General features: G+C 37.6%; 1 protein-coding gene and 1 pseudogene across 6 annotated transcripts; one reads left to right on the forward strand and one right to left on the reverse strand.

Annotated features, from left to right (window-relative positions):
* The first annotated feature begins 20,671 nt into the window (after nucleotides 1–20,671).
* Nucleotides 20,672–190,058, forward strand: CWF19L2 (CWF19 like cell cycle control factor 2). Of its 6 annotated transcripts, none has more exons than XR_002517190.2 (21): nucleotides 20,672–20,814; nucleotides 22,430–22,540; nucleotides 23,623–23,742; nucleotides 34,880–34,990; nucleotides 36,306–36,425; nucleotides 38,753–38,846; nucleotides 44,568–44,683; nucleotides 49,182–49,834; nucleotides 61,710–61,803; nucleotides 64,154–64,243; nucleotides 84,869–84,985; nucleotides 87,545–87,682; nucleotides 113,284–113,496; nucleotides 117,943–118,059; nucleotides 130,045–130,200; nucleotides 132,876–132,956; nucleotides 137,781–137,882; nucleotides 156,578–156,649; nucleotides 183,140–183,351; nucleotides 183,649–185,369; nucleotides 187,684–190,057. XR_002517190.2 is itself a non-coding variant. In XM_021926498.2 (19 exons), the coding sequence occupies exons 1-18, from the start codon at nucleotides 20,710–20,712 to the stop codon at nucleotides 156,599–156,601; spliced, it is 2,562 nt and encodes an 853-aa protein (XP_021782190.2). In that variant the 5' UTR covers nucleotides 20,672–20,709; the 3' UTR covers nucleotides 156,602–156,649; nucleotides 183,140–185,739. The 6 variants fall into 6 exon arrangements, 3 of the variants coding, with proteins under 3 accessions (XP_021782190.2, XP_021782189.2, XP_021782191.1); XR_002517189.2 differs by having other exon boundaries at nucleotides 183,140–183,751; nucleotides 184,828–185,369; nucleotides 187,684–190,054; XR_002517188.2 differs by having other exon boundaries at nucleotides 183,140–185,369; nucleotides 187,684–190,058.
* A 91,774-nt stretch (nucleotides 190,059–281,832) lies between these two features.
* On the reverse strand, nucleotides 281,833–283,545 carry LOC110742334 (annotated as a pseudogene).
* Nucleotides 283,546–288,358: the final 4,813 nt, after the last annotated feature.

Raw genomic sequence — 288,358 nt, forward strand, 5'->3', positions numbered from 1 at the left:
AAAGGTCAGCAGCTTAATAATAGAGTGGACATTTGACTTATCCAAACTGGAACTCTTTCAAAAGTTAAAAGGATTAGAATAGAGATTTCTAAGAATAAATTTTAAACATTTTTTTTTAAAAGAAACAAAGAAAACAAATAAAAAAACAAACCCCAAAAGCTCATTGTTCCTTAAGCTTGGCTGTCTTCAGTGAGGAATAGGACTGAACAATGTCAGAATCTGGAATCAGGCCTCACAGGTCTGCATATGTCTTTACATGGTGGTGGTGGTGGTAATAGTGAGGGGATAGGGCTGAGAAGACCCTGTAAGATGAATGCAGACACAGGCAACTTGTCATTGTAAGCCAGGGCTCAGCTGGCAGCTCTGACCTTAGCTGCACCAATGTCGGCATGATCTCTCCTCTACATTGCCTGATAGGTGGGGGACAGGGAAGGGAAGGGAAAAGGTATCAAAATCTAGCCTTTAGATTTTTGATGTGCTCATTTCCTGTGATTCTTTTCAGTAAAAGGGCTCAAGGGTGTTTCTTCTGAACAATAAAATTGCCTTTTAAAGATAAAGACACAAGGTCGCTGTGTAAACCATACCAGAGTGGTTAGACAATATTTCATGGCATGCTGTCTTGAATGCCTGTGGTACTGGGTGAGCAGGTGCCGCAGCCCCTCTAATCAATCCTGCCTTGGCTGGTTATCCTCGCCTGAGATGCACCAGCTGTGCGATGTGCAGCCTCTCTAATAAAATAAATCAAATCAGACAGTCTCCAAGAGGCCACCGCTTCTTTTGGTTATAACCTGATCTGGAATTTAAAAGATGAAGTTCCAAGTCCAGAGAAGTGCAAAGTTTATGGCTTCTTACAAATTGTTACCCTAGACACATGAATCCAGTTACTTATCAGACCACTCCCTTTGGATATTGAGATGGTTAATATTAAGGGTCAACTTCATTGGATTGAAGCATGCAAAGTATTGTTCCTAAATGTATCTTTGAGGGTCTTGCCAAAATAGATTAACATTTGAGTCAGTGGACTGGAAGAGGCAGACCCACGTTCAATGTGGGCGGGCACCATGTAATCAACTGCCAGTGAGGCTAGAATAAAGTAGGTGGAAGAAGGTGGAAAGAGCGGACTTGCTGCGTCTTCCGGCCTTCATCTTTCTCCCAGGCTGGGTGCTTCCTGCCCTTGAACATCAGACTCCAAGGTCTTCAGCTTTTGGACTCAGCCTTACACCAGTTGTTTGCCAGGGGCTCTCAGGCCTTTGGCCATTGACTGAAGGCTGCACTGTTGGCTTCCCTACTTTTGAAGTTTTGGGACTCACACTGGCTTCCTTGCTCCTCAGCTTGCAGATGGCCTATTGTGGGACTTCACCTTGTGATCATGTGAGTCAGTACCCCTTAATAAACTCCCCTTCATATATACATCTATCCTATTAGTTCTGTCTCTCTAGAGAACCCTGATTAATACAGATATACATGTTCCAGATATCTCTGAGTTAGCCTGAGGCAAAAAGGAAAGGGAAATGGCATATTCCAATCTTCCTTTACTTACTATTTCAGTTAACAGAATGAATCACTTATAATGCCCAGCCTCTTGATACAGAGACCTATTTATTGGGAACATAAAGAAGACAAAGAAGGACCTCCTTTGGTTCCTTGGCGGGAGATAATCTCACAACTGGGGCATTTTTCCTTAGGGTGATCCAAATGCCTCTTGTACCTGGGTTAAGCAGCACTAGTTCTCAACCGCTGTAGATTTTTCAAGGAAGAAACCCAGGAGAGGAGTCAGGTGTTGAGTGACATTCAAAGAAGCAAGATTCTTCCCAAGTTGTTACATCAGAGGAAGAGATCATTCTATTCACTCCTAGCTGATTTGTTAGATATAGTGGTAGTCAATTTACCTGATTCCATGCCCTGAATGTACCATGTTTTCTCGTGCCTCTGTCCATTTGGTCATTCTGTGCTGTCTGCCCAGAAGGCACTTGCCCCTCTTCCCCCATACCTTTATCTCGCTACCTGTTACAGGTTTTTCAGGATGCAGTTTAGTATTACTGCCTGTGGGAAACCTTTTCAGAAGTTTCAACCCTGAAACTTAGTCCTGACCTAAAAGGATCCTTCACCCTCCATCCTGCAATCATCCCAAGGATTTTTGTATCAGAGCCACTACATGCCTTGAAATTCATTCAATCAATATATATTTACGGTAGGCACTGTCTTAGGCACTGAAGCAAAAATAGCCTAAAATCTCTACCTTAATAGAACTTATTTTTTGGTGGGGGAAAATAGGCCATAAATGAATTTAAATAAATTCTTGTAACAGGACACTATGCAGCTATAAAAAGGAATTAGGATGAGATATATATCTTGCTATGGAGTGATCTCAGGATGTATTATTTGTCTAGTAGAATTCTGGGTTTGGTCAATTGCTTCCTCGTAGTGTCCCTTAACCTTTTTCTCTAGCTCCAATGTTTCCAATAAAATAGGTTTAAAGGCTGGGTTGAATTCACTGTTTTTTGTTTTTGATAAAAATACCTTTTCAGTGATTCTATATATTTCCTATTGTATCATAAGGTACATAATGTCTGGTGTGCTTCCTTTTGTGCTTATAGTTTTAAAAAGAAACCAAAGAAGAATTACCAAAGGTTAGTAACAATCATTACCTATAGACAAGTGAAGAAAGAGTGGGAGAAACAAGCATGGAAACAAAACTTCTCTGATTCCATTTTGTTGAAACTGTCTAGATATCATTCACATAACTTAAAAAGAGCATTCCAGGCTGCGGAAATAGCATGTGTAAATGACCTGAGGCAGAAACATGGTAGGTTTTTGCAAAGAACAAGGTTGGTGATATGGTTTGACTGTGTCCCCTTACTCTTCCTTTTTGTCCCCCTTGTCCAGGGCACTGAATGATTGAATTCAAATAACTTTTTCCTCATTTATTCAACCAATATGTATCAGACATAGAATATGTGCTGGGCACTACATAAAAGCTGAGTCTCCAAAGAGACTAGAGATTTGAGTCCCCATCCAAATCTCATCTTAAACTGCAGCTCCCATAATTCCCACATGTTGTAGGAGGGACCTGGTGGGAGATAATTGAACCTTGGGGGCAGTCTCTTCCATACTGTTCTCATGGTGGTGAATAAGTCTCACAAGATCTGATAGCTTTTATAAGGGGAACCCATTTTTCTTGGTTCTCATTTTCCCTCTTGCCTGCCACCATGTAAGATGTGACTTTGCTCTTCCTTGCCTTCCACCATGATTGTGAGGCCTCCCCAGCCAGGTGGAACTGTGAGTCAAATAAACCTCTTTCTTTTATAAATTACCCAGTCTCAGATATGTCTTATTAGCGTGAGAACAGACTAATACAGTTGGTGAGTAACTTCTGGTTTACTTGTTTGCCTTCCTTGCAAGATTCTAATCTTTTGACGATGGAGCCAAAGGCTTTCATCTTTGGAGACTCAGTTTTTATGCAGTGTCTGGCACATATTCTATGTCTGATACAAGTTTGTTGAATAAATTAGTAAAAAGTTATTTATCCAATCATTTAGTACCCTGGACAAGGGGGACAAAAAGGAAGAATCAGGCACTCTTACAATATCATTATCATAAAATCATCAGTCTACAATTTTCCCTGTCAGTCCTCTCTGATGAATCAGAAGATTGGAAAGTCTCTAAAACAAGATAACAGAGGCAAAACAAAAATATCAGTTTGCTATTAAATATCTTCTATGTATATCAAAACCCAAAAGCCATACTGTTCCTTGGAAAAGAACATTTCAGAGCCATCTTTTTTTCCATTAGGCGTATCTATATTTTACATTTACAAACAACAACTTAGAGTCAATAATTTAATACAAACATAAAAACTTACCATATAAAATAAACATTTTAAAAATAAATAAAATTAAAATTATAAATAAATTAGAAACTAATGATTTTAAATAGCAAATCATTACAAATGCTTTGTAAAAAGTTACAAATAAATAATAATTTAAATATATAAATAAATGTATCTATTTCCTAGGTGAGGAAAAATGAAGATCTTAGTCCTCTGCTCTTTCTCCCCTCTCCATCCACATGTGCAAACATTGTGCATCATCCCTGCTTGTCTGTCTATAGTAAACTATTTCATTCACAAGCAAGAAGTGACTCATTAAGAAAAACAGAGAAGAGGTGAAGGAGGTGGGGTTCAAGATTACTGTTGTTCTTTCAGTTTATCTTTGTCTGAGTTGAGGCACCCAACTTAATGGATTTGGTCAATTGCTTCCTAGTAGTGTCCCTTAACCCTTTTCTCTAGCTCCAATGTTTCCGATAAAATAGGTCTAAAGGCTGGGTTGAATTCATTGGTTTTGTTTTTGATAAAAATACCTTGTCTGTGATTCTATATACTTCCTGTTGTATCATAAGGTATGTAATGTCCGGTATGCTTCCTTTTGTGCTTATAGTTTTAAAAAGGAACCAAAGAAGAATTACCAAAGGTTAATAACAATTATTACCTATAGATGAGTGAGGAAAGAGTGGGAGAAACAAGCACAGAAACAAAACTTTTCTGATTGTATTTTGTTGAAACTGTCTAGACATTCACATAATTTAAAAAGAGCATCCCAGGTTGAGGGAATAGCATGAGTAAATGACAGAACATGTGCAGAATAAAGGGGAATGTATTGTTGGCCTCTGATGTGTTGAAGATGCATATTTGGAGTTTCTAGATATAAGTGACTGGTTAAACAAAGGTGGAGGAAGATGCCTTCTTTCCACTAGAATCTAAGCTTAGTGAGGGCAGGGTCTTGGGGCCTATCAGATAATTTGATATAAAGGACCTCAGTAAATGTTGAATTTATGAATGAATTTAGTGTATCCATTGGTAGCACTCTTTTATATTATCTTGCCCCCGTATATTTTATTCAAATGTGAAAAGCAGAAGAGGAAAAATCAGCAGCCCTCGGGGGTGAGCTGGGATAAGGGAACTCGTTTGTTTGGACCTCAGTTTCCTCCTCTTTGAAATTACTGGGTTGGAGCCAGATTATCTCTAAAGTTCTTTCTTTCCATATCTAATGGTCAAATTATCAAGGCACCCACTTAGTACCAATGTAATCATCCTCTCTGTGTTCCCCCTTAAGTTGATGACGGAGAAAGCAACACACTATAGCAATGTGTGAAAATTAACAGCCATATGCCATGCAAATGTGTATAAAAGGGCTAACAAAAATTCCTAGACCAGCATTGTCCAATAGAACTTTCTGTGATGCTGGAAACATCCTATATCTGTGTTCTCCAATATATATTCTCTAGCAACATGACTGAAAAACTTAATTTAAAATCAAAATAGGCACATGTGGTTAGTGGCTACCAGAGTGTCAATTTCCGACTGGCAGAAACATTAGTCTGGGAAGGCTTTTTGGTGAAGGTAATTCTTGAAAATGAGAAAAAGGAGTACTCTTGCAGTGAAAGATTAAGTAAATCTGAATTCAATCAAGAAAAGATTTATTGAGCACGTACCATGGCACCATGTTAGGCGCTGGGGATAAAGGTAGATTTGACATGATCCCTATCGAGGGTTTATGTGTCCAGGAGGAACATACATAAAAAATAAATAATTACAATGATGTGTCAAGTGTTCATGGTATGGATGGTTAATTATCCCCCAATATCTATTCCACTTTCTACTTTTTATGTATAGAACCTCCGGAGTTTTAGCTGAGCAAATGTTTGCTTAGCCAGAAACCACATTTTCCAGACTCTCCTGCAACTCAGTGGTGGTCATGGGACTAAAGTTCTAGCCAATGGGATGTGCACAAAATGATGTGTACAACTTTGGGATCACATTCTCTAATGAAACTGCTTGTCTGCCATCTGCTTATTCATGCTCCCTGTGGGCTGATATACAGATGTGGTGGCATTGGGCCAACTTTGAACTTGAATATGAGGAAATACTCTAGAGGCTGGTGGAGCCACAAGGAATCTGGACCCCTGGATGGTGGAGGAGCGCCATCACCTGTCTCTGACTATCCTCCTATGGGTGGACCATTAGCCAACAGTGTTCACACCTGTCTCATTTACCTGCTGTATTTTGGGGTTCCTCTGTTACAGCAGCTTAGCCTATAACCCACTAAATACAGTGATTTAGCAGAGGAAAGGAAAAGTGGTGTGGGAACAAATATTGCATCCCTGTGGAATCAGTCAGATTCATCTGAAGAAGTGGTTTTTAGCCGAGTCTTGAAAGTATATAGATTGATTGAGTGATCGTATGTATGAGTAATAGCAATGAAATAACTTGTTTCTAAAGTTTGGGATACTGGAAATGAAATTTTAACATCTCTGTGTAAACTTTATATTTTATATACACAGCAGCTGTCAAATCTTACTCAGAAAAAATATGAGCTTTCTGGTGCCAAGAGAGCAACACTTCATAGACTATGGTCTTCAAGAGGGAAAACGTACCACTGTGGTCATTTTGTTGCTATAATTCTTTATTGTGATAAATGCCATCACCAAAGAACCTACATTAAGGAAATCAAGGAATACCATGAAAAGATGATTCGCTTTTGGCCCCAGTATCTGAGCCCTCATTCTCCTCCCAGTGCCTGGTTCTAAAACATGCATTAGTTATGATCTTAAAGAAACGTGGATTAGACATAATCATCTGTTCCGTGTGGTCATATAAAAATAGAACAAATATAAAATAACATTTATGCACTTTAATTTTGAGTCAAAGACATCAAGTTTTATAGGCTTTATCTGTGGCTCATAATTTCGTTTTTCATCATGCAAGTCTTCCAAGTGAATTTTACAATGTGAAACTCATCTGGCACAATTAAGATTGATTAACTCATTTCTGTATCTATTAAAAAGCAGTAAAGAAAAACCTGGGTAATAACTTGTACATGGTGAGTCCCTCAGATGTTTTTAGAATAAGTAAATTAATCCTTTATTTTGTTTAAATTATTATCAAACCACTTCTACTCATTGATAAGAAAGAAATGACTTCATTTAAGACTGAAGTTTCTCATCTGTCATTGAAAAGTGATGCAGAATAGTGGTTAAGTATGTATATAGGGGGGCTAGACTACCTTAATTCAAATCCTGGGTCTATAATTTACTAATTGTGTGAACTCTGGCAAATTATTTAACATCTCCACACCTCAGTTCCTCGTCTAAAAAGTAGGTATTATAATAATAACACTTATAGCATCTAAAAAGTGGGCATTATAATAATAACACTTACAGAATTCAAATGAAATTATGAGCCACAGATAATCATTTATGGATTAAATGAATTAAGTTTTATAAAGCCCTTAAAACACTGCCTGACACATATTAAGCCCTATATGTTTTGGTTAATAAACTACCTTCAGGAACTATTATTTTGAAAATACTGATAGAAACAAATTATGTTTCTCTGTGGTATGGACGGTCTAAGTCAGGAATACTTGATCAGATGCTTGCAATTCAGGGGAGAGCATGTCAGAATCTCTAGTCTTAAATAGATTGAATAATTATATTTAATATTGTAAGCATACTTAGTACCACAACATATTTCCATATTTGGAAAACTTAATCTAGTTTTCTAAAAATAAAAACTATTTACATAAAATGTGATAGTATGCCCAGCAAGCAATTTTGAAGATATTGACAAGCTGATTCTTAATTTTATATGGAAGGAAAAAAGCCTCAAATAGGCAGTACAGTAACTGAAGAAGAACTAAGTTGGAGGACTCACATTACCCAATTTTAAGACTTACTATAGGAGAGGCTGGCAAGATGACCAAACAGAAACAGCTCCGGTCTGCAGCTCCCAGTGAGATCAACGCAGATGGTGGGCAATTTCTGCACTTCCAACCGAGGTACCCAGATCATCTCATTGGGACTGGTTCGACAGTGGGTGCAGCCCATGGAGGCAGAGCTGAAGCAAGGTGGGGCATTGCCTCACCTGGGAAGCGCAAGGGGTCAGGAAACTCCCTCCCCTAGACAAGGGAAGCTGTGAGAGTCTGTGCCATGAGGGATGGTGCTATCCAGCCCAGATAGTACACTTTTCCCATGATCTTCACAACCTGTAGACCAGCAGATTCCCTCTGGTGCCTATGTTATGAGGGCCCTGGGTTTCAAACACAAAACTGGGTGGCTGTTTGGGCAGACACTGAGCTAGCTGCAGGAGTTTTTTTTTCATACCCTAGTGGTGCCTGGAATGCTAGCAAGACTGAACTTTTCACTCCCCTGGAAAGGGGTCTAAAGTCTGGGAGCCAAGTGGTCTAGCTCAGCGGACACCACCCCCGTGGAGCCCAGCAAGCTAAGATTCACTGGCTTGAAATTCTCACTGCCAGCCCAGCAGTCTGAAGTCAACCTGGGATGCTTGAGCTTGGTGCGGGGGTGGGGCATCCACCATTACTGCGGCTTGAGTAGGCGGTTTTCTCGCAGTTTAAACAAAGCAGGGGGAGGTTCCAACTGGGTGGAGACCTCCACAGCTCAGCAAAGCCACTGTAGCCAGACTGCCTCTCTAGATTCCTCCTCTCTGGGTAGGGCATCTCTGAATAAAAGGCAGCAGCTGCAGGTGGGGGCTTATAGATAAAACTCCCATCTCCCTGGGACAGAGCACCTGGGGGAAGGGGCAGCTGTGGGTGCAGCTTCGGCAGACTTAAACATCCCTACCTGCCAGCTCTGAAGAGAGCAGTAGATCACCCAGCACGGTGTTTCAGCTCTGCTAAGGGACAGGCTGCCTCCTCAAGTGGGTCACTGACCCCCGTGCCTCATGACTGGGAGACACCTCCCAGCAGGAGTCGACAGACACATCATACAAGAGAGCTCCAGCTGGCATCTGGTGGCTGCCCCTCTGGGACAAAGCTTCCAGAGGAAGGAACAGGCAGCAATCTTTGCTGTTCTGCAGCCTCCGCTGGTGATACCCAGGCAAACAGGGTCTGGAGTGGACCTCCAGCAAACTCTAGCAGACCTGCAGCAGAGGGGCCTGACCGTTAGAAGGAAAACTAACAAACAGAATGGAATAACATCAACATTAACAAAAAGGACGTCCACTCAGAAACCCCATCCGAGGGTCACCAACATCAAAGACCAAAGGTAGATAAATCCTTGAAGATGGGGAGAAATGAGCGCAAAAAGGCTGAAATTTCCAAAAACCAGAATGCCTCTTCTCCTCCAAAGGATCACAACTCTTTGCCAGCAAGGGAACAAAACTGGACAGATAACGAGTTTGAGGAACTGACAGAAGTAGGTTTCAGAAGGTGGGTAATAACAAACGCCTCCGAGCTAAAGGAGCATGTTCTAACCCAAAGCAAGGAAGCTAAGAACCTTGATAAAATGTTACAGGAACTGCTAACTAGAATAACCAGTTTAGAGAAGAACATAAATGACCTGATGGAGCTGAAAAACACAGCACAAGAACTTCATGAAGCATATACAAGTATCGATAGCCAAATCGATCAAGCAAAAGAAAGCATATCAGAGATTGAAGATCAACCTAATGAAATAAAGCATGAAGACAAGATTAAAGAAAAAAGAATGAAAAGGAACAAACAAAGCTTCCAAGAAATATGGGACTATGTGAAAAGACCAAACCTATGTTTGATTGGTGTACCTGAAAGTGACGGGGAGAATGGAACAAAGTTGGAAAACACTCTTCACGATATTATCCAGGAGAACTTCCCCAACCTAGCAAAACAGGCCAACATTCAAATTCAGGAAATATGGAGAACACCACAAAGATACTCCCTGAAAAGAGCAACCGCAAAACATATAATTATCAGATTCACCAAGGTTGAAATGAAGCAAAAAATGTTAAGGGCAGCCAGAGAGAAAGGTAGGGTTACTCACAAAGGGAAGCCCATCAGACTAATAGCAGCTCTCTCTGCAGAAACCCTACAAGCCAGAAGAGGGTGGGGGCCAATATTCAACATTCTTAAAGGAAAGAATTTCAACCCAGAATTTCATATCCAGCCAAATTAAGCTTCATAAGCGAAGGAGAAATAAAATCCTTTACAGACAAGCAAATGCTGAGAGATTTTATCATCACCAGGCCTGTCTTACAAGAGTTCCTGAAGGAAGCACTAAACTTGTAAAAAAACAACTGGAACTAGCCACTGCAAAAACATACCAAATGGTAAAGACCATTGACACTATGAAGAAACTGCATCAACTAATGGGCAAAATAACCAGCTGGCATCATAATGACAGGATCAAATTCACACATAACAATATTAACCTTAAATGTAAATGGGCAGGCCAGGCGCAGTGGCTCACGCCTGTAATCCCAGCACTTTGGTAGGCTGAGGCGGGTGGATCATGAGGTCAGCAGATCGAGACCATCCTGCCTAACATGGTGAAACCCCATCTCTACTAAAAATACAAAAAAAAAAAAAATTAGCCTGGCATGGTGGCAGGCACCTGTAGTCCCAGCTACATGGGAGGCTGAGGCAGAAGAATGGTGTGAACCCAGGAGGCAAAGGTTGCAGTAAGCCAAGATCGTGCCACTGCACTCCAGCCTGGGCAACAGAGTGAGACTCAGTCTCAAAAAAAAAAATAAAAAATAAAAAATAAAAAGTAAACGGGCTAAATGCCCCAGTTAAAAGATACAGACCAGCAAAAAAAGAGTCAAGACCTATCGGTGTGCTGTATTCAGGAGCCCAACCTCATGTGCAAAGACACACATGGGCTCAAAATAAAGGGATGAAGGAATATTTACCAAGAAAATGTAAAGTAAAAAAAAAAAAGCAGGAGTTGCAATCCTAGTCTCTGATAAAACAGACTTTAAACCAACAAAAATCAAAAGAGACAAAGAAGGGCATTACATAATGGTAAAGGGATCAATGCAACAAAAAGAGCTAACTATCCTAAATATATCTGCACCCAATACAGGAGCACCCAGATCCATATAGCAAATTCTTGGAGACCTACAAAGATACTTAGACTCCCACACAGTAATAGTGGGAGAATTTAACACCCCACTGTCAATTTTAGACAGATCAAGGAGACAGAAAATTAACAAGGATATCCAGGACTTCAACTCCGCTCTGCACCAAGCAGATCTAATAGACATCTACAAAACTCTCCATCCCAAATCAACAGAATATACATTCCTCTTAGCACCATATCACACTTATTCTAAAATTGACCACATAATTGGAAGTAAAACACCCCTCAGCAAATGCAAAACAATGGAAATCATAACAGTCTCTCAGACCACAGTGCAATCAAATTATAACTCAGGATTAAGAAACTCCCTCAAAAAAAAAAAAAAAGAAAAGAAACTCCCTCAAAACTGCACAACTACATGGAAACTGAACAACCTGCTCTTAAATGACTACTGGGTAAATAATGAAATTAGGCAGAAATAAGTAAGTTCTTTGAAGCCAATGAGAACAAACACACAATGTATCAGAATCTCCGGGACACAGCTAAAGCAGTACTTTGAGGGAAACACATAGCACTAAATGCCTATAAGAGAAAGCAGGAAAGATCTAAAATTGACACCCTAACATCACAATTAAAAGATCTAGAGAAGCAAGAGCAAACAAATCCAAAAGCTAGCAGAAGACAAGAAATAACTAAGATCAGAGCAGAACTGAAGGAGATAGAGACATGAAAAACCCTTCAAAAAAATCAATGAATCCAGAAGCTGGTTTTTTTTGAAAAGATCAACAAAATAGCTAGACCACTAGCATGACTAATAAAGAAGGAAACAGAGAAGAATCAAATATGCACAATAAAAAATGATAAAGGGGATATCACCACTGATCCCACAGAAATACAAACTACCATCAGAGAATACTATAAACACCTCTATGCAAATAAACTAGAAAATCTAGAAGAAATGCATAAATTCCTGGACACCTATACCCTCCCAAGTCTAAACCAGGAAGAAGTCGAATCCCTGAATAGACCAATAACAAGTTCTGAAATTGAGGTAGTAATTAATAGCCTACCAACAACAACAACAACAAAAAACTCCAGGACCAGATGGATTCATAGCTTTCTACCAGAGGTACAATGATGAGCTGGTACTATTCCTTCTGAAAGCATTCCAATCAATAGAAAAAGAGGGACTCCTCCCTAACTCATTTTATGAGGCCAGCATAATCCAAATACCAAAACCTGGCAGAGACACCACAAAAAAAGAAAATTTCAGGCCAGTATCCTTGATGAACATCAATGTGAAAATCCTCAATAAAATACTGGCAAACTGAATCAGCAGCACGTCAAAAAGCTTATCCATCACAATCAATCAGCTTCATCCCTGGGATGCAAGGCTGGTTCAACATATGCAAATCAATAAACGTAATCCATCACTTAAACAGAATCAATGACAAAAACCACATGATTATCTCAATAGATGCAGAAAAGGCCTTCAATAAAATTCAACACCCCTTGATGCTGAAAACTCTTAAAAAACTAGGTATTGATCGATTGTATCTCAAAATAATAGCTATTTATGACAAATACACAGCCAATATCATACTGAATGGGCAAAAACTGGAGGCATTCCCTTTGAAAACTGGCATAAGACAAGGATGCCCTCTCTCACCACTCCTATTCAACATGGTATTGGAAGTTCTGCCCAGGGTAATCAGGCAAGAGACAGAAATAAAGCATATTCAAATAGGAAGAAAGGAAGTCAAATTGTCTCTGTTTGCAGATAACATAATTGTATATTTAGGGAACTCCATCATCTCAGCCCAAAATCTCCTTAAGTAGATAAACAACTTCAGCAAATTCTCAGGATACAAAATCAAAGTGCAAAAATCACAGGCATTCCTATACACCAATAACAGACAAACAGAGAGTCAAATCATGAGTGAACTCCCATTCACAATTGCTACAAAGAGAATAAAATACCTAGGAATCCAACTTACAAGGGATGTGAAGGACCTCTTCAAGGAGAACTACAAACCACTGTTCAAGGAAATAAGAGAGGATGCAAACAAATGGAAAAACATTCCATGCTCATGGATAGGAAGAATCAATACCACAAAAATGGCCATACTGCCAAGATAATTTATAGATGCAATGCCATCCCCATCAAGTTACCATGGACTTTCTTCATAGAATTGGAAAAAACTACTTTAAAGTTCATGTGGAACAAAAAAAGAGCCTGCATAGTGAAGACAATCCTAAGCAAAAAGAACAAAACTGGAGGCATCACACTACCTGACTTCAAACTATACTACAAGGCTACAGTAACCAAAACAACATGGTACTGGTACCAAAACAGATATATAGACCAATGGAACATAACAGAGGCCTCAGAAATAACACCACACATCTACAACCATCTGATCTTTGACAAACCTGACAAAAACAAGCAATGGGGAAAGGGTTCCCTATTTAATAAATGGTGTTGGGGCAAAAAACCCTTCAAAAAATCAATGAATCCAGGAGTTGGTTTTTTGAAAAGATCAAAAAAATTGATAGACCACTAGCAAGACTAAAAAAGAAGAAAAGAGAGAAGAATCAAATAGACACAATAAAAAACGATAAAGGGGATATCACCACTGATCCCACAGAAATACAAACTACCATCAGAGAATCCTATAAACACCTCTATGCAAATCAACTAGAAAATCTAGAAGAAATGGATAAATTCCTGGACACATACACCCTCCCAAGACTAAACCAGGAAGAAGTTGAATCCCTGAATAGACCAATAACAGGCTCTGATAGGCAATAATTAATAGCCTACCAACCAAAAAAAGTCCAGGACCAGACAGATTCACAGCTGAATTCTACCATAGGTACAAGGAGGAGCTGGTACCATTCCTTCTGAAACTATTCCAATCAATAGACAAAGAGGGACTCCTCCCTACCTCATTTTATGAGGCCAACATCATCCTGATACAAAAGCCTGGCAGCCACACAACAACAAAAGAGAATTTTAGACCAATATCCCTGATGAAAATCGATGCAAAAATCCTCAATAAAATACTGGCAAACTGAATCAGCAGCACATCAAAAAGCTTATCCACCATGATCAAGTGGGCTTCATCCCTGGGATGCAAGGCAGGTTCAACATATGCAAATAAATAAATGTAATCCATCATATAAACAGAACCAAAGACAAAAACCACATGATTATCTCAATAGATGCAGAAAAGGCCTTCAATAAAATTCAACACCCCTTCATGCTAAAAACTCTCAATAAATTCGGTACTGATGGGATGTATCTCAAAATAATAAGACCTATTTATGACAAACCCACAGCCAATATCATACTGAATGGGCAAAACCTGGAAGCATTCCCTTTGAAAACTGACACAAGACAGGGATGCCCTATCTCACCACTCCTATTCAACATAGTGTTGGAAGTTCTGGCCAGGGCAACCAGGCAGGAGAAAGAAATAAGGGGTATTCAGTTAGGAAAAGAGGAAGTCAAATTATCCCTGCTTGCAGATGACATGATTGTATATTTAGAAAATCCCACTGTCTCAGTCCAAAATCTCCTTAAGCTGATAAGCAACATCAGCAAAGTCTCAGGATACAAAATCACAAGCAGTCTTAAATGCCAATAACAGACAAACAGAGAGCCAAATCATGAGTGAACTCCCATTCACAATTGCTTCAAAGAGAATAAAATACCTAGCAATACAACTTACAAGGGATGTAAAGGACCTCTTCAAGGAGAACTACAAACCACTGCTCAACGAAATAAAAGAGGACACAAACAAATGGAAAAACATTCCATGCTCATGGATAGGAAGAATCAATATTGTGAAAATGGCCATACTGCCCAAGGCAATTTATAGATTCAATGCCATCTCCATCAAGCTACCAATGACTTTCTTCACAGAATTGGAAAAAACTACTTTAAAGTTCATATGGAACCAGAAAAGAGCCCCCATTGCTAAGACAATCCTAAGCCAAAAGAACAAAGCAGCTGGAGGCATCACGCTACCTGACTTCAAACTATACTACAAGGCTACAGTAACCAAAACAGCATGGTACTGGTACCAAAACAGAGATATAGACCATGGAACAGAATAGAGCCCTGAGAAATAATACCACACATCTACAGCCATCTGATCTTTGACAAACCTGACAAATACAAGAAATTGGGAAAGGATTCCCTATTTAATAAATGGTGCTGGGAAAACTCGCTAGCCATATGTAGAAAGCTGAAACTGGATCCCTTCCTTACACCTTATACAAAAATTAATTCAAGATGTATTAAAGACTTAAATGTTATACCTAAAAACATAAAAACCCTAGAAGAAAACCTAGGCAATACCATTCAGGACATTGGCATGGGCCAGGACTTCATGTCTAAAACACTGAAAGCAATGGCAACAAAAGCCAAAATTGACAAATGGGATCTAATTAAACTGAAGAGCTTCTGCAGAGCAAAAGAAACTACCATTAGAGTGAACGGGCAACCTACAGAATGGGAGAAAATTTTTGCAATCTACCCATCTGACAAAGGGCTAATATCCAGAATCTACAAAGAACTCAAACAAATTTACAAGAAAAAAACAAACAACCCCATTAAAAAGTGGGCAAAGGATATGAACATACACTTCTCAAAAGAAGACATTTATGCAGCCAATAGACACATGAAAAAATGCTCATCACCACTGGCCATCAGAGAAATGCAAATCAAAACCACAATGAATACTCTCACCAGTTAGAATGGGGCATTAAAAGTCAAGGAAACAACAGGTGCTGGAGAGAGGATGTGGGAGAAATAGGAATATTTTTACACTGTTGGTGGGACTGTAGCTAGTTCAACCATTGTGGAAAACAGTGTGGCGATTCTCAAGGATCATAGGGCAGAAGTATCACATTTGTTAGCCATCCCATTACTGAATTTCTTAAGGATTATAAATCATGCTGCTATAAAGACACATGCACACGTATGTTTACTGCAGCACCGTTCACGATAGCAAAGACTTGGAACCAACCCAAATGTCCATGGATGAGAGACTGGATTAAGAAAATGTGGCACATATACACCATGGAATACTACGCAGCCATAAAAAAGGATGAGTTCATGTCCTTTGGAGGGACATGGCTGAAGCTGGAAACCATCTTTCTCAGCAAACTATCGTAAGGGCAGAAAAATTGAACACCACATGTTCTCACTTATAGGTGGAAATTGAACAATGAGATCACTTGGACACAGGAAGGGGAACATCACACACCGGGGCCTATCGTGGGGTTGGGGGAGTGGGCAGGGATAGCATTAGGAGATATACCTAATGTAAATGATGAGTTAATGGGTGCAGCACACCAACATGGCACACATATGCATATGTAACAAACTTGCATGTTGTGCACATGTACCCTAGAATTTAAATTATAATAAATAAATAAATAAATAAATAAATAAATTGTATTGGGAAAACTGGCTAGCCATGTGCAGAAAACTGAAACTGGATCCCTTTGTTACACCGTATAAAAAAATTAATTCAAGATGGGTTGAAGACTTAAACATAATACCTAAAACCATAAAAAACCTAGAAGAAAACCTAGGCAATACCATTCAGGACATTGGCATGGGCAAGGACTTCATGTCTAAAACACCGAAAGCAATGGCAACAAAAGCCAAAATAGACAAATCAGATCTAATTAAAGAGCTTCTGTACAACAAAAGAAACTATCACCAGAGTGAACAGGCAGCCTAGAGAATGGGAGAAAATTTTTGCAATCTATCCATTTGGCAAACGGCTAATATCCAGAATCTGCAAAGAACTTAAGCAAATTTACAAGAAAAAAACAACCCCACCACAAAGTGGGCGAAGGATATGAACAGACACTTCTGAAAAGAAGACATTTATGCAGCCAACAAACATATGAAAAAAAGCTCATCTTCACTGCTCATTAGAGAAATGCCAATAAAACCACAATGAGATACCATCTCACTCCAATTAGAATAGGGATCATTAAAAAGCCAGGAAACAACAGATGCTGGAGAGGATGTAAAGAAATAGGAACAAGTTTACACTGTTGGTGGGAGTGTAAATTAGCTCAGCCATTGTGGAAGACAGTGTGGCGATTCCTCAAGGATCTAGAACCAGAAATATTATTTGTCCCAGCAATACCATTACTGGGTATATAACCAAAGGATTATAAATAATTCTACTATAAAGACACATGCACACGTATGTTTATTGCTACACTGTTCACAATAGCAAAGACTTGGAACCAACCCAAATGCCCATCAATGATAGACTGGATTAAGAAAATGTGGCACACATACAACATGAAATACTACACAGCCATAAAAAAGGATGAGTTCATGTCCTTTGGAGGGACATGAATGAAGCTGGAAACCATCATTCTCAGCAAACTAACACAAGAACAGAAAACCAAACACTGCATGTTCTCACTCATAACTGGGAGTTGAACAATGAGAACACATGGACACAGGGAAGGGAACATCACACACTGGGGTCTGTCAGGGGGTGGGGGGCTAGGGGAGGGATAGCATTAGGAGAAATACCTAATGTAGATGACGGGTTGATAGGTGCAGCACACCACCATAGCAGGTGTATTCCTATGTAACAAACCAGCATGTTCTGCACAGGTACGCCAGAACTTAAAGTATATATGTGTGTATATAAAGTATATATATAGTATATATATAAAGTATACATATAGTATATATATAAAGTATATATATAGTATATATAAAGTATATATATTGTGTGTATATAAAGTATATATATATAGTGTGTGTATATATATAAAGTATATATAGTGTGTATATATAAAGTATATATATATAGTGTGCGTATATATATATAAAGAATGTGGGTACATGTCTAAAGGACACAGAAACCAACTTGAAAGGGCTCTCACTGGCCTAACCTGGACCAATTTGAGGATCAAAATACTGATAACTAATTTTTATGCCACTGAACAAAAACAGGAATCCACTGAGAAATTATGAATCCATATTATATAAAAATAAATAACTTGAAAATTTGGTACATAATTTACATAGTTTCAAAGAACCAACTTCACAAAATACTTATTAATTATAGAAGGAAAAGAGGTACTTTACAGCAGAGAAGTTTGGCAAATGCCACTTCATTTAAATGATCAGAATTAACACCACCAGTAATGGAACAAATAGAAATTATGAGCTACCCAACAGGATGCAGTAAGACCACCTCACTTCTGTGATAGTCCTGCTTAAGAGACCTAACTTGAATTTAATCACAAAAGAACCTCCGACAAACCGAGTTGAGTGACATTCTATAACACAACTATCCTGCAATCTTCTTGAAACTTTTGTAGTTAATTGTGATCATCTGACCTATTTCTGGATCATAAGATTTAAATGAAAGAAACTGAACTAGGTTTTAGGAAAAGCCATCATTTTTCTAATAAAAAATGAGGCCAGCTTAGCTAGGATTCACTGTTTACCCTTTGTCCTTTCTCTTTATTCTTGTTTATCAGATGCCATGAACGGATGTGAAAGAACGTGATACTCTGCTTGTGACAACATAGACTTAAGTCACAGACTGCAACAAAGCAAAAAAGGAGAAACAATTTGGCTCCTTCAGCAATTGCACCAAACCTGGACCAGCTACTTTAGGCTCCTTGTTACGTTATCCTTTATTTGATTAAGCCATGTGACTGGATTTGCATTAGGTGGGGCCAAATGCAAAACTAGCCAAAATAACCTGCTTTTTCTTTCTTTTCTTTTCTTTTTTTTTCTATTTTAACATATCTAGTTCCCTTCTCTAACCCCAACATTTTTTGGGGGCAATTTTATTTGTACTGCATGATATTTACAAATTAATTTATAGAGAAATGATTTTTTATGATGTTGTCTTCTTTAAGCACATAGCATACCTCTCCATTTATTCTAGTGTTTTTGGGGAGCTTATGCAAAATTTTAAAGTTTTCTTCATATAACTCTGCACGTTGCTCTAGACTGAATGCTTGTTTCCCCAAAATTCTTATGTTGAAACCTAATTCCCAATGTGTTGGTATATGGAAGTAGGGACTCTGGGAGGTGATTAGGTCATGAGGGCAGCACCCTTATGAATTCCTATAAAAAGAAGTTCTAGAGAGATCCCTCTCCCTTTCCACCATATGAGACACAGCAAAAGTACTGCCCTCTAGGAACCAGGACACACCTTCACCAGGCAGCAAATCGCCCAACACCTTGATATTTTCCAGCCTCTGAAACTGTGAGAATTACTTGTTTGTTATTTATAAGCCATCCATTCTATAATATTTTTGTTATAGCAGCCTGAACTGATTAAAACACACGTTTCTAATATAATCAGTTTATTTTTATTGAATTGATGCAAAACAGTGAAATGGTTTTTCTGCATTCCAAGAGAATCTGAAAAGACGTTGATGCTAGTTATGACAAAAATCAGTTAATGTAGTCCGTTGATTAAATATTACAAGGTCAATTAGTAAATTACATTTTAAAATAAAATGAATACTTTCTATTGCATATCAAACAAGTAAGCATTGGGTGCTCAAGATTCAGACTGTCATAGAATGGTAGTGAATGTGAAACTCTTGGAAAGCTTCTTGCAAACACACATTAAATTTTATGAAACCTGAAGAGAAAGAGTATTCACCTTAACCTGGTTTATGTTACCTATTTTTAGCGTCTTTAAGGTACCGTTTATAATTAATTCCCCAGCCCTCTTCTTTATAATTATAAATGTAAGCTTAGTGTCTTTTTTTTTTTGGAGACGGAGTTTTGCTCTTCTTGCCCAGGCTGGAGTGCAATGGCACCATCTCAGCTCACCGCAACCTCCGCCTCCCGGGTTCTAGCGATTCTCCTGCCTCAGCCCCCCTAAGTAGCTGGGATTACAGGTGCCCGCCACCACGCCCAGTTAATTTTTGTATTTTTAGTAGAGAAGGGGTTTCACCATGTTGGTCAGACTGGTCTCGAACTCCCGACCTTAGGTGATCCGCCCGCCGTGGCCTCCCAAAGTGCTGGGATTACAGGTGTGAGCCACCACGCCCGGCCAAGCTTAGTGTCTTTTATTCTCAAAGCATTTCATCACTTTAGGATGTCTTATTCTTCTGAACTTAGAAGTTTCATGTTTGGGCAATACATCCGTAAAACAAAACAAAGAAGTCCCCACACAAATAAGTAATTGCCCATCGTAATGAAAAATGCTTGGACGGATAAGTATGAGTAAATAATATCAGGTCAGAGGAAAAAATATAATGTAAACTTCTAACAACTTAAGTGAGCACGGATAAATTGTGAAGTGCAATGCAAAATTCACGAGTGTTTCATACATTAAATAAAACCCACGAAAACAAAACACTGAATCTTCAAAGCAATTCTGCCCTTCCTGCCCGCTTCCACTACGTTTTTGGTAGCCTCCCTTCATTCCATTCCTCCAGCACAGGGAAACGATGCTATGGCGACAAAGGGTACTTCGACAGAAAACTTTGGAGAGGTACCAACTTAACTTCCAGGAGCTTGCAACTTAGGGGATTTAAAGACGAAATCGGTGAGAAAGCTGTTAATATAGTGCAAAGTACATAATAAATGTATTCGGGTATTAATCCTGCTCACAGTCGAACCCAGCACCCGAAAGAATTAAACCCTCCACGATTCTTGGGGTCTTTAAAACCCGGGGGGCAGTAATCCTAACCCTAAAAGCCCTCAGATGTGCGCATGCCCCGTTGGTGGAGTAGTGCTCCTCCTTCCTCGGGTCCGGAAGTCCCGGTTTGTTTATTAAATTACGACCGTCGTAAACTAGAATTTCCCTACGGCTTCTTAGCTTTACGATGGCAACAAGTATGGCGGCTGCTAGTGGTAGATTTGAAAGTGCGAAGAGTATCGAAGAGCGGAAGAAACAGACCCGAAATGCCAGGGCCGAGGTGTTGCGCCAGGTACCTCTGTTTTGAGGCCTTTGTAGTTATTTAGCGTTGTGGGAGTTGAGGGTTCCCTTAAGCTAGCCCACCCATCCCTTCCCTCACCTCGTCAGTACGGAATCTCACCTTAATTTGGGTGAGGTCTCCCTTTGCAATTCCGGTAAACCCTTTTGTAGCTACCGGTTTTTTAGATGTTCTGGCAGGTGCTAGATGCTCATTCTCTTTTCAGGGAGATCTTTTTTTCCCCAAGTTTCTTTACCTTTTAAGTTATCCATTCTTTATATTTCTGTCACTCGGACTGCACACTTTATAGGTCCCTTGCAGCTTTTAAGGACTCTGCCAGCATGTCTCGCAGCCTCAGCCATTGCTACTACCGTATCTGAAATGAAATTTTCCTTTTTCAGGAACACATACAAGGCACACTTAAATAGACTCAGTTTGACATTTCCTTCTCCTGTCTCTATTAGTATCAATTCCAGACTTACTGTAAGCTCTTACCAATCCAAACAAAAGTTAATACGAATCTCAGTATATTTAGCCTCTCACAAAAGATAGCGAAACATTGTATTTCCTTCTAAACTTCAGATACATAGAGGTAACATACAAAGAATGGAGAAAGTAAACTACTGAATTATCTGACAATCTATTCAATATGTAAGAAATGTGGCAATGAAAGAGAAAAGTTGTAGTTGGAGAGCAAGAGAGAGTTCAGTGAGGATTTTTTTTTTTTTTTTAATTTAAGTTGGAAGAGTTTTAAACCAGCTTAAATGCAAATGAGTAGGAGCCAGCAGAGAAGAGGGAGAGGAGACTCTAAAGAGAAAATGACTACAGCCAGATTTTAAAGCGGAAGAATGGGCGATTAATCTTGGATAGGTAAAATGTTGGTATTGTTTCCTAATTTCAACATATGTAATGTGTGTATTTATATACACACACACATATATATACACACACACATATATATAAGTCATCCTTTTTGGTATTTCAAGCAGTTTTTGGAGGGAGTAAGATTCGTAAGCTGAGATAAATCTTATAGTAGAGGTATGCGTATAATTTGAAAAGGATCAAATTCAGCTTTGGAATTACAGGGAAAGAAAGAGAGGGTAGGAATGATTTCCTAGGAAAAACTTGCTTTGTTTGACTGTCATTGAAGAATGAATAAAAATTACCAGTATGATCTTTTTTTTCTACAAAGATGATTCTTCCTGAAGCATTTTGGGGGCTGAGTATTGGGGTACAGGCATTGCATATTGAAGGCATGGAGGTCTAACTGTTGCAAAAGTGCAAGTGTAAGGCATGGGAATGGTGAAGGGAAAAGGGATTCCAAGTCATATTGAGGTAGGGAGCTTAGAGAGAGGGGAGGACGTGAACTCAGTCCCTCGATTCTCTCTGCTTGGTAACTCAAATCACTGGAGATTGGAAATGCAGAAGGAGAGATTTTTGCTTTGTTTTGTTTTTTAATGTTTTTTTTTCACACTGGAGAAGCAAATTCCTGGCAAGGAATAGACATTCATTCATGAGTTAATGTTTTTATATAGAAATGCCAGAGGTTTTTGTTTTCCTTTTTTTGTGAAAAGCAGTTGGATCAATTGCTAGTTTGTCTTTTTTTTTTTTTTTTTTTTTTTGGTTGTAGGCCAAAGCCAATTTTGAAAAAGAAGAAAGGCGTAAAGAACTTAAGCGACTTCGAGGTGAGGATACATGGATGCTACCTGATGTGAATGAGCGACTCGAACAATTCTCACAGGTGAATACTAACAGGTTTACTTGATGTAAGGGTATCTGTCCTTTTTTGCACTTATTCAAGTTAATATTGGAGGAATAATTTTATAGAATGTTTTCATGAGTTACAGAATATCAATCACATAGTTGGCATTGCTGAATAGTTTCATTTCTTTGGCAGAAGGAAGATATTGTAATATTTTGGACATTATGACTCAAAATTTGTTGTTTGAGTTGGCTAGTAGAAGACTTAGCTTCAAATTTCTGGCCCACTATAGCAAGCTTATAGGCCTAAAAATTTATGCATTTTAAGCTTTATGTATTTATTGTGTCTTATTTTTTTAGGTCTCAAGTCTGTTTTCCTATAATTTTTTAAAAAATTATTTTTAATTGACAAATAATTGTGTAAATTTATGGGGTACATGTGATGGTTTGATCTATGTATACATTATAGAAAGATTCAGTCAAGCTAATGAACACATCCATCACCTCATCAACTTATTTTTTTGCGGTGAGAACATTAAAAGTCTATTCTTCAATGGTTTTGAAATAGAGAATACATTATTATTAACTGGTCATCAGTAATAGATCACTAAAACTTATTTCTAGTGTCATGAAAACTTTGTATCCTTTGATCAACATCTTCCCTTTCCCTATCCCTGCTCCTTCCCGTCGCCTCTTCCTATAATTTTAGTTTGTGCTATCTTGTTATATTTTTTATGGCCTAATAGTCTTGTGTAAAATTTTGGGGGGACCATAGAGGGATATTATATGTATATGTGTTTGTGTGTATATAGATGCATATGTATACATGTTTGTGTATATATGTGTTTATTTGATTATATTTGTCACATAAATCTACAAATAAAGCCAAAATTTTCCCAGTATTTTTCTGGTAAGAAGGCTCAGTTATATGATTTATTGATAGTGCATATATTATAGAAGGTGTGTTAAGATTTCCTGAAATATTTTATTTATTTAGACATATTCTTGGTCTTCATCAAAGATTTAAAGTTTTTTAGAATGTGGATTTTTTTCTCTCAAAATACATCCTTTTAAATTAAGATGAAATTAAATTCTTTTCTTGCCTGTTCAAAATGATTGTAGGAACACTCTGTGAAGAAAAAGAAGAAAAACAAGCACTTAAAAAAAGCAAAGAAAGAGAAGAAAAAAAAGAGCAAGAAACAGAAGTATGAAAAAAACAATGAGTCATCTGATAGCTCATCAGTAAGTATGTACTAAAATTAATCAAAACAGCTATTTGAGAACATTGTATTTGAATGTATAACTTATGGGAACTTAAAATACAAGAAAACTTAGATAATTACTAGTTATAATATGAAAATATCTGGGAGACATCCACTTGGAGATGTCCAGGAAATATTGGAAATATTGATCTTGAAGTTCAGAGAAAGCTTAAGAGGATAGGGATGTGATTTGGGAATTATTGCTAAGCACAGCACTGGATCTTGCCCAAGGCCTGCTATAACAATTACCTGGCTACAGCCTGTGTTCACTCAAGGCCCTGGGGCTCTGTGATGAGCAGGTGGTGAAGCCAGCCAGGCCTGTGTCTTTCCCTTCAGGGTGGCAAGTTCCCCCAGGCCTGAGGTGGGTACAGAGGTGCCATCAGGGACCCAGGTACTGGCGTCAAAAACCTTAGAAGTGTGCCTCGTGTTCCGTTGAACTATGGCTGAGCTGGCATTCAACCCATGAATGGCAGTTCTTCCCACTCTTCCCTCCCCTTTTCACAGGCAGAGGGGGTAGCCATTGCCATAGACCCACAGGTAGTACTGGCAGTCTACCACTGATGTTCCCTTAAGGCCCGAGAACTCTTCAGTCAGCTGCCTGGCCTGGGACTCAGCCTTTAGGGCAGTGGGTCGCCCCTGGGCAGATCCAGAAATGCCATCCAAGAACCAAGGACTCGGGCTGGGGACCCCAAGATCCCTCTTGGTGTTCTACCACCCTATGGCTGAGCTGGTACCTAAGGTGCAAGACAAAGCCCGCTTTACTTTTCTCAAGCAGAAGGAGGCTCTCCCCATAGCCATCACAGCTGGGAATGTGCTGAGTCTCACCTGAATCCAGCAAGTCTCATGTTCACAGTGAAGGCCACAATGTAGTACTTGGTTATTGGTGCTGGTTATTCAGGGCCTAAGGTCTCTTTAGTGGATGCCAGCTATGGCTGAGCTGGTATCTAAGATGCAAGACGGAGTCCTCTATTTACTCTTCTGTCTCCTCTCCTCAAGCAGAAGGACAGGGTGTCTTTTGGAGCTGCACGTTGTGCAGCCTGGGGTTGGGGGAGAGGTGGTGCAAACACTCCCTTAGCTATCCCAGTTGCCCCTCCCCACCGCCTGTCCATTTGCTCTGAGGCCGTTGTAGCACTAGGAGTCACCGAGGAATTCCACATCCTTGCTAGTACTTGGTATTGTCAGTCTTAGTAATTTTTAGCTGTTCTACTGTGTGTTATATCGTGTGGTATTTCCCTGAAGAAAAAGGATGTAGAGCATCATTTTAAGTCCCCATGGGGCATTCTGTGTCTTCCTTTATGAAATCTGATTTATTAAATATTTTCTTTTTTGTTTTTCATCATTTTTTCTTAGTGCTTCTGGTATCCTAATTTTTGCACACCTGAAGATTGTGATTTCTCCTGTGTTTATGCTATTACTAAATTTAAAAAAAAAATTTTTTTTTATTTTAGAGATAGAGCCTCACTGTGTTGCACAGATTGGAGTGCAGTGGCACCATCATGGCTCACTGCAGCCTCAAACTCGTGGGCTCAAGCAGTCCTGCTGCCTTAGCAGCCCAATTAGCTAAGACTACAGATGTAGTACAAAAAGTTGTTTTTGTAGACATAGAGTCTTATGATGTTGCCAAGGCTGGTCTCGAACCCCTGGGCTCTAGTGATCTCCTGCCTCAGTCTTCCAAAGTGCTGGGATTACAGGTGTGAACCACCCTGCTTGGCCTCCTATTTTTTTTCCCTGAAAGTTTTATAGCTTTGGCTTTTTTGCTTATTTATAATCCATTAATATTTTTAATTTATGTTATGTAGTGTCAGTTTATTTTTTTCCCACATGGATTTCCAGTTTTACTAGCATCATTTGTTGAAAAGGCTGAATTTTCCCTATTGGAAGGAATTTTGGGAGATAGATATGTTAAAATATTCTTTCAATGCATTATGCACATTGGTACATCTCTCTATCCGTTTATGTCTTCTTTGATTTTTCTCAAAATATTCTGAAGTTTTTAGTGTAGAGGTCTTACATTTCGTTTGTTGTATTTCTTTCTATTTTGTTTTCTGGAAGTGCTATTGTAAATGGAATTTTAAAATAAATGTGTTTACAGCTAGTATATAATTATAGAAGTGATTTTGAAACATTAGGGTCAGAAAAAAAGAAAAATGAAAAAAAACTGCTTTTGATGTATTTACCTTGCGTCTTGTCACCTTGTTAATATTACTAATACTAGTGTTAGCAGCTTTTTTAGATTTCTTAGGATTTCTAGGTAAATGGTATGTCATGTGTGAAGAAGACTTTTACTTTTTTCTTTTCAATCTCTGTGCCTGTTTTGTTAATTTTTGTTGCCTTATTTCAGTAGCTAGGACTTAAAAATAGTGTTGAATGGAAGTGGTGAGAGTGGACATAATTGCCTTGTTCCTTATCTTAGGTGGAAAGCATTCAGGTTTTTACATTTAAGCATGATGTCTGCTGTGGGACTTTCATGCATGCCCTTTCAGATTAAGGAAATGCCATTCTATTTCTAGTTTTCTGAGAGTTTGTATCTTGAATGAGTATTGAATTCAGTAAGTGCTTTTTTTGCATCTGTAAGTGTTAAAATTTGCCAGTGAAACTGTTTGGTCCTGGAGTTTCTTTGTGGAATGGGTTTAACCACAGAGTTAATTCCTTTAATAGGTGTGTTAAATGTTTTCTATTTATTCTTGAGTTAGTTTTAGTAATTTCAGTTTTTCTGGGAATTTATTCCATAGAAATTGTCGAATTTATTGTCATAAAGTTGTTTGTAATATTTCCTTTGTTCTTTTAATGTTTACGGAATCCACAGTGACATCCCCTGTTTCATTACTGATTTTGGTAATTTCTATTTTCCCTTTGTTTCCTCCATCAGTCTATCTTGAGGCTTATCAGTTCTATTAATCTTTATTTATTGCCTTTTAGTTTCCTTGAATTTTCTCTGGTTGTGTTTTCTATTTCATTGATTTAAACTATATTTATTCTTTGTGAATACTCATTTTGTGTTTAATTTGCTCTTTTTTTTCTAACTTTCTAAGATGAATGCATCGCCATTAGTTCGAAATCTTCTTTTCTAATGTGTGTTTATTTTATGAATTTTTCTCTTAGCATTGTTGTATCTCTATGAAACTTTGATGTTATATTTTCATTGCTGTCCCATCCAAAATATTTTTTACTTCACTTTTTCTTACTCATGGATATACATGAGTTTTTAAACTTCCAACTATTTGATTTTACTAGTCTTCTTTTGGATTATTGACTTTGAATTTAATTATTTTATTATACTCTGTATAATTTCAGTTTTTAAAAAGTTTTTTGAGACATTTTATTTTCTAGCCTATTATCTTTCTTGGTGAAAATTCCGTATGTATTTGAAATGAGTACGTATTCTGCCGTTGTTAGGTATAGTGTTTTATAAATGTCAATTAGGGAAAGTTGATTTATACCAGTAAGTTTAGTGTTAATGATTTTCTGTTCACCTGTTCAGTCAGTTACTGAGAAAATAGTATTGAAATCTCTTAATTGTTTTGTGGGTTTTACCTACTTCTGCTTTCAGTTTTGTCAGTTTTTGCCTTACGTATTTTGAAGCTTTGTTAGGTACATAGACGGCTCCTTGACGAATTGACTATTGTTATGAAGTTTTCCTCTATCTTTGGTAATACTCTTGTCTGAAGTCTGTTGTGTCTCATATTAATAAAGCCTCTTCAGTTTTCTTTCTTTGTGTGTTTTCATCGTCTTTTCAAAATTTTTTTAGTTTTAATGTATCTTTTTTATATATTGAAAGTGTATTTCTTGTAAGCAGTGTGTAATTGGGTCTTGCTTTTTTTAGCTAGCCTATCAATTTCTTCTTTTTTATTTTATTGATTGATTAACAGAGTCTTGCTTTGTTGCCCAGGCTGGAGTGCAGTAGATCACTGCAGCTCCAACCCCTCAGGCTGAAGTGACCCTCCCACCTCAGCCTGGTGAAAGCTGGGACTACAGGGGTGCACTACAACGTCCGGAATATGAGTTTTAAGTATATATGAGTTTTAACATTTCCAGATATTTGTGGATTTTATTAGGTTTCTTTGGTTATTGACTTTGGATTTCATTATTATTTTGTTATACTCTGTATAATTTCAGTTTTTAAAACTTTTTTGAGACATTTTATATTTTAGCCTATGATCTATATATATTTTGTAGAGAGATAGTTTTGCCATGTTGCCCAGGCTGGTCTCAAATTCTTGGCCTTAAGCAATCCTCCTACCTTGGGCTCCCAAAGTGCTGGGATTACAAATGCGAGCCACTGCACCTGGCCTCTTTTTTTTTTTTTTTTGAGATGGTGTCTCACATTGTCACCCAGGCTGAAGTGCAGTGGTGCAGTCTCGGCTCACAGCTCTTACTTTTCAATTAGGTGTTTTTTGTGCTCTGTAATCTGGTAGCTGTATATGGCTTTTAAATTTTTAATTAAAATTCATTAAAATTATATCAGCCAAATTTATGTGGCTACTATATTGGACAGTATAAGTATAGAAAAATTCTGTTGAATAGTACTGGTTTGGATTATTTATGTTTAATGTAATAATTGATATGGATGACTTTAAGTCTACCATCTTGTTATTCCATATCTATTTTTTGTTTGTTCTTTTTTCCTTTGTTCCTTTCTTTTCCTGCCTTCTTTTGGAGTGTTTTTTAGCATTCCATTTCATCTCTGCTATAGGCTTATTAGGTATACCTTATTTATTTTTAATGACTGCTTTAAGTCTTATGCATATTTTAACTTACCATACTCAACTTTCAAATAATATATAATTTTACTTTTATAATTAGACCTTCTCCAAAATATATTCCATTTTCTCCTACTATATTTTTTGCTATTGTTGTCATATATTTTACTTCTACATTTGTTATAAACTCACATTGTTTATAATTTTTAATGTCATTCTTTTTATTTTTACTTTAGTCAGTTATCTTTTAAATAAGTTACACACGTGAAAAAAGTCTTTTATATTTACCCACAGATTTATCATCTCTGATATTCTTTATTATTTTATGTAGGTCTGAATTTCTGTCTAATACCATTTTCCTTTTGTCTGTAGAACTTCCATTAATGTGTATTATAATATAGATATGCAGACATTGAATTCTCTCAGCTTTTGTTTGAAGATTTCTTTTATTTCATCTTCAGTCTTTATTTTTTTCTTTTACCACAAACTCAGAAGTTCTTACTAGCAATCTTCATTTTTCAGATACTTTGCTAGACACAGAATTTTAAGTTTATAGTGTTGTCTTTTTTTTTTTTTTTTCACTGTAAAATGTCATCCCATTGTCTTCTGGTTTGCATTGTACATATTGAGAATTCTGTAGTCATTTTAATCTTTTTTTCTCTGTATATAATGTGCCTTTTTATTCTGGATGCTTTTAGGGCTTTTTTTCCATCATTATTTTTCAGTGACTCAATTGTGATATGTCTTGGTGTTGATTTCTTTGTGTTTATTCTGCTGTCTTAGTTCATTTGCGCTGCTATTCCAAAACAAACTGGGTGGATTATAAGTGACAGAAACTTATGTCTCACAGTTTGGGAGGCTGCTAGAAAGTCTAAAATCAAGGTGCTGGCAGATTTTGTGTCTGTTGAGGGTTCAGTTCCCCATAGATGGCTGTCTTCTCAGTCTAACCTCATGTGGCAGAGTGCTCTTGGGCTATGTTTTATAAGGGCACTAATCCCATTCCCAGTCATCTCCCAAAGGCCTTACCTCCTACTGTCATCGTCTTGAGGGTCAGGATCTCAACATAAGAATTTGGTGGGGGACACAAACATTCAGAGTGTAGCATCTGCCTTAGGTTCATTGTGCTGCTTTGATTTGTGAGTTTACAGTTTCCATCAAATATGAAACTTTCAGGGTATTTTTTTCGAAGTATTTTTTTCTGTTCCTTCTGATTTTGGTAGTCTCCTTAAAATAATGTCTCACAGGTTGATGAGCCTGTGTTCACTTTCTTTTTAGCCTTTTTCCTTTCTATGCTTTGGGTTGGGTATATTTTATTGCTATGTCATGAGCTTCAGGTTCACTGGGCTTTTTTTTCTTTTCTTTTCTTTTCTTTTCTTTTTTTTTTTTGAGATGGAGTCTCACTCTGTTGCCAGGCTGGAGTATAGTGGCACGATCTCAGCTCACTGCAACCTCCACATCGTGGGTTGAAGTGATTCTCATCCCTCAGCTTCCCAAGTAGCTGGGATTACAGGTGCCCGCCACCATGCCCAGCTAATTTTTTGTATTTTTGGTAGAGACGGGGTTTCACCATGTTGACCAGGATGGTCTCCATCTTCTGATCTCGTGATCTGCCTGCCTCAGCCTCCCAGACTGCTGGGATTACAGGCGTGAGCCACTGTGCCTGGCCCACTGGCCTTTTCTTTTGCTGTGTCTAGCTTACTGTTATCGCTATCCAGTGACATTTTCATTTCAGGCACTGTTATTTTATTTTATCTTTTTTTGTCATTAGAAGTTTCGTTTGGATCTTTTTAACGTTTTTCAGTTTATCTCCTCATTATGTTTACATTTTCCCTTTCCTGAACATATTTATGATAGCTGTGTTATAGTCTTGGTTTGCTATTTTATTCTCTCTTGTTTTTTCCTATTCTGTTTCAATTATCTCTTCAATCATTTCAAGAGAATGATTTTTCTCTTGAATATGGGTCACATTTTCTTGCTTCTTTGAATGTCTAGTAACTTTTAATTGGATGCTGAACCTTATGAAAGTTATATTGTGACTGCTGGATTTTGTTGACCTCTTTAGAGGGTATTGAGTTTTCTTTTGGCAGACAGTTAATGACTTGTGAATTAGCTTAATCCTTTTCAAGGCTTGTTTTTAAGTTTTGTTCATGTGCATCTAGAATAGCTTTACTCTAGGGCTGGTTTAACCTTTCTACTAAGGCATGACTTTTGTGTGTTCTCTGCTGATTGTCATGGATGTTCAGCGAGGTTTCTTTATTCTGGATGGTAGGAACTAGAATGTCTTCAAGCCCTTTGTGAGCTCTGGGGATTGTTCTGCTTACAGCTCTTTGGTAATTGTTTTCTCCATGGTAATTTTTCTTTGCCTGACCTTGTGGACTCTCATCCTCAGCATGTTCAGCTTGGTCTTTCTTTAAAGACTCCACGTGTCCTTCAAGTAGATTTCTTGCACTCTTTCTCTGTGTAGCTTCCCAACTGTACTTTGTCTCAGCCTTCACAGAGTTCGAATTCTGTTTCCTTGGCTCAGTGATGTTTTCATGTTCTGCTTGGGTTACCCCACTATGCCACAGTCTGAAATGTGCCTTTAGACAAAAAGCTGTAGAGATTGTAGTGTTCATTTTTATTCCAATTTGTATCTATTTCTAGTCTGATGCCATTCACTTTGTCATGGACAGAAGCAGAAGTCCTCAAGGTCCCTTGATTTTTGCTGGTAGCACTTTCCTGTCTTAGTTCCACCTTCTAGGTTTTGACCACTAGATAGAATTAGGGGTGTGGTTAATTCTGAAGGCTGCACAAGAGAAGGAGAGCCCTGAAGGCTGTGTTAGGTCAGGAGGCGTATTAAGCTTGATCGTTAATGAGTTCAAGGTAAAATGGAGATAGAAGCTAAAATTAGCAAGAGAACTGAAGTCGTAGCATGGGGAGCATTAATTTTGCTGAAGTGGTAAGGTGAGTGCATAATTATGAAGATGAGTATAGGTTACTGCTTAAAGTTTCTGACTGGTGCTATTGAAAGAGTAGAAAAAGGCATTTCATTTAATTTCAGCTTGCATTTATCAAATGCTTATTATTTGCCAGACACTGTTCTAGACATGGGGAATATAAAGACATTTTTTTAAAACCTTTGGGAAACTCATTTCCTAATTGGATAAATAGATACATAATGTTAATAATGTGATTTTGTAGTAGATTTTGTAGAAGATGATGATGGCTTTATTTTCTGTTGTTACTGAGTTTAGCATGCCATCCAACATGATGCCATGGTAGTACAGGGTATTAAGAGGGATTTCATTTGCTAACTTGTTGACAAAATGATGCTTGAATTGAGACTAGATAGATTAGTAAGCATTAGGCAAATAAAGGTGTGCTTGGCATTTCATGCATAAGGAATTGTGAGAGCAGAGACATGGAAGTATGAAATAATATGAATGTGAGTATGTGTGTATGTATGTAAATATAACTATAAGCAATTTGATAGTACTAAATTATAAAACAAGAGGAGGGGGTGAATGGAGATGAAACTGTAAGAATTGATAGGGCCTTGCAAAACAAGAGCTTTGACTTTATTCAGTAGGGAATGTATCATCTAATTAGGTTCAGCTGCATTTATTAGAAAATCTCAGAATAGCCATTGATTATACAATATAGAAGTTCATTTTTCTCTTGTATGAAATAAGTCAGGTAGAAAGTCTAGGGCTAGTATGGTCTTCTGGAACCCAGGCTTCTGTTGTCTTGCTTTTCCATCATCCTTACAATATTGCCTCTTAGTTCAGATAACAGGAAAGAGGATGCTCTTTTTTTCTTAACTTGACTTCCAGAAAGTCCCATAAAATACTTTTGTTTACATCTAAATGGACACTTGATCATAAGGCTTCACTTTCTAGCATGGGAAGTATATTACTTCTCCAAATAAAATGAGATTCTGTTGGTAGGAAAGAAGAGGAATAACTAGCAATCTTTGTGCTGGAAAACCCTAGAAGAGAAGTATAGTGGTCAGATGTTCCCTTTATATTACTCCAAATGTATTTGGGGTGAGGGGTTGGAGAAAGAAGGGGAGCAGGAAAGACTATAGAGTCCAGAAGACTAATTTGGTCTCCTGGAATCAATTGTCTAAATGAGAGATAAGATCTGATCTAGGGCTGCTACTTTAAGGATCAAAGAAGAGAATATTGGTTTGGTATTTTGGTTGCAGGTAACAGAAACTAAATTTAAACTGGCTTTTGCAAAAAGGAGGGTTCATTATTAGAGTACAAAATTCTCATAGGGCATATAGATGCAGGAATGCAGCTAGGCTTCAGAGAATAGCTGGAATTAGAATTGTGAATGGTTTTTGCAATTTTCTTGCCATTTTTCATTTCCCCTGCCCTGAGTTCTAGTTTAAAAATTTTTTTTTGCTGATTTCTATTTCTCATGACAGAAATGGCCTCTTCCAGTGCCTTTCCAGTTCTTAGTTTTAGATAAGCCCATTCAGACCTGATTTCAGATTCCTGAGGAATGGCTCAGGTTGATATGAATCGGGTCGGGTGCCTACCTTTGAACTAATCAGTAGTGGCCAGGAATAGAGGTAGGCTTCTGTGGTAATCATGTATTCACTGTATAGTATATTTGATAAATATTTTAGAAATGCAAATGGTAGGCTTGAATGTGTGAGGTAACATGATCCTGAGTTTCTGACTTGGTTAAGTGGGTAGTTGTTCCAGATAACTCAGTTCAATAATATACAAGGAGGAGTAGATTTTGTAGAAGAAGATGATGGCTTTATTTTCTATTCTTAGCATGCCTTCCAACTACAGTAGATAATTAGTCAGTGAAACTTTGGTTAGACAAATTTGAAAGATACCAGCACAATTGATTGTAGTTCAGGCCATCAGAATGGATTTAACGACCCAAAGGGAATATTTAGAGATTAAAAAATCTCATGGGCAAAGAATGGAACCCCAAATAACATGGATATTTAGGGGCTGAGCAAAGGAGGAAGAGTTCATGAAGGAAATGGAGAAGAAACAAAGAGTGGGAGAGCTGAGAGGTGTCATGGAAGCCAGGAAAGTGAGTCATCAACAGAGTTGTATTGAGCAGAGAGGTCTAGAGAGCTGAAGACTGAAATGTTTTGTTGAATTTGGCACAGTGGAAGCCATTGGTGAGTTTGGAGATGTTTCGGTAGATTAATGGGGACAGTAGATATATTGTATGGTTTTGAGAAAATGTATGACAGTGAGAGTGTGAAGGCAGTGCATGTAGACTACTCTTTCAAGAAATTCATCTTAGAATGGAAGCTGGAAGATTAATTCCTGCTAGAGGAGGAATATATAGGGTCAAGGAAGGTCCCTCTTCCCTCCTTAAAAAAGAAAAAAAAGGATGGGAAATGCTTGAGCATATTTCTAGGCCATTAGGGATCTTTGGTTGATGCTGTGAGAGGAGAAGATAATGGATGGAGCAAGGTCCTGGAGGAACAGAAAGAGTTGATATCAAAATCTTTAGAGCAGGATCTGCCTTAAATGGGAGGAGTTAACCGGAAATAAGGATAGGCACAGCCATAAATGTGTTGGGGGTGAGTAGGAAGATAAGGTGGCCCCAGTTTTCTTGATGAGGTAAGAGAAGACATCATTTGCTGAGAATATGGGAATTGGTATAAAGCTCCAGGAGGGTGTTGAAGAAGATAATGTTATCTGCAGTTTTAGATCAAGGGAAATCTCAGAATGTGAAACTTAGGGGCAAACAGCAAACTCATTTACCTGGGTGTTGTTTCCCCTGTTCTAGTGAAGCAGAGATGTGAGTAACTATTTTATGTTGGTAGTCTCTGAAGCTCTGTGCTGAATGAAGTGTGTTCTCTACTTGGCAGTTCCCATTTTTGGTTTTTTTTTTTTTTTTTTTTTGCCTTCTCTTGGCTTGATAATAAATGGATAAGAAAATAAAAATAATTTGGTTGTGTTTTGTGGGTTTAACTCAAACTAGTGGGTTTATATGCTTTTTTCCTTTAAAATTTCTTTTTTTTTTTGAGACGGAGTCTCTGTGGCCCAGGCTGGAGTGCAGTGGCACGATCTCAGCTCACTGCAACCTCCGCCTCCTGGGTTCAGGTGATTCTCCTGCCTCAGCCTCCTGAGTATCTGGGATTACAGGCGTGCGCCACCATGCTTGGCTAACTTTTTTGTATTTTTAGTAGAGATGGGTTTCACCATGTTGGCCAGGCTGGTCTTGTACTCCTGACCTCAAGTAATACGCCTGCCTCAGCCTTTCAAAGTGCTGAGATAACAGGTGTGAGCCACTGCACCTGGCTCTTTAAAATTTCAATGTCATTTTGTAAAGGGGAAATACAGTGTAAGAATTTTTTTCTAGGATGTTGAATTTCTACCACTTAACAGCACAGAATTTTTATATCAAAGTATGCAAATTTGAGATTTTCACTTACATGCTAAATGTTCTTAGAGCTCTGAAGATGAGTGGGTTGAGGCTGTTCCATCCCAGACTCCTGACAAGGAAAGGGCCTGGAAAGTGAAAGATGAAAAGTCAGAAAAAGATGACACCCAAATTATCAAGGTAAGCAAGCCACTTGATTCCCTTTCCCTTTTCCTTTTCCCTTTGTTGCTCTTCCCTTTTCCTTTTCCCTTTCCCTTTTCCGCTTTCCTTTCCTTTCCTTTCCTTTCCTTTCCTTTCCTTTCCTTTCCTTTCCTTTTTCCTTTCCTCTTTCCTTAACTTTCCCCTTTCCTTAACTTTCCTCTTTCCTTAACTTTCCTTCCCTCTCCCTCTCTCCCTCTCTCCCTCTCTCCCTCTTTCCCTGTCTCCCTGTTTCCCTGTCTCCCTCTCTCCCTTCCTATTTTAGAGACAGGGTCTCACTCTGTTGCCCAGGCTGGGCTGCAGTGGCACAATCAGAGCTCTCTGCAACCTCAACCTCCCAGGCTCAAGTAATCCTCCCACGTTGACCTCCCTGGTAGCTGGGTCCACAAGTGTGTGCCACCACCCCTGGCTAATTTTTTATTTTGTGTAGAGATGGGGTCTCCCTTTTTTCCTAGACTGGTCTCGAACTCCTGAGCTCAAGCAGTCCTCCCGCCTCAGCCTCCCAAAGTGCTAGCATTAGAGATGTGAGCCACCACACCTAGCATACCACTTGATTTTAAAGAAAGAAGTATCAACTTTTGAGAATAAATGAATATGAAAATGAAAGATGATTAAATTTCTTCAGGAGAACAATTAGATTTTGAAAACAATATACTTTATGAATAATTTTGGCAGTAATGCTGTTTGCTGAATGTTTAGAACCCCCTTTCCCTTCTGCTGTAAGAAAGTCAGTGCTTCTCTCTATTCTTGTACTTTAGAGTCTTTCATGCTTTTGATTGTCGATAAGAAGTGGCACTTTCCCCTTATATCTCTGAAGCCTTATACTGTTATCTCTGTCTGACCCTTCCATAGTGAGTAGAGTTCCATCACAGTTTTTCTTTCCCTTCACCTCATGCCTTAATTTTCTTAACAATACTTAACAGTTGAATAGTTCACAAATTTTGGGTTGTAGTTCATCTGCCTAAGGAAGAATGTAATTTGTCCACTGTTAGCTACAGGTGAAGGAAGAAAGGTGAACAGGAACTAAGTTTGATTGCTGTGTGCCAGGCCTTGGTTGGATGCTTTAGATCTTTTATCTGGTTTACTCTTTAAAACAATCCTGAAAGGTAGGGATTTTATACCTTTTTATAGAGGCGAGACTAAAGTATAGAGAGATTAAGAAACTTGCTTCAAGTTATATAGGCATGTAGGACTTGATTCAGATTTGATTGCCTCCAAAATCCCTGCCCTTATTACCAAGTGTTTATTAAATTCTAATCAGTTTGGATTGAAATGGCTGCCTTTTTTTTTTAAACAGAGGGATGAGTGGATGACTGTTGATTTTATGTGTGTTAAAACTGTGTCGTCATCATCACTCAAAGCTGAAAAGGAAACTATGAGGAAAATAGAGCAAGAGAAAACCCAAGCACTTAAACAGGTAAGAGAATATTTGAAATGCTTTAACTTTCTAATTTCCCTTTAATAAACTTATAAGACATTTATATAAATGCAGTTTAACTTGTAAAATAATATTTTATTTTTTATAGTATTTAATACAATTAGTGAGAAGAACTATGAAATATATCAGTTTAAGAAAAATAAATTTCCTATAGGAAGTGAGTTTCAAGGTTTACTAGATTTATACATCTAGGGCATATATAAAGTTGAGTGAACATTGAATTTAGGTTAATATCATTAAATTGAAAGTGAACTTACTCAACTTTTGTTTCAGTGTACATACTGAATTAGATACCATAAAAATACTTCCATTTCAAGACATCTAGAAGTTCTGGTGGATAAAGTGTAAAATAAGCATGCTTATTTTATACTTTTTGGTTGTCACCTTGCTTGTAAGGAAGCAATAGGAAATCTGTAGAGACCAAAAAATGAGGCAAAAGCATGAATCCAGAGAAGTAAGGAAGTGCCGTAGCTGATGACTTTCCCAGGTGCATCACACAATCCTGGTAATCTGGAATCCAGTTTATACTGTAGCAGGAGCATATGTTTCTTTTCCGATACTCAATATCTGTAATTGTCAAACTTTATTTTTTATCAGCCTAATAAATGGGCAAGAAATGGTATTTCATTGTTTTTGAATGCATTTATCTGATTGCTGTCAGAGAGGTCTTTTCATGTTTTTTGGTCATTCAGATTTCTTATACTATGAGCTGCTCATTTATGTTTTTTGCTTACTTTTCAACTAGGGTTGTTTGTCTTTTTCTAACTGATTTATAGAAGTTCTTTATGTTTTAAATCCTTTATCTTTTGTACATTTTCAGATAGTATCTCATAATTTGTTTAGCCTCTTGTCAATTGTCCTCCTCAGTATGCAATTCTAGCCTTTTTTGTCCTGTTGAGTATCTTATGTGTATGTTTTTGAGAGTCTAAGACCATTGGAAGAATCTTTGACTATAGATATTGAAAGATTTTGTGGTAAACTAACAAGGGAGGTGACAGAACCCTTTTTGATACAGACTAAGAAATCAAATCCTTATGGTTTTGCATATCCCTTTAGGTTAACCTTTAACTTAAATTTTGTCCTTTGAAGCTTCTTTACTTTTTCGTCAGCTCATGGATACATTTAAAAAAGCCCTTTTAAAAACAAATTTTACACAGCATTTTAATTTTCAGTAGTATATTGTATTCCTGGAAGCTAAAGTTCCTGACATTTAGGTCGCTCCATTTCTTGCCATCCTCTTGCCATTATTACTTCTTGTAGGAAGGATTTTCTAACCCCCTACTCCCCAGGGTCAACTTAGGTATCATTAGTATGTAGTTCTTTAGCACCCTTTACTTTGATCTCACTTACCTATATTTATGTTGCTTGATTGTCTTTCCCCCTTCTCTAGACCATAATTTATTTAATGGCAAGGACCATGGCCACCTTACACATTACAGTCCCAGTGCCTGGCATTGTGCTTAGAACACAGGAGGCACTTGCATTGTGATTAGGCTCCTATCATCTCTTGCCTGGATTACTGCCACAACCTTCTGACTGGACATGTGCCTCTAGTCTTGTTCTCCAGACTTTCCTCCATGCTGAGAGCCCAGTTTGCTTTTTTGATATAAAGCTGATCACGTTCATGAGTCTCTTTTGGCCCCAGCATGAAACGCTCACAGCTGTTCAGAATGGCTCACATGGCCCAGTCCCTGATTGTTCTGCAACGTAATCTCTTGTCATTAGTCACAGTTCTAAGTTTTAGCCAGTTAGAATTACTTTAAGTTTGCTGAAAGTGCTGCACTGTCTCTGTTGTTTTAAGAACATGCTGCTATTCTTTCTACCTGGAACATCTTTATGTTCCCTCCCTCCACAAAAAAAGAAAATGCAGTTAATTTCTGCTCATCCTTAGGCCTAAGACTGCACATATTACTTCCTATAGGAAGTTTTTGATCCTTCAGTGTGATAGGGATTTGAATTCTTTGTGCATCCTCAGTACTGTATATTTCTGTCTTCAAAGCACATGTCTGTTTTTATTGCCTGTATTCCATACTATAGTAGAAGCTAGCAAGGGCCGACCAGGATTTTTGACAGTTAAATCTTCTGCAACTAGCACAATTTTGAGATATAGTAGGCAGTAAATAAAAACATTGAATGAATGTGAATTTAGACATTTCCTGTAAGTTACAGAACAGCATGTCTTAAGAATGTTTTAAATGATTTGTCCAGGGTTATGACTGTTAACTGGGTCTCAGATTCATTATTTGTTAATTTTTAATAATTTGTTAATTTTTTGAAATTTCACCTCTGAAAATAATTTGTTCTAGTCCAAACTGATGGAAAGAGAATTGAATCCATACTGGAAGGATGGTGGGACAGGTCTTCCACCCGAAGACTGTAGTGTGTCGTCAATTACTAAAGGTATTTCTACATTTTGATTATAGACACACAGGGTTGTTTTTTTTTTGAGACAGAATCTCGCTCTGTCACCCAGGGAATACAGTGGCACAGTCACGGCTCACTGCAGCCTCCACCTCCCACTCAAGTGATCCTCCCACCTCAGCCTCCCAAGTAGCTGGGACTACAGGTGCACGTCACCACTCCCAGATAATTTTTTGTATTTTTTGTAGAGATGAGGTTTCACCATGTTGCCCAGACTAGTCTTGAACTCCTGGACTTAAGCGTTGACCTAACTGCCTTGGCCTCCCAAAGTGCAAGGATTACAGGCGTGAGCTACCGCACCCGGCCTCAGGCATTTCTTTGATATTATAATGAGTTTACATATGAGAAAGCATTGATAAAAATTTGCAGTCTTTGGAAGCCTAATTTAAATTATTCGTCCTTTGGAAGATTGTCTTAATTATGTATTTGGGAGCAAGTTAATTAAATACATAGTTTTGTGCTTGAAAATATTCTCATATATGAGTTTCTACTTAAAATGGATTAATATAAAGTATGATTCTGTGAGTACATAATAATGCATTTGGTTTGTTATATTCTATAACAAAATGTAAAAGTATTGTCTGAAATTTCATGAAAATAATGTATAAAAACTAAAGATGTGGTTTATATATTCAGAATATCCTACTTTTCTAGAATTCTAAAATTTGTATTGACCTTAGGAGAGTGCTATTATTTTCCAGCAGATGGAGACAAAATATTTAAATGTCACATAAGCATACTTTATAACACAATTTTAAAAATACTTATATTCCCATTAAGTGTTGTGTTGACACTTCAAAAGTTTATTACAATTAATCCAGCATACAGATGGTAGTATTATAAATTATGATGTTCTCTTTTTGTCTTAATGATTTATCAGTAGGATGTTTTCCTGCTTTTTATACATAGTGGATTTTTATTTTGGTTATTTGTTAAAATTCTTCTGTATTTTATGTAGAGATGACAAGTAGAGTCACCTCACACGTCCCTTCTTAATTTAGCAATTTTACTAACGTTATTGGTAATAGTTAACAGTTTTTTTGTCTTTCATCTTCAGGCAGAAGTGTCCCTGCTGAGTTATGTGATAGTAACTGTAGTCATACAAGGTTCTCTTTGAAATACTGTTTCATAGAAACTTAAAAGTTTGGGGAGTGATAAGTTAGCTCACTCAACCATGACTATGTAGGGCTGTTTTTATGATCTAGGCTTTTACCATCCCTAATGTCAGAGGACAGTCAATAAATTTCTTTGAGGACAACCTAGAATTGACAAACCCAATCTTTGGATCTTGCCAGTTGACAGGTTCTTCACTGAGTGGAGAAGATCCGGAATTTTACTTTAGGTGGTATCTTTTAGCAGACTGAAACAGCAGAATCAAAGATTCTAGGAGAAAATGACCTTACATAAAGCTTTTAGAGAGCCCTTCTCCCTTCCTCTTCATATCATGCTTTTACCACTTCTCTTTCCCATCTTATGTTTATTCAGAAGGACAAAAATTACAGAAAGCTTCTCTCTGTCAGAGGCTAAGATCCCAGAGTTGAAATTAAGTTTTAAAAAATGATTGACAGGTTTTACTGCATATGTAGATAGTGTTGTCATTCTATGTAGACCAATGGTAGGAGTGGAACTGTTAGGCATCTAAAAGTATTACAATATCTGTATTAAGAAGGTGGAGGTGACATAGTGTTATTGTTAAAGGACTAGACTTTGGAGTCAGTGTACTTGGGATTAGAATGTTGGCATTTCCACTAATTAGCTTCATAATTTTGGTGACATTTTCTGGCCTCTCAGAGCCCGATTTATTAATATGTAATAGGGAATAATGATATTACCTATCTTATATAGTTAATGTGAAGATTAAATTAGAAAATGTTTTAGCACAGTGTCTGGAATATGGTGACTACTCAATAATGATGATAATGTCAAATACTTTTATGATTAAATCTTTTGGGAAGGCTTTATCAACAGGTTTTTGTAATGATTGAAGTGACATATTTTCAATAATTAATGCGTTAATCTTGATTTTTTTTCTTAGAATTCAGTGGAAAAGTAAGTTAATCATTTTCAGAGCCCATACAAAATTATTTTAAGTCATATTTTAGTAATGGGAATATTTGTACAATTTTAGAGTTTATATGGCACAGTTATATATCAGCTTTTTTCTTGGCAGCCATGTAAAGGAGAGCAGTGTAGATGTTATTTTAATATTATAGCTCAATAAACCAAAGCTTAGAGTGACTAGGTAATTTTTCCTGTAGTCATGTTAGTACTAGAACCTAGGTCTTCTGATTGCTAGTCTAGCATTGGTTACTCTAGATTCTTTAGTGGACGACTATTTTTATTACCATGTAGTTAGTAGGAATTCTTGCTTACAGACTCCTTCGATGTGATTTTGTTCTTCCTATTGATTTCTTCCCCCTCTTTATTTTTTGGCTTTTTCTGCTAGAATCTGAGTTGAAAAGACTTTGAAAGGTGGTTTAAATCGGCTGCCTTATCTTAGAGATGAGGGAGCAAAGGTCCAGAGAAGTTAATGACATACATAAGATTTTACAAATATTTAATAGTAGCAGCAAGACTAAAATCTAGGTTTCCTGTTAGTTAGTTTATCACTATTTTTATGTTAATCTGGTTTCTGAGAGAATTGGGGAATATAGCCCAGATTCATTTGGTTGTATTAATATTTTGTCTGTAACAGTATAACTTTGAGTTATGATGGAAGCATATGATGGAAGTTTCTTAATTTTTTTTTACTTATAAATAACAGATTTGAAATCTAGGTGTAAAGTGCCACATATCAGTGAATTTATATAATTATTTGATATATCTTTTTCTCAGCATAGAGGACCTGAACCATGTTACATTCATGTTTGTACTTCCTATTGTACATTCATGTGTGTGTTTTTTTTCTTGTTTTGGGAGGGGGGGCATGTGGAGTCTCGCTCTCTCACCAGGCTGGAGTGCAGTGGCGCGATCTCGGCTCACTGCAACCTCCGCCTCCTGGGTACAAGCGATTCTCCTGCCTCAGCCTCCCGAGTAGCGGGGATTACAGGCGCACGCCACCACGCCCAGCTCATTTTTGTATTTTTAGTAGAGACGCGGTTTCACCATGTTGACCAGGCTGGCCTCGATCTCTTGACCTGATCCACCCACCTTGGCCTCCCAAAGTGCTGGGATTACAGGTGTGAGCCACTGCACCTGGCCTTGTACATTCTTGTTTGTACTTCCTATTGTAGGAGGGTTTTTATATTCATAATAAATATTCACTAAATTTTTTTAATTGAATTTCGGGATGGTACTGCAAGTTGGTATTTTTTGTTCCCTTTTTAAATATTAAATTTGGTGATTTTTTTCTTACCAAAAGACTTCATTATTGCCATCTCTGATTATAAGATTGATAGGACTATTGAAATAGAACATATTGTCAACTGAAGGTGAAGTTATTATATAAATATTTCTAAAATTGTGTGGCTTTAACTAGTGAAGGAATTGGCTGAAAATTTGTACTGCCATTGGATTTCCTTCATAAATGTCAACATAGAGGAATAAAAACAGTCTTACTTTTTTCTCTGATTTTTTTTTCTCTGTACTATTATATTTTGGTGATTGTTCAGGAAATTTTTACTATGTCCATCAGCATTTTATCAGTTTCACATATAATTCTATGGAATAAACAATTTAGTTATGTAGCTGAGACATTCATATAGGTATTTATTACTGTGGATTTCTTTTACTTATCACTGTGTAGATTGCAGATTTAGACTAACTTCTTCAAGTGGTTACATAGTTATTTTTGAACTCATCAACTATATAAATAGCAACAAAAAAGCAAGAGTAAAATAAGCTTTTGAATAAAAAGTGAAAATCGTTGCATTAGTTAGAGATCTAGGTTTTGAAGTACAAAATATTTTAGGCCTATAAAGAAAAGTCATATTAGGAGAGATTGCTTAGTAAAGATAAACTTTTGAGATCTGAATGGGGGAATGGAATTAATTTGAATGCAATTAATTTGAGTCTTGAAAAATCTGTTTTTTCTTTAAGTAAACATTTATTGAAATGTGACATATATATAAAAACATTCAAAAATATTTAGTGAATATTTACTATGAATAGAAAAACCTTCCTACAATATATGTAAAAACCATCCTACAATTATATGTAATATATTACATATATATTATATGTGTACATAAATATACAAACCATAAGTGTATAGCAGCAGACTGATTGTTTTCATAAAATGAAAACATTTGTGTACTCAGCACACAGTTTGAAAAATCTTGTTAGCATCCCAGAAACCCCCTTTGTGACTCTTCTGGTCACTACCTTGCCACCAGAAGGGTAACCATTATTCTGTTTTCTAGCGCCAGAAATCAGTTTGTCCTCCTTTGTTTCCAGCACCTTTTGCCCACATTTTGAGATTCATCCATATTGTTGTATATAGTTGTAGTTTTTCCATTATTTTTGCTGTATAATATTAAATAGTGTATTTTAGAAATATGTCACAATGTGGGTGTCCTGTGTACTGATGGTAGACATTTCCTGGGTTGTTTCCAGGCTGGGATTATTGCAGTGTTCTGCTATGAATATTCTTGTATATGTCTTGGGGTTAATGTGTGTGCATTTTTGTTGGTTATAGAGCTGGGGTGATCTTAAAAGCAGTCGTGTTCTGGGGCAAGGAAAATCAGCAACAGAATTTTTATTTAAGTAATTGATTTGATTTCCTCTTTACACTATCCAAAGTGTGATGGGTAAAGAAGAAAATAAAGCCAGCTTAATAAATTTGTTGAAGGCCTTCAAATGTTCATGGTTGGTAATTATGACTAAAGTAAAATAATTTGTTTTAACATCCACTTTGGCATTATCTTCCATAGCTTCCTTATTTGTTCTTTGTTCTGCAGCTGAGGTAGCTTTTTTTCTTCTCCCTTTCTCTGTGTGTCCTTTGTTTTTTGAGATGGAGTCTAGCTCTATCACCCAGGCTGGAGTGCAGTTGCACGATCTTGGCTCACTGCAAACTCTGCCTCCCGTGTTCATGCCATTCTCCCGTCTCAGCCTCTCGAGTAGCTGGGACTACAGGCGCCCGCCACCATGCCTGGCTAATTTTTTTGTATTTTTAGTAGAGACGGGGTTTCAGCGTGTTAGGCAGGATGGTCTCAATCTCCTGACCTCGTGATCCGCCTGCCTCGGCCTCCCAAAGTGCTGGGATTACAGACGTGAGCCACCACGCCCTGTCCCTCTGTGTGTCCTTTTATTCCTTAATTATTTCTTGGAATGTTCTCTCTACTCTTACCTTTTTGAAATAGAAACCCAACTCATTTTTTTGAGCCCGGTTTGTGAAATTTTCCCTGACCTCCACTTAGAAATAAACCTTTACTTTTTTCATTTTCTAAAACCCGTTATATCTTTTTATAATAGCGGTCACATTATTTTTATTGTAATTAATTATGTCCTTTTATTCTTATTCTCTTAGATTGCAGTTTTCTTATAGATAGTTTTATTTATCTTTTCCTTCTTCCTAGTGGCAAAACTCTGTGACTTACATATATAGGCACTCAAATATATATATGTTGAGTTCCAAATGCACTTATATATTTAAAGAAAAATATTTATTTTTGTATTTTAGAAGTCGTTATAGAAGCAATACATATTAATTGTATGATAACCACATTAAAAGTATAACTAATATTTAGTATTGGAATTTAGTTTCAGTGGTAGAAGATGGTGGATTAAGCTGGCTAAGGAAGTCTTATCTAAGAATGAAGGAACAAGCTGAGAAACAAAATAGAAAGTTTGAGGACATTGTAGCCGAAAGATATGGGGTGAGTATCTGTATTAAGGAGATGCCTCTTATTTTCAGAATTAGGTGAAAAATTAAGTGCCTTTAACTTTGTTTTGTGCCATGAAGAATTGAATTAATATTACATTTCATGTCTTTATACTAAAGTAATTTTCTGTTTTTCGTTATTATTAAACATGTGTCGTATTTTTATTGACATAATGAATGTAAAACTTAAGTATATAAAACTTAAATGTGGGTGTATTTAATGTAAAAATAACATTTTCTCATTGTGAGAAAATTTAAACAATGCTGGAAATCTGCATGGTACACTTCTGGAGGTAACCACCATTGAAAGTTTTGTATATTCCAGAGTTAGGTGTATTCTACAGTTTGGGTACTTTATGGAATTTTTTTAAAGAGTGTATATATACTCTTAGTGAAACTGTGCAACAGTATATATTTTAGAAACAGTTTCCCCATTTTTCTGGACAATCTTTCTGTTGCAATAATTATTGATGTTCTTTCTTTTTTTCTCTTCAATTGCCGGAGGAAAGCAGGTTTAGAAAGTAGTAAGATTTCTGGAATATATTTTTCCAGATATTTTCCCCAGAGTTTTATTTATTTTTTTTATTTTATTTATTTATTTTTTTTGAGAGGGAGTCTCGCTCTGTCGCCCAGGCTGGAGTGTAGTGGCCGGATCTCAGTTCACTGCAAGCTCCGCCTCCCGGGTTCACGCCATTCTCCTGCCTCAGCCTCCTGAGTAGCTGGGACTACAGGCGCCCGCCACCTCGCCCAGCTAGTTTTTTTGTATTTTTTAGTAGAGACAGTGTTTCACTGTGTTAGCCAGGATGGTCTCGATCTCCTGACCTCGTGATCTGCCCGTCTGGGCCTCCCGAAGTGCTGGGATTACGAGCTTGAGCCACCACGCCCGGCCTCCCCGAGTTTTAAAGTAGACTCATGGAATATGCCCTGGCTTTTTAAACTTAATAATGTACACATAGTTGGTTGCCAGTAAATACAGACATTTTAATGACCTCTTAATATTTTCTTATATATTTACAGGCTTTTCCTTTATTTATCAGTTTGTCAGTAGATGGACATTTATATGCTTTCCCTTTCCCCTGTTAAATAGCGCTGTGCTATGTCCAATGCATTTTGCATATTTTTCTTGGTGAATTACCAAAAATGACATTGCCTGTTTAAAGAATATAGACATTTAAACCAAGGTACATATTCCCAGATTTCTCTACAGAAAGAATGAACAAATTATACTTATAAATATCTGTTTATCACATAATTTTCAACAGTAAGATTCTTCCTTTTAGTTTATGCTGTTGTGATTGGCAAAGTTTTTAAGTTTTGCTTTTGTTTTTATACATTTGTTTACTGGTGAATTGGAATTTTTTTTCCTTTTCTTTCTTTTTTTGAGATGGAGTCTCACTCTATTGCCCAGGCTGGAGTGCGGTGGCACGATCTCAGCTCACTGCAACCTCCACCTCCTGGGTTCAAGCGATTCTCCTGCCTCAGCCTCCCAAGTAAGTGGGACTACAGGAGCATGCCACCATGACTGGCTAATTTTTGTATTTTTAGCTTTTAGTAGAGGTTGTGTTTCACCATATTGGTCAGGTTGGTCTTGAACTCCTGACCTCGAGATCTGCCCGCCTCGGCCTCCCACAGTTCTGGGATTACAGGCATGAGCCATTGCTCCCGGTCGAATTGGAATTTTTTTTTTACATTTATTTTGGCCATTTGTACTTTTTAGTGAATTGACTATTCATATTATTTGCCCATTTTTCTTTTGGGATAATGATTTAAGACTTTTTAATAAATCTGTTCAGATTTCTCCCCCTCAATTTCATGTTTGTTTTTTACTTCATTGGTAATTTGCTGTGGATAAATTTTGAATATTTTTACCTATCAAAATCCCTCATATTATTTTTTCATGAATTAATACTCTTGGTATAATTCATTGACAGGCCTTCCCCACTCTACAATCGTAAAAATGTGCAGCTGTACTTACTTGAGTACTTGTTCAGTTTTATTTTTTATGTTTTATCTTTAATTTTTCTGAAATATGTATTTGTGTATGATATGAAATAGGTATCAAACTTTTTATAAGTCTTATATAGTTGTTTACTATATATTGAATTAATTTTTTTTCTCACTAATTTGAAATGACACATTTGTTATACATTAAATTTTCTTATATACATGGGTCTGTTCCTTTACTCTCAAGTCTGTTTCATTGATTTTTCTATGTTTTCCTGGAATTTGTATCATACTGTTCTAATTATTGTGGTTTTCAGTAAATTATTCAGATAGCAAATAATATACACCTACTATGTGGTAGTCACTATGTGACTAATAAGTCTCTTATTAGTCACTAAAATATTAGCTTTGCTTTCCTATGTGTTTATTTTTCTTAGTAAATTTAGTTTAAGCTCTACAGAAATTAACATTTTTCCAAAATTTGTTACAAATTTACAACTTTTTGGAATTTTGATTTAAATTTAACTAAATGTATAGATAAATTAAGGACAACTAGTATCTTTATAATATAGAGTCATCTCATCCCAAAACACTGAGTATTTATTTATGCTCTTCAGTATTTTTCTCTGTGCATTTATTATGCATATGCCATTGAGGTTAATTGAATTTTAAAAACGTTTTCTGACTTGGTGTTGGTGCTGTTCAGCCCTTCTTTTAAACTTTTATTATTCTAATTTTTAAAATTTTGGGTTATGTGGGAAGGTAGTTATATGCAAATAATTATTTTGCTTTTTTCCTCTCTGTTAATATTTAAACTTTCTTTTCTTGAAATAGTTATAATTTTAGAACTTTGGTAACAGGATTGGAAGCCGGTATTCTTGTCTTTTTGTCTTTAAATAATGACTTTTGCATTTAAGATTAAGAGTATCATGTTTAAGTATCCTTGTATTCAAAGTTGAGTAAAAGGTGCTTTTTAAAAAATTTTTATTGTTTTAATTTATGTTGTATATGTTTAAGGTATGTATTCCATCATGTTTTGATATACATAGGGAAATAATTACTAGAATTAAGCAAATTGGTGTATCATTTATCTCACATAGTTATTCTCCTTTTTTGTGTGTGGTAAAAGTACCTAAAATCTACTCTTTTAGCAAATTTTTGGTATATAATGTGATATTATTAACTGTAGTCCTCATGGTGTACATCATATCTCTGGACTTAGTTATCCTAAATAATGGAAACTTCTCACTCTTTGACCTCCATCTTCCCATCCCCTCTCCTTCCAGTAACTACCTTCCTACTTTCTGTTTCTATGTATGATGCATCTTTTCCTTGAAAATTGTTTTAAAGTTTGCAACTACAAGAACAATTATTTAAACTTGACCAGTGCATTTGCCATTTGGTTTTTAGTATCTGTTCTTTTTTTCAGAGATCTTTGCCCTAATTCATTTATGGTGTGACTTAATCATCTTGAGTAATTTTTTCCCTCAGAATTGCTAGTGATATGCCCCCTGATTCCCTGCATTTTTGAAGATGATTTTCTTTTGCCCATACCAAAGAAGGATAATTTGACCGTGAATTGAATTCTCTATATAGAATTATAGCTTAATTTTGTTTTCAAAATTTAATCTTCATTCTAATATTTATTATTATAGATGAACAGCTGTAAGTCTGTCTTTCCTTTGTAGATAATTTGTTGTTTATCTACCCCTGTCCATATACAGGCTCACACTTATTCACTCCTCCGATCTAGTGCTTGTAGTCCTTGTAAAGGTTTGTTTTTTTTTTTTCCCCCTTGAGTTTTGAGATTCTGGTGTTAGGGTTTTTTTCTGTGTTTTTCTTCTTTCTCTCCCCCACCCAAGGCTATTGGATGAGTCCTTCTGAGAAATTGGCTGGGGAAATTTTCTTATATATTTTTAAAATTAATGCTTTTCTCCCATCATCTTTGCTCTATCTTTCTGGAAGTACTAATAAATGCATATTAGATTTTCTAGAATCAATTGTTCATGTGTCTTTTTTTTCTTATAACTTACATTTATTTATTACCTTTTCCTAAAATGTAGAGAATTTCCAGGTTAATTTAGTTTTCAGCACTTTCTTTTCTTCCTTTTTGTGTATCTGTACAGCTTTTTGGGACACATGATTTTTTATTTCCAAGTCTTTCTTGTTCTTGAACTATTCTTTTTTTTTTTTCTGTGAGAGAGTGTTTTAGCAGTTTAACCTCTTGAATCTCACAACCAGTAGGAATTAATTATTTTTTGAAAAGTTCGTTTCTACTGTTTTCTGTGTTATACTTTGTGTTAGTGCAGAGCATTTGGTCTAACTGGCCATCCTTTTGGAATCTTTTTTGTTATTTAATAATTTTTAATTGTTTACACAAGGTTTTTAAAAGTATTCGTTTCAGTGTAGGTTGATTGTATGGGTCTTCTTTCACCCCCTTAGTGGGCTTTTCAGTGTGCCACTTGGCAGTGAGTCGTGCGGTACGTGGGGTGCAAGTCACTGAGCCGTTCCTAATTTTACATATCTTGTTTAATTTTTCTCCTTTGTAGTCAATGGAAATATTTCAGTCGAAATTAGAAGACGCTGAAAAAGCTGCATCCACGAGAGAAGATTATAGACGGGAGCGGTGGAGGAAACCCACATATTCAGATAAAGCACAAAATTGTCAGGAAAGTAGAAAATCAGACTTAGTAAAATATGATAACAGTTCAAGGGATAGATACGCTACAACAGATACTGCAAAAAATAGCAATAATGATAAATTTATTGGTGATGAAAAGGATAAGAGACCTGGGTCTTTAGAAACATGTGGAAGAGAATCTAACCCAAGGCAAAATCAAGAGTTTTCTTTTGGCAATTTGAGAGCTAAATTCTTAAGACCCTCTGATGATGAAGAGCTGTCATTTCACAGCAAGGGCAGAACATTTGAACCACCTAGTTCATCTTCAGCATTGGTAGCTCAGGGCTCTTTGCGTAGTGGTTTTAGAAAACCCACCGAGAACAGTGAAGAAAGATTAACATCATGGAGTCGCTCTGATGGGAGAGGAGGCAAGAAACATTCAAATCAAAAGCCACTGGAAACCAGTACTGATGAATACCAGCATGTTCCAGAAGATACAAGAGAAAAATCACAAGATGAAGACTTGAGAGGTGACCCTCCAAAAAAAGAACATCTACAGGACACAAAGTCTACATTTGCTGGGTATTTTATCATTTTTTAACCTAATAAGTGAATATTAAGATCCAGAGTTCAAAGAACAGAGCTATATTTTTGGAACATCAGTTATTAGCTATGACTATGGTCTCACATTTCTTAAAATTGATAGAAGGGGTAAGATATGCAGATTTAACAATGCAGTATTGTGTTATGGATTGCATTTTATTTCATAGGGTTTTTTTTTTTTTTTTTTTTTTTTTTTAAAAAGAGCTGAAACAATTCAGTAGCTATATTTGTTCAAAATATGTTGCTTCTTTGCAATTTAAAAAACTGAATGAGTTAATGTTTTAAATGTATGTGCTGCTGGAGATATTTTGGTAGATTTTGTTGCCAGTGCTATTACTTTCTAAGGAAATTATCTTATTGTTGAGTATAATCATGATCATAAATACTGCATATCTACAGGAAGTCTAGGAGACAAAAGGAAAACATGCTGCCACAGCCCACATATAAAGTGACACATACATGCCAGAGATCTTGCAGAGGGGAGCATGAATTATGGTTGTTATTTTGCACAGAGAAAGAAATAATCCACTTTGGGCAATTGACAGATTTTAAAGATAATGTTAGAGTTTTAAATGTAAAATATATGTTGCACTTATGTAGGGCTGGGTCAGAAGGTGGGGAAACCCAGGTTGAACGGGACTAAACCTAAGAGAATTTGCTTTAGAAATTTGCTGGTCCTGTCGGAGATAGCCAGAAAAAACAAAACAAAACAAAACAAAACAAAAATAAAAACAAGTGTCCAAAGGGTAATAACTTACACTTGAATGATCATTAAAATATGTTTTGAAATAGCACCAAATGAGTGGGACACTAAAGGAAGAGGTTTTAGGAAATAATAGAAACCCGTGGTTGTAGTAGATAAAAGCACTGTGGTTTGGGGTTGTGAGTCTGATAAATCACTTTTGTTAATGACTCCATCTGAAGCAGTGGATTAGAAAACTCAGTGTGTAATTTTCAGTGGGAGGAAGCTGGCAAAATCTGAACTGAGTGATTAAGCCCCAGTCAAATGGACTCTGGTTCACGTCAGGGCTTTCCTCCCAGGAAATGGAAGGAGAAATCCAATTGTATTGACTAAACAAACATGGCAGGGATTAGTGTCTAAGGCTGTGTGCATATATAATTGTCCAGTCTTCACTCCAGGTACCCTGGGTGGTAGACTGTTTCCAGTTCCCAGTCGCTACGGGAATGAGGCTGTTATTTCCTGATACCATTAGGATTGGATTAGAGTTTGGATGATCTGAAGGCTACCTTCTGTGATTCTAGCTAAGCAACATGTCTGCAAAGTAATACCACACAATTAGTATTCCAACTGGTTGTCTGATTGCTGCATATTTGTATGTCTTATTTAAGTTGTAAGCTTCTGATAGATACACTATAATATAGGCACTCACTGAAAGCTGTGTATGTACGTGTGTGTGTATATATATATAATTTTTTGGTTTGAAGACAGCACTCACGAAAAGCTATATATGTATGTGTATATATGTATGTATATATGTAATTTTTCCTTTGAAGACAGTATTTTCTGTTCGCTGTGTTGATTTGATAGTACAGAGGGTTTGAAGCTTTCTATGAATTCTGCGATGGGCTAGAGAGGGAAAAAAAATCTAGGAATCATCCAAAAAAAAAAAAAAAAAAAAAGATTCCTGAGAATGTAGAGTGGTTGTAAAGTAGGAGACCAAGACGACAGGACCTTGAAGAATGCCTAGAAAGATCCAGTGAAAGATTGTTAGAAGTTATTCATTTGTCTGAACATTATCCTGGGAATATGTTGCATTTTTTATAAAATGCTAGAATTCTAGAGAGTTTTAGGACTAATGAATTTTAGAACTAGAAAAAAAATCATAGAAATGATTTAGAACTAGAAGAAATAGACTGAGCCCCTGTATTTTGCAGATGCAGAAACTGAGGGGAACTCAGGTTATGACTTACACAGTGTTTATGTAACTAGGGTTTCCAGATTTTTTTAAAATAAAAAATAAATTCCTTGTAATATTTGGATATATGTATGCCAAAAAAAAATTATTTACCTGAAATTCAAATTTAGCCAAGTGTCATGTATTTTATCTAGCAATCCTGTGTGTAACACTTAAGCATTTCCTGGTCTATCACCTTTCGTAAGAGTTGACACTTGACCTTGCTGTGCTTCAGTTTCCTTATCTTAAACCAGGATACCAACGGGATCTATTTCATGGGGTTGTCGTGTGAGTTAATGTGTATGAAAAACTTAGCATAATATCTGGCACTTAGTAAGGGCTCCATAAATCTTAGCTGTTATTGTTACTATTGATATTATTATGTAATTAGTTATTTGCAGAACTTAGGCTCTGTATTCTGATGTCTATTTAGCTTGCTTGCAGATAAGGTTAAAAATGGAGAACCTTGAATTTGCTTGGAAAGAAAAATCTTTTTCTTTTACACATTGATTATGGAAAAGTTATTGATACGCTCCATGAGAGTAATTTTGTTAGAATACAAGAAAAGTTGATCAGTTTAGAGGCATAGGAGAGAGGAAAAAAGATAAGCTGCAAGAAGGGAAGAATTTTCAGTGAGGGACTAGGAAATAACTTTGTGTCTTGTAAAATGGATATTACCATATATCGTGGGTCAGTCTACCAGACTGTAAGTTGTTACAAATCATCTTTATCTTATATGAATGGTCATGATTGGAAAAATTAGTTGAATTGGTTTTTACTTACTTATATGTATTGTTTATATATCTTTAACTTTCTTGCTATATACACCAGTATTATTTTTTAGAACATGCCGTTTGTAATCTTAATAAATATATATGTATAAAATTTAAACAATGTAGACAGAAGAGTATAAAACAAGAATATAAAACATAGATGAGTATAAAATGAAAATGTAAATCTACCTTTCATTCTAACCCTAATCCCATTTGCCAGGTTAACAGTGTCAGTAGTGTCTTTCTAAATTTTTTAGTGTATTTGAAAATGTGTAATATATATATTTAACTTAATGTATAAAATTTTATAAAAAACATATAAAAACTTACATATGATGTATTTAGTATATGTGTTAAATAGCTATACAATGCATATACCATTAAAAAATCTTGGTTTTTTTCCCCAATATCTTAAAGATCTTTTTACTTTAGCCCATATGTACCTACATTTTTTATTTTAAAGGCTCTTTAATACTCCATTGTAAAACTTAGGCATAACCTAATATTTTTCACCAGTTTCCTATTGATGGAATTTTAGGTTGTTTCCAGTTTGTTGCTCTAAGAAACAATTCCGCATTTAATTTTTTGTGTGTATCTTTGCATGCTATTTAAATATAGCTGTAACATACATTCCAAGGAGTGGAACTGTCAGGTCAAAGAGTACATGCATTTTACTTTTTACATATTTTGCAGTATTAACCAATTTAAACTCTTATAGTCATATATGGGAATGACTTTTCTCCTACTTCCTGCTGATAGCATTATTGAACTTTTAAAATGTTTGCCATATGTGTAATTGAGAAGCAGACTATTTCTTTGATTTTTATTTCTTTAAATGTGAGTAAAGTTTGCCATACTTTCATGTGTTGTTTATTTGTAGTTTTTTTGTTAACTAGTCATATGTTTCGCCCTCTTTTTGAATTATTGTTTGTGAGAGCTCTTTATATTTGTCATGTAATGCAAATAGATTTTTTATCATTTGTAATTTCCTATTTTTCTTTTTTCATTCATTCTTTCTTAAATATGTTCAAATTTGTCACTCTTTCCTTTATTCATTTTAGGCCCTGCGATTATGTTAACTAGCAGAAAAACATCCACTGTAGTGGCCTATGCAATTAAGAACCTTAAACTTTTTATTAGAAATGAAATGTGCTTTTGCATATATTTTTCTTTTGTTAGAAAATATATTGGCTAAGTATTTCCAGGAATTTCAAACTTAGAGTAGTATGTAATGTGAACAAAAATTAATGAGAAGTCTTTAATTTTGATTTTACAAGTTTAATATCAGAAACTAACCCTTTTTATATAATATTTTAACCTTTGGATGTCATTCTTGGCAATTTGTTACTGTAGCCCAGAAGGGCAAGCAAAGGACGCTAGATTCTGAAGACTTTGAGTATAGTTGTGAGATCTTTAAGCAAGGAAGCAAATATGAGGGCAATTGGTAAGAAAATAATAAGGGGGATCTGTGAACACTGCCGACACAAGAATAATAAAATCATATGTGGCTTAACAATGGGGATATATTCTGAGAAATTGTTGTTAGGCAGATTCATTATTACGTGATTTTGTCATTGTATGGACAGCATAGTGTGTACTTACACAAACCTAGATGGTATAGCTTAGTACATACCTTCACTATATAGTACAGCCTATTACCTCTAGGCTACAAAGTAGAGCATGTTACTGTACTGAGCACTGTTGGCAGTTGTAACACAATGATAAGTATTTGTGTGTCTAAACATAACATAGAATAGGTACAGTAATAATACAGCATTATAATCTTATGGGATCACTGTCGTATGTGGTCTGTCATTGACTGAAATGTCGTTATACTATGCATGACTAATTGCAGGTTTTAAAAATGTTACTGGGCTAGAGCTCTTTTAATTACTTATTTCTCAAAGGTTTTCAACCTCTGTCTCTGTGTGTGTTTCAAAGAGTACATTTTAATGTGAAAATAGGGTTTGCTTTTTGGAAATTAATTATAAAAAGGACTTCAGAAATATAGCAGTAATTCTTGAAATTGAGACATGTTTGGGCTTTTTTTTTTTTCTTTCTTTTTGCAGGATAATTGCAGGTGTCATGGTGATGTTTCTTTCAAAGCATTTGCTCATCATTATAAATGCTTAGGGAAAGAAAGGAAGAGCCCATTCCCTGATTCTTGCTATAGAACAGTGTCTTTGCTGTGGTGTTCACAAAATAAAATAGAATATTTTCTTCAGTTACTTTGTGCTCAACAACATTCATTTAAATGTCTTTACTTGACAACTATTACTGTTATATTGTGTAGAAGTAACTGTTAATGTTGAAATTACTAGTATAAAAGATGTTCAGAATTCTTGTATATTTTTTGTCATTTATCCTCATCTACTAATAAACAATTTAATTCTTGTTAGAAAATACTAAAAAAACTTGTGTGGAGTATTCCATTTCATAACAATGGAAATCACCACTTTTAAAGATCCATTGAGATTCTAGTTATCGTCTGGAAATGTGTGGGCTTTAAATGGACTTCAGCTACCTTCATTGGCCTTCCTTGATTGAATCTCTAAACTTGCATCCTGGGAAGTGAGGGGAAGAGGAAAGTAAAATGACAAAGATGTGCCCCTTGGATGGATAATAACAAACTTCTTTGGCTACTTAATCTGGGATTTTTTTTTTTTTTTTTTTTTTTTTTTACATAAAAGAGGGTATAGAAGCCAGATTTTAGTAGACTAAATTATTAAGAGTTATGGAATGGCAGAGATGGAAAGTATATTTATACTAGAACATGTTTAATGGAAAAGAGTCAGTATCCATTTTAGAAGAAGCAAGACAGATAGGCAGATGATAGATGGGGCAACTGAGCAAGATCCCTGAGGTTAATGTGGGTGAATGTGGGGTCCAGTTTACTTATAAAAGTAGAAGGATTAGCTTTGGGTGGAAATAGTTAAAACAAAAGGAAAAGTGTGGCTACAGATTGTAGGTGGCAAGGGAGAAAATTTAGAAATTCTTTCTTAATGACTTAATGCCAGTGTTGTTTTTTTTTTGACACATGATTCCCAGAATATCTGTGATCCTCTTGATCTATAGATGGAGAGTCAGTTATGATTGGTGTTGGTATTATAAAGAAACAACTTTTAGTTCTTCATGAGAAGCTTGCATTAGAAACTGAGAATTTGATTAGTACCCTGTTTTTAGGTATTTATACTTTTATTTTTGGTCATATCTATTAGTAGGCGTGAATCTATTGCCATATTGACATTTGATATAGTAGTTTGTGTTGATAGTCCTGAAACATTTCTCCTTGAGAGAAGGAGATGGATTGATGGATGGCTTGGTCTTTGATTCTTCTGATCCTATCAGACTTAAGGTTGCTTGCAAGATGACTTATTTCTGGATATGGAGCTCAATAGAAGATTATGTGTGAACTTGTTCTACATCTGGATTATAGTAAGCATCTACTAGAATAACAGAAAAGATTGTAGAAATACTGGGTAAATCGCTTCCTTATCCTAAAGAACCTTTCTTCGATTCTTTGGTTTCTCAGTTGGCTGATATTGAGATGAGAAATGGAGGAACTAGACATAACTTTAGTTGGAAAGAAAAACCTGGTCAGGTACAAATAGCAGAAGGAAAAGAAGCCAAGAAGTTTCTCACTTAGGAAACAAGAATTTGAGAGACAGACCCTGGAGAAAGCGACTTCATAGGGGAATAATTGCACTGGTGCTCTTTAGAAAGGGCACGAACTGTGGTTATTTAATTTGCATTATACATACATGTAAAAATATAATATCTATAATTCCACATAATAAACATAAGTTTTTAAAGCAGGGAATGTTGGAAAGTTGAATGGGAAAGAATGCAAATTGAGAAAAGTTGTTTTGATTAGTAAGTAAAAGAGAGATATGATTAGATTGCCAGAAATTCTGGTAAATTATATTTGCAATGCAATGAAAATGACATGTACCTTAGCATTTAATTTGAAAAAGTACTGAAAAATATTTTCCATACAAAAAAGTACAACTAATAAAACAAACAATAACTCAGCCCACGGATGCATATAAAAAGCAATAATGTTCTCCTGCTTACATGAATGCAGTGTCCCTACTGTTCATTTTAATTGTTTTTTAAAATGTAGACTGAAAGAATATGAGGGGAATGAAAATATGTTACTTTCTAGTGTTGCTTTACCTCACATATTTTAGATTTTTTAAACACCAGAGTATTGTCTTTCCTTTCAACAATATGGGAAGAAATGGCTACTATAGATTTTCTGTAGAGATTGTTTTTTTTTATTCCACTGCTGTCTATCTGTTAAAAGATTCCCCTCCCAGAGGAATTAATTATTTAAAAATAATTTCCATATATTGTTGGTAGATCATGTTTTGATTTGGAAAACCAAATTTGTAGAAAATATGATTAAGGTTAATTTTCATAGAGTATTATGGAATCTGGGAATTCAGGAAAACTAATAATGTCAGATATATCCTTTATATTTAAGATTATGACAAATTAGTTATACTCTAGTTTTAAAATGTATTACTCCCTTTGAGGGTTAAAAAACTTTGAAGTATGATTGACATATAGTAAACTGCAAATATACAAAAGTGTACATTTTGGTATATTTTGAAATGCATGTATTCTCATTAAACCATCACCCCCCCAAAAGCCTTTGTGCCCTTTCATCATCTCTCTCTCCTGCTTTCCCACACCCCTGCTCTCCACTCCTAGGCAACCACATCTGCTTTCTTTTATTATAGACTACATTTGTCCCTTGGAATTCGTGGGAGTTGGTTCTAGGACCACTCAAGTATACCAAAGTCGTACATACTCAAGTTGGAACCTACATGTATGAAAATGTCACTCTGTAGTTTTTGCATCACATGTATGCTGTATTTTTGATTGACGTTTGGCTGAAAAAAATCTGTGTATAAGTGGACCAGGGCAGTTCACCCCTGTGTTGTTCAAGGGTCAGCTGTAGTTTGCATTTTCTAGAGTTTGATGTAAATGGGATCATAGGTTATGTACTCTTATTTTGGTCTGTCTTCTTTCACTCAGCATAATTATTGTGAGCTTCATTTATGTTGTTGCATATGTCAGTAGTCCATTCCTTTTTATTGATGGGTAATATACTATTGGTGGGTACATCACAATTTGTTTTTCCATTCTCCCGTTGGTGAATATTGAGATTGTTTCCAGGTTTTGGCTGTTATAAATTATGTACAATTCTGAACTTTCATGTACAAGTCTTTGTATTGACATATGCTTTCCTTTCTCTTGGACAAATATACCTAGGAGAGCAGCAGCTAGATCATATGGTAACTGTATGTTTAAATACTAAGAAACTGCTAAACTGTTTTCCAAAGTGATTGTACCATTTTACATGATCAGCAACAGTGTATAAGAGTTGCAGTTTCTCCAGATCCTTGTAAGAACTTGAAATGGTCAGTCTTTTAAATTTTGGCTCTTCTAGTGGACGTGTGGTGGTAGCTCATTGTGGTTTTAATTTTTATTCCCGTAATGGCTAATGACTACTGATGCCGAACATCTCTTATGTGCTTATTTGCCATCTGGATATCTTTTTGTAAAGTGCTTACAACGTGTAGTGCTGTTACCTCTCTATTAGTAATTTAGGTGTCTTTGTTTTATGATCAGGCTATAGGTTTATCAGTTTTATTGCCTTAAATATCAGCTTTTGGTTTCATTGAATTTATTGTTTTTCTATTTTCTATTTATTTTACTCTGATTTTTATTGTTTTTTGAATTTATTTGTACTTTGTTTTAATTTGCTCTTTTTCTGTTTTCTTAAGGTGTAAGATGAGGTCATTGATTTGAGATCTTTTCTAATATAAATATTTAGTGCTATGAATTTCCCCCTAAATTAGCAGCATTCCACCAGTTCGGACATGTGTTATATAGTTTTCCTTTGGTCTTATTTTTGACCGATGGGTTATTTACAGGTGTGTTATTTAGTTTCCAAATATTGTAGTTGAGAATTTTCCAGAGACTTTTGTTAATGATTTCTAATTAATTTCATTGTGATAAAAGAATATAGTTTATATAACTTGAATTCCTTTAAATTTATTGAGACTGTCTTTATAGCTTAGAACATGGTGTATATTGGAAATATTTTGTATGTACTTGGAAAGAATGTATTTTCTACTCTTGTTGGGTGGTGTGTTCTATGAATGTCCATTTGGGCGTGTTAGTTGATGGTATTATTCAAGTCTTCCATGTGCTTGCCGATTCTGTTTATAGTAGTCCCCCTTTATCCATGATTTTGCTTTCTGAGGTTTCAGTTACCCATGGTCAACCATGCTCTGAAAATATTACAGTATTTTGCAAGAGGCACCACCTTCACATAACTTTTATTACAGTATAATGTTGTAATTGTACTATTTTGCTATTAGTTGTTGTTAGTGTCTTACTGTGTCTTATTTATAAGTCAAACTTTAACATAGGTATGTATATATAGGAAAAAAAATGCTATAGATAGGGTTTGGTACTATCCAAGATTTCAGGCTTCCACTGAGGGTCTTGGAACATAACTCCTGCAGATAAGGGAGGACTGTTATATTTATCCTATCAAATATTGATAGGTATTGAAATTTATAGCTGTAATTGTGGATTTGTTTATTTCTCTTCTTTCAGTTTTTGCTCATGTATTCAAACGCTCTTGCTGGATTGCCTCCTTTTTCATATGAAATGACCTTTGTCCCTGGTAATATTTTTTCTCCATAATCTTGTTTGTTTGATATTAATGTAGCCATTTCAAGTTTCTTTTGACTAGCATTAACATGGTATATCTTTTTCCATCCTTTTATGTTTAACATACTTATGTCTGTGTGTTTATAGAACATTTCTTGTAGTTGAGTTTTGCTTTTATATCAATCTGATAATTTCTGCCTTTTAATTTAGGTATTTGGACCATTTATATGTAATGTTATTGATATAATTAGGCTCAAATATGTAACTTTGCTGTTCGTTCTCTACTTTTCCCATCTGTTCTTTGTTCACTTCGTCCTCTTTTTCTCACTTGTTTTGGATTATTTTTATGATTCCATTTCATTTCTTTGGTTGCTGTAATTTTTTTAAAAAAGCATAGTGGTTGCTTTGTCTTTGATGGTGTACTACACCTTTAACTTGCCATAGTCTGTCTTCAAGTGATATGCTGTTCCTGAATGGTGTAAGAACTTTATCATTGTTTATTTACATTTCTCTCTTTCTTTCCTGTCTGTTAGTGCTGTCATACATTTTACTTATACTTTTTATAAACCTCAAATATATTTTTAAAATAGTTATCTTCAGTTACATGTATGGTGGGATACTTAAGGTTGCCCCACAGCCCTCTGATGCTGTTTTCATTTTTACAGATTCTTTTCTGTGTTCCATTTTTCATGCAGAAAATTGCTTCAAGTTCACCAAACTCTACTTCTGCAGTTTAATTTTCCATTAATCTTGTGCAGTATATTTTTTATCTCACACATTGTAGTTTTCATCTGTAAAAGTTTATTTTGGATCTTTTTTATATCTTTGTTGTGTCTGACTTTTTGAACATATGGAACACAGTTATAATAATCACTTTTAGTATCCTTGTCTGCTGTTTTTTACATCTATGTCAGTTCTGGGTTGATTTTGACTGATAGCATTGTGTTCTAATTATGGGTGTTTTTCTACTTATTTGCCTGTCTGATCATCGTTGATTAGATACTAAGTTTTACAGACTACCTTGTTGAGTGCTAGACATTTCTGAATTTCTATAAATACTCCTGAACTTTGTTCTGGAATATGGTTAATTGGAAACCATTTGATCCTTTTAACTTTCGTTTTAACATTTTTTTAGGTGGGCCCAGAGCAGCATTTAGTCTAGGGCGTGCTGTTTCCCACTAATGAAGCAAGACTGTTAATACTGTGTCTAGTGCTTTTTAAGTTACATGATTTCCTAGTCTGGCTAGTGCGACTGAACATGCAGTTCCCAGGAGTGCCAAGTACTCTACCTCCAATCCTTTCGGCTGGTTCTTTCCCTGACTGCAGGTAGTTTCTTGCTGAGTACTCAAGGGGAACCCTGTGCAGTTCTCTGGGATTTTCTTATGGTGCAGCTTTCTCTTCTTTGGTACTCTGTTCTGTGAATTCTAGCTGCCTTGGAATTCTTGGACTCCTGGCTATGTCTCCTTTACTCAGAAGTCCTTCAGGCTCTTGACTGAGGTCACTGTCCTGCACTGTAGCCTTGAATTATTTCTTAAGGCAGTTAGCTAGGGAAATCTTTTTATTTATTTATTTATTTATTTATTTATTTATTTATTAATTTTTTTTTTGAGACGGAGTCTGGCTCTGTCGCCCAGGCTGGAGTACAGTGGCCGGATCTCAGCTCACTGCAAGCTCCGCCTTCCGGGTTCACGCCATTCTCCTGCCTCAGCCTCCCGCCTAGCTGGGACTACAGGCGCCCGCCACCTCGCCCGGCTAATTTTTTGTATTTTTTAGTAGAGACAGGGTTTCACTGGGTTAGCCAGGATGGTCTCGATCTCCTGACCTCATGATCCGCCCGTCTCGGCCTCCCAAAGTGCTGGGATTACAGGCTTGAGCCACCGCGCCCGGCCAGCTAGGGAAATCTGACCTTGGCTGGCGGTTTCTTTTTTTGTGTGAGACTTCCATAGTATAGGTTTGGCACATGGTATCAGTTTTAAACTAGTTTATATTATTTGACTATATGTTATGTTCTGGACTGACTTTACAAAAAAGCACATGATCATTGCTTTTATTCTTTGAATGCAGTTAAATATAGTTTCTTAGATTATTAACAACTTATCATGTCAAATGAGAAAAGTTTCCAAAGATGTATAGAATTATGGCCTGGTTTTAGTTTTTTGTTTGTTTCCTTTTTGAAATAACGAGCATGGGGATATTAAATAAGAAGAGTTGATAAATGCTATTTATCTCATTGTTATTGAGATTTTGATCAGTTGTTATAACTGCCATAGTTGATTGTGGCATTGTAACAGAGAATTTTAAACTATCGATTTTTGGAAGAACATTTAGTTTAATTTACATGTATTACAATCATGATCTCCTATTGGTGCTGAATGCTTTGTTGAGGTCAGTTAAAATAACATTTGAGTTTTGATGTTATTGCTTGCATTACACCTATATTTCATATGCTGTTAATCTGTCCCGTTCCAATAGAAGTCCAGAGCATGAGTCCATTCATATCCTGAGTGTTGATGAGAAGAACAAGTTGGGAGCCAAGATTATCAAAGCAGAGATGATGGGGAATATGGTAAGAGTTTTAGATGTTGTTTTGGAGAATAGTGATCAAATATTTAACTTCTTATGAGTAATTTTAGAAGTTCCTTAGTAGTGTGGATATAGCACACTGTGAAAGTAACTGTTGATTATTGATTCCTTAAAGAAATTCTCTTTTTTTTTTTTTTTTTTTTTAATTTATTTATTATTATTATACTTTAAGTTGTAGGGTACATGTGCATAACATGCAGGTTTGTTACATATGTATACTTGTGCCATGTTAGTCTGCTGCACCCATCAACTCGTCATTTACATCAGGTATAACTCCCAATGCAATCCCTCCCCCCTCCCCCCTCCCCATGATAGGCCCCGGTGTGTGATGTTCCCCTTCCTGAGTCCAAGTGATCTCGTTGTTCAGTTCCCACCTATGAGTGAGAACATGCGGTGTTTGGTTTTCTGTTCTTGTGATAGTTTGCTAAGAATGATGGTTTCCAGCTGCATCCATGTCCCTACAAAGGACGCAAACTCATCCTTTTTTATGGCTGCATAGTATTCCATGGTGTATATGTGCCACATTTTCTTAATCCAATCTGTCACTGATGGACATAAAAAAAAAAAAAAAAAGAAATTCTCAGGCCTGTAATCCCAGCACTTTGGGAGGCCGAGGCAGGAGGATCACTTGAGGTCAAGAGTTTGAGACTAGCCTGGCCAAAATGGTGAAACCCCGTCTCTACTAAAAATACAAAAATTAGCCTGATGTGGTGGCGTGTGCCTGTAATCCCAGCCACTGGGGTGGCTGAGGCAGGAGAATCGCTTGAACCTGGGAGATGGAGATTGCAGTGAGCCAAGATCATACCATTGCACTCCAGCCTAGGCGACGAAGTGAGACTGTGTCTCAAAAAAAAGAAAAAAAAAATTCTTGAACCTTTCTGTGAACAGTACTATCTGCCTACTTGTAAATAAATGATCTACTTTCTCTGTCAGATCTCTGAAATTTAAGATCCTAAGGAACTTCATGCTTTTAAATTTCTTTTTTTACTTTGTTATTTGCTTTCTTCCTGCATTTCTAACTCATTGAGCATATTTAAGGGAGATAAAGATGTCACTTTTTCCACCTCATTTTTGTCATGTATTTTTAAGAATGTTTTTTACTTTTCCAAATTACTTAGGAACCTAAAAAAGGAGGATTAAGTCATTCAAGTTTTCAGTAAATGTGCTGTGCCTGATAGCCTGATACTGTGTTAGATGCTTTGTGTAGGCTAACTCATTTAATTCCTGTAGTAATGTTTGATTTACGACTAATTTACCTCAGAATTGTAAGAAATAGGGATGATTTGGTAAGAGCTGCATTTATCCATTCGTCCATTCATTTATTGTCACATGCATATTAAAATAATATACAGTGAGATGTATATATTAAAGTGCACATAGCAGAATAGCACAGCCAGATATTCCACATCTTGATAGAATAGATTCGGTCATGGTCATATGTATGCACTCATCTCAAACCCAAATATAAGGGATCTTTAGGTAATCTTATGTTTTGGCAAACTATTAGTACAGTACTGTAGTAGAACAAATGGTAACCAAACAAGATATTTCTGTGTTATGTCTAATAAAGGGCATATCTTGCATATGCTGCTCTCTTTGAATCTGATCCTTGGAAACACTGAATTTCCACTCATCCTAGAAATTGATAAGGAAAATAAACAACAATAACGATAGCAAGAAAATAAAGTTTGAGCTTTGAAAGTACGGAGGAATTAGTTAAAATAGTGAAAGAGAGGTCATCTAGGTAAAAGGGTAAAATATGTGTTCTTGTATTCAAGAAGAGCACTGTGGTGGCGCTTGCTGTTCTTTGCATGTCACATAAATCTGCTTATTTAATTTATTACTTCATGGTTTATTGCTTTATATGACAGTTGTTTTATATAAATTTCTGTAAGTTTCCTAGAGTAAAAATGAAATATATTCAGAATTTTCGTCCAAATTATCAGCAATAAAGAAGGTAACATTTTAAATCTTGTGATAGCTTTTTTGTTACCAATAACTGAAGTTGAAAGTATTGAACTTTTATAATATTTAGTAATTATTAAAATGTCATTAAGGTTATGTATTTCCTTCATCTATGTCCTCCAAAATATATGTCCTTGTAATTATTTATCTTTGAAGCATAAACACATCACAGGTATTCAAGGAGTTTGTAACTGAGATAAGTTCATTAAAAAGTAATACACTAGGCTGTGGGTTGGTAGTTGAAATTAGATGGTGGCTACATGAGTGTTGGTTATACTATCTTTCCTTCTGTTGTGTAAATTTGAACATTTTGTGGTAAAGAATTAAACTACATATTGCACATATTTTACTTGTTTTTCTTTTTGAAGGAATTAGCTGAACAACTTAAAGCTCAACTTGAAAAGGCAAATAAATTCAAAGAAACTGTAACACAGACACCAAAAAAATCTGGGGTAGAGGTAAGTAATAAAAGTTTGGAGAAAATTACCTTGTATAACACTACTACTGGGCAGTGGTAATATTTTATTTTATTTATTTTTTTGAGACAATGTCTTGCTCTGTTGCCCAGGCTGGAGTACAGTGGCGTGATCTTGGCTCACTGCAACCTCTGCCTCCCGGGTTCAAGCAATTTTTGTGCCTCAGCCTCCTGAGTAGCTGGTACTACAGGTGTATGCCACCATGCCTGGCAAATTTTTGTATTTTTAGTAGAGACGGATTTCACCATGTTGGTCAGGCTGGTCTTGAACTCCTGACTTCAAATGATCTACCCCCCTCGGGCTCCAAAAGTGCTGGGATTATAGATGTGAGTCACTGTGCCCAGCTGGCAGTGGTAATATTTTAATGTGAGATGTGTCTGTATATGTGTCTGTGTGTTTCTGTGTATGCATGCTTGTTTAAAAAAATTTAGTTTTCTATGTATTCTCTTACATTCTATCAGTGTGCCCTAGTGGAAAAAAGCCTCAGGCTGAGACCAAGGGGACCTGCTTTTATTCTGGACTGTGCTGCTTACTGATTGCTTCTGTATGAGTCAGACTGCTCCTTAACTTGTCTCCTTCAGAATGAAGGACTTGAATTAGATATTCATTTCATATAAAACAAATTACTGGCTGGGTGTGGTGGCTCAAGCCTGTAATCTCAGCTCTTTGGGAGGCTGAGGTAGGTGGATCATGAGGTCAGGAGATCGAGACCATCCTGGCTAACATGGTGAAACCTCGTCTCTACTAAAAATAAAAAATAATTAGCTGGGTGTGGTGGCGGGCGCCAGTAGTCCCAGCTACTCAGGAGGCTGAGGCAGGAGAATGGCATGAGCCTGGGAGGCGGAGCTTGCAGTGAGCTGAGATCGAGCCACTGCAGTCCAGCCTGGGCAACAGAGCGAGACTCTGTCCCAAAAAAAAAAAAAAAAAAAAAAATTACTTTGGTCTATGATTAATTCATCTATCTGTTAGTGAACAAAACAAATAAAAACACCTACCTGCATGGAACTTTCATTTGAGTAGGGAGGGAAACAAATTATAAAAATGATAAGCAAGTTAAAAAATAATACAGTATATCAGAAAGTTACTCTATGGCAAAGTAGTGGCAATTTTGAGTGACAGGTGGGTTGGTGGCTTGGGATGCACAGGCCAATTCTCTTGAAAAAGTGTAAGGACTTTATGTAAGGACTTGTAGTTAGTGGAAGAGCGAATTTCTGTGTAGTTGAGTGAAGAGTGCTGTAGTCATAGGGAACAGATTTAAAGGCCCAAAGATGGAAATATGTCTGATGTGTAGGAAGAATAGCAAGGAGACCAGTGTTGCTGGAGTGGAGTAAATGAGAGAGGTTAAGTAGGAGATACAGGTTAGAGAGACTATACGTGGCCAGATCATGTTAAGCTTTGAAAGTCATAGTAAGGAGGTGGGCTTTTCTTTTTTTTTTTTTCTGACTGAGATGGTGAGAAACTATTAAATAGTTTTAAGCAGAAAACATATTTTGACAGGACCGTTCTGGATTCTCTATTAAGAATGGTTTGCAGAAGCTGAAGTAGAGGTGGGCTTTTGTAATAATGCAGATAAGAAATGATAGTGGCTTTGACCAAGATAGATAGTAGCTATGGAGATGGTTAGAAGTGATTGCATTTTGTATTTTATAAATACTTGCCGTATATATTTTGAAAGAAAAGCTGACAGGATTTTTATGGTGGTTTAGGTGGGGGGTGGGTAATGGGATAAAGAGAGGAGGCAAAGAGGACTCCCAAGGTTTTTCGCTTGAGCAGCTGAAAGAATAGCCGTTATTTGAGTCGTGGAAGAAAGAGGAAGAATAGGTTTTGGGACAAATCAGAGGTTCTGTTTTGGATATGAGTTTGGATGCCTGTTAGATATGGAACAAGTAGAGATGTCAAGTAGGCAGTTGGATGGTTGGGAGTAGGGAGAAGATAGAATTGGGTAGTTGGGGAAAAGTCCTTTGTACTGGAGATAGAAATTTGGGAGTTATTAACATATGGTGATATTTAAATCTATGACACCGCATGAAATAATCACAGGCATAACTGTAGATAGAAGTTGAACAGTTGAGTTCAACTTCTGCATGACAGATTTGGATGTATATGAATAACTCTAGCTGGGTGTGGTGATGTGCTCCTGTAGTCCCAGTTACTTGGGAGGCTGAGGTGGAGGATTGTTTGAGACCAGGAGGTCCAGGCTGCAGTGAGCCATGATTGCACCACTGCACTCCAGTCTAGATGACAGAGTGAGACCCTGTCTCTAAAAAATGAATGAATGAATAAATAAATAAAAATAAAAACACTAAAAACAAAATCCTCCCCCTTCCCCCAAAATAACTCATGCAATTTTCACAGTATCCTTTGAGATAGTCCATGTCATTATTACAGATTTATAGATCAAGAAACTGAGGCACAGAAGGTTAAGTAACTTGTCCAGGTATACAACTAATAAGTGCAGGGCAAGGATTTAAACCCATGAAAGTACTTGTGTTTACATGATACCTCTTTTTGATGGTTAAGGACAAAGTCAGCAGCTCTTTTGAGAATCAGGTTTGGGATATAATGAAGTTTGTAAAAGATTTTAAAGGTCTGTTCTCAAAGATTAATTTACATAATTTACTGTCAGTGTGGGAGGAGATGAGAATGTATCAAGTCAACTTTCCTAGAATTTTCTTCAGGCTGAAGTCATTCATGACTTAGATAACATTATACAGAGTATGTTTATGAAAATGGCTGTTTACACTGAGTTGTGGTACCTAAAAAGTTTCTCACACAGATTAAATGGAGAGTGAGAAATTACTGGTAGGATTAAAAAGTAGGGACTGGGAGAATAGCTAGAACTAGGTGTACTGTGAAGCTGATCTTACACACTTTTGCCAAATTACTGTTTTCAGGTGTCCTTGTGGTTAACTACTTTTGTACTCTGAAACTTTAAGTGGTTTATTGGTGCTAACCGTAAGTACCAGGTCTTCCTGCAGCATAGCCTTCCACAGTATGGCCCCGTTTTCCAGTCCTACCTCCAAGACTGTCTTACACATAACCAGTGTCTCTTTCACATTTACCTATGCTATTTATTATTTGTGCCAGACATCACCCTTCTTCATTATGGCTGCTTTCTGATCCTCTCATGTAGTTGCAACGTTTTCCATTTTTGAAACTTCAAAGACATTTTTCTTTTTAAGATTTTATTTTTTAGAGCAGTGCTAGGTTCACAGCAAAATTGAGAGGAAGGTACACAGATTTCCCATATACTTCCTGCTCCTACATAAGCACAGCCTCCCCCTTTATCAATAGCCCCTAACGGAGGAGTACATTTGTTACAATTGATGAACCTGCATTGACACATTATATCACCCAAAGTCTATAGTTTACATTAAGGTCCTCTCTTGGTATTGTACATTCTCTGGGTTTGAATAAATGTGTAATGACATGTATCCACCATTGTAGTATCATACAGAGTAGTTTCACTGTACTAAATCCTCTGTGTTCCACCTGTTCATGCCTTCCTATCCCTTAACCCCTGGCAACCTCGGATCTTTTTATTCTCCATAGTTTTGCCTTTTCCAGAATGTCACGTAATTGAAATCATACAGTATGTAGCATTTTCAGATTGGTTTCTAATATATAGTTAAGATTCCTCTCTGTCATTCCACGGTTTGATAGCTCTTTTCTTTTTAGTGCTGAATAATATTTCATGGTCTGTAGGTGGCACATTTTACTTTTTCATTCACCTGTTGGAGGACATCTTGGTGCATCCAAGTTTTTGCAGTTATGAATAAAACTGCTATAAACATCTGTGTGCAGTTTTTTTGTGTGGATAGACGTTTTCAACTCCTTTGGGTAGGCTGGGCGCGCTGGCTCATGCCTGTAATCCCAGCACTTTGGGAGGCTGAGATGGGCAGATTGCTTGAGGTCAGGAGTTCGAGACCAGCCTGGCCAACATGGCGAAACCTTGTCTCTACTAAAAATACAAAAATTAGCTGGGCATGGTGGTAGGCACCTGTAATCCCAACTACTGGGGAGGCTGAGGCAGGAGAATTCCTTGAACCTGTGAGGCGGAGGTTGCAGTGAGCTGCAATTATGCCACTGCACTCTAGACTGGGCAGCAGTGAGGGACTCTGTCTCAAAAAACAAAAAAACAAGAAGACAAAAAACTCCTTTGCGTAAATATCAAGGAATGCAGTTGCTGTATCATTTGGTAAGAGTATGTTTGTCAGAAACCTCGAAGAATCTTAAAGTATCCTCTATGGCATGTATCTTTTCAAATTATATATATGTGTGTACACTTGTTACCACCTTCTCATTTATTTCTGTTTCTTTCCTGGCACTTGTCAGTTTTATTAAAGGTTCTAAAGCTGTGGCTGGACTTCAGGGGATTCCTGAACAGGCATTTTTTTTTCCCTTTGATTTGGTTGGTTGAAAAATTATCTTTGTAGGAAAAATTTCTTTATATCAAATGCTGTTCGTTTCAGACAACTGTAGTGACGTGACTGTTCCACAGCCTGGTAGCACAAGCCTCGTGGGAGCAGTGCTGAGGCCGCTAGAATGACTTCCAGTCGATGGGACTAAGAGACCATTGTGCCATTTTGATCTTTTGACAGTCCATCTCTGCCTTTGTCCCTCTCTTTAAATATTAGGCCTATTGAAGAAAATATGAATCATAAATACTCTTCTATTTTACTTTGATTGTCATATATTCTAGAATAGAAAAAACAGTATTTTTGATAATCAGATTTTTAAAATATCTGAAGGGCATTAAATATGTGTGAGTATAGGAAGGAATACTTAATTTTAATTAGCATATTTATTAAATTTATTAGCTTAAATAACCTGCCCTTCCTTAAGCATTAAATACTCTTGGTAAATTTAGCAAATTACTCAATTATTTTAATAAATATATCAGACTAAAATTCTTTACCATTTTCATGGTTAGCTTAATTAAATTATAAAATTTTAAGCTGTTACTAGCTTTGTATAGCTTGTTCACTTAAGGTTTCAAATACCTTCAAAAAGACAAACACACATTCTTAAAAAGTTATAATGAACAAGTCATAAATGAATGTGAGTGCCATTAAAAATGTGTTTCCTGTGTTAAAGTGAAATAAATTTTATATCAAAAAAGGTTGCAGAGCTATTACTATACTTTTACCTAAACGCATTATAAGGTTAAGTTTGATTTATTTCTTTTTTTTTTTTTTTTTTTTTTTTGAGACAGAGTCTCGCTCTGTCGCCCAGGCTGGAGTGCAATGGCTGGATCTCAGCTCACTGCAAGCTCCGCCTCCCGGGTTCACGCCATTCTCCTGCCTCAGCCTCCCGAGTAGCTGGGACTACAGGCGCCCGCCACCTCGCCCGACTAGTTTTTTTATTTTTTTAGTAGAGACGGGGTTTCACCGTGTTAGCCAGGATGGTCTCGATCTCCCGACCTCGTGATCCGCCCGTCTCGGCCTCCCAAAGTGCTGGGATTACAGGCTTGAGCCACCGCGCCCGGCAAGTTTGATTTATTTCTTAATCTCAGAGTTGCAAAGTTACTTAACCATCCAAGGGAAATTAACTGTTTTAGGCAGGTTAAGGTCCCTCCATAGCAGGAGAGATCTTTGTACAATTAACAGAATAATGGATCAGAAAGTATGGGACCCTAACCAGTAAGAATATACCTTGCTGTTTTATGATAGTATATATGTGTGTGTGTGTGTGTGCGCGCGCGCGCACATGCATGCACACACACACACACCACACTCTTGTAAAAGAATAGACCTAAGCCTGAGATTTTTGTGTTACTTCTTGTAGTCAAGCTTTGCTGACCCTATGAAATGAAATGACCATTTTCTTCTTATCTTTTGACTAAGGTTGGCCATGTCCCACCAGATTTTATTCCATACACCTCCTAACGTGAAGTGCTTTTTCCATTATCCTGTGCAGTTGTTTAATGTAAAATCAGTTTTCAAAGTATCTCAGGCAAGCAAAAGGAGCCACATAGGGAAACCTTCCTTGAAATGTTTGAGCTGGTTTGCGGCTTGGAACAGAAGGAAAAAATTTGAAGCAGATATTCTGTTAAATAACATTTCTCCTACGGTTTTGAGGATATGACACAATAATTGACAGGCTATATCTCATCTCTTGTGCACATGACTCTGATATTACTCATGTTTTTAAAATTTCTAGCTCCTCCTATCTTTGAGCAGTGGACTTCAGTACTCAGTAGATTAGTATTTGAAGTATCATACAAAATATAATTTCTGTTTGTTAGTCTCTTTGGGGAACTGTTTAGCCCTTTGAGACTTCAAATGGAAAGTTTTTTTTTCCTAAGGATTCTTTGACCAGAAAGGCATGTTTTCATCTTCTCTGCAGAGAAGGTTCAAGCACATTTGCACATCTGGTTCAAGCTTTACTAAGTGTATATATATATAAAACAAATCTTTGCCAACAATTCTGAAAGAATTCTCTACTGCAACTAAAGTAATTTATTCCATCAGATTCAGGGCCTTGATTACCTTTCGAAGTGGTTTTTTTAGAAATTAGAATGGAATACAAAGTTGTTTACTACTATGGAGATTTGATGATGTTCTAGAGGAAAATCATGTAATACTTCTGATGGAAATTTTGCTCTTTGAGAGAAAAGAGAACCCCATGCATAGAACGCTTGAACAGGGAAGAATTCTTTCATTGCTTAGCTCGTTTGTTGGAAGTATTAGGTTACAGGAATAAGGTAAATCTCTTCATTCATATATCTATGAATATCATTTTGGCTTTAGTGAAAAACCATCAGCACTTTTAATTATTAGTTTGCTTATCCCTCTTCTCCTTTAGAGGGTTAACTATTTAGTATTTAGGATGAGAGTTATTCTTTCAGTTCATATCTAGTACGTAGAGTAATATTTGACATCTTGTAGACAACCAAGACATACTGAAATACCTGTTTTATCAATGTCTTTATTTTATTCTCTATAGTATTTTATTGTAAATCTTAAAAATGATCCATGATCTTCGACATCATCTAGTCTGGCCATCACACAAGTGCAGCTTCTTTATTTTAACATTAAGCCAACCACATAGCTTCTCCATCTAACTTGTGCTTGAACACTGAGGTATGAGGTCTCACTGAGTTTTGGATATTGCTAGTTTTATATCAGGAAAAAATCTAATCCTAATTCTTTAATATGTTAGTCCTAATCTTCCCTTCCATAACTTGGGCCTGTTAATAATTCTTCAACAGAGTCACATTATGTATACATTTAATCTAAAGGAATTTAGCTCTGTACTTTATAAGAAAAGATAATGCAGGAAATTAAGCTCAACATTTGTAACAAAGAATGAAATAATCTTTGCCTAATGGTGTAGTAGCTTTAAAATTTTGTCTACACTGCTGGTAAAGAAGAGAAATGCATTTTGATCCCTGTTCATGTACGTAGAGAGGGTTTACGGACATTCTCTTTAAAGAAATTGAAGAATTAACTAAGGGCCATACAGAAACATTAATAAATAGATACATTCATTTTGTATATAAATCAGGTACTTGACTAGTTATTTGAAGTATTTCTAGTAGTAGTTTGACCATATTCAATTACTGCTTTAACACTGTCTTTTAGATCTGATTCTTGGGTGCATCATTCGCTGTGTTCACAAGTTCACTTGTCATTGCTGTGATTCCTAGAATATGTGAACTCTTAGACTGTGTCTTTTAAAAAATGTTTTAGCTTCCCAATCTCTGCAGTCGATCCCGTAAGCATAGTACAACAGAAAAAAAGTTACAAGACTATAAAAAACTTGCTTGTTGTTTACTTTTAATATTTAAACAGTGAGATTTGACCTTTACTCAACGAATACTTTGCAGTTCCTTCTTTGTAGAAGGCCTTTGCACTCTCAATTTTCTAGGTCAAATATTTTAAATCTGAAGTAAATATTATTGTAGCTTTGCATTTATTCTATTTACCTTGCCGTGTTACTGTAGGCACACTTTACTTGAGGTATAGTCTTGCTTGACACAGAGTAGGTATACAAAAGTATTATTTCCTTTTAGTCATTTAGCTAGTTTTTCCCCAGCCACGTAAAAAATGTGGTCAATAGATGTACCTATTTTCTATACAGTTCAGCTTGTATATACTCCTTAAAGTATCGCTCATTTCTGTGCTGTGCAGTTAGAAATATCATCTTAGGCGTTACTAGAGGGCTTATTTCTTGAAATAGAGTATTACTATAGGAGCAAATATTTTAAGCAAAAACGAATGAAAGCAAATGATGTATAAATAAAAACTAGTATTAGCATACAGAATCTATCTGTTCTCTAGTCTCATACCTCACATAAAATTCATCGTGAAATGGTGTCAATTTTACCTGCTAAATATTTCTTAACTCTGCTCTTTGTTTTTTGTATCTACCACACTAAGATGACCATCATCTCTTGTCTTGACGTCCTAAGTAGCTGTTTTCCCTCCTGCCTCAGTGCCTTTACACAGTCTTTCTTTGCCTAGAATATTTTTCTTGTAGTTACCTTCTGTATATCCTTGAGATCTTAATTCAGACATCATATACTCCTTATAAAAGCTTTCTGTCAGGAAAGAGAACATACAAATAAGATTAATTATACAAATATATAATTATAGTCCTTTGACGGTGCTTCAAAGGAAAAGTATAGAAATATGGAGGTATTGAATAGGGCCTAGTGCAATCTAGGCATCCAGAGAATGTTCTGAGGCTGTAGCCATTATTTTGGGATCCTATTACCATTTGTAACTTTGCCAAAGAAAAAGCTATTCTATTTATGACTACTATCTGTAAGCCTTATTTGTTTACCACAAAAATAATCTTTAGCATGGTATTATCCTAGCTGGGAGTGTTGACCTGTAGGCTTCAGTCATGGAATAGGAAACACCCACTCATATGACTATAGGATGTGTTTAATTCTCAATGCTTTCTGGGGTAGTTAAAAAATTTTTTTATTGTTTTATGAACAGTATTTTCTCAAGTATAATAATTTAGAGAAATTGTAGAGTAGTTGTTTTGGATAGTTATGATTGTATATTTATTAATGATCTAATTTTGGGATGAAGAATTATGTCATAGACTATCTCAAACTTTGAACAGGGCTCTGTAACAGATACTGAAGCCACAACTAATTGATTTCCTTAGAGAGGGAAGAATGACCCAGCAGCAGCCTCTCTCCTTCCCCAGTTTGCTTCTATTCCCTCAAATGCTCATTATTTTTTTTTTCTCACTAACTCTACTATTAGCATTTAATTCCCTTTTCTGTTGTTAAATTTAAGGGGAAAATGAAATATTACTGCATATGAAAAATATTGAGTCCTTATGCTGTTCAGTAGCATTTGAGACTTAGGTTTTGTCTTGGAGGGATGGATTCATACATGTTCTGTTTCCAGATTTTTTTTTTTTTGTAGGGGGAAGGGTTAGATGGAGGGACAACATCACACAATTATATATTTTCAGTTTAAAGGGAAAACATTTTAAGTGGAAAAAATACAAACCCAAAGTAAATTTTCTCCTTGTACATATTTTAAAATTAACCATATTGTAGAATGCATAACGAATTGTTGAAGATAGAAATCAAATTTAATGTGATTTTAGAAAAACTGAAAATACAGTTTTCAGTTTCATAGTGTGTAAATATGCAGGTACCAAAGAGGTTCTGAGTAGAATAATTATAGTAGACAGTTGTTAATGAAGATTGATGAGGAAGAGAAATAAAATTAGTTGAGTGAAACTCCACAGTACTGAAAAAAAGGAAAGAAAAGAAAAACACTTGCTATATCACAGTGAATCATAGAAAAATCTTATAGTATTTATTATGTTCCTATCTACTCAAAAATAGTAAATAATCTGTGTGTCATTCTTTGATTTAACAGAAAATTAAGTTATAATTAGTATAGCTATTAATAATTAGTAATAATGTCTGTGGCATTAGCCAATAGTAACACAAAAGAGATAAGAGAGAACATAGAGTAGATACGGTATACAAAGGATAGATTAAAAAAACTGAAATTACTAAAATAGAAAATAAAAAATAAATAGAAATGATTTAAGAAAAAACCCAAGAATTTATTCTTTGAAAAAAGTTAATAGGTAGCCTCTAGGAAGGCCAATCTAAAAAAAAGGGAAAGCGCAATAGTATATTAAGAATTTAAAAAGTGGGACAGTATGGACAAAATTGAGAATTTAAAAACATTTTTAAAAGGGCTGCATTGAGCCTGTATGATGCCTTCATGGAGTTAGAAAAAGATATCTCCTTTGGGCAGATGCAGTCCTGTGAATGCTTTTGTACAAATTAAATAGTAGCCTTGGGTTAGGACATTCGTCTCAGTGATCAGAGTGTAGCTTGGTGTTCAGTCCACCCACTGCCTTGGCCAGGTACTTGTGTGTAGGGAACAACTTGTGAACATAATTAGAGATAAAATAGAAATTATTCAAAAGCCATGAAAATACTAAGAATAGTAATAAGTGATTATGGAAGTTTTAAAAGATAAAAGTTGAAACATGCTTTATGGCATTCAGTGATAACAAACTTGCAGGCTGCCATCATGAACTCTGGAAGTTTGTAGACTACTGATAGGAAAATCTGATTTAGTAGGAGAGTTTTGCTTTATTTCCCAATGCTAGAAAGGCTTTCAAACATTTACACTTTTTAATAATAGCTTTGAATCAAAGCAGTGTATGCTTTTTCCTTTTCTTTTTAATCAACGTATTACATACAAGTAGCGCTAGGCCTGCCTATACCAAATAATAACAATGTCGTGAGCTCTTTCCAGACCTTCTTCCAATCCTGGTGGAAGCCACTTTGGTTCTTAGTTGTTTCTTTGCTTTACTTCTGTATTTTTAAATTAAGTTATCTCTTGATCCAGTAAATAGATACTGTTAGGCCAAATAGTATTTTATAATTGCCTTTCTTTTATGTAAATAAATAAAATTTCTTAATTTGCATTGTTTTCTTCTTCTTCTTCTTTCTTCTTCTTTCTTCTTCTTCTTCTTCTTGTTTTTCTTCATTTGTTTCATATTCTTTGCTAGTTTTTCTCTTACTTCCAGCAGCTTGTTAAAATATATCCCAATTCAGTCAGCAAGGAAGCTGAGGTCTGATTAGATTCCTTTGTACTGCAGTCTATAAACTGCCTCTTAGTAGAAAGCTGTGGCCATCCTAGGGCTCATCTCATTTGTTTCCCTTCTTTTAGGGATTACACTCCTCTAGAGGTCAATGTCTAAAAATGGTTGTTTCATGTATTTGTCCTGTTGTCTAGTTTTTTTAAACAGCAACAGGTTATACTGTTTTTTTGTTAGTCCATCATGGCCTGAAATGAAAGTCAAGCATAGATATTTTAACAAAATAAGAGTACCAGGTCCTATTTTCTTCCCCTCATTGTTACCAACATGGATCTTGTGTAATACTATTAAGTAATTGCAAGTTTTAATCTTGTTTGTTATTAGGTAGTAGGGAAAATCAATAAAGTGATTTTGAATTAGTTTTATTAGCTAGATAATAATATAGAACCAAGACTGGCAGACTTTTGTAGAGATCAAACAGTAAATGTTTTAGATTTTGTGTGCTGTACAATCTGTGCCACAACGATTCAACTGTTACTGTATCATGAAGGCAGCCACAGATAACACATAAATGAATGAGCATGGTTGTGTTCCAATAAAACCTTATTTATGGACACTAAAATTAGAATTGCATAGAATTTTAATTTGTCATGAAATACTCTTGTTTTGATTTCCCCCCAGTCATTTAATAATGTAAAGACCATCCTCAGCTTATGGGCTGACAAAAAACCAGCACAAGACTGGAGTTGACCTGTGGCCCATAGTTTTTTGATATTGATACAGATTCTGTATTCATATTCTGTATTTTTTCTAATTCTGTGAAGACTGATGGTGATATTCTGATGGGGATTGTGTTGAATTTGTAGATTGCTTTTGGCTGTATGGTCATTTTCACAGTATTGATTCTACTCACCCATGAGCGAGGGATGTGATTCCATTTCTTTGTGCCATCTGTGATTTCTTTCAGCGGTGTTTTGTAGTTTTCCTTGTAGAGGCCATTCGACTCTTTTGTTAGGTGTATTCCTAAGTATTGTATTTTTATTTTAATTTTTGCAGCTATTGTAAAAGGAGTTGAGTTCTTGATTTGATTCTCTGCTTGTTCACTGTTGGTGTGTAGAAGAGCTACTAATTTGTGTACGTTAATCTTGTATCCAGAAACTTTGCTGAATTCATTTATCAGTTCTAGGAGCTTTCTGGAGGAGTCCTTAGGGTTTTCAAGGTAAACAATCATATTGTCAGCAAACAGTGACAGTTTGACTTCCTCTTTACCGATTTGGATGCCCTTTGTTTCTTTCTCTTGTCTGATTGCTCTGGCTAGGGCTTCCAGTACTGTGTTGAAGAGGAGTGGTGACAGTGGGCGTCCTTGTCTTGCTCCAGTTCTCAGAGGGAATGCTTTCAACTTTTCGCCTTTCAGTATTATGTTGGCTGTGGGTTTGTCATAGATGGCTTTTATTACATTGAGGTATGTCCCTTGTATGCCGATTTTGCTGAGAGTTTTAATAATATAGGGATGCTGGATTTTGTCAAATGCTTTTTCTGCATCTATTGAGATGATCATGTGATTTTTGTTGGTGAATCACATTTATTGACTTGCATATGTTAAACCATCCCTGCATCCCTGATATGAAACCCACTTGATCATGGTGGATTATCTTTTTGATATGTCATTGGATTCGGTTAGCTAGTATTTTGAATGTTAAGGATTTTAACATTTGTGTTCATCAAGGATATCAGTCTGTAGTTTTCTTTTTTGGTTATGTCCTTTCCTGGTTTTGGTATTAGGGTGATGCTGGCTTCACAGAATGAATTAGGGAGGGTTCCTTCTTTCTCTGTCTTGTGGAATAGTGTCAAAAGGATTGGTACCAATTCTTCTTTGAATGTCTGGTAGAATTAATCTGTGAATCCATCTGTTCCTGGACTTTTCTTTTGTTGTTAATTTTTAAATTACCATTTCAATCTCTGCTTGTTATTGGTCTGTTCAGGGTGTCTAATTCTTCCTGATTAAAGCTAGGAGGGTTGTATTTTTCCAGGAATTTATCCATCTCTTCTATGTACGTAAAAGTGTTCATAGTAGCTTTGAATGATCTTTTGTATTTCAGTGGTGTCAGTTGTAATGTCTCCTTTTTTGTTTCTTAGCAAGGTTATTTGGATTTTCTCTCTTCTTGGTTAATCTTGTAATAGTGTATCAATTTCATTTATCTTTTCAAAGAACCAACTTTTTGTTTCATTTATCTTTTGTGGTTTGTTTGTTTCAATTTCATTTAGTTCTGCTCTGATCTTGGTTATTTCCTTTTTTCTGCTGGGTTTGGGTTTGGTTTGTTCTTTTTTCTCTAGTTCCTTGAGGTGTGACCTTAGAAAGTCACTTTGTGCTCTTTCAGACTTTTGATATAGGCGTTCAGGGCTATGAACTTTTCTCTTAAGCGCTACCTTTGCTGTATCCCAGAGATTTTGATAGGTTGTGTCATTATTGTCTTTCAGTTCAGAGAATTTTTAAATTTCCATCTTGATTTTGTTTTTGACCCAATGCTCTTTCAGGAGCAGGTTATTTAATTTCCATATATTTGCATGGTTTTGGAGGTTCCTTTTGGAGTTGATTTCCAGTTTTATTCCCCTGTGGTCTGAAAGAGTGCTTGATATAGTTTCAATTTTCTTAAATTTATTTAGGCTCATTTTATGGCCTATCAAATGCTCTATCTTGGAGAAAGTTCCATGTGCTGTTGAATAGAATGTGTATTCTGCATATATCTGTTAAATCCATAGTTTAAATTCATTGTTTCTTTGTTGACTTTCTGTCTTGATGACCTATCAATAGCTATCAGTGGAGTATTGAAGTCCCCCACTATTACTTTGTTGCTGTCTGTCTAATTTCTTAGGTCTGTTAGTAATTGTTTTATAAATTTGGGAGCGCCACTGTTGGGCACATATATGTCTGGGATTGTGATATTTTCCTGTTGAACAAGGCCTTTTACCATTATGTACTGTCCCTGTTTGTCTCTTTTAACTGCTGTTGCTTTAAAGTTTGTTTTGTCTGATATAAGAATAGCTACCCCTCCTCACTTTTGGTGTCCATTTGCATTTCCCACCCCTTTTTTTTTAAGAGTATGTGAGTCCTTATGTGTTAGGTGAGTTTCCTGAAGGCAGTGGATAGTTGGTTGGTGAGTTCTTATCCATTCTGTGTTTCTGTATCTTTTAAGTGGAGCATTTAGGCCATTTACATTCATTCGATGTTAACATTGAAAGGTGAGGTACCATTGCTTTTCTCATGCTCTTTGTTGCCTGTGTACTTTTGTTTTTGTTTTTTCCTTTTAACTTGTATTTTTTTTATAGATCCTGTGTGATTTATGCTTTAAAGAGGTTATGTTTTGATGTAAAAGATTTGTTTCAGGATTTAGAGCTCTTTTTAGCAAAAGGAACCTTCAAAACCATGCAAAAGGTGGTTTGGTAATTGTGTATTCTGTCAGCATTTGTTTGTCTGAAAACGGCTGTATCTTTCCTTCATATATCATGCTTAGTTTTGCTGGATACGAAATTCTTGGCTGATAAATTTTTTGTTTCAGGAGACTGAAGATAGGTCTCCAATCCCTTCTAGCTTTTAAGGTTTCTGCTGAGAAATCTGCTGTTGTTCTGGTGGGTTTTCCTTTATAGGTTACCTGGTGCTTCTGTCTCACAGCTCTTAAGATTCTTTCCTTCGTCTTAACTTGGGATAACCCGATGACAGTGTGTCTAGGCAAAGATGTTTTTGTGATTAATTTCCCAGGTATTCCTTGTGCTTCTTGTATTTGACTGTCTTCGTCTCTCACAAGGTCGGGAAGGTTTTCCTTGATTATTCCACCAAACATATTTTCCGGGTTTTTAGAATGCTCTTCCTCAGGTATACCAGTTATTCTTAGGTTTGGTTGGTTAACATAATCCCAGACTTTGGAGGCTTTGTTCATATTTTCTAATTTTTTTGTCTTTGTCTTAGTTGAATTGGGTTAATTTGAAGACATTGTCTTCGAGCTCTGGATTTCTTTCTTTACTTGTTCAGTTTTATTGTTGAGACTTTCCAGAGCATTTCGCATTTCTAAAAGTGTGTCCAAAGTTTCCTGAATTTTTTATTGTGTTTTGTTTGTTTAAGCTGTCTATTTCCTTAAATATTTTTTCCTTCACTTCTTGTATCATTTTTCGAATTTTCTTGCATTGGGCTTCGCCTTTCTCAGGTCCCTCCCTGATTAGCTTAATAACTAACCTCCTGAATTCTTTTCCAGGAGGTTAGAAATCAGGGATTTCTTCAATGATTTGGATCCATTGCTGGTGAACTAGTGTGATTTTTGGGAGGCGTTGAAGAGCCTTGTTTTGTCATATTGCCAGGGTTGGTTTTCTGGTTCCTTCTCATTTGGGTAGGCTCTGTCAAAGGGAAGGTCTAGGGCTGAAGGCTATTTGAAGGCTATTGTTCAGATTCTTTTGTCCCATGGGGTATTCCCTTGATGTGGTACTCTCCGCCTTTTCCTATGGGTGTGGCTTCCTGTGACCCGGACTGCAGTGTTTGTTGTCTCTCTTCTGAGTCTAGCCACCCAGCAAGTCTACCAGGCTCGGGGCTGGTACAGGGGGTTTTCTGCACAGAGTCCTGTGATGTGAACTGTCTATGGGTCTCTCAGCCGTGGGTACCAGTGGTTGTTCTGGTGAATGTGACGGAGTGTGCAGTGAATTCCATGAGTGTTGTTAGCTTTGGTAGTTTAATGCTCCATTTTTGTGCTGGTTGGCCTCCTACCAGGAGGTGGCACTTTCCCGAGAGCATCAGCTGTAGTAGGGTGGAGAGGGACTAGTGGTGGTTGAGGCCCTAGAACTCCCAAAATATGCCCTTTGTCTTCCACTACCAGAGTGGATAGGGAAGGACCATCAGGTCAGGGTGGGGCTAGGCCTGAGCTCAGACTCTCCGTGGGCACGTCTTGCTGGGCTGCTGTCGGGGATGGGATGAGATTCCCAGGTCACTGGAGCTGTGTTACCTAGGAGGATTATGGCTGCCTCTGCTGAGTCATGCAGGTTGTCAGCGAAGTGGGGGAAAGCTGGCAGTCACAGGCCTCACCCAGCTCCCACGCACACTGAAGGGCCGGTCTCACCCGCACTATGCTCCCACCCGCACTGTGCTCCCACCAACAGCGCAGAGTCTGTTTCCAGGCTGAGGGCAAGATGGTCTTGAAAACTTACCTGAGGATATCTGCCTCCCAGCTGCGAGAGAAAAGGGCTTTAGTTCTTCCCCTGCCTGTGAAGTCTGTACACAAGATTTGTGCCCTCCCGAGTTCTGGCCAGGAGGCTTCTCACCCTGTTCAAATGGTTACAAAGTTCAGCTAGATACTTCCTTTTCCCTGTGGAGTTTTACCCCCTGCTCCTCTGGCCACCCTCCTGTTGGATCCCTGTGGTGCTAGGCAGGAACGGGCTGTTTGGGGACCCAGCGAGCTCCCAGGGCCTTTCTGCTCCTTCCTCTACTCCTGTATTTTGCTTGGCCTCTAACTTGACTTAGCTCCAAGTAAAGTCGAAAACTTATCCTGAAAACAACTTCAGCTTCTCCAGTGGGGTGTGTGTTCAGGAGGAAGTGTGTTCCCACTTCCACAGTTGGAGCACTCACAGTATTTGGGGTGTCTCTCAGGTCCTGCAGGAGCAGTCTGCTTCCTTCAGAGGGTCTGTGGGTCCTCTTGGGATTGCTGGTTTGTTCTGCAGTCAATCTGGAGCTAAAATTCACAGTGCAAGCCCCTGCATGCTGCTCTGTCCAGAGCTACAATCTAGTCTTGCCTGTGACTGCCACGATCTCCTGAATCCTCAATTTTTTATTACTGTAAAAATGATATGCACTTGTGGGAGAAATTTATGATCTCACAAATATGATAGATACCAACAGGGAAGGTTTATTCTGGTTATGTTAGCAAATTGATTTTGTAGCTTTATATGAAGTGTTTTGTTTTCTCCTTTCTTCCTTTAAAATAAGAATCCATGATTTTTGTCAGCCAGAAGGCTCTTTTATGGATTAATGAGTAAATGATCCCAGAGCATTTTGGGATTTGTTAATTAAAGTGTTCGTATAAAATGCTTTAATAAATTATCAGTTTTGATGTTTTTAAAATATAAAGTCCTCCAGAGCAAACTGTAATTGTTGGGGATAATTTAAAAACCTGGAGCATTTGGCATTCTTATGAAAATGGAAAGAGTTTATAAATGCTTTTTAGTTATATCAAGAAGTGCTTCTGGTTTCTTTTGAGATAAATTGCAAAATTACATGGATGATGAAAATGTTTTTGCATATTTTCTGTGTAGAGTGAACTTCTCATTTCTGTCTTGTATTTTAATGCCATGTAGATGGTTAGATGCACTCTGTCTTGGGTACCCAAAATAGAACAACTTGGGGTCTTACGTATTGGCAGTCCTAAGGAACAGAAAGTTTGCAAAGGGAGGAAAGAAGGAGCTCACTGAAGGGGAGAGTGGGTTAGTTTTGGGGTGCAGTTAATCCGTCTGAGGCGCCAGCTTGTTAGTGACATTTATCAAGCATTTATTGAATTCCCTTTATTGTTTGACACTGTGACAGGTCCTATAGGTACCAAGTAGTGTATAGCTTAGTCTTTGTCCTGCAAAGAGAGATAAATATAAGTAGACAAATAGTTACTGAAAATATTACAGTCTAGGAACATACATGTGCCGAAAATTATTGGGAACAGAGCATTGGCTGTGACTAAATTCTTAATTTCCTAGTTGAGCAAGAAGGGGTAATTGTTCTGTGCAGAGGAAATACAATTTACAGTATGTTTACAAAAATTACAAGGAACTAGAAAAGTCTAGGGCCAGAATTTGAAGGCTTTGTATACTGTGTGAAAATGCTTTACCTTTATTTCACTATTTAGACTGTGATGTAGGATCAGGGTTGTTTATATATATTTTAAAATTTTACAGACCATGATAGATTAATAGTTTTATAAAATACAATAAAAAGTAATCATAGAAAAATGAAATATTTTCTATGAAATAAAGTCCCAAGTTTTTATTTAGATTGAACCAACATAAAATGATTCTTACGATTCTTGTATTTGTCTGTTTTCATGCTGCTGATAAAGACATACTTGAGACTGGGCAATTTGCAAAAGAAAGAGGTTTAATTGAACTTACAGTTCCACATGGCTGGGGAGGCCTCACAATCATGGCTGAAGGCAAGGAGGAGCAAGTCACATCTTATGTGGATGGCAGCAGGGAAAGAGAGAGCTTGTGCAGAGAAACTCCCGTTTTTAAAACCATCAGATCTCGTGAGATCCATTCACTATCACAAGAACAGCACAGGAAAGACTTGCCCCCATGATTCAGTCATCTCCCACCGGGCCCCTCGTACAACATGTGGAAATAATGGGAGCTACAAGAAGAGATTTGGGTGGGGACATGGAGACAAACCGTATCACTTCTATACAGTTTTTATAAAACACTCAGTTTCTGTAGTTACCTCATCATGGATTAGTAACAAATATTTAATGTCTAGTAACTCTTGGACTTGTGATGGCCTGTGGGCCATACTTGCAGTGGTGTTGATCTTCCGGTGATAAATGGTCCCTGCAGATTTTTAAGCAAAGAATAGCATGATTGTATTTGTTTTTCACACAGTGAATTATTTTGCAATATGGGTGATGATTAGGTTTCAGGCTGAAGGGCTGGAAACCAAGGAACCCTGGAATCATCAGTATTTGAGGGATAGCTGGAAATGGAGGAGACAGTGAAGGTGACTTTGTTTATATTAATAATTCACCTGGGGAGTAGTTTCACCACTAGGCCATAAGCTTATAGAAGGCAGGGGTTATATTTCTTTTAGCTCCTAAGATTAAATAGACATTTCAGAAATATTTGATGAATGAATGGATAAATGGATGAATTAATAAATGAATGAATGTGTCCGAGAGGTAAAGGCAGAACCAGGAGGGAGTAGAGTGTTTAAAACTGGAATAAGAGGAATTTCAGGAGAGAGAATGTAATAAACAGAACCAAATGCTTTCAAATCAGGGAAGATGACAATTTAATAATTATGTATTAGACTTAGTAATTTGAAAGTCCTTAGGGAAGAGACCAGCTTTATCAGTGGGGCAAAGTTAGAAGCCACATTATAATGTGTTGCCTATCTCTACTATCTGGTAAGGGAGTGAGTAGAAAGATCTTTTAAAAGATGGCACTTCATTAATTAATGTTCATTTATTTGTTGAGGAAGAAAAGTAATGATAATCTTTTGTATCAGTTTAGTATTGGGTGTGAATGTAAGATCAGTAATAGGTATATATTATTTTTCTTCCATTTCAGCAGGGAAACTAACATCTATTAAATGGAATTGGGTTTGATTTTTTCTATATTTGATTCCGATTGAGAAGAAAACTAAAATGTGAATAGTTTGCTTGGTCTTGTTTCCAGTGGATTTTTAATGAATTCATTCCTTAATATTATTTTTGTTTTTAATTTTTTAAAAATAGATTCAGGGGTTGCCTCTGCAGGTTTGTTGCAGGGATATATTGCATAATGGTGAGGTTTGGGCTTCTGTTTTACCCATCACCTGAATAGTAAACATTGTTCCCAATAAGTAATTTTTTCTATCATTACTCCCTTTCCATCCTCCCTGCTTTTGGAGACTGCAGTGTCTCTTATTTCCCTCTTTATGTCCATGTGTACCCATTGTTTAGTTCCCACTTTTAAGTGAGAACATACAGTATTTGATCACTTAGGATAATTGCCTGTAGCTCCATCCATGCTGCTGTGCAAGACGTTTCTTTTTTTGGTGATTGTGTAGTATTCCATGGCATATATACACCACATTTTCTCTATTCAATCATCCGTTAATGGACACTTAGTTGATTCCATGACTTGGCTATTGTGAATAGTGCTGTGTATAACAATTTCTTTACCTTTGTCATTCTCTAATATTCTTTATTGATTATTAGAATCCCTCCAATCACATTCCATTTCCATCAGAGAATAAAATTTACTCTTATTCTGTACTGTGCAAGGCTTATATTTGTCCAAAAGTTTGTAGGGAAAATATTATGGCTTGAAAGTATGTGGGATATAATTCCTTCTGAAGAGTCAGAAAACTGAATAGCATTTGAAGGCTGTTAATAGAAAGAATAGAAGTTACGGGTAGTGTCATTATATTTGCTAATTTAGCAAGTTTGTCTTTAGTTGCTTTATTCTTATAATCAAATTTTAATAGGATCTTTAAATTTAAAAAACGTTACATCTGCTGTATAAGTGATGGGCATTCTCATACAATGCCGCATGGACTATTGATACTTCGTCATCTTTTAACATTGTCTAGATGAAAACTTTATTTGAAATTTTCTTCTCTTGGTTACTTTTTAAAAAATGCTAAAATAAACATTGGGTATTTTTCACTCTTTCCCCAAACGATTATGTTCATTTTATAGTATAGAGAGGAATGAAAATCTAGGAGATTTAAGGCAATCCACAGTATTATGTGAAAATGTTGATCATTTTAATGCTTTTTTTTGTTATTAAATAAAAACGTTCAGCATTCTTCACAATAATTTCAATAGTTATCTCTAAATCTTTTTATAGAATGAAGACCAGCAAGAAGTAATCCTTGTCAGAACAGATCAGTCTGGAAGAGTATGGCCTGTGAACACACCCGGAAAATCTCTGGAATCACAAGGAGGAAGAAGAAAGAGACAGATGGTATGTTTAACATATGTCTTTGTTTATTAATTCAGAATTCCTTCTTTCCCTTGGGGCTTTCTTCATATCAGATTACAAAATATTTTCTGAAAAGTAACTTTTGAATGCCAATATTGGAAGGTAGTAAATGTTCTTACTTTTATTCTTAGTTATATCTTTTTGCCTTTTACAGAATGGAAAGTGATCCAACTGTGTTTTTTCAAATAGTTGTTAACATTGAATGTTTAAGGCAATTTTAATTTTGGTTTACATTTCTTTGATGTTGTTTTCAGCTGCTTTTGGCATACTTGCTATAGCTCTTAGGGAAAACTTTGGTCTCCCAGAGCTGTTACTAGTATTAGACAGCTAACTTGAGACCTGGTGATGGGGTATCCATACACAATAATGGCTTAATTATGTAGGTGCCATAATCCTTTATAAAGCTAATTTTCTTTTCCATTTTCCAACTCTAGTAATTAGTTTTTAGCACTACCTTGAGGCTCTTGAGATGGCAAAAACAACATATTCAGCTTTCCCAAATTAGGTTTTTTATTTTAAATTTGGAAGATCAGGCAAGTGATAATTGCATTTACAAAAGAACTGTTCATTCAGAATATTTCTGTCAAATGTTTATTTTTTGCCTGTTCAGTGCCTGTGTTGCTAGAGATTCTAAGTAATTCATTCAACAGATAGAAGTGGGATAGATATGTCTTCTAATGTAATGGGAGGAATTTGGTGGTTGGAGAGGAGGTACAGGAGGAGAATAGTAAAGGTTTGAATTATATGAAATGGTGGAACTGACTAGGGATCCATAAATGCATTGTCAGAAGGCATCGAGGGCCCTTTTTGAGTTGCATATTACTTAACAATTTAGGTATAGGAGTAAAGAAGGTAGACACTTTCGCAAGTAAAGTTTGTTCTTTGAGTATGATGAAAAGACAAGAGGGCCAAAAATTAAGTGTCTGGAGCCAGGGGGTGATTGAAGTCAAGGGATATGAGGTTTAAGCTAGTAAAGACAAGAATAGTAATGTTGGGAAATGTAGTTGCACCCCTGTTCCAAAGATCTCAAAGAAGTTAAAGATGAGGTTTTATTTGGATAAGGGAATGTGAGAGCAGCATTAGAAAGATTTGATTTGGGAGGAAATAAATGGTATTTTTCTGTTCTACACCAGGGTATGGAACCAACTGATAGGAACATCTGGGACTGAATTAGATGGAGACCAGAATATCAGCTTTGCTTTTGATAAAGCTGTTTACAGAACAAGGGTTTAATAATTAGAAGTTGGTGTCTTAGTTCGGGCTACTATAACATAGACTGGATGGCTTAAACAACAGAAATTTGTTTCTCACAGTTCTGGAGACTGAGAAGTCCAAGATTAGGGTGCTGGCAGCTTCATTGTCTGATTAGGGCATGCTTCTGGGTTTGTAGATGATAGTCTTCTTGTATAATCAAATGACAGAAAAGAGAGAGAGAGAGAACAAACACTCATGTCTTTTAATAGAGGTACTGTATTAGTCAGGGTTCCCTAGAGGGACAGAACTAAGAGGATAGATGCATATATGAAGGGGAGTTTATTAAGGAGTGTTGACTCACATAATCACAAGGTAAAGTCCTGCATAGGCCATCTGCAAGCTGAGGAGCAAAGAAGATAGTCCAAGTCCCAAAACCTCAAAAGTAGGGAAGCCAACAGTGCAGCCTTCAGTCTGTGGCCAAAGGCCCAAGATCCCTGGCAAACCATTGGTGTAAGTCCAAGAGTCCAAAAACTGAAGAACTTTGAGTCTGATGTTTGAGGGCAGGAAGCATCCAGCATGAGAGAAAGATGAAGGCCAGAAGACTCAGCGAGTCAAGTTCTTTCAGCGTCTTCTGGCCACCCTGGCAGCTGATTAGATAGTCACCCACGCTGAGGGTGGGTCTGCCTCTCCACTAACTACCAGTCCACTAACTCAAATGTTAATCTCCTTTGGCAACACCCTCACAGACACACCCAGGAACAATACTTTGCATCCTTCAGTCCAATCAAGTTGACACTCAGTATTAACCATCACAGGTTCTGATCCCATTTCTGAGTACTTCATGCTCATAGCCCAGTTACTTCCCAAAGACCTTGCGTCTTAATACCTTCTTATTGAGATTTCAACATGTGAATTTTGGGGCAACATAATCATTAAATTCATAGCAGTGGATTTGCTAATACTTCACCTCTGTTTTTGATATACTTACTCCATCTCTGGATAACTTCAGTCTTCCCACCACAGTGGTAAGGAATTTTAACTATAAGGAGAAGAGCAGAAAAGAGAGAAGAAGGGGTAAAGCAGTGTTGCTCTTTCATCAAAACTCATAAAACAGTTAATATCATGCTTCCATCCCCAGGGAAGAGGAGAGTAAAGAGGCAGAAGTAGGGAGTGTAATTCTAATGGAAGTTTTTTCACATGGAAGCTGGCAGACTAGGGATAAACTGGAAGGAAAGGTTGTGATTACATAGTGGAATTTTTACATTTAACATCAGATTTTTATGTAATCCATTAAATGCTTCAGAGACTCATGTTTTCATTAAATTAATAATGTTCATTTTGTCATAGGTTTCAACCCATGAGGAAAAAGAAAGGGTCAGATACTTTCATGATGATGATAATCTAAGCCTAACTGATTTGGTCAAAAATGAAAAGATGGGAACAGCAGAAAATCAAAACAAGCTCTTTATGAGAATGGCATCTAAGGTAAGATATATTCCTAGGATACCTCTGAATTTTGAGAAGCTGGTTATTCAATGTAACAGGGATCTGCTTTTTGGAGAGATCCGATTCTCTCTAATCTTGGTTCATTTTATTAAATTAAATCTTTTGTAAGACTTATTAGAAACATGCATTTTGGAATTGATCTGGTTGAGAAATAGACATTTGAAATTTTGTTTGTTTTTAAATATAGACTATGGTTTATTTCTTTAATGCATTCTGTGGAGATTTTAATTATACATTTGATCTACCATTTAAGAGAAAATTTTAAGCCAGAGTTAATGATTGACAGTGCGCTGATAGTTAGGTTACCACTCTGTCTTGTCTTAACGTTCCTCCAATTCTTCATAATTGTGCCATGAAGAGGTAGAAGAAAATATTTGCACTGGGCCGGGTGCGGTGGCTCACGCCTGTAATCCCAGCACTTTAGGAGGCTGAGGCGGGCAGATCACGAGGTCAGGAGATTGAGACCATCCTGGCCAACATGGTGAAACCCCATCTCTACTAAAAATACAAAAATTAGCTGGATGTGGTGGCAGGCGCCTGTAATCCCAGCTACTTGGGAGGCTGAGACAGGAGAATGGCTTGAACCCAGGAGGTGGAGGTTGCAGTGAGCCAAGATCACGCCACTGCCCTCCAGCCTGGTGATGGAGCAAGACTCTTGCCTCAAAAAAGAAAAGAAAAAAAAAAAAAGAAAGAAATTATTTGCACTAATATATTATGAATTATGGAGAGGCATCTGCGAATAATCTTAAATCCATTTATATGAAAATATATATTATTTTGGTACATCATTATGGGTAGGATGAATTTTTGTTTCAAATAGCATTCTTTGTTGCAGTCTCTTCCACTGAAGTCTCTTCCAAACACTACCATTAGCATTTTTTATAAAAGAGACATTGGTATTTAAACTGTTCTGTAACAGGTTTTGGCAAACTGTGACCCCCATGGGAAAAATTCAGCCTACTGCCTATATTTGCAAATTAAGTTTTATTGAAGTACTACTCTACACATGTGTTTACATATTATCTAAGGCTGCCTTCACTCTATAATGGCTGAATTAAGTAGTTCTGACAGAGAGTGGTAGTCCATAAAGCTGCAGATATTTCCTGTGTGACTTTTTAAACAAAAAAATGGCCAACTTCCACCCTATAATAACAATGGTTACTTTTTGGTAGTGGGAGTTTGAACTGACTCACTGAGATACAGCCATGGGATGGGGAGACTTTTCACTATTTCTTTTCAGACTTACAATCTTTTATTTTTTTAACCTTTTAGATTCACACAATTATGTAAGTATGTTACCTGGTAAAAAATTAAACTTAAAACTAAAATAAAGTAACCAAGATATCTGTATGTGTATGTGTGTGTTGGGGAAGAGGGCAGTAAAGTAAAATTGAGTTTAAAAGGAAATGGCTTTTGTACCTATCACCAAGAGTTACATGAGATCTTACATTTAGCCCATTAAGATAATTTTACTTCTGTTTATTTTGGAAAAAAATGCCAGAAATTTCCTAGGGTCTGGAATTTTAATGCAGAAAAAAGGAAGACATATTTTTATTAGACTTTCCTTTTCAAAAGTGGTACCTCTGTGTATGAAGTCTGAATTAAATAGTTTTAGTAATCTTATAAACCATTCAAGTTTATGAATCATAAACCATTCAAGTTAAAGAAAAATCCTTCTTAAAAATTGTAATAGCGCTGGGCGCAGTGGCTCACCCCTGTAATCCCAGCAATTTGGGAGGCCTAGGTGGGCGAATCATGAGGTCAGGAGTTCAAGACCAGCCTGGCCAACATAGTGAAACCCTGTCTCTGCTAAAAATACAAAATTAGCCGGGCATGGTGGCACACACCTGTAGTCCCAGCTATTCGGGAGGCTGAGGCAGGAGAATCAGGAGGTGGAGCTTGTGTTTACCTGAGATTGCACCATTGCACTCCAGCCTGGACGACAGAGCAAGACTCTGTCTCACAAAAAAAAAAAAAAAAAAAAAATTGTATAGCCATTTATCAATTCAGCAGTTATTATTGAACACTTAATTAGTGTCAGATGCCATTTTAGTTGAGGGATACATAGAAGCAATTAAGTCAATATTTGTGCCCTCAGGTGCTTATATTTCTAGTGGATGAGAAAGTGAACAAATATGTAAACTATATAGCAATATATTATAAAATTGAAAATAATTTTGTAGAAAATGAAGCAAAGTAGAAGGAACTGGGATGATATTTTCAACAGAGTGTTGAGGGAAAGTCTTTCTGTATAGGTGATGTTTCATCAGACTGAAAAAAGTGAGCGAGAGGTCCTTGTGAATATCTGAGGGAAGATTATTTCATGTAGAAGAAACAGCAAAGGATCCAAAGCAGAGACAAGCTTGAAGAACATCAAGAGACTGCAAAAAGACAAGTGTGACTGGTAGTAGAGGGAGGAAGAGAAAGAGAAGTAGAAATGAGATAGGAGACAGAAGTCAGATTACGTAAGGCAGGGAGTCCATATCCCTGGACCACAGATGGGTACTGGTCTGTGGCCTGTTAGGAACTGGGCCGCACAGCAAGAGGTGTGCGAAGCGGGCCAGCCAGCATTATTGTCTAATTTCCACCTCCTGTCAGATCAGTGGCAAGATTCTCATAGGAGCATGATTCCTGTTGTGAATTACGCATATGAGGGATCTAGGTTACACACCCCCTTATGAGAATCTAATGCCTGTTGATCTGAGGTGTAACAGTTTCGTCCTGAAAGCAGCCCCACCCCCACCCCCACCCCTGCTGCCCTGTCTGGGGAAAAATTGTCTTCCACGAAACTGGTCCTTGGTGCCAAAAAGGTTGGGGACTACTGAGGTAGGGTCTTACAGGCCATGGATAACTTTCACATTTGTTTTAATGATGGGGAGCCATTTGAAGGTTTTTTTTTTTTTTTTTTTTTTTTTTGCAAGGTTGTGTCATGATTTGGTTTATATTTTTCACAGAATTTTTCTGGCTGCTCTTTTGAGAAGGCAGCATAGAGAGGCATTAGTGGAAGCAGGAGATCACTTAGGAGGAGAGCGTTATATTAGTTCAGATAGAGCCATGGATGGATTACAGTGGTAAAACTGGTGAAAAGTGTGGATTTGGGGCATTCCTGGTGCCATATATTGAAATGGGAAAAATTGCAGGAGGGACACATTTTGAGGGGGTGGGAAATCAAGAATACTGTTATGGATGTGTGAAGTATGAAATGCCCAGTCACATGGTAGTGTGGGGTGACTGCCCCTGGAGTTCTGGGTAGATGCTGGCTCTCCCATATAGATTTGGATGTGTTGGCTTTTTTTTTTTTTTTTTTTTTGGAGACAGAGTCTCCCTCTGTCACCAGGCTGGAGTGCAGTGGCTGAATCCCGGCTCAGTGCAACCTCCGCCTTCCAGATTCAAGCGATTCTCCTGCCTCAGCCTCCCAAGTAGCTGGGACTACAGGCGCGCATCACCACGCCCAGCTAATTTTAGTATTTTTAGTAGAGATGGGGTTTCACCACATTGGACAGGCTGGCCTCCATCTCTTGACCTCATGATCTGTCAGCCTCAGCCTCCCAAAGTGCTGGGATTACAGGCATGAGCCACTGCGCCTGGCCCTGTGTTAGCATTTAAATAGTATTTAAAGCAGTGGGATTGAAGAAATTATTAATGAGGAGAGTCTGAAGACTGTGTCCTGGAGAGGACAGAAAGGATTCAGCAAATAAAACTGAGAAGTGCAGCCAATGAGGCAGAAGGAAAACCAAGGGTGTGGTATTTCAGAAGACACAGAGGAGGTTATGAATGACTCTGTCAGCTGCTTCTAAGAGGTGAGGAAAATCTTTGAAGATGGGAAATGGCCACTGGATTTGGCAGTGTAGCGGTTTCTGGTGACTTTAATTAAAGTATGGGTTTTTTTCTTGACCAATAAGGAAAAAAGCCTGATTATGTTGGGTTCAAGAGTGAATTTGAGAAGAATTGACCTTAGAAGGGAGCTGATTACCATCCATCAATTATATAAGGAGGAAAGGCAGAGTATTAGTATATAGATGTAGGTGGCTTCTTAAATTTGGTAGTAGAAAAATGAACAAGGGCCAGGTGTGGTGGCTCACACCTGTAATCCCAGCACTTTGGGAGGCCAAGGTGGGAGGATCACTTGAGGCCAGGAGTTCGAGACCTGTCTGGGCAACAAAGTGAGACCCCCCCATCTCTACAAAAAATAAAAAATCAGCTGGGTGTGGTGGTACGTATCTGTAGTTTCAGCTATGTAGGAAGCTGAGTTGGGACGATCACTTGAGTTTAGGTGGATGTCCGAAACTGTGGATGGTACCAAACCATGTGTATGCTATGCTTTTTTCCTATTCATACATACCTATGATAAATTTTAACTTATAAAGTATAATTGATAGACATAGTAAGAGATTAACCACAATAATCATAAAATACAAGTATAACAATATGCCAGCATCGCTACTCTTGGAATTTAAGGCTGTTATTAAGTAAAATAAGGGTTACTTGAACACAAACTCTTTTATGCTACAACAGTCAGTCATAACTGAGATAGCTACTGAATAACTAAATGGACAGACAGGTAGCATACACAGTATGGGTGTGCAGGACAAAGGGCTGATTCATGTCCTCTGAGGGATGGAGTAGAATAGCGTATTTCATCACACTACTCAGAATACCACATAATCTAAAACTTAGGGAGTGTTTATTTCTGAAATTTTCCATTTAATATTTTCGAACCACAGTTGACTGCAGGTAACTGCAGCCTCAGAAAGTGAAACCACAGATAAAGGAGGGTTACTGTATTGTATAGGATTGCTTATTTAATATTAGCTGATTTGGCAATAATTGCATCTTCATTACCTTCCCTAAACATTTTGCATCTTTGATTTTTTTTTTTTAATTGAAGTTTACTAAGCTAGAACATTGTAGAAGCTAGAATATAAGAATTTACCAGTGACATCTGGCCCTTAAATTTCTATTTCTGGTCTGTATTAGCTGAAATAGAAAGTTTTGACTTACAAAATAATGTCCCAATTTTATAAGATGACTTGTTTTGGATTAAATAGTTATATGAAACCATTCCTATTAAAATCTATTTATGAGAGGTCTTACTAGGATAGACAGTAGGCACTCAAATGTTTCTTCCTCACCTTTTGTTCATTTTTTACATTATTTATAAATATATGCTTGTTTTGTTTTTTATATGATTTAGGTATTACCCGTTAATTTCAGCAGGAATCAACCAGAACTGGTAGCATTAGTAAACCTACAAATTAGATAAACTATTGAATGTGCAGCTAATAGTACACATTCAATCCACACTTTTAAAAAATTTTTTGATTGACCAATTTGTATATTATCGAATTTGTAGCAGTGTTGTTAATATGTTGACAAATGTGTTATTTTTGTCCAAGCAATTTTTCTTTGTATTATTTAATGGAGGTGTTTTTTCTAAATATACAAAACAATGCCAGTTCCTACCTATGTGCAGTGGGGCCAATGGAAGTACAGGTTGCTATGGAAATGCTGATTTTGCATTGGGATTTTTAGTTCATCCTGCCTAATAATTACAGCAGAGTAGCAATTTGTTTTGTATGTTTAATAATTAAAATCAGCTCTGCTAAAAATTTGAAATGTTACTAAAAGCATATAAAAAAAGAAAGTATTTGAAGTGTTGGCCATTTCTAAGAATACTGTGCTTAATCCTTTCACTCTTATAAGTTTATGAACTAAAGTAGCTAAGTTATTGAATTTTTGATAGTAATATTGCTGGTATATAGTTTAGTTATGTCAGATGTTTTCATGAATGACCACAAAAGCTCATTATCCTTTGTTTCTTTTTATTATTAGTTTAAAGTTATTTGTCTAGTTTAAAGTCATTAGACAGAGGTTGGCACACTTTTTACATTTCTTTTGTTATTAGTTTAAAGTCATTAGTCTAGTTTAAGGTCATTAAACAGAGGTTGGCAAACATTTCTTGTAAAGGGCCAGATAGTAAATATTTTTAGCTTTCTGTTGGAATTACCAGCACTGCTGTTGTAGCACAAGAGCAGCCATACACAGTATGTAAATGAATGGGTTTGAGTATATTCCAACAAAACTTTATTTACAAAAACACGTGGATGGGCCGGGCGTGGTGGTGATCCCAGCACTTTGGGAGGCCAAGGTGGGCGGATCACGAGGTCAGGAGATCAAGACCATCCTTGCTCACATGGCGAAACCCCTGTCTCTACTAAAAATACAAAATAATTAGCCAGGTGTGGTGGCAGGCACCTGTAGTCCTAGCTGCTTGGGAGGCTGAGGCAGGAGAATGGTGTGAGCTGAGATTGTGCCACTGCGCTTCAGCCTGGGCAACAGAGCGAAACTCCATCTCAAAAAAAAAACAAAAAAACAAAAAAACAAAAAATATGTGGATGGCCTGATGTGGACTGGAAGTTGTTGTTTTTTAGTCCCTGGACTAGGATATAAAATCTTCAATGCAAATGTATTTGAATTTGGGTACAGGTTGAACATACCTCATCCAAAAATTAGAAATCTGAAATGCATTAAAATTCAAAATTTTGGGGGCACCAAAATAGTGACCCATTTGCTTTTTGATGGTTCAGAATATACAAACTTGGTTGCATGTACTATTTAAAACATTGTATAAAATTACCTTCAGGCTATATGTATTAGGTATATATGAATCATAAATGAATTTCAAATTTAGACTTAGGTCCCATCCCCAAGATGGAATGTGTATGTAAACATTTTAAAATCCAAAGCAATTCAACATCTGAAACACTTCTGGTTCCAAGCATTTTGGATAAGTGATATTCAACCTGTATTTCTCTTACTTAGTAATTCCCCTGAAAATGGATCTTAGGCCTTGGGAAAAGTAGCTAGTCAGGAATAGTTGATATAAATTTATGAAACAAGACTCTGCTTATTTATTTAGTCAACAAATGTTAATTGAACTCATTCAGTGTATGAGGTGTTTGTTCTACTGGGGACATACTGGCACATGAAGAAGAAATGATCCTTGACTTTATGGAGCTTATTAGGCTAGTGGGGAAAAGGAAGCACTAAATAAATAGCTATGAAAAATAGTTCAGTAATTTTGGACATACAAAGAACTGTGACAGACAAGTGAAAGTCTTTTGGAAGTAACACCTGGGTGACCTGATTTAAACTAGGGGCACAGGAAAGGTTTCCTGTTGAACAGAGGTCTGATACTACCTGTGCTCAGTATTCAGATCTGCCCTATTGCTTTTTGCTGTTGATGTGTATTTTACTTTTTTTTTTTGAGGTGGAGTCTCGCTCTGTCGCCCAGGCTGGAGTGCAGTGGCGTGATCTCGGCTCACTGCAAGTTCCGCCTCCCGGGTTCATGGCATTCTCCTACCTCAGCCTCCCGAGTAGCTGGGACTACAGGCACCCGCCACCACGCCCGGCCAATTTTTTGTATTTTTAGTAGAGACGGGGTTTCACCATGTTAGCCAGGATGGTCTCGATCTCCTGACCTCGTGATCTGCCCGCCTCGACCTCCCAAAGTGCTGGGATTACAGACGTGAGCCACCGTGCCCGGCCCTTATTTTTTATTAGTACCTTATATTTGTTTATTTAATTTTTACTGCCCCATTCTTTTCTTGCAGTTCCAAAATTCAGGTTATATTTATGTTCTTTCCAGGTGTGTTTTACCATTAAAACTTTAATAGCATATCTTTCTTATAACAAAACCAAGAAAGGTATCTCATGACAAATATGAACTTAATTGTGTTTTTTTATAGGGGAATTATGATGCTTGGTTTTTTATCCTTTCTATATTTTCCAGGTTTTTTGAGTATGTACTACATAATTAATGAAAAGAGGGGAATAAAAAATATCCTGAAAAAGATGTGTAGAGAAAAATTCTCTTTTAAACTGTGTTTTTCCTTTATTCTTACATCACAATCATCAGCACAGAAGACTTCTGTGACCAAATGTGTGGGGTGTTTTTCTCCACACACCGAGCAGTGGACACCAGCAAGATGTCCTGTCATTCAATTCCAACACTGTCTACCTGGAGATAGTGTCTGATTCCACAGGTTGGGGGCTCAGGCCCCAAGTCTGTCCCCCAGATGCCCAGACTGGTACCAGTCACAAGCCTGGGCTTCCAGAACTTCTGACCACCCGGCTTCAAGTTGGGGTTTGCATGACCCCCCCTCCCCACCCTTCGGGTTCGATTAATTTGCTGGAGCAGCTCACAGAATTCAGGGAAACACTTAAATTACATTTACTGGTTTATTATAAAGGTTATCACAAAGGATATAGGTGAAGAGACGTGTAGGGCGAGGTATGAGGGTGCAGAGCTTCCTTGTCATCCCTGGGAGTGCTACCCTCCAGGAACCTCCACATGTTCAGGTATCCACAAACTCTCTAAACCCAGTCCTCTTGGGTTTTTGTGAAGGCTTCATGGCTTCAGTATTCCTTCCCCCATTGCGTAGGGTGTGACCCTCTCTGGGGATGGTCTTAAGACCCACAATAAAAAAGGTAGGAGAAGATGAGAGTCCTGCCCCAAGGAGGGCAGGAGAGAGACTCTATTTCCTGAGGCCTGCCTCCGAGGCTTGAGATACCCAACATTATAATACAAGACTGTAACAATAGCTATGGGAGTTATGAATCAGGAACTGTGAATGAAAACCAACGCATTTCATAACACCACAGAAGTGTATGTTGGTCTAATTTTCTTACCATAGATATGCTAGTATGTTTACTATGTTATGTTACTTTATTATGTTCTAGAACTTAATAGGTATATAGTAACTTATTTTTGATAAAGAAATTTCTTCCTTTGAAATCATAGAACCAAAGAATTTTAGATTTGGACAGGGACCTTACTAATCTTGTTTCACTTTTCACTTTCACAACTGAGGGAACTGAGACTTTGAGAGAATGAAAGGACTTATGCAAGGCTGAGTAACTTTCCTAGTCCCTACAGCTAATGAGTTGCAAAAGCCAGCACCAGAAGCTTCAACTTTACTTTTCAGTCCACATTAAACAATACTGTCATTCAAATGACTCACATTAATGGATATTTGTTGACTGTTATCTACATTTAATTGTCTTTGTCCAATTTCCGTGTATCATTTATTGGTATTTGAGAATAATGAGCTGTGTATGCTTTGCTCTTTCTTAAAATACATTCTATTGACTCTAACATTCTTTAAATATAAACTCTTCCATTTAAAATTTAAGACGTCAGTGTTACCTTGGCAATGTAAACTCAGGCACATCTTCAAGAGATCTATATACATCTTTCCTCATTAATTTTGTTAGCACTGTGGGCAGTAATTTTATCCTTTTTGTACTAATAGAGCATTAATCATGGGCTGGAGGGGAGGAAAAATGAAAGGTACAAGAGAGGAATGATAAGGGAGAGAAAAAAGACTCTAATAATTAGGATTTTACCTTAAATTATAAAAAAAGATGATTTTATTGTCTAATAAAGTGTTTGTATTTTTACTGATTTATTTTCTCTGTGTTTGTAACACTTAAGGCTTAATATATTTTCCCCTGGAAGTAATCTTTAAGATACATATTACATGTTTCTCTAATAATATACAGTTGAAATCCCCTACTTTTTTATTCCCAGTAAACTGTAATAATATCAAATTTTGAGAGATTAAGTGATATACCATTCTTAAATGTATGATTAGAATAAGGTAAGGAATATTGAAATTGCCATCTTATTGCAGCAACCCCTTGGTCATTTTAATTCTCATAGTAGTCATTTTCATTGTCACAGACTTTAATAGATACACAGTGAAATTATCTTTGGAGGAGACCAATTCAAGAGTGTGAAATCATGTATATGTTCCTGTGATATCCCCTAAAGGAAATTTGAAATTTGGATGTCATAAAATAATAAATGTGATATTTTGCCTTTTATAGAACTGAATAAGATAAATATTGACTTAGTTGATTCATTTTCCAAAAGATGTAAGCTTGAATCCAGTTCAAGCTGCTGAACAAAATAATATTTGTTTTTCTGAACCTCACCTGTGGGTGAGGGGAGTGGGAAGAAGGAGGGATCACAAGAAGAATTTATTTAATGTTTTTTAGTTCAGGTCCTAGTTGGGTTTTTTTATGATAAAATATACATAACATAAAATTTAACATTTTAATCATTTACAATATACAATTCAGTGGCGTTAAGTATTAAGTATTAATAAATTGACAATATTTTGCAACCATCACCACTATCCATTCCAGAACATTTTTTCATTATCTCAAACAGAAGCTCTATACCCATTAAACAGTAGTTCTCCTTCCCACTGTCTTGCTCACTTCCATCTACCCCAACCTCCTGGTCACCTCTGTCTCTGAATTTGCCTGTTCTAGGTAATTAATGATAAGTAGAATCATATAATACGTGTCCTTTTGTATCTGATTTATTTCACTTAACATAATGTTTTCAAGTTTTCCAAGTATTTAGCATGTTTCAGAATTTCGTTGCTTTTTAAGGCTGAATAACTCTATTATATGTATATAACACATTTAAAGACTCCATTCATGGACACTTGGGTTGCTTCCATCTTTTGGCTATGTGAATAATGCTCTTATGAACATTGGTGTATAAGTGTCTGCTTTCAATTTGTTTGGGTATATATTAATATCTAGACATGGAATTGCTAGACCGTATGGTAACCGTATGTTTAACTTTTTGAGGAACCACCAAACTATTTCCCACAGTTTGAACAATTTTACACTCCCACTAGCAATGCACGTAGGTTCCAACAGTGTCTCCACATTTTTGCCCACACTTATTTTTATTTTGTTTTGTTTTTTGTAAAAGCTATCCTTGGTGAGAAGTGGTATCAGTTGTGATCAGGTCCCAGTTCTTGACCCTGGTGAGATTTTATGAGTTCTGTTGGACAGTTCTCACAGATTTTAATTAAAGTTTAAATTGTTGATAGTTGAGCATGCTGGTTTAATAGCTTCACTATCCATAGAGTCCAAAATGATATGAAGTTTATATTTAATCAACGAATTCATCTATTTCCAATGGATTTACGGTCTTGGAGCTTGAAGGATAGTTTCACAGTTATGATTAAAATTTTGACTTAATAAACATTGTCATAAAATTTGAAATGGTTTTGTAAGAATTAGACTGCAGTCTGTTTTTCATTGTTGGTAATCCTTGTGTAATAATGCAGCACTAATTAAATAGATTCATTGCAAACCATTTTTTTTCTACAAAATGACACTAAAAAAGCTTCTAGTTTTCATAGAGTTTTTTTCAAGGATCTGAATATCTGGTTCTTAATAAAATGACAATTAATTTGTAGTATTTCAGGTTTTTCTTTATGCAGACATCAAAATGGGAAAACAAATTAGCTTTCATGGTTAGAAGACATTAATATTTTTGTATGTTTAGAATTTAGGTTATGAATTCACTTCTGGTAACTTCTTCTATAACCAGGCTTGAATTTGGAAACTGAACAGATTATCAGTAATAAATCAGTTTAACTCCCTAACTCATGTGGATGGTTGGTATCATTAGTGGATACAAAAGAACTTTTCATGTGCAATTATCAGAATCAGAATCCCTCTGGAACATGGCTTCACAGCCTTAGCAGTATTGATATTTTGGGCTGGCTAAGTCTTTGTTGTGGAATGACTGTCTGTGAACCACAGAAGGTTTAGTAGCATCCCTGGCCTCTGGCCGGTAAATACCAGTGGCAACCCCTCTCACCCTAAGTTGTGACAGCCAAAAATGTCTCCAGATATTTTGCCAGATGTGCCATATAAGGGCCAGGAAGCAAAATTGCTTCATTTGAAAACACAATCTTGGGAGAATCTGGAGAAAATAGTAATAACTACAAATTTTTGAGGACTTGCTAGGTGCCAGACCCTTTACATACCATAATACTTATAATTGTCTCTCAGCAGTGGTATAATTATCCGCATTTAATAAAAACTGATGCTCAGAGATATACAGTAACTTGCCCATGATCACGTATCTCTTTAACGAATCTAGCTTGTTTTCAGTATTTCCTACATCATTGTGTAGTACTACTATCTAACCTAGATTAGAAAGCTAGTAGTTATCAGATGAGGGAGAAAGATCTCTCCTTTGTTCTCCACATCCAATCTGTCACCAATCTTGTCTTCCTACACCCAATTTACTTCTCTTTGTATCCATGCTACCTTTGTTTCTTATCTGGTCTATGAAATAGCCTTCTAACTAGTTTTCTAGCATTCCTTCTTATCCTCTTCCACTTCTTTCTTAACACTTATCTCCCTGAAACCAGAATAATTTTTTGTTCAAAATGTATGTCTCATCCTTTAGTCCCTAGGTTAAAACAGTTTGAACAGTATTTTGTTGCTGTTAGGCTAAAGACCACATTTTAAAATGTGGCCTAACAAGACCTCGAATGGCCTGGTCATTATCTCTGTAGCCTCATCTTGAATCACACCCTTTTGTTTTGCTTCTGCTGGTCCATCCATGTTGACTTTCATTCAGTTTCTCAAATTAATTTGCTTTCTCCTGCCACAAACTGCATATGCTGTTTCCACTTTTTTTTTTGCCACCTTTTATCTAGTTCATTAAACAGAAGATTCATACAAATCTCATCTTCATCATAACTTTTTCAGGGAAGCCTTTTCCTCTGACTCGTTTACTTCCTTTATTAGCATCTCAAATTGCCATCACAGCTATAACTTGACAGTTTTGAGTAATGCTTTAGTTAGTGTCTTTCCCACTATTCTGTAAGTTTCATATGATTGACTCACCAATATATCCTATCTAGTATAGTCATTAACACATAATAGCATTCAATAAATATTTGTTTTCTGGAATCTCATATTTGAGACTTGAAGTCAAGTGCATGGAATTCCAGAAACCCCCTTTTCACTATTATACAAAATTGCTTAGAAAATTTAGATATATTCTGTTGTTCCCATTGATGTCCGTGGTTTTGATTTTGCAACAATAATATTCACAAATAAGCACAAAAAAAGGATGATGAATAAAATGTTGTCTTGGACATGGAGGTGGGGGGACTGTCTTTCATCTCTTACTTTTGTTGTCCTTTTTTGTTGACTTTCTCCACTTTTTTCGGGTAGAGATCACTTTTTAAGAATTTCAAAATGGTGGCAACAATGAGCTGTGAAGAAATTGTCATCTTCAGGTTTTATCATCTAGAACTGCAGTCACAGGGACAGTCAGATCCTGAGGCAGGTTTCCTGGAACATGTGATTAATTTGTAGTGCACAGAATCAAGAATTGAATATAAACGTTTTTAAATTTCAAAAATAATGTTATTCTTTCAGTATATTTTAGTGTATAACTAGAACCTCAAATGCTTAACAAATGGCACGAGCATATTATTAGCTTGCCTGAATAAAATTAGCAAGGTTTTAATAGCACCTTTTAAAAAAATCAGTCTGTAATTCATGCCTTACTTTAAACATTGAATACATAAAATTAAACATAAGTCAATGTCATATGGGAGAATAGTCTTGAGTCCTGCTTCTAATTCCTATCATTGTCTCTTTTCTATCAAGGAATTCAGGTAGGAATTAGGATTTTTATACATCTTGGCATAATATGCATGACCCATTAACTCTAAAGTTAGAAACTAGAGGCCGGGCATGGGGGCTCACGCCTGTAATCCCAGCACTTTGGGAGGCCAAAGCGGGTGGATCATGAGCTCAGGAGATCAAGACCATCCTGGCTAACTTGGTGAAACCCTGTCTCTACTAAAAATACAAAAAAGTAGCTGGGCATGGTGGCGGGCGCCTGTAGTCCCAGCTACTCGGGAGGCTGAGGCAGGAGAATGGTGTGAACCCGGGAGGCGGAGCTTGCAGTGAGCCAGGATTGCGACACTGCACCCCACCGTGGGCGACAGAGCGAGACTCCCATCTCAAAAAAAAAAAAGAAAAAAAAAATGAGAAACTAGAAATCTTAAAATCATGAAATAGCAATTTTCTCAAAAAAGAATAATTTTTGTTAAATAGTTTTATTAAAGGTATTGTACAGACTAAAATGAAAAAAATAAGTACTTGTGTCTCGCAGTAGTTTAATGTTAAATTATCTATATTACAAAACAAAGATGACGGGACTTACTTATAATGCTCCCGATTCTTTTGGACATAGAAATATTCTAATGAAAAACATTGCTACCTGTTCGTCAAAGTCAACATTAAAGTTTATTTTTATTTACTTAGATGGTAAGAGAGTGTAGAATTAAAAACTGTCCTAGATTTTGGTCGCTAACAGGTCAGATCTCATGCTATTTATGGCATCTGAAATATCCACTTCCATTTTCAGTGTTTAAGATCAGGTTTTCTCAATTCCGTGACTCAACTTCAGTGATTTCTTCTCTTTTCCCAGGCCGTGCTGATGGTTTTTTTTTTTTTTTTCCCTTGAAGACAATCACTTATGAAAGAATGACTCATTCTTGTGCCATAAACTTCTCTCTCTAATATGTTGGTTTTAATTCTCAAATGTTTTGTGAGGAATAAGGAAGACAAGAAGTCAATTTAAGGGACTCAGATAATCTGGAAGTGAAAGAATTTGGTTCTGATGTCATGATAACTCACAAGATTTTAATACGATTTAATGGAATTCCATTGGTGTATCTTGTCTTACTCCCCTCCCCTCTTTTTTAAACAGGCTTGGTTAGTTAGCATGATTTATTGAGCATATCTGTTTAGCTGCTGACTTTGTAGCATTGCAGTGGTACATGACTTAATAGAAGAACAACTTTTAGAAATACAGTCACCTGAGAGTTTAGAAATACAGTCACCTGAGAGTTCCTGTAGTAGGATGTATTTTACTTGCGATTTTTTCCCAGAACTTAAACTTAATGGTTATTTAATTATTAGTAGGCTGAGTATCAAAGGACTGTTGACTTTGTTGGCTGCTTATTTGATAGTTATGTCAATAATTGAAACATGTGGATGTATTTCTAACCATATCCAAAAGCTAGTTTTACAGTTGCATCACTGCACTCCAGCCTGGGCTACAGAGTGAGATCCTGTCTCTAAAAAAAAAGCTAACACTTGAAAGTTAGTTTTAATTATTTGTAAAAGAGCTAGGTAATATTATATTTCATGTAGTGTAAATACATAAGGTGAAGACTAACACCACAGTTTTAATTATGCTGTCTTAATACATCATTATTTGCTCTTCTGTGTCTTTATCAAGTCAGCAGTTGGCTCTAGTTCCACTCTGAAAAATAATTTCTTGTTGGAATCATTTCCTTTGGTTGGGTTTTAAATCTTAATTTTGAAAATGTATGTAATCAGTGTCCTTACTTTCTTCTAGTAATAAGTTATTGTGAATATTTTGACATAATAATGCAATATGCAAATGATAATTAGTAGTAAAAGGGACAGTATTCAAAAAGTTGCTTCTAGCTAGGATGTCACTGTGGGCCAGAGAATAAGACAAGCATATGTGTCTCTTTTTGTGGTTTGTCATTATGGTTTTAAAAGTGTGACATTTTGTGTTTCTTCTCTTGATACTAGTCAAATGTTTATGGATTGTAGACTAGCTTTTCTATTTTTGTTCCAAATGTAACAATTATTTATTGATTACCTAGAGAGGGTGCCTCTGAAGCTCTACTTTTATATTATACATAATTCTAATGTACTTGGTTATCCAGTTTTAGAAAAGAAACATGATAAAAGCATCAAATTATAAGTGAAGAAACAGACTACCACAAGGAGCTTATGGCAGTAAGAACTGACAACAGACTTTATAGAGAGCACCAATAATGAAGAAAAAAAATGGGTAACTAAAAACCATGTAACTCTTGCTGATATAGTTAGCGTAGAAGTAACTGGCGTTACATTCTGGCCAAGCTAAATTCTGATTTGGAGGAGTTGCTGGAAAGGGAAGAAAGGCCAATGGTTCAATCTTGGGAGGTTATGTTTCCAGGAATGTATCCATTTTCCCTGGGTTTTCCAGTTTGTGAGCATATAGTTCATCATCATAGTCACTGATGCTCTTTTGTATTTCTGTGATATCAGTTGTAATGTCTCCTTTTATATTTCTGATTTTGAATGCACCTGACATTCTGAAGCACCATTCCTAAATTAAAACACATTATTATCACAGTAATTATTGTGTATTATCAGGAAAAGATTAAAGTTTCATTAATTGTATTTTAAAAGGCAGGAAAGCTTGTAACACTGTTTGGGAATATTTCCTTTCAAAATGACTACAAAAGAAATGTTTTTATACTTAAATGGTAAACTTTTAGCTATTTGGAAAATTTTGCTAATTAGAAAAATACATTCTGCCAGTTTACATTAACCAAGGTTGTATCCTGAGTATCAGTCATAATTTGACACCTCACACATTATCAGTTGTCAGTTACTGTTTAATAAAATCATTATATCTTTATATCTTTCTTCTCTTCTGTATGTGATTTATTCATGAAGTTTAGTAGTTACTGTGATGGGAAGTAGATGTGTATGCCAGACAAATTTTCAAAATAGAAGAATCTTTAGCATGCTTAAATACTTAAATTCTGATTTAGAAGAGTTAAAAAGGGAAGAAAGGTCAGTGGTTCAATCTTGGAAGGTTTTATGTTTCTAGGAATTTATCCATTTCCTCTAGGTTTTCTAGTTTGTGAGCATATAGTTGATCATCATAGTCTCTGACGCTCTTTTGTATTTCTGTGATATCAGTTGTAATGTCTGCTTTTACATTTCTGATTTTGTTTGTTTGGATCTTATCTCTTGGGTAATTTAGCTAGCAGTTTATCAATCTTGTTTATCTTTTCAGAGTCAACTTTTTATTTTATTGATCTTTAGTATTTTTGGGGGAGGTATCTCAATTTATTCTGCCCTGATCTCTCTTTTCTTCTGCTAATTTCAGGTTGGTTTCTTCTTGCTTTTCTAGTTTATTGAGGTATAGGTTATTATTCATTTGTTATTTTTCTACTTTGTTGACGTAGGCATTTAATGCTATAAAATTCTCTCAGCATTGCTTTTGCTGTATCTCACAGGTTTAGGTATGCTGTATTTGCATTTTCATTTGTTTAAAAAAATTCACTAAATTTTCAGGATACAAAATCAATGGACAAAAATCAGTAGTATTTCTATACATTGATAACAGTGTAGCTGAGAATGAAGTCAAGAAGGCAATCTCATTTACAATAGCTATAAAAAATAATACCTAGGAATATATTTAACCAAGGAGGTGAAAGATCTCTACAAGGAAAACTATAAAGCACCTGTGAAAGAAATTGTTGATGACACAAATAAATGGAAAAACATCCCATGCTCATGGATCAGAAGACTTAATATCACTAAAATTACCGTACTGGGCAGAGTAATCTACAGGTTGATTGTAATCTCTATCAACATACCAACAGAGTTTTTTACAGAATTAGAACAAACAGTCTTAAAATTCATATGGAACCGAAAAGGAGCCTTAATAGCCAAAGAAATCCTAAGCAAAAACAAACAAAAAAACCCAAAGCTGCAAAGCTGCAGGCATCTGATTACGTGACTTCAAATTATACTAAAAAGGCTATGGTAACCAAAACAGCGTGGTACTGGCATAAAAAAATAGACATACAGATCAATGGAACAGAACAGGAAATACAGAAATAAAGCCACATAGTTACAGTCAACTGATCTTTGACAAAGTTGACAAGAACATACACTGGGGAAAGGGTACCCTTTTCAGTAAATGGTGCTGGGAAAATTGTTCTGCCCTATGCAGAATAAGTATGAAACTAGACCCATATCTCTCAACATACACAAAAATCAACTTAAGATGGATTAAAGACTTAAATGTAAGACCTGAAACTATAAAATCCCTAGAAGAAAACCTAGGGAAAACTCTTCTGGACATTGATCTAGACAAAGAGTTCATTACTAAGACCTCAAAAGCCTGAGCAATAAAAACAAAGACAGATGGCAGTAAATTAAACTAAAAAGCTTCTGTGCAGCAAAAGATATAATAAACATAGTAAACAGACAATCTGTACAGTGTGAGAATTTGCTAAATATGCATTTGTCAAGGGTCTAATATGCAAGAATATACAAAGGACTCAATTCAGCAGCAACAACAAATAATCCCATTAAAAAGTGGGCAAAGGATATGAATAGATATCTTTCAAAAGAGGATGTGCAAATGGTCAACAGGTAAATGAAAAAATGTTAAACATCACTAATCATCTGAAAAATGGACATTAAAACCACAATGATATATTTTCTTACCCCAGCCAGAATGGCTACTATTAAAAATAAAATAAAAAAAAATAACAGATGCTTGTGAGGATGTGGAGATAAGGGAACTCTTCTGCCCTGTTGAGGGGAATGTAAATTGGAACAACCTCTATGGAAGATGGTATGGAGATTTCTCAAAGAATTAAAAGTAGACCTATCATTTGTCTCAGCAATCCCATTACTAGGCACCTACTCAAAGGGAAATAAATCATTATAAAAAAATACCCACACTAGGCCGGGCGCGGTGGCTCAAGCCTGTAATCCCAGCACTTTAGGAGGCCGAGAAGGGCGGATCCCGAGGTCAGGAGATTGAGACCATTCTGGCTAACATGGTGAAACCCCATCTCTACTAAAAAATCCAAAAAAAAAAAAAAACAAAAACCTAGCCGGGCGTGGTGGCGGGCGCCTGTAGTCCCAGCTACTCTGGAGGCTGAGACAGGAGAATGGCGTAAACCCAGGAGGCGGAGCTTGCAGTGAGCTGAGATCCGGCCACTGCACTCCAGCCTGGGCAATAGAGCGAGACTCTGTCTCAAAACAAAAAAAAAAAAAAAAAAAAAACCCACACTTGTATGTCTATTGCAGCAGCGTTCACAAGAGCAAAGAGAATGGAATCAACCTGTGTCTATCAGTGGACGATTGGATAAAGAAAGTGTGGTATATATACACAATGGAATACTCTTCAGCCATAAGAGAGAATGAAATCATGTTTTTTGTGTTTTTTTTTGTTTGTTTGTTTTTTTGTTTTTGCTACAACATAAATGAATCTGGAAGCCATTATCTTAAGTGAAACAAGTCAGGCACAGAAAGACAAATATCACATGTTCTCACTTGTAAGTGGGAGCTAAATAATGTATACACATGGACGTAGAGTATGGAATAATAGGAAATAGAGACTCAAAAGAATAAGGGGGTGGGAGGAGGACATGATGAGAAATTACTTAATGGGTGCAATGTACATTATTTGAGTGATGGATACTTTAAATGCCCTGACTTCATCACTATACACAATCTCTGTATGCAACAGGAGAATACTAAGAGGCACCCTTGAGGATCTCCTACGTTCCAGACATATTTCCTCTTACCTCCGTTGTGTAGTCCAATCCAATTTGCCCTTGAAAGGATCAGTCGCTTCAGCCAATACGATGCCTTTTCATTCAATGGAGTGAGGAGTCAAAGTAGCCAAGTAGCAGTCTCAACTTCAAGTTCAGTGAGTCATTGTTGTGTCCCTTGGTGGAAGCATTTCTCCTTTTTTTTTTTTCTTTTTAAAATGTAGATGAGGTTCTGCCATGTTGCCCAGGCTGGTCTTGAACTCCTGTGTTCAAGGAACCTTCCCACCTCCTACCTTGGCCTCCCTAAGTGCTGGGATTACAGGCGTGAACCACTGTGCCTGGCCCTGTATTTCTCTGTTTGAAACTAAAACCTCTAGACCAGTAGAGTCTAAAGTCACAGGAATGGGAAGCAAACATTTTGCTAGCTTATCCCAAAGTGTAATAGTCACTCCTATTTTTTCCCTAAGATTTCCCGACATGTGGATCCTAGTTGTGGATCATCATTGTTTGGATGCTACTTAGAGCATGTACTGTATCCTGGAAGACATAACCCAGCCCTACAAGGGGTGGTCACCTGGCTGGTTCTTGTAATTACACCTTCAAAAGGACAGTTCACTGTACTGTCCAGCCAAGTACTTAAGAATGATGGGGGTTTTGGCAGAAGCATGGCACGCTAGGAAGGCAAATCCATATCCAAAGTACCTATTCCAGTGAGAAGAAAGCACTGCCCCTTCCAGGATGGAAGCGGTCTGTTGTATTCACCTTGCTGCCAGAGGGACAGTTATCATATCAGGGGCTCAATGTTGGTCTTTGTTGTTGGCAGACTGGGTATTCAGCAGTGGATGTAACCCAGTTGGCTTTGGTGAGTTGAAGCTCATGATGGTAAGCTCATGTGTAACTTTTATCTGTGCATGGCTGTTTTGTTCACAAGCTTTGAGACAATGGTAGAAGTAGCTAATGGCATAAGTATTGTCATGTGGGATATAAGTATCCTTGCACTCTGTATCTGTTTGCATACCTCTTCCCCAGACCTCCTTGTCATCAGTTCTCTATTTGTGTTCTAAGTCCCTGACCATCCAGCCAAACATGATGTTGGGGAGTCCTCAAGACCACCTTTACTCCTGACACCAACTGCAAGTTCAGAGGCCCCTAAGGCCACTCTTGGGTTCAATATTTTACTGAAAGGACTCACAGAATTGACTAAAAGCTGTTACTCTCATGGTTAAAGTTGATTACAGTGAAAGAATGCAGATTAAAGTTAGCGAATCCTCTCAACTCTTCCTCCTTAAGCCCTAAGCAGCTACTAATCTATTTTGTCTATAGATTTTCCTGTTCTCAACGTTTCATATGAATGGAATCATAGAATAGTGTTTTTTTAAATGACTGACTTTTTTCACTTAGCATGATATTTTTATAGATCATCCGTGTTGTAACAAGTATCAGTACTTCATTCTTTTTATGGCCGAATAATACTGCATTGTGCGTACCACATTTTGTTTATCCATTCATCACTTGATGGACATTTAGAGTGTTTCCACCTTTTGGGTATTATGAATAATGCTGCTGTGAAGATTCATGTAGAGTTTTTTGTGTGGGCATGTTTTTTCGTTTTCCTTGGGTGTATATATCTAGCAGTGGAGTTTCTTTGTCATGTGGTAACTCAACCTTGTCCAATCCATGGCTTGTGGGCCACATGTGGCCCAGGACGACTTTGAATGCAGTCCAACATAAATTTGTAAACTTTCTTAAAATATTATGAGTTTTTTGCGATTTTTTTTTTTTTCTAGCTCATCAGGTATTGGTAGTGTTAGTGTATTTTATGTGGGGCCCAAGATGGTTCTTCTTCCAGTGCGGCCCACAGAAACCAAAAGATTGGGCACCTCTGTCGTAAGCTGTATGTTTAATATTTTATTAATTAATCTATGTTGAATTTTTGACGAACTACCAGACTGTTTTCCAAAGCAGCTACACTATCTTACATTCCCATCAGCAGTGTATGAGGTTTCTGATTTTACCACATCCTTCACAACACTTGTTATTATCTATTTGATTCTAGCCATCCTAATGAGTGTGAAATGGCTAACTCACTGTCATTTAGTTTGCGTTTATGGTGCGCCAAATTGATTTTGTATAATATAATCGGCTTTTTAAAGGATTCTGTCTGAATGATGAAGAGGCATGTTTTCATGCTCCTCTTTTCTTTATCTCCTTTCATCCAGCAGTTTTGTTCACTTTTTCCATCTTACGCTTAGTACATTCTCCACTATCTTTTACCAGTCTGTTAAAAAATGTTGATTGTTACTGTCAAATAACAAGAATTCAGTAGGCTGGAGGTCATAGAAGAGGTATATATGATCGATAAATTAAAAATATTTTGTATCAAAGCCCAAAGAAAAGATAATGAATAAAAATGCAAATCATTTGAGGCTGTAGGAGGAGGGAATTAGTTGTTCCTGGATCAGTGGGGACCATATTTCAGTTGTATTGAGGAATCAGTCAGACTTAATTGCCAAGGCTATCATTTTCAGTTCAAACACTATAAATAAATCAAGGAGGTTTGGCAACATCCATGAAAACTAGATTTAAGGGTAGAAATACCATCTTCCATGTATAAAACATTTGACTTATTTGTTTTGAATGTGTTCTCTGATCATTTATGAACTTTCCAAAAACACAATGGGCTATATCATATGAAGGCACAGTTATGTATGTATAAATGTGCTCCTGTTAATATGTTTTGGGTAAGATAAATAACTACTAGATATCTGCGTTCCCACTGATAAGCACCTTAACTTGATTTGGTATGTTTATTCTAGATGAAATAAGTTTTCTTGTAGCTCTTTATTCTGCTTCATAGACTGTATTCACAATATACCCTTTCTGTGTTTCAAGCATTGATTTCTTAAGGGAGAAAGCCTCACTTATATGCCAGACACTCTGCAGTTTTGTAGTCAGACCAACTGGTTTCAATTCCTGGTTCTGTCCTTTAATAGCGGTGTGATATTGATTAAGTTACTTAGTTTCTGTTAGCCTCAGTTTTTAGTTTTTATTTTTGTTTATTTTTGTTTATTTTTGTTGAGATGGAGTTTCGCTCTTGTTGCCCAGGCTAGCATGATCTCAGCGCACGGCAACCTCCGCCTCCCAGGTTCAAATGATTCTCCTGCCTCAGCCTCCCAAGTAGTTGGGATTACAGGCGTGTGCCACCACGCCTGGCTAATTTTTGTATTTTTAGTAGAGACGGGGTTTCCCCAAGTTGGTCAGGTTGGTTTCAAACTCCTGATCTCAGGTAATCCGCCCACCTCCACTTCCCAAAATGCTAGGATTATAGGCGTGAGCCACTGTGCCTGGCCTAGCCTCAGTTTTTAATCTGTCAAGTGAAAATAAAAATTTCTGTGTTGCAGAAATATTTGTATTAGGGTTAATATCTAGCATGTAGTAGGACACTATTTCATGAAAATGATTAGTGATCAGTTCTGATATTTTTTAGAATGTAATGAATTATGGTTTAGATGAAGATATAAAGTTAAAATAAATTTAAAATAATAATTTGTAAGGCAATGCAGTTTACATAAATAGACAAACCTGGAAAAGTCAAGAAGTATACAAGGATTAATATGGAGAATATTGTGGAAGAAAAAAATAAATTGCTAGTAGAAACAAGGAAGTCAGTGTGCTCTAAGGAATGCCTTGGTAGTAATCTTTTTATCTGATTCTATCAGTAATGGTGTTAAATAAATTTTCTTCTATTTACATTGGGTTTTATTTTTTCTTCTTTTTCTAGTTTCTTAAGGTTGCAGTTGGCATCATTGATTCGAGACCTTTCTTGTCTTTTAATACAGATGTTTAATGCTATAATTTTCCCTCTAAATTCTGCTTTTAGCAGCAGCAGCAAATTCTGATATGTGGTATTTTTGTTTTACTGCTGTTTAAAGTCATTTCTCATTTTCTTTTTTTTTGTTGTTGTTGATTCATGGGTCATTTAGGAGTGCACAATACCAAGTATGTGGCAGTTTTCCAAAGATATTTCTGTTACTGATTTTTATTCCATTGTGTTCAGAGAACATACTTTAAGTTACTAGAATCTTTTTAAATTTATTGAGACTTGTGTTATGACCCAGAATGTCATCTGTTTTGGTTGATGTTCCATATACACATGAGAAGAACGTATGTTTTGCTGCTGTTGTCTGTAATTTCTGTTAATGTCAATTAAGTCAAGTTGGTTGATAGTGTGTTCGAGTCTTCTATGTAGCTATTGCTTTTCTGTTTGTGCTACCAATTATAGAGAGTGAGGTATTTAAAATCTGTGATTACAGTTGGAATTTATCTATTTGGCAGTTCTGTCAAGTTTGTTCTTACACATTTTGAAGCTCTGTTATTAGGTATATAAACTTTTGGATTGTTATGTCCTCTTAAAATTTTTCTTTCCAACTTATATAATCTACAGAATGTATCCTCTTGATGTTATGACTCCTTTATCAGGTGACCCTTTATCATTCATAATACTATATGCTATGAAATCTACTTTGTTTGACATGTATAGAACTGCTCCATCTTCAAATCATTTAAAATGCTAACATCCAAGCATCTTGCTATTGCTTTATGTTTGATGATAACACGTAGTTTTTTTTTTTGTTGTTGTTGTTTTTGTTTGTTTGTTTTTTGAGATGGAGTTTCACTCTTGTTGCCTAGTCTAGAGTGCAATGGTGCGATCTTGGCTCACTGCAGCCTCCTCCTCCCTGGTTCAAGCGATTCTCCTGCCTCAGCCTCCCGAGTAGCTGGGATTATAGGCATGCACCACCACACCCAGCTAATTTTGTATTTTTGGTAAAGACAGGGTTTCACCTTGTTGGTCAGGCTGGTCTCGACCTCCTGGACTTCATGATCCACCCACCTCGGCCACCCAAAGTGCTGGGATTACAGGTGTGAGCCACCATGCCTGGCCTGTTCTGTTTTTAATACTTAGCGCTTTAATACTTCCATTACACTGAGTAATTTACATTACACTTAGTACTTTAGGACGTCACTTACACTTAGTAGAACACAGTGGAATGGAAAAAAAAAAGACAAGTTAATGAGTATGATACAGTGTAGTCATCCTGAGACGGACGGCAGTACAAGTACACATTGGAGGGGCTTGCAAGATGGAGGAAGTTTATTTGATGGAAGTGACAGCTAACTCTTACAATAGTATTGAAAAATTAGTAGAATTAAACCTCATGGGTTGATGCAGGAAGACACTTACTACAACTGATGAGACAGCCTGTCAGGAAATAAGGATGCCAAGGACGGAATAACTGTGCAATCATGTGCCAATGTAGCAGGTATACATAAATGTAAATGTGCTGTAATTCCTTATGGATGGCTGAGATAATGACATCTTTGCTTTCTGATAGTTCAATATACATGAACTTTGTTTCATGCACAAAAATATTAAAAATATTATATACAGTTACCTTAGGGCTATGCATTTAAGGTACATAGGAAACATACATGAACTTTATTTTAGACTTACGTCCCATCCCCATGATACCCTATTATATATATATGCAAATATCCCAAAACCAGAAAAAATTGGAAGTCTAAAACTCTTCTGGTCCCAAGCATTTTGGATAAGGGATACTCAGGCAGTATTGTTATAACCATTGTAAAATGAGGAAATAAGGCATAGAGAGAGCACAGAGAAATTAAATAATATGTTCAAGATTATACATACAGGAGATAGAACTTTACCATGGTCATTTTGACTGTGGAATCTAAGCTTTAAACCATCATGACTTTTTGTATGTATGATTTAGTTGGCTTTCAAGTTCAAGAGTTTGAACTTCCTTCTGTACACAGTATAGAACTCTCTAAGTACCTAAGGAGGTACATAAAATAAGGAAAAAAAATTTGTGTATTTGTGTTTTTGTATTTTCAAAGCCTCAGTCTGTGCATAGTTCATGTTAGGGGAGGTATGGAGAAGGTACCTGGAGATGTGGTTTAAAAAAAAAAAAAAAGTTTCACATTCTATATAGTGTATACGTGAATTTTTAAAGTTACAGTTTCAACCTCTCTGTGATTCAGTTTCCTCATCTATTAGTTGAAAATGCTAATGGTCCCCCCATGAACAAGTCATACAGAATTGTATATAGTAAGTATTCAGTAAATTTTAGCTGTGGTGATGATGATGGTAGATTGACTCTAGAAGATCAAACAAATATCAGTCATGTTTTTTCTTTTCCTTTAAATGTAAGACTTTTATCATAGAACTTACAGATACTGATTTAGGATACCACAGTACAGTAAAATCCGAATCACGACCTTCTACTCTCTGTTACTGTTATTTTGGTTTTTCAGTTTATGGGAAAAACAGATGGAGACTATTACACCCTGGATGACATGTTTGTCTCCAAAGCAGCTGAGAGAGAACGTCTTGGTGAAGAGGAAGAGAACCAACGGAAAAAGGCTATTGCTGAACATCGGAGTCTTGCTGCACAAATGGAAAAATGTCTGTATTGTTTTGACAGCTCTCAATTTCCCAAGCATCTTATTGTTGCAATAGGTGTTAAGGTAAGAAGTATTTATTATCCTTTGCTTACATTCTCATAGAACTTTTTTGTTTCTTCATAGAGTAACTTGAAGAAGTTTATTATTTTGTTTGCTTTACTTGTTTATTGGGTCTTTCCCCTAATAATTTTTAAGCTCCGTGAAGACAGAGGTAACTTTGGTCTCCATTGTATACCAAGCATCTAGCCCTGCTGGTAGTACATAATAGTAATTCATTCCAATAAACACTTACTGATTTAATTCTATTATAATTTAATTCTTATCTAATATTATAAAAAATAATTTTTGTATACCTAATATATGCCATACCCTAATTAGTCACTGGGGAAAAGTTGAAAATCGGATAGACTTTTGGACCTTATGCCTGGGGAAATAAGGCAGTAAATAAAGTAATAATTGCCCTGATTTGAAAGAATTAATCGTCATAAAGCAAGTAAAGTGAAGAAATGGGAGAAAATGATGGGGGTATTTTTTTCACAAGGTAGTCTGGAAGGCTTCTCTGTGAGTAAAGATGCATAAAATGGGAAGGACAAGTAACATGAAGAGAGGAATGGGTGATGTTTCAGGAAGGACCGTCAGTGAAAAACCCTGAGGAGAAAAATGAGCTTGGCATTGATGTAGCAGAAAGAAGGCAGGAGTGGAGTCAGTGAGAAAAGTAGAAGACAGTGAATGAATGAATGAATGTTAGTTTCTGGAATGAATAGTTTGGGAAACATACATATACCTATTTATGTTGTTTACTGTATACATACACGTATATACACATACCCCTAGTCTTTAATATCTTTAGGTTGTTGAGGTGGTTAATTAATCAGTGTCCATTCTGGCTTCTTTTGATTTATTTTCTTTTTTTTCTTCTCTTTTCCTTTATACTTAACAGAAAGATAAATGTCAAAATCCCATTCAAAATTAAATAATTTTTAAAAATCCATCTTAACTAATTACTTATATTTATTTTTCTAAGTTCCTTTCCCAACTTTCACATGAACGACATGGTTATAACTTAAATCAGAGTTATGTTCATTCTTTAATATTTTTGCCTGATTCTAGTCATCTACTTTTAATTTGATTTAGAAAAAGAAACAAAAAACTGCTTGGTAATTCATTCATTTACCAGGTATTTACTGAGTATCTAGTGTTTGTCAGCCTCTAGTGCTAGGTACTAGAAATATAAATATGCCTACAACCTCCTCAAGTTGCTTGCAGCTTTATGGGGAGCAGGCAGACATAACCAGATCAATTTTAATGCAGTGATATAAATGCAGGAGTGTCATGAGAACACGAAGGAGGAATATTTAAGTTACTGCGGAGTTATCAAGGAAGGCTTTCTGGAAGAAGTATGTCTTGTGCTACATTTTAATGGTGGAATAGGATACATTGCAGTATTTAGGAAGTACAGGACAACACAAGCAAAGACACTGAGGTGCACAACCACATGGTTCATTCTGGGAACTGCAAGCTGTCTGAAGTGGGTATTACCCTTACTGGATCTCAGACCTCAGGAGTGTAAAGACTTTGTACATCAGACCTGAGAATTATCTAGTCTTCCATTTATACCTTTAAGTGGGGGAAGAGGAGATATACTAGCATTCATACATAAACAAACTACACCAAAATTTAGTGGCTTGAGACAGCATTTAAATCACTCTGTTTTGTATGGTCTGTCGTCTTCCAGTAGGCTAGCATAGGCTTCTTCACATGGGAGCTAGGCTCGTTCCAACAGAATTAGCCGAAGTACACAAGGCCTCTTGAGGCATAGACTTGAAACTGACCACCATCATTTCTACCGTGTTCTGTGATGTCCTTCATGAGTCATAAAGCCAGTTTGTAACTCCACCTCTTGATGGGAGGAGCTACAGAGTAACATCGTGAAGGGTTATATGAAGTAGTGAATAACTGGATGCATTTGTGCAATCTACTACAGAAGACTTTCAGAATTTTTGCTTACACTCTCTTAAAATGCTATAATAGAGATGTCTTTGTCTGAAATGTTCTGTTCATTTCATGACTACTGTTTTTAGACCACTAGCAAATTCACCTTTTAACCCAAATATCTCCTACAATTCTAGGTGCATGTATCCAACCTACTTTTGCACTTGGATATCTAATAAACATCTCAAACTTAGGTGAAATTCTAATACCCGTCTCCACCTTTACCTTTAGCTAACACTAACCTTCCCATAGTCTTCCTCTTTTTAGTAAATGTCACTTTCATCCTCCAGTTGCTTGCATTAGACCTTGGAGTAATACTGAGTCCTTTACTTTCCCTCACTCCTTACTGTCCATTTCTAAATTCTGTTGGCTGTATTTCAAAATACATTCCTGTTCTGACCACATTTCATAATCTTTATTTCTACCACCCTGGCTAAAGTCGTCATCATTTATTACTGGACTCCTGTAATAGTTCCTAATGGGTCTTTCTGCCTCTTTCCTTTGCCCTTTCTCTATGCAGTAGCAAGTGGTCTTTTTGACTTTAAGTCAACATTAGTCAGATCTGGCTTTCAGACCAAAGCCAGAATCCTTATTGTTGCCTATGAGGCCTGCAGGCCCAATTCTTTGTGTCACCTCACTGTCTGTCAGCCTTCCTCTCATCCTCTCAGCTTAGCCACACTGGCTGTCTGACAATCTGGAGAACACACTTGGTATGCATCCTCCTCATATGCTTTCCCCTTTGACTGGGGTTTCTTCCTGTGTATACTCTTCCTTCCTTCACATACCTTCTCAAATGTTACCCTAGTAGGTAACTTTAAAGGGGGGCTTCCTAACTTCTCCCTAGACACGATCTGTACCTTTTTCTGCTTTATTTTTTTAGTACCCCTTATCACCATCTGACATATTATACATTTTACTTTACATTTTCATTGTTTGTCTTTCTTCTTTCATGTCTTAGTTTGGGCTACTATAAAAAAATTCCATAGACTGGATGGCTTATCAGCAACAGAAATTTATTGAAGCCAGTTTTGGAGGCTGGGAAGTCCAAGATCAAGGTGCTAGCAGGTTCAGTGTCTGGTGAGGTCCCACATCCTGGTTCAGACAGCCATCTTATTGCTGTGTCATTACGTGGTGGAAGTGGCAAGCACGTTCCCTGGGGCCTCTTTATAAGGGAATTAATCCCATTCATGAGGACTCTGTCCTCATGACCTAATCACCTTCCAAAGTCCCCTACCTCCAAATATTATCACCTTGGGTGTTAAGGTTTAATGTATACATTTTGGAGGCACACAGACATTCAATCTGTAGCACCCCATAAGCTCCTTATGGGTAGGGATTTGTGTCCCTGCTCATTGTTGATTCCCTAGCATGTAGAACACTGGGCCCTCAGTAATTATTGATCAGTTAATCGTAGCTCTGCTGTCTCTGTCAGATAAAAAAAGTATTGCTTTTTGTGTGTTCTGATTTATTTAGGTGTTATTTTATTTTCTCTTTTATGTTTCTATTATTGTTTTGAAAAACTGATTTTGATACCAATTTAGGTGATTTTTATGTTTACAATGCATTTAAAAATGAATTTTATTACAGCTCATTTGACCTATCGTTGACACTTGGACCTGGCTCTTTATCTCAGTGATTATGCAGAAAATTCAGTCATTTCTTTAAATATTTTATTTTCTAAGTCTTGTAAGTTGTCTACAGACATATCCATGGCCCTTAATTTTTATTTCTTTTTCTTTTTTTTCATGAACATGTTTGTGAGGTTACTGTAATTTTAGGTAGATATCCATGTGCACTCGTACTTTGTTCTCAGCAAAGTTTTAAACATTTGAGTTATTCTATTAAATAAACAATGTCTGCTTTGCAAAATATTTCTAGCTAAAACCCAGCAAAATATAACAGAAATAAGAATAAGATCAAGCCCTTTGTAATGCTTTTGTTCTCTGTATACATACCGATTAACCTTTTTTTTTTTTTTAAAAAAAAAAAAAAAAGACAGTTTGTATATAATGGAAAAATAGCGCTAGTTTTTAGGTAATAGATGTTTGTAAATAAATAGCAGTAAGGTCATTCCAAGGTCATATTCTCTTCCTTTTAGCTCAGTTTATTCTCTTTTCTCAGCTAATCAGAGAAGGAAGGCCTGATAAACAGGCATCAGTTAGACCATTACCAGGCCATGTGTCTTTTTGTTTTTGTGAAAATTGTGTTGTTTCAAGGATTTTCAAGTATCTAGCTCCTTCAGATTAAGGATATTGTGTCATTCATTCTGCTCTTCTTTGCCTAATCTTAATCCTTGTCTGATGTATAAGATCTGTGCTCTAAATTTTCAGTTTATTAAAAACCATCCTGATGCCTTTAAAAATATTAAATATCTTTAAAAATATTAACATTTACAAAAGCAATTCTTAAGTATTCTTCATTAAATATTCATCTTTTTTTTTTTCTACCAAGGGTTCATCTGTTACAACTGAGAATAAATAGCAGTAACATTTCACCTTTTGTACTTCTCCCCCATAGGTTTATTTATGTTTACCCAACGTACGGTCTCTTACTGAGGGACACTGCCTGATAGTCCCTTTGCAGCACCATAGAGCAGCTACTTTATTGGATGAAGACCTCTGGGAGGAGATCCAGGTCAGCATGATAAATGTTCATTATCATTTTAAAACTCATGAGCAATTTTTGTAAATTATTGTGATACATTCCAATAGGTTTTATACCTTCATTTAATGATTTTAGTTTCTAAACTTAAACACGTGTGTTTTCATAGTTGTATCCATCTGTGGATCATGGTGTTTCCATCATTTTATTTCCTTGCGTGCTCCAGATTTTGAGACCTTTTATCTTCGAAATAAACTGGGACAAAGTAATAATTATTTTTACTTAAAAAATCAGCCTAAGATTTCAACACCTCTTTTGTAGCATGAAAGAATCATTCTTACCACAGTAAGCCAATAAATTGCAGCTAAAAGGAGAGACATTTTCAGATAACGAAAATAAATGTGAGGAGTCAGAGGTTTATATTTAGCAGTTGCCGTATTTTCCTGTGATAGAGTTGGTCTTCTCTGCTGCTGTGTTTTTGTGGTGATTTTGTTACTAGCCTTAATTTCTGCTCTTTTTCCTTCATAATCTGGCCCAGCTTTTGGATTCACGGATTTGTTTTTGTGGCTGATGCTTTAAGAGAGTGAAAGGCACAACATGGGTGAAATTGTTGCTGAATTATTTCAAGACCTGATAATGACCAGGAAAGAAAGGAAGAAAACACTTTATTTTTTTAATGCCAGACAACTGAATAGGGGCTACAGGGAGCCTTAATTAGAAAATGTGAAAATTGTAAGTTAGCTCTGCACAAGAGACGACTGGTCTTTGCAGCATGCTGATAAGTATGTCAAAAGAAGAGATGTTTTGATGGCATTTGATGAAATTTAGTCTTGTATACCTTGTAATTTTAAAGTTTATGCTGTGAAAGTTAAAAGGGTAGATTGTTTTATTGCATCTGCAACCAGGCAAAAGTAAGAATATAAGTATTTTTGATGTGAAAGTTTGGGTTTTCCTAGCAGTGGATGCCAGTGCCAGTAGGTAATTTAAGGTGGAAAGTATGGGCATTCAGTTCTTAGAATTATTTTAGAACATTTCCAGGATGCCTTTTAAAAATGCATACATATAAAACTGATTTAACTTAGAGCAAAGTGCAGTACCAAAAATATTTTAAGAAATTAGGAATACAGTGTGTATGTTTTATATTTCTATAAGAAATCAAGCTGCTTGATGAAAACAATTTAAGTGGATGAAGATTTTTATTCAATTTAACAGATATTGAGTACATGAATATCATATTTTAGGTGCTGTAAGAAATGAAGAGATCAAGTAGTTCATTAATTCTGCCAAAATATATGGTGTGTTTCTAGTATAGTTTACATTATAGTTTAGCAGATTTTGGAAGCCAAATATATTATGGAAAACTGGGAAAGAGGAAAAGCCAAATTGTTTTATGCAGATAATGGTGTCATAACTCCTTTTGTGTGAGAAAGGAAAATAATTGTTAGAAGTTATAAATTATTGTAGGCTAGTGAACTAATGAAATATTTGAATCCTAGCTTGAAGAAGTACAGTTTGCTGTTGTTGTTGTTATTTTACTTTCAAAATATGTACAACTCAAATTAATTCTACTCTAGTGAATATCTTTGATTATTTACCTCTTTTATTGGATATATTAAAAAAAAATTTGACTTAGCACAAAATGTTGTTGCCAAATGTTGTAATGCAGGAGCCACTTCTTTCAAGTGGTTTTAAAAATCACTAGTATCTAGTAATATTTAAATGTAGTTTTAGACTTCGTATTTAATACAAAATGCAGAGATGTTTCAGCGTAGCATACTTGGCTAATCACACATTTTAAATAAGATCCAAATTGCTGGTTTTGTTAAATATATAGTGAAACTTGGTTCCCTCTAAATTTATTGTTACAATTTTTACAAATTTTCTTGAATATATGCTGTAATCAAACACTGTAAGCCCATTTAAAAATATCCCAAATTGGTAGGTGGGGATAAAGGAGGATCACTGATGCTTACATACAGTGAACTTCAATGTGGAGTGATATGTGGGGCCATTTCTTTAGGAAACAGCCAATGTTAGTACCTTTAGATCTTTTTCTTGGGGCTATAGCCAGACCTTCAGAAAAGACTCTCAATCTCCTGCCATCTAAGCCTGCTTGCCAGTGTTCTGGGAGCTGAATTGGGGAAGAAGACTGGAGGTGGCAGTGTTGAACATGTATGGACATTAAGTAATCTTTCTGATAACACCCTTGTTTTCAGACTGTAAACTCTCAGCTGTGTCTGGTTTTCTAGCTCAGCTACTTTGTTTTACTTTTTCCAGAGGATAATCCTATAGCATTCTGATGATGAGGAGGGGATCTGGCATGTTGATTGCTTTTTTAATAGGCTTTCCTCTAAGTCATCTGTTTTTAGCCACACCTTCACCTCCACTTCCATAAGTACTTGGTGCTGCCAACTCCTGAGTCTGTTGAAGGTTCTGCAGTGTCGCATGGGTTTCTTCTTTGCTGTCCCTGCTAACTTTCTTTCTCCTCCCCAAGGTATGAGCCAACTTTCTAGCATTTAAGTCAGTTCTTATGGAGTGATCTGATTTGTCATTGTGTTTTCTCTCATTTCCTTTGTTCAAGTAGCTTATGCCTTTTAAACAATTGTTTAAATTCATTTTTGAGGTGTTACTCTGTGGAGAGAGTAATAAATGAGGTCTGTTCTATCGCATAACATTTACCTTGGGATAACTTGATAACTTTATATTTAAACATGTTATACTTTAAATTGTAGCATTAATATTCCAAATTCAGTCCTACATAACATTAATAGTTTTAAGGAGTACTTTAATTTTAATGTCAAAAGTATGTATTCATACGTACTTGATTTTTTTTATACTGTGGTGATACAAAAGGACCTGCAACATTCTGCAGTATAGTTTCCTTAAACTGATTATAAGAAATTGTAGTCTGGATGCATTGACTAAATGAGGAATGGGCAATTAGATGAATAATGGTAGGTTAGAAATGTGGAAAGTAGTGGTTACCCAAAGAATGAAGTGTTTTTTGCTAGGAATATGGGAGTTTCATGTCATCTCCATAACATGGAAACTCTATGTCTCTCTTAAATATAAAACAGTTGATTTATCTTATGATATGGAACTACAAAAAATTCCCCATTGTTTAGTTGTTACATAACTTTTTAAAAAATGAATATTTTTATATAGTGTATTTCTTATTGAGTATGGAGAACATCATGCTTTTGGTAGAGTTGATCAAACTCAAATTATTCCATTAAACTCGTATTTGTAAATTAAGATGTTCTATATATATGTATGTGTATAGAGAGAGAGAGAAAGAGGAGAAGTACTTAAATGTGTGTGTATCCTCCTTGGAGCTATTAGTATGAGGTTTATATATTTTATAATACAGAACCATTCTTGCAACACTAATTTAGTATTTTTTCAGTATTTGTTTATAATTCATGACATTTTGAGTCTGCCTTCTTCGCTGTTCTCCAGATAAATCTAGAACAGTCATCCAATAATTAAGCCAGAAAGGGAGTATGAACAAACATGAAGTAAGGATGTTTGTGAGGTAATTTTTGGATTATTTAAACATGTATTATTATTGCTGTTGCTTTCTATGTACATCTTTTCTTTGAAAAAGTTTGGGTTACAAATATATAGTTCCACTCTGTTAACAATTTTCCTTTTTCTAGTTTATAAGGTTATCTTCTCACTCTAGGACTAGATATTGAAATAAGTAACAATAAAGTTTTTTTAATAAATAAAAGTTTGTAAGCATAGTAACAAGTAACAAAATAGAGACATTCTGAAAAGCTGTCATAATACCAAATTTGTATTTTTTCCTATTTGATTCTGTTTTTTAGTTTTTTTGTGTGCAAGTAACACTAGGCATGTGAAGGTATCGATGAGTGGAAACCATGTGGGGAGGAGACACAAGGCATGCCTCCTCTTCCCAGTCAGGATAGTATCAGTGGAAGCCTAATGGGAACCTAGAACTCACATCTGCTACCCAGCAGTAATGAGTCGCCTCTGCCATTTTTGAGTGTCAACAGAGGCCAAGTTGGGAACCTGAACTTCCATCCCCATATGGCAGTAATGAGGTAGTATCTCTCTTTCTTCTGATGGAGCAGTATTAGGAAAAGCCGTATAAAATGGAAAATTTAAACAAGATCCAGTCTCTTAATTCTCAAAATGTTCAGATTTCAATTGAAAATTACTTATAGAGACAATCTCAACTAGGATGGAAAAGGTAATCAGTAGACACCAACACCAAGATAACAGACACATCCTAATTATCTGACAAAGATTTTAAAGCAGCCCTCATAAAAATGCTTCAACAAGCAATTAGGAAAATACAACAAACGCTATAAGGAAAATACGATTTGAATGACAGCATATTTCTCACTAGAAACCATGGAGGCCAGAAGGAAGTAACACATTTCTCAAGTGCTGAAAGAAAATAACTGTCAAGCAAGAATTCTGTTTCTAGTGAAAATATCCTTCAGGAATATGGGAGAAAATCAAGACATTGTTAGGTGATGGAAAGAGAAATTGTCATCAGCAGAGCTATCCTAAAAGAATAGCTAAAGGAAGTTCTTTAATCTGAGAGGAAATGATAAAAGAAAAAATGCTGGAAAATCAGGAAGGAGGAAAGAAGTTTTGACTAAAGAAGGGCAGAAGCTAATATGATAGAAGCAGAGACTGAAATTTTGCAGTCCCCAGCCAAGAAATGCTGGCAGCCCCCAGAAACTTTTTTTGAGATGGAGTCTTACTCTCACCCAAGCTGGAGGGCAGTGGCATGATCTTGGCTCACTGCAACCTCTGCCTTCTGGGTTCAAGTGATTCTTGTGCCTCAGCTTCCTGAGTAGCTGGCACTACAGGCATGCATCACCACACCTGGCTAATTTTTGTATTTTTTGTAGAGACGGGGTTTCACCATGTTGTCCAGGCTGGTCTTGAACTCCTGACCTCAGGTGATAAGCCTGCCTCGGCCTCCCAAACTGCTGGGATTACAAGCGTGAACCACGGCGCCTGGTGTCTCATGTGTTTCCAAATGTATGTAGAGAAAGTATTTAAGACAATTCTAACTGAGGGAGAGTAAAGGGACATAAAGGGAAGTAAGGTGTCTATATTTTATTTGCATTGGTAAAGTGGCCCCAGTAGACTGCAATTAAATGTATATGTATGTATATGCAATGCCTTAAAGCAACTCTTAGAACCACTTTAAAAACTGTACAAATTGACAGACTGTGAAACACTACTGATAAATCAAAATGGAATTCTAAAAATGTTCAAGTAACCATCAGAAGGCAGGAGAAAGGAACCAGAAAAACAATAGAAAGAACAAACAGAAAACAAAAAAATAAAAGTAGAATATCTCTACTGTATCAATAAACAGTATATCAGTTAAAAGATAGTTTGGTAGAGGGGATTTCATAGCTCAACTATATGTTGTCTGCAAGAACTCATTTCAAATGTAATAATACCACAAGTAGAATAATATAAAAGGATGGAAATATATATATTATGCAGCCATTAATGAAAACAAAGCATTTACGCCAGATAGAGTAGACTTTAGAGCAGAGGAAATTACCAAAGAAGAGAGAGACATTACATAATGGTGAAAGGGTCAATCCACCAAGAAGGCATAGCAGTCCTAAATGTGCATACGCCAACACTGAGGCACAAAATGTGTAAAACAAAACTGAATCAACTGAAAGAAAAAATGGACAAATTCATAATTATTGTTAGAGACTTCAGCACCTCCCCCCATTTTAACAATTGATGCAACAACCAGACTGAAAATCATCAAGGATATAAAAGAACTTAAAAATGCCATTGCATGAGTTTCCTGTTGTTGCTGTAACAAATTAGCACAGAGTTAGTGCCTTAAAACTATAGAAGTGTATTTTCTTATGATTCTGGAGGTCAGTTTCCAAATGAGTCTTACAGGGCTAAAATCAAGGTATCGACTAGACTGGTTCCTTCTGGAGACTCTGGAAGAGAATCTATTCCTTACCTCTTCTAGTTTCTAGGGGATGGCAGCATTTCTTGGCTTGTGGCTGCATCATTTCAGTCTCTGCTTCTGTCATCATATTGCCTTCTCCTCTTCTTTAGTCACAACTTGCTCTGCCTCCCTCTTATAAAGAAACTTTTAATTACATTTAAGATATACCCAGGCAATCCAGGATAATCTTCCTGTCTCAAGATTCTTAATTATATCTGAAAAATCTCTTATGCCTTATATGGTAATGTTGTTAGGTTCTTGGAAATAGGACCTGGATATCTTTGGGGGCCATTAGTCAGCCTACTATAACCATCAGTCAGCAGGATTTAATCAATATTTGTATAACACTCCACTCAACAATATTAGAAAACATTTTTTTCAGAGCATAGACTCTTATCTTGCCACAAAACTAACCTCAACAAATTTAAAACAATTGAAATCATACAGAGTGCATTCTCTAACCACAGTGGAATCAAACTAGAAATTAATAACAGAATGATAATAGAAAATTTTCCAAATACTTGGAAATTAAATAATACATTTCAATAGAGCTTAAAAATAAGTTTCAGGAGAAATTTAAAAAAATAATAATCGAATTGAATTACAGTGAAATTACAACATGTTAAGATTTATGAGGCACAGCTAAGTGAGTGCCAAGAGAGAAATTGATAGCACTAAGTACTTATAGAAAAGAGGAAAAACCTTCACCTCAAGAACCTGGAAAAAGGAGAGCAAAGTATATCTAAAGCAAGCAAAAGGACAGAAATAATAAAGATAAGAGCAGAAATCAATGAAATTGAAAATAGAAAAATCATAGAGAAAATCAATGAAATGAAAGTTGGGGTTTTAAAAAAGATAATAAACTTCCAGCAAGACCAACAAAGAAAAAAAATTGAGAAAAAACAAGTTGCCAATATCAGAAATAAAACAGTATTAGTATAGATTTTCATCAAAAAGATAATAAGGGAATAATATGAACAACTCTGGATGTAATGGATCATTTCCTTGAAATGCAAACGGTTACAACACACTCAATATGAAATGGACAATTTGAACAATGTTTTAACTAATAAGAGAGTGGACTTCATAATGTGAAACTTCTAAAAAATTAAATCTCCAAACCCAGATGGTTTCATTGGAGAATTTTATGAAACTTTTAAAGAATTGACACGAATTTTATATAATTTCTTGAGGAAAGAACACTTTCCAATTCATTCGTATTGGGAGTTTGTATTATTCTGATACCATGAGTTAGTGTTATCCTCATAGCACAAGACAGTTAAATAAAATAACTACAGCTCAATATCCTTTGTGAATAGAGGTGTAAAAATTATTAACAAAATATTAGCAAATAGAGTTTGGCAATATATAAAAACAATAACACACTATGTCCAAGTGGGGCTTATACCACGTATGCAAGACTGCTTCAATATTAGGTAATAAATCATTATAATCCACCATGTTCATATCAATCAGTGAAGAAGAAGCAGCATTTGATGAAATTCCTACTCATTTATGATAAAAACTCTCAGAATCAAAGATTAAAGACTGCCTGAAGGAAGCTTATCTAAAGCTTATTTTCTCCATAAGGCACATCACATCACAGTGTTGTGTTAAGGAACACCAAATGGCACTTCAGTAATGTGCTTAGGGTCCAGTTTGAATAGAGAAATCAACAACAAAAAGCACAAATATGTGGAAATATGGCACTAAATAGACCCTGAAGAGCACACGTGTTTACGTTGAGAATTGAAACAGGGCAGACCATTGCTTTGTTCAACTTTGGTTGGGAATGTGTATGTCAGGTGACTCAACTGTTTCACCACTCTGCAGTTGCCTGTGAAAGATCTCAAAAATGACATGAGAATTGATTTGGAAGGCAAATTTGTAAATATGGAATCCACAAGTACTGAGGATGGACTAAGGTACAAATCTAACAAAACATGTCCATGTTTTGTATGCTACAAACTACAAAACACTGATAAGAGAAATTTCAAAAATAAAGTAAATGTAGATATACCATGTTTATGGATTAGGAGAGTCAACATAGTAAAGATGACAGTCTTTCTCAAATTAATATACTAGTTTAACACAATTTTTATCAAAATCCCAGCAAGATTTTTTGTAGGTATAGATAGAATTATTGTAAACTTTATATGGAAAGGCAAAGGAATCAAAATAGTGAAAACGATTTTGAACAAGAAGAATAAAGTTGCAAGAATCAGCCTTACCTGATTACTGGAGATATATAATAAGCAAGATTATTACATATGTACAGTAATCAAGATCATGTGATACTGGTGGAGGGATAGACATATAGATTAATTAAACCAAATAGAGAACCCAGAAATAGACACAACCAAATATTCTTAACTGAATTTGACAAAGGTGCAAAAGCAATTCAGTGGAAAAGGGATAGCCTTTTCAGTAAATGGTGCTGGAGCAATTGGACATGCATAGCAAAAACTGAGTATCAGCTTAAACCTCATACCTTATATAAATATTAACTCAAAACGGAACACAACCCTCCGTTGTATAGTGGAGCCCAGCACTCCAGTGTAAAGTGCAAAACTATAAAACTTTTGGGGAAAAAACAAGATAAAATTGTCAAGATCTTGGGTACACAGAGTTCTTTGACTTGACACCAAAAGTATAATCCATGGAAACAAAAATTGATAAATTGAGCTTTGTCAAATTAAAAACTTTTGTTCTGCAAAATACTCTGATATGAAGATGAAAAGACAAATTATAGACTAGGAGAAAATATTTGCAAACCACATACCTGATAATGGATTTGTATATAGAATATGTAAAGAATATTTTTATATCTAGAATGTCAAAACAGTGAAAACAAACAGTCCAGTTAGAAAATTGGCCGAGCACGGTGCCTCACACCTGTAGTCCCAGCACTTTGGGAATTCGAGGCGGGTGGATCACCTCAGGTCAGCAGTTGGAGACCAGCCTGGCCAACATGGCGAAACCTCGACTCTACTAAAAGTACAAAAATTAGCCGGGTGTGGTGGTGCACGCCTGTAATCCCAGCTGTTCGGGGGGCCAAGGTGAGAGAATCACCTGAACCTGGGAGGCAAAGTCTGCAGTGAGTTGAGATCGCACCACTGCACTCCAACCTGGGTGACAGAGCGAGACTCCGTCTCAGAAAAAAAAAAAAGGATAAATGACATGAAGAAACATTTTGCCGAAGAGGATATATATTAATAGATGGCAAATAAGCATATAAAAATGCTGTTAGGAAAATACAAATTAAAATCACAGTGATAAATTAGACCTATCAAAATATCAAATAAAACACATTGACAACCCCAGATGCTGGCCAGGATATGGAGAAACAGAATTGCTCTTCTGTTGTTGGTAGAAATGTAAAATAGTCTGACCACTGTGGAAAACAGTTTGGCAGTTTTTTAAAATATGAAATATGCAACTATCATAGGACTGAACCCTTGCACTTCTTAGCATTTATTCCAGAGAAATGGAGTTATATTTCCCCAAAAACCTGTGCACAAATATTCATAGCAGCTTTATTTGTAATAACTAAAAACTGGAAATATCCCAGATATTCTGTAAAGGTGAATGGTTAAACATACTGGGTACATCCATTTCAGGAATACACTCAGCAATGAAAAAGAATGAATTGTTGATACATGAAACAACCTGGGTAGATCTCCAGAGAATATGCTGATTGAAAAAAGCCTGATGGCTACTATTAAAAAGTCAAAAAACAACAGATGCTGGTGAGGTTGTAGAGAAAAAGGAATGCTTATACACTATTTGTGGGAGTGTAAATTTGTTCAACCATTGTGGAAAACAGTGTGACAGTTCCTCAAAGAGGCAGAAATACCATTTGACCCAGCAATTCCATTGCTGGGTGTATACCCAGAGGAATATAATTCATTCTGTTATAAAGATACATGCACACGTATGTTCATTGCAGCACTATTCACAATAGCAAACACATGGAATCAACCTAAATGCCCATAAATGATAGATTGGTTAAAAAAAATGTGGTACATATACACCATGGAATAGTATGCAGCCATAAAAAGGAATGAGATCATGTCCTTTGCAGGGACATGGATGGAGTTGGAAGCCATTATCCTCAGCAAGCTTATGCCAGAACAGAAAACCACACACCACATGTTCTCACTTATAAACGGGAGCTAAATGATGAGAACACCTGGACACATGGTGGTGAGGAACAACACACACTGGAGCCTGTCGGTGGGTGGGAGGTGGGAGGAGGGAGAGCATTAGGAAGAATAGCTGATGGTTACTAGGCTTAATACCTAGGTAATGGGATGATCTGTGCAGCAGACCACCATGGCACATGTTTACCTATGTAACAAACATGCACATCCTGCACATGTGACATTGAACTTAAAATTTAACAGTTGAAGAAAAAAAAAAGCCTACCTCAAAAGATTACATGGTTCTATTTATGTAACATTCTTGAAATGTCAGAATTAAAGAAACCAGGAACACATTAAGGGTGAAGGCAGAAGAAGGGGGAATGGGGACTGGGTAGGGTGTGGAATGACTGTGACTATAAAAGGGTAACAGGAGCTGGCCATGGTGGCACGCATCTTTAGTCCCAGCTACTCAGGTGGCTAATGGGGGGCGACTGCTTGAGCCTGATTATGAGGTTGTAGTATGCTGTGATTGCACCTGTGAATAGCACTGGTACTTCAGCCTGGGCAACACAGCATAACCACATCTGTAAAAATAAAAGAAGAAGAGGAAATAAAAGGGTAACAGGCAAGATCTTTATGGATGGTGTTGGAATTGCTCTCAATGTTGACTGTATCAGTGCCAATATCCTGGTTGTGATATTATAGTATAGTTTTATAAGATGTTACCTTTGGGGAAACTGAGTAAAGGGTACATGGAATCTCTCTGTATTATTTCTTTTAACTACATGTGATCTGTAATTACCTCAAAACAAAATGTTTAAACAAAATATTAAAAAGTTATAAATCAAGCTGACGAATCTAAATAAAATACATTTTGTCTTTCTACTTGAATATACTTTCATAACATCTTACAAGGCCAACTTTAGCTTAGAATTCTTAGCCACCTTGATCTTGAACTCCTGATCTCAGGTGACCTACCCACCTCGGCCTCCCAAAGTGCTGGGATTACCCACTGCGCCCATCCAGAATTCTTAGACACCTTGAGGGGTTCACAGTAAGACATGGTGATGTGGACAGAACTGGGCTCTGGCATCCAGCCTTCAGCCTGCTCCCCTTTCTTTCAATCCCTAGCTCCATCCTGTATTATAAGGGGTGTCATGTGAATGCATGCAGACATCCTGGACCACTCAGCTCCGTTCAGCCACCCTCTACAAACAGCTGCCCCTTAGGCCTAGGAGTGTGAAATACACACACACAAAGACAACTGATTATATGTGTATGTACAGTTGTATATAGTTGTATAATAATGGTTAGTTCCTTGGGAAGAGAAAACCCTATTTTCAACTTTAGTGTATTTGGCTTTCATATACTTTATAGGACCTCATTATATGTGAAAATAGAGGACTACCTGAATATGCAAGATTATTAGTGATGGGTCAGCAGAAATAGGGAACCAACAAATGCAGATGCTATGAGCATAGGAAAACAATTGGGAGTGAATTCTCATGTATTTCTGAGTTTAAGGATGCCCATCTGCTCAGAGTACCTCTTTTGGCTTATGGATGTTTTCCTATGATTGTTCTGGCAGTTCTTCATATTTTACCACCTAAATTTGATTTTTATCTCTTCTTTCTCTCATTTTACTGAAACTATTTCTAATATATACATAGTGGGTTTCAGTTTTTTAAAAGAATCTTGCTTAAACATATGAAATTATATAGTAGATTTAGAAAGTAAAGCAACTATAACATTGCAGAGTTTAGATATTACTATTTATTTATTTTTCATTTTAAAGGGATTTGTACTTTTTTATTAAAGTTTTCATATTTCAAATCTCTTGAAAATGCGTTATTTTGAATCACCTTTGAGTGTTTTCTTTACGTAGTTCTTTTGTTTCAGATGTTCAGAAAATCATTGGTAAAGATGTTTGAAGATAAAGGATTAGACTGCATCTTTTTGGAAACTAATATGGGCATGAAGAAACAGTACCACATGGTTTATGAATGCATTCCTCTCCCCAAGGAAGTGGGCGACATGGCTCCCATCTATTTTAAGGTATTTATAAGTAGTCTTTGCATATATGCTTATTTTTTGCTACAGTGCTATTTTACAAATATTGTTGTCTTGATTAATGTATTTTTCTCCTATATACTTACATCAAAATTTATATAAAGAAATGAAATAGGCCAGGCACAGTGCCTCACTTGGGAAGCCGAGGTGGGCAGATCACCTGAGGTCAGGAGTTCAAGACCAGCCTGGCCAACATGGTAAAACCCCATCTCCACTAAAAATACAAAAATTAACTGGTCATGGTGGTGGGCACCTGTAATCCCAGCTACTCGGGAGGCCGAGGCAGGAGAATCACTTCAACCTGGGAGGTGGAGGCTGCAGTAAGCTGTGATTGCACCACTGCACTCCAACCTGGGCAACAGAGCGAGACCCTGTCTCAAAAAAAAAAAAAAAAAGAAAGAAAGAAATGGAAGCACAAAATACTCTGCTGTATAAATTTCTCTCAGAAGAAATTTTTGATTTTGACCTTTTTAAAAGCATGCTTATTTAGGCGTATGAATATACTATCAAATGGTAACTTATAATAATTTCCCATTTCTCAGATGAAATCATTATTTTACTTTGAGGTACTTTCAAGTCAAAATTATAGTCACAACTCTAGAAAACTGATTACTGAAATACACTAGAGCCAAAGATAACAACAACAAATAGTACACATTACAATGCTGAGGCAAGTTATTGCTGTAAGTTTTAGCATTTAATATTTCATGCTATTTGTAAAAAGGAAAATTTCTAACCATGATATGCAATTTTGGACATACGATAATGGCTAGAGTTCATAACCAACGAAGTGTCATTTACGGTATTCAGAGAGCTTTTATAAAATAGCATGTGTTTGATCCTGACCTGAATACATTGTAATTTATAGACTAATATAGATGTGTAAATGTAGAACCATATATGAAATAGCAACATGTCCAAAGATAAAGGAAAGTAGTGTTTTGTGAGCTGGTATAAGAAGATTGCATATAAAATGTTTAGACAGCATGGAATGATAAAATTTATTAATATGAACTGTAAGTTCCAAGAAAAAGAATTATAAAATCTGTTAAGATTTATGAATTGGTAAAATTCTACTTTCTTTCTAGAAATCTTTAAAGACAACCTGATTATTTGATGTGAAAAATTATGCTATTAAGGTATAAGAGAATAAGCCAGATAATCCCAAAGACCCATGCCAGTCCTGTGTTGACCAAACTTAGTTGAAAAGAGATTATTATACTTTTCTTTTCAGAGTGCTTAATTTTGTACTTCCTCAGTAGAGTCCTAGATGATTGTGACTAGAGTCATTTGAGGAATGTGACCTAACATAGAGCAGCCACTTTTGCTCATATGGGATGACAGAAATGTCATCTCTTAGAATGGTGTATCACTTTAACACACTTAAACCTTTTTTTTTTTTTTTTTTTGAGACAGAGTCTTGCTGTGTCTCCAGGATGGAGTGCAGTGGCCTGATCTTTGCTCACTGCAACTTCTGCCTCCCGGGTTCAAGCAAGTCTCCTGCCTCAGTCTCCTGAGTAGCTGGGACTACAGGCATGTGCCACTACGCCCAACTAATTTTTGTATTTTTAGTAGAGATGGGGTTTCACCGTGTTGGCCAGGATGGTCTCGATCTCTTGATCTCGTGATCTGCCTGCCTCAGCCTCCCAAAGTGCTGGGATTACAGGCATGAGCCACCACACCTGGCCTACACTAAACCTTTTATGTGATCATTGAAGACGCTTTTATATTGAATGTGCTATGTATTACAGTGTCAACCCAAGCAACTGGTACCTTTTAAATAGGGAATAACACTGTATCTGTTCTATTTAAATTGAACTTATTATTATTTTATCTTTAAAATTTGCTTTGTTAATAACAGTACTGTAAAAACATGAGGTTATTTTATATTTATCACTCTGGCTTTTCTTTTTTTTAAATATTTATTTACCATAAATAGTAATTACATTGTTTAGCATAGGAAGTCTTATTCCATGTATATGTATTTTCTCCCTGCATTTAAAACAATTCTTGTTTTTTAAATTACAAATTGACAAATTGTAGTTATATAAATTCTGACATCAAAAAGTTAAAATGTGTGAGGGGTAAATAAAAGCGTTTAGTTGCATGCAATCAAAGTTAAGTTGCTATCTGTTTGAAATAGACTTATGCTTCCTGCACTTTTAAAAAATTGGCTTTATTTTCTAGAGCACATTTTTTCCTGTATTTTTACTTCTTCATTATATGAGCAGAAATAGTTCAAGTCCTTGGTTGCCAGAAAGCATGTAAATTACTCTGTTGCCTTTTGGAAGAAGAGCAGTAAAACTAAATGAATTTATTTAGTAATCTTTATGAATGCGGTGCTATAGATTGAAATTTATGATCACAAATTATGTTTCATATTAAATTGATTGGTCTTATTAAGGATTGTCATGTAAAGTTGAGCTCGTTAGTACAACAGTTAATGAGTAAAAGAGTATTATCTTTGGCTAACGGTAAGATTTTAAAAATTTAAGAAGTTCGTATTTTAAATATCTAAAATTAAAGCCTTAATCGGTTCAGAATAATGGCCTACTATGTATAATATACCCCATAATTAATTTGTTATATTACTTGTTATAAACTGTCTCTTTTTATTTCTTACATGTTCTTTTTTCACTTAACAAATGGATGTTTCTTAGAAAGCCATAATGGAATCTGATGAAGAGTGGTCTATGAACAAGAAGTTGATAGATCTCTCTTCCAAGGATATCAGAAAGTCTGTAAGTATCATTTTTTTCCTGGTAAAAGAAATTACCCTAGTGCTCAGGATGTTTATTAATTTCCATGTCTTGGTTGAGAAAGGGACCATTTGGTTGAGTGACTGAAGGCAAAATTACTAATTTCACAAATGAAGAAGTTATTTTTATCCTACCTGGTCTAGAAAATGCTTATTTGTTTGTAGAGGGTTTTTATTTGTTCACATGAATGTTTCTTCCTGAAACATTCCTTTGGCCTTCTGCCACTGTAGTCCCTGTAATTGGCTATGGCAGCTATTAGAATCTGCCGTTGAGAACTCCTGTGGTGAGCTTCCTAGCCCCTGTGGGACAAGTGGTGAGAAGGGCCTTCTTGGAATATAGTGTTCTGCAATTATACTGAGAGAAAAATTTTCCTAGAGGTTCCATTTTAAATTTGGAACTCATTTTCTTTTTCTTATACAAAGGTTCACTATTATGTTCCTATAAAACTATAAAATAGTAGCTGAGTTAGATTGTGGGTTCATTTGGAGACTTGCCTAATCATACCTCATAGTTTAATCTTTATTTGTGGATCAACTTTTATGTACAAGTTACACATAAGTTGAGCATGTCTGGTAATGATTTTTTCTCTTTTCTAGAAATACAAATTAAATGGAATAGAGATTTAATAGAAATGTGGTTCCTTTTTGTTTTTCTATTCAAAAAGTAGTTTATTTACAAATATTTATTGTGTGCCTAATATTTACCAGGCACTGTTCAAGATGCTTTTGGTACATAGTGGAACAAAACAGAAAGATTCCAGACTTGATGGAGCTTATAGTCTAGTCCTGGGGTTGGCAACTCAAGCCCTGCACTCTAAACCCAGTCTTCTGCCTGTTTGTGTAAATGCACTTTTATTGGAACACAACCACACTCATTTGCTTATGTATTGCTTATGGCTGCTTTCATGGTACAAGGGCAGATTTGAGTAGTCCCTGCAAAGAATGTATGACCTGCAAAGCCTAAAATATTTTATTATGTGGTCGTTTTCAGAAAAAGTTTGCCAGTCCCTATTCTAATAGGTGTCTCTGGAATACTTCTCCCCCATTTCTTCTTTTGGAAAGCCAGACTCCTGTTACATGTCACATAACTAATAGGATTCCTTATTACACTTATTATATTCCAGTCAAAAGATTCCATTTTATTACATTATTCAAGATACATGGTTTTATTTTAGAGGTAAAACATTGTCTATAATCATTTTCTCTTCTCTGCTGGTGAATTGGGCCAGACAACATATTAAAAAACAACGTAGAACAAAACAGAAACTCTAAATGTACTGTTTACTTCCCTCCTTTATGTGCCTATAGAAAAAGGCATTTAATGTACATACATCTTTTGTGCTAGGTTTTTCACTTCTCATGTTATAATTTCTCTTGCTGTTAAGTATTCTTTCACAACACAATTTTAATGACGGTTGAAAATATTTCAAAGGAGAAAAAATTTGATGTATTAGTCCTCATTTTCTATATTGTATATACATTTTCTTACTGGTGAACTATCTAGTAACTTATTATTTGTTTCTTTTTTAAAAGCTCAGTGAGTGCCTGTATTAAGTAGCCAGGAGGTCTTAATATTTTTACTTAACATTATGAAACATAGGAAACACAGATCCTGTAAAAATGGCAGTTGTATATTCAACCTTAAAGCATTTCAAAGATAGCAGCAATTGCCTTTATTAAGGCATCACTTAGTATTATATGTGAGACTAGCTGAGGTTCACTGTCAATGAAGGATGAACCAGATAACCTCTTGAGATCCCTTTTACCTTTTTTTTTTAGATGGAGTCTCACTCTGTCGCCCAGTGACGATCACTCCACCTCCTGGGTTCAAGTGATTCTCTTGCCTCTGCCTCCCGAGTAGCTGGGAGTACAGGTGTGCAGCACCACGCCTGGCTATTTTCTGTATTTTTCGTAGAGATGGGGTTTCACCATGTTGGTCAGGCTGATCTTGAACTCCTGACCTCGTGATCTGCCCGCCTCCCCCTCCCAAAGTGCCGGGAATACAGGTGTGAGCCACTGTGCCCAGCCCCCATTAGCTTTAAGATTTTATAATTATGTGGATGGAAGTGAGAATGAGAAGAGTATATAAGAATTATTCCAAAGGAGGTCACTTTTTAGTTAATAAGCTTTCCATTATCTTTTCAAAAATTAATAAAAATATTTTTGAACACGAAGTTAACAATACTGAGTTATTTTAACATTATTATTACTTCTGAAAGAAACTTATCGTACTTTTTTTGAAAACTTTATGTCCTTAATAATTTCATGAAATATTTTGCCTGCATCCTTGAGGGTGGGGTGGTTTTTTTTCACTGTGTAAATTCTTGGCTTATAATAGAGATTCAGGTATATGTAATCCATTCTGATTTTTACAAATTTATGTTTTTCTTTGCTATATGAAGGTAAGCTTCTCTTTATCCGCCCATTTTGTTCATTTTCTCTGGCCCATTTGCTTTCTTTTCAGTGTAATGTGAAGTTCATGGAAATAAACAGGAAAAACAGATCTGAGTGTTCAATGCAGAAGAATTGCATGATAATAAGTAACTGTCAAGCAGTCATTTTTCACAAGGCTGTTTTAGTGAGATTGCATGAGAATTCTTTCTGAACTTTAAAAAATGGTATTTTAAGTTTAATTTTGTGATAACTATAGCAATAGAAAAAACATCCAACATTTAGAAATTGATGTTGTAAACTAAGGAAAGCACTTCTCATGAAAATGTGCGTTTACCAGAGGCCTTCAAACTCAAGGATACTTATAAGAAGTCAGGAGTAACATCTGGAATAAAAGTGAAAAATCCAAATACTTCTATTTTTCTACCATAAATGAAAAGTTTTGCTTTAGTTCTGTCAGTGCCTTTAAAGAGTAGTGCCAGAGTTCCAAATGCATTTCCTCTGACTGGCCAGTGCAGAAAAAAGTGCTAAATGTACATACACTTTGATACTAGAGCTTTTGCAATGCCTGCTAACAACTCTTCTAGCAAGCAGCAGGTTGTACCTTTTGCAGCCTGCAGGGAGAGAATAGAGAAGCTTGTGGCAGCAGTTGCCTTTTGTGTGAAAGTAGTAGTGTGTTCATTGTGCCATCTTGGCATATATGCCATAGGTTGTTGAGCCTTGGCATGTATATTGGATTCCTATTGCTGCTGTAAGAAATTACCACAAACATATTGGCCTAAAACACCACAGATTTATCTTAAAAATCTGGTGGTCACAAGTGCAAAGTGGGTTTCTTTGGGCTAAAATCAAGGCGTCAGCAGGCCTGCATTCCTTCTGGAGGCTCTAGAAAGAATCCTTTCATTTGCCTTTTCTAGCTCTTAGAAGCCACATGCATTCCATGGCTTATGGCCCCTTCCTTCCTTTTCAAAGCCAAGAGTGTAGTATCTTCCATCTTTCTCTGACTCTGACCTTCCTATCTCTCTCTTATTAGTGTCCTTATGATTACATTGGGCCTATTTGGAAAACGCAGGAAAATCCCCTCATTTCAAGATCCTTAATAATATCTACAAAGTCCCTTTTGTCACCTAAGGCAGTATATTCTTGGCAAATTGGGGACTAGGGCATTTCTTCATGTTTTTCATGAGACTCAGAGATGTTAATTAACTTGTCTGGGATAACACACTTACAAGAATCAGAGTTGCAATTGGAGCCTTGTCTGTCTCATTTATTTTGCTTTTTCCTAATAGTCAAGGTCATAACATCATTATTATATTTAAATATGTGGAAATATAGAAAAATTAAAGCCACAAATGGTAACCCATTTCTCTGTATTTAATGTTATATACTATTTCGTGAACAGATTTTTACTTGTGCTTTTTAAATAACATGAACAACTTTATAAGCCCTAATTTTAGTTGCCTTAGATTTCAAGGTGACCACTCTCCACTACACCATACTGTGCCCTCCCACGTTGTACCTTTTAAAGGACACAATACGCAATTTGTATAGTTAAGTAGGACTGTGTGATTCAGTGCTCAAATAAGTAAGTGCAGACTATATGAGGGGATTAGAGAGGAGAAATTTTGCTATAAATTGACCTACTTGGGTAATTTCTAGTGGCAAAGTTTGGGCTTTGAAGCAAAACTTGCAAGGACACGGAATTTACTTACTTGATAGAGAAAACAAGAATTTATGGCTTTTCCTAGTCATGAGATAGTTTAAAATGTGTGTGTGTGTGTGTGTGTGTGTGTGTGTGTGTGTATGTGTGTATAGAGAGAGAAAGAGAGGGAGGGAAGGAAGGAGTAAGGAAAGGAGAGAAAAAGACAGTAGGGATTTAATCCTGGAGATATTTTGAAATAAGACTGGTAAACTAAGTGTTGCTGTATCCACTTCACTAGCTCATAAAAAATTATGATTGTTTTTATATAATTTATCTTTGATAAATATGTAACTGTAAAGATTCAGGGAGAGCTATAAGTATGTGGCCAGGTCCCTCTTGCTGTTCTGCATTGTGAGTAGAATACAAGAAGGCATATACTTCTTCTCTATTTGTGTAGTCTAAGGGAAGTTATTCTGCATTTGCATTTTTTAAAAGTGTAGTTTTCCCCCTTGGTTTTCCCCAAGGACAGCAAAATAGTTGGATTTGATTATAATTCATAGATAATGATGGACTATCTGGCTGAAAGGCTACCAAAATGAGATATTTTACTCAGAAAGTTAGGTCATTGTTTAAATATCTCTAGAATTGGAAATTCGTTTTATACATTTGTCTTGAGGAATGCTTAAGATTACTGTCCTTCCAAAGAAGGGAGGGATTAAATATAACTTTCTGGTTTCATACTACATTCCATTTGTGATTTGTCTGTTTATTTAGGTACCCAGAGGGTTACCTTACTTCTCTGTGGATTTTGGCCTTCACGGAGGGTTTGCCCATGTCATTGAAGATCAGCACAAATTCCCTCATTACTTTGGAAAGGTATGCTCACAAATTTGATAAAATCCCAGAGTTAGCAATTTGGTAACATTTTTCTTTTGAAGGGAAATAAAAACTTTGGGCACAGTATACAAAGAAGTTGGTGAGTACTGCTCCACCCAGTTTTTAGAGAGAGAATACCTAGCAACTATAAACAAAAATATCCCGGAATGTATGTAACAGAGCCAGGAATGTTACTTTGGAACCAAACATTTCTTGACAGTGTCAACAATTACTATAATGGTTGTTTTTGGAGGCAGCCAGGCTTGTGTTGAGAATGATGATAATTGCTAAAACTTATTAAGGGCTTACACTGTGCCAGCTACTGAGCTAAGCATTCATTTAATGCTCACAATAATCCTATTGTATGGATATTATTATAAATTTCACTTTACAAATGAAGAAACTGAGCTACAGAGAGATTAGGTAACTTGCCCAGGGTAATGCGCTCGTAAGTGACAGAACTAGGGGTGCATATAGTCAAGGTTGAACTAGAGAACAAATTTTCTCGTTTTCGTTTATAATTAAGCAAGGTGTAGTCCAAGAAGAACACATGACTCATTTTATGCTGATAGTTTCTGGGCAGATATTTGCATACAGATCTTTTGATCCACTGCCACAGATGCCTTCTTATATTCTGTGGTGTATAGTCTTTAAATTAAAGTATACAAAGTATCTCAGAATTTTATTACTTGCTATCAGGAAGTGGAGTAAAGTTAATGCAGTAACTGAAACAGTTAAAAGTAATCTGGGCAATGATAGTTTTAGAAGTGAGCCTTTCATCTAGTGTAGATCCGGCCTTTCCACTCATACTTATCCCTATGTAGTCAGGCCCTCTAAAAAAGAGGGGCCTTAATGAGCTCTGCTTGGGATTCCCTGTTTTCCACCCTGCTCCCCACTTTCATCTCCTGCAGAGGACCATCTTCTGCAATGAGTAGAAATGTCTCAAGAGGAATCTCAACTCCAGAGGTTTGACTCAACACTTTTTAATGCTCTTGATCTTAATGATTTAACCAGCGTAACAAAGTTACATGCATCTTTGAACTGTTGCAACATGTTACAGAAAGTTGTTTGAGAGGTGTTCAGAATTTTTTTTTAACTAGAAGGAAATGTTTTCCCACTGTTCTGAAAAATCCTGTTGTTACTCAATAGAGCTTTATAACTAGAAACTCTATGGCTGGATTTATTAAAAACAAAAACAAGACAAACAAACAAAAAAACTTGGTCCTAGAAAAGAGAAAGTAAAATATCCAGTTTTTAAAAGTTGTATATATTAAACTGGGAGATTGCCCTCTCTTCACATATTATTCATGCATTCTGGTTTATATGATACAGTTTTGGAGTTAAAAGTAAATTTTCTCTGTCAGCATTGTGTCACTGAGCCATTTTCCTCAAAATTTGCTTTTTAAGAAATAGCCTGTGGGCTCGAGACCTCCCTGCAGTCTGCTACTGAAGCAGTTGTTCAGAGAGCTAGAAGAGATTATGGGGGCAGCCTTTCCATTAACAGCTGCTTTGATAACAGAACAAGAGTCAAGCTTATATGGTACAGATAAGACAAACCTTGGTATTTTATAGACAATTTTAGGTAAACTTTTATAAGCTAGGCTTTCTTAAACTACATTGTTTATTTGGACCAATGCTGAGAAGCTCTCCAACTAAATCTAAATTTGCCCCATTTCTCTTTTCTACTATCTCTGTTGACCCCTTTATTTCCCTTCCCTGATGATAGGAGATTCCCTTTTCCATGAAGCATCTCTTGGTCTATCCAACAACTAGATTTTTGTTTTGTTTTTGAGTCTCCAAATGGTCTGCTTTGGCACTTACCTTCTACTTTATGAGACAGTCTGTTGCACAGCTGGATTATTACGGCTCCCACCACAGCTCCAGATTCTATTCTGTCTGAAGACAACTGTGTGTTATCTCTGTATCCCCTACAACATAAATGCCATTTGCTTCTGCATAGTAGGTCCCCAAGTAAGATGAAGAACCTGCATCTGAAAGATGATGTGCTTTGTGCAGGATCTCACCACACAGTCCAGTGGAGCTAGACTGACTACGCAGAATTTGATCCTTAGTCTGTTTTTTGTTGTTGTTGTTTCGGTTTTTGTGTTTTTTTTTTCTTTGTTACCATACTGCCCTCCCTCTAAGCATGTAAGCATTAGGAGTCTTCCCCATGTCTTTCTTACATGGATACTCACATGACTAAATTTGATTTATTTCTATAGCTAACAGCACAGGAAGAGGATCATGAAGGAAATCAAAAATAATACGCAGATAACCAAAAAGCCATTTATTACAGGACTTGAGAATGTGATTTTTTAAATGAAAGTAATATATAATTTTTAATTCTGTCAATAGGTTTACTTAGACTAGTATTACAATAGGATTTTGTTTCCTGAAAAAAAGATTTCCTGCTAATAGTGGAAGAAACTAATTTATAAATATACTTGGTAGCAGAGAGAAAACATTAGCCTGGGTTTCACCTGCAGTTGAGCAATAAAGTTAGTAATTGCTACAAGTTGATTAACATTTTTGCAGAATTGTTTACCGGAGCCTCTAATAGAGATCAAATTAATTAAATTTCACTTTTTCTGCCTCCCCTTTGTTACCATCTAGTAGATGTGCTAATAAGTAACAAAATGGACAAATTGCTTGATAGGAGATGCAGCTATCTTGGACTCTTAGAATCACACGGTTTGCATAGTTAGAATTAATTGAAAACATTTTTTTAACTTCAACTAGTATTTATGCTTGAACATTGTCATGGAGAACTACTTGTTATATTTTATAGCAGAATAAACAGAAGTAGTTTATGTTTTCATTATTTATACATGCTTGTGTTTGTGCTTTTCTCTTTCTTTAAAAGGAAATCATAGGTGGGATGCTGGATATAGAACCAAGACTTTGGAGGAAAGGCATCCGAGAAAGCTTTGAGGATCAGAGGAAAAAAGCACTGCAGTTTGCTCAATGGTGGAAGCCATATGACTTCACCAAAAGTAAAAGCTGTTGAGGTGTACCTTCCATTTTAAAATTTCTCTTCAGATCCCGTTCAGTTTTATTTCCACTGCATCTAATGAAGCAACTGACCCTCAGGTCGCAGGCAGAGAGTCACAGCAGCAGACTGCTCTGGGTCTGTGACAGCTGCACATCAGGAGATTGTGTTATTTTTTTCCTCACCTGCTTCTATGGACTTCATTTTAGTCATCATGGAGTAAAAACATGTATTCGATGATCTGCTCACATTCCTGCTCTCTACCTACTTCTTGATATTCCAAATTGTTCAGTTAATTTAGAGAAGGCCTTTTCTGAAGGGGTGTCTAGAAAGCATAGGAAATCCTTGGTTCAGAGGGAAGTGGGTCTGCTTCATGGTCGTTAAGTCTATTATCTGGCTTCTTTTGCATTTTTAAAAATAAGACTTGATTTAATTTTAATTTCATAGGATTTTATAGAAAAGCTCTTAATTTTCTACTAGCAGTATATAGTATCACTTCTATTCTTTTTGTTAAAGGAAAAGGAAATGTCCCCAAAGTATTAAAGAATTAAATGATACTGGAAATATGTATGATTCAAATTTGTTTTTATTTCTGGATTTTTAAATAGTATCTTTGAATTTTGATGGTTCTAAAAGTAACTTCCAAATAACACATTTTAGGGTTGTTTGGGGTTTGCATGAAAGTTAAAATTTGTAGCTAAATCATTGGTTTTGAGTTATACTGATTGTCTTAAAATCTTAAGTAATGAGAGTTTTTATCTTTTTGTTTTGTTTTTATTTATTGAGACAGAGTCTGCCTTTGTCACCCATGCTGGAGTGCAGTGGCCCAATCATAGCTCACTGTAACCTTGAACTCCTAGTCTCAAGCTATCCTCCTGTTTCAGCTTCCCAAAGTGCTGGGATTGCAGGTGTGAATGCCTGGATGAGAGTATGGGGCATTCTGTTGTCCCTTACTTGATCCAAGGAACGTAATTTTTATTTGTTCTCAACTCACACCATAGTCATTTTTTGTAAATATAGGGTTTTTATGTTTTGAGTGCTCCTACTTTTTTTTTTTTTAATGGAAATTATTGTTGTAGTAACTTTTTTTTCAGCTATTGGCTTTTTGGAAGCTGAACCTTTTTGTATGAAATGTTGGATACCTAGATTCAGTGTGAGGTATACTCCAGTGTAACTTACAGCTCTACACATTGTTTTTTCTCTTTTTAAAATTATATTTTAAGTTCTGGGGTACATGTGCAGAACGTGCAGTTTTGTTAAATAGGTGTACACATGCCATGGTCGTTTGCTGCACCCATCAACCCATCATCTACATGAGGTATTTCGCCTAATGCTATCCCTCCCCTAGCCCCCCCACCCCCTGACGGGCCCCGGTGTGTGATGTTCCCTTCCCTGTGTCCATGTGTTCTCCTTGTTCAGCTCCACCTTATTAGTGAGAACATGTGTTGTTTGATATTCTGTTCTTGTGATAGTTTGCTGAGAATGATGGTTTCCGGCTTCATCCATGTCTCTACGTTTTATATTAGTATCTCATTACTTCCTTAATATGTTAAAAAAAAAAAATGTTTGTGTTCTGTCTGTAGTTTTTTTTTTTTTAATTTCATAAATAAGTTGAGGTTTAATGTTTTCAGTTTTTGAATATTTGCAATGTACACTTAGGCATATATATCAAGTAGATGTTTGACAGTATTTTATTGATTGCTATTTTAGAACTCGACTTTGCTCCCAAATCTTGAATCAGTAACACTAATTTATTCAATCAACAAATTAACAAACGTTTGTTTGTAGAGCACTGTGTTGTGTGCTGGTAATGCAAAAATGAAAAGTACTTCCTATACCTTAAATTATTTTATAATGTAGTGGAAAAAGAGATATGTACGTAAATAATTACAGCACAATGTGATAAGTTCTCAAGTGAGATATGTGCCAAGTATATTTGAGTGCAGTGCTAAAGGACTATTTCACATCTCCCCTCTCTTCATTCTGAGATTATGACCATGCTTCCTATTTTACTGCGAAAATAGAAGCAAATAGAAGGAAATTTGTAGCACGTCTTGTCAGTATACCTGCATGCATACCTATGAACTCTACTTTTTCTCTTCCTAATTCCAGATAAATTTTTTTTTGTTCTTATCTAGGACCAATACACTCATTTATGTGCTGGATTTTATCCCTTCTCAACAACTAAATTGCCTCTTCTCTCTGTATTATTATTTTTTTCTCTTCTTTGCAGGATTATTCTTATTAGCATGCAAAAATATTTTTATAATGTATCAACAGCAAATCTTGGCATTGCATCTCCCCTCTAGTGCTTTCTGCAGTTGACAGGAAACTCATTTTTTAAAAGTCTGTTTTATCTTCCTCCATTCTAATTCTGTTCTCAGTGCAGTGAGGATGAAGTCGAACTTCATCCTCATTATTCTACTAAACTCTTCAGGTCAAGGTCATTGGTGACTTTCCACACTAGCAAATCCAGAATTAATGCTCAGTGTTTGTCTTTATCTATCAGCATATCCGTGACATACTTGATCATTTCCCCTTTATGAAACACTTTCTTTACTTTGATTCTAGAATACTTTCTTATTTATTCTTCTTTCTTACTAGTTGTATTCTCTCAGTCTCCTTTGCTGGTTCCTCTTCATCTCCTCAGCCTCTAAATGTTGAAATGCCTACTTTCAAACCTTATTTTTTATCCATTGCACTCACTTTCTAGGTGATCTAGAAATACCATTTTTAAGTTGGCTTACAACAAATACTTCAGTGTCTTTAATATGCCAGTCACTGTTCTGCATGTAAGGGATACATTAGTGAATAAAAATTCCCTGCCTTAGTGGCTTATGGTAATAGCCATTTTATTATATCTAGTGTTTTATAGGTGAGGCATTTGATAAGGGCTCAGCTGGATGATATGCCTCTGCTTCATGGTGTCTGGGGCCTCAGCTAGAGTGGTTTAAACATCTGGAGATGACTGAAGCTATATGTCTAGGGCCTCTGTTCTCCATAAGGTATATGCTGGTGTAGAATATTCAACATGGCTCCTTCACTCACATGTCTGGTGCCTGGGCTAGAATTACTGGAGCAGCTAGGGACTAGCTAGTATGATTTTCTCCATATAGAGCAATTTCATGGCTGTTGGACTTGCTATATGGCTTTGGCTTCTGCCAGAACAACCATTCCAAAGGACAGTTCCAAGACATAAGAGGTAGAAGGTGCCATATTGGGGCCTGGGCCCAGATAGTGTCACAGTGTCATTTTTTTCTGTGTGTCAGAGTTGTCACAGAGCCCATGTATTTTCAAGAAGTGAGGTCATAATTCTACCTCTTGAGAGAAGGAGTGTAAACACCAGTTTACCCTCTGGCCACAAATTTATATTTCTCCCACATGAAAATATATTCAGATCCTCTCAAGAAAATTTCATCCCAGTCAGTCATTAGGCTTAGGCTTGAGGTTTAGGTCTCTTCTGAAGCAGACCCAGATGGAGATGAAACTACTCAGGTGTGCTTCCACTCAGTCTGAAGATTTGTGAACTTAAGAGACATAAGATCTGCACCCCCTCCACACACTCACTCACCAAACACAATAGTAAGAGAAGCATGCATTAAGTGCAGTAGGCACACTGATGGAAAAGTAAGAAAATAGGAGGACTATAGCAGTCACTGTTCACTAGAAATTTTAAAATTAAGCATATATTGCCAGTTTCTTGATTAGGTCTTCTGTCCTGCTTCATGAGAAAATTCTGTGGCTCTTTGCTCTGTCCTCTGTGCTCTTGTTTTAACCCCGAGTCAGCCTTTCTTTTTCATAAGAAGTAGCTCAAGTATTACGCTTCCAGACAAGATAGTGGCCCCATTACCTTGCTGCCTAAAACAACCAACCAACAAACTACATATGAAACAATGATTTCAAGACATGGGACATCATACAACAAGGTACAGTGATCCCTGTGAGATGGGAGACAAATGAGATGAGTCCTACAGTTGTCCCCTCTTAATGCTTTGAGAGAGTTTCCAAGCGGTAGTCCAAGGTTGGGAAACAGCTTGTTGACTATCCAAGTTGAGGAAATGGAGCTGTGAGCCCAGATAGACCAAGTCAGAAAAACAGATTACTAGAGGAAGGAAGGATTGCCTTACAGAGAGAAAACACTAGAGGTATGCAGAGGGTCACCTTTGAGCATCTGTGCACTGATTAGTGCATGCCTTGAGGAAACTACTCGAGACTAGGCCAAGACTGACCTACGCTAAAAGAGTTAGAGGTGACATTTTCCACAAGCTAGAATGGAAAATGTCATGATTGGGAATTGGATAGAGTACACATAGTGGTAGTAGTAGTATAGAATAATTGTCACAGTAATACAGAATAATTTTCCAGAGACTGAGTATTAATCTAGTAGTCTTGACAAACAAATCTTAAATATAACAGACAAAAGGATCAAACTGTTTCCAAGCCACTTAACTGAATTCCAGAACAAAGCTAAAAAACATATAGGAATAAAGATATATCCAGTCGTCTGCACTATGTGCCCATTAGTCACTCAGTAGTCATCTTCATTATCAGATCGATTGTGTTATTTCAGTGCTTGTGTTCAAGTAACCCTTATTTTAATAATGGCCACAAAGCACAAGAGCTGGCAATTTAGATATGCCAAAGAGAAGTTATAAAATGTCCCCTTTAAGTGAAAAGGTGAAAGTTCTTGGCTTAGTAATGAAAGAAAATAAATTATATGCTGAGATTGCTAAGATCTATAAGAACAAATCGTCTGTGAAATTGTGAAGAAGGAAAAAGAAATTTGTGCTAGTTTTGCTGTCGCACCTCAAACTGCAAAAGTTACAGTCACAGTGCATAAGTGCTTGGTTAAGACTGGAAAAGCATTAAATTTGTGGGTGGAAGACATGAACAGAAATGTGTTCCAATTAATGGCAATTGGGTTCAGTACTGTCTGTGGTTTCAGGGATCCACTGGGGTCTTGGAACATATCCCCCAGACATAAGAGGGCACTACTGTATTGCTTAGAAGCAAGTCACAGGTCCTCCTCACACTTAAGGGGATGGAGTCATACAAAGATGTGAAAACTGAGATTAGAACATAATGGAGGCCACTTTAAGAATCTATTTCACTGGCATTTTAAGAAAGTCCTGGGAGTGATGTCACCAATATGTCAGAGTAGTAGATCTACAAGCCTTAATCTCCCCATAAAAAAAAATAGCCATTCACAAACCAGAATAACCCTGAGAGTGCTCAAGGATCTATTTAAGAATCTGCAGCAACACGAAGAAGAAGAATAATATTCACAGAAAGGATTGCTGTTGAAATTGGCATACTTGAGGCACCAGGAGATGATTAGGAATGAAGAAATGCAGAGGATATTGGTATAAGCTGTACAGGTGAATTGCTGTGGCTCCCAGCAGCCTGCTCTGCAGAGGACAGTGGCATCTTTTGCAACAGTGGTAACCAACAGCCATTCCTGTCCAGGAACCCCGTAGAGGGAGATGTGGCTGCACACTCCCATAACCCCTAAGAATCAGGTGCTCTTGTGCTGTTCTGGGACTGGAGCTACCACATTTCCCATCCCTGTGCATGCCCCCAACCTCTGAGCTGTGGCTGTTGCACAGGTGCCCACATTGCTGACCCCTACTCTGAGGGTTTACTGTGTGTACCCATGTCTGATACACCAGAACCATAGCAAGTGAGATCGTGTGTGGGCCCCAGAGCCAAGGTCTCTCTGCGCATGCCTGTGCTCTGGGCACAAACTTAGCTGCCGTAGAGAGCTAGCTGGCACCCCTAACCCTGGAGCCACTGTAGCTCTATTCATGCCCATAGTCCTATCCCAGGTTCCATGGCTTACCCATTACTTCATAAGCACCAACATGGAAGTGGGGGTGCCTTCATCCCAGCACTAGTGCCATTAATGCCTTGGATCCCAGAGCCATAGTCCCTCTGCATGCTCATACTTCAAGACTTGGCTCCATGGCTGCTTTACATGCCACTCATCAGACACCTGTACCACTGCCACTCTGAGTAGGCACACAAGCCAGACCTTGTGCCAAAAGAGATCCCATTGTCCAAAGATTCATTGGTGGGAGAATAAGAGATTGGGAGAACCTAGCAGCCATTGCCACTGACAATCCCAATAGCCCTCACCACTGCTGTGGACATTCACGGTACCGGCTGCTGAGGATCCGTGCAATCTTTGTCACACTGACCTCAGCTAACAGAACTCCATGGAGACTATACTGCTGTGTCCTGTCTGGAACCAGAACCACTGCACCTCACCCAGCCAGGGGCCTAGCACCCTCTCATAGGGGAAAGGCTTTCCCCACTGAAACCAGTGCATAAAATCTGAAAGAGATGACTACCCCCACCAAGTGCACAGACATCAACATAAGGCAGCAAGAAACATGAAAAATCAAGGAGACATATCACCACCAAAAGAACAATAATTTCCTAAAAGCTGCAAATAGAGACTGTAAACTGCCTAACAGATAATTTAAATTGTTTTAAGGAATCTCAGTGAACTTCAAGAAAATAGAATCAATTATATGAAGTCAGGAAAACAATAAATCAACAAAATGATAAATTTAACAGGTTGAAATCATTAAAAGAACCAAACAAATTTTGGAGCTAAAGAATACAATGAATGAAATGAAAAATGCAATAAAGAAAATAGCAGAACTGATCAAGAGGGAGAAAAAAAATGTGTGAACTCGATAGATTATTTCAAAATATATGGTCAAAGGAGGGAAAAAAAGAATGAAAAGGAATGAAGAAAGCCTACAGGATTTATGAGACATCATCAAAAGAGCTAACAAATGTGTTATAGAAATAAGGATGAGGGTTTTTCAAAACCTGATTTGAAAAAAATAATAGCTGAAAGCCTCCCAAATCTGGGGAAAGATATAAATACATACTATTATGAGAAGGTCAAAGGTCTCCAGTAAGATTCAATCTAAATAAGATTATATGAACACATATAATCAAACTTAAAGACAGGATTCTGGAAACAGCAAGAGCAAAGAAGCATGTTATAATAAAGACAGGATTCTGGAAACAGCAAGAGCAAAGAAGCATGTTATATTAAGGACAATATCAATAAGACTGTCAGCAGATTTCCCAGGATAGACCTTACAGACCAGGGAAGAGTGGGATGATATATTCAACGTGCTGAAGAAAAACAACTGCCAACCAAGAATATTTCACCTGGCAAAGCTGCCTTTCAGGAATGAAAGAGAAAGATTTTCTCAGACAAACAAAAGCCAAGGGAGTTTATTACCACTAGACCTGCCTGAAACTAATATATGCTAAAGGGAGTTATTCAAGCTGAAATAATGAAAACAAATGAAAGTATAAAACTCACTGGTAAAAGCATTACATAGATAAATTCAGAATACTCAGATATTGTAATGGTGGTGTGTAAATCACATGTCTTTAGTAAGAAGATTAAAAGACAAAAATTTTTTTTTTTTTTGAGACAAAGTCTCGCTATCTCCCAGGCTGGATGGAGTGCAGTGCAGTGGCACGATCTCGGCTCACTGCAAGCTCCGCCTCCCAGGTTCACGCCATTCTCCTGCCTCAGCCTCCCGAGTAGCTGGGACTACAGGCACCCATCACCACGCCCAGCTAATTTTTTGTATTTTTAGTAGAGATGGGGTTTCACCGTGTTAGCCAGGATGGTCTCGATCTAACCTCGTGATCTGCCCGTCTCGGCCTCCCAAAGTGCTGGGATTACAGGTGTAAGCCACTGACCCCGGCTGACAAAACTTTTATTATAATAGCCCCAATACTTTCTAAGTAATATACAATATAAAGAGATTTAAATTGTGACATCAAAAACATAAAACTACATAAAATTGTAGTGTTTCTATATGATCAAGTTTAGTTATTAGCTTGAAATATAGCCTGTCATTGCTGGCATTTTATGTAAGTCCCATGGTAACCACAAAGCAAAAACATATAGTAGATACACAAATGATTTAAAAAAAAAAAAAAAAAAAAAAGGAATCAAAGCATATCACTCAAAAAAAAATCTACAGGAATCAAAGCATATCACTAAAAAAAAAATCTAATCACAAAGGAGAACAGCAAGAGATGAGAAGGGAACGAAGGATTTATCAAAACAACTGGTAAACAACAAAATGGCAGTAGTAAATTCTTACCTATCAGTAATCACCTTGAATATCATTGGATTAAATTCTCCAAACTAAAGACATCACTATTCTTTTGAAGGGCTGAATGGATTTTTTAAGGACCTGATTTTATGCTGAATACAAGACACTCATTTCACCTTTAAAGACACATAGATTGGACCGGGTTTGGTGGCTCATGCCTTTAATCCCAGCACTTTGGAAGGCCGAGGCGGGTGGATCACGAGGTCAAGAGATCGAGACCATCCTGGCCAACATGGTGAAACCTCGTCTCTACTAAAAATACAAAAATTAGCTGGGTGTGTTGGCACACGCCTGTTGTCCCAGCTACTCAGGAGGCTGAGGCAGGGGAGCTGGAGGTTGCAGTGAGCCGAGATCGCACCAGTGCACTCCAGCCTGGTGACAGAATGAGACTCCATCTCAAAAAAAAAAAAGACACAGTTCGAAGGTAAAGGAATGGAAAATGTATTCCATGCAAATGGAAACCAAAAGAACTGGGATAGCTATACTTAGGTAAAACAGATTTTAAGTAAAGTATACAAGGAAACAAAGGTCATTGTATAATGATAAAGGGATCAATTCAAGAGGATATAACAATTATATATGCACTCAACATCAGAGCACCTAAATATATAAAGCAAAGATATAAAGATCTGAAGAGATAAACTGCAATACAATAATGGTAGGGGACTTCAATACCCACTTTCAACAATGTACAGATCACGCAGACAGAAAATCAATATGGAAATGTTGGAATTTAGCCCCACTTAAGACAAATGGATCTAATAGATATATACACAGAACATTTCATCCAACAACAACAGAATACACATTCTTTTCAAGCACACACAGAACTTTCTCCAGAATAGATCATACATTAAGCCACAAAACAAAACTTAACAAATGTAAGCAGATTAAAGTCATATCCAGTATCTTTTTCAACCACAGTGGTATGAAATTAGGAATTAATAATAGGATAAATGTCAGAAAATTCACAATATGTAGAATTAAACCAAATGCTCCTTACAACCAGTGGGTCAAAGAAGAAAGTAAAAGGGAAATTAAAAATTGTCTTGAGACAAATGAAAATGGAAACACCACATGCCAAAACTTACGGGTAGCAACCAAAGCAGTCCCAATAGGAAGTTAATAGCAATAAACACCTATATTGAAAAAGAAGAAAGAATGTGAACAATCTAACTTTACATCTTAGGGAACTAGAAAAAGAAGAATAAATTAAGGCCAAAGTTAGTAGGAGGAAGGAAACAATATAGATCAGAGCAGAAATAAATGAAACACAAACGAAAAACAACAGAAAAGAACAACAAAACTAACGGTTTTTAAGATAAAATTAACAGACCTTGATCTAGACTAAGAAATGAGGAAAGGCTAAAATAAAATTAGAAAATAAAGTAGAGATGTTACAAATGATACTACAGATATACCAAGGATCATAAGAGATTGCCATGAACAATTATATGCTAACAAACTGGATAACCTAGAAGAAATGGATGAATTCCTAAAACCATAGAATCTATATGAGCCACATACTTTCTTAACATCTCTGCCATCTTCCCTATCCTCTTTGGTATGGCCTCTCTTCAGACTGCCTCCTTATCTCTCTTCTGGATCACTATAACAGCCTAACAATTGTATCTCCTTCAGTTTTGCTCTTTCTTCCATATGACTAAAGAAATGAAAAATTTGATCAGACCATTAACGAGTAATGGGAATGTATTGGTAATAAAAGGTCCACTTATTTTGTCTTACAGTGAGAGTGGCTTGTTATTATCTCCCATTATTGATGCATTTCTATCTTTGTCTTCCTGCATCCCCTGCAGCTTTTGCTTCATAATGATGTTTGCAGTGTTATTTGGTACCATGCATATTCATGTTAGGTCTTTATTGTGAATAACAGATTTTAGAATTAAAAAGGAAGTTTGGGCTGGGCACAGTGACTCATGCCTGTAATCCCAATACTTTGGGAGGCCAAGGTGGGCAGATCACCTGAAGTCAGGAGTTTGAGACCAGCCTGGCTAGCATGGTGAAACCCCGTCTCTACCAAAAAAAAAAAATACAAAAAATTAGCTGAGTGTGGTGGCGGGCGCCATAATCCCAGCTACTCAGGAGGCTAAGGCAGGAGAATCGCTTGAACCTGGGAGACTGAGGTTGCAGTAAGCTGAGATCACCCCATTGCACTCCAGCCTGGACAACAAGAACGAAACTCTGTCTCAAAAAAAAAAAAAAAAAAAAAAAAAAAGGAGATTTGGGGTCATATTTATATTTTTTTGGCTTGGATTCTACTTTGCCTAATATCACGATCACCTCCCCTATTTTCTTACTGTTTTCATTTCCCCTATATTTCGTTGTCCATCCCGTTATTTTTAGTCTTCTTACATCACTCTGTTTCTTGTATACAGTATACTGCTGGTTCTAGCTTTGTAAGCCAAGTTGAAATAAGCTAAATAGGTGAGTCAAGCCCACTCATCATTCATATGACTGAATGTTTGGTTTGAAGCCTGATGTAAAATTTTATTATTATATTTGCTATGTTTATTTTCTGTGCAATGTATACTATTTGTAGTTTTATGAAAATTTTTTGCTGATACTTAAGAATTTTTATTCTAGTGGTTACCTTTGTATTTATACTTTATTCTCCATTTTCTTATTAATATTTACTATCTAGTTTGTCAGGTTTTAATGCCCTTAATTAACGCTTATTGTCTATACAGCAATCAGTTATTTTAATGTAACTTCTGCTCCCATTTTTTCGTTGCTTTATTTCTACCTGATTGCAACATATAACGTTTGTGTATTGGTTTTGCACTCTCGTTCCTACTGTTGGTTTAGTCTGAAAGCTACTATTAAATATAGTAAATATCATAATTTTATTTTGCTGAAGTTTTTCAGTCATCTCTTCTAATAATGAAGCTCATTCATTAGTAGATCTTCATGAATGGTTCATGGGTACATAATTATCTAAATTATATGTTTGAAGCTGTTTTTCTATTATAGTGTTGTGTACTGAAGGGTAACTTGACTGAATATAAAATCTTGGTTCACACTTTCAGTTTTTTGAAAATTTGTTGTCTTCCTTTGCATAGATTTTTTGAGAAATCTGATATCAGTTTAATTATTTTGCCCTTGTAAATTATTTGGTCACATATCCCTGAATCCTCAAGGATTAAAATATTTTTTTCAAGTTTAAATAGTTTTACTGAGATATGTCTTGGAGTTAACATTCAAAGTTTACTTTTCCAGTTAACTGGAAATCCATTTCAAAATGTAGATTCAGATCCTTTTTATTTCTGATAATTTTTCATGGATTATAATTTTAAATATTAGTTCTGTTCCATTGATTTTTATTTCTTCTTCAGGGACTCCAGTTATATGTGAGTTATTGATCTTTTGTTCAACTTTCACTCTCTTTCTGACCCTTTTTTCTTTTTTTCTGTATCATATTTATTTATTTTGCATCTATCCAGTGCCTAAGTTTTCATTAGTCTCTTTTCCTTTGGGCACCTTGTAATTTAGTCTTCATTTATAATTCCCCCCTTCCATTTCTTTCTTGAATTCAATAATCTTTCAATTTAGTCCTTTTTTTTTTAATCTATTTCTGTTTTTCATATTTTGAATTTCCAATTCACGGTGCTTTTTCATATCCCCAAATGCTTATTTGAGGATTTTATTCAGTTTGATATGTTGTGTTACAATTTTCTTCTGCTTTAATGGTTGCTATTGGTAGAGAATTTTCATCAGCCAATGCATGTTAATTATTGTTTGCTGATTTCTCATACTACCATGATATAGATTTATTCCATTTCCTTCCATTCATTTATTTGAATTTGAGGGGTTATAAGATTGCTAGTTCACAAGCACTCTCTCCGTCAGCATAGAAAAGTACAGTTTCTTTAGTGGGTGTTTTTTTTTAACTTCGTAATAGAGGAAGGGATTATGTGTGTTCCAGTTCTTTTTGTTTTGTTTTTGTCTTACAGGACCCTGAATTTCTCCTGTTGCTTCTTTTCCCCTTCACCATCCAGTTGCCAAAAGGCAACTTGCCTATTCTTTTTGCCTTTCTCCACTGCCTGAAGCTATCCTGTAATAAGTGTTGTGATACTGAGATACTTTATATTTTTGCACCTAGGATAGAATTTATATCTCTGCTTGTGATTTTAGACTAATTTTAGGCCTGCCACTAGATCCGTTTTTCTTTATTGTGTATGTTCTTCTTTGGACTGCCCTTGCTTGCTACAAAGGCTTATGGTAGAAATGTGAAAGATCACTCACTTGGATTTGGTGCTTTTAATTTTTTTACTTATAATTATTTGACATTTGGCTGTATTATTTTTCTTGTTAGGCTTAGGGTGTATTTTGTGTAGATTTATTTGTTCTTCTTGTTGTTCTGTATCGTTTATGACGGATGTAGGTAGCTGCCATTTCATTTTACTACCGCGAAGTCCTCTCCTATTCACTCTTAAATCTACCTCATTGAAACCTCCAGTAACTATTTATTGTTGGAAGTCATAATGAAACTGTTGATCAAATTGCCCAATCCAAATCAAATTAACCAAAAAGACTTTCTTCAGTCTTCATCTTAATTACCTTCCCTGCAGAACAGAACATTGTTGCCCATTGTGTGAAACTCTGTTTACTTCTTTGGTGGTCCTATCTGTTTTCTTATGCCTCTCTAATTGTTGCTTATGGTATACTTGCTGTTTGTTTGTTTGTTTTGTACACTCATTAAGTGAGTTCTCTATCTAAATATCTCATAAGGCACTTCAGAATCAACATATCCAAAAGGAAACATATTATACTCATCTCCAAATCTTTTCTTTCTCCAGCAATTCAAGTTTTGGTGAATGAAGCCATAAACAATCCAGTAATCAAACCAGAAACTTGAGAGTCATCTTTTTTACACCTCCCATTTTGCATCTCTCACATTGAATAAGCAATCATGCCCTGAGCCATATACTTTCTTAACATCTCTGCTATCCTCTCTATCCTCTTTGGTATGGCCTCTCTTCGGACTGCCTCCTTAGCTCTCTTCTGGATCACTGTAACAGCCTAACAATTGTAACACCTTCAGTTTTGCTGTTTCTTCCATATAACTGTCAGAATTATTTCTCAGGAAGATCATGTCAATCACTCCTTCTCAGTGGTTCTTCATCGCCTATAGGAAGAAATCCAAACTCCATAGCATGAGAGAAATGTTTTTTGTAATGACTTTATCCTGCCTTTCTGTTGTTTCTTTCATATCATGCCCATCTCAGCCCCCCATTCAATGAAAATCATACTAAACTACTTTAATTCCACTAACATGTTGTGCTAGTTAAGCCTCTTTACCTTTGTTCATGCTGTTTTTACTCAGCCCACTCCATTCCACAACATACACTTGGGGGATACCTACTAATTTTGAAGACACTGTTCAGCCCTGATGTTAACCTTCTTTATGGAATCATTATTGACACGATGGGTAGAATTGGTCAGATTCTTCCTTGTTCCTCAATTGTACTAGGTACAGCATTCTAATGTAGCACCTATTACACATTTTAAAATTTGTTTACATGTTTCCCCTCATGTAAATTTGTAGGACTGGCACCTGAAATATACTAGGCTTACCTTACTGACATTTTGAAAAATAAGATAGCTTTCCAAGGCTTGCTTTTGCCTCCTGATTCAGGGCTTTACCATTGACATCATCGGGAAGAACTTCAAATAGTATTATTGATCAGAGTCTTCTGGAAGTTTCTGCAAGTTACACATCAACTTACTTTTCCCTGACAAAATAATTCTGCATCTAGAAACACAAACAAGTAGTCAAAGAAGTTATATTGGAACTAAGAGATGAATTACCAAAGGAAAATTGAAATCAAGAAACATTTGATGAAATTCAGGCAATGTCTTCAGGTGCCAGAGGACACAGAAATGTCCTGAGAACCATTCACATGATCTTAAAGAAACTTCTGTTGGTATTCTTGTACCTTTGAAGCAAGTGTGATTGAGATGGCTACCTTAATTTTTTTTAAGTAAAAATTGTTCATTCTCTTATGCACTTTAGCATACTGGTATTCTTATCAAAATATGAAACAGCATCAAGTTTAATATTAATTATAAAACACACAGTATATTTATATTTCTGCTCTTTATTTTCTAAAGTTAACTCAGTTAAGAGCTCTCTATATAGGTATTTGGACATGGGCTTTAACCACTTTTTAGAACAAATATTGTGAAGAATGTTTTATTGCATGACATTTTATGATGTGAGTTTAACACCTTTGTATTAGTGAACATCCTAGATTGTACACTTCAATATAGATTTTTAAAATGTATAGTTATACTTGTGCAAGATACTAGAAAATGAAAATGACTGTTCACACATGAATACTTTATTATTCAGTAATTTTACATGAGAATATTACTGTTTGAAAGAAAATCATGCATGTCTAAAACTGATTGTGTTCCGGTTTTATAATTTTGTATACTAATTTTAAGATACTATTGTGTGTATTTCCCTCACTTATTTTAATTTCCATTTTCTACTGCATTTCTACCAATATAAAAAACATAAAGAATTCAGTTGGTTCCTTTCTAGAGGGAAAATTTGTTGTGAGTATAGTACTGGGAATCACATGCTGCTTCCCTTTGTGGCTTTGAATAAAACCCTTATTTTCTTGTCCATTTTGTCTCAAATAAAGAATTTTAAATGGCATTGTCTAAACTCAGGAGTATTATGTGAATTGATTAGTGTGAGAAGTTTCTTTCATGATAAGTATAGAGTTTAAGTATATAAAATCAACTCTTGGTCATATACATAAAACACAACTGAGAAGTAAAACTTCCCATCAACTCTTGGTTATATACAAAAAAAACTGAGGAGTAAAATTTGCCATACATGTAAGTAATTAAAAATGGATTATAGCTTGAAAGGCATTAGATCTCACATTATTTACATTCTCACTCCTTTTAGCTCCTTTGCTTTTTTGTTCTTTTGTTTGCAAAGATTAAAAATAATGTTCCTGGCATTTTAATGGAACATTACCAAATGTACATTCATGTGTATTGATCAAAGACCAACTTTAATTAGTTAAAAATCTAATTTTTTCTAGACTAATTAAAAGGATAAAATTCTCTTATTTGAATAATAAGAGAATTAAAGAGCTTATTAAACAAAAACAGCTGCTGACAAAGTGTAGCAAAGACTGACTAGACTGGCCAGAATTTCCTCTTCTTCCAGGACAGATGGTTCGTAAATGATTTTTAAGCCTTCCTTGTAATGGCCGAGTGACTGGGTTCTAGCTAGTGGAATGTGAGTGGAAGCCTTTCACCTTAGAAAAGACACACAATTCTGCATTTCCCCTTCCGTGCCGTGGTGCAAACATGTATGGTGACTTTGGAAGCCACATTTTGACGATGGTGGAGCCTCAAGATGAAAAGAGCCTAGATTCCTGAATCACCAGGTGGAGGAATGTTGCCAATCCATCAGTAACATATTTTGGACTTTATCAGAGCAATAAGTAAAATACTCTACTTTTAGAACCATTATACATTTAATTTTTAAATTTTCATTGCAGTTGATGTTGCCTGAGCCTATATAGAAATTGGTACCTTGAAAAGTGGAGGTTTCTGAACAAAAAACCTTTAAGGTATGTAGCATTGGGTAGAAACCTTTAAGATATGTGGTTGGGAAGAAAAATTAAGTTAAAATTAGTTCCATTATAATAAAGATGTATTTTAGTTTTTACAGGTAAGCTTAAGTTTCATATTGTCACACTTCATAACACAGAGGAGGAGCAATCTGTGCTTTCAAGTGCAGACATTTGTTTTTAATAGCCAGGTCCTTGATTAACCTGTGGATAGCCCTTGTAATGTAAAGGTAAACAGAGCTCAGCTTCTGAATTTGCTTGTATTCTCTGCTTTGAACATGAATTATCTTTATTTGTAAGATATGTAGAGATCATATATGATACCAGTTCATTCATTTATATAGTATAGCTTTGATAATTCATATTTGGCCTTTGAATTGCCTATTGTTACAACTACTTACTGTTCCTTAAAAGAATTTAATAAAATAAATGCTGTCATTAAAATGACAGCTGTGAAAACAGTTTTTTGCATGTTATCATAGTGTTAAGTTTAAAAAGAGAACACTGAGTTTTGTGTAAAAAATTATATAGGCTAGGTGTGGTGGCTTATGCCTATAATCCTAGCACTTTGGGAGGCTGAGGCAGAAGGATTGCTTGAGGCCAGGAATTAGAGACCAGCCTGGAATATAATGAGACCTGTCTCTACAAAAAATAAAAATATAAATTAGCTGGACGTGGCGGCACACACCAGCAGTACTAGCTACTCCGGACACTAAGGCGAGAGGATTGCTTGAGCCCAGGAGTTTGAGGCTGCAGTGAGCTATGATTGGGCCACTGCACCCCAGCCTGGGCACCAGAGCAAGACCCTGTCTCCAAAAAGTAAATATATAAAACTAAAAATAAATTTAAACAATGAATTATATAAAGATCAGTGTGGATGGAAAGAGAGAGAACTTTTTTCAAGTGGGATTATCGGTGACTTAAAAAAAATCATCATCATATATATATGTGTGTGTGTGTATATATATGTATATATATATGAAGGAGAAGTGAAAAGTTAGAATAACATTACCTCAATATTAGCTAGAACACCAGGTCACTAGGCTGCTGCTCCATATTATGTAGTATTTTGCTGGAACTTGTTTCAGTTTAGAGAGACAAAAGAGGAATTATACCCATTTCTTCACACACAAAATAGTCCCAGCACTATATTTTTATAAGACTATTGTTTTCTGTCATTGAATTTGTTTGGCAAACTTACCAAAAATCAATTGACCGTATGTATAAGGATGGGTTTCTGGACTCTCAATTATATTTCATTGGTGTATGTCTGTCCTTATATTAGTATCACACAGTCTTGATTATTTGCTTTTGTGGATTCCTTAGGGGGTTACATACACACAATCATGTCATTTGTGAAGACAGACTGTTTTACTTTTTCCATATAGATTCGTTTTATTTAATTTTCTTGCCTAATTCCTTTTCTAGAACCCACAGTACAATGTTGACTAGAAGCTGAAAAATTGGACATTGTTTTTCTTGATTGTAAGAGAGAAGCATTGTGTCTCACCATTAAGTATGATGTTAGCTATGGTTTTCATAAATAACTTTTATCAGGTTGAGGAACATTCCTTCTCTATTAATTTCCCAGGGATGCTATAACAAAATGCTATAAATTTGGTGGCATAAAACATTATTGTCTCATTTCTGGGGGCCAGAAGTCTGAAATCAAGGAATTAGCAGGGCCACACTCCATCTGGAGGGTCTAGGGAAGAATTCTTCCTTTCCTCTTCCACCTTCTGGTGGCTATTAGAATTCCTGTGCTTCCTTGGCTTGTGAAAACAAAATCTAATCTCTGCCTCCATCTTCACATACCCTTATTCTCTCTGTGTCTGCTCCTTTTCTGTCTCTCATAAGGACACTTGCCATTGGATTTAAGGCATACCTGAATATTCCACATTGATCTTATTTCAAGATTCTTTACTTAATTACATCTACAAAGACCTTTCTTCCAAATAAGGTGCCATCCACAGTTCTGAGGATTAGGGCACAGACATCTTTTGGGGGTATTGGGGGGACTATTCAACCACTACAGTCTGTCCACTAGCTCCCCACAATTCACATATATCTCACATGCCTTCTTTCATCTTCTTTCATTCCTGATCTTGATAATATGAGTCTTCTCTCTTTTTTCTTGGTTAGTCTAATTAAAAGTTTTATCAACTTTTATATCTTTTTTCAAAGAAGCAATTTTTGATTTTTTTTTTTTTTTTTTTTTTTTTTTGAGACGGAGTCTTGCTCTCTCGCCCAGGCTGGAGTGCAGGTGCACGATCTCGGCTCAGTGCAAGCTCTGCTTCCCAGGTTCACGCCATTCTCCTGCCTCAGCCTCCCGAGTAGCTGGGACTACAGGCGCCCGCACCACGCCCCGCTAAGTTTTTTGTGTTTTTAGTGGTGATGGGGTTTCACTGTGTTAGCCAGGATGATCTCAATCTCCTGACTTCGTGATCCGCCTGCCTTGGCCTCCCAAAGTGCTGGGATTGCAGGCGTGAGCCACCACGTCCAGCCAATTTTGTTTTTCTTTGTTGTTTTTCCATTATCTATATTATTTATCTCCACTTTCATTTCTATTATTTCTTCCCCTGCTTGCTTTAGGTTTCGTTTGCTCCTCTTCCATTGTCTTAAGGTGGAAGTTTAGGTTATTGATTTGCAGTCTTTCTTCTTTTTTAATATAGGTATTTATAGCTATAATTTCCCTCTAAGCACTGCTGTATCTGTATCTCATAAGTTTTGGTATATTAGTCTTTGGTTCATGTATCTCAAAATATTTTTTTAATTTCCCTTGTGATTTTACCCTTTAGTAATTTACGAGTATGATTAACTTCTACATATTTATGAACTTTCCAAATTTATTTCCATTTTTGATCTAAAATTCTATTCCTTTGTGGTTGGAAAACAAAATTTATTTAATTCCAATACCTGTATATTTATTAAGGCTTGTTTTGTGGTCTAGCATATACTTTATCCTAGAGTGTGTTCCATGAGCACTTGAGAAAAACGTGTATTCTCCTACTGTAGGGTAGAGTGTTCTATAGATTTCTGTTAGATCCAGGCGATTTGTAGTGTTGTTCACATCTTCTGTTTACTTTTTGATATTCTGCCTAATGTTGTTTTTTTAATTGAAAGTAGGGTAATGGGGTCATTATTGAAAGTGGGGTATTGGAGTCTCCAATTATTGTCCAATTGTCTATTTCCTTTTTCATTTTTATTAGTTTTTATTTGACGTGTTTTATGGCTCAGTTGTTAAGTTCATATATCTTTATAAATGTTTTATCTTCCTGATGGATTATTCCTTTTGTCATTATAAAACATTTCTTATTCTCTAATAACACTTTTGTTGTAAAGTCTACTTTGTCTGGTATTACTATAGCCACTTTAGCTTTCTCGTAGTTGCTTTTTGCATGATGTATCTTTTGTCACTCTTTTACTTTCAATCTAATTGTATCTGAATCTAAAGTGTATCTCCTGCAGACAGAACATAGCTAGAATTTATTTTTTAAATCGAGCCTGGTAATCTATGCTTTTTGATTGGATTAATTCATTCATATTTAATACTATTATTATAGTTGGATTTATGTCTACCATTTCACATCTGTTTTCTATATTATGCATTTTTATTCTTTCTTTTCAGCTGTCTTTTATAGAAAAATGAATAATTTTTAGTGTGATTTTTAAATTTATCTCATCTTTTTCACTGTATTATAAACATTTATTCTACTAGTGGTTGCTGTAGGACTTCCCAAACACATACTAATGTATCACAGTCTACTTCAGAATTATACTTATGTTTAGTGAGATATAGAAATGTTATTCTATATAGCCGTATTTTTGCTTTCTGTTTTTGTGCTATTGTTGTTACACATATTACATCATATGTTACAAATACAACAGAATATCATTATAATTACATTATATAGTATTACATCTTTTAAAAAAGCTAAGAAAAGAGAGACGAAGTGTATACATTTACAGTGAGTTATATCGATGTTCTTATTTACAATTTCACGTTCTCTTAATTTATTTTGCTTTTGAGTTTTAAAATGAATTTTCTAAAAATCAGAATAAAATGAAAAATGAACCTAACTGCTGTATTCAGAAACCATTCAGAGCTATTTATTTATTTATTTGTCTTTTTTTTCTTTTTATTGCTTTTCACATTGAATGTCAGGCCTCAAGCCTGAGAGAAGTGGCTCTGAGACCCTAAGTGCCCTGAGAAGTGCCCCCATCCCCACTGAGCTAAGCAGAGTGTTTTAAGTTTTTTTAAAACCCAGTAATTTGTGTATCTTGGTGTGATATATACTAAGGATAAAAGTAACCACAACAAGACCTTAAACTGTTTCCTGTAATTACTGATAGCTGTGGAGTTTTTTTGTTTTTATTTTCTGAGACTGGTGAATGTTCTTCCTGAATAAATTAAGTGAGGAATTATTCAGGGCCAGGACTAGAGTGAGGGAAGAAGTCATTTGCCTCAGACACAAAATATAAGGGACTCAAAACAAATACAGTAATGAGCTGTGATTGCATCACTGTACTCCCACCTGGGCAACAGAGCTAGACCCTGTCTCAAATATATATATATATGTGTGTGTGTATTGAGACGGGGTTATACAACTGAGTTAGAGAATACTGAAGCATTGCTCCTCGGAGAAATGCAGAATTAGATTCCTGCAAGCCTCTGGTTATATTTTTTGTCAACCAATCATTATATAACCTGTTGTATATGTGTTTCTGTATAAAGATACTTTATTTAATATATAATGCATTTCTCCTAGGAGCAATGTTTCCGTATTCTCTAATTCAGTTGTATAAACCTGTCTCAAATATATATATACACACACACACACATATATAGCAATATTTTTTAAAAAATAAAAATGCAAAAAAAAATATTTTAGATAAAGGCAGGAGCAGTGCCAGTACCGTGCTGTGTCATATTGGAGCCTGAGGCAAAAGGAAAAATCAATAATTCAGATCCTATTGTGGTTTCAAATTGGTTTTTTGTTTGTCATTGATCCTGGCTTGGAATTATGTTAGTGTCATTGAGAACCAAGATTTTCAGCATGGGAGAAAGGAGATACAGATATAAGATTCAGCAGATTTAGTAAAAACTCCATTGTCCTGAATTTAAAATATAACTTCTGATGCTTTTTATCTTAAAAATACATAACGATAGCTATATCACTGTAACTATCACTATATATGTACATATATTTACATACATATACAGTTGATTCTCTTTATGATTTGTATTTGTGAATTCTCTTACTTGCTAAAATTTATTTGTAATTCAAAAAAATCAATATTCGACACTTTTGTGGTCATCCATGGATGTATTCAGAGTGGCAAAATATTTGAGTCACCAGACACATAGCTTCCCAGTTTGAGGTCGATAAAGCAACACTTTCCTTTTTTGTTCCAGCTCTCATGTTGATTGATTGAGACAGGGTTTCATTCCGTCACCCAAGTTGGAGTACAGTGGTATGATCACTGCTCACTGCAGCTTCCACCTCCTGGGCTCAAGCGATCCTCCAACCTTAGCCTCTCAAGTAGCTGGAACTACAGGCACATGCCACCATGCCCAGATAATTTTTGTATTTTTAGTAGATACGAGTTTTCGCCATCTTGTCCAGGCTGGTCTCGAACTCCTGGCCTCAAGTGATCCGCCCGCCTCAGCCTCCCAAAGTGCTAGGACTACAGGTGTGAGCTACTGCACCAAGCAAGCTGTCATACTTTAAGCAAGTGTCCTTTCTGCAGTCTGTGCTTGACTCAAGCGTGAGTCATAGTGTTACCTGTAAGTTCAATGTTAATGAATCAACAATGTATATTAAATAAAGTATCTTTATACAGAAGCACACATACAACAGGTTATATAATGATTGGTTGACAAAAAATGTTGTAACCAGAGGCTTGCAGGTATCTAATTCTGCATTTCTCCTAGGAGCAATGTTTCAGTATTCTCTAATTCAGTTGTACTCTGTAACTTTATAGAACATGTCTACTGTGAATAATTAGAATCAACAGTATATAGGAAATACAGAAACTGTATATATGTAGTTACTGGTAAAAATACCATCTGTGAGGAGTTTTGCAATAACAAAACCAAACCCTGAATCTGATCAAGCAATACTCTACTACTAATTTACAGGAAATAACAAATTAAGTAAATATGTACATGTATATACATATAATTCCTAGTCTGTCCACTGAAAAGATATAGGAGAAATGGCTACTTGGGAGTAATGAACGCTCTTAGTTGCCATATTGTGACTAACGTCTGGATTTAGAACTGGCTTTTTGGATAAATACCCAGTGCAAGGCATAGGACAGGAGATGTACAAGTTGAGCCCAAAACAGTTTGTCCTATCAGAGAGGAGGGTTGCTATTAAAGACTTAGAGTTATATCAAAAAAACACAGACTCTGACCTGATTAAGTTCCCACTAAACAAATCTGGGACAATTTGAGCATCAGTAATAATAACAACTATGGAATTAAGTACTTCAGATATAATCATGCACTGCATAACGACTGGTCGGTGGTTTCATAAAATTATAATGGAGCTGAACATTTTTATTGCCTAGCATTTACCATACTATAAATTTATTTGTTATTTTAGAGTGTATTCCTTCTGCTTATATATTGAAAAGTTAACTGTAAACAGTCTCAGGCAGGTCCTTCAGGAAGTATTCTAGAAGAAGGCATTGTTACTGTAGAAGATGACAGCTCTAAGGCCTTCTAGTGAGACAAGATGTCGAGGTGGAAGACAATGATATCGATGGTCCCAATCCTTTGTAGGCCTAGATTAATGTGTGTGCGTCTTTGTTTTTTTGACAAAAAAGTGTAAAAACTTAAAAATTAAAAATTAAAAATAGAAAAAGCTTATAAGGATGTAAAGGAAGAAAATATTTTTGTACAGCTGTACAATGCATTTATATTTTAAGCTGTTATTATAAAAGAGTCAAAAATTTAAAAAGATTAAAAAGTTTATAAAGTAAAAAAGTTACAGTCAGTTTTGGTTAATTTATTATTGAAGTTTGTTTTTTTTTTTTTTTGAGATGGAGTCTTGCTCTGTTGCCCAGGCTGGAGTGCAGTGGTGTGATCTCGGCTCATTGCAATCTTTACCTCCTGGGTTCAAGTGATTCTTCTGCCTCAGCCTCTCCAGCAGCTGGGAATACAGGCGTGTGCCACCATGCCTGGCTAATTTTTGTATTCTTAGTAGAGACAGGTTTTCACCATGTTGGCGAGGCTGGTCTCAAACTCCTAACCTTGTGATCCACCCGTCTTGGCCTCCCAAAGTGCTGGGATTACAGGCGTGAGCCACCATGCCCAGCCAGAAATATTCTTAAATAAACTTAGTATAGCCTAAGTATATAATGTACTAGTTAAAATCTATGTAGTGTACAGTAATATTCTAGGTCTTTACATTCTCTCACCATTCACTCATTGACTCACCCAGAACGACTTCCAGTCCTGCAAGCTCCTTTCATGGTAAGTGCCCTGTATGGGTGTACCATTTTTAACCTTTTATATCATATTTTTACTGTACCTTCTCTGTGTTAGATACACAAATACTTGCCATTGTGTTACAGTTGAGTAATGTATTCAGTGTGGTAACAAGCTGTCCAGATTTGTAGCAAGGAGAAATAGGCCATACCTTATAATCTAGATGTATAGAAGGCTATATAGCATCTACATTTGTGTGAATACACTCTATGAAGTTCTCATGATGATGAAATTGTCTAGTGACACATTTCTTAGAATATTATTAAGTGACACATAACTGTATGTTTAAATCCATGAGTTCATACAGGTATAAAAATATCCAGCAATAACTTTATCATCACCTTTGGAGGATGCTAAATAATGGAATCGTTATTCTGAAAACTGGTAAATAAATAAAAGTAAGTGTTTCTCATGTAAATTATATCTCAAAGTAGTCAAATAGTTGATGAAGCTTAAGTTTTTATTTACAGAAGAATTTCAGCTAAGAAATAAACAAAGAATGATAGAATATCAACGTTTTGTAACTCCTAATGAACTGATAGATTTCAGCAAATATCATCATTGATTGAAACCATAAAAAATAGGATCAAGCAAAGGGTAAACAGTTCCTGATTAAAATAAACATCACCTATGAGGTAGTCTTGCAAAAACAAAAGGAAACCCTGAAACTGATCAATCAATAGTCCTAACTACTAATTTAAAGGAAGTAACAGGAGATGGAGGAACTTGCCAATGAGCCCCAAGGAGATGTGACCAAAAATCTGTAATGAGTAGATTCTACAGAGCAAATGACCTAGTTTATTCAACTCAGGAGCAAAAAAACAAAACAAACAAAAAACAAAAAAAAAAAACCTATATAGGGAATATACAAATAATAACTTGACATATATAACTAATCACAACATATGAACATTATCTGGGTCCTGATTCAAGAAAATTTTTACAAAATTAAGACAGTGGAAGAAATGCAAACACAGATGCTATATTTAAAGATATTAAATTATGATTGTTCTTTTTAAAGCCATGATAATGGTTTTGTGGCTATGTTTTAAAAAATAGCCCTTCCCTTTCAGAGATATATACTAAACTTTGACAGATAAAATAATTTGATGTCTAGAATTCGTTGCAAAATAATCTGAGGTTAAGAAAGTAGATGGTGTTCCATGAAACAAGATTGGCCGTATATTGATCATTATTGAAGCTGGTGTCACAAAAATGCAATGTGAAGGTACTATCGTCTCTAATTTTCTTTTTTTTTAATTATACTTTAAGTTTTAGGGTACATGTGCACAACGTGCAGGTTTGATACCTACGTATACATGTGCCATGTTGGTTTGCTGCACCCATCAACTCGTCATTTACATTAGGTATTTCTCCTAATGCTATGCCTCCCCCAGCCCCACCCCCCACTCCCCAACAGGACCCAGTGGGAGATGTTCCCTGCCCTGTGTCTGATGTTCCCCACCCTGTGTCCGAATGATCTCATTGTTCAATTCCCACCTATGAGTGAGAACATGTGGTGTTTGTTTTTCTGTCCTTGTGAGAGTTTGCTCAGGATGATAGCTTCCAGCTTCATCCATGTCCCTGCAAAGGACATGAACTCATCCTTTTTTATGGCTGCATAGTATTCCATGGTGTGTATGCGCCACATTTTCATAATCTAGTCTATCACTGATGGACATTTGGGTTGGTTCCAAATCTTTGCTGTTGTGAATAGTGCCACAGTAAACATACGTGTGCATGTGGCATGATTTATAATCCTTTGGGTATATACCCAGTAATGGGATGGCTGGGTCAAATGGTATTTCTAGTTCTAGATACTTGAGGGATCGTCACACTGTCTTCCACAATGGTTGAACTAATTTACACTCCCACCAACAGTAAAAACTTTCCTATTTTTCCACATCCTCTGCAGCATCTGTTGTTTCCTAACTTTTTAATGATTGCCATTCTAACTGGCGTGAGATGGTATCTCATTGTGGTTTTGATTTGCATATCTGTGATGACCAGTGATGATGAGCATTTTTTCATGTGTCTCTTGGCTGCATAGTTGTCTTCTTTTGAGAAGTGTCCATTCATATAATTTGCCCACTTTTTGATGGGTTTGTTTGTTTTTCTCTTGTAAATTTGTTTGAGTTCTTTGTAGATTCTGGATATTAGCCCTTTGTCAGATGGGTAGATTGCAAAAATTTTCTCTCATTCTGTAGGTTGCCTGTTCACTCTGTTGGTAGTTTCTTTTGCCTTGCAGAAGCTCTTTAGTTTAATTAGATCCCATTTTTCTATTTTGACTTTTGTTGCCATTGCTTTTGGTGTTTCAGTCATGAAGTCCTTGCCCATGCCTATGTCTTGAATGGTATTGCCTAGGTTTTCTTCTAGGGTTTTTATGGTTTTAGGTCTAACATCTAAGTCTTTAATCCATCTTGAATTAATTTTTGTGTAAGGTGTAAGGAAGGGATCCAGTTTCAGCTTTTGACATATGGCTAGCCAGTTTTCCCAGCACCATTTATTAAATAGGGAATCCCTTCCCCATATCTTGTTTTGTCGGGTTTGTAAAAGATCAGATGGTTGTAGATGTGTGGTGTTATTTCTGAGGCCTCTGTACTGTTCCATTGGTCTATATCTCTGTTTTGGTACCAGTACCATGCTGTTTTGGTTACTGTAGCCTTGTATATAGTTTGAAGTCAGGTAGCATGATGCCTGCAGTTTTGTTCTTTTGACTTACAATTGTCTTGGCAATACGGGCTCTTTTTTGGTTCCATATGAACTTTAAAGTAGTTTTTTCCAATTCTGTGAAGAAAGTCATTGGTAGCTTGATGGCGATGGCATTGCATCTATAAATTACCTTGGGCAGTATGGCCATTTTCAAGATGTGGATTCTTCCTATCTGTGAGTATGGAATGTTCCTCCATTTATCTGGGTCCTTTTTTATTTCATTGAGCAGTGGTTCGTAGTTCTCCTTGAAGAGGTCCTTCATATCCCTTGTAAGTTGGATTCCTAGGTATTTTATTCTCTTTGAAGCAATTGTGAATGGGAGTTCACTCATGATTTGGCTCTCTGTTTGTCTGTTATTGGTGTATAAGAATGCTTGTGATTTTTGCACATTGATTTTGTATCCTGAGACTTTGCTGAAGTTGCTTATCAGCTTAAGGAGATTTTGGGCTGAGACAATGGGGTTTTCTAAATGTACAATCATGTCATATGCAAACAGGGACAATTTGACTTCCTCTTTTCCTAATTGAATATCATTTATTTCTTTCTCTTGCCTGATTGCCCTGGCCAGAACTTCCAATACTATGTTGAATGGGAGTGGTGAGAGAGGGCATCCTTGTCTTGTGCCGGTTTTCAAAGGGAATGCTTCCAGTTTTTGCCCATTCAGTATGATATTGGCTGTCAGTTTGTCATAAATAGCTCTTATTATTTTGAGATACGTTCCATCAATACCTCGTTTATTGAGAGTTTTTAGCATGAAGGGCTGTAGAATTTTGTCAAAGGTCTTTTCTGCATCTATTGAAATAATCATGTGGTTTTTGTTATTGGTTCTGTTTATGTGATGGATTACATTTATTGATTTGCATATGTTGAACCAGCCTTGCATCCCAGGGATTAAGCTGACCTGATTGTGGTGGATAAGGTTTTTGATGTGCTGCTGGATTCGGTTTGCCAGGATCTTATTGAGGATTTTCACATCAATGCAAAATGTCAATGTCAGGGATATTGGCCTAAAATTCTCTTTTTTTATTGTGTCTCTGCCAGGGTTTGGTACCAGGATGATACTGGCCTCATAAAATGAGTTAGGGAGGATTCCCTCTTTTTCTATTGATTGGAATAGTTTCGGAAGAAATGGTACCGGAATTCGGCTGTGAATCTCTCTGGTCCTGGACTCTTTTTGGTTGGCAGGCTATTAATTATTGCCTTAATTTCAGAACTTGTTACTGGTCTATTCGGAGATTGAACTTCTTCCTGGTTTAGTCTTGGAAGGGTGTATGTGTCCAGGAATTTATCAATTTCTTCTAGATTTTCTAGTTTATTTGAGTAGAGGTGTTTATAGTATTCTCTGATGGTAGTTTGTATTTCTGTGGGATCGGTGGCGATACCCCCTTTATCATTTTTTATTACGTCTATTTGATTCTTCTCTCTTTTCTTCTTTATTAGTCTTGCTAGCGGTCTATCAATTTTGTTGATCTTTTCAAAAAACCAGCTCCTGGATTCATTGATTTTTTGAAGGGTTTTTGTGTCTCTATCTCTTTCAGTTCTGCTCTGATCTTAGTTATTTCTTGCCTTCTGCTGACTTTTGAATTTGTTTGCTGTTGCTTCTCTAGTTCTTTTAATTGTGGTGTTAGTGTGTCGATTTTTTATCTTTCCTGCTTTCTCTTGTGGGCATTTATTTCCCTCTACACACTGCTTTAAATGTGTCCCAGAGATTCTAGTACATTGTGTCTTTGTTCCCACTGGTTTCAAAGAACATCTTTATTTCTGCCTTCATTTCGTTATGTACCCAGTAGACATTCAGGACCACAGTGTTCAGTTTCCACGTAGTTGTGCGATTCTGAATGAGTTTCTTAATCCTGAGTTCTAATTTGATTGCACTGTGGTCTGAGAGACAGTTCGTTGTGATTTCTGTTCTTTTATATTTGCTGAGGAGTGCTTTACTTCCAAATAGGTGGTCAGTTTTAGAATAAGTACGATGTGGTGCTGAGAAGAATGTATATTCTGTTGATTTGGGGTGGAGAGTTCTGTAGATGTCTATTAGATCTGCTTGGTGCAGAGCTGAGTTCAAGTCTTGAATATCCCTGTTAACCTGTCTCGTTGATCTGTCTAATATTGACAGTGGGGTGTTAAAGTCTCTGATTATTATTGTGTGGGAGTCTAAGTCTCTTTGTAGGTCTCTAAGGACTTGCTTTATGAATCTGGTTGCTCCTGTATTGGGTGCATATATATTTAGGATAGTTAGCTCTTGTTGAATTGATCCCTTTACCGTTATGTAATGGCCTTCTTTGTCTCTTTTGATCTTTCTTGGTTTAAAGTCTATTTTATCAGAGATTAGGATTGCAACCCCTGGTTTTTTTTGCTTTCCATTTGCTTGGTAGATCTTCCTCCATCCCTTTATTTTGAGCCTATGTGTGTCTCTGCACATGAGATGGGTCTCCTGAATACAGCACAGTGATGGGTCTTGACTCTTTATCCAATTTGCCAGTCTGTGTCTTTTAATTGGGGCATTTAGCCCATTTACATTTAAGGTTAATATTGTCATATATGAATTTGATGCTGCCATTTTGATGTTAGCTGGTTATTTTGCCCGTTAATTGATGCAATTTCTCCATAGCATCGATGGTCTTTACAATTTGGCATGTTTTTGCAGTGGCTGGTACCAGTTGTTTCTTTATGTGTTTGGTGCTTCCTTCAGGAGCTCTCGTAAGACAGGCCTGGTGGTGACAAAATCTCTCAGCATTTGCTTGTCTGTAAGGGATTTTATTTCTCCTCCACTTATGAAGCTTAGTTTGGCTGGATATGAAATTCTAGGTTGAAAATTCTTTCCTTTAAGAATGTTGAATATTGGCCCCCACTCTCTTCTGGCTTGTAGGGTTTCTGCCGAGAGATCTGCTGTTAGTCTGATGGACTTCCCTTTCTGGGTAACCTGACCTTCCTTTCCAGCTGCCCTTAACATTTTTTTCTTCATTTCAGCCTTGGTAAATCTGCTGATTATGTGTTTTGCGGTTGCTCTTTTCAGGGAGTATCTTTGTGGTGTTCTCTGTATTTCCTGAATTTGAAGGTTGGCCTGCCTTACTGGGTTCAGGAAGTTCTCCTGGATAATATCCTGAAAAGTGTTTTCCAACTTGGTTCCAATCTCCCCATCACTTTCAGGTATACCAGTCAAACGTAGATTTGGTCTTTTCACATAGTCCCATATTTCTTGGAGGCTTTGTTCATTTCTTTTTACTCTTTTTTCTCTAACCTTGCCTTCTCACTTTATTTCATTAATTTGATCTTCAATCACTGATACCCTTTCTTCCACTTGATGGAATTGGCTACTGAAGCTTGTGCATGCGGCACGAAGTTCTCGTGCCATGGTTTTCAGCTCCATCAGGTAATTTAAGTTCTTCTCTACACAGGTTATTCTAGTTAGCCATTCGTCTAACTTTTTTTCAAGGTTTTTAGCCTCCTTGCGATGGGTTCGAACATGTTCCGTTTAGCTCGGAGAAGTTTGTTATTACCGACCTTCCGAAGCCTACTTCTGTCAACTCATCAAAGTCATTCTCTGTCCAGCTTTGTTCCATTGCTGGCGAGGAGCTGTGATCCTTTGGAGGAGAAGAGGTGCTCGGATTTTTAGAATGTTCAGCTTTTCTGCTGGTTTCTCCCCGTCTTTGTGATTTTATCTGCCTTTGGTCTTTGATGTTGGTGACCTACAGATGGGGTTTTGTGTAGATGTCCTTTTTGTTGATGTTGATGCTATTCCTTTCTGTTTGTTAGTTTTCCTTCTAATGGTCAGGTCCCTCAGCTGAAGGTCTGTTGGAGTTTGCTGGAGACCCTGTTTACCTGGGTATCACCAGCGGATGCTGCAGAGCAGCAAATATTGCAAAACAGCAAACACTGCTGTTTGATCCTTCCTCTGGAAGCTTCGTCCCAGAGGGGCACCCATCTATATGAGGTGTCTGTTGGCCCCTACTGGGAGGTGTCTCCCAGTTAGGCTACAAGGGGGGCAGGGACCCACTTGAGGATGCAGTCTGTCTGTTCTCAGAACTCAAATGCCATGTTGGGAGAACCAGTTCTCTCTTCAGAGCTGTCAGACAGGGATGTTTAAGTCTGCAGAAGTTGTATGCTGCCTTTTGTTCAGCTAAGCCCTGTCCACAGAGGTGGAGTCTAGAGGCAGTAGGCCTTGCTGAGCTGCACTGAGTTCCACCTAGTTGAGCTTCCCGGCTGCTCTCTTTACCTACTCAAGCCTCAGCAAAGTCAGACGCCCCTCCCCCAGCCAGGCTGCCACCTCACAGTTCGATCTCACACTGCTGTGCTAGCAGTGAGCATGGCTCCGAGGGCGTGAGACCCACCAAGTCAGGCGTGGGAGAGAATCTCTTTGTCTGCCTGTTGCTAAGACCTTGGGAAAAGTGCAGTATTTGGGTGGGAGTGTCCCGTTTTTCCAGGTACAATCTGTCACAGCTTCCCTTGGGTAGGAAAGGGAATTCCCCGACCCCTTGTGCTTCCTGGGTGAGGCGATGCCCCACCCTGCTTCAGCTAGCTCTCCTTGGGCTGCACCCACTGTCCAGCCAGTCCCACTGAGATGAACCAGGTACCTTGGTTGGAAATGCAGAAATCACCCATCTTCTGCATTGATCCCACTGGGAGCTGCAGACCAGAGCTGTTCCTATTTGGCCATCTTGTTATATCTTTTATGTATATGTTTTTTAATTGCTTACCTACAAAAAATATTCTTTGGAGAAATTATTCAAGTTCCCAAATGCAATTACCCTTGCTCTGTGTAGAAATAGGCTTTTAAAATTTTTTTTTGCACGTTATTGAATATTCATGTATATGCTCTAATGAATTGCAATTGAATTTAAAACATTATGTCTAGATAGGCTTTCCTAGACCCCCTCCATGTATAAAAGTGATGGAAGGACAGTGGTTTTAACTCATATACATGCACACACAATTTCACATATATTCATTTATCCATAAATATGCATATACACATACATTAAAAGTATAAAACTACAAAGGCAAAGAAACCTGGACTAAATATTCACCTGAAATACGTCACACAAGTTTTTATCTTTAACATGTAAAGAATTCATTAATCTGAAAGAAAAACACACTGGTAAATAATAGGCAGATACAGCCAGGAGTGGTGTCTCACACCTGTAATCCCAGCAATTTGGGAGGCTGAGGCAGGCGGATCACAAGGTCAGGAGATCGAGACCATCCTGGCTAACATGGTAAAACCCCGTCTCTACTAAAAAATAAAAAAAAATTAGCCGAGTGTGGTGGTGGGCACCTGTAGTCCCAGCTACTCAGGAGGCTGAGGGCAGGAGAATGGCGTGAACCTGGGAGGGAGGCGAAGCTCGCAGTGAGCCAAGATTGCGCCACTGCACTCGCACCTGGGCGACAGAGAGAGACTCCGTCTCAGGGAAAAAAAAAAAAAAAAAAAGAATAGGCAGATACTTAACAGAAGAAGTAAAAATGACTAATACACATAAAATTAGTTCTGTGTAATTGATCACCAAAAATTTTTATGAAATACACATCAAACAATGACATCCCATTTTTGTCTTAAGATTTTAAAATTACAGTCTTGCTGGTGAAAATGCATGATACACAAGCTTCTGGTGGGAGTGTAACTTGGTACAACCTTTTGTAAAGCACTTTTGACATAAGGTATCAAAAGTCTTAAAATTATTTATAACCTCTCCTTCTCTATTTCGACTTCTTAGCATCTAGCCAAGCAAAATCTTAATAAGATATAGTAAAAAAAAATTGTTTATAAAAATATTCATTAATGTTTAGTATTGAAAACACCAAAAAATTTTGTAACAATAAATTGATTAAATTAATTGGGGTGCATTCATAATTTGAAATGTTATACAGCTATTAAAAACTCAAATTTTGAAGGTCTTAGGTACTAGAAAAAATTCTCATTAAAAATTTGAACAAACAAAGGCCATACCTGACAAACCCACAGCTAACATACTGAATGGGGAAAAGTTGAAAGCCTTTTCTCTAAGAACTGGAATAAGACAGGATGCCTACTTTCACCACTCCTCTTCAACAAAATAATGGAACTCCTAGCCAGAGTAATCAGGCAAGAGAAAGAAGTAAAAGACATCCAAATTGGAAAAAAGAAAGTCATATTGTCCTTTTTGCAGATGATGTAATCTTTTATTTAGAAAAACCAAAAGGCTCCACTAAAACATCTTAGAACTGAAAAACAAATTAAGTAAAGTTGCAGTATACAAAATTAACATACAAAAATCAATCAGTAGTATTTCTGAACATCAATAATGACATAGCTGAAAAAGAAATCAAGAAGGCAATCACATTTACAATAGCTAAAAAAAAAATAAAAATACCTAGAAATAAATTTATCCAAGGAGGCAAAAGACCTCTACAAGAAATACTACAAAACACTGATGAAAGAAATTGAAAAGGACACAAACAAATGTAAAGACATCCTATGCTCATGCATCAGAAGAATTATTGTTGTTAAAATGACCATACTGCCCAAAGTGATCTACAGTGTGATCCCTATCAAAATACCAATGTCATCTTTCACAAAAATAAAAAAATTTCTGGCCGGGCACAGTGGCTCACACCTGTAATCCCAGCACTTTGGGAGGCCAAGGCAAGTGGATTGCCTGAGGTCAGGAGTTTGAGACCAGCCTGGCTAACATGATGAAACCCCGTCTCTACTAAAAATACAAAAATTAGCCGGGTGCCATGGCAGGTGCCTGTAATCCCAGCTACTGGGGAGGCTGAGGTAGAAGAATCACTGGAACCTGGGAGGCAAAGGTTACAGTGAGCCAAGATCTCACCACTGCACTCCAACCTGGTGGGCAGAGTGAGGCTCCATCTCAAAACAAAAACAAAAAATAAAACTTTTTTTTTTAAATTTAAAATTCCTAAAATTTGTATGGAACTAAAAAAGAGCCAGAATAGCCAAAGAAATCCTGAGCAAAAAGAACAGAGCTAGAGGGATCATACTACCTGGCTTTAAAATGTATTGCAAGGCTACATAGTAACCAAAACAGCATGGTATTGGTATTAAAAAACAGACAAATAGACCAATGAAACAGAATAGAGAACCCAGGAATAAATCCACACATTTACAGCCAACTGACCTTTGGCAAAGCCATCAAGTACATACATTGGGAAAAGGACACCCTCTATAATAAAATGGTGCTGGGAAAACTGGATAACCATATGTAGAAGAACGAAACAGGACACTATCTCCCTCTTTATATAAAAATCAATTCAAGATGGATTAAAAACTTAAGACCCAAAACTATAAACCTACTAGAAAATAACATAAGAAAAACTCTTCAGGACATAGGTCTAGGCAAAGATTTTATGGCTAAGATCTCAAAATTACAGGCAAGGAAGCCAAAAATAGACAAGTAGAACTACATTAAATTAAAAAACTGCACAGCAAAAGAAACAATCACCAGAATGAAAAGACAGCCTGTTGAATAAGAGAGAATATTTGCATACTCATTTCACAGGAGACTAATATCCAGAATATACAAGAAACTCAAACAACTCAACAGGAAAAAGAAAAGGAAACCCAAATAATCCCATTAAAAATGGGGTAAGGACATGAATGGACGTTTCTCAAAAGTAGACATGCAGATGGCCTACAGTTGTATGAAAAAATGCTCAACATCACCAATCATCAGGGAAATGCAAATCGAAACCACAATGAGATATCATCTTACCCCAGTTAGAATGGCTATTACTAAAAAGACAAAAATAACAAATGTTGGTGAGGATGTGGAGAAATGGAAACTCTTATACACTGTTAGTGGGAATGTAAATTAGCACAGCCTCTGTGGAAAGCAGTATGAAGATTTCTCAAAAAAAACTAAAGATAGAACTACCATGCATCCAGCAATTCCAGTGCTCAGTATTATCCAAAGCAAAATAAACTGCATATCAAAGGGATACATGGAGTCTCATGTTTATCGCAGCACTATTCACTATAGCAAAGATATGGAATCAGCCCAAATGTCTATCAGTGAAGGAGTGGATAAAGAAAATGTCATATATATGCACAATGGAATACTATTCTACCATATAAAAGAATAAAATTGTATTATAGCAACATGGATGGAACGGGAGGTTAAGTGAAATCAGCAGGCACAGAAAGAAATATATTGCATATTACATGTGGGAGCTAAAAAGTTGATCACATGGAGGTAGACGGTGGAATGACAGATGCCAGAGACTGACAAGAGTATATGGGTAGGAGGGGGAGTGAAAGAAATTTGGTTAATAGGTACAAACATATAGTTAGATAGAAGAAATAAGTTCTAATGTTCAATAGCGGAGTAGGGTTATCTATAGTTAACAACAATGTATTGTGTGTTTCAAAACAACCAAAACAGAGGACTTACAATGTATCCAACACATAAAAGTGACAAACACTTTGGTGATGGATACCCTAAGTAGCCTGACTTGATCATCACACATTCTATGCATGTACCAAAATTTCACAAGTACCCCATAAATATGTACAAATGTAATGTATCAAAAATTTTTTTTAATTGAAAAAATACAGAATACAGTTATGTACAGGGTACAATATAATACTGATTTTGGTCTCTTTATGTATATAATCATAAAGACCAGAAGGGAAGGCACCACAACTTCAACAGCGTTTATGTGATGAATTATAGATTATATTATACCTTTCTGTAGTTTATAAATTATTCAGTGCTTCTCATGTTTTACTGTATAATCACTAAGAAAGAATAGACATTTTTCACAAAGCAAACTCAGAGGCACCTAAGATATACTGAAAAGTATACAGACTCCCCAATTTATGATGGTTTGACTTATAATTTTTCAACTTTCTGATGGTATAAAAGTAATATGCATTCAGTAGGACATCAGTAAATTACATGAGATGTTTAACACTTCATTATGAAATAGGCTTTGTGAGCTGGGCGCAGTGGGTTACACCTGTAATCCCAGCACTTAGGGAGGCCAACGCAGGTGGATCACCTGCGGTGAGGAGTTTGAGACTAGCATGGCCAACATGGTGAAACCCTATCTCTACTAAAAATACAGAAATTAGCTGGGCATGGTGGCACGTACCTGTAATCCCAGCTATTGGGGAGGCTGAGGCAGGAGAATTGCTTGAATCCAGGAGATGGAGGTTGCGGTGAGCTGAGATCGTGCCATTGCACTCCAGCCTGGATGACAAGAGTGAAACTCCATCTCAAAACAACAAAAACAACAAACAAAAGTAAAATAGGCTTTGTGTTGGATGGTTTTGCCCAATTGTTGGCTAATGTAAGTGTTCTAAGCGCATTTAACGTAGGCTAGGCTAAGCTATCATGTTTGGTAGATTTGATGTATTAAGTGGATTTTCCACTTATTGACATACTAAACTTACAGTGGGCTTATTGAGATGTAACCCCATCATAAACCAAGGATCATCTGTATTTGAGGAGTCAGTAAGCAAGGACTTAAGCCAGTCAGCTCAGTGGTCCAGAGTAAGTTTCTCTTCTGGGCCTGATATTCTTATCTGGAAAACAGCCGTGGTAATTATACAGTTGTAATGTAAATTAAATTAAAGAAATGAGCCTTGCATACACTACGCATTCAATTATAGGACATTTCCCTATAACAACAAAATTTTAGTGTTGGTTGTATTTTTTTGTCTTTTCCCCCTCATATAATATAGATTAATAGTTTGCAAATACTTTTGTACTCTTGAATATAATCTTGCATCATTAAATATAAGGGAAACATTTATGGGAATGTTATAAAACCTTGATTTTGTAGTATTCTTTGTGTTCTCTTAGTTTTAATGGCTTGCCTATAAAAAATTACTAATTCATGCAGAAATTATTGTTTCTTACATGGAAAGAAGCATTGGAGAATGAAATGATAAATAAGATATATTTGCTGTTGTAAAGGATATTTCACTCATACAACCAACAAATACACAAATGTATTAGGTTCCATAGGAAGAATAATACAATTTTAGAGTCCAGAAATTGCTTACATCTTACACAAAGATTATTCATCTGAATTTAAAATGACAATCACCAAATTTATGCAAAGGTTTTCTGTGAATTCTGGAGCTAAGAAAGAGAGTTAATGGTTTGGTCTTTGCAATTGGGCTTCCTTCTATTTGCCATAGTTTATTAATTGAATAAGAGTAAAGTCAACTTAGCAAATATTTACTTAGTACCCATTATAAGCAACAAACTGTGTTGGGAAGAGTGGAAATGTGAAGAAAATGGACTTTTAATCTTTCAAGGAGATTAAAGTTTTATGAAGTTAAACTATGAAAAACTTAATCATGTTAAAATATTTATTTACTATTTTAAAACAGCTAAATAACTTGCATACCATGTCAAAAGGATCTCAGGGGAATGAGAGGTAGTAGTTCAAATTTGGAAAATTGGAACTTCAAATGAGTCAATGAATAGAATTAGACCAGACAGAGAGCTACTGGGTATGATGTACTGGTTGTGTGAAATAATGTGAGAAAAAGTGCAAAGGGAGACTATATACAAGGCATGTTTAGGGAACAACAAGTAAAGTATCTACAAAAGTCATTTGAAGGATTTTCAGGAGATAAGAATATCTTGAAATATTTGGGACAAATTTTTAAAAGTCTCAGAAGTCTAAGTAATTATGGCTTATTCCTATCAATATTGTGGCATTAGTGCAGATTTTTTTTTTTTTAAAGGTATCATCTATTTGAAGTAGTGTGTTAGGAAATTAATCTGGAAGGAAGTATACAAAATTCAAGGAGGTCATTTAGAAGGTCTTGTAGTCACATTGTTATAACGAAATAAAGGCTGGAATAAGTGTTGCAATTTTGATCAAACATTCCACAGACTTATCAATGTAAAGATGAATAAGCAATTGCTGGATGCAGTGGCTCATACCTGTAATCCCAGCACTCTGGGGCTGAAGCGGGTGGATTGTCTAAGCTCTGGAGTTGGAGAACAGCCTGGACAACGTGGCCAAACCCTGTCTCTACTAAAAATACAAAAAAATTAGCCAGGCGTGGTGGCACCAGCCTGTAATCCCTGCTACTGGGGCGGCTGAGGCACAAGAATCACTTAAAGCCGGGAGACAGAGGTTGCAGTGAGCTGAGATCGGACCACTGCACTCCAGTCTAGGGGACAGAGGGAGACTCTGTCTCCAAAAAGAAAAGAAAAAAAAAAGGGGGGGGCTGGCTGCAGTGGCTCGTGCCTGTAATTCCAGCACTTTGGGAGGCCGAGGCGGGCAGATCACGAGGTCAAGAGATCGAGACCATCCTGGCTAACACGGTGAAACCCTGTCTTTACTGAAAATACAAAAAATGAGCCAGGCATGGTGGTGGGTACCTGTAGTCCCAGCCACTCGGGAGGCTGAGGCAGGAGAATGGCGTGAGCCCGGGAGGCAGAGTTTGCAGTGAACTGAGATTGCACCACTGCACTCCAGCCTGGGGGACAGAGCGAGACTCCGTCTCAAAAAAAAAAAAAAAAAAAGAAGGAACAAAAGATGAAGGAAGCCTGGGCAACATAGTGAGACCTCATGTCTACGAAAAAAAAAAAATTATCTGGGTTTGATGATGCACCCTGTAATCCTGGCTACTCAGGAGGCCAAGGTGGGAGGATTACTTAAGCCCAGGAAGTCAAGGCTGCAGTGAGCTGTGATTGCGCCACAGTACTCCAGCCTTGTCATAGAGTGAGACCCTGCCTAAAAAAGAAAAAGAAAAGAATAGAGTTACAGCACTTTTTCAGAGATACTTATCTGTGCATTTTCTCTGATAAATGCAACGTTTTCTCTCTCCAGGTAGGGAGAAATTAGAGCAGGCTTTTTCGTATGGTTTTCTTTTCTTTTTCTTTTCTTTTTTCTTTTTTTTTTTTTTTTTTTTGAGACGGAGACTCTGTCTCCAGGCTGCAGTGCAGTGGCCGGATCTCCACTCACTGCAATAATCTACGCCTCCCGGGTTCAAGCCATTCTCCTGCCTGAGCCTCCCGAGTAGCTGGGACTACAGGCGCCGGCCACCACGCTCGGCTAATTTTTTGTATTTTTAGTAGAGATGGGTTTCACCATGTTAGTCAGGTTGGTCTCAATCTCCTGACCTTGTGATCTGCCCGCCTCGGCCTCCCAAAGTGCTGGGATTACAGGCATGAGCCACTGCGCCTGGCCCATATGGTTTTCTTAAAGAGCAGCAGTTAAATGAAATGAAATCTCTTACACTACTGTCTTTTATCATTTGTATTTTGTATTATTAAAATGGGCCAGTTTATAATGCTTGAGAAAGAATCCATGAACTATTGACCTAAACTAAACTGTAGACTCAGCTTTTGGACAGAAAAGGTTGATCTCTTCCCTGAGTTAAACATTCTTAGAAGTTCTTGGTCTTTTAAATATCTTTATAAAAATTGATAAAACAGGAATCTTTCAGCAGTAACTTTCAAATATAATCTCTGCTAGTAAAAAGGATGTTTTTTTCATGATTTATTGGTATCTCTCAACTCCAGAATCATCATCTAGGATTTATCTCTATGAAATATGCAGTAACAGAATTTATTGCATAGTTAATGTTTTCCATCAATCTTGCCTTTCAAATTGGAAGTCTCCATTAAGACATATTTTAATGATAAACAGTAAGACATGCCAACCTTTCTATCAGTTATTTTATGTGTACTGAATATTGAGGTGTTGTTCATCATTTACACAATGATCATATTTCATTATAATTACTATCATTTAGTTCAACTCGATGTCAGACTGCCCTCTGGATGCCATATACAAATCAACCACTGAATAGAGTTGGATGTATTTTAGGCTTTTAAATGAAAGCTTTGTGGCAACCCACTTCAATTTATTTTGATTTTTCCACTAATCTATGAAGTCCTGTTTGGAAACATCATGGTATAACGTAAAAAGCATTGAGTATGGAGTGGTGTAGTAATATATTCATAATTACGTGGCTTTATGTACATTATTTAAATGCCCTGGTGTACATATTATGAGGCCGGCACGGTGCAAGACTCTGGGAATGGTACACAAAGAAGATAGAACTTTTCTTGAAGATGCGGAGTTTAATGACAGTGGAGAGTGGAGGTATAGCAAGAAAGATCTTAGAAAGCTATTGAAATTAAATTAGATAACGTGTATCCAGTGCACAGACCAACAAAGACAAGGTTGTAACTATTGGTTCTCTCTTTACAAATGTTACCTATTTGGCGTCTTTATAGCAGACCCGATTTTATATAGTGATAATTTGGTAGAATTCTTTACAATGTTCTGTCTTTACAAATGTTACTTATTTGGCTTCTTTATAGCAGACCCAATTTTATATAGTGATAATTTGGTAGAATTCTAAATTGCGTTGGTAAGTGGAGTTTTGCTGGACACAAAATCTTATTTAGGTCATGACGGTTTGAGTCTGAGCTATTCCATCTATGCATTCTCCTTAATATGCAGTTTGAGTTTCACTGAAGAGAAGCAATTTTTCAAATATCTAATAGAATTTCCTGCTTATTTGAATTTAACAAATTAATCATCTGCTTTTCTTTTGAATGTAACTCAAGGGAATGTGGAACAGGCATCCTTGAGATGTATTAAATTATTAGCTGGCATAATTTTTGAGAATGCCTGTATAACTGTACAAGGTGTTCATAATACTCAAAGGATCTTAATTTTCTTGTAAGTAGGAAATAAACTGCTCATGTTTTTAGTCCTTAATATTTTAAACTCTTTATGGTCTAAATTTCATCTCAAATACTCTAAATGAAAACCAAATTGGCCACTGGCAAATCAAGATGAAGGAAATTGAATGCCCATGATATCTTATGGTATTCTTTTAGGAGATGAAGACTATTTTCTCTCAAGGGGTTTACTATAATTTAGTATTGAGGTATTCTTTGAATTCAAAGACCTGCCCCCAGTAAGACATAAGATGTGAATAGCAAACCTCACTATTTATTTATCTGGCACTTGAACTCAAAATGCGCCTGGGTCCCAAAGGAGCTAGACATATATTAATACAAAATATAACCATGATTATATTAATAAACATTCATATTTATTCATATAAACATGGCTATATTTAAAAATGCAGTTTATGATAGAGAGTCAAGTGTATTTACTCAGTGAAAGAAAAGCATGGAATATATATTTATGCTTATGTAAGTTTTATCTACCATATTTACTTATACATCTCCCCTTTTAGAACCAATATTCTGCCTTTTAAATTATGATAATTGAACACAGTCATACAATCCTCCCACCTCTGTCTCCTGAGTAGCTGGGACTACAGGCACAGGCCAATCATGCCTGGCTAATATTTAAAAAAAATTTTTTTTTTAGATATGAGGTCTTGCTGTGTTGCCCAGGCTGGTCGCAAACGCCTGGGCTCAAGCGATGCCCCTGCCTGGGCCTCTCAAGGTGCTGGGATTACAGGCATGAGCCACTGCACCTGTCCCTAGCAACATATTAAGGGTTGATCTTCTGAAATCTTTATAACATCAGGTAAAAAGCAGATAAGAGTGGGATTACCTGCACTTTTTGTGCTGAGCATTTAGTTCCCCTCTCTAGAAGAGTATCACTAGGATTTATAATTTTTGTAAAACAAAACCAGTGTATTTCTACACAAACCAGTAACTCGTCAAGGGAAATATCTGATAGGTATTTGCTTAACAAAATGATCAAACTTAGCATTTCCAACAGGATGAGATAAAATACACTTTTTTACCTTTGAATGTGATAAATGAGAAGCTCACAACATCACCTATATAATATTCTGGAATTAGAAAAACAGAATCTATTCATCAGAAAACAATCCAAATTGTAAGACATACTGTAAAACAAGTAGCCTTTACTCTTCAAAAATGTCATTGACATAAAAGACACAAAGGGCTGGTGAACTGATTAGATTAGGGAAAGCTAAAGAAATATGACAGCTCAATTCAATGAGTGACTTTGGATTAATTCTTGGATAAGAAAAAGAAAACAAAAAAGCTATGAAAAGTACATTATTGAAACAATTGGGAAAATTTGAACATGGGCTTTATCTTAGATACTAGGTTTTTAAAAAAAATCAATGTTAGATTTCTTGAGTGTGATCATTGCATGGTAGTAGGTAGGTATGTAAGAGAATACTTCTTTCCTTTGGAGACACATGCTGAAGTATTTAGGGATGAAGTGTCAAAGTCTGCAAGTAACTCTCAAATGATTGAGAGAGAGAAAAAATAATATATATATATATAAAGATAAAACAAATGAGAGGAAATATGCTAAAACTGGCAAATCTAGGGGAACAGCAAACAGAAGTTTAATGTATTATTCTTCTGACACTTCTGAATGTGTAAAATTTTTCAAAATAAAAAATGTGCAAAATGTATATACAAACCAGAGAAAATTAGATTGAGTACACAACATAAAGTTGTGTGAATTTGCTTGTTATTAATCATATCGTGCTTAATTCTCATTTTAATAAGAGATATATGTATATATTTGAAACAGTTTCACTCTGCATCCAGGGTGGGGTGTAATGGCACGATCACGGCTCACTGCAGCCTTGATCTCTTGGCTCAAGCAATCCTCCCAGCTCAACCTCCCAAGTAGCTGGTTCTACAGGTGCACACCACCATTCCCAGCTTTTTTTTTTTTTTTTTGGTAGAGATGGGGGTCTTGCTGTGTTGCCCAGGCTGACCTAGAACTCGAGCTCAAGCAGTCTTCCTGCCTTGGCCTCCCAAAGTGCTAGGATCACAACCATGAGCCACTGTGCCTGGATAAGAGACATTTTTAAATGTCATATTTTTAAACTGGATGAAAGCCATTGATAATATAACCTGCTTGCAGATATAATTCAAAGAGTCAATATAATGCCCTCACTGTAACATAAAAGAGAACAAAAGATTATATTCTTCAATAGGCTAATTCTGGGGCACAACTACACTATTAGAATGCCCCCACAAATTTCCTGAATTTCCCCTAGAGGGTGTTACTGTCCCTGTAGTGAACAACTGGATTAACTGCTAGTGTAGCAGGGATGTTACCCTGAGACATCACTGAGATTACAACGTGACCATGCACATTTACTGAAGGGATAAGAAGCCCACGGAATATCAATCTGTATGCATTAATTGCCTGAGGGTTTTGAGGTTTTGGCTATATACTGAGGGATAATTAGGGGGTGAAGGAGTTACAGATGAAGTATGGAAAGGGCTACAGGGTGTGTTGGTTCCCATAGAGTTTGTTTAAACTCAGTGGAGGAATGAAGTCCTGGGTAAAAGCTGAAAAATCTGTTTTTTTTTTCCTAGGGTTTCAGAAGGAGATATAGACACCAATATGTTGTTTACTGATATGCTGACAACACAGCTGAATGTAATTTATTTTGTCTACATTGGTTTCTTAAAATTATACAATGGAGGAAGTCTTTTCCCATGCCCTGGATGAAACGTGGCAGCTCACAGCTTTTCTGATTACTATTACTGTTACCTAATAGTGGGTAACTCTAAGTTGCCCTGATTCAGTAAGTGATTAATAAAATGTTCAGTCCAATATATTAGGAAATGCTTCATTCTGAGGTCAATAATTCTGTTCCCTTCCGATTCTTCAGTTAGAGCCTACAGTGGGTGGTCCCCTACCCTCTCTGGAAGAGGGTGTGGTTGACTTTTTTCTTTTTCATTTCCCTCCCTCTTTCCACTAGCTACCCATATTTCTGACTGCTCCAGAGGGAGTTATAACTTGGGGTGGAAACGCAGAAAAGAGGGGAAAGAGTGTCACTGAATAGGTCTTCAGATGACTTTAGTCTCTCTGGGTCCAGCAGATGTGGAAAGTGGATCATCCTGTGGCTGTTTTCATGGTACTATGGAGGTTCCCTGCTGGTCCCACTGGAAGTTCTCTGCAGGCCAGAGGTGAAAGAGGTAGAGGTGAGCTTTTGCCCTTTCCCTTTGGGGAATGGGTGGTTCTCACAGCACTCACTCTTTCTCCAAACAAATATGTTTACAAATCCTCTCTGACTTTCCACTGCCTTGATTATTTTATGTCTTTGATGTGTCCTTGGAGTTGTCTAACTTCCTTTCAAAATATGCAACTCTTACTTTACTTTAGAGTTTTATCTATTTTATGATGGATCCTCAGTGGAAACTCCCAATTTAACATTTCATTGTCCTTAAATTCCTGGGTAACAGTGCAGCAGTGCGAAGAAGCTAGAAGTGGTAAAGTCAAATTCAAATTTGATTTTAGATTTTATGACTAGCTTTGTGATTGTGGACAAGTCACTTAACCTATTTTTAAAATAAAAGTAACATATATTAATAGGGTTGATGTGGGATACAATAGGGTACCCTGTAAATCATTAAAGCTAGAATATAGTAAGTGCTCAGTAACTTGTAGTTATTACTGTTATCTTTCCCTTTTCTGTGAAGAACAATCTGACACCTTCAGAGCTGGCAGATTTAGGAGATGAGAAGAAATTTCCTTGGAATGGATGTCAGTATTCTTATGGAAGGCCCCCAAACCGTAGCAATGGTGAAACACCCTGTGTGGCTTCATAGGTAGCGGACATGAACCCAGGAGCTGGAGTAGTAGAGGTGACAGGATCAACTATGAGTATCTGAGATATAACCAGGTGAGACTTTGTGGGAGCAAAGTCCTGCATGACCCTGCTGTGGAAAGTTCCAGTGAAATCTGTGTTGCTACTGACACAGTGAGCCCATCATCCCCACAGCCAGTGGTTCAAAGTGAAGAGAAGAGCATATCAGATTTCATAAGACATAGAATTATGTTTTCTCTTCTTACAGGAGAAACACTGAAATGGTTAGAATGCTTTCAGTTGCAAGCGGAAGATATCTAAGAGTGAAATAAAGATTTTTAATTATCTAACATAGCAAGACGTATAGGCAACTGTTTGTGTTGGTACGCTGACTGCATGATGGTAAGGCCAGCCTCTCTACAATTCTTTTAGCCTTCCATCTTGGTCACAAAATGTTTTCTGCCTTTCCAGGCATCAGGTCTTCATCAAAAGCAGGAAGAAGTGGGAAGAGTTGGTGTCAGTCACCTATATGCTTTTGTCAAGAAAGTTCAAGTGTTCTAGAACCACCCCCTACGCTACTGAGACCTCTGTGTGTTTGCATCTTACTTATCAGGATGGTGTCACAAGGCCACAACCACTAGCTGTAAGGGAGGTTGGTAAAGCCTCTCTGGTGGAGTTGGGTGAGTGTGAAGGAGTTTGGAACAGGGGTTGTGTTCATCAACGGACAGAGTCTGCCACAGATGCCATCATCTGCATTTGGGTGTGAACATCATTCTGGATACTTCAGAAAACCAAAACCCCGGCAAATCCAGACAAGCTCCAGAAATGCTCCCACAACTTAGAGTAATATGGATAAGAATGGTGAAAAGAAAATCAATATAGAATTACAGTTTAGAAATTCCAGAAGAAAAGACTGAGGCAGATGGAGGAGAAGCGACAATCAATTAAATAGTGACACAGGCTCCCTGAACTGAGGATAGATGATCAGATCAAAGGAGCTCACCACATTTGAGGTAAAATTAATGAGTATTAGCTCATCGTTGATACTGTTGAATTTCAAATTTTAAGGAGAAAAAATGTCTAATATCATCCATCCTGAGGAAACTATGTTATCAATACAAGAAGAAAAATCATGTAGGCATCAGATTTCTCCACAATATTAACAGTTAGAAAATAGAAACAACAGCTGCAGATTTTTGAGGGAAAATTATTGATTTAATAATTTCTAAACTCAAAGAAGACTTCACAAATAATTTTCACACATGCACAGCTTTTAACTACTTCATTTATATACTTTTATGAAAAATTACTCCCCAAATTTTTTAGGTTAAAAAGGAAATGCACCAAAAATAAACAATGAAATATATAATAGAAAAGAAGTGGCTGGGTGCAGTGGCTCACACATGTAATCCCAGGACTTTGGGAGACTGAAGAAGGTGGATCACCTGAGGTCAGGAGTTCGAGACCACCCTGGCCAACATGGTGAAACCCCGTCTCTGCTAAAAATACAAAAATTAGCTCGGGGTGGTGGTGTGCACATGTAATCCCAGCTACTCGGGAGGCTGAGGCAGGAGAATTGCTTGAATGCGGGAGGCAGAGGTTGTAGTGAGCAGAGATTGGGCCATTGCACTCCAGCCTGGGTGGCAGAGCAAGACTCCACCTCAAAAAAAAAAAAAAAAAAAAAAAAAAGTAAAAAGTTTATGTCTAGGTAACTGTTTTGGCTTTGAAATTTTATGACTTAAATATTCTCTAGAAAATATATAAAGTAATATAGATTAATATCTGAGATATTTAAAAGAAAAATTGTGAAATGTGGAGTGGGAGGATGGAAAAAGGGAGGAAATAAATCAGCTAAATTTTTGATCTTTCACTAGTAAAAAGACAAATAATGGAATAAAATTATTAATGTGGTATTAATAGACTCTTTCCTCTCCCCCAGCCCACATGAGAAAATGTTATCTTGTTTGCCAGACTTTCCCCTGCCTTATGTTACTGCCAAATTAGTTCCTGTATTTTGGTGACATATAATTGGAAGATGCACAGAAAAGGATGTGTCCAGAGATGCTGAAGGAGGAGGTTATAGATTGGGAGAAATGAGGGAGATAGGAAAAGTCAGAAGTTTCCCAGAATAGAGTGGATCGATTTGACAGTTTTTTCCCCCTTTGGGGTTTGACTTGGTGAATAAGAAGCACAAGAGGTTGTGGGAGAGAACTGAATAGGAGAGGAAGGGAGATTCCGGATGTGTTCATGGGGGTTATGCATCAGAACCTTTTTACATCCTTTGAAATGTGAAAGTAGAAGATGCAACTCCTTTCTTAAGAATCTGTTGAGTCTTAAAGCAGAGTTAACATTCTGATGAACTTTGCTTTATGATGCTGTGCAGAGAAGGAATCACAAAGATTACAGCTTCACTAGGGTTACACCTGCAGGATTTGTCTAAAATTGTGGACTGAAAGCACAGCTTTCAGCTGATATTTAGAATACAACCATTGCTTTGTCACTGGAGTCAAGAGCACATTATTACCAGACTTCACAATAACAGTGGCAAGGAGAGAAGCTCCAATAGCAGCTGGGATAACACCAGACATGCCCTGGTGGATGTGCTGAAATCTGAGTTGTAAATGATGTCTCATGGGGAGTGGATGTGTCAGCTGCAGAACTAAACTTACATAGTGCTATGCAACTTCACTAAATTTAGAAAGTCTAAAGGAATCCTTTACGACACAGTGCAATGAAAATTATGTTTTACTGCAGTTGCATAGATCCCCAGTTTCTCAAGCGGTTAGACCTCTGCAAATCCTCAGAGGAAACCAAAGCCAGATCTGGATAACTCAGACCTTGGCTGACCAATCCTCATGCTGGAACTGGGTCCCATGGGGACATGGCGATGGCCAGATAGACTGAATTTTAGAATCACCTATAGGCTGTTTTCCAGAAATGGAAAGTAATGTGTCAGAGACTGAAGAAAATCACTTTACATTATGGTTAGAGAAAGTTCACAGTTGAACAGGATTTCGCATCAGAGGGATGTTTCCAGCCTAAAGTTTCTTAGGATCTGAAGAACTGAGCTTTATGTACAGGGTGAAACAGAGAGCGTGAACATTGAGTAGTGTTTGCTATACTCAGTGTGGTACAGAGACGGGCCACATGAGTCATCATTTCAATAGGGTGGCAGACATTATTTTATTTGGGATGATGGTAAGGAAGTGTATGTTCAATGATTTTTAAAATACTAAGTATAAGATAAAAATGCTAGTAGAGTCATTCTCACTAACTCTGTTAGAAAATTCCTGGAGTAAATTTTGGTTTGGTCATTTCTCTGTAAAGATTAATACCCACTGGGATCACCACCAGAAGAAACCAAAGAATGAAAACAGCAGCTAGTAATGCCAGGAGGACAGAGCCCAAATAAGAAGAAACTCCATGTAGAGTGAAAGCTGCAGGATGCTCTTTTTACCTTCCATCTATGGGATTTGGTCAGCCTTACAAGTAAGTGGGTACCAAGTGGTAACTACATGAAAGAGGGTAGAGAACAAATAGAAAATTGGGGTGACCAATAATGCTTAAAATGTTATATGGTGTCAGTTATAATTTGCATTAATGCTTCCTCCTATTTAATATATATTGATAGAAACTGCAGTAGGAAATTCTAAAAATGGGATAAAATGCAACCACAATATGAAATTCTAAAAATAGAATTTTAAAATGAAATTTAAAAAATTCTGAAAAATGGCTTTGAGGGTGCAATCACCAGTTTCCTGTAGTGTTAAGCACACAAGCTTTGACAAGCTATAAGACCTGGGAAAATGTATCTCTCTGAGCCTTAGTTTCCTCATGTGTGAACTGGAGATAACAATACTTAATACTTACGTTATATGGTGCTCAACAAAGGTGGTGTGTGTATAATACATATGATAGAACAAAGTGCTTAGGAAATTATATTCTAATAAAATGGTATTATTATTGTAAGCATTGTGTTTTTGGTATATAGTACAGCTGACATTGATTGTATACTAAAGGAGAGTTTAAAAGCTACAAAATATATTTTCTCCCAAAGAAAAGACTGGGGGATAGTAATACTCTTGGAGAGATGAAGAAAGAGTGGGCAGATGGAAGGTGTGGGTATGGATTGGTGATGATCCTGCCCAGCCAGAGATTTAAACATATAAACTTGGAGAAGATGGGCCTGGAACTGCAATTTGGAGGAGGAGTGCTCTTTGGTGGAGAGGAGTTGTAAATGTCAGTGTGTGCCTAACAGTAGGAAACTGAGGAGAGAGGATCATATTTGGTCTAGAAGTGTTCAAGCGAGAGAGAAGAGTGAGTGGCAGACTTGAAAACCCTCCCTGTGGAACTCAGCTAGTCTCCCTGCCTGTGCACTGTGGCGTTCTCATTGTTCAGGTCTCATCGTCTCTGGCTCTGACTTTCCGTTGCTTGGGGTCCCTTACACTTTGGCAGACCCTCAGGTGGACTCTCACATGAATCCCACATGTATTCCAGACATTGTTTTCTCATAAGTCCAGTCTCTACTTTTAGTCTCTCGGGTATTGGCCACAGTTTCTGGTCTGCCTAGAATTTCTCAGCATGGCTATGCATGTCCTCATTATACACATTACTTTAGGATGTGTAAGTGTATAGACATTTCACATGCATGGATATGCACATATACATTATTTTGGTGAAGGATATAAGGAGTTTGCAGTGTGTACCCAGTTCTCTATTTTGAAACTGTGAGTCCTTTAATTTAGATGCCTTTTCTATTATACTATGGAAAATGATGAAGTAAAACAAGTGGGATGGAGGAGAGGATAGGGCAGAAAATAAGTAGGTTCATCACAGTAAGTGAACTGAAGAGTTCCCACTTCTATCAGTGGTCTCACAAAGAAGTGGTTTTATTCTTAATAAAGCAGTATTTTATCATTATAAAGAATCATAGAATATCAAGTTATTTAAGAAAATCTTCCTCACCTGCCATAGAATTCTGAGTACAAGTTCTTATTTTCATTCAGATAATTCTACTTTTTCACAAGCTGGGGGGTGGAACCCCACAAATCAGTTTCCCTAAGTGGTTGAAGTTAAGAGAGAAAGTTTTTCTAAGAAGACAACTGGAAATCTGTTATGAAACTTCAGCAGAATGAGCTATGTCAGTGTGGGGTCCAATTTAATTATTACCTCATTTGTCTCATGCTAAGTCTTTGCTTCCACTTTTCTTCATACTTAGAATGACAGTCAATGTCTTAACTTTACAGTTGTAAATGAACTCCCTCTAGACACACATCAGACTAACACAGAAAATCATGTACATTATGTAAAAGAAATAGTCCAAAGTGAACACCCAGGGAAAATGTGAACTAAGACTAACCTAATCTTAGCCTTCCAAAATAAGATGACTCTACATCTCTAGAAAGATTTTTATTCTTCTTTTTCTCCTCACCTCTTAGGTGATTTCTCGCCCAGATAAAATAAATCCTATAAATTTATAGCCCTTATTGCTATCAAAGTTTATTAACATGACAATATGACAAAGGAAAATTCCAACACAACAGATTTAAATATCTGTACTCTGGGCACATAAATACTATGGTGGCCAGCAGAAGCACAAAAGCTGCAATGCTGTTTTGGTTTAGGAGGCTCAGTTTGAGACTAACCCTTGAGAAAAATGGGGCACTGTTATAATTGTTGTTGTTGTTGTTGTTGTTGTTGTTGTTGTTGTTGTTGTTTGAGATGGAGTCTCGCTCTTGTTGCTCAGGCAGGAGTGTGGTGGTGCGATCTTGGCTCTCTGCAACGTCTGCCTCCCAGGTTCAAGCGATTCTCGTTACTCAGCCTCCCAAGTAGCTGGGATTACAGGCGCCCGCGACCACGCCCAGCTGCTATTTGTATTTTTAGTAGAGAGGGGGTTTCACCATGTTGGCCAGGCTGGTCTGGAACTCCTTACCTCAGGTGATCCACCCGCCTCAGCCTCCCAAAGTGCGAGATTACAGGCGTGAGCCACCACGCCTGGCCCATAATTGCTAACATTCAGGAAGCCCTTCCTTTGTGCCATGTTCTATGCTAAACATTTTTACACAGTATCTTGTAGAGAGCCGGCAAAGGGATCGCGACCTACTCAGCATCCCACTGGCAGCTATATGATCAAACAGCAAACTGTTTATCATGAATGCAGGATGTGAGCAAACTCACATCCTGTGGCCAAAAGGTTTGCTGAGGGCCATCACTCCCTGGCACCGGGAGTTATCTAATGGGAAATGGAGCACCTATTGTTCGAAGGATGCAGCCTCGCAAGCCTGCTGTGAACCAAACGGCCAACTGACAGTTACCTGACAATCACCCCTGCTTTCTTGTTATCTGTTTTACCTAATAAATTTGGAAGACTGAAAAAGCTCAGGGCCTTTGTCCGTTAGATGCAAGGTGCCCCCGACCTCTTCTTCCAAATATACTCTTTTGTCTTTGTCTTTTATTCCCGCGTTCATCTTCCTTTGTTCAGTCCACTAGGGATCGTGGTTGGTTACACTATCTCACTTAATTTTCACCATTACTTAACTAGGTAGATACTCATCATGCCCCTGTTATTAATAACACCCCTATTCTACACGTAAAGGAGCTGAGGCTTTGAGAGGATGAGCAATTCAAGTCACACAAAGGCTAGCATGTTATCCAATTCCAGGGGGTACAATCATACCATCGACTAGGAGATAGCACCCCTTGGTGGTGAGGAGTCCATACTTGGCACAGTTAACACAATGGTCCTGTGGGTAACATGCAGTGCTAACATTCAAGTTTAGATATTTGCGACTCTAGACACCATGTGCTGTCTATGCTATATATAAAAGAAGTTGGAGGCCCTGTTGTAAGGAATGAACACAATTCCTAATTCTAGAGGACAGAAAAGTAAGTCCTGTTAGCAGCCTTCAATGTGGAATCTGGAGGGAACTTGTATTATCTCAAGATCTTCTCATTTGAAAATGAAAATGGTCACACCCACCCTTTTCTTATCGCGCAAGTCACTGGTAAGTATTTTCATTTTCCAGCAGTCTTCAAAGCTGTAATCCAGAAGGACAATAATCTAGATGTAATTACTATAATGAGCTCCTTTAATCAATTCCCTTTGAGTTAGTGACAAACCTGATTTATGCTTAATTCTGTATTATTATTAAGTGACAAAGTCTAAAGAATCTCCCATGTTTGTGTTTCTAACAATGAAAAATGCAAGGGTTTTAAATTTACACACTTCATTTCAGCATATTTGGTTGGAGACTCTTGAACCTTAAGTTGACTGAAAGCATACAGTGAATGTGTTCTTATAATTTATTCCATTCCATTTCCTGGTTAGCTATCTAAATTTTTGGCCTTTTGACTTTCACATTAAACAAAATAGTCTACACAATGTCATAACAGCATTCATCACCTTTCAAAGCTAAGAATAGACAATAAATAGTCTGGCATTTTAATTAGACCCTTGCCTTCGTGTGCATTTCAGCTCCATTCTAGCAAAGCTGAATAACAGATGAGTGTTTGATGCAACTTCAGGTATCCCATCTCTCCAATTGCATCACAATAGACAAAACAGAAATGCAGGATGAGAGCAGTTTTGTTCATTTTTTTTCTTAAATTATATCTTGCTGTTTTTTCCTTATAGCTATTTCAATTCAATAAATGTTTCCTATTCTTCGAGCAGTGCAATGATGCTTGTCAGTGGAGTACCTGTTCTCTTAATACATAGTTATTTTCTAAAATGTTGCTATTAGAAAATGAGATAATGAGTCCAATTTTCCTAGTCTCTCTCTCTCTCTCGTCTCTCGCACACCTGACAGATAGGTGCTCATGGTGCTGTATCTGGGCTGCCCTCCTAGGAACCTGGGACCAGCTGACATGGAGCTGAATAGGGGAATTCACAGCCAGCTGCCTTGGGCCAACCTACATCAAACCTGGGCAGATTATCCCATTGGATTATTGGTTCAAGAAGGCTGGACAGAGAGATGAGAATCTAGGAGGAGATAATAGGTTGAATCAACCCGGGAGATTACGTGAATGCTTGAGAATTTGAAGCAAATGGCAGGGGTCAGATCTAGAAATTACTGAAGCCTTGTTGTGATGCACGTTACATTTCAATTACAGGCAAGACTTGATTCCTACCCTCAGAAAAGGTCAGATGACGAGATAACTGCAGTCTGGGGTGACATGTTAGAATAAAGGTGTGCACAAGCTATTGTGAAGGAAATTAAATTACTAAGGAAGATCCGAGCAGGAGGAAAGTCAGGGGCTATTTAATAAGAAAGGATACATGGGAGCTGAGTCTTGATGGACGAATAATCTTTTCAATAAGCAGGAAAGAATGTAAAACATTCCAGAAATGAGCAATCCAATGCAAAATCACCAAGTTTTCATGTAGCAAATGGAGATGACAAGGATTTGGGGATGGCTATAATCAAGGTGACAATGAAGGAGATCCAAGAACTGATACTGGCAAGGTGGGAAGGACCCAGTACATAAAGGGACATCTGTTTTATATTCTTAAGTTAGGATTTTTATCAGTGTGTAGTGGGAATCATTAAAGATCTAAAGGTAGGGAAGAGAGATAAATTGTTGCTTAGAAAGACCACATTGGCACCCATGTGGAGGATGCCACAGAAGGACCTGACATTAGAGAAGCGAGGTTAGTTTATAGGCATTTGCAATGCTGTCAAGAGATGAAAAAGATCTGGATCAAGATAGTGGCCATAGTAGGTAAGAAACATATTTGAGAAATATTTTGGAAATAGAATTTTGAAAACAGGTCAAGGACGAGTCCCAGATTTTGGATGGGTGAAGGGAACACAGGAAGAGAAGTAGTTTGAAGTGTGGTCAGGAGGGATGAACCAAATGAACTGGTTTTAGAGTTTTTGAATGTTCAGAGCTCTAAGGAGTTCTGGAAGACATTTCCAAGAGCAGAATGGACCTCAGGAGAGGGGGGATCCTTGTAGATGAATATGAGCATCAATTCATGGAAAGTAGTTGAAACCATAGCCTGGATGAGATAACCAAAGAGATGGTGATGGTGAAAAAAATAAAGGCCAAGGACAAAGCCATGGAGAACACTATTATTAAAGGGGAGAATGGAGAGGGTGCTGTTATGAAAGTCAATAGCTGTGGAAGTTTTGAAACAGTGACATTTAACATTGTTGAAAGAATCTGAGATTAAGTGAAAGGTTGAAAAGCATTTGAGAATTTGTTAGATTTGACAGCAGTGGTCTCAGCATTTAATGGAGGGTCAGTTTTGGGTCGGGGAGTAAATGAAAGGTAAAGAAGTCAAGATGGTGACTATTCAATTTTTCTAGAGGCTTGACTATGAAGAGAAAAAATGATTTATAATAGCTGAATGAGTTAGGTGGGCCATGTATTACCTTCATTTAACAGATGATAAAACTGAAGCTCTGAGAGGTTGTAATTTTCCCAAGGTCGACCACTGGTCAGTAACAGAAGAAAAACTAAGTCTCTGGTCTTCAGATTCCCAATTCAGTTCTCTTCTACTTATCCACTGAATATTTGACAGATCCCCTAGTGCAGGGTACAGGATCACAGTCAGACAGTATGCCTGTGACTATGGTATATTTCACCCAATGGTTTAAAGTATTACAGTGGGGATAGGGGAAGGGAAGAATTGTTTTTCCTCTTGGTCTGCACTTGTGAAATGCACACAGGAAAAGTTCATTTTAAGCCTCATTTGGCATGTTTTCTTGGCTGGGTGTGAATATTCCCAGCAGCCAAGTCCTGTTTTCTTCCTTTGCTTTATCCCTGACAGCCTTGTGCTCCTACTGTGATTTCAATTCATGACCCGAACAAGAATGATAAAAAGTAAATTGCTTTCCCATGTATATCGCTATTACAGGCCAATTACGTAGCTGCCTGAAATACTTTGTCACTTGGACAATATGCATTGACGGAACCTTATTTCCTTGATTTAAAAAAACATGCATTTTATTTGCTGTTTTCTTTAGAGATTAAAGCAACTGTTCTTACAGTGATGCACAGGCTGTTGGAGTCAGAACAGCCATCTGCACTAATGAGGATTACATAAATGTCCCTTGCTCTCATGTAAAGATAAACCTCACATCTAGGCATGAGGAAACTAGGTCTTATTCCTAACTCAGATACTATGGACTTAGGTCAACAATGCTGGCCTTCTTCACCAAAGACATAGAATCTTTGAATTAGATGCAGTGTTTTGCAGTGCTTGGAGACAAAGTTCACTGGAAAGGTGGTATTGATCTTAGAAAAGATTAAGCTAGGCTGGACATGATGGCTCATGCCTGTAATGCTAGCACTTTGGGAGGCTGAGGTGGGTGGATCACCTGAAGTCAGGAGTTCGAGACCAGCCTGACCAACATGGTGAAACCCCATTTCTACTAAAAATACAAAATTAGCTGAATGTGGTGGTGTGTGCCTGTAATCCCAGCTACTTGAAAGGCTGAGGCAGGAGAATCACTTGAACTGGGGAGGCGGAGGTTGCAGTGAGCCAAGATCACGTCACTGCACTCCAGCCTGGGCAACAAGAGAGAAACTCTGTCTCAAAAATAAAAAAGAAAGAAAGAAAGAAAAGATTAAGCTAAAGAGTACATTCACATATCTTATGAATTAGCCTGGCTCCCAAATGGACTTTTTGTTATAAATACTCAAACACAAATCTTTTTTTTATTTCTCAGGCAATCCATTTGCCTTGTCCTGAAAGAAGTAGCCAATTAAAAATGGACATTTTAGGCCAGGCACGGTGGCTCACTCCTGTAATCCCAGCACTTTGGGAGGCCGCGGCGGGTGGATCATCTGAGGTCAGGTGTTCGAGACCAGCCTGTCCCAAATAGTGAAACCCCATCTGTACTAAAAGTACAAAAAAAACCAGCTGAGTGTGGTGATGGGCACCTGTAATCTCTGCTACTCGGGAGGTTGAGGCAGGAGAATCACTTGAACCTGGAAGGCGGAGGTTGCAGTGAGCTGAGATCGAGCCATTGCACTCCAGCCTGGGCAACAAGAGTGAAACTCCATCTCAAAAAAAAAAGGACTTTTTTTGGAACAGATGCTAAGCTTCTTAAGGGTAAGAACCTGTCATAGTTTTTTGGTAATTATTAATAAATTATTATACACAATTATTAAAACAATTATCAAATTCATATGCACACATATTTATATGTAACAATTGTAATCCCATAGATTAACAAATGATTAATACTTATTATTTGTTTTGAATATTGTCATACCCAGTAAATAATTTCTGATTGACTTCATTCCATTTGAGATTCATTAGTAAAATAACTGCAATTTGTAAGTTGAACTAATTCCCACTCAATCAAAGAAGCAGTACTGACAAGCATCAGAGAAATCTGCCTTAAGGAATCTTTGGCTGAAGAGTTCTGTTGAATATGATATGACTAGAAAAAGCAACACAAAGATGAGCGTGTTAGTTCAATATTTTTTATGGTTTTTTTTTTTTGGCCTGTCAGTTGGATTTACTATCTGGTTATAGCTAATCACAGTGGGAGACATAGGTGCAAATAAAACAGATATTTATGAGCTTTGTTTATTTTATATGAAGTTATTAAATTCTTTTATAAAATAAGAACTTAGCAGTGCTAAGATTTTTTTTCTTTTATTCTACATCCTGAAGTTCAGTCTCAGCCTGTATCATCCAGTCATTTCCTAGCATCCCTGTATATTAGAAGGAAATAAGTCTAATATTTAAAAACTCTAAGTGGTGTTCAGGAGAGTTTAGAATTTTTAATGTGAACATACATTTTCTTGAGCCAGAAGCCCTTCATCAGTTCTCAGCTTTGTGAAAAATATTCCCATCTTCAGTGTCACCAGCCAACCTCCTGGCCTGATCCCGGCTCTGGCTGAACCGTGAGGACTTGTGTTCAGATGGCTAAGGAAGCAAGATTCCAAGTTAGAGTGCAGGCAGTGTGGCTGCCCCTGAGGTGACAGCACCCCAGAGTTCTTCCTAACTTCACAGCTGTCTTGAAGCTGTACTCAAAATCTGCATAAGCTGCAAGTCCAGGCGAGGAATACTAATTGGCCAAATATGTTTGGAGATTTTATTGGGCAACATGGCTTGAATCCTGATTTCCGTTGATTGCCAGGAAGTGTACAAAAGCTATATGTTTGGAGCAATGGCAAATTTTGCCATCTGTAAAACCAAAGGATATTTCTATTTTAATGAATAAATTTGAAGACAATATTTGAATCCTCATTTCGTTAACAGAGTACAAACCTAGCCCTGTACCTGACATAAAATGCATGCTTAATAAATGCTTGTAAATGGAATAAAGGGAGCTGTACCTTGCTCACTGCATTTCCTACTTTCTCTACTGTATTTTTAACTTGGAAAGAAATGAATGCACCTGCACGTCATCTTCATAGCCTGTGCTGCTCTTTATCCAAATTTATTTTTTGGAGGCTCAAACTAGTCAAAAAGCCTCAAAGGAGAAAAGTCCCCAGTCTCTATAATCCACTCAAAAACAATTTCAAGTTAGTTACATACAGCGAAGACAGAAATCTGTAACACTGAGCCTTCATGTATAGCCTCTTTATCTTCCACATTCTCTAAGGAAAATTCTCTCAGGCAAATTATATGAAAATTCTGAAGGACTTGTGGACACCTGGTAGCTAAGATCAAATGAAACAGAAAATGAAATGATTCTTCACTCTTGGAATGAACTGTCAAGTCTCCTTTCCAAATAGAATAGGCTGTTAAATGGGACATATGCTGTTTCCTTCAAATTCCAGCTAAAGCCTCAAAGCTAAGGATGATAGAGGCGATGTACCCACACTTTCTAAAAAGAGATGCCAGACTCATCCACGCAGGGCCTGCAAAAAGATAGTGGAAAGGTACCCATCATTCACCTCCAGTCTGTGTAGGAGGCGAGTAGAATGTCAAAAGACATTTTGGTACTTGATAAAGGTTGAATAAATGTATTAGAAGAAAAAGAATGTTATAAGGTAACAGAGGGTGAGAATAATATCAATATAAAATAAGAGTATACAGTTATAGAAAGAGAGGTTTCCAGTGGAAAAAAAAATTATACACCATGAGAGAATCCTGTTGAATTACATGAAATTTTATAAAATTTTTAATTTTGTAATTTTTGTAAATCCTTATAAATGGATCTTATCTATTCCCTAATGTTCCCAATACAAGTATGTAATGTACCTGACATGGAAACTCAGATGTGTGTATGTGAACATGTATGTATGGAAGTTCCATGTTTACTGGGCTTCATTTCCTACACATTATGGCCTCACCAACTACTTCTTCCTCCACCACCACATTTCTCAGTCAAGAAAAAGAAGAGTATTAGAATGTAATATTCTTAACATTTGCAGAGTTTCTGGAATTGTTGAGAAAACTACTTATAGCCCATGGAAACTATTGCAGTGGGATGTCATGTGAGAATATTTCTATTGTCCCAGGATTTCAAAGTTAGGAAAAGAAGGGTCCACATACACCAATATTCTAGGCCCAGAGAACTGCCAAAATTGGCAGCAGCCATTTATCCACATAGCTGACTGAAAATATTCTAGTTCAGAGAATTGGCCTAACATGGCCTCTTCGCTCCTCCATCCGCCTTTGCTCTTCTCCCACTCCTCATACTTAATAGAAGGATGGATCTAGGACAGGGGAGGCTGCCTTTGGTAAGTGACATGCAGTGCATCTGACCGACTGACTGTATTTTCTCCCCTCAAGACCTTCCTATGTAGAGGACAATAGAGAGTGCAGTCTTTTCATGCAGGGGAAGGAGCAAATACCCGGGAGAAAGAACCTTTGGAAAGATGAGAGAGAGGGCTGGAAGAAAGAGAGACTGGTGTGTTAGTCTCCAGTTGAGTCCTTGCCTAAACAGTGGGGCTGTTAATCTGTCTGTGTTACCGCAGCAGGAATAAAGGGAACCCAGAAGGTTATGGCCAGGGTGAAGGGACTGACAGGCAAAGGAGTCTGGAATTTCTTCTCTACCACGAGGTGCAGAGGATGAATCCGACATGGGATGGTGGGTCCCAAAACGTCACATCTCATAAATGGCTGCCAGGGTCTAGGGGGTGCTGCTGGGGAGCAGGCCCCCCATTAGCAGGGCAGGTTGGAATGGCCACCAGCCCACAGGAATCCCATACAAATTGCCCTTAAAAAGTGGCCCTGAACACCCAACAAGGGAGCTGAGGCCTCCCTCAGTTGGGGAGGGAGACGTCTGTTTTCTCTCTTCCTCTTTCCCACCTGACTGGGAGTAGAAGGGGTTATATGAGAGCCAGGCATGTCCCATCCTCCACCACAAGCTGCTAGAACCACAGTCATGAGGTGAGCCTGAGATCCGGCTGGAGAGGGAATGGAGCAGGGGAAGTGCTTTGACTCATATATGATATTGAACTTTAAAACCAACAGAACTGACTTAGACATTTTTGAGACATCTGAACTAAGACATTTTTGAAAACTAACAGTGACTAAAATGTTATGAAGCCTAGTCAAGAGGAAGGATGGGTTTGGCCTAGTATTATTGGGTAGTAGCTATTGGGGGAAAAAAAGTTTTTGTTTTGCTTTGTTTTGTTTTGTTTTTTTCCCTAATCTCAACAGTTGAGACTCTTCGACACACTGATTGTACCATTTGACATTTGTTTCCTTTGAAAACTACTCTGATTCTTGGAGAAAACCAGTTTTTTGGGTTTTGTTTTTTTTTTCCCCTAACTGGTTTTAAAAACAATTGTTAATGGGTGACAAGATCTGCTTTTCCGGAGACAGTCTTTAAAAGGTGCTCATTAGCAGTTGATATTTAATGTGAGTGCTTCCTAATGTAACTTCATTTAGAGTTATTTTTATTTAATGAACCCTGGAAAGCTGTAATGAAGCTACACACCCCTGTTGTTTTCATGCAGTTCCAGGAGCAAAGAAATCATCCAGACCCCTGAGCACAGCAAAGGCTTGAGAAAGGCATGAGTGAAGTTGGGTTGCAGCAGGTGGAAACTGTCTGTCCTCTTCAACATCAGTACAGGAAAAAAATAGCAGTTTCAGAAATGATGAGTTTATGTGAACTAAAGTTAAGCAGATGTAAGCTGGAGTGGGAGGATGAGTCCCACAGTCAAAGAGGAGTGATTTGATCTCTTTTCTTCTCCCTCTCCTGTCTCCCCTCCTAGCCTGTCCAGATCCCATTTATTTTCTTTATTAAGGCTATCTCTTCTTATTTATTCAAACTGTCATCCCTCAACTAAAATCCATATTTTTTCTCTTGCTTAAATGAATTGTGAGTGTAACAGGTAGCCTCTCCAAGGAGAAATTAAACAGGTGCCCGTTGAGAAACATTCTTTAAATGTCCACAGTGGACCTCACAGGTCGCTCAAAATAGGTCTTATATTGAAAAGTGTCATTTGGCAGCCTCACCTTAGTTCTGCAACATTAAGTCAATGAGATCATGTTGAGAGTCTCTTTTAGTTCTGTGTGTTTGTAAGGACCTGGTCATCTTGCCTTAGGCGATGAATGTAAGAAGGTCTTACTGAATTTAATTGGCTGAAGAGAATGACTTAGCCCTGAAGAGGTAAGACAGACAGTGACTCTGGGCACTGCAGTTAGGGTCACTTCAACCCTGACACAGTGGCTAGCATTACGGTGCCTAGTTTTTCCCCAGGATGTGACTGTGAGGATAAGCTATGAACCCAAGCAAGAACCTCACCATAGATAATGCAGAGTCCAAACCTGGCATCACTGTGGGAAGAAGCCCATGGAACTGTGCAGGCTCTTCTTTGAGCTCAACGGAGAAGGATATGAGCAGAAAGTAGCTTTATTCTTGCACACTACTGCCTTTAGGCAAGCTCTGTTGACACTTTCTTCCCTACTTCTGCGTGAAGTCCTGGGTAGATCACATGGTTTTATCAAATCATTTCAGATACCAATGAATACTGCCATTTTTCTGGTAATAAAAGTGTAGGCCAGTCTCATATATAAACTTTAGTCTCTCATCCAGTCCAAAGTTTCTCCCCTTCCCCAAGCGAATCCCATCCAGGCTGGGAAGGCTGCAGTGGAAAACCCATCATGGTGATGCTTTAACTACGTCCTTCCCCATCCTCAATTCCCTAAGTCTCCTCTGGCTTTATCAGAGTTAGCAAACAAATAAAACACACCAAAAAAAACCTGACTTGTAACCTGGTATCTCTGGAGGGTGTCAGATGTCCCAAAGCTAATCTTTTTCTCATGAAGCAATTCTGTGGGATTGTCAAAGAATCCCATTACTGGAGGTCTCTTTCCCACTGTTTCCTGGTACAGGTGCATCCCCATCAGAAGGGGGTCTGACTTTTTGAAGTCTGTCCTGCATAGACTCCTTTTTGGGGGTCACCTAGTCCTCCTGATGGCCCTTTTGGCTGGGATTTTCTTTTTCTTTTCTTTCTTTTCTTTCTTTCTTTTTTTTTTTTTTTTTTTTTGAGACGGAGTCTCGCTCTGTCACCAGGCTGGAGTGCAGTGGCACAATCTTGGCTCACTGCAACCTCTGCCTCCTAGGTGCAAGTGATTCTGCTGCCTCAGCCTCCTGAATAGCTGAGACTACAGGTGTGCACCACTACGTCCAGCTAATTTTTGTATTGTTAGTAGAGATGGAGTTTCACCAAGTTAGCCAGGCTGGTCTCAAACTCCTGATCTCAGGTGATCCGCCCACCTCAGCCTCCCAAAGTGCTGGGATTACAGGCTTGAACTTGGGACTGGGTGCAGTGGCTCACGCCTGTTCACTTTACAAACTTAAAAAAAAAAAAAAAAAATCTGTGCCAAGTATTGGGAACATAGCAGTCAGAAAAATAGTCACAAAAACTTACAGCAATGTGGGAAGACATCGTTAGAAATAATCACGCAAATAAATATTCAGCAGGTATAAATCCTAGTCCATAAGCTCAGCATTTAAAAATTTTTATTTAGATTTGTATTAGAGTTGTCATGTTGACCCACACTAAAAAATTCTATCTCAGCAATTCTTGTCTGCTCTCCTCATGCTTCTCTCTGTCTCTCGCCAAAAGATACACAGACTTTTTTTTTGTGGCATCAAATACATTAGGAAAGTGCATTCCAGTAATGGCCACATGGTCACACTGGATCATGCTGATGGACCGCTGTGGCAGAGAATCCTTGTGGGCTGATGCTCTGCACTCGGGACTGGGAATCTTTGTGGGGATGGGGCACAGGCGCCTGTGGTCCAGCTGTGCCCTTGGAGGTTTCCCTGCCTCCCTGGGTGCTGCAAGGAGTGGAGTATGTGCTGGCCAACCCCGCCACTCACTGAAGAATGACTCCTCTCCTGGCTGCTTCTTCCCTCTTGCTCTACATTTTCCCCTATAATCTCCTCAGTGGGGATCTTTTAGGCAGAAACAAACATAAATTAACATCTCAATACATTACTCTGCCTTAAGTAGTAAGTAGACCTCACACTAAGTACCAGGAAGGAAAAGGACATGGAGTTGGCCATATGAGTATAATAAGGGAACCTATTAAATAATTTAGCTGTGGGGTGGGGACAGGACATCAGAAAATGCTTCTCTGAGGACATTACATTAAAGCTGAGACCTGAGCAATCGGGGGAACAGTGTCCCAGGCAGATGGACCATTTTAGTTTCCTTGACTGCCGTAACAAGTTGTCATAAAATTGTTAGCTTAAAATGACAAAAACTTATTCTCTCATGGTTCTGGCGGCCAGAAGTCTGGAATCAAGGTGTTGGCAGAGCTGCACTTTCTCTAGAGTCACCAGGGCAGAATCTTCCTTTTTCTCTTCTAACTGATGGTGGCTCCACGCATTCCTCAGCCTGTGGTTGCAGGACACCAGTCTCTACCTCTATCTTCACGTCGCCATCGCCTCTTCTTGCTTTTCTTGTCTCTTATAAAGATGCCTGTCACTGGATTTAGGACCCACCTAGGTAATCCAGAATGATCTCATCTCAAGATCCTTAATTACATCTGCAAAAACCCTTTTTCAAATCAGGTCACATTCACAGGTTCTGGGGACTTGGCATGGATGTATCTTGTTTTGGGCCGTCATTCAATGCACTACAGGGACTAAGAATGCAAAGTCCCTGAGACCGTCTTTCCTGGACTGTCAGAGTAGTCCACCCCTAGATCACTCCTTCACCCTGCCATATAGCATTTGGATTGTTTTATTTTGTGTTTGAGATGTTTTGCCTCTCCAGAGCATACACTGATTAGAGGCAAGAACTTTCTATCTACTATATTTGCATCCTACCTCCACCTCCAGTGTCCAGCACAATATGGGCATTCGAGACACTTGAACTCACTCGTTCCCACTATTTGGGGGACAAAGCAAGGACATGACAAGTTTTGAAACGAAAATGAATAGTAGCATCCTAAATGAATGAGATTGCTCATCTGTGGAAATCTATTCAGGAAGAAATGATCCGGATGAGTGTTCCTGATAAGATGAGGGAGCTTCTCAGCTCCCAGCCAGGGACCCGCGATGCTCCCTGCAAGAAGGAAGGCATCAATTTAGAGTGTAGCTAATGAAAGACAGGCTGTCATCTTGGAAATAGTGACATGTCTGTCTCAAAGGTATATTAGAATGACAGAAGTCTTTGGTGACTTTAAGGAACATTGAAAAAGCAAGTGTTTGGTAAGAATTCGTGATTGCCAATCTGTCACTGTCAGAGGCACAGAGACACTGTGTCTGGAGGATGTGAGCTTTCTAGTCACGTTTAAAGTGGTGCTGCCTAGTGAAGTAGGGATAAGACCAGCAGCATCTCCCAGATTCCTGTTTGAATTGCGTGCTTGCCATGAATCTTCTGGTGACAAGTCAGTTTCCCAGGCAATTTGACAGCTGGGGGTGAGGTGACAGGAATGGAGCGGGGGAACTGTACCTTGCACAGTGGACAAGAGTCTGTCAGTCACCATTAAGGTCTGCTTTCTGTCCAAATGAAATTGGCTCTCATGGGTGCCTTGTGATTTTAGGGAGCAGGAAACAGTTCCCAGAATGTGGGAGCAGGAAACAGTTCCCAGAACGTGGTTGATCCTAAGGAGAGCAAATAAAATGATCTGAATTTGCCACACCTGGATCTAGATCCTGCTCTTCTGGTTGTCTGCCTGTGAGGGGACCCAGCCTCAGGCATCCCACTTCTCTCCTATCCCTGAAGTTTGCTCTTTAGGCGAGAGACTGGGGAGCAAGGGAAGGGAGGAAACAGCAGCCGATGAATAGGCCCAGCCTTGAAAACTGACTTAGTTGCTGAGGAAAAGATGAGTCTAATGGGGTGAAAAGACGGAGAAGTGTATCAGGGAAGGTGGACATAATGTTTTCAATGAAATCATGCTTGGAGCTAAGGCGTCTGCTACTGCTTGAATGATAGTACATTCTTCTTTTAAAGGCATGGAGATCACCTTCAAATAAATCAGACTAGAGACAATAATGCAACACAGACGCCAGACTCACAAATAAGCCTCTATGGCAGCACAATCCCAGGGATCTCTTACATTTTCTTTAAGAAGCTGAGATGCCTTGGTTCCATTGGGCCCTAGTAACAATAAAGAAAATGCTGTTGAATTTATGGTTACATTTCATTTACTTAAAAAGCCTGGAGAGGAATGTGTTTTTAAAAAAATAAATAAATAAATAAAAGAAAACACACTTGGTTCTAACAGAGCTACTCTGCTTTTAAGCAGATGCACATTCAATTGCAGACTTTGTTTTCTCCCCCAATTAGTGTCCAAATGAGTAACTCACAATTTCCATTTGCATGGTTCATTGTGTTTCCCAATGAAGTAAATGATTATTTCTTGGTTCAGAGAAAGTCTTTTCAAGGACGCCAAACACTGATAGCATTCTAATCCTTGTAAATTAAAAACTTTTGCTTACAGTAATAAAATCAACATTTTGGACTGAGATTCCAGAGTGTTTGCCTTTTTATCCCCATCAGCCCTGGTGTGTACATAGGTCACTCAAGGCCCTAATCTACCTCAGGCGTGCTCAGAAAAACCGATGGGGCAACCATGAGATTCCCCTCTCCGGGTACATATGACTGGAGGACGGTCAACCCACAGTCTGTGAAGTGGTTTGGTGTGATGAGCTTTGTTCAAAGAAGGAGTTGGGTTGGGGAGATTCCCACTCTCTGGAACTTGAATGGAAAACAAGAGGATAATCAGGCAGTCTGTAGTGGAGTGTGAAGCTGATGAGTAATATAATAGAAAGAGGTCGATCTGAGGGTCATGATGGGCCATGAGTAAGTAAGCCACCATTGGAGGTAAGTGTGAAATAAAAATAAAATTCCAAGCCCCCAGCTGACTGATGGACCCTCTCCTGGCCAAAGAGAACCCAGAGTAACTTTGAAAACTGAGTCCTTGGCCAGGACAACATGGGAGGTCAGACGTGCCTGTTATGCCCCCTTCCTTACTAACGGCCATTGGGCTTTCTTCCCTAAGGGCTAAACAGCAACCAGCCCTTCCCACAGACTCCACCACTAGTATCAATCAACTGCCTGTCTGCTCCCCTTCCCTTTTGTGGTTTTCACGTAACAACCAACAAGCATTTCTTGCTGGTAAGAGACCACCGACCATGGTGTGGTTCTGGCCAGTCTACAGAGAATGCGCAGTAAAGGTTTTTGTGTCCTCTGCTTTCGATGTCGGGGGCTGAACACTCCACCCTCGAATCATGCTGATGCCTCATTATTTGTACATGAGACCCATGAAGGGGCGTGAAGCTCAATTTCACATGCCCATATTTCTCCTTTCATAAATATTCATGACTCCTCCTGTGGCTTATTGAATATGCATACTCGACCACTCTCCTCAGCATAAATTCCTGTTCCCTTTGCCCCTCCCTCAGAGTATCTGTTTCTGACTTCTGGCCAGAGTCTATGCTTTCCAGTCTGTCAGAATGGCTGCACTGCAGGCTGCAGTCCTTCATGAGGAATAAAGCTCTCCTTTCTAAACTTACGAACCTCTCCATTCTATCTACAGTTGACATGGTTGGCCATGAAGGTGGGATCCATGGAGAACCCCAGTTTCCCCCAGCATGATCCAAAGTCAGCAGACCCACGTCTGCTGCTCAGTTGTCTCCCTGACTGCTCTGGGAGGAAGCTGACTCATTTTCCTCAGATCCAAGATCTCCTGCTTTTAGGTTGACGATTTCGGAGACATTATTTCTCTCTACCCCTTCCCTTTCTTTCTTTCCAGTCCCGACTCAATCTGTCCTGCTTCCCACCATCCAGACCCCAGAGGGAACGTCTTTGTTGACTCCAGTTTTGGGAGGGGGCCTTTGCAGCCTTCTTGGTTCCTGCCATCTGAACCCTTGAGGAGATAGATCTCCCCTGTCAGCCCCAGGTTTAGGGGGCGCTTCCCAGTCCAGTTGGTCACAGCTGGTCTGGAAGTCTAAGGACACTCAAAGGGACTCGTAGTAGTTACAGTGAGTGCAGTTATAGAGAACTTTAGGTCTAAGGGATAGAGAACTTTAGTTCTGAAGGAACAGTTGCTTCTCAGCCACCATAAAAGATCCCATTGGCTAACATGCTTAAGAACCATGGGAAGATCATTATTATTATTATTTCCAAGATAGAGTCGCCCAGGCTGGAGTGCAGTGGCGTGATCTCTGCTCACTGCAACCTCTGCCCCCTGGGTTCAAGCGATTCTCCAGCCTCAGCCTCCCAAGTAGCTGGGATTACAGGCCACGCCCGGTTAATATTTGTATTTTTAGTAGCGATGGGATTTCACCATGTTGACCAGGCTGGTTTCGAATTCCTGACCTCATGAACCGCCCACCTTGGCTCTCCTTGGCCTCCCAAAGTGGTGGGATTACAAGCGGGAGCCACCGCACCTAGCCAGTTTTTTTTAAGGGACAAATAATAGTGTCATGGTTAACCTTACTCTTGAGTAAACTAAAGATAAAAAATCTGACCTAAAGCAAAGTTAAAATCCTTTGTAAGCTCAGACTGATTACTTAAGCTGCCCTGAGGGATTAACAATAGAAGCCACTCTGCCTTGTGGTCTAATAGTTAAATTTCTGTGATTTCACTGCCATGGCCTGCATTTGATTCCCAGTCAGGGAATCCTTTTGGTTTGATATTTGTGTGACTTTTGCCATTTATTGATCCTTTTCCCTTTTGAGGACAGCTTTTGATTTTCTGTCTTCCCTCTGTGGGGCATGTGGAGCTTTTGAGTCTTTGTATGTAGATGGTCAGCTGTGAAGCTGAAACCCTAGAGAATATGGCCCGGCAGAAATGTGGGTTGTACTCCTTTTGCTGCAGGTGAAACTTTCCTTTCTTTAAGCTGTCTTTTGGGATGGATCAGAATCTTGTGGGACTGCTTTGAAACCTCTTTGGAGATGCCCCATGTGTCCTTGGTTAAGCCTTTTTGATTTCACTTGGGAGATTACCTTTGGTAAAGAAATTCAAAAGCTAGCAGTACTGGCTAAAATCTGGTAATAAGAGATTAGAAAGGATTTTTTTTCTTTTAAAGAGCCCTATGGTTAGAAGTCAGCTTAATTAAAAGCTGATACCCAAGATATAAGTATAATTTTCTAAAAGGGCTTTATGCTTTTTCTCTTTTTGGATTCTTTTTTGAAAGAATTTTTTTTTTCTTCTCTTTGATTGAATTCTGTTTGTTTCTTCATTTACTTCTGTCTGTCCCTTGTTTCTCTTGCCACCTTCAGTTCCATTAGGACCTAAAATAAATTCTAACAGCCTGGGATCCCTTAAGGAAAACCAAAAATGCACCAGACTCCTTTTTGGGAGGAAACTCTGTTTTTTCTTATGGAGCCCCAAGATTTGTAAGCAGACAGATTACTCCCAGGTTTAAGACTCTGCTCTCCAGGGTGGATGTGGTGGCTCACGCCTGTAATCCCAGCACTTTGGGAGGCTGAGGTGGGCGGATCACAAGGTCAGGAGTTCGAGACCAGCCTGGCCAATATCGTGAAACCCCATCTCTAGTAAACAGACAAAAATTATCTGGGCATGTTGGCGGGCACCTGTAGGCCCAGCTACTTGGGAGACTGAGGCAGGAGAATTGCTTGGACCTGGGAGGCAGAGGTTGCAGTGAGCCAAGATCATGCCACTGCACTCCAGCCTGGGCGACAGAGCGAGACTCCGTTTAAAAAAAAAAAAAAAAGGCTTTGCTGTCTTTTGTATTGCATTACCTAATGTCTGGCTTTTGGGAATACCAGAGATTACTTTGTACTATCAGAAAACTTGACCCTGGTGTGTGTAATGACTGCCAGTTACAGGTGAGAGCTACAGTGTTAGAGGTAGCTGATGGCGGTATTGTTATCTACAAACAAACCTTGCCTTTGTTCAGATCTAAGTCTGTGCCTTTGAGATGTACATTTTCTACCTTGTTTCACCTGAGTCATGTCTTTGGAGATGCAAAGTTAGAGCTGCCTAGCTAACAATTGTTTAGGGCATGAAACAGGTACACAAGAGATTGATAGTCTAAAGTGGGGGAGAAACTTTGAAAACTGGCAAATGAAGAATCTTATAAATCTTTAAGATCTGCCTCAGTCTGTGTCTGTCATATACCAAAGTATATGAAAGAGCTGATACAAAGAGCTGATTCTGATATGAATATCTGAAAAATAGAGGCTAGCTTAAATACCTTTTAGTTCACAAGACTTTGGTAATCTTTGGTAAATAAAACTAGGTTCAAAATTATCTTCATGGCCAGGCACAGTGACTCACACCTGTAATCCCAGCACTTTGGGAGGCCGAGGTGAGCAGATTGCTTGAGTCCAGGACATGGCAAAACCCTGTCTTTACTAAAAATAGAAAAAACTTAGCCAAGTGTGGTGGCACATGCTTTGGAAGGCTGAGGTAGGAAAATCACCTGAGTCGGGGAAGTCAAGGCTTCAGTGATCCATGATCATGTCACTACACTCCAGCCTAGGTGACAGGAGTTAAACCCTTTCTCAAAACAAACAACACACAACAACCAAAATTCTCTTCAGTAATTTTTAAGCTTACAGTTATGTTAAATTAAGTAATCCTGGGTTTTTTCACTGGAAACTAGGGCTATGAAGAGTTAGAATAGTAGTTAACATATATAATTAAAACTACTAGTGTAGCAGGACTAGCCCCAGACAAGAACCCCTCAGACACTACCGAGTTGTGGAAGGAAAGGGCTTTATTCAGCTGGGAGCATCGGCAGACTCACGTCTCCAAAAACCGAGCTCCCCAAGTGAGCAATTCCTGTCCCTTTTAAGGGCTCACAACTCTAAGGGAGTCCACGTGAGAGAGTCGTGATGGATTGAGCAAGCAGCGGGTGACTGGGGGCTGCATGCACTGGTAATCAGAACAGAACAGGACAGGGATTTTCCCAGTGCTTTCCCATACGATGTCTGAAATCTTTAGATAACACAAGCAGTTAGGTCAGGGGTTGATTTTTGTTTGTTTGTTTGTTTGTTTGAGACAGAGTTTCACTCTTGTTGCCCAGGATGGAGTGCAATGGCGCAATCTCAGCTCACCACAACCTCCACCTCCTGGGTTCAAGCAATTCTCCTGCCTCAGCCTTCCGAGTAGCTGGGATTACAAGCATGCACCACCACACCTGGCTAATTTTGTATTTTTAGTAGAGACAGGGTTTCTCCACGTTGGTCAGGTTGGTCACAAACTCTCAACCTCAGTTGATCCACCTGCCTTGGCCTCCCAAAGTGCTGGGATTACAGGTGTGAGCCACCACCCCTGGCCAGGGGTTGATTTTTAACTACCAGGCCCAGGGCATGGTGCTGGGCTATCTGCCTTTTAGTTTTTACTTCTTCTTTCTTTGGAGACAGAAATTGAGCATAAGACAATATGAGGGGTGGTCTCCTCCTTTACTAGATATAAGAGAAGCAATTCTACATACAGAGTATATAAAGAAGGTAAGATGTGTTTTTTGGTGAAGTTTATAAAAAAACATGAGGATGTGATTTTTGCTAAAGGAAAAAGTATTTTTGTTTGGTTAGAGGCTATCTAAAATTTGCTTCAAAATGAAGGACAAAATGATATAGATCAAACTAAATGGAGAAAAAATAAAAGGATGGGGAATGAGGAACCTTTGATTCGTGCGTGGCCACTTGGTCACCTATAGTATGAAGCAGCAGCTGTGCTGCATTCGGTTACTAAAGGTAAAAGTTACCAGTGGAATTTAGAGATGGATCCAGCTCTGGGGGAGTTGGTTCACTGGGTGCATAAGGGAATGCAAACTAATAAGGAAAAAGCAAAATATTCAATCCTTTGGTTATTGTTATCCATCATAGTGATATAGGACTTAAGAAGAAATTACTTAAGCAGGTAATGAGTGCTGGAGTCCTCGGTAAGGTTTTCCCTTTTAATGACAAGCAGCCCCCAAATCATTTTCTAACAAGACTAGCCTGTAAAGTCAGGCTGCAGATATAGATGCTGGCAGTTGTGCCAATCATGTTCAAAATGGTGGCTCCATCTTCCCTTCTCTCTTTGTCAGCCACACGTGGGTGTAGACAAGTAAGGAGTAGTAAGGAGTAGACAAGATGGTGCCCGGACAAGTGGAAAGCTCATTTGCATAATAAGATTATGAAAGTACCTCTGAGACTTATGGTTACCAAGAAGATAGTCAATGTGGGGGGAAGGGCAAAGCTAAGTGACTACTGAAATCAGAAGGTATAATGTGAAGGAATTGCTCCGTTTTGTAGATCAGTATTATCAGCTTCCTGAGGAACCTTTGCTAAAATGGGATTGTAAGAGTAAGCAAGTTACGGACAATATCAGTATCTTTGGTTTTAAATGCTGCAGAATAGAAGAGCATGTTTGGGTTGATGTACACTCACTATTGTACAACTCACTATTGTACAACTGCAGATGGGTATATGTGATCCTGACATACAGGAGATTATTCTCGAGGGAATGGCCAGCCTGGGGTACTGGATAAAAGCTACTGTAAGGTCTGTTTACCCCAAGAAAGGGACTGCCCAACTCTTTATAAATGCCTAGTGGAGTGCCCCAGATAAAGCAGCTGATATGCTTTGTGTGTAAGCCATATAGAGCTGGATTTGTGATGTCGGGGACAGTCATGTGCTGAGTATGCCCATTACCCAGGTCATGGTAAATGCTGTGGTTAAGAGGGCCCCTTCTGCATGGGCACTCCATATGATGATGTTGTTAGGTTCAAGGAGCCTTATCAAATCTGCTGTTCCAGCTTTCCCTTACATTACAGATACTAATGAAACATTAGAGTAATTAATAAGAAAATGGGAAAAGCAAATGGGAGAGTCAAAGGACTCATCTCAGGAAGGTGGAAAATTTTAAAGGGTAATTAAGAAATAAAATGAATACAGAAAACATTGATGGGGTGAAACTAAGAGGAAAAAAGAAAGGGGAGAGTCCCATGATCCAGCAGGGTGAAAATCTTTTGATGGTTATTAAGAGACGAAATAAATAAAATGGAAATTGATGGGGTTAAAACAAAGATCTTAACACAAAACTATGGAAGGTTGGGTGGACCAAAGGGCGACCCTGCTGGTCTCCCAACATTAAAGGGCTCCAAATCATTTTTCTGTATTTACCCCAGGATGGAGATACTTCTTAAGAAAAGTCAGAAGGCAAAGAGTGCAACGAAAATTGCCAGGGGCAATGTTAAGGATTGAAAAAAGGGCTGATTTTTTCACCAGAAAATCTTTTTTCACCAGAGAAAGTAAAATGGTCTGGGGGTGGGAAAAAAAGAAGCTCCTGAGACCAGAACATAAAAACGTAAGGTTGATATCGATTATGAAAGTTGGAATGTTTAAATAGGCTTTGTGTAAAGTACTTGTGACTCCTTTTTACCTCAAAGTTTTGTGAAAATGAATATTATATCTGGCTGGGGGATGTTTCCCCTACCTACTACTATAAAACAGAAGGCATGTAAATCCACCCATCAAGCAATATTAATTGGACTTTCTAAATGAGAACCCATAACATTGCACAAGCCTACAGAGTGTAGAGTAGAAGCTGGAGTGCTGGTAGTGCCTGGGCTACATACAGCTTTGCAAAGGACCCAGTTCTCTACTTGAGAGCCCTTTGTGGAGCATTTACTGTGGCTTGTGGCAAAAGCTTGTAAGCACCTGTCAACAATGACTGCTGAAACTTTGGACTAGAGAATTTCCACCTGAGGGGCATTTACTGACTAGTTATGAGATGTTAACTGAAGCCACCTGTATATAAAGAATATAAAATGATCTTGACACCTGAAATACCCACGCTGTCTGGGATAATGTCAGAGAAACACCCTAATGGGGATAGCAAGTGCCCAGAACTGCCCCAAGTTCCATGATACAATTGGAATGACTTGTCATGCTACCTGAGGAATGCAAGGAGGAGATACTCATATACAGGGAGCCTTTTTTCCCCTAGAGTTGACTCTGGACCTGTGCAAGGAGTTGCTGGATTCTGCAGTGCGTGATAAACAGCTCTCACCTGACTGACAAAGAGCTGCTTGACTTGGAGATGGCAGTTTCAAGGTGAACAGACAACATCCCGATTGGAAGGCTGCGACTCTAATTGTAAAAAGTATACTTTTGTCAGCAGAATTTACCTTTCTCTCTACCTGAGTTCTCCAAAATTTGGAAACTTTTCATGAGTATTCTCATTTTATGGCAATATGATTATTTCCATAAGATCTATAAGAATCTGTTTTCTTTTGAAACAGGACACAGTTGGAGACATTGGTTATTTTACCAAGGCCTGAAGTGTCTGTTTCTAGCATCTGACCAGAGACTGTGCTTCCCAGCCTGTCAGAATGGCCATGCTGCAGTCTGCAGCCCTTTACGAGAAATAAAGCTCTCCTTTCCAAATGTATGAACCTCCTCATTCTTAGTAAAAATTATCATATGGAAAAAAATCTATATAGGGATAGAAACAAGAAAGCCAACTGGAAGTGGGGAAAACGTGAAGAAGAGTTATGTTAGGGGTGGGACATTAGCATGAAGATTCACGAATATCAGAGGAGCCTACATGGCCTTTAATTTTATATTTTCTTCCGTTTCCAGGCTCTGTGAGGTCCTGTGGCTCCACTATGGAACCTCTTTTTCCTGAGGCCTAATCACGTTTCTTGGTCACCTGGCTAGAAACCCCGTTCTCTACTAAAAAATACAAAGAACTATGCGGCCGGGTGAGGTGGCGGAAGCTTGTAGGGGCGGCAGCTTGAGGGAGGCGGAGACTTGTAGTGAGCACGAGATCGGGACACGGTCGAAACCCCGTCTCTAGCTAAAAAATACAAAAACTAGCCGGGTGAGGTGGCGGAGCTTGGAAGGGCGGGGCTCGAGGGGGCGGAGCTTGTAGTGAGCCGAGATCGGGCCACTGCACTCCAGCCTGGGCGACAGAGCGAGACTCCGTCTAAAAAAAAAAAAAAAAAAAAGAACTTTGCATTTAAGATCACCATTTTGGCTCTAATGTTTTGCTGTCGTTGTTTACTTTGAATTACAAATGGAATTTATTGTCTCTAGTACCCAGTGAATCCATAGATGGGGCAGACTTCAGGGGGTTTCCAATGACAGCAGGCCTGCTAATCCGGGAGCTCCACCTCTCTGCCAATCCCTCACCTGGGCCTGCCTCTGTAAGTTGCCTTCATCCTCAGGCAGGCTTTCTTTCTGATGGCAAAATGGCTACCAGCAAGTTCCTAGAGCTGCACGCTTTTTTTAGGCAATAGAGGGGATTCTCTTTCCTCTAACTGCTGAAATAAATTTTTGGGCTTCCCTCTGATTTGACCAATTTGGGTCACATGCCAACTAGAATCATGAACCAATAACAGACTGGGGATGGGCCAGTCTCCCCTTTATTTCAGGGGAAACGGAACAACTGCTAAGGAGGAACCTGCGACATCACTTCACTCTCATTCATCACAGACTTTGACATGCTTAAAACCACCAATGGCTTCCCAGGGCTAAGAGAATAAAATAAAATGTTCTTAATCTTGGCATAGGAAATTCTGCATGATCTGGCCCATGCCTCTTTTTCCAAATAGGTCTTGAATCCCTCTCCCTCCTTCTTTTGCTTCATCTACACTGAATTTTTAATTCCTCAACAGGTCTGAATTATTTTCCACCTCAAGGGCATCAAACATGCTGCTGGAAGAGGTTCTACTTGGAACTTTCTTAACCCACTTTTCACCTAACTATCATTGAAATAAACTTATAACTTAAAATGAAGACAAGGGTCTTCAAACAAATGTACATAGAGCTATGAGAGAAGATAGGGCAAGGGGTTGGGGGAGACCTCATTTAGACTTGAGAGGAGGCAGGGAGGAAAGTTCAGGAAAGACCTTCCTAAGTTGATAAATGAAGGCTAAATAGCTGTTATTTATTTAATATCTGTTTTCCCCACTAGACTGAGAGCTCTGTGAGGGCAAGGACCATTCCTTGTTTTGTTTACTTCATTATCCATAATGCACAGAACTGTGCTGGCCTGCTGAAGGTGCTCAATATGTATTTGAGGATTTACTAAATGAATATTCTGAACACCCCGTGAGGTCATGTATTGTCTCCACATACCAAAGAGAAAACCAAGACTGAAAATGGGGAAGTTACTGACCAATGCCATCAGGACTTGCCCTCTAGGAGGTGGCCGAGCCAGAATTAGAACTCACCTGCAATTCTAAGAGTTTATCTACTTCTGATGGGGCCTCCTAACGAGAAGTTATAGGTAGATTTGTGTTTTGGGTCCAAGAGGCTAAGAAGTGCACCTTTAACTCCATCTAAACTGGACATTCTCCCAAACATGTCCTGAACTTTCCACCCCGCCCCTTTGTTCCTTCTTTTTGTTCCACTTGGAAAGCTTTCCCTGTCTTTGTATACCTATCCAAGTCTTACTCACTGTTCAGAGGTCACCTCAAATTTATCTTTTAAACTCTATGTTTGTTATGTTGCCACTGTCTATCTTGTGTTAGAGTGATTTATGTCCATTAATTCCATCCTTGAAAGATGGGATCATATCTTAACTGCAGTTGTAAACACTAAGCTCTTAGCACAATGCCTTGTTTATAGTTGGTGCTCTTTATTTTTATTTTCAGAGATGGGAATTCTTACTATGTTGCTTAGGCTGGTCTTGAACTCCTGGCCTTGAGCAATCCTCCTGCCTCAGCTTCCCAAGTAGCTGGGATTACACCTCTGTAACCATGGACCCTGACTATTGGTGCTCATTAAAATTGTAAATTTTGATTCTGAAGTCTTACATTGTGCTATCTTCCACAAGTGTGTTTCTCACACAATATTCAGTATGTTTGACAGTGCCTCTTTTACTCACTGATGAATGTGGACCAGAAAAAATCCTCTTGGTTTCCAGGCTTGTCTCTGCTGCTGACCAGGCAAGTCATTTATTCTGTGTTTTTTCTTTTTTTTAAACTTGGAAAATGTAAGGTATTATATATACATACAAATTAATTTTTTGCATATAAATAGATAAATATAAATTTATTTGTATATGTACTATATAAAAGTAAGCTATTATGAAGTCTGACAATTGCCTCTTGAGAGTCTTGCAGGTGTTAGCTGATCAAATATGTTAACCAACTTCATGCTGTGATTGGCTTCTTCACATTGCTTTTGTTACTCCAGCTCTTCATGTTTAAATGGATGTATAGTGAATGGGGGTTTGTGAAATAAATACGCACAAGAGAAAGAAACAGAGGAAAACATACTCTGTTCCAACACTGCCTATAATAACATTGTACCAAGCTCTTTCACGATCTAGCTCTTCCACTGTTGGTCACTAGGGTAGAAACTAAGAATCTAGACTGGATTGGGCTTGACTTCTCAATCTTGGCTTGTGACTGAAAGCCCAGTACACACACAGCACATCATCAATGTCATCAGGAATGCCCTGAGCACTGTGTGAATTCCTGGTGACATAATGCTCAGGATGCAGGCTTGGGGTCTGCCATGCTGCACTGTATTCTCTGTGGCTTGCTTTGCTCTATGAAACTGTGTGCTTTGAGGATGGCAAGACTGCATCCAGAAAGAGCCTTCCCTTTTCCTTTCAGAAAGCAGTCTCCTTGAATTGACCCTATGTGATTCCTGGCTGGAAAATGTCTTGACTCTGCTCATACCATCACACTAGAAATAAATATAAAGAACCATAACCCTTGAATGGCAGTGTGCATGACACATATACCTCAAGCCCCAAGGGGGACAATCTGACCAGTTCTTTCTTTTTGTTAGAGAGAAAGAAAGCTTTGCAGTTTACTGTCATATATTTTTAAACCTTTATTATATTTGCCATTCGGAGAAGAAAGAAATCTCTAGTGAAACTTCCACAATATTCAGTTCAAGTGACTCATATTCCTGCTTAATTATTATAAAGCTTTTTGGTAGAATTCTTTCTGGCCCTAATTGAAGTTTATAGAACCTTTGCCTTCAAATGCAATAAATCTGTCATCACCAGGGAAGCAGTTTGCACCTGAGGCTACTGCCTGACATTGTAATATAGGGCTGACATTCTGATGAAGAGGCTGTGAGTGGGAGTCAGACTAATGTCAACTCTAGCAAACACAAAGGCCACTGTTAAACCAAGGAGGGGCCTGGCCTGTGTTACACAGGGGCCCTAGGCCTGCGAGGAGAAGAAAGTTGAGGCCTACCTCACTGGACTTCACAGCCCCTCATCCAGACACACCAATGAGCTGTTATAAGTTCACCTAGCCAATCTGCAATCTTCCTCATTCCTCCCCAAAACTTTATTGCAAGAGGGGTTGGAAACATCAATAAACATTTAATTAAGGAGAGTTTGGGAAATTGTACCTTTTAAAGCTAATAAACGGTCACTTTAAATCTTATTTCAAAAAGAACACATGCTTATTGTAAGACATTTAGTCAATATAAACAAAAATGAAAAATTAAGTCAAATTATTGTTAGAATAGCCTTTAGGTCTTTTTTCTATGCACACATAAACATGTGATTTCCACAAAGTAATACTATACATAAAGTTCAAAACCTATTGCTTTGCATGGTATATCATGAACACATTTCCATGCCATTAAATATTATTTTGATCTCTAAAAAATTTTAATGAATGTAAGCATATTCCATTTTTGGGAATGTACGACAATGTATCTTGGCAATTTTAAATGATTAAACATTTAGGTTGTTTTAAATTTCCATATAAGTAATGGAGACAATTATTAAGAAGACTTATTCCAATTTGATAAGTAAATAATAGCATATTTTTATTAGAATTTATTTAAAACCAGTGAGGTTGTATAGGTTGTTGTGTGTTTTTTAGTCACTTGAAGTACTCCTTTTGTGACTTCCATCCTTACCACATTTATATTAATGCGTTAATTTTTTTCTAATTTATTTCTAAGAAATTTACATTCTAATAGTGTCTATTTTATTTCATTTTATTTTTACTTTTTAAAACATAGCCAGTTTTATATATATATACACACACAGATACATATACATTGCATGCTTGCATGTTATATGTCTTACAAATATTGGAATTTTATTTATGGGAGGCTTTCAAAAAACTGTATTAAAATATTTAAAAATTCGTTAAAACTTTCAAACTTTTCAATTTTTTTTTGTGTGAAATGCTTAAAAAGCCTTTAGATTTAGGTTATTTAAATACTTACTAGTACTTTTTTTTAAATGTTGTCAAAGTTTTTTGGGGTTTGTTTTTTACATTTAATGCCATCTGGAGTTTATTTTGGTATGACGTGAGGTAGGGATCTTACTGCCTTGCTTCGTAGATATTCCCACACTGTTAATTGAGTAATTCAGAATTCTCCAAATTATTTGAAATTCCATCTTGAATTTGTAATAATTTCAATTATTTAAAATTCCATGCACTACATTTTTATATACCTGTTCCTATTTTCTGAACTGTTGGAATTGGTTGGTTGGTGCTGAGAGAGAGAAACAATGAGCTTAGGTCAGTTAATTACCAACTTGAGGCAGAGTATGCAAGTCAGAGGCCCCCTTACAGCTTTAGAGATCCTAATCTCCTGTGCCCAGGTCCCACTCTACAGTGGACCAGGCTCAAGACAAAATTGTAAAATTGGCAGAACTTCATAGAGGGCTGAAATGTGTAGCCTCACAAAATTGTCCACACCAAAGTCAGGGCTGTAGTAGGAAGGAGATCTTGGGACTAGGGTTGGGGTCTTCTAGACAGATAAACCTGAAAACCAGGAACTGGTTCCTCTGAATCTTCTGGACCTGTAGGAAGGGTCTCCTGCCCTTCATGGAATGATGGAATCTTCCCCTTGCTCCTCATGTACCAGGTCTCAACTAAGGCTGATGCTGTGGCAGAAACTACTCATCTTCTTGATGGTCTGCCCCTGACTCCCATCGTAGCCACTAGATCAAGCCTGGGGACTCATTTGAACAAGGGATGACTGGGGAAAGGATGATCCTGCTAGTTTTGAAGATGGATTACTTACTGAAGGGGCTACAGAGTCTGGGAATTCATACCAGTGAGAACTGAAAGAGCATGTCAGAGAGGGGGTGTGAGATAAAACTGGATAAGGGAGAGTTTGTTGAAATGGGTCACTCTTCTGTTATCAGCATGAGTGCCCTCACATTGAGAGACAGTTCTCTATGCTACTGGGGTGGCTCTTGAAAGCTTGGAAGAAGCAATGGCGTATACACAAAGAGCAATTCATTTTCATTGTAGGAAACTTAGAAAATGAAGAAAAGTATTTTTTAATCCTCTTTAATTTTTTAAACATTTTTATTTATTTTTGTTTTTTGAGAAACAGGGTTTTACTCAATTGCCCAGGTTGAAGCACTGTGGCATGATCATGGCTCACTGCAGCCTTGAACTCCTGGGCTCAAGAGATCCTCTGGCCTCAGCCTCTTGAGTAACTTTGCTAGGACTACAGGCATAAGCCACCACAGCTAGCTAATTTTTTAATTTTTTGTAGAGATGTGGTCTCACTATGTTGCCCAGGCTGGTCCCAAACTCCTGGCCTCAATCAATCCTCCTGCCTCAGCCTCCAGAAGTGCTGGGAAAAAAATCCTTTTGATCCTTTGTCTTTTGCTTCAAAGATAAACACAGTTAATATTTTAATGTATTCCTTTCTGTAACTTTTCTATGTGCTCTTGTAAACACTCACACATAAAAACACACTAAAAATAAACCTACTGCATATAAGGTTTTATTTTTATCTTGCCTTTTAAAGAAATTAATGTTATATTGTTAGCATATTCTCCAAATAGTAATACTCGTATAGAATATCACTTTTAATTTCAGAAAAAATATTCTATTGCATGACATAAGGTTTACCATGGTTGATTCTCCTACACCCCACTTAATGAGTTGCAAGTAGGTTGCTTGAAAATTGAGTCCAGGCATCAATGATTGGCTCAAGAGTGGGAAGCTCGACACAGTTTGGGCCAATAAGATACTAGAAGAGGCTTGTAGGTGGATTATACGGTAGAAACGTCCTCACTCGTAAAAGAGAGCCGCTATAAACTAGGTCTTTTCCTGATGAATAGGAAGAGGCAACGTTGCTCTGGCGGTTGCCTTAAGACCTTGAAAGAAGCCAACATAAAAACAAAAATTAACACCTGAACAAAGCCCAAACCAAGAGAAAGACCAGAGATCAAGTTAGAGTCCCAATTATACAGGGTTTAAAGCTCATCCTATTTTTGGTCTTTTGATTAAGTGAGTCAATACGATTTCTTCTTGTTTGAGCTAGTTTGAATTATTTGCATCTTGAAGAATTATAGGGACTACGTATGGAATCCAGGGTTGGCCTTCAGCTTTGCTGATTCAATTCTGATCTTTGAACATAGCAAACTGATGATCTGATAGTGTAGCTTAATAGTAAAAGCACAGATTTTGAAGTCAGAAATACATAGATTTGACTCCTTATCTGCTACTAACGAGTGACCTTCGGCAAGTTATTTATCCCCTCTAAGCCTCAGTTTAATCATCTGTATTATAAGAGTAATAATAGTTATTTCACAGAATCTTATTGAACCTAATTATTGTTATCAAAGGAAGGTAGAGATAGGATCAGCTTCATACCCAGATGTAAAAATACCCAGCAGAGGACTGTATAGTCTTCCAGATTCAATATTTTAAACTACAGCCTTCTATTGGTCTGTACAAGTAATAATTATTTCTTGTTAAAAATGTCTGAAAAGTATTGAAAACAATAACAATTACTTATGATCCCGCTATGTTAAACAACTAACACAGGGATTAGGCTTTTGGCTTAAGGACTGTGTACAAAGAAGAAAAAACCAGAGTTCTTTGTCTAGCCCTGTCATGGATTACTTTTACAACTTTGGCCAAGTCATTCAATCTCTCCATCCTAAGGAGAGTGTTGACTTCTGCACATAGAAAGAGTAAACTTCCTATCTAATCATGAAGGGCAGGGCTCTAGCAATACCACATCTCTGGAGGCCTGAAGAGAGTTTTTCAAGAGTGCTTTATGTAGGCCAGTCTTGGGGAAAATGGAATACCTTTCATACAATTAGAAATTATTCATAGGTGTCCAAGGGAAACATTATAGGCAGGGGCTTATTGCTAATTTTCGGGGAGTAGGATGCAGTAATAATGTTGGAGTTTTATTATATTTTTGGCTTATTTGTATGCCAGCAAAACCCAAGAGATATCTCCTGTTTAATCCCATTGGAAAAATCTGATCGAGGAGGACACACATTCTGACGCTGCATTGTCTGCTTCTGAATTGGGAATCCTTGATAGCTTCAAAAAGCAATTCAATTTGAAGTTGTTCCAGGCTATTAAAGCATAGAAACCAATGAGTGCAGAGACATATGGAAGAGACCTGATATCTGCCAGAGGGATCATGATTCCAACAAATGAATGGGGACCTTTCCCAGAGCCAAAACCTCCATAATCCCTCAGATATATTGAATTGAGTACAGAACCAGCTGCAGAGCCTGAGTAGCTATAAACCAAAACATTTTCCAAATCAAGTATTCTCTTGCCTACATGTATGAGCTTCTCTTGCATCAGTCTTCCCTTCTCTTAAGAATCTCACCATACAAAATTTCCTTTAACAACTGAAATGCACCACACACACACACTCTCACATGCTCATACACAGTTAACTTCTGTTCTTCCCACATATTATTATTACTCTGCTCTGAAATGTTTTTCTTTCCCATCTAGGTCTCACTATATCCTATCAGCTCAATGTGACAATCACAGGGAGGCTCTCTCAGATACTTCAGACAAGACTGGGTCCCGTTTTACACTCTCAGAGCACTCTGAACCTCCTGCTTGGTAGCATAATTGTACATATGACTTGCTTTTACAGAAAACTTTCTTTAAAAATTTACATATTGTAGAGAGGGGCTGATTTGCAATTATATTGTATTATGAATAAAGATTATGAGCCAAGTTCATTCAGTTTAACCAGAGATGCCCAGGAACATGGAGCCCCGGGTGCCTTGATGAAAGGGCCACTGAAACAACAGGAGAGAAAGTGCCCAGTTAGGATTCCCTTGTCCCAAAGAGCACAAGAACTACTTCACAGTGCTGTTTGGGGATGGCTCTCCAGTCTTTCACTTTGCAGGCTTTTGTACAGTCCACAAAAGAAGCACCATGGCCAAGATGATAATGGTCAGTTTTACTAAATAGTACAATTTAGAGTATGAACGTTTAATTTATTTCAGCCTACTTTTAAAGCAACAAATGAAAGAAAAGAAACAATCAAATGGAGGCAATTCATGTTAATGCACGTTCTTTTTTCTTTTTTTTTTTTTTTAGAGATGGAGTTTCACTCTTGTCACCCAGGCTGGAGTGCAATGGCATGATCTCGGCTCACTGCAACCTTTGCCTCTGGGTTCAAGCAGTTCTCCTGCCTCAGCCTCCTGAGTAGTTGGGATTATAGGCATATGCCACCATGCCCAGCAGATCTTTGTATTTTTAGTAGAGGTGGGGTTTTACCATGTTGGCAAGGCTGGTCTTGAACTCCTGACCTCAGGTGATCCACCCACCTTGGCGTCCCAAAGTGCTGGGATTACAGGCAGTAGCCACTGCACCCAGGCAACGTTAATGCACGTTCTGCATTGTTACCTGGAAAGATACATGCACTTCACCCAGCAAAACATTTTTCACATTTCTAACTGGGCATAAACAAGCATCATTTGGCTATCACCTGCAGGAGCTGAGCTCTCCAGCTATGGAGCAAGGACAGGGCTGGGCTCTCCCCAACCCAAGAAGATGTGCTGCTGTGGCCACTGGTATGGTTTGGATTTGTGTTCCCACCCAAATCTCATGCCAGACTGTAATCCCCAATGTTGGAGGAGGGGGCCTGGTGGGATGCGATTGGATCATGGAGGCAGATCCCCCCTTTGCTGTTCTTCTGATAGTGAGTGAGTTCTCACAAGATCTGGTTGCTTAAAAGTGTGTAGCTCCTCCCTCTGCTCTGTCTTCCTCCTTCTCCAGACATACAAAACATACCTGCTTCCCCTTTGCCTTCTGCCATGATTGTAAATTTCCTGAGGCTTCTCCAGTTATGCTTCCTGTACAGCCTGCAGAACTATGAGTCAATTAAACCTCTTTTCTTTATAAATTACCCAGTCTCAGGTAGTTATGTATGGCAACGTGAGAAAGGACTAATACAGCTGCATTATTCAAATTCCTCAGGAAGTTTTGACAGAGTTGTTTCTATAAGCCAGGACAACCATTCCCTTGCACACCATGAAGAAGAGCCATTAGGAACAGTGACCTTTCTGATTGTCTAGGGACTGAGCCAGAGGGTGACACCACAGGGAGAGGGATAAGTGAGAAAGGGCATTTGCTGGTTGGCTAGAGTTTCTCCTGAGCGTGGAGAGACCCCTGCTGGGACTCCCAGAAATATTTGGAAGGAGCAGAAGGTTCTGGTGGTAGTGGTTTAACAGAGCTTTTTGCAGGATGTTTAACAAGGAGATGCCACAAATTCACAGGGCCTACGCTGCTATTCTCATAAGCACTGGCAGGAAAATCAGAAAGAAGAGGAGTATGAGAAAGGAACTGCTTTGTCCAGATACTTTGATTTCTTTATCCTTCTGGAGAAAGGTTTGTCTTCAACTACACTAAATTTTGATATGAAAGTAGATGTAGGTTTCCTACCACGTACAAGGCACACCAGACCTTGCTATAATAGGGGATTCCAATGGGAGTTCTCTTCCTGCCACCTGCCCACATTAGCCAGGACCCTTTGGTCTGGCTGTGGTCAAGTGCCCATGCCTGTGCCCAAGAAGTAAAGTACTGTGTCTGGAACCTCCAACCAGAATCACATGGTTGGAGAGGGGAAGAAATAGTTTCAGAAGAGATAGTGGGTGGTTTTCTGAGTAAACAAAAAAAATTAATATCTACTGCACTGTCTTACGTATTAAAACATTTTCCCCCAAAAGCTTATGTAAAATAAAATTATTTATTAAAAATATCACCTATAATTATATAATGGTAGTGTAATGGTTTTTTGTTTCTGATTGTATTTTCCCATTTCCTTCTCACCTGATTACATTTGTAGGCATTGAAAAAATTATCACCAATACAGGCTAGATACTACTGTATTTTTTGCTTTTACATTGATTTCTTCCTGTGTTGCCTTCAGTCACTATCATCCAAAATTGATTTTAATGATTAGAACTGACGGAATATTTAAATTGGTGAATAGTCGGAGGCCAGCTTTGTAAATTCCAAAAGTAATAAGACACGGTTCTTGCCTCCAAGGAACTTACCATCCTATGAGAGAGAGAGAGATTTGGGATAAACCTCATTTTCCTTGGCTTCATGCTTCCATATGGAGGCAGTCCCACTAGAGCAACACTCATGATCTCTGGCCCCATCCCTTCCTCTCACATCTTCTGGGTGAGGACGGCTGCCTTCTCTTTGAGAAAGAACAGAGCATAAGTGGCTCAGTGACCCCCTTTATTCTTTTATTTGGGGTATACTTACCTGAAGAAAGTATACATTCTTTCTGACTCCTCCATGTGAATGTTCAGGGTCAGGGTTAGGGGAGATTTGTGGAAGTTCAGAACCAGCAGGGATGGTGCATGGTATGTCTAACTCATAGCCATTTTGGCTCCAGATCTTTGCTACATTCTCCAGTGTTAACTTTATCAGTAATAAAGTTGATGTTTTTATCTTGATCTACCAAGCTCCTTTATTTTTTCAATTTATTTCCAACTTGGATAGCAAACTGAGGGTTGTTCCTGATTGACTATCTTAAAATGTCAGAAATGTATATAGGTTATTTTAGTATAATATTGTGCACCTACTAAGAGAGAGAGATGCAGGTGTTATAGAAGTATGGGGTGGGAAGGGGCACTTAGCAGAAACTGGAGGTCCAGGAGAGACTTCTAGAAGGAAAAGACGTGAGCTGAATCATGGTGGATGGAGAAGACAGAAAGGTATTCTGGGCAAAAAATAAATAAATAAATAAAAATAAAAATAAAACATTTATAAAGTCACAGAGATTTGAAGAATCATAGAATGTGAAGGGAATTGGTTTGATGACTAGAACTTAAAAAGTATGGTAGAAAGATAAGGCTTAAGAGGTAGGTGGGTAGCAGGTGTTGAAGAGCCTATGCACTGTGCCAAAGAACTTGTATTTCATCCTGTGGGCAAAGGGGAGTTGCTGAAGGGTTTAAAGCAAGGGAGGTCAGATGTGCACTTTAGATAGGTGACATTGTAGAGAGTGGATATAAGGGGCCAAAATTAGGAGTAGGGTGATCTGCTAGAAGATTGTTTTTGTAGTTTAAGAAAGAATTGAGCATCCAAACCAGTGTACATCTTAGAAGTTCAGATTTAGGAAGACATAGAATATATTAAATTAGCAGAACTTGGCAATTGACAAAATGTGTGTTGGGGTGGGTGAGTCTAGAATCACTGTCAGTTTTTGGGTTGGTGACTTAGATAAATGGTATGTATTAGTTCATTTTCATGCTGCTGATAAAGACATATCCGAGACTGAGTAATTTACAAAAGAAAGAGATTTAATGGACTTACAGTTCCACATGGCTGGGGAGCCCTCACAATCATGGTAGAAGGCAAGGAGGAGCAAGTCACACCTTACATGGATGGTGGTAGGCAAAGAGAGAGCTTGTGCAGGGAAACTCCCCTAATGAAACCATCAGATCTCATGAGACTTATTGACAATCACGAGAATAGCATGGGAAAAATCTGCCCCCATGATTCAGTTACCTCCCACCAAGTCCCTCCCACAACACATGGGAATTCAAGGTGAGATTTTGGTGGGGACACAGGCAACCATATCATGGTAGAAGTGCCATTAAGAGTAACTGGAAATCTAGAAGAAGGAACAGTTTGGGATTGGAATAGGTAGGGAAGTTAATAATTTCTGTAATATTCAATTTAGCTTATGTTTATTTTGAGATGTTTCTGGGACTTCCAATGGCCATGTCTAGCAGGTAGGTGAATGAATGAATCTGAAATTCATAGGCTGGTGTTATGGTTAATTCTGAGTGTCAACTTGATTGGATTGAAGGATACAAAGTATTGAACCTGGGTGTGTCTGTGAGGGTGTTGCCAAAGGAGATTAACATTTGACTCAGTGGGCTGGGAAAGGCAGACCCACCCTTAATCTGGTGGGCACAGTCTAATCAACTGCCAGTGAGGCTAGGATATAAGCAGTCAGAAAGTGTGAAAACAGAGATTGGTCTAGCCTCCCAGCCTACATCTTTCTCCTGTGCTGGATGCTTCCTGTCCTTGAACATTGGACTCCAAGTTCTTCAGTTTTGGAACTCAGACAGGCTCTCCTTGCTCCTTAACCTGCAGACGGCATGTTGTGGGACATTGAGACTGTATGAGTTAATACTTAATAAACTCCTCTTTTTATATATATATGTATATATATGGAATATATATATATATATATTCCATTAGTTCTATCCTTCTAGAGAACCTTAATACAGATTTTTGTACCAGGAGTGGTTCTAGAGGAGCAGAATATTAAGCATGAAGTTATTTTGTTGGTTTGGGAGTTTCTGGAGTTGCCTGCTTAATATGATTAGACCCCAAAATGCTAAGGACTCTACTTCTAACAGTATGGAGAACCCTGATAGTCCTTGGCATGAACTGTTTAGAGAGTTACACAAAATAAATGCATTTGACACTCCTGATTAATTACTCATGAGAAGCCAGGAGTTTAGTGACTCTATACATAATACCTTTTACCATATGCGGAGAACCAAGGAATATAATGGAGCTGGTTGGTTGCTCCTAAATTCAGTGGGCAAAGTGATGAAAGAAAATGATTAACTCAGGGATTCTATCTTGAGGCTTCAGAAGCAGATACTGAGCCTCAAATCTGCTAAGATTGCCCCAAGTGAGAGGTATCTCCTGTAGAGAAAGAGCTGAAATTCTGGAAAAACAGACATAAGCTCTTATCATGCCAGTGGCTGACCTGCAACAAAAGGTGCATGCACAGTCTCGCCAGGTGTCTACTGTTAAAGTGAGGGCATTGATTGGAAATGAATGGGACCCTGCAACTTAGAATAGGAATGTGTGGGAGTACCCTGATGAAACTGGGGATGCTGAGTTTGTAAACTCTGATGAACCTTTTTTTGCCAGAAGAAACAGCTTCCCCATCCCCAGTAATGGCAACATCCCCTCCCTGACCCATGATGCCATCAACCTTTCCACATTTGTTTGAGGAGATAAACCCTGTACTGCCTGAGGCAACAGTGATGGACTTCGCTGAGGCAGTTGCCTGGCAAGATAATATTGATTCTCCTCGGGAGCTGCCACCAACACCCCTGTTTGCTCCAAGGCCTATAAATAGACTAAAGTCCTGGCGGGCCCCTAGAGGTGAGGTTGAAGGTGTGACCCATGAGGAGGTGCACTACACACAAAAAGAACTGCTTGGGTTTTCTGATTTATATAAACAGAAATCTGGAGGACTGGCATGGGAATGGATATTAAGGGTGTGGGATAATGGCGGAAGGAACATAGAGTTGGATCAGGCTGAATTTACTGATTTGGCTCACTAAGTAGGGACTGTGCATTTAATGTTGCAGCTTGGGGAGTTAAATAAAGTTCTAATAGTTTATTTTCTTGGTTAACTGAAATGTGGATTGAAAGATGGTCCACTGTGAGGGACCTGGAAATGCCTGATCGCCCTTGGGTTAACGTAGAGGAAGGGATCCAAAGGCATAGGGGGATTGGGATGGTGGAGTGGATTAGTCACTTTAGACCTACTTGTCCCAGCTGGGAGGGTCCAGAAGATATACCCCTGACCAATGCCTTGTGAAATATATCGGTGAGGGCAGCACCTGAGTCTTTGAAGAGCCCTGTAATTGCTCTTCTCTGTATGTCAGATCTAAGAGTGGGAACCACAGTGACTCAACTGCAACATTTAAATAAAATAGGACTAGTTGGATCCCAAGGTGGCAGGGGCCAAGTGGTGGCACTCAACCATCAAAGGCAAGGTGGGCATAGCTACCATAATGAACAGCAGAGGCAAAGTGGCAATCAGAATAGTCTGACTCATGTAGAGCTCTGGCATTGGCTAATTAATCATGGCGTTCCTAGAAGTGAAATTGATAGGAAGCCTACTGAATTCCTACTTAATTTATATAAGCAGAAAACTTAAAGGTCGAAAGGACAAAAGACTAATTTGAATTATAAAAACAGAATCACGGCCCCACAATCAATTTTCAGAATTAAGCCAGTTTACAGACCCAGAACACCTTGAATGAAAAGGAGGCCGGGTCCCCTTGAGGAAGGACCCCACTACATTACCAACAGTTTTTGCAGTGAATCTTTCTCCCATCCTTTCCCAAGGAGACCTCTGGCCGTTTATCAGGGTAACTGTGCATTGGGGCAAGGGAAATGATCAGACATTTCGGGGACTACTGGACACTGGCTCTGAGCTGATGTTGATTCCAGGGCACCCAAAACGTCACTGTGGTCCTCCAGTTAAAGTAAGGGCTTATGGAGGTCAGGTTATTAATGGAGTTTTAGCTCAGATCTGACTTACAGTGGATCCAGTGGGTCCCTGGACTCATCCTGTGGTCATTTCCCCAGTGCCAGAATGCATAATTGACATAGACATACTTAGCAGCTGGAAGAACCCCCACATTGGCTCCCTGATTGGTAGGGTGAGGGCTTTTATGGTAGGAAAGGCCAAGTGGAAGCCATTAGACCTGCCTCTACCTAGAAAAATAGTAAATCAAAAACAATATTGCATCCCTGGAGGGATTGCGGAGATTAGCGCCACCATCAAGAACTTGAAAGATGCAGGTGTGTTGATTCCCACCACATCCCCATTCAACTCTCCCATTTGCCCTGTGCAGAAGAAGGTGGATCTTGGAGAATGACAGTGGATTATCATAAGCTTAACCAAGTGCTGACTCCAATTGCAGCTGCTATACCAGCTGTGGTTTGATTGCTTGAGCAAATTAACACACCTCCTAGTACCCGGTATGCAGCCATTGACTTGGCAAATGCTTTTTCTCCATTCCTGTCCATAAGGCCCACCAGTAGCAATTGGCCTCAGCTGGCAAGGCTGTCAATATACCTTTACCGCCCTCCCTCAGGGCTATATTAACTCTCTGGCTTTGTGTCATAATCTTATTTGAAGAGTTCTTGATCGCTTTTCGCTTCCACAGAATATCACATTGGTCCATTGCATTGATGATGTTATCCAAATTGGAGCCAGCAAACAAGAAGTAGCAAAAACACTGGACTTATTGGTAAGACATTTGCATGCCAGAGGATGGGAAACAAAATCTGACTAAAATTTGGAGACCTTCTACCTCAGTAAAATTTCAAGGGGTCCTGTGGTGTAGGACCTGTTGAATTACTCCTTCTAAGGTGAAAGATAAGTTGCTGCACTTGCCCCCTCCTACAACCAAGAAAGAGGCACAACACCTAGTGGGCCTATTTGGATTTTGGGGGTAACACATTCCTCATTTGGGTATGTTATTCCTGCCCATTTATCGAATGACCTGAAAGGCTGCCAGTTTCGAATGTGGTCCAGAGCAGGGGAAGGCTCTGCAACAGGTCCAGGCTGCTGTGCAAGCTGCTCTGCTACCTGAGCCATATGACCCAGCAGAAAGGGAAAGAGGACTTGGAAGAAGCACGATCGGCAAATTGGTGACAAATTTGGGGAAGAGGTATGTGGACGGACCTTGTGAATGGTCAAAAACTGTGAAGATATTTGTATCCCATGTGAGTGTTCACCAACAAGTGACCTCAGCAGAGGAGGATCAGTCCACAATGGAGTAAGGAAGAGTATGCATGGAATACAAGAGATTCATTAGGGCATGTGTCAGTATTAGCATGGCCTGTGATTAAGGTCAGTGGAAAACTACAACAGCCCAATCCAGGCAGGACTACAGATGACCCAGACCCTTCAGGAATGAAGGTCTGGGCCACTCCACCAGGAAAGAAAACATGACCTGCTGAGATGCTTGCTGAAGGCAAAAGGAATACAAAATGGGTAGTAGAAGAAAGTAGTCATCAATACCAGCCACGACCACGTGACCTGTTGCAGAAATGAAGACTGTAATTGTCATGAGTATTTCCTCCTTCTTTTGTTAGAAACATGTTTGTGCATGTATACACTTGTGCTAAGGAAATAGCTTCATTTTATTTCCTTTCTCCTTTATCAAGTGACATAAGATTTATTGACTTTGCATCAGCATTTAAGTATTGTTAGCTTTATGTAATAGTATTGGGGTTGAGGATTGGTGCATTTCTGGTTGTATGAAGGATGGTTAGTATTATGTTAGGCGTAATTATGACCTTATTATTGTCTTGATTTGCAGATTAGGTATGATCTCAGGAGATGTGTAAGAGTTCAAGTTGACAGGGGGTGCAGTCATGATGGCTAATACTGAGTGTCAACTTCATTGGATTGAGGGATACAAAGTATTGATCTTGGGTGTGTCTGTGAGAGTGTTTCCAAAGGAGATTAACATTTGAATCAGTGGGCTGGGAAAGGCAGACCCACCCTTAATCTGGTGGGCACAGTCTAACCAGCTGCCAGTGCGGCTAGAATATAAACAGGTAGAAAATGTGAAAAGAGAGACTGGCTTAGCCTCCCAGCCTACATCTTTCTCCTGTGCTGGATGCTTCCTGCCCTCGAACATCAAACTCCAAGTTCTTTAGTTTTGGAACTCGGACAGCCTCTCCTTGCTCCTTAGCCTGCAGACGGCCTATTGTGGGACTTTGTGATCATATGAGTTAATACTTAATAAATTCCACTTTAATATATGTGTGTATGTGTATATATATATCTCATATTTTATATATATATCTCATATTTTATCTATCTATCTATCTATCTATCTATCTATCTATCTATCTATCTATATCTCCCTCTAGAGAACCCTAATACAGCTGGTTATAGTTGGAGATACAGATTTGGGAGTTATCAGCTTAAAAGTGGTAATGCAAGAGTATGAGAAGTTTAAGGAGAGAGAAGAGCAGTGGGCCAAAGAAAGACCCTCAGCTTTGTTGGGGAAGTGGAGTGAAGGAACAGCAAACACTGTCCCTCCACTGTCTCCGGGGTCAAACTCCAGTGAAGTTCAGCTTGTACACAAGATCAAAGGTGAAGGAAATTTTTTATTCAGGTTAATAATGTACTTCTAAAAGCTACTGTTTATTTTCCTGTAGTCAACTATATAAGAGTATAGTCCCAAGATGGGTGGGAGACCTTTACTCTCCTTTTTATGAGAGGATTATGTTAGACTGAATATTTCCCTGTTTAGTTACTTACATATCCCTCATAAAGGCAGGAAGAGTAGCTAACACAGTTGTGCAGTTTTGGGGTATTCCTTGGAGACCATTTTTACTGGGGCATAGAGGAAGGGTACTGAAAAACATTATATGAGTCCATCTCTCAATCCTCCTTTTTCCTTATTTGGATATCAACTAAGTTTGTGCAGGTGAATGTGGAGGTAGACTGAGTTTTATCTGCAGCCAAGTTCTCTCCAGAAGTGTCTTTCAGCTACAGCTTCAGAAATTTAGAAAATAGAAGAATTAGTTCTCATATTCATGCTGCATTTTCCAGGTCAGGCCAATCCTATCCTATGAGGTTCTCAAGCACTTACGCGGCCAATTAATGCTGTCAGTGCTTTGAATTGCATTTAACTGCCAGATTTTGTGTGTGCTCTCTAATATTCAGAACGCTGGTGAGAACACAGGGCAACAGGAGATCCCTAATTTTCCTAGTAACATCCCTAACCCTTGCCTATTTTAGAAATGTATAACTCACGAACACCATACACTATTTACTTTGCGCTCTGAAGGAGTTTTGGTTGTTATCTTTTCTCAATGTAGCTGCTATTTCAGGTGTAGAATGACCAGCTATAATCAGAACAATTAGTCTGAAACTCTAAATGGGTGATTTATCTGGTGACCAAAAGCTAAAGGCGAAAATCAATATGGATTTTCCAACAACAAAATTAACATTAGGTTAAGATGGAACATAACTGGTAACCATTAAATTGTTTTTGGGCAATACTTGGAACATAAGCATTCTTATGCAGTTTGGTATGAGAACTATTATCCGTTCTCTGGGTCAGAAGAGGTTAGAGATAAAGCACTTGCCAGTGAGATGCCTGGCCTTATCTTAGCATGTAAAAGATCCTGATTTTCCTTTAGGCAGCTGGTCAAGAGCCTTTCATGATCAACCAAGTATGATGTTAAGAGCATTTGTGAGTTAGCTCTTGGCACTGAAATGTTGGTATTAATGATTGGATAATAAAGACACAATATACAATCTAAGAATTTGACATTTCCACCCTCTTTCACAGACAGCTGAGGAATTCTCCTTGAAGATATTTCCTAAATAGATATTGAACCCATCTACTTCTTTAAATCTTCTTGATTCACTTTGGTGAAAGCCATCATATTTTACTCTTACTTCCCGATTGGCCATTCTCCAAACAGAGCAGTTGTTTTCAAAAGCATAAAACACATGCAATTTCTCTAATCAAGACTCGCCAGTGACTTTTCATTTTTATTTAGTAAACACTGGGGCTGTTTACTGTGGCCTACTGAAATCCACATAATTTGGTTTTTATCTTTTTTCTAATTTCTCCTTTATGTCTACCATGTTCTAGTTTCATTGCCTTCTCTCAGTTTATTGAACACACTGAGCTCTTTCCTGCCACTGGGCCTTTGCCCTTTCTCCTTTCTCTTCCTAGAAATATCTGTCTCGACTGTTCACATGTCTGACTCCTTTTATTGTTAAGATCTCAGCTCAGATTGCACCTACTTAGAGGAAACTTCCTTGATCTTTTTTCTCCAACCTCTCTTTATCATATCACCCTTTCATTTACTTCATAGCACTTACAATAATTAGAAATTATCTTCTTTATTCATTCCTTTAATTGTCTATTATCTATCTTACCCAACTAGAGTGCAAATTTTATAAATGCAGGGAACGTCCCGAACCTGGAAGAGTGCATGCCCCCAAAACTTTTGTTGATGGAATTAATCACAAGCTGCGATATAAAGATATTGCAAATGATAGAAACATAAACTTAGGTTTCCACTCTCCATTTCCACAGCGAATAGTGGTAGTTTTCTGTGTGTATTTCTTGAGATGTGGGGGGCAGACAGCACCCAAGATTAATAAGTCAATTGAGCTGATGAATTGATGTTTCAAAATTCTTAGTTGTGAAGAAATCTTTAAAAGGCAAGAGAATGAAGAAAGAAAATGGGTTTGAATGCCTAGAACTTGGCTTTGAATATCAAGAGCCAAAACCTTGAGGGAAATACAGTATAGAGCTTATGCAGATTCAAAAGAATGCATGATGGGGTAAAATCTTGTCTTTTGCTCCTTGATTAACTGGGAGAAAAAGTTGTCCAACTGAAGGAAGGAGAGAGAAAGGCTAGATAGAGGGGTGTCAGAGACTGAGTAATGGACATGCGTCCCTTTGAAGGCTCTGAAAGACTTGGGGATTAGAGAACATTAGAAGATCGAAGTCCCATGTCCTGCTGGAAACTCTGAGAAGAGATGGACTCATAGCAAGCCATATTCAATGTGGTGGTAGTGGTAGTGGTGGTAGTGTCGCCATAGTTAAGTAGAAATGGTGACCAGTCAGGACTAGCAGAGAGAAAACTAGCACCACTATCCACTTCACCTCGAGCCTTAATGATGCTTCCTTTGTTTGTTTGTTTGAGACAGTCTAGCTTTGTTGCCTAGGCTGGAGTGTAGTGGTGCGATCTCGGCTGACTGCCACCTCCGCCTCCCAGGTTCAAGTGGTTCTCCTGACTCAGCCTCCTGAGTAGCTGGGACTACAGGTGCACACCACCACACCCAGCTAATTTTTTTTTTTTTTTTTGTATTTTTAGTAGTGACCGGGTTTCACCATGTTGGTCAGGCTGGTCTGGAAGTCCTGACCTCAAGTGATCTGCCCGCCTCGGCCTCCCAAAGTGCTGAGATTATAGGCGTGAGCCACTGCGCTTAGTCTGAGCCTTGATGATGTTTCATAGTCCCAGGTGGCGTGAGTGAAGAGCTAGGCTGAGAAGGGCAAATGAGTGTTGGGGGTAGGGGGAAGTGAGGGAGTACAGGAGAAGCAGAGAGAGAGAGAGAGAGAAAACTCATGGGGTGGGGGGAGAGAGAGAGAGAGAGAGAACTCATAGTGGGTGGAGAGAGAGAGGAGAGAGAGAGACAGAGAGAGCCAAAACTCATAGTGGGGATGGGATGGGCACAGAGAAACCTGTGAGGTCTTTGTAGGGAGGACTAGAGACAATGGGTGGCAGGTGCAGTGGAAACAGCTGCTGTAAACCAGGGCCAGCTGAACAGAGGCCAGCACAGAGTTCACTTTGCCACAGGCGCCTTTCCCATGTTGCCAGGATGATACAAAATCCCTTGCTACCTCACATACTTTACTTCAATCACTGGGAAAGAGAAGGTAAAATTAAGGAGGAGTTTGGAAATCTTAAATTAACTGATTTTTTTTTTTTTTTTTTGAGATGGGGTTTCGCTCTTGTTTCCCAGGCTGGAGTGCAGTGGCGTGATCTGGGCTCACTGCAACCTCTGCCTCCAGAGTTCAAGTGATTCTCTCACCTCAGCCTCCTGAAAATTAACTGAATATTTAAGCCAGAAAGAGCCATTTTGAGTTTTAAAGCAGGATGATTGAATTTACTTTGAATTACAAGATTTGATTTTCTTCCCATTGGTGAAAGTGGAAGCCTGGAAACTAACAAAGTTCAATTATGAGAAAAGTAAGTCATATTCTGGCAAATCTGAATCCATGATTATACTAAAATTCAATTCATACTCCCTAAGTTGTTCATTTTAAAATCTGTCTGTGTATATATGTCTGATGTTGAGTGACTAGTAAATGGGTTTTGGTCTTGTGTTTTTTTTTCTTGCAGGTACTGATAGGACTTTGTGAAACTAAATGGGAGAACTAGATCAGGCTGCTCGTTCAGAGTGAATGACAAGGCTAAGGCAGCATAGGCTTTTCTTTTATCCTGAGGCTTTGGAAAGAGAGAAAACACTTTTGATGGGATTTAGAAACATAATGTAGGAAGAAATTTTTTCCAGATATTTTTGTTGTATTCACTTTTCCTCAAGAAAATCTAAACAAGTCAGACTATTACAGAAATAAAAGAAGGAAGAGGGTTCATAATCTGAATTAGAAAATAATTCTTAGTAATACAAAAGCAGTGCTCCTCTTTTCTTATGTGCTTGTTTATGGGTCATTAGCCATTTGACAGGGGAGCTTGGGAGAAGACAAACTGAAAACTAAAGCACTAAGGACGAGTAGCCAATGAAGATCGATCATAAAAGACAGCCTGTTGGTAGTTGCCATTCATTGAGAAAATATAATTTAATTTAAAAAGCTATCAACTTAATTTCACCTGTTAGAGAGTGGAAAGAAGGCGACCTCTTGGTAATATCACGTTTCTTGTTTTTTTCACCAAAAAATGTAGAAAAATCTCTTCATTACGAGAGCCCAGAAACCTAGCACCATCTCCCTGACTTGACCACAACTATTTTTTTTGTACCTGTACTTCTGCTGGTATCAACCTGGAAAGTCTATAGTTATACAGGGTCATATTTGTTATAACCAAGTTTTTTTCCTCTATTGAATTTCAGTAATATTTCTGCATCCTGCAGCCTGTCAATGTTTTAGTTTTTCCCTGTGTGTTCTTCTATACTCTTCTCACCTGTATGGTCCTCCTCCCATGTCTGACATGGTCTGTGTCAGCATTGTGCTCAGCAAGATTTAACTTGTGCTAAGTTTGTGTTCTGAGGACTCGGTAAACAGAATGCTTTTTACCGAGTCCTCAGAACACATGCTCCCACACTCTCAGCTACTCGTGCTCCCACACTCTCTTGGTCTCTTTCCTTTCCTTCTCCTCTCCTTCAACTCCTTCCCCAACTAACCACGACCCTCACAAAACTCACCCCACTTCCCCCTTAAATGTTGGCCCTACTAAACAGGAGGCAGTTTCTCTGCGCAGTAAGATACAACTTCCTCTTCAAGGGAGACCAGTTGGAGACCCAAGTGTGTGTTTTGGAAAAACGAGAGGGAGGTGCCTGCAGAGGGAGAGGCTAAAGGGAGAAGAAACGAGGATGTGGGTGGAAAAAAGATTAGAAGGAAGTGAGAAGGTGGGGAGAAGAATACTGAGGGGGTGAAGGAGCTGTGTCTAAGGCACAGTGTTACCTTTAAATAGAGGAAGAGGAAAACTTCCTGCGAGATAGAAGGTAATGAATTAAGAGGGAGAGATTTTGATTTGGCCATTTTGACCTGACCATTTAGACACTGTGATTTCTACAGAGTTGGGAGAGGTTTTGAGAAAGCCCCAATATTGAAGTTCATTCTTTGACAGGAGTGAGGTGGATATTAACATTATTTAGTGATCTTTTCCTGTGTTGGAGACCCAGAACCATTGCACCTGTCGCTATGACTACAAATGACTACGATTACTCCCATTTCACAGGGGAAGAGAGCTGAATTATTTTGGAGTTTCTCCTTTGATACAGCAATTGTACAGGTGAATATCAATGCTGTCTGCAAAGAGCAAATAACATTATTTTAACTCTCTGTTCTAAAGTCAAGTAGTAAGGTTTACGTGGTCTTACCTCATTGTAGGAGGTTAAGAATGTTAAGAAAATTTAAAGAAAGTTTGAAATACAAGATTGAAGATGGAATAAGGACAGAGAATCATGTTTGTGTATGTGTGTGTGTGTGTGTGTAAGGAGGAAATGGTATATAAATAAGGGCAAGGTCTGTACACAATATATCTGAGAAGGTAGAAGGGAAAATAGCTGAGTAGCTGTTCTCAATGAAGGCACCAAAGAATTAGCTTTGATTTGGAATCTTCTCAACACAAAGAAATGATAAATGTTTGAGGTGATGGATATCTCAGTTACCCTGATTTGGTCATTACACATTGCATGCATGTGTCAAAATATCACAGGTACCCCATAAAAATGTACAATAATTATGTATCAATAAAAACAAACAAACAAACAAAAAAGCAAGTTTGAAATCTCATTTGACAAAATATAGCCAGTAAATGTGATTCTTTTTAGTCCTGATTCTTCTCATTCAATGAAACTTTTCTGCATCAGGCATGCAATTCTTATAGGTACTTGGATTTGCATCAGAGGCCTACTGGAGTTGTCCACTATTTTTAGGCTGGAAATGGAAGGAGGTAGCACTAGATTTGCAAATCCAGGCACAAAATAGATGTCATGATTCCATCTGAGGCATGGCAGAATGTGCCTAGATTGTTTATCTTGGAGAAAAACTGAAGCTACTAAGTGAGGAGAGCAGACAGATCCAAAAATCTAAACCAAAGACTGTTGGTTGAAGGCAAAACTCTGAGGGCTGTAAAGTTTAGTTTTTGAAGTCTCTCACTTTGCCTTTCTTACTCTTTTTCTTGTGCTACTACCCCACCCCAAACTTATACCACTCCTAGCATCCTTTATACAGAGAGCTGCTGCCCCCTTATCTAATTTTTGTCTTCTTAGAGGCCATGGCTGCAGTAAATATATTTTCTAGGCAAAATTATGTCACATGTATATTTGCAAATGTATTTATATGAAACAGCGACACAAAATACAATTAATTGTAAATATGGTTGTAAATATATACAAGTCCTGATCAAAATGACCCCTCTTCTTTATTTTTTCAATTCCCATTCCTACCAGCAACATTCTTTTTCCTCAGTCCACTAGTCTCACCTAGAAAACTGATTTGATAAAATAATATACTTTAAAGTGTTGTAGGCTGACAATACCTGTTGTTGCTATTAATAAGTTTTTTGTGTGTGTGAGCGCCCAGGATCTCTTCCTTCTTTTGGGAATCTTACTGTTTTCCCTTTAACCAATCGCTTTTGTATCTCCCGTTACAGGAAATAGATGGGAGTTTTTATTTTATGATTCTGCTTCCTGGCCACAGTGATTTGTTCATAGATAAATACTACCTAATCAAAACTGGCCAATCAGAGTTCTCCCCTAGGATATATATTTTTTGAACCCTCAGGGACACAATTTTCTCTCTTGTCTCTGATTTTCAAGTGTAGAAGAATATAAACCTATAGTTGCTAGTGTACACATCTCCAATTGTAGAGATTTTTCTCAAGATAAAAAGAAAAAGCAGACACATTTGAGAGACAGAGAGTCCTACAGATATCAAGTCCCTGCTTCCTTCTGGTTTTCTCTTGAGTCTAGTTCTACTCTTGCCTTGCCTACTGTTTGCTCATTGTAGTCAATACATATATCTTCCTTCTCTCTCTCCTTTGTTTTTTCCCCCTTAAATATTAGCCAGAGCTATGACTAATATATTTCCACAAGGAAGTAACTAAATCTAGGAAATTTTTCTTTTTCAAGAGGACATGGTCACAAAAATTAACAAAAAACATTTGGTGGTGTTTCATGAAGTATGGCAAGTAGAAGTGAAGCAGTTTTGAGCAGAAGGTTTACTCTAATGTGTCTCAACTTCCACCACAAAAGTATTAGTCTGTACTACTCACTAAAAGGCCAGCTTTGCCAACGATCTGTTGAGAACTTAAGTAGATGAACTGGTGACTCTGTTTAGAATGAACAGCAATGCCCAGCTACTTCCCGAGAATTCTGAAGAAACCCAAAAGGCAAATAGGTAAGCCTGCATTAAATGATGCTTCCATATCTCTACCATGTGGGTCTGATCTCCCTAATAGCCATGTTTAGGTTTTGATGCAGCAGCTCCATGTGGCAAGATCCTGGGAAAAATCTTTGTGCTGTGATAGAGAACGTGGCTGTGGATTGGCCATGCCAAGAATTTCCTGAGAACCATGCAGCCTTTCAGTTGAGCAAAGCCTGGAGTAACTTCTCTTATTTTTTTCAAAAGGAACCTCAGTCAACTGGCCTGTTGTGCAGAAAGTTCTTAAGCCTGGTGTCAAGAGTACTGGGAACCACGAATTCTCTTCTTGCCCCTGCGTCTTTGAAGCTGATCCCTGGAAGAGCAGAAATCCTTGGCTCAGGTCCTGGAGTGGATGGGAGACAGTTTACTGATAAACTGATTAAAAATTTTGAAGAGGGTTAGTGAGTACACTCCTTGTTCTTTTTGCCTGAGAGCCTGTTGAGTGGGACTGGCTTTGAGCATCATCAATCATTGGAATCTGTGTTGACAACAAATGAGAGTGCTTCTGCATGTGTTCAAGGTGGAAATGAGCCTTATGGAGCATAACAAAGAGTCCCCAGGAAGCCCTTGTGAGGCTGTCTTCAAGAATAATCATGGCCCTAGTGATGGTCTCTAGAAGCAGTGTAGTGTAATTAAGGCATTCAGGGGGTATAAAGCAATAGTGCCCCAGTATCTAGCATGATATTGCCTCAGAGAGAATAATAGTAGTAACTTTCATTGAGCACATGTAATGTGCCAGGTTCTTTTCTTACCACATTACATGTACTACCTCATTTAATTATTATAACCATCTTATCAAGTAGGTACCTTGGAGGTTTTGGAGGGAAAAAAATGAAGCACAATTTAAATGAACTGCCCAAGGTTGCTATGGTAGCTTGTCTCCAAAGTTGAGTCTTTCTGGAATCTCTGCTGGCCCTGTGACTCACTTTGACCAAAGAAATATGGCACAAGTGATGTCATAAGCCCAGTTGAGCCTTAAATGACTGTAGCACCAGTTAAATCCTGACTGCAACTGCACGAGAGACTCCAGAACCATCCAGCTAAACCCACTCTGCCTGCAGAACCATAAGAGCTAATAGTAAATGATTGCTTTAAATCACAGACTTTTAGGGTTGTTTATTATACAACAATAGCTAATGGAAACATTCACACAGCAGGTAAGTTGCAGAGCTGGGGTTAAAGCCCAGGCAGCTGGGTCCAGAGCCAGTGCTCTCCACCAGTGCTCTGCATGGACTCCATTCCTCTTGGTTGTTGTGACCCTGATGATAATGTATATAGATGAGATTTCCTCAAGCACGCAGGCATGCAAATCTGTCTAGTAAACATGGTGGATTTGTAGAAAAACTGTAGATAGCAGAGAGGATTAAACGTGATTCTGAGTCAGATAGACTTGACTTTGAACTTCTGCTGCACCACCTGCTAGTTTTATGACCTTGGACAGATTACTGCCAGGTGGGGGGCTGATGGTGATGAGGGTCAGCTTCTTAAGTTAGTGTGTACAGGCAAAATCACCTCTGAACCTCTGAAAGCTCTTCACACTTTTGTTGTTGTTGTTAAGACAGGGTCTCGTTCTGTCACCCAGGCTGGAGTGCAGTGTCGAAATCTTTACATTCTTTCAGTACATACTCAAGTATACCCATGTGGCCACACACACTTTAAGGTGAAGTCTTTTCACAGGACATCTGAAGGAAGTGCTTATTGAGTGAAATGGCTAGCGCCACGGGCACTGTTAAAAATAAGTATCCTGTTTTATATTTTGACTGAATGTGCATGGTTGAATTTATTTAAGTTGAATGTGTTTAGGAAGAGCCTCTATCCTACTTTTCTGTGCTTCAGTTTTCTCATCTGTAAAATGGGACTGTAGATTAACTGCATAGGATTTATTTATTTTTATTTTTTAATAGAGGCAGTGTTTCACCATGTTGGCCAGGCTGGTCTCAAACTCCTGACCTCAAGTGATCCACCCGCCTTGACCTCCCAAAGTTCGGGGATTATAGGCATGAGCCACTGTGCCAGCCTTTTTTTTTTTTTTTTTTTTTTTTTTTTTTTTTTTTTTTGGGATGGAGTCTTGCTCTGTTGCCCAGGCTGGAGTGCAATGGTGCTATCTCAATCTCACCTCCCGGGTTCAAGCGATTCTCCTGCCTCAGCCTCCCTAGTAGCTGAGATTACAGGTGCCCACCACCACACCCAGCTAATTTTTATATTTTTAATAGAGATGGGGTTTCACCATATTGGAGAGTTTATGCAGGTATTAAATGAGACATTTTATGAATAATGTCTGATAATTGCTTACTTTGGAGCAGAGGGCCCCTTGGATACTCTCAAGTTCTGACTGACTGCCTCGCTGCTTACTGAGCTCCCTGTGGGGAGAAAAATAAATTGGTGATACCAAAACAAATTTTTAAGGGACCCAGGAGATTAGTTTAGTTCACTGAATCTCAAATCAAACTTTTTTCTTGTGTACCTCAGAGATAGAAATATTTATATTTTCAGTATTTTCCACTGTACAATGGATGAATTCAAGAGCATAATATGACAACCATATAAGTTAGACAGCATATGTACACTAGTCATGTAGGAGCGAGTGTATTTCTTGAGATTCTGGTTGTAACAAGTGCAATGGTGATTTTCAACTTTACGCTAGAGCTTCCATAATTAACTTGAAAAAGTTATGTGATAGGAATCTCTGCAAATCCACTCATGTGTGAGGAAGCAGTGGAAAGAGGGGACAGAAGTATATATATCTAGAGTCATGTTTCAAGATTGCCGTGTCTCTATTTTTCAGAGGTCTCAATTGCTAAATCCGTCCAATTGCTGTATGACGAATCATCTCATAACTTGATGAATTAAAATAAATTGTTCATCATCTCTCATAATTTCCGTGGGTGAGGAATTCAGATAGGGCATAACAGAGATGGCTTGCCTCTGGCTCACAACGTATAGGGCCTTGACTGAAATACTTGAAGATAGGAGGCTAGAATCATTTGGAATCTCAAGCACTCACCTGTCTGGCAGTTGATGGGGCCTTAGCGGATCTATCAGCTGGAATACCCATGCATGGCTATTCTGTGTGGCCAGCATTTCTTTAAAACGTGGTGACTGACTGACTAAACTGACTAAACAGTTCCCAGCTTGACTTTTCCCTTTAGCTTAGCGATTGAGGGGCCCCAAGATATATTTTCCTTTCACAAAAGGTAGCATGCAACTCAAGGGAAAATACATTCAGCAAAAGAGAGAGCACGTCATGGCTAAGAAAGCTATTTATTTTCAATCCCAATGCACACTTGGAAGATGCTTCCCCAGATCCCTCATGACACTTCCCTTTTTTCTCTGTCTCTTGCTGTCTGAGGAACACAAAGGATGCCCAACTGGATCACAGCTCACAAGATGCTCTAAATTTGACATTTCTGGGAGGATGAGAATTACTTATGGAAGTAATGGAAGCCAAATGTGTGATACACCTTGCGCTTAACTTCATTTTTATCTTCCATTAGCCATCCACTTCTGGAGAATGTCACACACTTTCTAACCACTACTTTAAAAAACATTTTCTTTAGTTTTGCTATAAAGTCTTGTTTGAAAGGGAGAAAAGTAATGACGTTCCTTTAAAAAAAAAATCAAGCAAGCTTTCCTATAACGGTAAAGAAAATGTGGTTTGTGAGTCAGAAGGAGATGAGTTTGAATTCTGATTGTTTTGTATTATCTATACAATCCTGGTTCTTCAAACTCTCAGTGAGTTCTTAAAAGTCTGAGCAAGATAAGTTCTTAAAAGTCTGAGCAACTGCATAGTTGACTAACAGAAACGAAATTGGATTGGTGCCATAAGTCAAGCACATAGTTGGAAGCCAGCCAAATGACACAAAAGTCTCAAAGAAGATGACAAAAATTGTGCTGTGCATAATCAGTTCCCAGTTGCCCTCCTGGTGTTAAGGACATGATCCTGAGAAAGCCATATATGAATGAAGTAAACTGCAGTCGGGGGGTGAGCAACAGGAGGTGCAGGGCACTCCATCTGGAGGGAGAAGTGGGGAGGAGTCTGGGAAGGGTCTGAAGAGTGAACACTTTCATCAGGGTGCCACGTAGCTGGTAAATAAGAGAGAAGCATTAAGACTCAGTGATTAGGACTTCCTGGGCACTGAATATGTCCCTTGTGATAAACTTAGAGTGTCACTGACCCACGTTGTTTAGCTATCAGTATTGCTACTTAAAAAGGGACGTTCTTTCTGAAAGATGAGAGAATTCTGTATCAGTTGGCTGAAGATTTTAGCAAAGGTTTTTTAGCAACACGTTTTGGTGAGATCACAGCCCGATCTTCACTGTACTTGCTGTTCTTGCTGTCGTCAGGGGACGTTTTCCTTGAAGTGGTAGGATTGACAAGGCAATTATTCTTGATGATGATGATGATGATGAAATGTGAGCAGGTTTGAACTTTGCTTCGTAATTCCTGAGTGGCATTCCATTTTATTTTTGTAAATCAAATTTATTCTGGCAGGTTGTTTATTTATTTATGCATTTATTGTGCTAAGAAAAATTATCCAAAAGTTAGAAATAAGGGGAAAAAAGCTGCCCATGATAGTGATAAGCTGGCTCACCATTCACAGTTAGGCCATGTTATTCTCCTATGAGATATAAACAATCTCACAGAATATCAACCTCAGACAAGGTTACTCAGAGATAAATGAGATCAAGGTTACTCTGATAAAATGAGACAAAACAAGACCATATTTTTAAAAGCACAGACAAAAACAAGGTCATAGTGTCATTCATAAAATACTGAATACTCCTTTTTCAGTCACAATGAGTGACTCCTGCTTCTTTGTCGATCACAACTTTATCCTTGTTCTAGTGTACCTCCCTATAGATAAGACTTGTTAATTTACCCAATAATAGAATTGCCTCTCCTTTATTATTTATTTATTTTTGAAACAGAGTCTCACTCTGTTGCTCAGGTTGGAGTGCAATGGCATGATCTCTGCTCACTGCAATCGCTGCCTCCCAGGTTTAAGTTATTCTCGTGCTGCAACCTCCTGAGTAGCTGGGATTGCAGGTGTCTGCCACCATACCGGGCAATTTTTTTTTTTTTTTTTTTTTTGAGACACAGGGTTTCACCATGTTGGCCAGGCTGGGCTAGAACCCCTGAGCTCAGGTGATCCACCCACCTGGGCTTCCCATTGTGTTGGGATTATAGGTGTGGGCCACTGCGCCCGGCCTGCCTCTCCTTTCTAACCACACCCGATCTAGGGCAAACTCTGGCTCTCTTAAACCCCCTACCCCAAATCATTCAAACAAAATTCAAAATCCAAATTCTATAATATATTCATTCTCATATTCTCTAACTGAAACATCCAACATTTCCCCCTGGTGAGTGTTCTTCCTTGCTGTCATGGGTAATAAACCCAGCTTGTTCCACTATAGGTGTGTTCCTGGTGGACTTTGGCTAAAGAGCATTAACAGAATTAAGGAAAATGATTATTTGAAGTTTTGATATAATGCAAAGAACATTGTCTAATGGGCTTTCTTAAATTTTTTTTTAACTCTTTAGGGGAATAAACTTCATACACTTGATTAAATAATTCTGTAAACTTGATAAGATAGGATAATTTTAGATGAATTTTTTTTTCTTTTCTGTAGAAAACTCAAGACGAAAGAGCCTGGCCTTATTGCTCTGAAGGATTTCAACCAGTTTTGTATTTAACTTAGCAGTATTATCTCTGCAGTCCTTCCTCCTGACCACTATAAAAATCTTCATTTATCAAATCTCTTTGAATCAGCTTTGTCGTTCTTTTAGAACTCTTCATTAATGTTCACTCTCTGCATTTGTATACAAATTATATTTTTACATTTTTATACTGATATTTTGATAGTTTGGATGAGTACATGGATCACTGAAATGTACCTTTCAGGAAAAAAAAATCCAAGATGTGTGTTGGACTTCACCTATTAACATAGACATGTGAGTGGGGCTATGAAGTGGAGATGTGGAGTGGGGACAGAAGGGAGATTTGGAGGTGGCGATGAATCAGAAGAGTTTGTTTTTCAACTAGTTTAAATTCTCCCTGATTCAATTTAAACTCCCATATTCCCATCCTGCTCAGCCCTTAGGTCAGATCTCCAGCATATTGATGGAATGTCTTAGAAGCTAATGTTAAATCACGCTTGGGCTTTTCTTCGTTGCTTTAAATAATGTAGGAGCTCATCAAATATGTATTGACATTTACACATCTGGGACAATGTGCTGAGATTTTTAAAAATGATCATATAAATGATGTGGTTTTCATAGTTATCTTTGATCAAAAGCAATAAAATCTTAGCTGGGTTGAGAATGAGGCAACTTGATGCTTATCCCCCAAGGACAGGGTATAATCTCGGTTTCTTAGTATGTAGAACATCAACAAATATAAAATCACTGTGGTTTTCCAGCACATAGCACAGCATATGGAACGCAGAGAAAGCAGAGGTATAAAACATATAACTGCATTCTGGAAAGGTTTATTTGATCAATGTTTTATGTCTTTTTTTTTTCTTTTTGAGACTGAGTTTCACTTTTGTTGCCCAGGGCGGAGTGCAGTGGTGCAATCTTAGCTCACTGCAACATCTGCCTCCCTGGTTCAAGCAATTGTCCTGCCTCAGCCTCCCGAGTAGCTGGGATTACAGGTGCTCACTACCATGCCTGGCTAATTTTTTTTGTATTTTTAGTAGAGATGGGGTTTTACCATGTTGGTCAGGCTGGTCTCGGATTCCTGACCTCAGGTGATCCACCTGCCTCAGCTTCCCAAAGTGCTGGGATTACAGGCGTGAACCACCGTGCCTGGCCTGTTTTATATCTTGACATTGTACTGAAACTAGCAGTTCTAAATCCAGATTAATGAAAAAATCAAAGGGATGTTGGAGAGTGAATTCACTAGTATCTGATTCTCCCCCTTGTTTTCCTATGAACGACTCTTTAAATCGGGTATTCTTACCCCGGGACTTATAATCTTAGAATTACAGAACTGCCCCTCTCATGTAGGAACCTATGTGAGACTTTAAACAAGAACCCAGAAGATTTAGGCTCTAGTTCTACCAAAACCAAGTTGAAGTTTTTGTTTTGTATGTGAGATTTCCGCTTCCTCTTTACATTCTTCTATTGAAAAGAATGAGGGACTGGAACAGATGGTCATGTTATAAATCGGAGAATAGCCACGTTTTGTTCTGGATAATTTACTTGGGTTTTGGAGAGAACACAGGCCAGCCACAGATTGCAGTGAGAGATATTGCTGTTTTCTTTTCACTTAACCAGTGTTTTTTGGGAATTACTCAGTGTTAGGTTTTGAGCTATGTAATGAGCATGCAATAGTAATTGAGACTGGCAACTTGCTGCCCTTAGAGAAATTAGTGAGGAAATATTAAGAAGTAAACTTAGTGAAGTGGTTCAAGCATGGTCTAGACTCTAGATCAGACCACCTGGCTCATGTGGCAATTCCTCTCCCTACTGTTTTATGACTTAGGCAAAACACTTAGCGTGTGTGTGTGTGTGTGTGTGTGTATGAAGGGAGTGATTAGTGGATTGTTTGGGAAGGAGGAACAGAGACAGTGGGAGCGTAAAGGAAGGACACCTAACCCAAGCTTGAGATAAGGATTCAGGAAGGCTTTCTGTAAAAGGTAACAGCTAAACTGAGACCCAAAATGAGTAGGAGTTAGCCAGGCTAAGTGGTCACAGGAAGAGTGGAGGTCATTCTAGGTTGTGTCAGACTTGGCTTGTTGTCCTTCAATACCCATTTGTTCTTTCTTCTTCAGTCATGGAATTGTAGGATTGTAGGTAGGATATGGCTACCCAAAGCAGAAACTGCATTTCTCAGTTTCACGTATGGTTAGGTGTTTCATGTGGCTATGTTCTGACCAGTGAGCTATAAACACAAATTGTCAGTGCCACTTCTAGAATGTATTTTTTTAAAGATAACTTCTATTGTGTATATTTAAGGCATATAACATAGTGTTATTTTGTATATAGATGTGTGTGTGTGTGTGTATATATAGTAACTCTATATAGTTACTATAGCGAAACAAATGGACACACTCATTATCTTACATCATTACTCATCCCCCCTTATCTACTTCTCCTCTCCTGTGACAAGAACAGGTATAATTTATTCACTTAGCAAAAATTCTGAATATAATACACTATGATTAGCTGTAGTCCTCATGTTAGATCTTTTGACCTATTCATAGAATATAGTCTCATCCTCATTCTTCTTTCCATCTCAAGTTGTGATGGCTGAAGCTGCAGCAACAATATTAGACCTTAGAGTAAATTTAGGCATAGGGGTTGCATAGAAGAACAAGAAATTAGATAGAGCTCAGCTCTGATGCTTTGCAGTGGAATTTCCACAGCAGTCTTAGACAGAAACTTGACTTATGCAAACAAGGAATAAAGTATCTTATTGAAGTCCTTGTCACTTGCAGTAGAACTTACTTCTAACTAAATTATAGGGATACTAAAATATTACTACAAGTGCAAGGAGATGGGGTACATCACAAATGCATATTCAGAACTCAGAAGAGTGTGGTATGTGGTTGGAAGTAATTATTTGTTATGTTACTTGGGTGAGGTGGAATAAGACTTCTAATGATGCATGCTCAATTGGCCTCACAGGTGATTGGTAAACTGCCTTCTAAAGACGGAAGGAAGGTAGGGACTTTTTCTGAGTAAATCGTGTAAGTTAGAGCCAGACCTGGATCCTTAGAAGACAGAGCTTCTTTCCCCGCTTGTATTAGTTTGGATACTTTCAAATGTTAAGTTAGAGAACATTTTTTCAATCTATGTTAAGCAATAATGCACCTATCTTACATAGCTAGAAGTTCAGAAGTAGAGTGAGCTTTGAAGCTGGTTGATTCAGCAGCACAGAGATGGCATCAAACACCCAAGTCGTTTTCTGCTCCTTTAGTCTACCATACATAGACTTAATGCCATCATAAGCATAATTTCATTGTGGTAATCAGTTGGTACCATTGCTAATAGTGCAGTAAGGTTACATGCTTCACTGGAGAGAGAGAGAGAGAGAGAGAGGAGAGGAGAAGGGAATGCTACAATGATGGAATAAGAGTCTTTGTTTCTTTTCTTTCCCTTTTCTTTTTTTTTTTTTTTTTTTTTTGGACAGAGTCTCACTCTGTCGCCCAAGCTGGAGTGTAGCAGTGGTGTGATCTTGGCTCACTGCAACCTCCCCTTCCTGGCTTCAAGCGATTCTCCTGACTTAGCCTCTCGAGTAGCTGAGATTACAGGCATGTACCATTACATCTGGCTAATTTTTGTATTTTTAGTACAGACAGGGTTTTGGCATATTGGCCAGGCTGGTCTGGGAACTCTTGGCACAAAGTGATCTGCCTGCATTGGCCTTCCATAGTGCTGGGATTAAAGGCATGAGCCATTGTACCCAGCCCAAGAGTCATTTTTACAGTCTATTTTGGTCAATTCGTGTCATGAACCTACCTCTGGACCATTAACTTATGCTAGAGAAATGCATGAGCTTATGGCTTCTGTCTAGGTTCCTGAAAGAACAGCTGACAAGGAGCTATCATGGCTGTCATAGACCACTGGTTCTTATAGCAATGATACTGCTCACTTCAGGAGAATTTGGAAATTTGTAGAGAAATCTGTTGGTTGCTATAATGGTTGGGAATACATTGGCATTTAGAAGGCAAAAGATGATAAATATTCTATAATTCTGGGACAATTTCTCACAATAAAAATGGTTTCATATCTCACACAACTTCAAATGACCTGCAACATCTTTTAGTAAAATTCCTTGAAACGTGAAATCATTGTTTTTTACAGAGAAAGAAAATTAAATAAAGCAAAAAACAGTTATGATGGAGTAGCTCATGGCAGACAAGTATTTTACTGAAAACAACCAAAAATGTCTGCTAAACTAAAGAAAATAATTTGTTTGAAGGCATTGGAAAGTTTCTGAGGTGGTCTGAATTGGAAAGGTTCCCATCCCAGAGATAAAGCAAGCTGACTTTCTGCATGCTACCTCTATCCTCAGAGCATTTACTGATTGTTGGCTTGGGAACAAGAGGCTGAGAATCTGGGAAGAAGTTGAATATCTTTCTTATCACTGGTAGAGGGAATTTTTGGCTTTCCATTGTGACGTTAGCTGGTGTGACTTCAGTCTGGCATTTTTTTCTTCAGTCATCCCAGTGGCACTTACGAGCAACTACCAACTCCAACCCCAGAGTACTTAAAATTACCATGTATCTGGCCTGCTAGAGGGACTACACAGGCTAGTGTATTCCCTTCCACTGTTATTCCATCTCAATTCACCACAGATGATAATCTTAGTCATATGATGCTTTGATATGTGAAGCATCACCAAACCCCTACTTGTTAACAGCAACAGAGTTCTGGTTGTCATCTGGTCTTGAATTATTCAGTTCTTAAAGATCTTTCTCTTAGGAGCACTTATGCTACTGATTTGTTTTAGATTTGATTGCCCAAAAGGGAGGTCTTAAGAAGACAGCCACCATTGTGAACAACTGGAACTTAATCTCATGTAAAAACTATGTGCAAAGGTATGAAACACATATCTCAGTATTATCTCACCTAAGCTGGGGAGGGAGCTGGGGTATTAATATATCAGCTCCCAAGAATTATTCATGAGGGGATGCTATGCTTCTTGGGGTTGAAAATTTCCTCTTCCATTGGGACTGCCATGTCTACACAGGTAGAGCAGCCTCTGCAGTCCTAGAAAGTCTCCCAAACAGAGAGAAGTATATGAAAGCATTTATAAGTTGGCCAAAGCACAAGGAAATGGCACAGATAAGGTCTACCACACCTGGAGATAACACAGTGGTCACTTACACTCTAATTTTAGGATTTAGGAGAAGGGAAGGAAAATTATGAATCAGAGTATCATGTAAATGTTTGTAGAGAATAATAATGATTTTAAAGTGGAAAAAAGATAATTCTGCTTTGTCTCTTGGAAAAATTGAAAATAAAACAAATACAAAATTTAATAGAAACCAAGGAGAATAAGAACTAGGGTTATCTGTTACTCTAAACCAGCATATGAGGATGAAGGGCAGATGAAGGAATAGTTGGTAACCTGGCAGCAAGGAGGAAAGCCCAGTTGTACACAGAGGGGATACTGATAAGGAACAAGCCAATGCACTCAGCCATTCCCCAGAAAGTTGCATTAATTGGCTGCAGCAGGTACCAAGAAAGTGTGAGAACAGACATAGCAGAATGAAATAGAAGGCTGAATAGATAGGTTTATTGGAAAGTTGGGATAAAGAGTGACCATTCTCACTGCCTCATGACTATCTTTCCCCTTTTTTTTTCCGCTGCCAGCTTGGCAGAGCTAGTGGGACACTAGACCAAAAGGGGAATGGGGAGGTGGTATCAGACCTAAACTTGAGGACTCCATAAAAGTGGGAAAACTGAAAGGTGAGTCTCCAGCCCATTTATCCTGACAGTTCCAGACAGTGAAAGATAAAGTCCAAAATAATAAATAGTAAAAAAATCTAGGCAGAAAATAAGTCAAGGCAGAGAATAGAGATGCTATAAGAGAGCCTGAGAAATGAATTTTTTTTTTTGCATTCATAAGCAAGATTTAGGATGCTTTAAGATGAATGATCAGAAAACAGTCTTAAATGTTAAATTATTGGTAAAGAATTCTTAGAAATTGAGAAAATGATTAAAAAATATGTAAAACTTGGAACACATGTCCAAGAAATTAGATTTTAAAATGAACAGTAAGGAAGAAGAATTAAGAAACAAAAGGATCAATTAAGTATTGGACTAATAGAAGTTGTACAAAGGAAAAATAAGTAATAGTGAAGAGGCTAGTAGACATGAGAAATTTCCCAAAAAGTAGAATAAAAGAAATGGACAAGAAGAGAAGTGGTAACAAAGTTGAAAGGTCAGTCCAGGAGCTCTAGTATGAAAATGAAAGATTCCAGAAGATAAACAGAAGAAAAGAAAGGAATCAACATAATAATAGAATAAATTTCTGTATAACCCAAAGACATGAATTTGTTGACTGAAAATGGTTGCTGCGTACCCAGCAAAATAAATGAAAAGTTCCACAGCAAGGCTTATCATCATAAAATTTCAAAACACAGGGGTTAAAGGAGATGCCAAAAATTTTCAGAGAAAAAGAGAAAAGGTGACATACAAAGGTCTGGGAATCAGAATGGCATTGCTCAATACCAGTGCTGGGTGCTAGAAGACAATGGAGAACGTTTCCAGCATTCTGAGGGAAATGATTTCAGCATCAAATTTTTTTATCAAGCAAAATGATCAATCCAGTATAAGGTAGAATAAAAATATGTCAGGCGTGTCAAACATATATCTGCCAGCTGCTCTGTTTCAAGAAGATCCTAGAAGAAGTACTCTGCTAAATTGAAGGCTAAAGCAGGAGAGAGGAAGACTAGGGCACTATGGAAAGAGAATCCAACAGAAGAGCATGGGAAGCAGAAATCCAAGTTGACAGCTGGTGCCAACCAGTCCAGACTAGATCAGGAAAAGGAGAGAAATGGATGTAGTAGATTATCTGACAGATTTCACCAAAAGGAACATTGTTCTGAGCAGTATTTTAGAGGGCCTTCAGAGGCTGCAGAAAGAAAATCAAAAAATTAAGAAAGGCAAATTAAGAACAAAATGGGAAAGTTATTAACTCTAGAGGAAAAAAAAAAAACTTGTACAAGAAAGGAACCATAATCATAGTTTGCTTCTTGGCTCAGTGTAAACAATTTTAACACAATCAAATAATGACTAAAAATTGTGATTAAAAAATATTGAGGCTATAATAAGAGAAATAAAGCAACCTTTTATTATAAGAGCAAGTCAGTAGATAGTGTTTAAAATTCAAGAGCTAATAGTATGCAGAAATTATTTAGGAATGTGGAGGTAATCATGATATATAAACAGCTAAGAGTTAAAATGACTGCCTTTAAGGAGTGAGATGGGGTAGAATGCAGGATGCTGCCACTGCTCTTTTCTATGACGGCCTTTGGGACAGTATGACTTTACATGCATTATTACTATGATAGAATAAGAATGCAGATGCATTCAGGAAGTGGAAACTGCCAGCATAGGCATGGAGACCAGAGTGATCCCTGCTCATTTGGAAAATGTAGAGAAATCAACCTAACAAGACAGAGGGACATGGAGAAGGAATAGGAAAGAGCAAGCAGTAAGATTAGATAGCTGGGGTGAAGACAAAAGTAACTCTCAATCCGGGGCTTTTGAAAATGAATTACATGATAAAATGTCTTTGAACCAATAAAAATACTTCTCAAATTTAATGCACCTCTACTTCCATTATTTCTCATGGTTGTAAAATAGTGATGTTATAATAAAATTGATTTGACACAGTGGCAGTTCAAGGTATCTGCTATATCATGGTCTGCTCTAAACTGTATAACCCTTTTTATGGGGGTTTAGTTCCCACAAGTGCCAGCAGCATCACAATGAAACAGACTCCTCAAGATGGACACTGTAATAAAACTTCAACACTATCTGAGCTGGTTTAGCATTCTGCAAAACATCTCAAACGAGGCAGGGCAGCTCAGATATGTTTTGGAATAAACCTTCCTTGCCCCATTTTTTAAAAAGTTTGTGAAGCCCTAGTTTCCCAGGCACGCTCACCTTTTACATTTTTAGAAGATTCAGGAGAGTAAATAGAAGTAGGGAAAGGAAATGAGTGACTTTTCATTTCCCAGCCTTGTCTCATTTACTGCTTCTCACTTGGTTGTACAGTCACATTCCATATTGTTTTTGCCCACTTTAAAAACAATAGAATCCTCTTTTTAAAACTATACCTCCTTCTAATTAGCATGTGCTATACAATAATTTTTTGGACTCTCTTGTTTGCTAAGGGACAGGCAAATATTTAAAGGAAAATAGTTTCCAGTATGTCAAGATCTTGAATCTGTGACTAATGCACAAAGAACCAGTAACAGCCTAATGCATAACATGGTGACTATCATCAATATTACTGTACTGTTTACCTGAAGTTTGCTGAGAGAACAGGTCCTAAGTCTTGTCAACACACACACACACACACACACACACACACACACTGGTAGCTATGTGTGGGTATGGATGTGTTAATTTGATTGTAATAATTATTTCACATTATATAGATATATCAAATCATCACATTTTATACACTATGAATATATGAAATTTTTGTCAATTATACCTCACTAAAACTGGGGAAAAATCTCAGTAATGGGAAGCCATGATATTTTCTTGCCATATCAAAAATATTTTTTGTTCTTCACAAACGTGAGCAAAAATCTTTCTTCAAATTTTTGCTTCTTTCTTTTTAAAGAATCTCATGGCAGAAAGAGTTGTCCCAGGCGGTAGTGTCTGGCACACAGGAAACACTAAAATCATGGTTGTTTTATTATTACTGTCTTGTTAGAGTGTAGCCCTGGCTGTATCACTGCACTAGCTGAGTGATCACAGAAACACTCTTAAGCATTTTGAACATCAGACTGCTTGTCTATAAATTAGGATGTTAGACAAAAATTGATCTTTAAGATCCCTTCAATTCTAAAATGTTGTGATTTAATAAAGTTAAAATATGGGACTATGATCTCTGAAGCATCAGTTTTTCAAGGATTATGTCCTAATGGTATTAACTTTGACTTCTTGATGTGGTGAATATAATACAGTCATGCATTGCATAATGACATTTGGTCAATGATAGGCTGCATTTACAATAGTGGTCCCATAAGATTATAATGTCATATTTTGACTGTATCGTTTGTATGTTTATATACACAAACACTTACTCTTGCACTACGATTGCCTACAGTATTCAGTACAGTACAGTTACATGCTATATCGGTTTGTAGGCAAGGAGCAATAAGCTATATTATATAGCCTAGGTATGTAGTATGCTATGCCACATAGGTTTGTGTAAATACACTGTATGATATTCATATAATGACAAAATCACTATACATTTCTCAGGATGGATCCCTGTTGTTAAGCCATGCGGAATTGTATAATGTCTTTTCATCATCTGTAAGCAGGAAAACAGAGATATAAATCGGAGTAAACAGGCCTTAATGGTAAAACATCCAGCTCTGCATTGCTTTGTAATTCCTGCTGACCCTGGGTCCAGCTCCCTCTTCTAGTCATGGAGAAGGAATGCTGCTCACAAGTTCACAGTTTGAAAACAGGAGCCTCTACTCTCTAGAGAGCAATTTATTTTGACACTAGCAAATGATAAGATTTTTAAAATTAAAATATTGTGTTTAAGTTTCAAGGTACAAATTTATTCCAGTAAACTCCAAAAGCCAAGTTTTTTGTTTTGTTTTGTTTTTTTGGTGAGGCAGAGTTTTGCTCTTGTCACCCAGGATGGAATGCGATGGTACAATCTTGGCTCACTGCAACCTCTGCCTCCTGGGTTTAAGTGATTCTCCTGCCTCAGCCTCCCAAGTAGCTGAGATTACAAGTGCCCACCACCAGACCCAGCTAATTTTTGTACTTTTAGTAGAGATGGGGTTTCACCAAGTTGACCAGGCTGGGCTTGAGCTCCTGGCCTCAGGTGATCCACCCACCTTGGCCTCCTAAAGTGCTGAGATTACAAGCATGAGCCACAGTGCCTGGCCATAGAAACCAAGTTTTAATGCCACTCATTATTAATTTAATTAATTTAACGAATATTTATTAAACATCTGCCATGTGCTGTAATGTATATGCTATGAATTTTCTGAAAAGACTGAGTCATTCATCATTATTTTCACAGTACCTAGAAACACAGAGTGATAGGGTTGGGTCTGTATCCCCACCCAAATCTCATGTCAAACTGTAATCCTCAGAGTTAGAGGTGAGGCCTGGTAGGAGGTGATTGGATCATGGAGTGAATTTCCCTTTTGCTATTCCCGTGATAGTAAGTTCTCATGAGATCTGTTTGTTTAAAAGTGTGTAGCACCTCTCCCTTCTCTCTCTTTTTCCCACTTAGGCCATGTGAAGATGTATCCGTTTTCTCTTCACCTTCTGCCATGATTGTAAATTTCCTAAGGCTTCCTCAGTCATGCTTCCTGTACAGCCTGTGTAACCATGAGCCAATTAAACCTTTTTTATTTTTAAATTACCCAGCTTCAGGTATTTCCCTATAGCAGTGTTAGAATGGACTAATATAAAGAATTGATACCTAGAAGTGGGGCATTGCTATAAAGTTACCTGAAAATGTGGAAATGACTTTGGAACTGGGTAACTAGCAGAGACAGGAAGAGTGTGGAAGGCTCAGAAGACAGGAAGATGAGGGAAAGTTTGGAACTGCTTAGAGACTCACTTAATGGTTTTAACCAAATGCTGATATTGATATGGACAGAGATGGCCAACTGATGAGGTCTCAGATGTAAATGAGGAATGTCTTGGGAACTGGAACAAATGTCACTTTCGTTATGCATTAGCAAAGAACCTGGCAGCACTGTGCCTCTGCTCTAGTGATCTGTGGAACTTTGAAATTGAGAGAGATGATTTAGGGTAACTGGCAGAATAAATTGCTAAGCAGCAAAGCCTTCAAGATTTGTCCTGGCTGCTTCTAAAAGCCTATCCTCATATATGTGAACAAAGAAATGACCTGAAACTGGGAACTTATATTTAAAAGGAAAGTAGAGCATAAAAGCTTGGAAGATTTGCAGCTTGGCCATATGGTAGAAAATAAAAACCCATTTTCATGGGAGGAATTAAAGCTGGCTGCAGAAATTTGCGTAACTAAAAGGAAGGGAAGTACTAATAGCCAAGACAATGGGGAAAAGGCCCCAAAGGCATTTCAGAGACCTTTGCAGCAGCCCCTCTCATCATAGGCTCTGATGGCCTAGGAGGGAAGAATGAGTTTGTGGGTCAGGCCTAGGGCTGTACTGCCCTATGCAACCTTGTGACACTGCTCCCTGCATCTTGGCTGCTCCAGCCATGGCTCAAAGGGGCCCAGGTACTCAGGCTGCTGCTTCAGAAAGTGAAAGCTGTAAGCCTTGGTGGCTACCATGTGATGTTAAGCCTTCAGGTGTGCAGAGTGTAAGAGTTGAGGCTTGGGAGCCTTTGCCTAGATTTCAGAAGATGTATAGAAATGCCTGGGTATCCAGGAAGAAGTCTGTTGCAGAAGTGGAGCCCTCATAGAGAAGCTTCTACTAGTGCAGTATGAAGGGAAAATGTGGGGTTGGAGTCCCCATGCAGAGTCCACACTGGGGCACTGCCTAGTGGAGCTGTGAGAAGAGGGCCACTGTTTTTCACCCCCAGAATTATAGATCCACTAACAGCTTGCACTGTAGGCCTGGAAAAGTTGCAAGCACTCAATGCCAGCCCTTGAGAGCAGCTGTGGGGGCTGAGCCTTGCAAAGTCATGGGGAAGAGCTGTCCAAGGCCTAGACAGCCCACACCTTGCATCAGTGTGATCTGGATGTGAGACATTGAGTCAGAGGAGATTATTTTGGAGCTTTAAGATTTAACAACTACCCTGCTGCATTTTGGATTTGCACAGGGCCTGTAGGTCCTTTCTTTTGGCTGATTTCTCCCTTTTGGAAAGGGAGTATTTACTCAATGCCTATACTCCCATTGTGTCTCAGAAGTAACTAAGTTGCTTTTGATTTTACAGGCTCATAGGTGGAAGGGGCTTACCTTGTCTCAGATGAGACTTTGGATTTGCACTTTTGGGGTAATGCTGGAATGAGACTTTTGGGATAATAAGATGCTGGGAGACTGTTGGGAAGGCATGATTGATTTTGAAATGTAAAGAGGAGGTGAAATTTGGGAGGGGCCAGAGGCAGAATGATATGGTTTGGGTCTGTGTCCCTGCCCAAATATCATGTCAAATTGTAATCCCCAGTGTTGGAGGTGGGAGGTGGCCTGGTGGGAGGTGATTAGACCATGGGGATGGATTTTCCTCTTGCTGTTCTGGTGATAGTGAATGAATTCTCATGAGATTTGGTTCTTTAAAAGTGTGTAGCACTTCCCCCTCCTCTCTCTTCCTCCTGCTGTGATCATGTGAAGATGTGCCTGTTTCCTCTTCACCTTCTTGCATGATTAGAAGTTTCCTGAGGCATCCCTGGCCTGCTTCCTGTATAGCCTGCAAAACAATGAGCCAATTAAACCTCTTTTCTTTATAAATTACCCAGTTTCAGGTGTTTCTTTATAGCAGTGCAAGAACAGACTAATACATAGAGGATGTAGGATAGGGCAAAGGTGAAAAAGTATCAAGCAGCATTTAAAAACTATTTCAAAATACTTCATTTATTCATGTACATTCTAGTCCTCCCAACCCAGAATGTGTCTATTTGTAAAGGTAAAGATTCAATTAAAGAAATAAAGCTATTAATTTGAGGTTTTAAAATAGTGACAGCTAGCAGTCAATGAATTCTTTCGCCATACCACTCCTGGCACTATCTTCTTTTTTTTTTTTTTCAATACCGGTATTGTTAGTTTCTACTTTACAAATGAGGGTATCAAAATGTACAATGATTAGTTAGTCCAAGAAAATATAATGAGTTCATGGTTGCGTTGGAACTTGAAGCTGGATCTGGTTGACTGTCTACTGCACCACCTGTCCCCATGTTTCTGCTGGTCACAGCTCCATGCAGCTCAACAAGAGTGAGGTAGAGCTGTTGGGGTCTTTGGCCCTCTGGTTCCACCCCAGAGTGTACGTTGACCCTCACAGCATGACAATCTGCCAGTAATGACATCTCTTACAAGAACCAACTGTTACCAGAAGTAAAGGGCAGACTGGCACTCAAACACCTGTGTGTGCAAGGCTACATGTCATTATCAGCCATGTCATCAACTAATGAACCAATGTTGTGTAAGTACTCATGGCTGCCTCACTACTTTCCACAGCTCTGTCCTGAGCTTTTGCAATCAGCAGAAACCCAGTTCTTCCACGATAAACACAGTAGCAGTTTGGTCCCACTTTGTTTTAATGTGACAACCAGCTCTGATGAAAGGATGCTCTACAGTTTTATAAAGACTCTTTCCAGTCTTCAGATTTGCAGGCAGTTGGTACAGAGATAAGACCAAATAATAAATAAAACAACTATTTTGCCATTGAGGGTAATGTTCAACTTACTCACATGCATGTTTCTTTGCAATCACTGTCTATGTGATGCTCTTAAGACATCAGTATTAAAATAAACTTACCCACATGCAAAAAATAGGAAGTTCAAACATGATTCTTTTGTTATGTGAAGATGATGTCTAGCCTATAAAAGCAGAGAGCCAATAATAATAACACTGATAATTAGTATCAGTGTTAAAATTTGTATGGTTCTTTATTGCTTATAAAGTAAACCACAGAATCAACACAAACCTCTTATGAGGTAGGGTCCATCCCCATTTGTTTTAGAGAAGACTCAGAGAAGTTGTATTGTTAATTAATAACTCACTTAACAATATGCAGAATAGGATAGTGTCAAGAAGACAGGGTTTGAAATCAGATCAACTTTCAATTCCATTTCTGCTGTTTTACTATCTGTGTAAAAATGGCCAAGTTTCCTAGGCTCACTAATTTTCAATTGTTCTTATCTGTGCATTGGGGCTAATCAAAGTATCTACCCATAGGGCTGTAGTGAGAATTAAATAAGGTAACTCATGTAAGGCACTAACTACAATATCTGTAGCATAACTGTTGCTACAAATGGTGGTTGATATTGTTATAATATTATTACTGCTTTTAATCTTCTATTCTGGGTGTTGTGGTAAGTGCTGGTGTACAATAGTAAAAGTTATAGTCTAATGCATGTGCATAAATATTCACAGCTAGTAGACAGAAGAGACAACACACATTTTCTGTTTCTTAAGCCTTAAACCAATTTATTTTTAAAATCACCAATCTCTTTGCAGTGAGGAAAAGTGAGAAATTAAAAGAAACGCAAATAAAAGCTAGTTAAGGTAATGCTGGCTTCTCGTCAGTTGTTCAAAGTGAAAATGTCATTCCTGTATTCATGTGTTCTAGGCAGAATTCCTTTTTTTTTTCTTTAAGGTAGAAACCATTTTTATTTCCCAGCACATGAACAAGACTGCAATAGAGCTTGTTTGCACTGTGGCTGGCTGATTCTTTTTTGGTGGAGTCATCACAGATTTAGAATTTTCTCAGGCAGATGTTGAAATCTAGATAGAAAAATTTATCAATGATATATTACAAAGACTATTCATCTTGAATAAGATACCATATTGCAAGCTGTCTTGTTTAACAGGCTTACAGAGTAGTTATGGTTTCCATAGAAACAAGACTAAATCCTTCCTTTAGTACAGTCCCGGAGGTCTCAGTAGACCTGCAAAATATGCCATGAACTGTCAAAACACTGCTTCTGCAGACATACGGAGAGCAGCATTTGTTGCTCCATCAAGCTGTCCTCGTGTGGCACAGTGCACTGAAAATTTTAGTTAAGATGCTAATTTTTACAGAGAAAATGCATCTTCTTGAATGTTCTAGTTCACTACTTTACTGCAGTGTTCAAGAGGCCAGTAACCCAAAGAGTTAAATCCAGCCTTCTTTTATATACTGTACATGCAACTTTTAATAGAAGAGTTGTTCAAATGCAAATTCATCTGCTTCTTCATAGTTGACTTGTCATTTCATAGTACTTATGCTTTACTTCCAACTTACAAATTAAGTCATGAATTAGTTTTCATTTGCTAGAAAGAGGCAGCAAACCCTAGGAATTTTAACCACTGCACTGCCAGAAAGCCCTTGAACTTAGTTAATTCATGCTTCTTTCATTGTAAATAAGGATAAAGATATAAATTGACTCACATTACAGGGAAGCTCCAAAATACAGAGAGAAGTAATTGCAAGGGCTACAAAAATTTAGACTTTAATATCCTGTTTTTAGATGAAGATAGAATGGATCATCTGTTGGAAATGGTCAATTATTATGGACCAGAAATAATAAATTCTGGATAGTGAGATTACAGTAGTAAGACCAGCTCTTATGGTAACTGAAGTGGGTACATAAGGAATGTAGCATGAAAATTAGCTACTGACAAAGCAAATATGTGAACAATATATAATTTCAGTATAATTTTCAAAAGCTTATTTGTGTAATAGCCAGTTCTGGACTAGGTCAATGACCTTTTTGTCAATGAATAATTTTTACCCTTTATTACTATTTTTTCTCTTTACCTTTGACCATTTAGCTACTCATTAAGTGTTATTACTCTTTTTTCTGTTTATAAAAGTAGCACATACATATTGCAAAAAGATATAGTGAAATTCAGTAATTTACAAAGAGTAAAGCAAAACTCGACCATAATCTCATTACTAAGAAACAAACACTGCAGGGCGCAGTGGCTCACGCCTGTAATCCCAGCACTTTGGGAAGCCGAGGCAGGCAGATCACGAGGTCAGGAGATGGAGACCATCCTGGCTAACATGGTGAAACCCCGTCTCTACTAAAAATACAAAAAATCAGCCGGGAGTGGTGGCAGGCGCCTGTAGTCCCAGCTACCCAGGAGGCTGAGGTAGGAGAATGGCGTGAACTCAGGAGGCAGAGTTTGCAGTGAGCAGAGATCGTGCCACTGAACTTCAGCCTGGGCGACAGAGTGAGACTCCCGCTGAAAAAAAAAAAAAAAAAAAAAAAAAAACCAAACAGTTACCATGTTGGTCTACTTCTCAGAATTTGTGCATATACATTCATATAAATAGGTAAACTGTTAAAGACAAAAAAAAAGGGGTCTTCCATATTCTTCCATGTGTGACTATTTTCAGTTAATACTTGCTGGATTTTTTACATCGATAAATAAGGATATTTATTTTTAATTGCTAAATAATATTCCATTGATCTGGTCATTTATTAAGTAATTATTAGTTCTTATTATGTATCAGCTCTTCTGCTAGTCCTGAAGCACAGTGGTGAACAAAAATGAAAACTCTCTTAATTTATTTAACTACTGTTTTGTTAGAGGCTAATATTGTTTCCCCATCTTTAAATGGACTTTTGGTCTTGCCCAGAACACTTGGTAACTGGCAAAGGAGTTGAAGAGAAGATAACATTATTTTGAAAAACCAGAGCAAAGCCTCCAGAAAAACCTTTGCTATTCAATGTGTTAAAATAAAATCCTTTCTTTCTGTACCTATTATAGCAACAAAAACAACAGTAGGCACTTAATGAGTGCAGTCTAAATAAGTTCCAGATATTGGATTTTTTTAATTCTCAAAATTGCCCTATGAAGTAGATACAGTTTTTGGCAGTACTATTATTCCCATTTTATAGCCAAGGAAAATGAGGTACAGAAAGGTTAAGGAACTTGCCTAAGGTCACAAAATAAATAAATAGAAAGACTGGGATTTGAACCTGGCAACCTGACTCCAAATTAGGCTACCTCTTGTTAATACTGAACTTAGCATATAAGTGTATTATTGAAGCATTGTATGTGTTGTAATTATTTTTCACTAAGGGCAGAGGCCCTTTTATCAATTTTGTGTGACTCAAACAGTGAATGATTTATAAGGGGCATCCTGTAACGTTTTGAAGAACGAATAAAAGAATACATGAATAAATGCCATTTGGAAATGTAATGTATTTCTAAAGAATGTAAGATTGTGTGGGGAATAGGTGTTCAGAAAATGTTATGAAAATTCAAAATTCTTCCTACAAAAGCAATCCTTTTCCATTGGTAGGAGGGCCCTGTATTCTGGGATCAGCTATATACTGGCCAGCATCAGACATACACCATACACTTCCACTCTATTCTAGCAAACTTGAAAAAAATCTAGATGAAAATCATTCAATCATCTGCATGTTATGTGGCTGTCCATTATGTAGATATATGATGAAAGGCCTGTATTTGAAAATATTCAGCTGTTTGGTGTCATATCAATTCAACAGTTTTTACTGGATGAAGTTATACTTTTCATCCTGAAATTTTCATTTATTCTTGACACTACTTTTCAGAGATAACTAAGGGACACAACCAGTTTAAAAGTTAGACAGAGAAGGTTGGGTGCAGTGACTCACGCCTGTAATCCCAGCACTTTGGAGGGTGAGGCAGGCAGATCACGAGGTCAGGAGATGAGACCATCCTGGCTAACACGGTGAAACCCTGTGTCTTCTAAAAATACAAAAAAATTAGCTGGATGCAGGGGCGGGCGCCTGTAGTCCCAGCTACTTGGGAGGCTGAGGCAGGAGAATGGCGTGAACCCGGGAGGTGGAGCTTGCAGTGAGCCGAGATTACGTCACTGCACTCCAGCCTAGGTGATAGAGCAAGACCCTATTTCAAAAATAAAATAAAATAAAATAAAATAAAATAAAATAAAATAAAATAAAATAAGTTAGAGAAAACAATCTAGCTGTTGGATGATGTTGAGTGCCTTTCCTTGCAGAATGGGCTTCTGTCTAAGGATGAAAGAGTTGACCTCCAAGTGTATGCTGCTGTTACTAATGGTTCTGTGCAACTCAGCTGGCTAAGTAGTTCTCCATGGCGCTGGTAGGGGCTTTTTGGCAATTCATTGAGGAGGATTTGTTTGTCACAATGATAGAGGAGAAGGGTCATTGGCATTGTAGAGCTCTCAGCCAGAGACATTAGATAGTCTTCACTGTGTGGAAGAGTTTACACAGCAAGGATTTGTACCATGTCTCAAGTGACTTTTAAATATTAAAAATGTATTATTGTGTTATATATTACCTCTTTTTAAATTTACCGTTGAATGATGCAGGTAGCTAGATTATCTTTGAATTTAATATCTGGAGAGTTAAGGGGGCTCTAGAGAGTATTTCCTTTACAAGGGGAGCACTGAGTTTCAAAAGGTTAAGTGTCCCTAAATCAGACAAGATACCTTAGGAATTAGTGTTTCCGGAGGATAGCAGGATTCCATCTTTCTTAGAAATAGAATTTCAGGTGAAACTTAGTAGGGCGAAAGATTTGGTAAATAGCCAGTGAGAGTTCCTGAATTAGTACCTGGGATATTTAGTCTCACAAATATCATCCTCATTTCCTTAATTCTGCTATTTTGTTTTGTTTTTTTCCTCATGTCATTCCACAGCAAATATGAACTGTGATAGAATTCGGGGAAGAAGGATTTTTCCAAATGTTATTAGAAGGACGTGAGTTTTATAGCCTGAAATCTGGTGGACGTCTCCTTGCTTTATGTGTGACATGATCAGAATTTTTCTCGAGGGAGATAAATCTGATAGTGGGATATTGCCTAATTTCAGATCAGAAAAACCACGTCTCCCAGATTGGGTCACTCATTCTAGAAGGGAGTAAAAATAAAATAACATTCGTCCTATTTCTTCATCCTTACACAGATCTTTCTTTTTTGCTTTTGATCATGCTTCCTGATTCTTAGGACTCTTCATTTCTTCTCCTGCAATCTCAGGGGATTATGTGGGCAAGAAAGTTGAGCAAGTGATTGATCTCCGACAGCTCTTAGTCTTGGCTTCATCACTTTACTTTCTTACCTTCCTGTGGAAGGCAAATTGCAAGCTTGTTTCTTCTTGTTACTTTCTAGGTTAACTCTTCTTTAGAGCTGGTATCCTTGGGGCTGTGTGAATACAACATTTTATACCCAATGATTTCAGGATCTTAACTATAATTTTGTTGGAATAGATTTTCAAAAACATTCTCACCCTAAAATTGTCAGTCTATGCCTCAAAGAAGCACCTGTATATCTTTGCATTTCTTAACAGGCATCTCACGTCTTTTGCATAAAGGAAAATCTCAGTAGATAACTAGCTACAGTCTAATTTAATCCTCAACAAGCTTGATATACTACAGAGTATTATCTTAAGAAAGCTAGGCATATCCTGCTTGTATAAGTGATTAAAATTCTAAACTGCACTTCTACCTGCACAAGGACAGACTCCTAACTGATCTCTTTATGTTTGATTGACTCTTTTGCCCTCTCATGTTTGCAAGAAGGTAAACTTTTGTAAAATAAACATATTCCTATGGGTTTTTGTGGTGGTGTTTGTTTTGTTTTTGCGAACACAAAGATAAAAGCAAAACAGAAACAAAATCACCACTGAGGAGACTGGAACATGAAGAGAACAAGCCAAAAGGCTGGAGAGGAGAGGAGGGCAGAGGGTTCCCAAGGTACAGAAATCGAGTGTTAAGTGAGGCTAATATTTCTAATGGCCTCCCCTTTTTTAAAAATCATGTTAAAAAAAACTTTTGCAACAACACAGATGCAGTTGGAGGCCATAATCCTAAGGAAATTAATGTAGGAACAGATAACTTAATACCACATATTCTCACTTATTAGTGGGAACTAAACATTGAACACACAGGGACATAAACATGGGAAGAATAAACACTGTGGACTACTAATCAGAGGAGGAAGGGGAGGATGGGTTGAAAAACTACCTATTGTGTACTATGCTCACTACCTGGGTGCTTGGGTGATGGAATCTGTACTCTAATCTTTAGCATCATGCAATATTCCCATATAACAAGCCTGCACGTCGACCTCTTGTATATAAAATAAAAGTTGAAATTAGCAAACAACAAAAAACACCTCAAGGCCCCCCCAGGTTTAATCCTAGGTGATTTAGATTTATTTGAGCAACCACATTATTCTAATTCTTGATTTATTGTTAGGACATAAATTCCCTTAGAAGTAAAGGCCCTGAAACCTCCTGGCAGGTCAAGGTGTTATCAAGGGTAGTCTGGGAAGGCAAACTCAATAATACATTAAAATCCATGAAATTCTTGCTGAGATTAGCTGTCACCTAGCAAGACCTCGAGGGAAAGGACATTGGAGGAGGGAAGGAGGAAAAGATCAGGAAAGATTCCTGGGTGAACTTTGCAGGGGAGAGCAAGTGGAATCCATCAGGAAACTGCCTGAGGGCTCCAACTGTTGGTGGTTGGGAGGTGCTTAGAAGGCAGTAGAAAGACAGCTGACAAAGGGGGTTGTGGAGGGCTTAGTGGTAAATTTCTCTAGTATGTGGTACTGCCCAGCACAGTGCATAAAGCATAGTAAGCCAGTCCCACATATTGGTTAATTTCCTTTTCTTACAGCTTCCTCTAGGATGGGCTTGTTCTGTAGCCTCCAGAGTAGCTTCCCAGGGCTTGATTTGTTTGGACTAAGATGAGCTTTGTATTCTTGATCCTTTTGTTTGCTCAGTTCTATGACTCAAGGTTGTGTTACCGCCTCTGCTTTCCCTACTGGACACCACATACATTTTGACCTCAATCCAGGACTACTCTAGCAGCTCTCTGGTTGTGTTTTTGTGTGTGTGCGAGAGTGTGTGAGTTATAATTCTCCCTCTCATCCTGCCCTCTCCTTCAGTGAGTTTCTGTGTCAGGGCCAGAGACATACACTATTCTTATAATTAATGCACTGAGCTTCGTGCACATGATGTAGAGCCTAATTTTACATTAAACAGTCTCAAATATTATCAGATTACTCCATCCCAAGTAATACAATCTTGCAAAAAGTTTTATTCTTGAAACTAGAGTATAAAGAGAAACTGCCATCCTTAAGAAATGCAATTCAGAAGGCTCAAAATTTTGCTTTGGGAGGACAATTTCCTGGTACGCTGCCAGACCCTCTGTGCTGATTTTATATCCATTAGGGGTTTCTTTGTTTGGATTACTGTTGCTGACATTCCTACTTCAAAAGAGGCATTGACCCACTTTCACACCCCTTGTCAGATGTGGACAAAGAGCTTTCTGAAAGTTGCTTTACAATAGCTGAGTTGAATGTCCACACTCACTGTATTAAATTATTTGTGATGACAAAGGGAAATAACGAGTTGAAAGTGCCGTCTATAGTGGTGTCTTCACAATGTGTTGCTTTACTTTTTTTTTTCAATGTAGTCTGCAGAATAGGTCTTCAGGTTACTTATAACTATGAAAATGGCTTCTCTGAGAATCTGGGTCCTGCAACTCATATATGATGTGAGCATTCTGTGCTCTCTTTTCATAGGCTGCTTTTTCTTCCTTATCCTAGGTCATGTTTTAGTCACAAGAAAGATGGTATTAAATGTTTCAGAGAGATTTTAGCTCAGAGACTGAGCTGAAAATGAAATCCTCCTTGCTTTGAAGATGTGGAAGCCATAATGATTTCTGAGCAATGCCACTACGTTCTGCCATGCTTCCTTAGATCAAAGATTTTATTTAAATGCTTCATACCCAATAATGTGAGAACTACCCTTTCACAATTTATGTTTTCCTAGGAAAGTTTGTACCCTCTACTGTACATATCTTGCACTTTTATAGAACTTTTGACCTCTTCAAACACTTTTCCAAAAGGTTTCTCAATCTCTTCTCTAGGCCCCTTGCTCACCTTATGGGTATAAATTTTCATGGTACGTAAGAAACTTAAGATCTAGGTAATTATTTCACAATTGATGAGCAGAAATGTGAGAATTCATAAGAGTTCCACTTCCAGATCTAGCCTAACCATTTTTTGTAGGCCCTTTGGAAAATGACCTAAAATGCTCTGAGTAACTAGAGATTGAGGTTAATAGTACCTATTTTACCATGTAGGATTGCTGAAAGATCAAGATCTGAGATGCATATTTAAGTGTCTCTCCATGGGTGTGGTGCCTGAATTATATAATGGGGATGCCATTTTCATTCTTAGGTTGATGCAGACAGGGAAAACATAGGATATACTAGATTGACAAGTCTGTGTGCCATAAACCCATCTATCTGTATCCTCTTGTATTTTATTTTGTCTTTTACTTTTTAAATAAATGTTCGTGTTGGAAAATCCCAGTCTGCCTTGCTTTGTGAGGCCAACAGGAAAAGAAACATTTCTACTCATGTCGCCCAGTCAGCTCTATATCCCATATTCCAAGAAATTCTTGGGGGGAGTCCCTTAAAAACTATTTTATTCGGTGTTAGAGCAATTCCTTTTTTCTATTTTCCCTCTACCTCCACACCCTTATTGTCCCATTCCTTTTGTGGGTAGAAGTTGGAATCATAATCTATACACTTTGGATGCTATTGGTGTTTGAAATGTAATAGTATCTTTGGAGTGAAAAAGCAAAACTGGGGAACTCTTTTGGAGAAAGGGTTATTTACTCATCAATTTCCACCATAATGAAAAATATAATGCAGCTAATTTAAGAACTCCTATGTGGATAGGCTTATCCTCCTTGTTTTGGAGGTAAATAAGGCACAAAACCTGTCCATGTGGACCCAAGCCCCAGGCCCACCTCAATTAATGCAGGCTGTAGACCTACCCCTATGAACCCAGGCACCAGGCCAGAATGCCTGAAGTCCCCAGTAACAAGCTCAACTGTGGACTGTGCCAGCAGCCCACCCAGAATCTCAGGATGGGCTGACTGGTGAAGGGCTTTCCCTGCTTAACCCAGCCTGTAACGACTGAACAAAGTGTCTATTTCCTCAAATGCACAGACGCTAACACAAGGTCACAAGGATTATGAATCATCAGGGAAACATGCCACCACCAAGTGGAAAAAAAAATAAAGTCCAATAACCAACCCAAAGAAATGGAGATCTATAAACTACCTAACAAAGAATTTAGAATGATCATCAATGAGGTACAACAGAATACAGATAGAAAATTAAATGGAATCAGGAAAACAACATATGAACTTCAACAAAAAGAAACTATAAAAAAGAACCAAACAGAAATTCTGGAACTGAAAAACAGAATGGCTGATCAGAAAAATTCCATAGAGAACTTCAATAGCAGACTTGATTAAGCAAAAGAAATAATCATTGAGTTTAAGGACAATCATTTGAAATTACCCAGTCAGAGGAACAAAAAGATAAAAGAGTGAAAAAGATAAAAGAGTGAAAAAAGTCTATAAGACGTATGGGCTATATCAAGGAAAGCAATATAAGCATTATGGAAATTTTAGAAGAAGCAGAGAAAGGAGGATGGGGACAGAAAGATTATACACAGAAATAATGAAAGAAAACTTCCAAAATTTGGATAGGGAAATGAACATCCAGCTCCCTGAATTCCAAAGAACTCCTAATAGATTAAACATAAAGAGATCTTCACTGAAGCACATTATAATCAAATTCTCAATGGTCAAAGACAAAGAATTTTGGAAGCAGCAAGACAGAAGTGACTCACCAGATGCAAGGGAACCATTATAAAACTATCAGTAGACTCCTCAGCAGAAATCTTGCAAGCTTGGAGAGAGTGGCATGATATATTCAAAATTCTGAAGAAAAAAGTCTGTCAACTAAGAATACTAGACCTAGTAAAACTAACCTTCAGAAGTAAAGGAGACATTAGAACTTTACCAGACAAAAGCTGAGGGAGTTCATCACCACTAGACCTTTCGTATAAGAAATTCTAATGGTAGTTCTTCAAGTTGAAACAAAAGAACACTAACAGCATGAAAACATATTAAAGTATAAATATCACTGTAAAGGCAAGAATATTATCAAATACAGAATACTCTAATACTGTAATGGCAGTATAAAAGTTAAAGAACAAAAGTATTAAAAATAACTACAATAGCTACAATAATTTGTTAATAGATTCACAATATAAAAATATATAAATTGTGACATCAATAACATAAAATAGTGGAAAAAGTTAAAGTATAGCATTTTCCATGAGGTCACAGTTAAGTTCTTATCAGCTTAATATAGATGATTATAACTATAAGATGTTTTGTATTTTCTCATTGTAAAGAGAAAAATGTAGTAGGTACACAAAAGAGAAAGAGAAAGGAATCAATACATACCACTATATAAACCTAATAAATCACAATAGAAAGCAGCAAGAGGAAGAAAGGAATCTTTTCAAGCACACACAGAACATTCTCCAGGATAGACCATGTGTTAAGCCATGAGAAAAGTCTTAACAGATTTAAAAAATTGAAATTATATCAAGTATCTTTGGTAACCAAAATAGTATGAAGTTAGAAATCAAAATTAGAAAAAATGGGAAAATTCACAAATATGTGGAAACTAAAAACACACTGCTGAATAACCAATGGGTGAATGAAGAATTTTTTTAAATAAAAAAATCTCTTGGCATATGATGGTTAATTTTATGTGTCAACGTCACTGGGTTAAGGGATACGTAGATAGGTGGTGGAACATTATTTAAGTGTGTGTGAGGATAATTCTGGAAGAAATTAGCATTTGAATCCACAGACTGAATAAAGAAAATCTGCCCTCACAAATGTGGGCCACCATTATCCAATCCACTGAAGGTCCACCTGAATAGAACAACAAAATGGAGGAAGGGAAAATTTGCTCTCTCATCTTGAGCTGGAACATATATCCTCTTTGCCCTCAGACAATGAAACTTTGGGTTCTTGGACCTTCACAGTGTGAACTTAAATCAGTGCCCTCCCCACTGCACACTTTCAAGCCTTCACAATTGGGGTGAATTTCACCATCAGCCTTCCTTTGTCTCTAGCTTCCAGATGGCATATTGTGGGACTTCCTGGCCTCCATAATAACATGAGTCAATTACTATAACAAATCTCCTCCTATATATCTATATATATATCTTTTTTGTTCCTTTTCTCTGAAAAACCCTAATTAATAAATGAGACACAAAAAATAAAAGCAACCTACTAAAATTTATGGAATGTTCAAAAGTAGTTCTAAGATATTTTATACCATTAAACACTTAAATGAATACAAATGAAAGATCTTAAACAGCCTAATTTTATATCTCAACAAACTAGAAAAGAAAACCTCAAATTAGTAGAAGAAAGGATACAATAAATATAATAAAGATCAATACAGATATAAATAAAATAGAGACTAAAAGAGCCATAGTAAAGAAAAAACGAATAGTTGTTTTTTTAAAATGATAAACAAAATTGACAAACCTTTATCTATACTAACTAAAAAAAGGAGAGAAGAAAAATACATAAAATCAGAAATGAAAGAGGAGATATTACATTGATACCAAGGAAATAAGGATCATCAGAGACTACTATGAACAGGTACTTGCCAATAACCTGGAAAACCTAGAAGAAATGGATAAATTTCTGGAAACATATAATCTACTAAGACTGAATCATAAAGAAGTAGAAAATCTGAACAGACCAGTAATGAGTAATAAGATTGTATTAGTAATCAAAAACCTCTCGAACAAAGAAAAGTCCAGGACTTGATAACTTCAGTGGTGTGTTCTACCAAACATATAAAGATGAATTAATATTCACTTTTCCCAAACTCTTCAAAAATTTGAAGATAAGGGAACACTTTCAAACTAATTTTCTGAGGACAGCATTACCTTGGAATCAAAGCTAGATAAGTTCACTACAAGAAAAGAAAATTCCATGACAATATCTCTGATAATTATAGACTCAAAAATACTCAACAAAACACTAGCAAACTGACTTCAACAACATATTAAAAGGATTATGAACCACGATCAGATGGAATTTATCCTTGGGATGCAAGAATGATTCAACATACACAAATCAATCAATGTGATATACTACATCAACAGAATAAAGAATAAAAATATCACGTAATCTTCTCATTACATGCAGAAAAAGGATTTTACAACTTTCCTTTTTGTTGAAAACTCTCAACATATTAAGTATAGAAGGGATGTATCTCAATATAATGAAGGCCATATATGACATCACAGCTAACACATGCAACACTGAAAAGCCCGCAGCTGACATCTTAAATGGTGAAAGCTTTAGCTCTTTCATTAAGATCCACAAGCAAGATAAGGATGCTCCCTCTTACCACTTGTATTCTTACCTGTAAGATGTAGTCAGAGCAATTAGTCAAGAAAAAAATATAAAATGCATCCAAACTGAAGACAAAGAAGGAAAATTGTCTCCGTATGCACCTCATATGATCTTATATATAGAAAACCCTAAAGATTTCATAAAAAAAAAAACAAAAAAAAAACAAAACAAAAAACGGTTAGAACCAAAGAAAAAGCGCAGTAAAGTTGCAAGATGCAAAATCAACTTACAAAGTTAATTGTTTTTCTGTACACTAACAACTAATTACCAGAAACAGAAATTAAGGAAAGACTCCCATTTATAAGAGCACACAAAAGATACTTAGGAATAAATTTAACCAAGAGGTGAAATAGTTGTACACTTAAAACTATAAAACCTTGATGAAAGAAACCAAAGTAGACATAAAGAAATGGAAAGTTATCCACGTTTATGGATTGGAAAATATAATATTGTTAAAATATGTACACCACCCAAAATAATCTACAGATTCAATGAAATTCCTATCAAGTGTCCATTGATGTTTTTCACAGAAATAGTAAAAAAAAACTTAAAGTTTGTTTGGAACCACAAAAGACCCCGAAATGCCAAAAGCAATTTTGAGCAAGAAGAGCAACGCTGATGGCGTCACACTACCTGCTTTCAAAATATACCACAATAGTGATGAAAACAGTATAGTACTAGTATAAAAACAGACATATGAACCAATTGAACAGGATAGATAGCCTTAAAACAGATCCACACATTTACAGTCAATTTGTCTTGGACAAAGTTTTCAAGAACTCTCACAATGGAGAAAGACTAATTTTTAAAATAAATGGTGTTGGGACAACTGGATAGCCACATGTGGAAGAATGAAATTAGAACCTTATCTTACACAATATACACAAATCAACTGAAAATAAATTAAAGACTTAAATGCAAGACCTGAAAGTGGAACACTACCAGAAGAAAAAACATAGGGAAAATGCTTCTTGACATTGGTTTGGGCAATAATTTTTTGGACATGACTCCAAAAGCACAGACAACATAAGCAAAACTAGACAAGTGGGACTATATCAACTGAAAAAGCTTCTGGATAGTAAGGAAAACAATCAACAAAGTGAAGAGACAACCCAGAGAATTGAAAGAAATTCAGATCATTCATCAGATAAGTAGTTAATACTCAAAATATGAAGGAACTTCAAAAAGTTTGTGGAAAAATGGAATTAACAGATAAAAAATATAAACTTCATTTCTCAATGTAAACTATCAAATTCAAGACACTTTTGTAAGCAATGAAAACAGCCATTTAGTCCATTTCTAAATAATTGTGGGTCCTGGGAATTGAACCATGTCAATGCCATCTTTTTAATATTATTAACTGAAGAAAAATGATTGCCCTTTAAATATTTTTTAAGATTAGGAAGCAAAAAGAAGTCAAAAAGAGCCAAATCATCACTGTAAGATGGATATTCAATGATGTCCCATAGGAACTCTTGCAAAATTGCCCTTGTTTGCTGAGATGAATGCTCAAGAGCATTGCAATGGTGGGAAAGGACTCTGGTGAAGATTTCCTGGGTTCTTTTTTTTTTTTTGCTAAAGCTTTGGCTAACTTTCTCAAAATACCCTTTTAATCAGCAGATGTTATTATTATTTGGCCCTCTAGAAAATCAACAAGTAAAATGCTCTGAGAATCCAAAAAAACTGTTGCCATGCTATTTCCTCTTGACTGGCCTGTTTTTGCCTTGACTGGACCATTTCCATTTCTAGGTAACCATTGCTTTGATGTGCTTTGTCTTCAGTAGAAGAACTGCTTCAGGATCTTGATCCCAGTTGTTTAAAATTTCCATTGAAAGCCCTGCTTTTATCTGCAGCTAATCTGGGTGCAATGGTTTTGGCACCCATCAAGTGGAAAGTTTCCTCAACTTTTATGTTTTAGTCAGAATTCTGTAAGATGAACTAATTAAGATGATTATGGTGTTGCCTGTTGTTTCTGCTGTTAATCGTTGGTCCTCTTCAATTGGAGAATGAACAAGATTAATTTTTTCCTTGCAAATTAATGTAGATGGTCTGCTACTGTGGGCTTCATCTTCAGTGTGGGCTCCATCACCTCATCCTTTCATAAAATGAGTTATTCATTTGCAAACTGTGGATTTCTTTGGGGCATTATCCCCATAAGCATTTTATAAAGCTTAAATGATTTCACTATTCTTCCACCCAAGCTTCACCATAAATTTGATGTTTGTTCTTGCTTCAGTTTTAGCAGAATTCATATCCTTTGATAGGGGCTCTTTAAAACTGATGTCTTATCCTTCTTAGTGATTCAAACTAGAACTTATTTAGACATGTTGTAATAAGTTGGTATAAAATTATTTTGGCAAAAGAAATTTTTGAAATCGATGCATAGTTTTTCCATAAGATGAAATTTCCACGTTTTTTTTCAAAGACCTCTTGTAGATAAGGAACTCAAACAATTCAATAGCAAGAAAACAAATACCTCAGTTTTTAAAAATAATAGGCACAAGACCTTAATAGACATTTCTGTAAAGAGGAGATACAAATGCCCGACAGGTATATGGAAAGGTGTTTAACATTATTAATCATTAGGGAAATGCAAATCAAAACCGCAGTGAAATATCACCTCCTACTTATTAGAATGGCTACTATCAAAAAGACAAAAGATAGCAAGTGTTGATGAGGCTGTTGAAACTTTGTACACTGTTAGTGGGAATGTAAATTTGTGTAGCTGTTATGGAAAACAGTATGGAGCTTCCTTAAAAAACTTAAAAATAAAACTACCATATGACTCAGCAATCCCACTACTGGTATATATCCAAAGGAAATGAAATCACCATCTTGAGGAGATACCTGAACTCCCATGTTCATTGAAGCATTATTCACAATATCCAAGATATAGTATCAACCTAAGTGATCATCAATAGATGAATGGGTATAGAAAATGTGGTATATGTACACAATGAAATACTATTCAGCCTTAAGAAAGAAGGAGCCTCTGTTACTTGGAACAATATGGATGAACCCTGGGGACGCTGTGTTTTTTATTTTATTTTATTTATTTATTTTTTGAGATGGAATCTTGCTCTGGAGTCGCCCAGGCTGGAATGCAGTGGCACGATCTTGACTCACTACAACCTCTGTCGCCCAGGTTCAAGCGATTCTCCTGCCTCAGCCTCCAAAGTGGCTGGGATTACAGGCACACGCCACCATGCCCGGCTAATTTTTGTGTTTTTAGTAGAGATGGGGTTTCAGCATCTTGGCTAGGCTGGTCTTGAACTCCTGACCTCGTGATCCACCCGTCTCAGCCTCCCAAAGCGCTGGGATTACAGGCGTGAGCCACCGCGCCCGGCGGGACACTATGTTAAATGAAGTAAGCCAGGCACAGAAAGACTGATGCCACATGCTGTCACTTGTATGTAGATTCTAAGAAAGGCAGACTCACAGAGGAAGAGAGTAGAATGGTGGTTACCCGAGGCTTGGGGGGGGGTTGGGGGAGATTGCAGAGATCTGGGTCAAAGGGCACAAAATTTCAGTTAGGAGAAATAAGTTCCAGAGACCTATTGTACAACATGATGACTGTAGCTGATAACTGTATTCTTAACATATATATATATATAATGACAATATATATGACTTTAAGTGTGTTATATACAATTTAAAATTCTGTCAACTTACAATTGCTAAGAGAATATATTTTAAGTGTTCTCACCAAAAAAAAAAAAAGTATGGGAGATAATACATATATTAATTAACTTGATTTGGCCATTCCACAGTATACATCTTTCAAAATATCATGTTGTACACCATAAATATATACATATATATATATAATTTATATTTGTCAGTTAAATAGTAACAATTTTAATAAAGAAGGAAATCCTGTCATTTGTGACAATGGATAAACCTGGATGACATTATGCTAAATGAAATAAACTAGGAACAAATACTGCATGATCTCATTTTTATGTGGAATCTAAAAAAGTTGGTCTCATGGAATCAGAGAGTAGAATCGTGTCTGCAAGGGGTGGGGGAATGGGGAAATGGGGATATGTTAGTCAAAGATACAAAGTTGCAGTTATAAATCTGCAGATATACTGTTCAGCATGGTAACTATAGTTAATAATCCTATAATGTATATTTAATGTTTGAGAATAGAGTAGATCTTAAATATTAGCCCACGTAAATACACCCAAAGGTAGCTATTTGAGGTGATGAATGTGTTAGCTAGCTTGTGGTAATCATTTACAATGTATAGATATATCAAAATATCATGCATACCTTAAATATATTTTTTATTTGTCAATTATAACACAAAAAAGCTGGGAAAATGATTAAAAATAAAAACAACACATATGGATATGCTTATACTCCTTTTTTGGAGATAGAGATGATTGCCCATTTCATTCCTTTTTTTTGTAGACATCCTGTTAGTACTAGACAATTTTTTTATTAGTGAGTGAAGCAATTCTGTAGGGCCCTATGAAACCTGCTTTTAGAGAATGGAAATTCCTTTTCTGTTATCAGTTATTATCATTTGGACAGATCTGAATTCCTCAAATGCTTGATTTTGTTATACATTGCAAAAATACTAATATTTTGGTTCTTTTGATGTGGTGGGTGGTTGTACACAAAATGAAAGTCAACAAGCTAACCTAGGTGGGGCATGCTTATCAAAAAAGATTAGAAATTCAAGTTTATCAATAAAAGAATGGAGAGAAAAACTCCACTTGGCTTTGTCCCACAGTCGTGGAGAAACCTGGCATTATACCAACTCTCTCTGGGTGTCATTTACTTTTTTTAACTTGTAAGAAATGGTGTGAAGAAGTAACATATTACACACCAAAAAAAATAGAAATACAAAAGGCAAGTAAAATACTACTCAACACAACAACATTCCACATGGGTTTATGTTAACTTTACCTGTCTTCAGGTTGGCAGAGTCTATCAGCTACCCTGTCACCATCTGGTACTGCTGTTTGAGATCAAATCTCGGCCAATGGTAACATGATACAGCCAACATTAGCCAGAGAGGCTGGTTGGATATTACATTTTTTTGAGCAGAGAAAATTGGCACAATCATTTGAGCTCAGAGAGGTGTTACTCTTTTGTGAGGAATTTCTGCTTACTGATCTAGGCTCTACAGGGTTACACAGGACTTTGTACTTAACATCTTGGCTTCAGCTAGCACAGTGCTTTTTTTCTTGTCTGCTGTATATATCGAGATCTTTTGAAATATTTGGTTTGAAGGAAAAGTTTTCTGCTCTTAGAATAAGCATGTATCCCACTGCTTTATGAATGTCCATATATTTAAAAATAGCATGTAAGTTAATTTGTTTTTTGAAAATGACACACTTTTAAATTCCAGAAGGGAGCTCATTAAAGATAACCTCTTCAGCTAATTCTTCTAAGAAGAATACTTTTGTAAGCTTAATGATGATTGCTAATTTGTTTCCTGAAAATCCAAAATTTTAAAAAATACATTAAATCTGCCTAAAGGAGAGTATGTTTATAAAGTTACAGAGCAATCGTGAATCTCTCCAACTCACCTTCCTTCCTCCAATCTCCATATTTGTCTGTCGCTCCATGCCTTTGTTTATGGTGTGTTTTCTCAAATGCTGACTTGTTTCCTCTTAGTCTTTTCAAACACACCTTTTCTGTAAGGTCCAGCCAAAAGTTCACTCCTTCAACAAATTTCTCTCTGCTGACTGACAGACACTTTATTTTCTTAATGTTCATTTTGTTATGGAATGAACAGTAGTATGTGGTTTTTTGTTGTTGTTGTTTGTTTTTGAGACGGAGTCTCGCTCTGTCGCCCAGGCTGGAGTGCAGTGGTGCGATCTGGCCTCACTGCAAGCTCCACCTCCCGGGTTCACGCTATTCTCCTGCCTCAGCCTCCCGAGTATCTGGGACTACAGGCACCTGCCACCACGCCCGGCAAATTTTTTTTGTATTTTTTAGTAGAGACGGGGTTTCACCGTGTTAGCCAGGATGGTCTCGATTTCCTGACCTCGTGGTCCACCCACTTCGGCCTCCCAAAATGCTGGGATTACAGGCGTGAGCCACCGCGCCCGGCCGGCATGTGTTCTTAAGCGTTTGTTTGTGGCTGGTAGTGTATTGTGTTGTTATTTATTATTCAACATCTCCACCTATGCTGTAAAGAGAGTGGAATGGGTCTAATAGAGAAAGGAATTTATTATTAGTGAGCATCTACTCAGTTCTAGGCAGTGTGTTAGATGCTTGCCTGCGCATTACCCCATGGTGCAGTGATTAAGCTGTGGTCTCTGGAGTTAGATTCTCTGAGTTTAAAATGCGGCTCCTTTGCACGCTAGCTGTGTGGCCTTGGACAAGCTTCTCTGTTTTCAGTTATTATTTCATATGTAAACTGGAACTAAAATCACCTCATTTGGTTAATATGAGGAATAAATTAGATTGTCCATGTGAAAGACTTAGAGTACCTGAAACATTTGAAGCCCTTGATATATGTTAAATATTTCTATTAATTTAAAGAGTCATGCTATGACATAGACATTTTCTCCGTGTTGCAGGTGAAAAACCCGAGCCTGACAGATTAGAGAAATTGCACAAATTTATGTTCATCTGTGGTGGAACCAGCATTGGCAAACACATATGCTTTATTCCAGAACCCAAGCTCTTATTTATTTTTATTTTTTATTTTTTAGACAGGGTCTCGCTCTGTTGCCTAGGCTGGAGTGCAGTGGCGCGATTTGGGCTCACTGCAAGCTCCGCCTCCCGGCTCAAGTGATTCTCCTGCCTCAGCCTCCCGAATAGCTGGGACTACAGGAGCATGCCACTATGCCCGGCTGATTTTTTTGTGTTTTAGTAGAGACGGGGTTTCACCATGTTGTCAGACTGGTCTCAAACTCCTGACCTCAAGCCTCCCAACGTGCTAGGATTACAGGTGTGAGCCCCCGTGCCTGTCTTCAAGCTTTTTAAAATAACCATATTGTTTTGTTTTAAATTTGTATAGAATCACTTATGCCATACTACCTCTTTACATGTCTTTTGCACTTCTTAAAATAGCCAGCTTAGTGGTGCAAATTGATAAATGTCAGCAAATATGTGTCAATTACATGAGATCATAAATGCGAAAACACCTGGCAAATAGCTTAAAATTTATTCTATTTAATACTATTAAACACCCTCACTGGAAAAGGTCACAACAGCATCATGAATTTGCAATGGTAGGCACGCCTCTTACAGTTATGAATAGTATAATGGGAAAATTTAGACAAGTAGTTTTTAGAGTGAGATCAGAGGCAAGAAATGCTGAATTATAAAAGGATGGTAGGTCAGTGGTTTTCAAGTATCATTAGGCATGGAGTACTTGTTGGTTGAATTAAATCTTCCTCATAAGTTCAATAATTAATAACATAGGTCAAGGTGAAGTTCTTCTGATTGGAGCTGATGGAGGGACCACATGATCTCTGGCTTTGGTCAGTCCCTTCATCCTGTGGCACCTCCTCAGAACCTTAAGTGGCTTTAAGAAGTGATCCTGCCTTTTATTTTTTACAGTGAAGTAAACAAAGCAAAGAGAGGTGAAGTGATTGGTCTAAGATCACAAATCCAGAGCTCAAGAACTTGATTTTTAAATTCTGCCATACTGCCTTAAGGAGACTGCTGGCACCTAGTCTGCTTTTCCTTGTCTACATTTTTGTGACCGTTTCTTACAGTTGGCATAATGGAGAACAAAAGGTTACTGCTCTCATATCCTTGGTAAGAGAGTACAAACGCAACCACCCACACACCTCAGAAACCATGTACTTTGAATTGTTTGGAGGCAGTGAATTACCACTGCAAAAGTTTCCAAAGGAGACCGAGTTTTAAGCATCTTTCATTTGAATAATTACGTGCAAAGAAAAAGAATAAAATGAATATTTCAATGTCTTTGAAGTGACATAATGTATTTCAAAGATTTTAAGCTTAAAATGGTAGGAATAATAAAGGTTACTGAACTCCGATTTTCAGTGGTCTAATTCTGAGAATTGCACTTCACATCAGTAAGCTCTCCTTCATGTCCCACTGTAGGAGTTTTAAGGATATACAATGCCTTTAAAAATATATAATTTCAACCTTTATTTTAGATTCAAGGGGTACATATGCTGCATTTGTTACCTGGGTATATTGTCTGGTGCTGAGGTTTGGGATATGAATGATCCTGTCACCCAGGTAGTGAGCATAGCACCCAATAGGTAGTTTTTCAGCTCCCTTTTCCCTCCCTCCTTTCCCCATCTAGTAGTCCCCAGGGTCTATTGTTGCTATCTTTATGTCCATGAGTACCCAATGTTTACTTCCCACTTAGAAGTGAGAGCATGCAGCATTTTGTTTCCTGTGCCCATGTTAATTACTTAGGATAATGGCCTCCAGTTGCATCCATGTTGCTTCAAAGGACATGATTTCGTTCTTTTTATGGCTGCATAGTATTCCATGGTACACATATATATACCATTTTATACATACACACACACACACACACACATACCCCAGGTTGATTTCATGTCTTTGCTATTTTGGATAGTGCTGAAATAAACATATGAGTGCAAGTGTCTTTTTGGTAGAATGATTTATTTTCTTTGAGATATATACCCGGTAATAGGATTGCTGGGTTGAAAGGTAATTCTGACTGAAGTTCTTTGAGAAGTTTTCAAACTGTTTTCCACAGTGCTTGAACTAATTTACATTCCCACCAACAGTGTATACGTGTTCCCTTTTCTTTGCAGCCTTGCCAGCATATGTTGTTTTTTGATTTTTAATAATAACTATTCTGACTAGTGTGAGATGGTATCTCATTGTGGTTTTTATTTGCATTGATAGACAATGTCTTTAAGGGAAAATATAATATGTGGAATAAAGTCCCAGCCTGGAAAACTCTATAACATCAGGGAAACAATCAGACAAATTGGAATTCACTCAATTCCATCAATAAATTAATATATGATTCATTTTATATTCTACTAGTTTGGCATGAGAGGTGATGTAAATGTATACCATTGAAATGGTATATATTCAACAAACATATTAGGAATAACTACCAGGAACCTAGCACTGCGGATTTAAAAATGAATAGAGTCATGGTTTGGCTTCTGTACTCAAAAAGGGGCTCAGTCTCAGTGATATGGTTTGGATTTGTATCCCTGCCCAAATCTCATGTTGAATTATAATCCCCAATGTTGGAGGAGGGGCCTATAGGAGGTGATTGGATTATGGGGTGGATTCCCCCCTTGCTGTTCTCCTGATAATGAGTTCTCACGAGATCTTGTTTAAAAGTACGTAGCACACCCCCTTCTCCTTCCTCTAGTTCTGGCCATGTGAAGATGTGCCTGCTTCTCCTTTGCCTTTCGCCAATGGTTGTACATTACCTGAGGCCTCCCCAGCCATGCTTCCTCTACAATCTGAGGAAATATGAGCCAATTAAACCTCTTTTCTTTGTGAATTACCCAGTCTCAGGTGTTTCAATATATCTGTGCTGGAGTGGACTAATATACTCAGACTACTTGTGCTAATCTCACATTTTGCACAGTTTAGATGAGCTGTTTTGTGGTTTGAGCTGACACTAGGGAAGCAGGTTCAGGTTTGGAAGAGTTTGTGGACTTGCACAGTGTCAGGGGAGGACAACGTGGAAATGTATATGGAAAGAGTATGAGAACTTGATTTAGAGGACTAGGCTCATCTCTTCTTGCTTGTATGACTTTGGAGAACATGCCTAGATTTTATGGGCCTTAGTTATCTTATCTGTAAAATGGAACTTATGCTAATACCCATTTTTATGTTACCATGGAGACTAATTAGATTATGAATAGGAAAGTGCCTTGTAAACTCTTTTAATACAAACATCATTTGGGACCTTTTCAACCTTGCTTCTCAATGGCTCCTCTGAGCTGCAGCATTGACCCAGATGTGTAATGAAATGTAATGAAATGTCTTTGTGAACTGCTCCCAAAAGAATTGACTGGCACCAAACATTTCATGTGGTCATGGGGAGGGGTAAAATCAACAACTTCTGACCATTTTAATGTTTTTTTATCCCTCTGCCCTAGATTTTTCCGGGAGCTCCATCTCTTTTGTCATCTGTTACATAAAATATCTCTCCTCATTTTGAGAAGCCTAGGTACTGAGACAACTTTAAGGTCCTGGGATTCAGCTTCCCTTCCAAGTGTTTTTCAGTAAGTTTTTCCAATAATATATCTTTTTTCATCAGCTGAATTCAGCCTATAACACCATAAAGTATTAAAACATATTTTATTGTTTTGTGCTGTTACAATTTTTTATTGTATTAAAAATACATAATATAAAATGTGCCATCTTAACCATTTTTAACTGCATAGTTTAGTGTGTTGAGTATATCCACATTGAGGCTGTTTCACATCGTTGTAAAACATCTCCAGCACTTTTTCCTCTTGCAGAACTGAAACTCTATAGCCATTGAACCACAACTCCCCTTTTCCTCCTCCCCCATTACAATTATTTGAAAAACGTTTTAGGGTAAGAGCAATGCTTGGGGTTGCTATTTGAAAAAAGATAATGTGATAAAGCCGGTCATGTGAAATGATTTTTAAGAATATGGAAAAATTGTCACGTACTAATTTGAATGAATGAATGACTGAGTAATGAAGGAAACATAATTATTCTCAGTTTGGTCTGTGCTCTCCCCAGGAAGAAATATGAGTGTGAGGTCAAATGTATTCTGCAACACAAGTAATTTTAGAAAGCACAAATCAATCTAGAGCCAAATCTTAATGTTATATCCAACTAATAATTGAATTGTGATGAACTTTCCAGTTCCACATTCATCTTTTCCTTAGACTCAGATGATCTTTGCAGGAATCAAATGATCCTGGGAGTTTTAGATGAGAATGATTTTAGCTGCAAAAGAAATTTACTTCAAAGAGAGGTAGCTGAAAGAGAGAACTTGAATATCTTGTGAGGCTTTTTCTATGTAATGACTGAGATGCCACCTAACAGCACCGTGTTTTACATGGTCCATGGGGTTATGCTCTCTGTAGGAGAGAAAATCTCTCTCAGCTCCCTATAAACTTTTGATAAATGACTGTCACTGGCTATACTTGGGTCATGAATGTGCCCCTGGGCCAATCTTGAAGCATGAGGTACTTTGATTGGACAGTCTGGGTCACATGCCTTCTGTTATGGTGAGGGAGGAAGGAATATGTGATTGACAATTCTGTCAGGTGAAGACTAAAAAAACAGATGTAAACTATAGGGCTTTTGTTTTTTCTTTAAGTCATTCTCTGGGCTGGAGAGGATTCACAGGGGCCCAAATCCCTAGAAATTCTGCTCAAGTGCCAGGATACTGATGTATTCCCTAGTTTGCTTTGTGAAGGTCACCAGCTCTGTTTTTAATTAAAAAAAAAAAATGAGCCTTTGAAAGATAATTATTTTAAAAGATGATGACTATTATCGTTACTATTATTATTTATAAATCTGAGTTTCTATTTTAAACACATCAATGGCAGTGTTTCATTGAGTTGGAAAACTCTGGTTTTGTGGTGTCCGTAAAATTTTACGGTGTTAGTACCTAAAATTGTCTCTTGAGTAATCTATACTTATGAGGAAGATATTATAGGTTTGAAAAAACACCTTTGATTTGTGGCTCTAGAAATATCCTGAAAACTTTCTAAAATATTCTCTAAATTATCCCTGCCTGGCCTACTATGCCTCTAAGGTCCAGCAAGTGTTAACTCTCACACCTCACCCCCAGTCCAGTAGCTCAGACAGTGAGAGTTTCAGCAGGTAGGATGAAATAGCCCCAGTTAGGTTTTTGCCTCTCTGCTTGTTGATTGTGCTATATATACTTGAAAGAGTCTTGCTCTGTCACCCAGGCTGGAGTGCAGTGGCATGATCTCGTCTCACTGCAATCTCTGCCTTGTGGGTTCAAGCCATCCTCCCACCTCAGCCTCCCGAGTAGCTGGGACTACAGGTGTCCACCACCACACCTGGCTAATTTTTCTATTTTTTGGTAGACATGGGGTTTCACCATGTTGGCCAGGCTGGTCTCCAACTTCTAGCCTCAAGTGATCTGCCTGCCTTGGCCTCCCAAAGTGCTGGGCTTACAGGAGTGAGCCACTGTGCTGGGCCTTTGCTTCATATTGTTAGTCCTAACTCTGACATCTGAATTCAGATTTGCAGTTCCTTCTATTCTAATGGGCTCATTAGAAATTCAAGATTAGTTACCTGGGGGACCAATTAATCTAATTGTGGAGCTCCATGCTGCTCAGGCCATTGACATGCAGTTTCATCTGAAATGAAGTAGTTATGAGCTTCTTCTAGCTACCTAGATACAGACCTGGGGAAGTCAAGCTTTGGTAGAAATGATGGTAGGATATTATGTATATTTGCCATGGTGCAGGGAAGAATATGGTCTTTGGGTATAGTCAATCACAATCACAAGGGTACATGTAGAGGGATTTTCACTGAGACATTGTTTTTAATAGTGAAAGCTTAAAAACAATTTAACTCTCCAATGAGAGAAGATTGGTTCAATAAATTATGGTAGTATTCACACAACAAAATCATTGTATAAGTAAAAAAATAAAAAATGAGGAAGCAGACATGTTTATGTATGTATTCATCAATGTAAAAATATATGATTGGGTTATTTATTAACTTACATAGTTAATAAGTTGATATGTATGGTATAATTTCATTTTTTTTGACTAGTGTATCTTTTGTCATTTTATAGCTCCCCACCGCAGCTGCCCCCACCCTTCCCTTCAGTGACGATGTTTGCAGGCTTCAGGGGGACCGGGAACAAAGCTGGGGCCTGGGAGCCCCACTATGCTACCAGCCAGGGAGAACTAGTCACAATTACAAATTATCACAACGATTAGCGCCTGTACTTGGGGGAGCTGCAAATTGAGGCGGCTCCAACTCCTCATTGTAAGGGCGTCTATTTGGCGGTGACCTTGCTCTGGAGACGATGATATTCCTTCAGCCTGAGGGAATTGATGTTGATGAACCCGGTGGCATCAATTGGCTTTAATCACCCTGCACGTTCCTGCTCACCAGCTCCTCGTTGTAGAGAGATAGTGGGGACTCCCGGCCAAGGATGTACACCTGGCCCTTCAGTAGGGACACCTGGCCCTTGAGTACGGACACCTGCACTTTCCCTTCCACTCGCTCCTGGGACTTGGCGATGCAGCGACGGACAGACTCACACTCAGGGCTGTGCCAGAAAGCCAGCGACCAGTATACACCAGCTCAGTAAATTTCAAGCCCAGGCTTTGTTTGATTTTGTGCACTTCCCGGTCCATGGTGAAGGCCTTGGTGTCTAAATCAGCGCGGTAAAGGATGGTACCTGCTGGGGCCCCGTAGATACCTCGGGACTTCATTCCAATGAAGCGGTTCTCCACGATGACAATGCCCACGCCGTGCTTGCCCTCGACTTTGTTCAGGTACATGAAGAGCTCCAAGGCGGTCTGGAGGGTGGCACTATCCTTGACGTTGGTCACCTTCATGGGGACCCCTTTTCTGAACTCGATCTCGAGAATGTCAGGGATGTTGGGGGCTTTGGCCGGGTCCTGGGTCTTCGTGTAGAGACCTGGAGGCGCTTGGTTCTTGGGATTCTCCAGGATTCCAGCCTCGTAGCTGATGTGCATGAGGTTCTCGTCCATGCTCCACGGGTTCTTGGGAGTGGCCGGGATGGGAATCCCGCGTTGCTTTGAGTATTCCATCAGGTCATTGCGGCCCTTGAACCGGTTGTAGAATTCGGGCATTATTCAGGGAGCAATGACCTTTATCTGTGGGGGCCAGCGAGTAGCAGGTGAGCTCAAACCGGACCTGATCATTCCCCTTTCCCGTGGTGCCGTGGTACACATACTTGGCCCCCTCCCGCTGGGCGACTTCCACTTGTTTGCAGGCGATGCAGGGCCTGGCCAGAGAGGTGCCCAGGAGGTAGCGGTTCTCATACAGTGTGCTGGACCGGATGGCCAGCCAGATGAACTCCACAAACTCCCTGCTGACATCCTCAATGAACACTTTTTTGGCCCCAGGCTTCAGTCTTCCTGGCTTCCTGAAAGTCTTCCTTCTGGCCAATGTTGGCCAGGTAAGCAATGACGTCATAGCCTTGTTCCTTCAGCCACACAAGGATGCAGGAGGTGTCCAGGCGGCCACTGTAGGCCAGAACCACGGAGCCTTTGCTGGACATACTGTCTGGAGTCTGTCTCCACAGTGCAGTGAACCGCTCGGGCAGCCGTGGCAGGCGACAGAGCAGGATAATTTCATTTTTAGACAAATAAATGGGTTTATTTATTTGTGCGTATTTTTAGAGATTAGAGGTGAGAATTTGGTATTGCTGTAATGGTGTTATGGTCAGGGATGCAGGGCTGTGAAGATTGTCATGCTGATCATGTGTCTTTCTCAGGGGGTTACCAGCCAAGCAAGTGATCCTCAAGGAATGATAGGAGATGGTATTGTTTATTAGTAACTGGATAAACACCTAGTTCACCTTGTGACCTTTCTCTTAAAAGATGGATAGAAGAGCATGGTTACATCCAGAGACTTTTACTTTAAGTGAAGCCTCCTGCGTCCAGGGTGGCTGGGTAAACAGAGTATACCCCTGCCTATTTAATTATAGTTACAGAGTAGATAGGACACACACACACACACGAACAACTCTCTTTGTATTCCTTGGTTTTCTTATCACCGAGTCATAGAAAGAAGTGAGCCAAAGGAGGACTTGGGGTCTTTAAGGAATAATAACTTGGTCCACCAGTTAAATATGGCCAAGTGGTCATTCTGAACTCTGGCCTATCAAATGACAAATGATCTCTTCCTAAGAGATGTTCAAGTGGGGGTATGTGTGGGGTTAGTTGGGAGAGAAGCAGAAGGGTACATGCGTTTTTCTCAGAGTATGCATGTGTAGAAGAAAGATTGAAACTATTTGCATCAAAATGCCATAGTACTTTTTTTATGGGCGGTGGGATCACAGCTGATTATAATTTGTATAAATTATTGATTGTCTATACTTTCTAAGTTTCTTCAGTGAACATAGATGTCTTGTATAATAAAAAGCCATTCATAAAAGTTCAGCTTTAGTGTCATTTTAAGTAAACACTCCCACCTTCCATAACTAAACTCTCATATTTACATCAGCATGACAGTTTGCCTCTAATCATCTAGTGGCACTCTGAAAAGCTCCTTCCTTTTTCAACAGGAAAGTTCCTTTAGCACATTGTTCAGATAAGGCTTAAGCGAGATCTTATGAGCTCTGATTGGAACCGTTGCTGAATGGCCGTAATGCTGCTGTGCTGATGTGCCTGAGATGTGAGCACATACGAGGAAAATTATAACTTGATTGGAAACTTCAGGAGAGGCCACTGGGAGAAAGCAGCAAACCAATAATAATGATAATCAAAGTTCACGCTGAGCTAGGGCTCGCTGTGTAGCAGGGCCTGGTAAAAGCTCTACTTAACCAATTTGGTCCCCGCGACTCCATTAATTAGAAACTATTATAATCCTCATTTTGCAGAACAATCTCCAAGGGGTTAAAGGATTTGTTAAAGCTCACTAAGCTCAGAATTGGCTGAGGGGAAATCCAAACCCAAGCGTCTGTTGCCAGTATAAGACGTCCCGGCATCAACCCCTCTGCAGTATAAGGCTGGCTGCAGGTGGGACTCCTCATTCCATAGCTAACTCCTACTTGCTTTTCAGGTTAATCATGACCCCATCAGTGCAGCTCGGAGACTCCCAAATTTTATTTCATAGTATCCACGGCACTTGTCATACTGAGTTGTGATTTTTAAAAATAGTCTATTCCCTCTGCTAGGCTGTGAGATCTTTGAAGATGGAAGTGGTGACTTGGGATCGTCTCCCAGGCAATTACGTCATTGACTGACTCCTAGATGGTGCTCAATTAATATTGGGTAAATACTTAATCACCTGGGCATGGTGGGCACATCAACTTCACAAATTGCAAAATTCCACTGAATCAAAAGTAGAAATTGAAAATATACCTAAAGGATTGTCTAGATAGTGTCAAATCAGGACAGAAGGTGGCTCATTGAGTTGCCCATATGCATGGTTCTGGATTTGGTTATGGGCAGAATTAACTAGGTGTAATCTCTACTTTTTAAGAATTTATAGTCTAAGGATGCAGGTATGAAATTACCATTATACCTATCAGGACAACAGTGTTTTTGCTCTGGGTTGAATATCATGCTTTGTATTTTGTGGAATAGAGAAAAAACACAGCCACAATGTTAAAAAAAATTATAATTATTGAGTCAAAAACTATACTTGTTGCTTTTGTTTTTCTTTATAATTCTCTGCAGTATACACAAATAAATTTGTGGTTCCGTGCTTATAGTTAGCACTTCTCATCAGTAATTTTGATAGTTTTATTTTTATTTAAGTGCATTACATATCTTAGTCTTCGCAGTGGCACTCTGAGGAAGACACTACTTCATTGTTATTTTATTGGTGTGATTCCAGAGTTTGAGGAACAAAAAACACAATTCAATTTTAATTATTTTAATGATTTTAATCATTTTATCTGAAAAAGTAATAAAGTAATATTTTAGAATTTTATTTTGAAAAAAACAAGATAAAAATGTTTCAGTGCATTCCAAATCCAACATAGCAACATACTATTAGCAAGTACTTTACTCAATTTTGCTTTTTCAAGTTAAACTGTCTGACCTTGTTGCTAAGCACCAGAAGGAAGAATCAGAAGGGAAGTATTTCTTGGAGGAGATGGCTTGAAGTTGGTCTTTGCAAGATTAAAAAAAAAAAGTTTAATGTTTCTTAAAAGTGATTTCATTTTCAAGTCAAAAAATGTCTACAATTGTGCTTTTTTTTGTTCTGTGTTGCTGAGTAGTCTGCAGATGGGCAGAGGATTCTGTGCAGAGGGACCGATTTGTGCATATACTACAATGTTTATTATTTTTAGAGGTTGTGCTCCATCACTGAGAATTAGGATGTTAATTTGATAAGTAAGGGACTCTCTCAATAATCTTCTATTTACTCCTAATATGTGGTGTTATATTTCTAAACTTAAGACAGGCGGGGAAATTATATTTAGTGACTGTCAGTTGGAGGAAGTAAAAAAATGGAAACACATACAAAGTCTATTACAAGAGATCATTGAAAATTCTGAGGCAATGTAGTGGCATGCTGTCTTCTCCAGATTTTTCTTTAAAAAAATAAATACTTGAAGATATATAAAGTTTGCAACAGTACTGGGAATGAATAAGAGTGTATATGAAGATATATAAAATTTGCAACAGTACTGGGAATGAATAAGAGTATAAATTAACATTTGAGAGTTCTCAGGAATTGGAAAACTGAGTGGATTAGATTGAGAAACACTTCCCTAGGCTATGCATGCTGATTCCTTTGCATGAGAAGGGTTTGACTCATTTTATCTACGTTCTTCCAGCCCAGGAACAAAAAGGCTGTACTTGTCAAGCAGGTCACCCCCATACTGCACAGGAAATATTTTCTGAAGTAGAAAAGGTCTTATACCAGTGTCCCAGTGTTTCACCTCCTGCTCTAAACCAAGAAAACAAATCGTCTCTTCCTGCACTGATTTTAGCTTTTAGTACACAAAAACAGGGGAAAAGAGGATGTGAATTAATTCCTTGCATCCCCGGATATGCATTTTATTGCCTAACATGGAGAATTCAACAGCAAAAACAGAATATTTTAACATATTTCAGCAGAGCCACAAGGCATAAATGCTTGCTGCACACTATAAATTGGATTAAGGATATACTCATTACTATGTTTCTAAGTTTAGATTTGAGATAAGTCATCTAATGCCCCAAATGACCAATAAAGAGATGCTTAAGGACACACAATTTACCATGTCTGTTGGCAATGCTAGACTTAAAGAGATCTCAACTCAGTCAGACATAAATATAAGCAAATAAGCAATGAAAAACAAAATTGGGTCTATAAAATATTCTATAGCACCAAAAAGTTACGTTAATCTGAAGACTCAAAGGAAAAATATGCCTCAAAAAATTATTTGTGATAAGAAGTAGCAGAATAGCTAGATAATATCTGTTTAGTGTTCTCAGTAAAAGATATGAAGGCATGACTTTATGAAGCATGAGCAACTAATAAAGAGAAAATGGTATGGGATAAAGAACAGCATGACAGAAGGTAGTTGTCATGCAGTAAAGAATGGAAAGAATTTCAATACATAAGGGCAAAACTAAATTATCTATAGGAAGAAAAATTGGCTCTCTAGAAAATTTATCATGGAGATGAAGAAAACTGTTCAAAAGTTTCAGAAACTTAATGAGAAAAAGAATATAAAGAAAAAGCAAGAAAGCAAAACAATAGCAAATATTGAGAAATGGAGAGTCAACCTATGAATTTTAAGTGTTCCTAAATAAGATCAAAATTTTGTGTCTATAAAAATTCCCCTGAGATATATAATTCTTATTATATATATATAAAATGCTCCTGATATGTATATTCTATATCTATTTTGCTGTATTTTAATGCTTCTGATATATACCAGAATTGATATGTATATATTTTAATATGTTCTGATATTTCTGATGGTATATATCAGACATAGCAGGATATATTAATATATTCTTAAAAAGCATAACTACAGAAGTAAGCAATATGTTCTGATATATACTTATATATGTTTTTTATATATCAGAATATATATTTTACTAGCTATTGATGCTTCTGACATATATATATTCTGATATATATAAGAAGTATTAATATCCAGTAAAATAGATACCAAGTTTCCAGCTAAGTCTATAAATTATTAATATAAAGGGTCACTGTGTTCTAGGTGATATTAATGGTAATACATCTGTAGGCATCATGGAAGACATTTTAAACTTCAAGGATAATGAAAATTCATGAGCAACAAGGTGGAAAGTAAGATGCAGTTTTTGTTCAAACGGACCCCAAGTGGGCTGACTTCACACTATTAAAATATGAATGCCAATAAAAAATGAGACATCATGAACAGAAAATACCCAGTAGAGTTACCATTCATGTTAAGCTATTAAGGCAACAGCTAGATTTATTTTTCAAAAATGCAAAGCCTCAGAATGCGTCTGTTATGTAAACGGTATGAAAAAAATAATTACTCAAAGGCATTCTTTAGTGAATTGAGAGGTTAATAATTCAAAACTGTATTATTTTTAAAGAATAGATAAGCCATTAGGTGAATTTTGAAACAGTATAAATATAGAGCTTAGAATAAAAAATACTTTAGTGTAACAAAGCAAAATATAAATGTTAAAAAATTATTAAAAAGCATAATTGTATAAATAAGCAATATTATAATACTAGTCTGGATTTTGAACAATTGATTACAGGCACTTTCGGTTCCAGTCACAATGGAGTAGCTAGTATTGAATTTAATCTCCCGTAGTAAACAACTATAAACTGGAAAATATACATGAAACAAGAGTTTCAGGCATTGCACACTGCATGGA

Source organism: Papio anubis, chromosome 12, assembly GCF_008728515.1.
Source record: "Papio anubis isolate 15944 chromosome 12, Panubis1.0, whole genome shotgun sequence".
NCBI lineage: Eukaryota > Metazoa > Chordata > Mammalia > Primates > Cercopithecidae > Papio > Papio anubis.

Excerpts from the sequence above, each read along its gene's own strand:
- CWF19L2 (XM_021926497.2), top strand. The coding sequence starts at position 20,710 with ATGGCAACAAGTATGGCGGCTGCTAGTGGTAGATTTGAAAGTGCGAAG. Across the intron at positions 84,986-87,544 it reads GAAGAAGAAAGAGACAGATG|GTTTCAACCCATGAGGAAAA; the intron begins GTATGTTTAACA and ends ATTTTGTCATAG. Across the intron at positions 137,883-140,745 it reads TCCCTCATTACTTTGGAAAG|GAAATCATAGGTGGGATGCT; the intron begins GTATGCTCACAA and ends TTTCTTTAAAAG.